This window comes from Trachurus japonicus, chromosome 1 (assembly GCF_045865225.1).
Source record: "Trachurus japonicus isolate A0001 chromosome 1, Traja_1.0".
Lineage (NCBI taxonomy): Eukaryota > Metazoa > Chordata > Actinopteri > Carangiformes > Carangidae > Trachurus > Trachurus japonicus.
The window spans coordinates 38,664,760-38,953,117 of NC_140907.1; the positions used below are offsets into that span (position 1 = coordinate 38,664,760).

The 288,358-nt window shown below is 42.7% G+C and overlaps 10 protein-coding genes and 2 long non-coding RNA genes across 21 annotated transcripts in view; 3 read left to right on the forward strand and 9 right to left on the reverse strand.

Annotated features, from left to right (window-relative positions):
- Positions 1-3,550, reverse strand: part of taf5l (TAF5-like RNA polymerase II, p300/CBP-associated factor (PCAF)-associated factor) — an 8,652-nt gene extending 5,102 nt beyond the window's left edge. The window contains exons 1-3 of the mRNA XM_085787557.1: positions 3,406-3,550; positions 1,816-1,957; positions 738-842 (exon numbers count right to left, since the gene is read on the reverse strand). Coding sequence (XP_085643683.1) covers positions 738-842; positions 1,816-1,954 — 244 coding nt within the window. The 5' untranslated portion in view covers positions 1,955-1,957; positions 3,406-3,550. The remainder of the gene's footprint in view (positions 1-737; positions 843-1,815; positions 1,958-3,405) is intronic.
- A 5,704-nt stretch (positions 3,551-9,254) lies between these two features.
- Positions 9,255-143,462, reverse strand: LOC146992559 (caspase recruitment domain-containing protein 8-like). The gene is made up of 10 exons (XM_085790981.1): positions 143,352-143,462; positions 18,740-18,785; positions 14,930-15,012; positions 14,595-14,650; positions 14,252-14,466; positions 13,880-14,139; positions 13,284-13,397; positions 12,054-12,195; positions 11,059-11,148; positions 9,255-9,573 (listed from the first exon to the last, which is right to left on the reverse strand). Exons 1-10 carry the CDS (start codon positions 143,460-143,462, stop codon positions 9,269-9,271), a joined length of 1,422 nt encoding a protein of 473 aa, XP_085647107.1. The 3' UTR covers positions 9,255-9,268.
- On the reverse strand, positions 55,454-70,171 carry LOC146992560 (NACHT, LRR and PYD domains-containing protein 1b allele 2-like). The gene is made up of 9 exons (XM_085788601.1): positions 70,097-70,171; positions 69,652-69,866; positions 67,046-67,308; positions 66,421-66,549; positions 65,868-66,009; positions 65,602-65,691; positions 63,985-64,059; positions 55,831-55,865; positions 55,454-55,477 (listed from the first exon to the last, which is right to left on the reverse strand). Exons 2-9 carry the CDS (start codon positions 69,827-69,829, stop codon positions 55,454-55,456), a joined length of 936 nt encoding a protein of 311 aa, XP_085644727.1. The 5' UTR covers positions 69,830-69,866; positions 70,097-70,171.
- LOC146992561 (caspase recruitment domain-containing protein 8-like) lies at positions 79,791-85,202 on the reverse strand. 2 transcript variants are annotated; one of them, XM_085788035.1, is made up of 10 exons: positions 84,817-85,201; positions 84,674-84,719; positions 84,266-84,348; positions 83,887-83,942; positions 83,544-83,758; positions 83,175-83,431; positions 82,653-82,778; positions 82,095-82,236; positions 81,856-81,945; positions 79,791-80,192 (listed from the first exon to the last, which is right to left on the reverse strand). In XM_085788035.1, exons 1-10 carry the CDS (start codon positions 84,925-84,927, stop codon positions 79,888-79,890), a joined length of 1,431 nt encoding a protein of 476 aa, XP_085644161.1. In that variant the 5' UTR covers positions 84,928-85,201; the 3' UTR covers positions 79,791-79,887. The 2 variants fall into 2 exon arrangements, with proteins under 2 accessions (XP_085644161.1, XP_085644167.1); XM_085788041.1 differs by lacking the exon at positions 79,791-80,192 and adding an exon at positions 80,338-80,489 and having other exon boundaries at positions 84,817-85,202.
- LOC146992562 (uncharacterized) lies at positions 88,002-89,889 on the reverse strand. The gene is made up of 4 exons (XR_015036646.1): positions 89,824-89,889; positions 88,684-88,775; positions 88,163-88,255; positions 88,002-88,045 (listed from the first exon to the last, which is right to left on the reverse strand). It is a non-coding gene; the product is annotated as an uncharacterized LOC146992562 (long non-coding RNA).
- LOC146992563 (uncharacterized) lies at positions 93,403-96,275 on the reverse strand. Its single transcript, XR_015036643.1, has 3 exons — positions 96,185-96,275; positions 93,590-93,667; positions 93,403-93,450 (listed from the first exon to the last, which is right to left on the reverse strand). It is a non-coding gene; the product is annotated as an uncharacterized LOC146992563 (long non-coding RNA).
- On the forward strand, positions 135,236-138,668 carry LOC146992564 (uncharacterized). Its single transcript, XM_085788607.1, has 2 exons — positions 135,236-138,325; positions 138,422-138,668. Exons 1-2 carry the CDS (start codon positions 135,789-135,791, stop codon positions 138,666-138,668), a joined length of 2,784 nt encoding a protein of 927 aa, XP_085644733.1. The 5' UTR covers positions 135,236-135,788.
- A 17,568-nt stretch (positions 143,463-161,030) lies between the features above and the next one.
- Positions 161,031-210,416, forward strand: nup133 (nucleoporin 133). The gene is made up of 25 exons (XM_085787905.1): positions 161,031-161,273; positions 162,879-162,994; positions 164,681-164,784; positions 166,894-167,133; positions 168,411-168,581; positions 169,628-169,783; positions 169,985-170,055; positions 180,724-180,871; positions 180,982-181,132; positions 181,994-182,148; positions 184,222-184,313; positions 186,066-186,235; positions 187,857-187,951; positions 189,863-190,087; positions 190,191-190,313; positions 191,616-191,715; positions 194,535-194,813; positions 195,943-196,076; positions 198,819-198,977; positions 202,579-202,714; positions 203,644-203,762; positions 207,068-207,148; positions 207,251-207,315; positions 207,401-207,489; positions 210,080-210,416. Exons 1-25 carry the CDS (start codon positions 161,173-161,175, stop codon positions 210,214-210,216), a joined length of 3,417 nt encoding a protein of 1,138 aa, XP_085644031.1. The 5' UTR covers positions 161,031-161,172; the 3' UTR covers positions 210,217-210,416.
- On the reverse strand, positions 175,328-178,416 carry LOC146992566 (uncharacterized). Of its 3 annotated transcripts, none has more exons than XM_085787965.1 (3): positions 176,037-178,416; positions 175,647-175,758; positions 175,328-175,426 (listed from the first exon to the last, which is right to left on the reverse strand). In XM_085787965.1, exons 1-2 carry the CDS (start codon positions 178,347-178,349, stop codon positions 175,672-175,674), a joined length of 2,400 nt encoding a protein of 799 aa, XP_085644091.1. In that variant the 5' UTR covers positions 178,350-178,416; the 3' UTR covers positions 175,328-175,426; positions 175,647-175,671. The 3 variants fall into 3 exon arrangements, with proteins under 3 accessions (XP_085644091.1, XP_085644099.1, XP_085644084.1); XM_085787973.1 differs by lacking the exon at positions 175,328-175,426 and having other exon boundaries at positions 175,544-175,758; positions 176,037-176,270; positions 176,427-178,416; XM_085787958.1 differs by lacking the exon at positions 175,328-175,426 and having other exon boundaries at positions 175,544-175,758.
- A 6,435-nt stretch (positions 210,417-216,851) lies between the features above and the next one.
- On the forward strand, positions 216,852-229,777 carry ccsapa (centriole, cilia and spindle-associated protein a). Its single transcript, XM_085788132.1, has 4 exons — positions 216,852-216,917; positions 222,932-223,351; positions 227,075-227,421; positions 229,576-229,777. The coding sequence occupies exons 2-4, from the start codon at positions 222,949-222,951 to the stop codon at positions 229,756-229,758; spliced, it is 933 nt and encodes a 310-aa protein (XP_085644258.1). The 5' UTR covers positions 216,852-216,917; positions 222,932-222,948; the 3' UTR covers positions 229,759-229,777.
- A 7,257-nt stretch (positions 229,778-237,034) lies between these two features.
- On the reverse strand, positions 237,035-251,173 carry cdc6 (cell division cycle 6 homolog (S. cerevisiae)). Its single transcript, XM_085787991.1, has 10 exons — positions 250,874-251,173; positions 249,232-249,486; positions 247,458-247,657; positions 244,099-244,247; positions 243,889-243,995; positions 243,055-243,194; positions 241,776-241,944; positions 241,498-241,676; positions 239,162-239,302; positions 237,035-237,416 (listed from the first exon to the last, which is right to left on the reverse strand). Exons 1-10 carry the CDS (start codon positions 251,157-251,159, stop codon positions 237,324-237,326), a joined length of 1,719 nt encoding a protein of 572 aa, XP_085644117.1. The 5' UTR covers positions 251,160-251,173; the 3' UTR covers positions 237,035-237,323.
- A 3,999-nt stretch (positions 251,174-255,172) lies between these two features.
- LOC146992569 (uncharacterized) overlaps positions 255,173-288,358 on the reverse strand; it is a 251,635-nt gene continuing 218,449 nt past the window's right edge. For all 7 annotated transcript variants that reach the window (XM_085787863.1, XM_085787874.1, XM_085787854.1 and 4 more), the window contains 7 exons: positions 272,385-272,558; positions 264,807-264,980; positions 261,727-261,900; positions 260,488-260,661; positions 258,496-258,669; positions 256,690-256,894; positions 255,173-255,454 (listed from right to left, as the gene is read on the reverse strand). In XM_085787863.1, the coding sequence (XP_085643989.1) occupies positions 255,449-255,454; positions 256,690-256,894; positions 258,496-258,669; positions 260,488-260,661; positions 261,727-261,900; positions 264,807-264,980; positions 272,385-272,558 (1,081 nt within the window). In that variant the 3' untranslated portion in view covers positions 255,173-255,448. The remainder of the gene's footprint in view (positions 255,455-256,689; positions 256,895-258,495; positions 258,670-260,487; positions 260,662-261,726; positions 261,901-264,806; positions 264,981-272,384; positions 272,559-288,358) is intronic.

Below are 288,358 nucleotides of genomic sequence, written 5' to 3' on the forward strand. Positions count from 1 at the left end.
ATTTTTTTGCAAATTGGCCCATTGCCATAATCCCTATAGTCATAGCAGTAGGTTCGTTACCTTTAATTGTCGGTGCAAGCTGTTTTTTAGAACGGCGGAGCAGAGCCGTGAGCTCCTCAGAGCTACGCTACGGAGGCTCATTATGGGATTTCTTGGTTTCCCTCATCAAACTCATCAAATACACAACCCAACAACTCCACAACGCTCTGGTGGACAAGTTGTGAGCTGCACATTCACCACGCTATGAGATAATAACACAACGTTACCACACAGAGTTGTTTTAGAGGGAAATACAGAGACTGTTGATGAAAAACTGTCCCTGAAGGCAACACGCATCAGCGGTTTTGCATGAATTTCCCTCTAAAACAACTCTGTGTGGTAACGTTGTGTTATTATCTCATAGTGTGGTGAATGTGCAGCTCACAACTTGTCCACCAGAGCGTTGTGGAGTTGTTGGATTGTGTATTTGATGAGGAAAAACCAAGAAATCCCATAATGAGCCTCCGTAGCGTAGCTCTGAGCAGCTCACGGCTCTGCTCCCCCGTTCTAAAAACAGCTTGCACCGACAATTAAAGGTAACGAACCTACTGCTATGACTATAGGGATTATGGCAATGGGCCAATTTGACAAAATGTTGAACTATCCCTTTAACATAATCAGGAAAAGGAGAGTATTGTAATTCGCACCAACCAGTGACAGGAATCAGGTGTGTGTGTGTGTGTGTGTGTGTGTCTTACCTGCCAGGAAGGAGCGCAGCCTGGAGAATTGAGCCTCGTACTGCAGCGGGTCCGACTGACAGGGAGCAGCAGAGACGATGTTGGCACAACCCGACTCCGTCTGCACTGCTCCGAGGACGAGAGACCAGGACACGGGGCGGGTTATTAGATAAAGACGAAACATTATTATTATTATTTATATACAAAGTGTAAGAGAAGCAGATTCCTCTTTCCAATAACTCAGAGGACATTTAGTCACGATGGACGTCAGAGATAAAGATGTGTTCAGAAAATGTGTTTTCCATTGAACCAATAATAATCTTACATAATACATCAATTATTAGGGCTGTAGCCGATATTATCCGAGTACTTGCTCGGCTTGGGCGCCGTTCGACCATAGACTGTATCATCACACTGTATGGACAACTGTTTCAGCTGTTTTATTAAAATAAAAAGTGTTGAGTACTCGAGTGACCCCGAACATTCGGATAGTAAAATATGCTACTCGTTGCAGCCCTACAAATTATATAATGTGTCTTTATAATATCTTATCGCCTGTATAAATAACAGAAACTGCTGCTGCTGACAGATAGATAGAATGATAGATCGATAGATAGATCCCTTGGGGAAATCCCTTCAGGAAATGTTGGTTCCATATGACAAAAAAAGAAAAAGGGGAATAAGAATATGCAAAAAAAACAAAAACAAAACACAATTCTCACAAAAAAAAAGTCAAATATCAATGTGGTCCAGCAACAAACACTAAAATGTGCAAATAACAGATAAAGTAGAGCCGTACAACACCGATCAGAAGCGCATTTGAAACCAAGTCCATGTGTGGTTTTTGGCTGATCAGATTGTCCAAAAATAAAAAATAAAGACAGATAGAGATACAGATTTGGAGTGGCAGTGTGACCGAGGCCTGAGAGACGGAGGACCAGATCGGTTTCATGAGACAAAGCAGGAAAAAACAACAACTAAAAACATCCAGTGTATCAGTCGATTGGCGAGTGCAGTAGAAAAGTAAAGAGTACAGTGACGTTTAGTTCCTGTAATGCTAAGGTTCGGTAGTAAAGTGTGTTTTCCTCCTCGGACTGACCTGTGAGGCTGGCGGCCATCTCCTCGGCCGACTGGAACAGCTTGGCTCCTTTCAGGGAACCGTCCGTGTCCACATACTGCCTCCTCTTCAGGTACTGGGACACGGCGTACTGGATCTGCTCGGTGCGAACCCGCTTCATGGCCTGGAGAACAACCAAAGCAGAGAGAGAGAGAGAAAAAAGAAAAGAATGCAGTGTCAATGAGTGAATGATTGATTGATGAATGATCTGATATATCACTGGTTGAAACCATAAACAAGCCTCCATGTGCTAGCGAAGTCTTATTGTCACATGACCTAAACATGCAGAAAAGACAGACTTCATTTATTTAGGAATGGTCAAGAGAACACGCATTTATTACCAAATGCAACAAAGATGACTAAAATGCATATTGTATTTTTGTACATTTGTTGTTCACATAAAACAGGTTCTTAAAGAACGTGTTAAGAACTGAATGTGTAGTTTTTGCATTTATGTATTTTCATGTAAACCATCTTAAATTCTGCAATTGATGTTAAAATTTTACCACATTTTTTGTGTTTTTCTCCCTAGAAATTACCGTACTTTACATTTTTCCAAACATTCCCACCACTGGCAGTAATTTGAACATACATTGACTTATAAATAGTAACGTTATACAGTCTCAGGACAAGAATTAGTGTTTTTCTGGTGTTTGTTTCAAAATGTTATCCAATGTCTCCGTTCAAGGGTCCGTTTGAGAACCACTGAGTTAAGTTACAAGATGGAGCAGGGTTAAGCTACATTGCTTTTTAACTCTGTTTTTAGTGTTTTGTTTGTTTTTATTCTGTCTTATGCTTCTTTTTTTTAATGTTTTGTCTTTATGTAAAGCACATTGAGTTGCCTTGGTATGAAATGCGCTATATAAATAGAATGCCTTGCCATGCCTACAAATCCTGCACAGTTCCCCTTTAATTTGCACATTTAAAGACCATAATATCTGCTTTGCGGCACTTTGTAAGACTTTTAGTTGTCAGTTTATGAACCAGACACCAATAAACAAACACACACACAATAACGTGTTTCTCAGGAATATTTTGTCCTCTTGCACACATGTTGTTATCATAGTAGAAAGTATTCTTCCTTCACTATTCTGCAAAGTGTCCTCTTTTTTTTGTTAGTGTTGTGGAAATGGCCACCTAACAGCATCCCTCTCCCTCTCACCAGCAGCAGGTATGGAAACCACAGAGTGCACAGGTGAAAACAGTGTTAAGCAGGTGTTTTTTAGTGATTGTTTACTTCTGTTCTCCCAGCAGCAGCAGCAGCAGCAGCAGCTAACTACGTAGCTTAGCGGCGGAGCTAACGTGTTGTTACCGACGCGGGGTACCGTTACACCACATACACGCCCCCAGAGTGAGGCTCTAACTCCGGGTACTGGATCTTCTGTGAGCCTGAAGCACCTGGAGCCGCAGAACAATCCGATGTGAAGCCGTGAGAGGGTGATAGAGGCTGTATATCCGGAGCTAGCCGGCTAGCTTAGCGCTTAGCCGCGGCCCTTTGCAGCAGCAGCAACGGGCTTTCTGAGCGGGATCGATCCGCCTCCAGAGCTTCACCGGTGGGGAACATTTACTTACTGCATGCCGCTGCGTGCCTCTCCTCCGGTCTCTTCGGTTACTACAGACCTAGGGGTGGTAGTAGTAGTAGTAGTAGTAGTAGTAAGGTCTCTGAATCTACGCCGCTGTGCTTCTCCTTCTCCTCAGCTCCATCCTCCCGCTCAGCTCGGCCGCCATCGAGTAGCGCGCGGATCTTCTACTCAGGCCTGGACTCGCGTTGACCAATGAGCGACAATCGTCTAGTTCTGCCTGAGTGACCAAAGCCCGCTTTAAAAGGCAGGCGGGAAAAATACACAATGCTTCCTGTGAAGTTATTAGTGGGTTGCCAACTGCCAAAAACTACAAAAAGAGGAAGAAAAAGAAGAAGACGACACAGATATTCACCCAAGATGATTAGTTTGGTATTGATTATGTAAACGTAGGCAAGGCAAGACCCCCTCCGATGAAAATCGTGTTTTTCGTCGTGCTTTTCACATGTTCCTGTGGCATTTTTCTGATGTTAGCAAGAGTGTCTGGAAAAGTAAGTGCAAAATTTTCCATTTCTGAGTTTTTCTGCCTTCAAATTGCTGTGAACCAATAGCAAGGAAGATAATATAGACCGAATCGCCTTGTTCGCCCTATCACCGTTTAGACAAATCTGAAATGATTGAAGAAACATTACTATTTCTGTGTGTGTGTTTTGTGTTGCTATGTGTTGTATTTATTCAGTTTGGGGGAATCACGGTGTCTAGAAAGCATCAGTGGCTGCAGCTGACAGGGACAGCTAACGGCGGTAGCTAAGCTAACGGCGGTAGCTAAGCTAGCATCAGGACGTCAGCTGTTAAAACCCTCCCGTTGTGGGACACGACATGAAACTACTCCAGTTAGCTCAGTCATGTTGTAACTAAGATATCCGCTGGAGAAAATATTTTTTCATGGACCGTTTATTGAGTCACTGAGTTATTAAAGTTAAACAGGTAACTTCGTCCAGCTAATCTCTGATAACCATGACTAATTACAAAAATGTGCACACAGAAATAGTAATGTTTGTCCAATCATTGGTTTTATAACACACCTGCAAACTGGTCACCTTTTGGCTACAGTCACCTTTTTTATGTCAACCAGGGTAGTAGAAGTGAATGAAGAGGGTTTTAGTTTTGTATGTTGTCACCTTTTTCACTACTCCAGAGTTTGTAGGTCTGTATAGACTTTACAAACATCAGATTAGTCTAAACGGCGATATAGTGACATGAAAAATTAGATATAGCGAAACTCTCGTCCGTCACTATTGTTCGAATGCTGGTTTTCTACCCGGAAGTAGTTGTAAACAACAAGGCGATTCGTTATGTAATCTTAGGCAAGGCAAGACCCCCTCCAATGAAAATCGTGTTTTTCGTCATGCTTTTCACATGTTCCTGTGGCATTTTTCTGATGTTAGCAAGAGTGTCTGGAAAAGTAAGTGCAAAATTTTCCATTTCTGAGTTTTTCTGCCTTCAAATTGCTGTGAACCAATGGCAGACGCAAACTGGCAGTTTCAGGTAGAGCACTGGAAAAGGGAGTAACTGTGCGTTTACACCAAAAGCGATAGAATTGCCTATAGTCGCTAGGGCTGGGACGTATATGCTTTTCTCCCAATTCGATTCTCCTACGATTTTTTGGATGGCGATTCGATCTAAATTGCGATTCTACGATATTGCCGATTCTCTCGATTTTTAGTCTGCATTTTTAACATTTATCTGCACACAAATACTGTAGAAGCCTATAAATTAACATACTCCAAAAGTGACCTTAAACCCTTTTCAAAACCTGTACTCTCTGTAGAAAAAATAAAGGGGAGGGTGAGTGCTGCAGAGGCCAAAGGGAAAAAAAAAAAGTGAAAAAATGTAGGCTATAGAATAGCTCAAGGTGCTCTTCAAGGGAAAATGCAAATAAACTAAGGGAAAAGAACTGACTGTCTGAGGATGGTGGTGCAGTCAAAGAGGAGCTTCCCGAGGCACTCGTGGCTTAGCAGAGATATTTTTAATGAATTAAAAAGGACCCAACGCGTTTCGACGCTGTCTTCATCAGGGGTGTAAAGCACAAGATACACAGGTGGGTGTATTTAACCAATCATGTGACAGTCATGTAACAGTGGATTTTCTTAAAGGGACCACTTTACCCTACACCAGTGGTTCCCAAACTTTTTTGTCTTGCGTACCCCCTGAGCCTTTTTGCCATACCACAAGTACCCCCTCCCTCATACGTGTTGATGATTCTCCAAAAGTGGTCATATTAGAACGTAACACAACTGATTATGAAATGAAAATCATTTCAATTTCTCTGTTCAATTTGTACAAAGACATTTTACACATATTCTCCTGCATTTTAGTTGTTTCTGGCTGTTGTGGTGTTTGTTATGGTCAAATGTGTCTTCACAGAGTTGTAGGACTGTCACAAACGAAAATTTCAAACTCAATACCAATACCCCAGCAGCAATGCCTCCCAGCTTATTATTGTTCCATTATTTTATTTTTATTATAATCAAAAGGACTTTTTTTTCCCCATTGATGGTACTTTATAAGATTATTCATAGAATGTATTTCTATTCGTGTTCTTTCAAGATGGTCTTTGTTCCCCTCGATGGTACTTGGGTAATGGTGTAGGGTAAAGTGGTCCCTTTAAGAAAATCCACTGTTACATGACTGTTACATGACTGTCACATGATTGGTTAAATACACCCACCTGTGTATCTTGTGCTTTACACCCCTGATGAAGACAGCGTCGAAACGCGTTGGGTCCTTTTTAATTCATTAAAAATATCTCTGCTAAGCCACGAGTACCTCGGGAAGCTCCTCTTTGACTGCACCACCTGTACTCTCTGTATGTAAAAAAAAAAAAGGCGAACAAATGCACATTGCACAATATAAAAATTTTTTTTTAAAAATTCCCCCCCAAAAATCGATTTTTGAAAAAAAATTTATCGATTTTTTCTCCCATCCCTAATAGTCGCTCTGGTCACTCCTAGCGCGCCACTTGCCAGCTCTAGCAGGCCCTCGCACCAAGCGACCAAAGGGACGGGACTTTCAAGCTGTGCTGCAGATGTGTCCATTCAGGCTCTCCTAATTTCTCCCGCTGTGGGAATCCCAGTCCGCAACAAGCTGTCACCGCGGTCGTACCGCTCTTCATTTGCATAAAGTTGAGCCTCTCTCAACTTTCGTCGCATCGCGTCGCTCCCGTCGCTCACGCCGCCGATCGCTCCTCATCGCCAGCGTACATTGAAAATGAATGGCAGCTGGTCACCGCGGTCGCTCAAGTCGCTTTTCGAGTTTTTCCTCAGTGGATGTGAGGGTCTAAGGACAGAGGATGTTGTTACGATGCCATGTAAAGCCCTGTGAGACAAACTGTTTGTAAAAACGGGCTATACAAATAAAATTGCCTTGCCTTGCCTTGCTTTTGGTGTGAACGCACAGTAACGACACGCATTGGTCCAATAGAAGCGCCTCCTGATGGCGGAATATGGGTTTTGCACAAGCGCCCAAGAACTGACATCTCTGCATTGTTGGTGAATGACCAAGTGTGGTATTTTAAATAATTTAAGGACATTTATAGATCACCCATGTTAATAGCATCATTGTGGATGATGCTATTACAGATAAATATTAAAACATTGGCTACTAGTAAAAAAAAAAAGAAAAAACAGTTGTCTAATCTGCATTTTGTAATAAACAAATTATACGTATAATTTGATATGACCAAGACACCTAAAAACAAAAACATGGGTTTTCTGGGCACTTTTGCAACACCCATATCCTGCCACTAGGGGCGCAAAACCCTTACCACGGGACTCAATGGTGGTGTCGTTACTCTCTTTTCCAGTGCTCTAGTTTCAGGGAGACTGGGGTTGGCGACGTCATAACTCCAGGGCGAGGCATAGTGCTTACAAGCTCTTGCACCGCTCTACATCTGGTTCAAAAGTGAAAGGCTTGACAGCTCGGTGTAAAGCCTAGTTTACATATTAGCTGGCAACCGGACAAACTAATGGAAAGAGAGGTAGGCTAATGCTGTGTTCATAACAACACGGAAGTCGTCCTGTGTTCATACAGAAAAAAACAAGCTCTGAGTCGAACTCAGAAATTACAGGTCAGAAACTCTGGTATTTATTTCTTGTCGGCCACATATTTGGGCACCGTTTCAAAAACATAACACGTACAAAATCATATGTTGAATATAATGATTGTAACGTGTGAATTGTCCTAAAATCTATTTCTCACTGTGAGTCACACGAAGAAACACCTCCTCCACAGGGCTTGCCATTTTGTTGCGTGACGTCACTTGCTGTAAGTGGGAGTACATTGATCTAGTACGAATTCACAGGTGGGAAGTTACGAGTTTAACTGATGTTCCAACGGGTAACCATGGGAACAAGTCGGAAAAACACGAGTTACGGGTTGCCTGGAACGCAACATCATCATTTCAGAGCTCCGATTTTTCATTTTGACGTCACAACAATATGGCGACCTTCATCTTAAACGGTAAGACTTTAAAATTTTAAGTTATTTGTTGAAGTTTTAATGCATTTTTCCCCCCTATGCATTGATTGATTTTATTTAACAGATTTTTAATCAAACATTTTGAGTGATAATTACAATCCCACACTGCTAACAACAATGACACTTTGGAAGCAGAGGAGAGAAGAATGGACAGGAAGTAGAGATACTTTTGTATAATGAATCAGAACAATAGAGGATCTGTGCAACCATAGAATTATGGAAGAATTACAAAAACATGAGTAGAAAATGATGTTTAAAATAATACACGTTGACACTATATTTGTCACATTATTTGACGTTGAAGATGATAGAAATTCATAGAAAAATAGAACTATATCTATTTTAAAAATATGAAATCTAGATTTACCTAGTCTAGATCTAGCTAGACTTTTATACTGAGTGGTTCAATCAACAGCTACCTGACTATTATCAAGCTAGCTATGAACAAGAAGACACTTAATATAGCACATAATTCCTGCCAGAGGCAACTCGATGTGCTTTGCAACCAAAACACACAAAAACAAGATATGCAAAGCAGTGAGTTAATAAAATGCTATAACATATATAAGCAAAGCAATACATTGACCTGAAGACCAGGCTACTTTGACTGAGACTCGATTCTTCTCGTACACCCTGAATTGCAAACACCCGGTGGTTTAAAGGGAGATATGTGGATAGTGTAACAGAATGCATCGTTGCCCGTGTTGCGGGAGAGCAGGGTTTGAACCCCACCTGGGGCAGTCCGTACCAAAACACAACGCAGAGGGCCAGATAACACCGGTTACAATAGCCAACTAAATACTGGATCAGACAATCCCACCCAGTTCTGAAGTCTATTCAGAAGGATATGTTGTTCTACGTCCAATATGGCACCTAGATACAGGAGTGTTTTGAATAAATATCAGTATTGTATGTATGAACACTGTGTATGGAGTGTGGTTGTAGATTGTCCAGATTATTGTGGACTGAGACTCTGACTTGTTGTAGAGTTTGACAGCTGCAGGGAGGAAGGACCTATGATAACGCTCCCTCCCACATTTTGAGTAAAGTTTGGCTATCATTCTCTTCTCTCCAAAAACTTCCACCAGGTTAAGTGAACTTCCCTTGACAGAGCTTAATCAGAGCCTCAAGTGAGATGTTATATTTCAGAGTTGCTGTATGTTTTGCTTGATTTAAACTTCACGTTAGAGGCTGTGAAGAAGAAGAAGAAGAAGAAGAAGAAGAAGAAGAAGAGTTTACAGATTCTAACATTTCATTTCTGTAGTATCACAGAAAGAGTACGATAGTATCAATTTACCTGAGAGGGTTACGAATAAAGTCTCTGATGATATATAGCATTACAAATGCATTGATGCGAACAGTTTCTCATTTGTGTTTCAGTTTAACTTCAGTTGTTCAGAAAGAAATGGATCCACCTCACTGAAGGTTTTGATCAGAAGTTTACAAGCTGTATCTCCTTTCCTTATCACCATGTCAATCAGCTCTTGTGCTTTGTCAGCCCTGGGTAGAGCTGGGATCGACTCCTTTTCTCTGTCGTTTATCACTTTGTTTTGCAGAAGTGCGTCCATCAGGTCTTTTAGGACAGAAGTGGACACTCTGGCAATAAACTCTGTCCGAACTGAGAACAGTTTCTCCTCGTACTTCCCTCTCCTTGGTAGACTTTGCCCACATGGATCAGGACCTGGAAGATAAGGTGGGAAATACTCTTCCAGATCTGGGAACAAGCTGGGGCTCACCCAATTTTAGTAGGTTGTCTGAACAGTGCTCCTCACCTATTCCTCCTCCTCCTCCTCCTCCTCCAGTTGGTGAGACAGGTTCATGGGCAGTGAAGGACATAACAACAGAATTCATAAAACAGGAAGAACACACATGTATCCAACAGAAACCAACAGACAAAAAAAACTACAAAGAGAGACAATTAACATGACGCTACTATGACAAAAGAAAAAACAAAAAAGACTGTTAATGGATGGATGAGATGGATGAAGATGCAACAATGCAAGACCAGGACAGGGTTTCTTGATGGAGTTGTGCTAGAATGGATTGAGAACACAACAAAACCAAAATATCCGCGGCGTGGAGCGGTGCGGGTCTCTGACTGCAGCGGGGACTATCATCTCTCTGCTCCGTGACACTGTGACAGACCACCGGTGAGCCTGTGGGACGGGTCCGCTAATCGTTGAAAACAGCAGTGATACGTCTCCAAACCAGATATGTCTGGAACAACATCGGAAAAAGTCGCTCTAGACAAGAAAAAAAAAAAAAAATAGGGACCGGACCTGCCGTGCCGTGCAAAAAAAAAACAAAAAACACACACATACACAAAAAACTGACAGCGCGTGCGTGTCATGACTTCCTGTATCTGGCCCTTCAAAATAAAAGCCCTATAGCCTTTCATATACAGTTCGGTCATATAGATTTTGACTTAATTTTGACAAGACAAATTTTTCCAATTTTTTTTTTTTTTTTTCCTGCGACCAATCAACCAATGAGATTTTGGTCTGCTAATGTTTAGCCCTAGTATTCAGTTTCTGATTGGTGAAGACACAAGCCAATGTTTGGTAATGACACTCGTCATCATTTTTAATTAGTCACGGTTAGGGCTGGGTATCGTTTAAAAATTTTCGATACCAGTACCGATACCAGTACCAGTACCCTTAACACGATACCGATACCAATTGAGTACTTTATTCAATACTTTTTTCAACTTCATTAGATACTAATCATGTGAAAAGAAAGCAATCGGTTACATGAATGTCACCACTCCTCCCCATTCAAATGATTTTTTTTACTAGGGATGGGCAATGATGAATAGTCCTTCAATAAAAATAAAATTTAAAAAAATCAAATAGTTTATGAGACAATCATATTTTATGAAAAAATTTAAATGTCTCCTTTTCACTGACGCAGAAAGAGAAACATGGAAAGAGTCCACCAGAAAGTTCTGTGTGGAACTCTGTCAAATAAAAAACAAATGAAACTGAGGTGCAACAAACTCTGCACGGTGCGGATTCGGATTAGAAGCAGCCGGAAAATATTGATGTAACCTAGTAGTTTACACCAGGAGAGGAGACTTCCTGGTTTAGATTTATTACATGGACTTAACAATGTGTATATTGATGTTAGGTGCAAATAACTTGGTTCTCTAGGCTCCTAGTGTACTCACTTGTTTCTTCAACCAGGACTGGAGGCAGGGCTGGTTCACTGGGTGGAGGTTGGCTTGACAGAGAAGCTGAACTTGCTGCTGCCTTTAAACCTGAACCAGAAACAAATGGCAAAATAAGGAAGCCTTAGGGCCCATTCACATGGAGCGTCTTTTGCTTTCCATTGTTTTCAATGTAACCGCGCGCAAAAACCGAAGCGACGCCGACGCGCCGGGCACGCGGTGCGATGCACCGAGATGAAAATATCTCAACTTTTTCGAATGCCGCACGCGCGGCGCGTGTCATGTGATCAGAATCAGCTGCACGGACCTGCTTCACCAGCAGCAACAAGCAGCTCGGTTCTCAGTGCTTGCTGCTTTCAGCAGCTCCCTCTCGGCAAGCGGCAGCTCAGTTCTCCCCCGGTCCAGCCCCGGATCTCTACTCCATAGCTGCCGTAGCAGCAGTGTGATACCAATAGCCTACATTTAACCGCATTTTTAACTTTTATTAGACACAAGGTAGGGAGTTCACGTCTCGCCTGCCTCCCTCCTCTCCACACGGCGGTGAGTCCTCCATTCAAACTGACAGACAGATCGAGCAGTGAAGCTGCTGAGAGGGATTCACGGTGCTTGAAATCTGATCAGCTCTGTGTTTACTCAATTCCTGGTTAAATGACAGAAGCACACCACTAAATGTAAAAATGTGACAGGTTCTTTTGGTTGCTTAGTAACGGCAGACGCGACCATAGACACGAGCTCAGAAGCGCTTTGAAAAACGCATGCAAAACGCCAGCTGGGGCGTTTTGCATGCGTTTTTCAGGCGCTCCATGTGAATGGGGCCTTAAGTCTGCATTTCTGCAGCAAACTTGTAGCATACATGCATCTGTATACAGTATGTATGTGTGCATGTATGTATGTACTAGGTGTTATGTAGAGTAAAATAATTATGTAAATTAAAACAGTTGTGAATGTTCAAATTAGTGTATGAGTAATTAAAGAGATAGTCATGGCTTATTTACCAGTTAGTTCAGCATTATACTCCCAAATGTGTCTCTTCTCTTGGTCTTGGACTTTGACAACTGCTGAATCTTGGCATTTAGTCAGCCGAATCTCAAAAGTTGGATGGTAATTTGGTCCATAGTTGAAGTCATATACAGCACACTGTTAAACATAAACAATGCATCATTGTCGGACGTTAGATCTCCAGCCACAGTCTCCTTGTAAACCTGTGGGAAACACTGATATTTGTGAACATTTGCAGATGGGTTTAAAAGTCTGCACTAATGGTATTGATGCCATGCATAGACATGGATATTAGTGGTGTAAACATTAACACGTGTATACGGAATGAAACTGTAAACATTTAGTAAAAATCCCTAAACAATATGCTATTTTAATGGGCTGAGTAGCAGGTGTGCAGCAGGTTTCCAAGGTGAACAGCCTCTGGCATCAGAGAACAAGCCTAGCGACAAGCCGTTCGCATATGCGGTTGTCAACAACAATGGTCCGGGCTATCTGTGCTTTGCACTTTTAGCAGTGTTACTCATACATTCATGTATTGGTGATGAATTCCACCACGAAGAGATTTTTTGCCGTTCATTCATGTCCGCATAGCACTGTTTCTCCGTCGTTCACACACAGAGAGAGAGAGAGGGAGGAGAAGCGCGCATGCATGACAATAGCACGGTTTAAAATCCGCCGTTCATGGATCTATTATAATACATCCATGCTGCCATTTGACTGCTTCTTCATTTGACTGCGCTCATAACGTTCTTCTTCTGTGGTATTTTACATTTTGCTGATGGCCACCACCGGCTGGGCGTGGCATTTCAGGCTTCAGAGGAGATTGTTTTCAGTTTAGCCTCTTCGTATGGACAGAGATATTTCTATGGTGTGGACAGAGTTTTTTTTAAAACGAAGACGAAAATATCCGCTTAAAAAAATATCCATATACGTGTAGTCCAGGCCTAAAACAAAGCATCGTGAAGGCCCACGGGGGGTGTTGACGCGATGTGATTTCTGCCTAGTGCTCTGAATGTCAAAGCCCGTCCCTAGTTTGGCTCACAAGTGGACATCAAACAAAAATAAGCTATAACGACGTCTAGCGGTCCTCACACGTGTACACGTAAAGAATTGCACAGTATACACGTGTACATATTTTAGTACACATTCACATCCCTAATAGATATGTATAAAAGTCCTGTCCTGTTAGAGGACAAACTGAGACAAGTTTTATTTGACATACTCACCGGAGGTTGTACTAAATCGGCCTCAGGACAGTCCACACTGTAGCTTTGTTTTCTAATGAGGTGACAGTCGGAAGGGGCCACAATGTACTCAGCTTGTCTCAGTTGGTCATTCACCTTCAGGAGCATTAGAACAGTTTTATGGGACAGTAGCTTAAAAGGCCCTTTACAGGCTGAAGTCGAGACCTTACATTATAGATCAATCAATCAATTAATCAATCAATCAATCAATCAATCAATCAATCAATCAATCAATCAATCAATCAATCAATCAATCAAGTCATGTAATAACGTAGAAAAGAAGGAAGCAATGAAAGCTATATTAAAAACTGCACACAACTCCAACATTGTAGTAAGGATGAAACAATAAAATGCTAAAAGAGGAGAAATGTTTGAAAGTGAGTAAAATTAGACAGAACATTTAAAAAGATAAAAGTGGGACATTAAAGGGGAAATGGTGCAGAAAATTTTTATAGAACAAAAGGACCAGTAAAACTGTTTAAAAATATACAAATAAATGGCAGGAGAATAAACATAAATAGATGAAAGCAACAACCACTCCTTTAACAAGAAGAGCCTCCAATAAAACTGGACTTTACCTCCTGCATCGGGACGTTGTCAGGCAGTAAAAACACGTAGAGTTTTTGGCTCCTTTTTGCATATGGTGGTTGGTGAAACAGCAGAACTTGGCCACGTATTGGTTTGTTTAAAACATTTTTGAAGATATCCCATGCCAGGCCATAGGCAGAGAGGTGAGGAACATCCACAATCACATGAGCGTGTGTTATTTCCTGTGGCTTGAGGACGCTCATCCCATCATCACTGATGTGGACCACAGACAGACCTTCAGACAGCGGTGCTGTGAACACAGACAGACGTCAGCAACACCTAAAAGTCCTGTCAATCCAACTTTAACACATCATTACTTATCACTGGTGTTTGGCCTCTCAGCTCCATCTTGTGCCACTCACCAAGATCTGTCTCACAGTGTGGGAGGTGCAGCTGAGACACAGCATCCTCAGGACACTTGATGTCAAACAGCAGACCTGCAGGTGTCTTTCCAGCTGTGCTGAGCAGCTCCACATCCCACCAGACGACCCTGTACGTCAGCTCCCCGGCCCCAGTCATCTTAAACACCAGTTTAGTCATATCACACTGGAACACACCTGGACCTGGGCCCCTGAACCTGTGGCAGAGGATTGATCCAGAGCCGTTTATCAGCTACTGACTGTAGAACAGTGGAGCATGACCCTGCTGTGGGACAGACTGTACAATGACAGCTGCTCAGGTTTTACCATTTTATGCTCTTATTACCTGTAGGAGATGCCTCCATGATCTTTAATCACCTCAGGTGTAAAACATGATGGACCCTGGGTTCCAGAAAGGCACAAAATGAGAGAAACTATTAAAATTGTAATATCTGGTCAGAGAACATTAGAATATATTGATGACAGGAGTTAAAGAAGTTGACACTGAAGCTGAAATGTTTCTCCTAAGATACAAATAATAGTCATAAAACCTCCACCATAAGAGGTTGAATGTAACAGTTAGATTTGTTTTAAACCCACAAAAGTTAATCAGCTGATGAGCTTGAACTTTTATCTAGGTTTATCTAATAATATAGTGTCCATCAGTAATAAAAGTTTCACCTCCATAACCTCGGTCTTGTCCTCAGATGATGCTGATGCTTGTAGAGCCTCAGTGTGATGAGAGGTAGTAGCTCCATCCAAGCCTGTTATTAAAATGACAGAATATAATAGTTGGTGTTATGGGTTAAAAAGATAAAAGGCCTTTATAACAGTACTGGCTATGATTTAATTAATTAATTTAATGAACTGCATTAAAACAGCACTGAACCAAGAGCCAAAAACCATCTCAGTGACTGCGTTTACATGCACTTCAGTACCCCGGTTTTAATCGGGTTTTTTAAGTACCCCGTATTTTGATCAAATTCGGGGTATGGTGTTTACATGGACTTAGAGAAACCCGGTTATTCAGTATCCCTGTATACATGATAAATACAGTATTCCGGTTTCTGATTACTGCGTCTTACGTGCGTATGTGTGTTTCATTCATCTTTATTGTTTACAACAGGAAGCGCAACTACTAGGAAATATGTAGGTCAGAAAATTTACAAATTAAAAATGCTGCCATGTTATATAACTTAATAAAAGAAAAGAAAATGTAATGTAGACTGATCGGTTTATTGTAAAACAAGCATTTATTGATGTAAAAGTGGTGATTCCTGTACACACGTTAGGCGACAGAGCCTCCAGGCAGCGCTGCTCCTCCAATACACACATGAAGCTTCACTTTTCATTCAAACAAACTAAGGCAACTGCCACAATTATTAGATTTCATCAATTAGACCAGCATTTATCTCCTAAAAAGAATATAACAAGCCGGCAGTAAACATCTAAAAACCTACGGGTAAGTTAATCAGCGATCGTTTTCTCCACCGAGGTGACGGAGTAAGCTGGCCGGCCGAGCACGTCAGGAGACGGGGTTGCTGTCTCTGTGATGGTCACAGCTCACACACGGGGAGCTTCACTCCTCCGAAAAACGTTGCAGCAAACTTGTAAACAGCCGTCATTTGGATAAACCGACCGCACATTGGGGATCTAAACAGCTACTTTCTCGCATGAAAAAAACTAACAAAAAAAACTTAATAGTCTCCTCGTCGATCCAGAATGCGCTCTTGTTGTCGCCGCCATTTTGTACGTAACGTATCTATGGTAACGGTTACGTCAGCTGGCTGAGCAGCTTTCAGATATCGGGGTACTGTGTTTACATGCGGAGTTCTCCAGGCAGCAAAATCGGGTTTCTCAAAATCGGGATATGAGCTTATCCCGATTTCTGGAATCGGGAAATGGCGTTTACATGCGCAAACACAAAAATGGGGTACTTAAAAAACCCGATTAAAATCGGGGTACTGAAGTGCATGTAAACGCAGTCAGTGTAGTTTTCTATTTCCTCCTTCAGCTTCTCTCTGGAGCTTTAGTCTGGTGTCAGCCAATCAGAAGAGAGGAGACTCTGAGTCTCTCTTCTGATTGGCTGACTTCTGAGTACTCCAATAAAAAATAGAGCAGATTTCAGAATAAAACACTCAGAGAAACCAAATCCTGAAAGTTGTTGGATGGATGGTGGGTTCAGGTGGCTCCAGGGTGAAACTGCCTTCAGCCGCCGACTTCCAGGCTGCGCAAGCCTGGGAGGCTGCACTATGGGCTGCACAAGCGCCACGCTCAACTGCAAGCAGCAAAGCGGAGTGATTCAACGAGCGGCAACCTAAACAAACTGCTTAGCAACACTGCAAACTGCTTTAGCTAGACATTTAAGCTATTTGATTCGACAAATACAAGCAAGAGCTAGATTTTCGACAAATTATTATAGCTAACCGAGCCTATACAGAGTATTTTTGTAAATAAACTGGTTAGTTGAGCTGCTTGAATTTTTTAATTGCAAGTGCTAACGTGAGCTAGCTAACTTTGTTAGTTTGTTGATACAAAAGGCATCAGCATGAAAGGCTGATAGCAGAGATTCCTTGCAGGCTGGCCATAATGCTAGGATCATTTATCATTATTCAGTCATCTGCCTTCAAGGCTGATTGTAGAAGGCTGATTATTAGGTTAATGCAGATTTGAAATTGCATATATTTTCATTATTGTCTTAGCTGCCTTCAAGGCTGATTGTAGAAACTAGTGCCTTGCAGGCTGATTATTAGGCTAATGAAGCTTTCATATTGCATACATTTTCATTATTCAGTCAGCAGCCTTCAAGGCTTATTGTAGAAACTACATAGTGCCTTGCAGGCTGATTATTAGGCTAATGCAGATTTCACATTTCATTATTGCCTTTGCTGCCTTAAAGGCTGATTGTAGAAAATAGTGCCTTGAAGGCTGATTATTAGGTTATTGCAGATTTCACATTGCATATATTTTCATTACTGCCTTAGCTGCCTTCAAGGCTGATTGTAGAAACTATGTAGTGCCTTGCAGGCTGATTATTAGGCTAATGCAGATTTCACATTTCATTATTGCCTTTGCTGCCTTCAAGACTGATTGTAGAAACTAGTGCCTTGCAGGCTGATTATTAGGCTATATTGTATAATTTTTTATGTTTAGTCAGCAGTCTTCAAGGCTGAAACTAGTGCATTGAAGGCTGCGGACTGAATAATGACAATTATACAATATGAAATTATCCTTAGCCTAATAATCAGCCTGCAAGGCACTAGTTTCTATAATCAGCCTTGAAGGCAGCTGACTGAATAATCATAATTATGCAATATGAAATCTTCATTAGCCTAATTATTAGCCTGCAAGGCACTATTTCTACAATCAGCCTTGAAGGCAGCAAATGTAACGTGAAATCTGCATTAGCCTAATAATCAGCCTGCAAGGCACTATTTTTCTACAATCAGCCTTTAAGGCAGCAAAGGCAATAATGAAATGTGAAATCTGCATTAGCCTAATAATCAGCCTGCAAGGCACTACGTAGTTTCTACAATCAGCCTTGAAGGCAGCTAAGGCAGTAATGAAAATATATGCAATGTGAAATCTGCAATAACCTAATAATCAGCCTTCAAGGCACTATTTTCTACAATCAGCCTTTAAGGCAGCAACGGCAATAATGAAATGTGAAATCTGCATTAGCCTAATAATCAGCCTGCAAGGCACTACGTAGTTTCTACAATCAGCCTTGAAGGCTGCTGACTGAATAATGAAAATGTATGCAATATGAATGCTTAATTAACCTATAATCAGCCTGCAAGGCACTAGTTTCTACAATCAGCCTTGAAGGCAGCTAAGGCAATAATGAAAATATATGCAATGTCAAATCTGCATTAACCTAATAATCAGCCTTCTACAATCAGCCTTGAAGGCAGATGACTGAATAATGATAAATGATCCTAGCATTATGGCCAGCCTGCAAGGAATCTCTGCTATCAGCCTTTCATGCTGATGCCTTTTGTATCAACAAACAAACAAAGTTAGCTAGCTCACGTTAGCACTTGCAATTAAAAAATTCAAGCAGCTCAACTAACCAGTTTATTTACAAAAATACTCTGTATAGGCTCGGTTAGCTATAATAATTTGTCGAAAATCTAGCTCTTGCTTGTATTTGTCGAATCAAACAGCTTAAATATCTAGCTAAAGCAGTTTGCAGTGTTGCTAAGCAGTTTGTTTAGGTTGCCGCTCGGTTGAATCACTCCGCTTTGCCGCCTGCGGTTGAGCGTGGCGCTCGTGCAGCCCATAGTGCAGCCTCTCAGGCTTGTGCAGCCTCCCAGGCTTGCGCAGCCTGGAAGTCGACGGCTGAAGGCAGTTTCACCCTGGAGCGTTCAGGTGGTGAGGGGGCGGGACTTTGTTGTGACATCACAAAGTGACAGGAAGTCCTGAAGGCTGGTTTTAAGGCTCAGTTTCTGAATACAGGCTGTGTGCATTTCTCTGTGGACTGAAGCTAACCTCCAGCAGTGTCTTCTGCAGAAGTTACAGTTGTATCTGATGGCGCCTGGAATTCAGAAAGCAAGAATTGTTTTTCTGCCAAACAAAATGTAACAATTATTTTTTGTGAAATTAACAAAAAATATCTGTGTCCATACGTCTGTTTGTGCAGAATGCTGCAACTGTTGCTGCCTCAATCTTAACTGCTTCAATTGAGCCCGCTCCACTTCCATCTCCTGTATTCGTTGTTTACGCAGCCGCTCTGATGAAAAATAACAGAAAATAAAAGTTACAGTCAGAGAAAAAAACATTATGAAATAAAGACAAAGGACATTTCTAGATAATAAAGATGATGTAATGATGTGTCTTGATGCAGACAGACTGATACCTGCTAGAACCTACAGCCAATCAGAGAGAACCACTTCATAGTGATTTTACAGTGGGTGGAGTCTGATCAGAAACATAAAGAGCAGCAGCAGCTACAAATCACAGCATGAGCTCTATCTCACATTTCTGACTGTCAGATTCAATTCAATTCAATTCATTCAATTTTTGGGGGATTTTTTATCAGACCCTACTGTAATAATAATAGACTTACCTCAGGAGTAGGCTATGTGAATGAAAATGTGATTTAAAAAATTAGAACATACACATGGAATACGTTTTTAGAGTGTTTTACTTTTCATGCAATAACAAGAACAAACAACTAGAACAAAATATGTTTTACACAATTAAAATGAAGAGCTTGCTCCTTCTGTCACAAATAATGTGGAGCATACAATATTTCAAGTGTCCCTCTGTTAACAACCTACGCCTGGCCAACAGCCTGAACACGTTCTACTGCCGCTTTGAAAAACAATGGGACAGACCTGATATCCCCCACACCTCCGACCACCAGCCATCAATCACAGCTCCTCCACACCTGGATCACCTACACAGCCCCACACCCCAGTGCCACCCTCTCCCACACATCTCACACCTCTCACACCTCTCTCCATCATATACCCGTTTCCCACTGGCCAAAAACCCTGTTTAAACCCGCTAATAATTGGCTTTTGGTGGCAGTAGGAAAGGCGCACCGACTTGCATCGAACGACTCGGCATGCAACGCGGGTTAAAATCGTCTTCAGTCGGCTCGGCACTGATTGGCGTTATGACGTGGCGTCACGTAACGCTCAACGACATCATAAATTAGCAGGTTGACCCGGGTCTGGCGTTCCCACTGCAAGCCGATCCCACTGCAAGCCGATCGGAGCCGAGCGAAGCCGATTTTAACCTGCGTCGCTTGCCGAGTCGTTTGACCCGGCTCGGTGAGCCTTTCCCTCTGCCACCAAAAGCCGATTGTTAGCGGGTTTAAACGGGTTTTTTGGCCAGTGGGAAACGGGTATATGTCTCCCCCTCCACCCTAGAAGCACTGCGCCAATCAGAGCACCAGCTGTCTCCGGTGTTCACGCACATTTTAACACCTCACTGGAGACCTGTCATGTGCCAGCCTGCTTCAAGGCCTCAGCCTTTTTAACGATCGAAAGGTCCGATCGCCCCATTTTTATCAGAGTTTGTGCAGCTCACCGTGGCTCACCGCCACCTCCGAGATGCCATTGGAGTGATGCCGGTTTTTGATTACGCACTCACTTTTCTGCATTTCCATCACCATCGTACGGACAAGTCTTCACATCATTGCGTGGGTGATCCCCTCGTGGACATTTCGGCCCGCGGCTGAAGGCAGTTTGAAGAGATCCCATCAACAGGTGACCCTGGAGAGTGCTGCTACCACAAGCCGGTTGCTGTTTTGCCTTCACACCGCTGCGGGCTCCTGGACGGACGGAGCCCCGGCGAGTAAGTGTTCTGCACGGCACTATCAGATCCAGGAAGCTGAGAAGTTCCTGGACACCATCGTCTTCGGACCAGCCCAGGTGACAGGCAGTGCGCTGGGACCAGATGTCACCGTTCCAATGGATGCCGCCCCGCCCCTTTCTGCCCCGGAGCCTGCCACTCATGCCCAGGTCGTTTCTCCTCCCCTCCCTGCCCTGGAGAAGTCTTGGTCACGGCTTGGGGCTAAACCTAAGGGCCTGGTCGGCTCTACTCCGTACCACTATAACAGCTGGACCAGGGCCAGTGGGAAAACAAGGAAAAAACCCCACACACACATACATACACACACACACACACACACACACACACACACACACCTGAGGTACCTCATTTCACTCTCCATTTGGAGAACAAATTTGACATTCTTAGTCAACAGGACTTCCCCCCTCTGCCTGCACCCTCTCAACCCACTTCCCCACTCTCCCAGCGGTCACAGGGTTCCTCCAATTTTTCACCACCACTCCCTCCTCCACCCGCTGTGCCAAAGCACTTCCCTCCGGGTCCCGTTGCTCCATACCCTGTTTCACTCCGCCCCCCCGTGCAGGCCGCATTAGCCTTGCTGCTGCTTCTTCTGTCCAACCGACTTCATCCACACAGTCCTCACCAGTGAAGTCCACTTCATCGTCCACTCACCCATCCGCTGCAGCGACTGTCCTGCCACCCACTGCTGCTACCCCTGGCCCCACTCCTCTCTTCCTCCCCCACCACCTTAATTCCATAGTCCGAAATATCCGCTTTGCAAATGCGACTACGCACTGTTTTCCTGGAGCTACTACTTCTGACATCCTGTGTCTCAAATGACACTGCTCAACAACAGTCAGAACTGACAAAAACAGATTTTATCCGCCTTTTTAATCTCCTCAATAGCAGTGGGAAAAGTGCTTTTATTTCCGGCCCAATCCCTAGTCTGGGTCGTTCGGATTCTTTATCCTCATACCTGGTTGCAGCCTGCTCAGAGCACAAAGTCGCCTTTATCCACAACTTTGATCTGTTTTGGGAACGCCCCTCCTTTTATGCAACAGACGGTCTTCATCTTAACACGCTGGGAACCTGCATGCTCGCTACTAATCTACAGCTTGCTGTACAGTATACCCCCAATTGACTACCAGTATCATACACAGGCCAATTTGATAGCCCCTCTTCCCCCATGTCCAAACCAAACTCTGTCACACTGTCGTCCTACACTAGCTCCCCCTTGTGGGTAGACTACGCTACTGCGCCTGTGTTGTCTATCCCTGTCCATGTCACCAACAGACACGGCCATCATAAAGCCAGCAGAGGGATTATTTCAGATAATTTAGTATCACTTAAACTAACCAATCTACCTCTCCAAGTTGCAACTAGAGTTGCCCTTCTGAATGTGAGGTCCCTATCAAATAAATGTATTTGTCAAGATATTATCTCCTCCAATAAGCTGGATATGTTTTTTTGTGACAGAAACCTGGTTAAGCAAAATTGATAGCATCAGGTCAAACATCCCACACTCAACCCTGGCTTCACGCCCGCTACTGTGAACCCTCCTGTTTTTGATAACTTTGTCTCGATTTCACCACTTCAACTTGGACACATAATTACAAGCATGAAGCCAACCAGTTGCAAACTTGATGTAATTCCAACAAAACTGTTAAAACAATCACTTGATGCAGTCGGCCCTAGCATTCTGGCAATCTTCAACAGTTCCTTAGCCACAGGTGCTGTCCCGTCTTGTTTTAGCATGCCATAGTCCAACCACTCCTCAAGAAGCCCAGTCTCGACCCATCTATTCCAAACAATTTTAGGCCAATTTCTAAGCTTTCTTTTCTGTCCAAGGTTTTAGAAAAGATAGACTTTTTAAACCATAACAATATGTTTGAAAAGTTCCAGTCAGGGTTCTGTGAGCACCACAGCACAGAGACAGCTCTCCTAAAGCCTGGTACACATAAAGATTTTCTAAATCTCAACCGATTTTTTTATCTGTGAGAGACCCCACACATCAAGATAAAAAATCTGTGATTGAACAGTTTTGATTGTATTGTGTGTGGTGTGCTGTGATATTCCAAACACAGCACTCAGACACTCAGAAACTCAGAAAGAGATCCGCGGCATCAGCAGCGATACCAGGTGTGTCGTTGTAGCTACTCCTTCGGGTCTATTTCCGGAATGGACAATGAGAGCAACGTAATTTTTTTTTAACTCATTGAGTGCCAACCACGTAATTTCTCGTTTTTCGTTCCCATGCGTTGAGTGCCAAAAACGAAATTTTTCGTTTTTTGCTTTTTTTTTTTAATTATGAAAATAGACACTTTAATACACATTATATGTAAATTTGGGGACTCTACGACGAGGAGAACTGAAATAGATGACGATCAAAGTCACATGACAGCTCATGATCTGGAAGTTTTTATCATAACTCGGCTTCTGCAAACGGAGTTCTGCATGTGGATGCAGCAGCAGCCGCTCTGCTCTCACCTGCGCTGCTGCTCCAGCTGCTCCAGCAGCTCAGAGCAGAAACAGGAAGCTCTCAGCCCACTGTCCCGCCCGGTCTTCATCTGGAGCAACACCGTGTCCTCCCCAAAGTCCTCCCTTGGTAAAATCTGATGGTCTCTGGACCAAAGCAGACCGCCGGCACCGAGCCGTACCACAGACGGACCGTGACCACCGGGGGGACCGGTGTTCCCGAGCCGCTGTGGCCGACAGACCCTCACGTTCCGCGGCGAGAGGCTGTGACACGGCACGGTGCGTCTGTGTTATTGCTGTTTAGTGGCGCCCCCCCCGCCCCCGATGGTGGTTTTGTGAATAGAACAACAATTGTTGTGTATAGTTATCTTATACGAGCCCTTTGATCCAGAAATGCGAGTGTCAGAAGAGCGACAGACACAAACAGCGCACCTTTCATAAAAGACGCTCTATCTCCTTTTCTAGAAAAAAAGGAGGGATTTTGGTGAAACCCAGCCATGTTTAGCTTGACTTTTCTCAGGAACGGAGGCACGTAGAAACAAACGGTTTGTGGTCACTTGAAGCATAAAGTTAAACCTTTCAATTGAGCTACAGTATGTGTTGGTGGCAATAATATAGAATACACTATGGCTCTACATAAAAAGTCAAAAATGGTCTAAATTGCCGGTACACTTGACTAAAACTTTGGAAAGGAGCGCGGCACTCAATGAGTTAAATGAAAGTGGGACAATTCAGCCTTTACAACGATCCCATCGGTGTGTCTGTTGCTCCGGACGCCGAGCAGTCAAGCGGCTGTGAGCGGCGGTCACATGATCGTTTAAACACGGTTGCTCTATTACCGGCTGTTGCCGGCTATGATCGCTACCCTCTTTGCTATCGGCTATCAGGAAATCTCCTGTGTATGCATGAATGTCTGTGTGAACCTCATGTAATGCCAGGGCTGCACTGTGTGGCTCTCTGTGGGATTGCCGGTGTTGTGTCGAGAAGTGGCTTTCCGCGAGCAGCATGCAGAGCTCGGCAAGCAGAGCTCGCCAAGATGGCACTGTGCAGCAGATGCCGAAAATTGCTCCATCCTGATTCTCTTGGATCTTAGTTTAGTCTTCGACACTGTGGACCATAAAACTCTCCTCCATTGCCTGTCACACTGGGTCGGAATTTCCGGTCCTGCCCTTGACTGGTTCCACTCATACATCTCTAACAGAAAATTCATGGTATCCATTGGTAGCTCCACCTCTTCAGTTGCAGATATTACATGTGGGGTTCCCACATCTGGGGTCAGTCCTAGGTCTACTTCTCTTCAGTCTGTACATGCTCCCGCTTGGAAATATTATTCAAAGACACAACATCTCCTTTCATTTCTATGCAGATGACACGCAGATCTAGGGCAGGGCGATATAATGATCTCGATACGGGGTCGCGATAAATTTTTGATCGATTTCGATAATAAGCTATGGTCCTATTCCTCGATATCACATGAAAGTAAAAAGCTCGACAGCAGCCAGTCACTCTTCCGTCTGATACTCCGCCTCCTGTCGTGAGCATGCAGAGTTTGTTTGAGCTGCAGCTGCTGCTGCAACAATCGATCATGGACTTCATGATCGATTTTCCATGGTAACGAATGAAGCTTCGAAGCTTCGATTTTTTTGGGTCAGCCCTAACATACACACACACACACAGAGCGTTGCGTCGGAGCGGTGAAGTGAAACAACCTGCAGATCACCTGAGTTGACGTGAACTCTGCTCGTGGTTACCGAGTCAGATCAATAAATAGGCTTTATGCACAGCTCCAGTACTTCCTGAACTTTATAGGCTCCTTTCCTTCCTGTCTTACATTTTTGAACAAACTGATTAATCCAGATGCGTCTGACTGTTGTTGTGACTACTGAGGTCAGAGCCAGACACACTTCAGAGCCTGTTAAGTTCAAGAAGTAGTGTGGCTCGGCATAAAGCCTGTTGTCAGAGTAGCTAAATAGCTAAATATTTGTCTACAACCTGTTCAAATAACTAGAAAGACTAAAGTAGGGCTGGGCGATATGGCCTACAATCAATATCACGATATATTGAGCAATTCGCCTCGATAACGATAAATGGACGATAACTACTCAACACCCCCACCCCCCGCGGAAAAAATAACATGACTCCCCTGGACCTACAGTATATATATATATATATATATATTTTTTTTTTTTTTTGTGCTTTAACTGCTGTATTTATAGAGGTGCCACTTTATAACTATACACTGTCTGAAAATATGTTAAGAAAATACAAATACAGTACTTTTAGTTGTTAAGAATTATTGAACAACTGATAAGCACACATTATTACAGCACACATTAGGCTACAGCATTTCTTTTTGGAACAAGCTGCTCTTCCTCCTCAACCAGATGACTACCTCAGCAGCCGCAGCCGCTTCAACTTTTGAACGTTTTCGCTCCATTTAGTTGTGGCTGCCGCTTCTTCTTAACTCATTGAGTGCCAACCACGTAATTTCTCGTTTTTCGTTCCCATGCGTTGAGTGCCAAAAACGAGATTTTTTTTATGAAACTAGACACTTTAACACACCTTATGTGTAAATTTGGGGACTCCACGACGAGTAGAACTGAAATAGATGACGATCAAAAACTCATGACAGCTCATGATCTGGAAGTTTTTATCATAACTCGGCTTTTGCAAACGGAGTTCTGCATGTGGATGCAGCGCAGCTGCTCCGCTCTCACCTGCGAGGCTCCAGCAGCTTGGAGCCGAACAGGAAGCTCTCAGCCGACAGTCCCACCCGGTCTTCATCTGGAGCAACACCGTGTCCTCCCCAAGGTCCTCCCGCGGTAAAATGTGATGATCCCTCGGTCAAAGCAGACCGGCATCACCGACCCGTACTACAGAAGGACCACGACCACCGGTGGGACCGGTGTTCCCGACCTGCTGTGGCCGAGAGACATTCCGCGGCGAGAGGCTGTGACACGGCACGGTGCGTCTGTGTTGTTTAGTGGCGCCCCCCCGCCCCCGATGGTGGTTTTGTGAATAGAACAACATTTGTTGTATATATTTATCTTACACGAGTCCTTTGATCCAGAAATGCAAGTGTCAGAAGAGCGACAGGCACAAACAGAGCACCTTTCATAAAAGACGCTCTATCTCCTTTTCTAGAAAAAAAGCAGGGATTTTGGTGAAACCCAGCCATGTTTAGCTTGACTTTTCTCAGGAACATAGGCACGTAGAAACAAACGGTTTGTGGCCATTTGAAGCATAAAGTTTCACCTTTCAAATGATTGGTGGCAATAATATAGAATACACTGTGGCTCTACAAAAATCGTCAAAAATGGTCTAAATTGCCGGTACACTTGACTAAAACTTTGGAAAGGAGCGCGGCACTCAATGAGTTAATTTTCGCCGCCAATATTTCATAATGCGGTCGGCGCAGATGCACAGTAATAATCTACCGTCACTTTGTAAACTTCAAGTGCCTCGACCAACTGGACGGCGCTCTGTTTATCAATAAAGAACATCAACGTGGTTATTTCAGCCCATAAATCTAACGCCGTCATGTCCGTTTCTGTCTATAATCTCTTTGTCACTCCCTTCACGCTGGTCTGTTGACAAAATCATGCGACGGTGGCGACCGTCGCTGTTTTTAATCCAACATTTCAGCGAGGTGTTTTCTAATTGCTCTGGGGCCTCATTTATCAAAGAGCGTGTAAAAGTCCTCTTAAATTTTCAGTACGACGGAAAGGCAAAATGTGCGTACGACCAAAAAATATACACTCTTTTCAGATCTATCAAACTCCGCGTACACACGGCTGCACGGTATTTCCCTTGATAGATCACACCGGACCTGAGAAAAGCGTGGATGAGAACACGCCTCATACCCAGCCCCCTAAACGGCCCCATACAACCATATGTGGTCAATGCAAATCAGTTACGTGCATATTAAGTAGCCATGTGCACTCTGGAAACATGTGGAATGACGTCAGTGGAAGACGGTGAAGACAACAGACGGACGGAGAGCGGAGAAAGAAGCGGAATTTCTCTGAAAGCGAGATACACGGTAACACGGCAATATCAGTCAGAAACATCATCTTGCATTGAAAGGCTTCAATAAATACAAAAAACTCCCAAATCTAAATGAAACAGAACAGAAAGAAGAAGAATCATATTTATTCTGCCCCTTATTTTAGATTATGTCATAATAATTTAAAGCAGGGTTTCCACTGCCAGTCAGTACTTTGCACCCCTTTCCACTAACCCCCAACTTCCGTTCACTGGAAGACTTTGATTTTCATTTGTGCATAGCTATATATTTAAAAAAAAAAAAAAAAAAAACATTGAAGTCCACCAGTCTGTGACTTTTCCTAAAATGATGTTGGGCAGCACCCATTTTTGTTAAATACAATAAATATTATTCACACAAAAAATATCGATCATGTTTTCTCATTTGCTTTGATTTGCGCCGACATTATTGGGCTTGCTGCTTGCTTGTGTGTGTCCAGTCTGGCTACGTAACACACGCACGTCGCAGAAATTATTTTCCAGACTGGACAGACTGGTTGTGGAAGAGTTGTAGCCTACATGCAAGGGAAAAATATCAATATGATATCAAAAGAAAACGAAATTCGTTTTATAAAGCCAGTATTTAGGAGCAAACTAGTGTAAATGCACAGGGGAAAAATCTGAGTCGCTGTGCTTTTCATGTAAAGTGCCGACGTCAACACGTGTGCGGTGGTGGTGGTGGTGGTGGTGGTGGTGGGGGGGGGGGGGGGGTCATCATCACCACCACTACTTCAAACAGTGTCCGCGCTCCTCTCTCCCTCGCATACTGCAGTTCTCTGACTCTGCAGCGGTGTCGCCAATTCCTCTTGTTCTTCAAAAAGCGTGTAAATGCCGGTACGCCATGGTCGGACTGGTCGTAAATTTTTGCTCTTACTCCCGACAAGTTTTGGTTTGATAGATCCCAAATTAGGCGGAGAAAAGTGCGTACGCACAAAACGGGGGAAAGAGCGTGTAAAAAAGCGTGTATCCACAATGATAAATGAGGCCCCTGGTGTGTGTGTCATTAACTCAGGTGAAAAAATACCGTATTGACCCGAATATAAGACGACCCTGAATATAAGACGACCCCTCTTTTTCAAGACCAATATTTGGAAAAATACTTTTTATTTGGACAAAATTTCATTTGCATAAAAAAAAATTCATTGTTTGCCCTGTACATTTCAACATCGTTGGTGTTCATGCGGGGGGTAAAAATCATAAAATCTTCTATAACTCCGCAAATAGGCAAAGCGAACGCACTTCACGGTTCTCTATGTCATAGGTTATAACAGTGCAATTAAACGAGCATAAGCCTACTGGCTTAACCTGTGCAATAAACGGCGCACATTTTCTTGACAAACAGTGTCAGAACAGTGTGCAAAATGTGAGAACAATAACATCTAAAAACACCACGAACAGTTTTTTGTTTTTTTTCATTCATTCAGCTGCATCCTCCGCATCACTGGGTTCCTCCTCCTCACTTGCACTTTCGTTGTCGCTCGCTGCCACATCAAATCATCCTCGCTTCCATCCATCAGATTTGAGATGCAACATTTCTTGAACCCGTTGATGATGCTCTCAGAGGACACATCTGCCCAAGCTTGCAGGATCCATTCACAGAGAAGACGGGCAGAAGGTTTCTGAATTTTTCCAGTACGTGTCAGGACATGGTTACCAGCCAGCAGCCATGCTGTGTAGTTCTTCCGCAGATTGTTTTTGAATGGCTTATTAACGACCACATCCAGTACCTGTAACAATTTTTTAAAAAACCATTATAGGCCTACAGTAGCTTGTTGTTATGTAGACATCTATCATAAATTCTACTGTATCTTTTCAATTTCCCAATAAAATGACTCAAACTACACTGACCTGCAGCTGACTTGTCATTCCACCCGGAATGATCACCAAGTCACCATTCAGCTCCTTAACTTGTTTCTTGACCTCATCTGTCAGATGTCCACGGAAAGCATCTAGCACCAGCATGTTTCGCCTCCGTCTAAGTCCCCCGGGACGTCTGGCCCACACAGCCTTCAGCCAGTCCACCACAAGCCTGGACTCCATCCACCCCTTCTCTTGTGCACGCACAATTATGCCAGGCGGCATAGGATCTTTGGGTTGAGTCTTCCGTTTTAAAATCACATAGGGGGGGAGTTTCGTCCCATCGGCGAGGCACGTTAACATAACGGTAACCCGGCTCTTCTCGTTCCCTGTGGACTTTACAATCACAGACTTGTCTCCTCTTTTGTGAACCGTGACAGAGGTGGGCATGTCAAAAAAAACTGGTGTCTGGTCAGCGTTGCCCATCTGATCCAGGGGATATTCATGCTTCTTTCTCAATTTTATTACAAAACGCTGGTAGTTTACCAGCTTCTCTCTGAAGTCTGCGGGCAGATGCTGAGCGAGGCTTGTCCTGCGTCTGAGGGACAGGCCATTACGTCGCATCATTCTGCGGCACCAGCCCATGCTGGCTTTGAATTCGGCGCGGGGAATGTTAAGCTCTGTGGCTACTTCAAGTGCTTTTTGCTGTATCACTGCCCTCGTGATGGGCATCCCTTCATTACGTTTTTCATTCACATATTCACACACCCTTCTGTCAACTTCTGTGAAGCGACCAGTTTGTGGACCACGATAGCTCCTTCTCTGGCTGTGAGCGTTTTTTAGCTCATCTTTCTGGGACCGCCAGCGTCGCACGTTGCACTCAGTCACATCATATTTTTTTCCTGCCCTCACGTTATTCGTTCTCTCAGCTTCATTTACAACCATAAGTTTAAAATTTGCATCATAACTTCTCCTCTGATTTTTATTCACCTGACCGACTTTGGAAGCACTTTTTTCAAGTGGGTCTCTGTGTCCGGGCTGCATCTTTCTGTCATTCAGTACAGTAGCTTATGCAAATGAAGGCTAACACACCCACTCCAGCCATGCTTGTTTATGTTTACAGGATCATGTTAGGGTCACACTGCACTAAACGCTGACGGAGACAAAAGCGCTCATATGGCGCTACCTATTGTTTTACATGAGTTATTCCTTAGACCCCGAATATAAGACGAGGCGTAATTTTCAGGCATTTTTCAAGGGAAAAAATATCGTCTTATATTCGGATCAATACGGTAACAACAGTCTCAGTGCAGATCAGCGTGGTCGCCGCGCTGCTGCCGGTGTGTCACCGGCTCTGTCCCTTCCTGTTACAGACTGGATGGGGTGGAGTCACGTGACTACACACGCTGAACACTAGTACGGCCAAAGACGGTTTATAATACAATACAGCTGCAACAGGCAGCTATATAATGTTGCCAGATCCAACTTAAAGAAGGGAATCAAAGAGGCAAAAGCAGCATACAGGAGGAAGATTGAGGGACACTTCAACGAGGGGGACCCCCGGCGTGTCTGGCAGGGCATCCAACAAATAACAAACTACAGGGGAACCAGGGATCAGGACATCAGCACCAGCAGCAACCTGGCCGAGGAGCTCAACCGCTACTTCACACGTTATGAGGTGAGCAGGAATGAGACTGACCCCACACCACCCCCACCCACAAACACCCCGACACTCTCTGTCAGCACAGAGGAGGTGAGGCAGGTGTTCTGCAGGGTAAATCCCAGGAAAGCAGCTGGCCAGGATTCCAGGGAGAGTACTGAGAGACTGCGCTAATCAGCTGGCAGACGCTCTTACCCCCATCTTTAACCTCTGCCGCTCTACCTGCACTGTCCCAAAATGCCTGAAATCTGCCACCATAGTCCCGGTCCCCAAGAAAACAGCTATGAGCAGTAGGGCTGCCACGATTAGTCGACTAGTCACGACTACGTCGACTATTAAAATCGTCGACAACTAATTTAATAGTCGATGCGTCGTTGTTTGTTTTTTTTTTTATTTTGTTTTTCTCTCAAAACTGCTGCCGCACCTTCCACACACGCACCCGCCGCTGCAGCCGCCCACCACACACACACATGCACTCACTCACTCAGTACACATAGGTGTTCTCTCTCTTTTCTCTCTCTACCGGTCTTGTCCCTCATCAAGCGGCACCGGTGTGACCCCGGTTTTCAGACAAGACGATTGTCTTATAAACTATTCGATTTTTTTTAACAGAACGACTATTATTTACACTGAGCAAGTTATATTTGATTGATAGGCCTATCAAAACTTTATTATTGTGAATAATTCCTTAGTTTCAGGTGTCTACCTCATTTTATTTAAATGTAGCTATGTTTAATGCCAGAGACAAATGAAGGAAAGAAAAACCTAAAAAACCATAAGTATTTATTTTGGTGTTGTTTAGGCCAGTGCCTTATCCTTATTTTACTCAGCTGTTTGCACTTTATGCTACAGTTAAAGCTGCATATTTCATTAAATGTTTAATGAACTATCATCTTAATTGTCTTTATTTTTAGTTAGCATATACCTTAAACACTTCAAGCTGAAAGCTAATGATGGTATATAAGAGCAGCTGCATGCTGGTGCGATAATCTGTATGTTTTGCATTCAATTTACGTATGATCCGATTAGTCGACTAATCGAAAAAAATAGTCGGTGACTAGTCGACCATCAAAATAATCGTTTGTGGCAGCCCTAATGAGCAGCCTAAATGACTATAGACCTGTGGCGCTCACTTCCACTGTGATGAAGTGTTTTGAAAGACTGTTATTAAAAAACATCAAAGCCTCTCTCCCCCCCAGCCTTGACCAGCACCAGTTTGCGTACAGGGCTAACAGATCCACCGCAGATGCCATCAACACAGCCCTCCACAGCATACTGACACACCTTGAACACTCTGGCACCTACACAAGACTGCTTTTTTTGGACTTCAGCTCTGCATTCTACTACATCATCCCCAGCCAGCTGGTGTCCAAGTTAATCAGCCTGGGCATCAACCAGAACATCTGCAGCTGGATCAGAGACTTTCTGACAGTCTGCCCTCAGTCAGTGCGGATGGGCCCTCACCACTCATCAGTCCTCACACTCAGCACGGGGGCCCCCCAGGGCTGTGTGCTGAGTCCGCTACTGTATACACTGTACACTTAGGACTGTACACCGTCACACAACAACAACATCTTTGTCAAATTTGCTGACGACACTACAATAGTGGGGCTCATCCACAACAACGATGAGTCTGCCTACAGAGACGACATCCAAAACCTCATCACCTGGTGCTCCACTAACAACCTGGCCCTCAACTCCTCCAAAAACCAAGGAAATGCTGATTGATTTCCGCAGGAAAAGAACAGACCCTGCCCCTGTCCACATCAGAGGAGATGTAGTGGAGAGGGTCAGTGACTTTAAGTTCCTCGGAACACACATTTCCAGCAACCTCACCTGGTCCACCAATACCACCACCCTGGTGAATAAAGGTCAACAGCGCCTGTGCTTTTTAAGAATAATGAGGAAAGCCCATCTGCCTCAGAAACTGCTCCAGACATTTTACACCTGTGCCATACAAAGCATCATTACATACGACATCATAGTGTGGTTCAACAGTTTCACTGCAGCTGACAGAAAAGCCCTGAACAGGGTCAGGAAGTCAGCCCAGAAAATTACACACACACAACTGCCGTCACTCTCTGACATACACATACATGTGCCCCTTATTGTGTTTAAATTTTAAAACTTTAAAAATTCCTACCAAACCAACGGTAGATGCTACAGTTTTGAAACTTCACCACAATGTAGCCTCAATACTGTTGAAACTTTTGTCCACTTAAACTCATTACAAATTATGAAGTCCATCAATCTGTTTTTTTCAATAACTGTAAAACTTTTAAAATGTATCTCCTCCCACAATTTTTGCTCAATTGTCACCAAACTTGCTAGAGAGCATCTTCAGACTGTCCTCCACAAAACTTGTTTCTCGGATTTTTGATTTGTCAAAAATTGAGCCTACAGTGCGTGAAAACGTTTGACTGTAAACGGTACTGTAAACATATACCATCAAATTCTTGCTAAATACGTTTTCAATCTTCCTGAAAAAAAATTACAATATTTTGGAGTCATGGTTGATAAAGTTTGGCAAATATCAGAATTTTATCTCAAAAACTGAATTTTCTAGAACATTTTGAATTCTGAGGGGAACAACTGCAGTCAATGTGAGAGTGGCATTTTTAAACATCACATTTTCTTTAGAGAAGCAAAACACTTATCGTTAAAAACTAATCACCAACATTTCCATACTGTCAAGATGCAATTTATGTATTATCAGATTTATGTTTAGATATTAGAATTTGTGACATTTTGACATTTTTGAAATCTGCCTTGACTGACCCCCTGAGTCTATTTGAGAAGTCACACAGCAGGTCTCACTTCCAGATAATTAGCTCACTGAGTTAGGAGCTGGTTCTTGGTGTTGGAGGCGGTGGGTTCAGTCACAGTAGATGTTCAACAAATACATATCAGAATTTTACCTCTTTTTACAGTGGTTTCAAATCTGCCTGCATGACAGTGAATGGCTTACTCAGTTTGTGAAGCCACCGTAGCACTGCCACTTGCCAATTAGCTCAGTGCGATAGACAATGGTCTTTGGTTCCATTACAAGGTTACAAAGTTCTACTTTCTGAGATGGCATTTGTGGATGTAGCCTACAGGATGAGATGGTGAAGGTGACGTTGCTCGGACATTGTTAAGCGGAGGGAGGTTTTCAACTGATGGACGCTGTGAAGCTGCGTTCAGCTGTGCATTCGATATGGGCACCATATCCTACAAGCTAGAGAAACTTGACTTGAGACAGTTTAAGGGCCGAGATATACTTGCTGTAAACTATGCGTACGCAAGCGCATCATGGCTGCCACGCGTATCCTGCGTCGCGTCACCTCGTGTCGATATGTGCGTTCAGTCGCAGCCGACGCATCAAACGGACGCAGATTACGCGTGGCAGCCATGATGCGCTCGCGTACGCGTAGTTTACATCAAGTATAACGAGAGCTTTACCGGCTACACTACACGCAGAGTAGCATTTGATTTGATTTCAAATGAAAGATTCTTCTATGTTTTATTGGTTTATTTCATTTAAAGCAATACTTAAAGGGATAGTTCAACATTTTGGCAAATTCTCATGATCCCTATAGTCATAGCAGTAGGTTCATTACCTTTAATTGTCGGTGCAAGGGTTAGAGTTAGGGGGTTAGGTGAACGGTGGAGCAGAGCCGCGAGCTGCTCAGAGCTACGCTACGAAGGCTCATGGGATTTCTTGGTTTCCCTCATCAAACGTGCAGGTCACAACTTCTCCACAAGAGCATTTGGAGTTGTTGGATTGTGTATTTGATAGTTTGATGATGTCTATTTCTGCAGATTCTAAGGTTTGTAAGAACCACAACTGATAAATGTAGGTTATATATTTCAGTGAATAACTAATTAGCATTTGTTTAAGATAACTTTCTATGCCTCAAATTAAAAGCATTTTGGAACTAGCAGTGTCTCCTCCTCACTTGCAGTGCAAGAATCTCACCAACTTTAAACCTCAGACTGTCACAATGATGTATCAGATGTCAGACTGCCTTATTCTTTCAGTTTTAACCTGAATATACAAGAGATGATTGATATACCTAACGATCAATGTGTACCAAACCGAACCTTGGATTTTGTGAACCGTTCCACCCCTACTTCTTATAGATTCCTCTTTTTCTTGAAGTCTGAAGTTGTATTTTTAACTAAGTAGCTACAGTAGCTAGTTAACTGTGACAGGATTGGCAACAATAATCTAGCTAGCCTGCTATGCCAAAGCAGTTCATCTTTACCATCATGCTACTTCTATTAACAGCAGTATTAAAGAGATTTTTCTTCTTAACATATTAATTAGGTCTTAAATGTGTCCCTCAAAACATGTAAAAAGTCTTTTTGCCGCTCATCATTTCCTTGTGGAGCTAGGCCTCAGAGACCGTGTTTCACCATCTCTGTGTTCAGGATTTAATGAGCGGGCCTAAATCTAGGGCCGCATTACCATAAACCTGCCCCCTGCTCCGCTCTATAGGTATAATTCAGCGAGCTGGCTTCTGTGGTTTTCCGTCCCACTTGCTCTTGAGTCTAGCTGAAAGGGGAAACAACCAGCTAACTAAACGTAGTTCATCTTCACACACAGGGGAGACCACTACTGTCTTGTTCCTTCATATAATGAGTTTACAGTGCTAACGTTAACGTATTCACACCGTGAATAGAGCAGCGGGAACAGAGGCTGAATCATCTGGACGCACACCGAGGATCCTTCACAACCTTACACACACACACAGCAGCAGAGACAGAGAGTCTCCCTTGTTAACACACCTGTCCAACCACACAGCCTCCAATCATCTACACAACCAGACACACAGTTTTTAAAAAAAAAAAAACGTGTGTGTAGAGACACAGCTGATCAGACCTACAGGGATTTTCTTACCTTGGTTTCTAAATCAGTCAGCATCAGCAGCAGTATCAGTCATCCAGCAAGTTCCACAATATTATTCCCGTGTCGATCGTTACTTGCGGTCAGCGCGTTTCATCCATTTACATTGTGAACCGGGACACGGCCCGCTGCTCAGGTCGGTCACGGTGTGTCACGGGCGCCGGGCGGTCTGGACTGGGTCTGGATTCGGTACCAGGTCCAGAGATAATTCACTGTGTCCTAGTGTCTGCTTCTCCTGTCAGGACACTTGAAGCTAAAGCTAAGCTAACGTTAGCTAAAAACTTTATTTTTTTTTCACACAATGCAAATGGATGAAAGCTGCTGACCGGTAACGAGATGTAAACAGGAGCAGCATGATGGATTATAACCTGTTGCAGCTGGATGACTGCAGCTGCGGACTGTTTTAGACACCAAGAGTTGAGGTAAGAATATTTCCTGAAGGTTTATCAGCTGTGTCAGTGCTGAGGACTGGGGTGTGTAGTGGAGTGTGTTTGAGGCATAGACTGTAAAAAGAATGGACGTAGCATCCGTGACGTCACCCATTGGTTTTGGGGAGTCGTTTTTGTGACTCAAATATGGCGGCCTGAACAGCACCATGTTGGATTGGCCGGCCGAGAACCCGCCCACTGACCTCGAAGCAGCTGCTCGGACCTGTCACTCAACGTTTCCGCGCCCTAATTGGCCAGAATTTTAACCTTATAATAGTAAAACGGTCCAATTTCCAATCTTCATGGTTACTTTGGGGTGGAGGCCCTATGTGCCACCAAGGCACAAAGTGGATAGAGAGAATAGTAAAACGGTAGAGTTTAAAAAAAATTCACCCCCCTCAGAGTGTGTGTGGGGGTAGAAGCTATCGATTGAGACCAAAAAACGTTCTGACACCAGGCTTTGATCATGTTTATTGAGGATGTAAAGTCGGCGATTTTAACATGGGGGTCTATGGAGAATGCTGCTTTCTGACACCAGCCCCCAGAGGAAGCCGAGGGGATTGCAGTTTTTTGAACGCGGAAGTGAGTTTCACTTCTCAGACCGACAAACCCCCTTGGGTTTGAGGTCACTTTCCCGTCTTTATTTCATGACGACGTGTACATGTTTAGGTTGTGTATCAGAGATGTTCAGTGAAGCCCAGCTCTCCTGCCATGGGGCGTGGTTTCTTTGTCTGCAGCGGACACACCTCCACCGTCCGGAAGCAGAGAAGTCTGCTCATTTATTGACAATGTTGATGCAGAATTTTATATACTTAACGACTTTTTTTAGTCCTCCAAATTTGACAGAGTGGTTAATATGTTTTCCTGTGGTATTATAAACTTAAAACACATATTTATTCTTGGTCTACCCGGTCTTTAAAGCTGATTTTCTCCCTCGCTCCTCCATGTGCATAACTCATGCACCCAGAGGAATTGGCGCCAACTAGTGGTGCAAACAAATATTATTACCAAATCATTAGTACTGCCACAAAAATTATGAAAATATATAACATCGGAGAATGGCCACTATTGGCATACGGTATTTTTTACGGTCGATATAGTAAATGCATGATAAATGTTGTTAGGCTAATCCTCTGCAAAAGTTATCATACCAATAAATAATGTGGACTTATATAGGAAGAAGAAAATAGCAACAAAAATTTGCCCACCCTTTTCGATTGCGATTGGTCACCTGGCTCATGGACTACAGGGGGTCCACATAGGGGGGGTCCAGTGCACGAGAACTGCCACTAAGCTACCAGTCTGCAGTGGTTATCATGCCAAACTGTGAACTAGAGATGTCTAGCAAGTCAAAGAAACAAACTAGAAATTGCCCACCCATTTGATTGCCATAGGCCAATTTTGGGGTCTTGGCTGATGGACTATACGGATTGTGGTGAAAGGCCAGTTTGCCAAAATGTTGAACTATCCCTTTAAGAATATTTTTAGAATGACTTCAAAATTGTAGAGGGTTGTGGAAATCTTGAGAAAAGCTATCATTATAGAAAATAGATTTAGCATTCCTTGATTTGGTTTTACATTGGTTCCTTAAAAGTATATACAGTATATTTCCCAGTCATTGGATTGTTTGAATGACCGATATTTCGCCCAGGCCATACCCCTCTCCTTGAAGAGGCTTATAAATTCGGAGTTGATCCAGGGTAGATGTGAACCTTGTGATCAACACTGATGAGTGTTGTGGTGCAGCAGCTCTGTGAGTAACTGACCTTCAAAGTCTTCATAGATGAAGGGATCAGCCACTGATGTTGAGCTGAATGGTTGAACCTGTTCTCCTGTTGAGCCTGAACCTCCAGCTGTGGGTTCTCCTCTTGTAGAAGTCGATGGGTTCTTGAATTCAGAATGACACTAAATTAGTTTCAAAGCAAAACTTCTAGTTATTAACTGTGAAGAGAATAAAAACATTTAAGGTTCATACGGGAAGAAGTCCAGAAGATGCTGACATGTAGCGAGGTGACAGCCACACTGTCATGAAAAATAACAGGAAATCAAAGTGACTGTTACAATTATGAAATAAAAACACAGACAAAGATGTAAACAATAAAGGTGATGTAATGAACAGCCAATAAGAGGAGATCTGTTCAATACTCTGTCTTGTCAGGTTCACACAGAGACAAATACTACTTACCTTCAGGTGAAAGAGGTGCTGATTTTAGTTGAAGATGTGAACGTATTCCTGCAGTTTCTGATGGCTCCTGGAATACAGAAAGAGACAATATTATTTTTTCTTCTAAACAAAATTTAACAATTATTTTCTGTGAAGTGAATAAAAGTATTGAAGTGTCCATACGTCTGTTGATGCAGAACGCTGCAACTGGTGCTGCATCAATCGTATCTGCTCCAGTTGTGCTTGCTCCTCTTCTGTTGGCTCTAAGTCTTCCTGGCGCCACACTGATGTGAAAAATCACAGGAAATAAAAGTTACAGTCAAAGAAAAAACCTTTATGAAACAAAGACAAAGGACATTTCTAGATAATAAAGATGATGTAATGATTAGTCCTGATGCAGACAGACTGATACCTGCTAGAACCTACAGCCAATCAGAGAGAACCACTCTCCTATTATTGGGGCGGCAGTGACTCAGGCGGTAGAGCGGGTCGTCCAATGACCAGAGGGTCGGTGGTTCGAATGCCACACTCTCCCAGTCTCTGCCGTAGTGTCCTTGGGCAAGACACCTCACCCAACTTCCCTTGTGTGAATGTGTATGAATGATCATGGTGGTGGTCAGAGGGGCCGTTTGGCACATTGGCAGCCACGCTTCCGTCAGTCCACCACTGGTGTGAATGTGTATGAATGAATAATGGTTACTGCATGTGCTTTGGGTATCGGGTATCAATAGAAAAGCGCTATATAAATGTAATCCATTATTATTATTATTATTATTATTATTATTATTACTACTACTATTATTATTATTATGAATGAATGAATGAATTAAATTTGTTTATTTTGGTCATACAACACCAATATCGAAATCAACCATTTTGTGTGAACAATTTAGCCAGCATATATTATACACAATTGCAACCATACACGCACACACACACAAAAAAAAGAAAATATCAATTTCAATTTTGAGTGAACTATCCCTTTAATTTATGTGAATTGGATTACTTTCTGATTTAAGACATGTTTGACTTTGATTATTGATCTAAGATGTTTTGATGATGATGGAGGTTGGAGATCCTGGGAAAATGGTTTGAGCGGGCTACATTTTGAAAATACTCCAGTCCCAGCCCCCTAAGAAAACTTTTGTTTTGTCAGGGTAAGATTAACACTGATTCTGGTTACTTGCCCTCAGTGGTAGTTTTACTTTGTTTAGTCACTCCAGGTTCAGAGGTGCTGTTCCTTGGTATTTTTGTTTTCCTCTAAAAACTACTTGGGTAGTCAGTTAGAGTTTTGTTTTAGTTACTTAGTTTTAGTTAACTTGTGCGAGCAGGTGAATTTCGCGTGTTCGCTTCCATTCGCGGTGCGTCATTTGCGCCGCCGACAGAAATTTGCGTCCATTTGCGTCTGCCTCGCACCCGCAGTGTTAGACAGAAAGCCCTATTTAATTTCAGGCAGATCATTTTTGTTAAATTTGTTAATTGGTTACGTGTAGCCGGGTTGTGTGTGTTACTTCCCTTTTCCCTGAACGAGCCGCGGTCGTAACAACCGTCAGGTCGACACTGATGAGTGTTGTAGTGCAGCAGCTCTGTCAGGGACTCACCTAAAGAGACTGAGGAACCTCCAGCTGTGGGTTCTCCTCTTGTAGAAGTCCATGGGATCTTGAATTCAGAATGACACTAAATCAGTTTCAAAACAAAACTTCTAGTTATGAACTGTGAAGAGAATAAAAACGTTTAAAGTTCATACAAGAGGAAGTCCAGAAGATCCTGACTTGGTGGAAGATGACCCCCCTCTCACTGTCGTGAAAAATAACAGGAAATAAAAGTTACTGTTACAATTATGAAATAAAGACACTGAAAAGATGTAAACAATAAAGGTGATGTAATGAACAGCCAATAAGAGGAGATCTGTTCAATACTCTGTGTAGTGGCAATCTAACTACAAAAAGGTCACTTGAGGGAATCTGAAGGCGTTTCCAACTCATGATGGTGTGTCAAAAATGAGGTCCTCCATTGGATATGAATTTAACACTTTATTGACTTGCAAAGCTTTAAAAAACATCTAGAAAAAGGCCGGGTGCTAGTGACTTAAAATAAGCTGTAACAGTTGTAAATGTTCCTTTAAGAACGTAAGCGTGGCGGCGCCGGGACGTCATTGAGCGTCGCGCCGCGTTGTTTTGTTTTCAGTTGAGAAGAAGGCTACCCGATGAGTGGACGCCATTAGCTTACTGAGCTGCCGGTTTCTCCCTATGGTTTCTCCTTTTTCTTCTTCTTAACTCAGCTAACAGTGAGTAAAGTGAGACCGCTTCTTTGTCATGTATGATAGTATGAAGTGTTCGGCTCAATAAAAGGGCAAGAGTGAAGTCCCAAGTGAACTATTTTTGTGGACATTACTGTTTTTCCTGCTCACACGACCGACTCTCACTCACGAACTGTTACAAGTGGCGCCCGAACATTTTTTCTTTTTCCTTGGACCTTTCCTCAACAAGCAGTACAACTCTCCGAGACCGAGCTGGAGGTTGTTGTTTTTTCTTCATCGTTTTCTCATCGTGCTGGACTGAGTTGTGCTTCACCGCGTGCGGCGGCAACATCACAGGCAACTGGCGGGTGTAGCGGCGGTGCTAACTCCGGCGGAGAGGCTTCTTCTTCACGTTCCACCATCTCCGGACCTGTTGGTGCGGGCAGTGGCGCGCTGCGGAGGCTCCTGCCGGCGGCTGGCGAGCGGCTCCCGTTGGTCGAGGACTTTGAGAAGGCCTACCAGTCCATCTACCCTCTACACGGCTAAAGAAACCCGAGTTTATGGTGGGCAAGCTGATGGAGTTCCACGGCGGCATGACGGAGGAGGCATCCGGTGGCGTCGTTGGAGCCAAGGTGGAGAGGGCTGGCGGCTGCGAGACCCCCATCCAGGGGGCGGTTAAAAAAAAAAAAAAAAAAAAAAAAAGACACTTCTAAACAAGTTGTACGGCCTTTCCACTTAACATCTCTGTGCTAAGTGGTATTGTAAAGTGCAGGTATTGATAGCTGCATGTTGACTTTTGACTCAAAAAAATGACCAAAAAAAAAAAAAGAGAAAAAAAAAAACTAAATTACAAAAACAGTGAGAAAATGGAAGCTAGGGTAACTAATCTTGACTTAGCAGGCTCTGACCCCTGATTTGCCTGAGACCCAGACGGAACCCCAGAGTGACCTCTGGATGGACTGACAGTAGGTGGACTAATCCATATCATACTGACAGACTTGACTTGAGGTGAATGTTTGGGTTCATGTGTAATGTGTGTTCTATACTTGTGGTTTAAGTTTTCTATCCTGCCTACCTGAGTGGTAGTGACAGTGTTTTTCCATTGAAAACTGTTTACGTATTGATAACTATTTCAAGATGTTCTCATAACAGAAGAGTAAGAATAATGTTCATAACGTGGGACTTCATATTTGCTATGGTAGAATGCGTTGTGTTTTTCATTTCAATTTGTCATTGAGGACTTTACACTTGCTTGGTACTGACATGTATGCCAGCTGCCTGCGTAATATACTGTATACTGCCCTGTTTAGTTATGACAGCTTAAGTGCTTTTCATGTATGAGAGTATATTAAGTATAGCCTGTTTCTCGGATGCGTACGGCTGGGGACAGCCTTTGTCTTACTGGGGGGAATATGTAACAGTTGTAAATGTTCCTTTAAGAACGTAAGCGTGGCGGCGCCGGGACGTCATTGAGCGTCGCGCCGCGTTGTTTTGTTTTCAGTTGAGAAGAAGGCTACCCGATGAGTGGACGCCATTAGCTTACTGAGCTGCCGGTTTCTCCCTATGGTTTCTCCTTTTTCTTCTTCTTAACTCAGCTAACAGTGAGTAAAGTGAGACCGCTTCTTTGTCATGTATGATAGTATGAAGTGTTCGGCTCAATAAAAGGGCAAGAGTGAAGTCCCAAGTGAACTATTTTTGTGGACATTACTGTTTTTCCTGCTCACACGACCGACTCTCACTCACGAACTGTTACAAAGCTCATACAAAATTACTGTGATATTGACTCAAAATCCATTCAGCGGTCACACACACACAAGCACGATTGAAAAACTGTGTGGCTTCCCTGATCCTGATTCCCTGACACTACTGAGCTGTGTCTCCCTCATCTAACCTTTGTCTGCCTGATTAACCACCCAAACCCACAGGTGTGCAGGTAAACCCTACCAACCACAGTGCCTCAACACTGACATACCCACACTCATTCATTCACACCCACACACACACAAACAAATGTAAATTGGCTACAACACTCTGTCTTGTCAGGTTCACAGAGACATGTTCTTTACTTACCTTCAGGTGGAAGAGGTGGTGATGTTGGTTTATTATGTGAACTTCTTCCTGCAGTATCTGATGGTTTCTGGAATACAGAAAGAGACTAAATTATTTTTTTCCTCTAAACAAAATGTAACAATTATTTTCTGTGACGTGAATAAAAATATTTAAGTGTCCATACGTCTGTTTGTGCAGAACTCTGCAACTGTTGCTGCCTCAATCGTAAACGCTCCAGTTGTGTCTGGTGGTGTTTAATCCGCTCTAAGTGACGTCTCTGCTGCCGTTCTGACATGAACAGGACATGAACATAACAGGAAATAAAAGTTACATTCAGAGAAAAAAAAAGTACATTTCTATATAATAAAGATGATGTAATGATTAGTCTTGATGCAGACAGACTGATACCTGCTAGAACCTACAGCCAATCAGAGAGAACCACTTCATAGTGATTTTACAGTGGGTGGAGTCTGATCAGAAACATAAAGAGCAGCAGCAGGTTCATTTACTGTCTCTGTCTGGGGCGCTGGAGAAGTCGCCCGAGCAGTGTAGCCTACTGGCTCAGCCAATCAGTGACTGTTGCTAAGTAAAAAATATACGGAGCAACAGGTAATTTAGCCAATCAGCGTCGTCGGATTTTATGCCTTTGGGGCACAGAAAATATCGCCGCAAACCAAACATTTTGGTCTCCCGTGGCAACCAGAAATCGAGGGGGAAATAACCGAGGAGCTGTCCCCAGTAGCAGGATGGCTACGGAGTTTTCATCAGTTTCAAATTCTGTTTCCCGTATAATTTCCTTTTTTTTTAAAACAGTGAGGACAGATACCACACGGACTGTTACTGGAGTTAGAGACCTATTTATCTGAACGGATTACAAAACATGAACTCTCAAGGGACACATGAACGGTGCTGTCAGCTAACGTTAGCCAAGCTAGGCAGGACTAGCAGCAGAGCTTCACAGCTGGATGAAAAACACAGTTTCACGGTGAGGAAATACAATGAACAGGTGGATAAAACTCTGTGGGCCGGTGGCGGGAGGCTGTTATGATACGACAGGAGGCCGCGTAGTGTGTGAGAGGAGCACCGGAGGACCGGAGCACCTGTAACAATAGGATTGTTATAAGTAGCGCAGGCAACATTGTAAATGGAACACTACGGTTGCCAGGTTACAGTATCACCGGTTACAGCTGATCTGTGAACATTCTATATGTCAGTTATGATCGTCAGTTGACAATAAAACAAGTAAGCAAGTTTGTGCTTTAACCGTACATCCTGTAGTGATTATTGAAGACAACAGGACAGGATGAAACATGGTGGCAGCGTGTGAGTAAACACCGACGAAAAAAGAAAGTTTAAAGAGTTTAAAGTGCTGTCAGCTCGTAGCGCACCGAGAGAAGACGGACGTTGAGATGGACGGGTTGAGACCGCCGCAGATTCTTGCTTTGGACTCGTGCAATCTGGCAAAGACGTGGAAGTCTTGGAAAGAAGAGTTCACATTGTACACAGAGCTTACAATGCCAGATGCTGAGGAAACCACCAAGATCAAGCTGTTTCACTACCTCATCGGACAGAGTGGCAGGGAACTGTTGAACACCTTGTCAGCTGATGATGCGACGGCAAGAGCTACAGTGAGCGCTTTGATGAAACTGTTTGATGACCACTGTAACCCAAAATTGAACGAGACTTTGGAGAGATACAGATTTTTTATGAGGGATCAAGGAATATGAAACTGTTGACAAATATGTGACGGACTTGAGAGTGCTGGCCAGCAGCTGTACTTTTGGTCAGCTCAAAGACTCGCTGATAAAAGACCGGATCGTGTGTGGCACAAACAACTCTGCGCTGAGGGAGAGACTGCTCAAGGAGGAGAACCTGACGTTGGACAAATGCGTGAAAATATGTAGAGCTGCGGAGCTGTCAAAAGAGAACTGCAAAACCCTACAAGGACAGATGGTGGAAGAGGTCCATGCGCTGAAACACACCACAAGGAAAACCCGGGATGACGAGGTCTGCTGTAAGTTTTGTGGCAAGACGCATGATAGTGCAGCAGATTAGTGAGACAATCGTTCATTTTGGTCACTTTTTGGGAAAAAGATGTTGGCCACGCAAAAATTCAAAATGGCAGCCATTTTTTCAAGATGTTCTGTATTTAGTCTAGTAGGAAGAGGGGGGTATCATGTATCCCCTGAAAATATACTTCTAATCAGTGTTTCTAGATTGGAAAAAATGTGTAGAAAATGGTGAGCTATGTTAAAAAGTTGTCAGAATGTCCCATGTATCATTTTTATGCAAATTAGTGCCGCCATTATTGAAAAAACCTAATTTCACTATATCTCAGCCAATATTGCAGATGACTGAACAAATAAGGTGTCTAGACCCATGTTTTGGGGGTCAGAGATTATAATAAAACTATTCATAAAGTGATCACATGTTGGTGCCATGCTAGTAAGCAAACCTAACTCTTTTACCAATAACAAGACGCCAATATTGGAGATACCAAATAAGGTGTCTAGACAGAGGTTGTTGTGTGTTTAACCAAGGTTTATTTGGATCAAACATCATAATAGAACTCTTCTTGATGTGACCACTCTTCTCTTTCCCATGCCAGATAAACAGTCAAGTAAATGGTTCTCCACTATGCATCACTCATCATCGTTTTCACTGAAATCTGAGTTAAACTCATCCTCTCCTTCCTCTTTCTGTTCATGCTCTCCAGTGTCATGGGGATCAACCAGTGAAGTTGGTAGGATAGGACCACAGGACCACACCGGTTTCAACACTCCTTCATCAGTCTTCATCCATCCCTGCCCATCATCATAGGGTTTTGGTTTTTCCAGAATAGGTTCATCAGCTGGCTTGTACAAGGCGACACGGTAGTTCACACGTCGGGCATGTGGCTTCAGAGCAGAGTGGCACAGAGGAAGGCGAGTCAGGTCAACCTTAGACTTGCAACTGAGTTTCCTGTCCTCCCCCACCATGTTACGTAGCAACTTGGCACGGACAACATCCACTGAAGACTCACAACTCTGTCCAGACATCAGACAGGTGAATTGCTCCAGCTGCCTCAGCATCTCAGCCTTGACACTCTAGCAGTCACTGAGTTGTCTGAATACGTGAAACCTGGGATTCTTCTTCAAGGGCCCCACATTCCTTCTCCCTTTGATGGCACTGGTACAGTCTTCTCCACTGAACACATAGAACCCAAGAAGAGTGGTGCGGTGGTCTTCTCCCAGGGATTCTGCAATACTACTACTGCCTGGCTTCTGGTGCACCTGTCCCCACTGATGTTGCGATGGACGTGTTACAGTACGAACAGAAGCTGTGGGCAAGGCTGCTAAAGCTGACTTCATCAGACCCCTACAGTGTGAAGATCCAAGAAGCTTCTTTAACCCAACACCAACAACTTCTCAACATCTCTGAGCTTGCAGAATCACATGCCCGACGTGTGAACTACCATGCCTTGTACAAGCCAGCTGATGAACCTATTCTGGAAAAACCAAAACCCTATGATGATGGTCCTGTGGTCCTATCCTACCAACTTCACTGGTTGATCCCCATGACACTGGAGAGCATGAACAGGAAGAGGAGAAAGAGGAAGGAGATGATGAGTTTACTTTGAAGATTTCAGTGAAAACGATGATGAGTGATGCATAGTGGAGAACCATTTACTTGACTGTTTATCTGGCATGGGAAAGAGAAGAGTGGTCACATCAAGAAGAGTTCTATTATGATGTTTGATCCAAATAAACCTTGGTTAAACACACAACAACCTCTGTCTAGACACCTTATTTGGTATCTCCAATATTGGCGTCTTGTAATTGGTAAAAGGGTTAGGTTTGCTTACTAGCATGGCACCAACATGTGATCACTTTATGAATAGTTTTATTATAATCTCTGACCCCCAAAACATGGGTGTAGACACCTTATTTGTTCAGTTATCTGCAATATTGGCTGAGATATAGTGAAATTAGGTTTTTTCGATAATGGCGGCACTAATTTGCATAAAAATGATACATGGGACATTCTGACAACTTTTTTTTTTTTTTAAAATGTATATTTTTTTTGGCTTTTTTTTGCCTTTTTTTATTTGATAGCCCATAGTAGAGATAGACAGGAAGGGGGAGGCAGAGAGAGGGGGAACGACATGCAGGAAAGGTCTGCCCGACGCGGGATTCGAACCGGGGACTCCTGCGGTGAGGACTGTAGCCTCTACATGGGGCGGCCGCTTTAACCACTGCGCCACGCACCGCCCCCTGACAACTTTTTAACATCATTTTCTACACATTTTTTCCAATCTAGAAACACTGTTTAGAAGTATATTTCCAGGGGATACATGATACCCCCCTCTTCCTACTAGACTAAATACAGAACATCTTGAAAAAATGGCTGCCATTTTGAATTTTTGCGTGGCCAACATCTTTTTCCCAAAAAGTGACCCTTAGAGAGTATCTGTACCAAATTTCATGCTTTTATACCAAAATGAACGATTCTCTTGAAATATGCAATTAATCTGCTGCACTATAAAGCCTTTTCAGCCTCATAAGGTATGGAAAACAGCACAGGTGTTGAGACCTGTGGGACACAGATCTTATGAGGTGGAATTGGAGTCGGGGGGAGTTTTGAGGAGGAATCGACGCCACCTCAGACACATTGCACTTCTTCTACACCCACACAAACAGGGACTGAGATAATCACACCAAGGACTGACACAATTGAGCAGTCATACAGGGGACCGACCCACAGACACTACCAGGTCAGGCCGTCGGGTGGTCAGATCCCACTTTCTGAAAGACTTTACACAGTGAGGGCTTTAATTTTATTAGAAACAGTGTTTGCACTTTGGATGTAATATTTTGGTTTAAGTCACATTTATCTCTACGGATAATTGATACAGCAATTTGAAAGTATGATTAATTTTGTTTTAAGAGTGAGATAGATATCCTTACTGATACTCATAATATATGTCATTTGTTTAAGGTTAATGTTCATTAAGTTATTTATTTTGGACAAAGGAAGTAACTTCAAGGAAAGATGTAACAATAGGATTGTTATAAGTAGTGCAGTCCCAGGCAACATTGTAAATGGAATACTACGGTTGCCAGGTTACAGTATCACTGTGAACCATAGACTGTAAAAAAAAATGGACGTAGACTTCCGGTCTGAAAAGTGAAGCCAACGCGGAAGTAACTTTACTTGCAATCCCCCCGAGATCCGCTAGGGGTGTTTCCAAGAAGCCCTGGTTCCAATCCACTCCCATTCATTTTCAATCATGAAATACTCGATCAATAATTTTTTTTCACAACTGATAACGGTCTAAAAAGCTAAAGTTCCTCATCCTTAAATATGACCTGGTGGTCCATCTGAAAAAAAATATATAATTATTTAGATATTAATCCTTAAAGGTTGGTATAACTGACCAATCACCTTCCAGCACGGAATATGATTGACAGCCTGATGACTGAGACGTCACAGGTCAGACACAGTGGATCAGACACAGGGGACCTCCCGTCGTTTGTGTATTGTGTTCAGTCAGTTTTAATTTAATTTCTGATATTTTGTCGATATGTGTGGATGATAGATAGCACGGGTACAGTGTTGGCAGTTAATTAATTTCACCCAGTTTTTCGTTTATGATTCGTCCGACGGTGCTAACAGACCGGAGGAAGCTGATATCACGATTTGGTGAGTAAGTTATTTTTTTCTTTTTCTGAATGTGTAAAAATTATAGCTATCTAATTTGTTGTATATTCCAGAAGACCACTGATTACTTTCCCGTGTGTTCTCCGGTGTGTTCTGACCGGAGAACATGAGACTGTCACCGTCCAAGACAAGTTAATTTATAGTTAATGTGAATAACCGATTCACTTTGCTACACGGCTAACGTTAGCTCGCCGTTAGCTCCGTGTTAGCTCCCGTGTTAGCCATGCTAACCGTTAGCTCGTCTCCGACTTTTACCGGACCGGGATAAATCCGGTTTAATATTTAACGACCACGGCGTCATGTTTAGCAGAACAGTGATCGGTAGGATCGGTCTACAAGCTGCAAAGCCCCCAGGTTTATCCATCAACTTGTTATCTTGCTCGTAACGTTATCATACTGTAACGTTACTGATAACTACAGGTGGGGATTTGTCATTTACTGCTGTAAAATCACACACAAAAAACTGAAGCAGACAGTCCTGCACCTCTCAACAATGTTTTAATCTAAGGGCGCATTCACACTGTCCTCCTTTGGTCCGCTTTAAACGGACCAGAGTTCGTTTGCTCGGATAGTCCGGTTCGTTTGGGCAGGTGTGAAAGCTCATACGAACTCTGGTGCGGATCAAACAAACGAACTCTGGTCCGCTTGAAAACGGGGGTCTCGGTCCGTTTGCAAGTGAACCCTGGTTCGGTTCGTATGCAGTGTGAAAGCTCAGCGGACTAAACACCATAGGCGGCCTTACCTATGTTTCAACCGTTATCATACACACACACAGGCCTACATCCACCACACACACAAACAGCTCTGTCCACCGTGCGGTCACACACTCGACCCCTGATCCGCTCTACAACCACTGATGTGCGTATCATGCCACACCGCGACACTGTAGCCTACTAATCGCTCCTAATTAACAATAACGGCAGGAAATATCAATAACAACGTGCTATTACCTTTGAAAACGGCCCGCAAACTATCAATAGACCCTCGTTTACCTTCTCCCAGTATTATTCCTTTTCTCTTAGCGTTTCTAATGTCCTTTTGTTTTTCCTGCTTTCCTCCTGACGTGCGCCCATTTGCGTAACCTGATGATTGACGTCTGTCAATCACTTTCCTCCTCTTTTCTTTTTTTCCTCGGGTTAAAATGCCTCCAAACAGGCGATCTATGAGTACGTCCTAACTTAACAGAGAAATAAAACACAGCGAGAGCACAACTAAAATGTGATATTATTGGCAGCTTATTTACAGATTTTACTAATGGAGGAGACAGCTGTCTGTCTGCTGCTGCAGCACCGCAGCACCGACAGGACCAGCACCTGTAGACGTCTGTCTGTCCGCATCGTCCTTTCCTTGTCCGTGGTGCTGAAATAACGCGGAGCACTTTGCTCTCATTACTTTTGTTGCCAATTTAAATTCAGAATATTGTTAAAGCCTGTAGTTTGTCTGAAAATGTACATGATTTTGCTTTTTGATGAAAGTCCTCGTTTTTTCTGCGAAGTCCTGGTTTCTTGCCCTGATAGTGATTTTAACACTCAATGTGTTGTGCGTACCTGGGATGCATGGATAGTACGTTTACTGCGTCCTTTCAGGGTTTAAAGCATCAGCGACACATGGGCACATAGCTGGAAAATCATTTGATGTTTAACAGGGTAGGGCCTCATATGAAATATTGAAACGGGCCCCCAGCTGTCTAAGGCCGCCACTGCTAAACACATACGTAATGCATAGGTTATTTTATTGTTAGGTTACATATCTTGTCCGCCGTCTGTGTAGCAACAACGCCAACAACTCGACATCTCTCATCAGTCTCCGTCTTTTCCTCTGGTACCGTTTCTCCGTCCTCAGTGCAGTAGTAAGAGCGAAATGCGCTCTGCTTCGCTGCCTTACATGGTGGTCGTACAGCACGGCTTGCTGAGCCAAGTGCAATTGGTACATAAAAAAAAGAAACAACATCCCCCAAACAGCCAACTTCACATGCTGCTCCATGTTTACTGTTACCCAGCAGGTCTGTCAGTCGCGAGCGGAGTGACGTCGACTTTTGACGCTCAGAATGTTTGGTGCGCTTGGGGCGCAAGTTTGGTGCGGTTCAGAAGTTGCAGTGTGAACGCGGAACCGAACCAAGTGATAATGCAACAATGTTGCAACTTTCAGCCCCCCAAGCGAACTCGAGTCCACTTGGTTAGGTGTGAAAGCAACCTAAGTTCTTGTGTTTTACTGTGATTCTAAGGAGCCACTGAGAACTGAGTGACCGGTGCCAACAGAAGGAGGACATCATGTGAAGTTATGGAGCTGTGATGATGATGAAACCAGAAAACCTCTGATGAGAGAACAGACCAACTGTTTTATTATTCTATGTCCACATTTGACCTCACACTTTTTAGGGTGAACCTAAAATTGACAGTGAAGATTTTGAAGCAGCTATTTTCATAGTCCAGTTAATACAAATGCTTTATTCAGTCGATGATTATCATTGAAAATGTAATAATAAAGAAAGTTACTGTGATTAAACTGTAGTATTTCTTTTACATATTTAACATAACCTCGTGGCCAATATAATGTGACACTTTGGTGAATTATTGTTTTCAGTATCATAGATTAGTTGACAAGAAACATCAGGAAAGCACAAGCTCTGATATTCATCTCTAGATGCTTTATTATTTCAAGGAGGGTAACATTAAACATTTGTATTTTTCTTGTGTGTAATGAAAGCATACATAGAAATAGTCCTGTAAGTTTTTCCTGAATGTATTGATTACAGCAGTGTGTCTTGGCATTCATGTTACTGTACAGATCTGGCCCATTAAAAATCAGTGAAGCAATTCTTAGTAAATAAATTAATTTCAGGTTTAAGATGCACTAATTTTAGCATTTTACAGCACTGAAAACGTTTTATAAGCTGTGGATGATGTAAAGGTGAGCCATACTGTCAAAAGACAAGCTTGTATTGTATTAGCTGAATTTCCAGTACATCTACATGTTGGTAACCTGCAAAAAAGACGTGCATATATATAATAGGAATGTAAAATAAATAGCTAATAGCTGGGTGAATGCTGTAACGTGGTCGACAGGTCGGAGCTCCAGCAGCCGATCATCGGTGATGCAGGTGAGGTACATCAAGTCCAGGAGCGGTCACCCACCAGTCTCAGTCCATGACAGTTTAATGTGTTGTAGCTTCACAGTTTGAGACAGAAACTAGTCTCTGGGTTCTGTAAAACAATTTAAAACAATATCAAAATACGTTTGACAGCTTTACATTAGCTTATTAATGCTAACATCGGCTACAATAACGTGTCACATTACTCCTCATGGGATCTATGTATATGTAGTTCAAACATGGATATGTATTTAATAAGCTTCTGAGATTACTTTCACCGTTAAATATAAAGTTTACCTCGAGTTGTAGATGCTAACGGTGTTAGCAGCGTAGCCGCTCAGCAGTTAGCCGGTGTTGCTGGGTAAACTAGCAGCCTCGGAGACAAGGGTCCGACCCGCCCCTCGACCTCCTTAGCTCCGCCCCCTCGTCCAAATATGGTTTCTTCTGGCTCCAAAAATCAAAAATGGCGGCGCCCTGAAAGCCAATCTCCGGGCTTCACAAACGGCCCTTCACAAACCAATGGGTGACGTCACGGAGGGTTGCCACCTGCTGTGAACATGCTATCCACCTTATTCCTGGGGTCGTTACTGTAGAAACGGTTATGGGTGGAACTTCCGGTCAGCACCGGAAGTAGCAGTGAGCCATTGGCTAACAGCAGTGGTTGCTAGCGGTCTTCATTACTGTTAGCGGGTTATTTGAAAGTTTTCACATTGTTTTCTGTTTTCTTAGTTAATTCGGTAGATGAGGCAATTCATGTAGTGATAATAGATCGGTTATTGATCCATGGTGGTGAGCGCACGTAATTAAAAAATCAGCTCGAGTGAAGAGAGGGAGTAGTGCTGTTTGGTTGACCCGTCTGCAGCTTCTGGGGGGGGGGGGCTGCGGGTGGAGGACTGGACTGTGTTGGACGAGTCAGACCAGCAGGTCTGCTTGGACCGTGGCCACTCGGACCAACAGGTCCGCTCGTACAACCTAATCTGGGCAGGAGACCGAGAAGTGGACGGGGCTGAACCGGGAGAGAGGCAGCCACTGGGCATGTGTGTGTGTGTGTGTTGTGACAGGAGTGAGGGGGCGCGCCGCCCGTCACAGAGGAGAAATGCATTGTAATGAATGTAACAGCCCCCCCCCCCTCGAGATTATTGTTATTCTGACACATGAGTTAAATAACAGCTGTGTTTGAAACCACGCTGCGGTTCGTAATCGCGGTGCAGAAGAGTGAGTTTGGAGCTGACGAAAGGAGAGAAAAAAGAGAGTCGGTGGGAAATGCTCATTGATTATCAGACAGCGATCAGCTCCGCGGTGCTGACGAACCCGCTTCAATATGACAAACTATGACTGTGATTAAAAGAACCTAAACCAAGTCGAGTAGAGCTGAGCTGTAACTGTGTAGTGGAGAAGGGGCAACAACACACACTATGCGCACACACGCACACGCGCCATCGTCCCCTCAGATGCGGCTGCATCTCTCCAGGACACTGGTGTGTGTGAGTGTGAGAGAAATAAAAGCTGTGACTTGCTTGGGCAGACGTTGTTTGGTGTCACCCGCTGATTTGCATAGGTACATAAATATCTAGACCCCGAATCTATAAGACTATATGTATAAAAATATGTATAAAAAATTGCGTGTATCATTTAGGGGTTTTTATATCCCTAAAAGATACACGCAATTTTATGTTTACTGTTTCATTCCGTGTAAACGTTGTGTACACTGACACACCCCTCTCTATCAAAAGTATAGGTCTTTATGATTAAAATAAACTAAATGGATTTTTTTTTACTACAACTTTGTTGGTTGGACACTCGGATGTGTCTGTGTGTGGTCTTATCATAGATCCATGGTGAGAACCTACAGTAAAATACTCCCCCACCACCACCACCACACACACACACACACACAATCCCTGAGAGCAGACAGTAAAGAGGTGAGTGAGAGAGAGACCCCCCCCCCACACACACACACACACATATGCATTTCCTTATAAAAGAGGAATGTGTTTTAAAATAAAATTATTCCAACTTATATGAGGCAACTTTCCAGAGCTAGCAGATAGCTCGTTGCCTCAACAACTGAAGCAACCAAGTTAACAAGTAGCTAAATATGCTACTGTACGTTATCTTTTTATCTTTGGACACTTTTTTAAGTCGTCCTCACACCTCACAATATTAGTAGGCAGCGGTATTATGATATTGTCTCGTTTGAGTTGTAAAAGGTGGTGTTTTATGTCTCTAACGCTCGCAGAAAGTGGATTAGCCTGTTAGCATGTAAACAAACGCTACTTCCGGTTCGCACTGGAAGCTGCGCCCATAATTCCCGCAAAGCATCATGGGGGCTAGGAATAAGGTGGATATGTAAGGGATAATGCCCGACGAGGTGTCCATTATCAGAAATTAATGGATGACGCGGAGGCGTGAACTTCCGCGAAGTCCATTAATTTCTGATAATCGGACACCTCGAAGGGCATTATCCCGCTTATACCATGGTCACTTACGAGAAAAATACATATTAAATAATTCAGTCATGATTTAATGTTGTTTTTACCGTTAAAATAATACGTCTTTAAGCGGCTGAGCCGAGCAGACTATTTAATAACTCTCGTCGGCGATAAAAGAAAAAAAAGAGGGACCCGCTGTGACCGCAGCGTAACGTTACAGCCAGTGACTCTGCCACAGCCTGATAGTTGATCAGTAAAGGGAGGTGAGGTGACGGCTTAAATGTTACGGTGACACAAAGTATTATTTCAGACGGCCAGTGCTTCTTACCGCTTGTGTGTTTACAGACTCCAGTGCCGTGATGCGCTGTAAAAAAAAATTGTTTTGGTCCGAGTGTCCGTTGCCGTGGTTACCAACAAGCGTTTGAGCCAGCGCAGTAATATTTAGAACGTAATCAGGCAATTTTACCGGAACATCTTTATGGGTGTCCATTATCACTTTTTAATGGACACCTCGCAGCCAATCAGAATCGAGGATTCACCCAGACCATGGTATAAGTCAGTTATGATCGTCAGTTGACAATAATACAAGTAAGCAAGTTTGTGCTTTAACTGTACATCCTGTAGTGATTATTGAAGACAACAGGACAGGATGAAACAGCACCGTTAACCGGCACGTCAGAGACTGCTCTCTCTTGAACTTTTGGACTACATGCTGTTGGTTCGTCCGCGGTGCGTTCACAGCTCGTCCGAGAGCGTTTTCATTAGTTCATCCAGCTTCTGGGACACTGGACTGGACACTGTTATTCCTGAGTGACACCAGGGGAAACTACTCACCCAGGCTGTGACAGGACGTCTGTGATGCGGAGCATCAGGCTGCAGCGCACTGTTCAATATGTTTACAGCTGTGACCAGTACGTTCAGTTAGACTCATCATCAAACCTGATAATGCAGCAGTTAAGTTAACATCTCACATCAGCAAGGTCAGACCAAACTTAATCACGTTATGCTCCTCCTATAGTGTTCCTGTCACACTTTGTCTATAGTTAACATTAATCACTGTTGTAGGTTACATCATACACATGCCTTTTAATAACCATATTTTTGTATTAAGAGTATTTGCTAATATATTTCACGTCCACTGTGTGCCACCAGTGAAAGACTACTGTTTGTTCATTGTCATTATCTGTCAAACTGCTGATTTATGAAGGCAAATAAATAATTTATGTTTATCCCTAAAAATGGGTTTGGGGTTCTTTTATCAAGATGGTCACCAAAAACTTCAGGGACGAACAGCCCCACCTAGAATATTTTTCACCAGCCGCCACTGGTCAGGGACTCACCTAAAGAAGCTGAGGAACCTCCAGCTGTGGGTTCTCTTCTTGTAGAAGTCGATGAGCTCTTGAATTCAGAATGACACTAAATTAGTTTCAAAACAAAACTTCTAGTTATGAACTGTGAAGAGAATAAAAACATTTAAGGTTCATACGGGAGAAAGTCCAGAAGATCCTGACTTGGGGGAAGCTGACACCCGTCTCGCTGTCATGAAAAATAACATGAAATCAAAGTTACTGTTACAATTATGAAATAAAGACACTGAAACAGATGTAAACAATAAAGGTGATGTAATGAACAGCCAATAAGAGGAGATCTGTTCAATACTCTGTCTTGTCAGGTTCACACAGAGACAAATACATGTTCTTTACTTACCTTCAGGTGGAAGAGGTGATGGTGTTGGTTTATTATGTGAACTTCTTCCTGCAGTATCTGATGGTTTCTGGAATACAGAAAGAGACTAAATTATGTTTTCTTCTAAACAAAATGTAACAATTATTTAAAAATATTGAAGTGTCCATACGTCTGTTTGTGCAGAACTCTGCAACTGTTGCTGCCTCAATCGCAACTTCTCCAGTTCTGTCTGGTGGTATTTAATCTGCTCTAAGTGACGTCTCTGCTGCCGCTCTGGCATGAAAAATAACAGGAAATAAAAGTTACAGTCAGAGAAAAAACCTTTATGAAACAAAGACAAAGGACATTTCTAGATAATAAAGATGATGTAATGATTAGTCTTGATGCAGACAGACTGATACCTGCTAGAACCTACAGCCAATCAGAGAGAACCACTCTCTTATTATCCTTTCCTCCTAACCCCACTCCCCTCTCCCCTTCCTCCTCCTCCAAATATCAAGAGAAATAGTTTAGTTAATTGAATTAGCATCCAGAAATCAAAAAGAAGTAAACAAATTACAAGATGTAGAAAAACAATACAAGAACAAATAATCAAAATGAATAACACTGTTATGTTTTTCACTTACCTTCTTGATCTGAGTCTGAGCTTCTTGCTCTTTTACTGAAACAACAGATTTAAAGACAGTTAATATGAAAAGATGTTACATTATAACTAAACATACACACATCTATGTGTGTGTGTGTGTGTGTGTGTGTGTTAATGTCAAAAGACAGCCAGTTACAACATTCAATTAGTTCTACTGGTTGTATGTTGAACTAAAACAAACAGGTTGGACTCTGTCACATTTAAAATCCACAAACGACAACCTCAGTGTGATACAAATGATTTTACACCTATGACTTACAATTAAGGTAAATTACATGAACAAGGTAATAAAACTAGAATCCAAACTACCAAGGAAACATGGTCACTGTTCATCCTCTAGAGCAGAGGTCTTCAACAGGGGGTCCGCGGAGGTACTGCAGGGGGGTCGCGAAAGTTTTGGTTGAGGGAAAAGAAATATGACAAAAGATATGGAAGTTATGAAAAAAAGATCCATAGGGGCGTTCCCTGCTGCTGAACATCGGATTTTTACATACAAGTCCTCTGTTTTCCTATAATATAGGTGTCAGGGAGCCTTTGTATTGTATCTGATACAAACACTGCGCACCGTCTCTCTCTCACTCTCTCTCGCTCACTCCCCCCCACCCCCCTCTAAAATCAGCCCGATGGCGGGCGCGCGCACACACACACACACCGCTGTCAGTGGTGCTGTGACACTCGGCCCCTGAACCGTCGGCTACACAACGATGGGACTTTAGTTTTCATTCTCCATACATACTCGTTAATTCACAGCACACACTCATACGATGGTGACATTAACGCGCGCCGCCACGTCTGCTCATAGCGCAGCAGTAATGCAGCAGCATCAGGCCGTGACACCGTCACTGAAACGCTCCGTGGAACCGATACATGACACGGCGGCCCGGCGTAAATGTTCCCAGAATCAGCTCAGATGACCGCGGCGCTGACGATTGGGGGTGAGACGCGAGCGTCATATGTCTTGGTAGAGCACGGCTGCTGCAGCGACCCTCCGACTGTCCCATTGCTGCGTGTCAATCCCCCCTCTCACTTTCTCTCCGCGCCCCCGTCTCTCTCCAGCTGCCCTTTCAAAATAAATGCATAAAAAGCCAGAGAAAAAAACAGTAGGGGAAACACTGCTTTGTTTTTTCTGTCTTTTTATGGTTTAGTAATTCTTTCATTGGTGCAGTAGCAGCATTCAGTTACCACGAGCATAGTTGTGACCTGTTGTGATCATGGCATGGCATATATTTTTTATATAAGTCCCTTTGACTAAACTCCTAAAAAAAAGCGTGATTTATAGTCGAGAATATGGCACTTTTGGCATATGGCACCAGGGCCGTTGCTAGGAATTCTGGGCCCCCTGAAAGAATACTAAAGTGGGCCCCTGCCCCCTGACTTTTCCACTTTTTTTCATAGACTACGTATGTATTATCATTTCCTGGCAATACAGGACTCGTTAAATATAAAACACAATTTTATACAATATAAGTAGGGGGTCCCCGCTCCATCTCTCCATCAGTTTGGGGGTCCTTGGCCTGGAAAACGTTGAAGACCCCTGCTCTAGAGTTTGTTGTATTTTTCTCTGTGTTTTAACCTGAAGCTCAGCTCATTTTAAATGACATCAACAGTGTGATCTTATTGTAATAATGTAAATATAGATTCATGGCCGACGTCGTCCGTTTGTGTTGCTGGTGGTCCAGACTGAGCTGCTGACACGTCATAAACAGTGTGATCTTACTCTCTGGTTGAGGATCCTGGTTCATCTGCAGACAGCTTTCTGGAGGCAGCGACCGCCTCCTCATCCTCATGATCACTCATCTTCTGGTTCGTCTGGAGGTTCATTAGTAACACTCAGAAACTATAGCTGTGTTTACATGCGCAAAATTTCTTAATCAGATTAAAAATTTGAGGGATCGGAAAATCCGAATCCACTGTTTACATGGGCGCAAAATCAAATCATCCGATCATGATGTGCGTACACATGCACCAAGCTTTATTCAGAATAACAGCATTTTGACATGTGCAGAGCTGTCTAATTTCCCTAAAACAACAGCAGTAGAAGAGTTGTACTTCCTGTACTACTGTAAACAAACCAATAAACGTGGAAATGGCTCAATTTATCCCATTCAGTAGGCCTACTCAAAATGGACCTGTGGAGCTGCTGCTGTACTCCTATTGTACATCGTTATTAAGCAGACTGAGTAACGTGTACAACTGTTCCTGCCATTGATCAATCACACCGGAACCAAGAAAAATGCGGGTGTGAACACGCCATCAGTGTTTCCCATTAATTAAAGAGACTGTGTTGCGCCATGGTCTCCTGAATCCTGTGAGAAACACTGCCATATATGGTCAATATGCAAATCAGCACGTGCATATTAATTAGCTATGTGCACTCTGGAAATTTGTGGAGTGACGTCAGTGGAAGACGGTGAAGACAACGGACAGAGAGCGGGGAAAGAAGCGGGATTACTCTGAAAGCGAGTACGGTAATATCGAGTCGGTACTCGCTCTCTTTTTTCTCTCCTCTCGTCAGCTCCAAACTCACTCGTCCACCTCGTTACCTCAGGTGACAGAACAAGTCTCAGTAGATCAGTGGGCGCTCCTGTCAGTGTGTTTTTAAATTTAGCGGCTTTGATTCCTGTCGGACGTCACACTAGAGTGTGTAAAAGCAAAAAAATAATGAATAAATAAAAATCGAGTAGAACCCTGTCCAGCCGTGTCGCGCTAGTGGGAAAGGAACTAATAACCCCCAAACAGGAAGTAACGATCGGAATAAGTGTTTACATGGATGTCGTTCGGAATAACAATCGGCATGAACCACCCCTCTCGATCCGAACAGAATTTCTTTCGGATCCAGCCGAATCCGAACAGAATCTTCTGTTTACATGACACATTTTTATTCGGATCAGCCCTTTATTCCGAATATTTGTGTCCATGTAAATGCACCTAGTGTTTGAACCAATCAAACTTTTCCTTTATGTCTGGAAAATATGATCTCTGCAATTACTGTGTTATGATGCACAACACTGATGTGACACATTTAACCTGTACCAAAAAAACGCTTCCATTTGGATAATATAATATAATATAATAGTATAATAATTGTAGCGTGAATCCTGTACAGTTATTATTTTGCACTAATTTATAGGCCTATCAATAGACTGTAGCTGAATAACAGAAACATCTACTCTGTATGAACCAATGCAGTCCAGTAGCACTGATGATGTGTAAGTCTAACATTTAGTTTCAGTTTCGTTTTCTCGCCACTTTTCTCCTTTTTTCCCTCCCCAGTTCAACGTCTCAACGTCAGTGAACCCCTGTCACATACCGAGTATTTATATTTTCAGACGTAAAAGCATTAAAGTGACAATAGAGGAGGCAGTTGGTGTTAACGTGAGGATTTCTGGTCCAGGTTGACAGAGCACTGTAAATCCTGTCTGTTCAAAGGGAAGGACAGTCCCAGTGACGGGGAGAGAACCGTTACTGTCTCTCTGGGGGAAGATGTTTGATGTCATGTTTGAATGACAGTTTCCCGCGCTGCAGCTAAACTGTCATAGCACATGTTAAAAACAAACACAACTTGAAGCTATAAGTTGTAGAACTCACCGTACCTGCTCCTGCTCAGCGTCCGTCCTCTCCCTCACTGCTGCTTCCTCTTTGTATCTGGTAGCGAACTCCTCCCTTCACTACCATACAAGGAGTTTCCGTTCAGGTTTTTTTTATTTTTTTTATTTTTTTAACCCGGACTTCCTCCTCTGTGTGACCGCAGACAGACCTAATACATCCATGAGTCAGACATGTTCAGCCCCCGCTCCGCCCTGAGCTCCGGCCGCCGGCAGCAGGGCCGCGCCAACAGTCTGCTGTTCTCCCCGAGGAGAGCCACTCCTCTGTCGGCCAGGTGAGAGAGCAGAGCCGCGGAGCTCCGGGGGTAGGGGGAGTGGTGGTGCTGGTGGTGGTGGTGTAGTCTAGTTCAGTGGTTCCCAACCAAGGGGGGCGCCAAAGATCCAGGGAGGGTCGCGAAGCCCTCTTGATTTTAAGGGGTTAAAATCATTTTAATGTAATTAAAATGTTAAATAAATGAGTAGGCTTAGCATTTAATTCATATATGTGACAAAATCAATTAAATTCAAGGGCCACATTAAACATTTATTTGTGTATTTAAATAGATAAACAAATAAATTAGGCCTACGTATATCAATAGATGATTGAATATTAACAGTTTTAAAACATTAAATACATAATATACAGCAGGGCAATATCAGTCACAACACTAATAATAGTATTTTTGGTTACAGAAGTTAATACGTTTATAATTGATCAAAAAGCTAAGCTAGCAGCAAAAAAAAAGAATAAAACTGCTGATCTTCCTACAAAGTTATGCAGGGAATGTCATCATCTGTAGCGAGTATGAGCTGAGTGATTGAATTAATAAAAAATACAAACACAGTATTTCAGTTTAGTATTGGCTGATACATCAACTTGTTTAATCAAATAGGCCTACTGGCTAGCATGCTACATTATGTTCAGCATGCTTCTTTACAAGTTACCAAAACCAGCATCTCACTCATCACCCCAAACACTTCAGTTATGTCACATGAATATAACCCCAGATCTGACTTCACTGTGAGGTCAAAGTGAAGAATGTCCTGAAAGCTCATCAACTCCGATAGGCCTGGGGACAGCCCTCCATTCCGACACACCTCCACTTCGACACCCCGCTGTTCCGAAATACCCCCACTTCGAAACACCGCTACTCCGACACCCCCCCCCCCCCGCAGCTGTCCAAGGTGCTGAACCGCGTGACGTTGCTTCTGTGTTGTGGCTTGTCTGTGAAACGTGCGCTGCTCAGAGACTGGGCAGATCTGTCCCACTTGCTTTCTCCCCAACTCCGTTGTTGGAGATCTCCACATAGTAATAGAAATACACTACCCCCCCCCGCTCCGCTCGAGCGCGGCTGAACCCGGCTTGAGCTCACAGGGGCGCGAGGCTGCAGCCGCCGCTCGTGCTGACAGCTGACTGAGGGAGATGCTTTGGTTGGGCTTAGGCAATGAAGAAAGGAGTTGGTTAAGTTTAGTAAAAAGACCAGGTAGAGGCTAGACAGGCTGGAAGCATAATGAACATTATGTCATTAATATGAAGTATTTGCTTGTTTTGCAGTTAATTATGCACATGATCCGTTTGACCCCAAAAAGGAAAAAAGGATCAATGCGCACTGCGCGCTGGGGGTTTCCCCCAATAGCCTTTTCGGAGTAGCGGGTTCTTTAGAAAAAATAGAAAACCCCGCTATTACGATGAATGGAAGTCTATTGTCGGAAAGGCGGGGCTTCGGAAAGGCGGGGTGTATCAATAGATGATTGAATATCAACAGTTGTAAAACATTAAATACATAATATACAGCAGGGCAATATCAGTCACAATTAATTTGAAAAACAGCATGGAACAATGAGAAAAAACCTGTGTAAAATTACAAGATATTCTTCAGAACTTGTAGCTACTTTTAAAAACACAATGATGTTTTTAAAAGTACAAGTTCTGAAGATGTTGTAATCATACACAGGTTCTCCTGATTGTTTGTTCCATGCTGTTATTAAATTACTGAAATATAATAAAGTATTTCATGTAAAAGAAGTTATGATGTTCCTTATTTTATTTTATTTGGGGGGGGGGGCTTTGTACTGTTCACATCTGTATCACAGGTAGATGCCAGTAATACTGATTATTGATCATTTACACACCTACTACAAATCTGTCATTACGTGTCATCATCCATAGCCTGGCATGTTTTGTTGTTGTTGTTTTGGGAATAATTTTAAAGAATAATGATAATTGTTATATTTATTATTCATTCGCTTAATTATATTAAATATGTATTAGCCTACATGACAAGCGCATTATCTGGGTTTTATTTCAATTATATTTAATCATCAGTTTTTATGGCTCAATCTCAGTGGTGTACTTGAGGTCTTTATTGGCACTTTTTTTTGTCATCAATTTATTATTTCATTACATTTGAATTCCTCCAAACCCCTTGTCCTGAGGGTAACATTCATTATGGACGATTACAGGGGAAAGAGAAGAAAAACACACACACACAACAGCAGTACATAGCAAACACATTTATGAGGTGTTCCTCACTTGGTTATAACTGTGATGATAATAATGTTTTTTGTTTGTTTGCTTTTTTTTTTCTTTGCCTCAAAACAGCGCTTTGACTTTCTCAGTGCAGATTCCAAATTCTGCATTCTGTTTATTGGCACTTATTCATACCATAATGTCTGTCTCAGACAAGTTTTAGTCTGTGGTTAATTCTTTCAGATGGTTCATTGTCCTGAGACCTTTATTATTCTGTATCCTGAAAGGGAGATTTTCCATCTAGACCACATTGGACCAGGTCTACGTCTCAAGCCAGTTTGTTCCTGTATAATTGGCTCACCTTAACAAACGAGGCTATCTCTTCATTTGCTGAACACAACTCAATGTAAATACCTGGAAATAAGAGCTGAAATACTGATCTCTTGTCTCATCTTCATCTTTTGATGTCAAACCCAAATGTTGTACCGATACTGTTCTCATACATTTAGAGGAGGCTGAACATAAAAACACCTTTTACTTACAGACAATTTTATATTCAAGTTGATAAAAAAAGATATAGAAAAATATATCAGAATATAGATACAAAAAATCTCTCATAAAAATACAAAATGTGACAATCAATTCAAGTTAACTGATATGGAAGAATAAAGCCAACCATCACTATCAGGTTCTACATACATTAACCCTAATACATAAGGTGTGCCACATTATAAATTCAGCACTCTTTATTCTTTACAAATTACAAAAATAAAAAAATGAAATGGTATGTTTAAAAAACAAACTAATCCCACATTTACCCATTTACTCTCCCAGATTTACATGTTGTCTGGGAGAGACAATGTTATACAGTTTGCAGCTTCTGCACTTCACCTGAGTTTGGATCAGTCACCTGACGTAGATACATTACTTACACTTAAATTTACATTATTTCAGCCAAGCATTTTATCTCACAGCTTTTAGAACAGTCTCAGCTCTTTCTTTAATTAGGTTCCTTTTTGTCGTAGAGCCCTGTGCTGAAGAAGAACTGAAACACTGAAGCTGTTTTTTTTTTTGTTTTTTTTGTTTTTTTTTACATTTCTCAAACATCTTATCAAAACAAACCTTCACTGCTAATATGGTAGCAATAAGCATGGTAACTACAGTACCATCTTAGTACAAGTACAAGACAAAAAAAAATCATTACCAAATGGACAAGCCCCTTGGATACTAACCATTTTTAACTGCTAGTTTTTGGTTTAGCAACACATTTAGGCCTACTGTATGGTTCAATCAACAGCTAACTGACAGGTATCAAGCTAACTATTTACTAACTATATACTTTCACTAATGGTGAAGTGGGTTCACCAACATCTGTAGATTCATAAAAATAATGAAATATGGGCATGACAGGAGATAAATGGATAATAAAGTCCTAAAATTATATAATATTAGTCGTCATGTCTGTCTGTGTAAGTCACGTAAAACATTTGAGGGTTGAGTTGAGAGTTTACGGACATTTCACTTCTGTATGATCAAACAGGTACAGTAGTAACAGATATTCCATTCACCTGAGTGGGTTACGAATAAAGTCTCTGATGATGTACCGGATTAAAAATGCATTGGTACGAGACTGATTTCATCAGTATCCAACAGTTTCTCATTTGTGTTTCATTTTAACTTTAGTTGTTCCGAAAGAAATGGATCCTTTTCACAGAAGGTTTTGATCAGAAGTTTACAAGCTGGATCTCCTTTACTTATCACAATGTCTATCAGCTCTTGTGCTTTGTCCGGCCTGGGTAGAGCTGGGATCGACTCCCTTTCTCTGTTGTTCATCACTTTGTTTTGAAGAAGTGCATCCATCAGGTCTTTAAGTACAGAAGTGGACACTCTGGCAATAAACTCTGTCCGAACTGAGAACAGTTTCTCCTCGTACTTCCCTCTCCTTGGTAGACTTTGCACACATGGATCAGGACCTGGAAGATAAGGTGGGAAACACTTTAACTAGGCAGCTAGATGGGAACTTTGTTTAAACCATGTGGGGAATCTTAGTTGTTTTTTTGAGCAGTGCAGTGCTCTTTACCTCCTCCTCCTCCTCCTCCTCCTCTTCCGGTGGCTAGTGGCTGTTTGGACAGGGCAGTGATGGAAGAAGCTGAACCTGAACCAAGAACAAATGATTTAGTTTGACAATAGGCTACTCAAAAATTTGCATCAATAATATTAACTCAGAATTAACTCGACACCATGACAGAAGGCCAAGTCCTCCCATCTGCCTCCAGGAGAAGGTCCCAGTTTCCCTGATCCAAGCAAGGTGGCGTAGTTCCTACAGTTCCTACATGGTCTTGTCATTCAGGTTATGATTGGCTCTTAGGCCTAATTCACACGTATCCAGGTACATTTGAAAAGTAGTGTAGTGTGTGATTTCCACATATGCGGTTAGTTGAGTCAAAGACGGTTTAAGCATATAGGGTATCATTTGCAAGGCAACCATGTCAACACATTTTGTGTGTAAACAAGTGTAAACAAACATGGACGACATACAGCTCGCTGCTGCTGCTGTTGTTGTTTACACAGCTATCTGCTGTGAGAAATACATTACAAAAAAATAAAACGGGTCTGGATCAAGTTGTGGAGGAATTGACGTTGAGTTCATACACTATTTCACACTACCCGACTGCGCCCAGAATCGTCTGTTCTCCTCACACACTTGCCGATTTGAGTCGGTTACCCATCACACTAACAGATTTCTGCTCCGACTCGCCAGGCCGAGTGTCACCAACTAGTGCCGATTGGTGCGGAGTAGACCCGAATGGGAATCATGGGTAAAATAGGGCAGAAAATCGCGTAGTGTGTCCCCAGCTTATAAGAAGGGAGTCACCTGTTGAGTAACGCACATATGGGGCACATGTGGGACGTTCGCATGTCGGAATAGCGGTATGTCGGAATGGTGGTATGTCTGAACGGTGGGATTTCGGAATGGTGAGATGTCAGAATGACAGCATGTAACCCTACGTGGAAAACCACATCATGGTCTGTTGATGAAGTGGAGACGAGAGTGTGACGACCCCGCCCACGGGGGTCCGTCCAGTTGGTAGATCTACAGTTCAAATATCTTCAGTGTTCAGGTTAGATGGAGATCAGCAGATGGATTGGGGCGGTGACCATAGTAATCCAGATGTTCTACCAAACCGTTATGGTGAAGAGGAAGATGAAGTAGAAGGTGAAGCTCTTAATTTACTGGTCAATTCTTGCTCCAACCCTCACTTATCATCATGAGCTTTGGGATGTGACCATGATAATCAGATCACGGATGCAAGTGACTGAAATGGCCTTCTGCAACAAGGCCATTTCCTCACAGGGAGACATCCACAGGGAGCTGGAATAGAGTGCCATGTTCCCTCATGTTGAAAGGAGCAAGTTGAGATGATTCAGGCATCTGATGAGGACGCCTCCTGGTCGCCTCCCTTTGGAGCTGTTCCAGGTATGTCCAACTGGGAGGAGACCCCGAGGCAGACCCAGAACTTGCTGGAGGGATTATATATCCCTTCTGACTGGGAGTGCCTCAGGATCACCCAGGAGGAGATGGATGGACAGATAGATGGATAGACCATGACAGCTTTGATGTTGAATTTAACAAGATGTACATTGATGCATATAAAGTGCAAATGAACTTGGTTCTCTAGGCTCCTAGTGTACTCACATCCCTCCTCAACTGGGACTGGACGTAGTGCTGGTTCACTGGGTGGAGGTTGACTTGACTGGGAAGCTGAACTTGACGCTGCTTTTAAACCTGAACCAGAAACAAATGCTAAGATAGGGAAGCATTAAGTCTGAATTTCTGAAGGAAACTTGTAGCATATATGCATCTATACAGGTATAATGTAGAGCAAAATTAATTATGTAAATCAAAACAGCTATGCATGATTAAGTGAGTCTAGGAGTAATTAAAGACAGAGGTTTATTTACCTGTTAGTTTAGCTTTATACTTCCAGACACGTCTCTTCTCTTGGTCTTGGACAATGACAACTGCTGACTTTGTTCTTTCTTTCAACTCCATCACAAAAGTTGGGTGGTAATTTGGTCCATAGTTGAAGTCATAAAATGGATCCTGTGAAACATCAACAATGTCTCATGTTACCTCATCTTATTTTAAATGACTATGTAAAGTTAAAGCTGTAATAATATAAATGTTCTACATTTTCTTCTACACACTTTGCAGTCAACTAAATGTTAGCTTCTTCAAACTCATTGTTTCCGGCCAGACCTGTAATCATGAATGTCCATGACTCATCATTATTGGTCAGCCAAATGCCACATGACCGTGTCAGAGTTTCCCATTGGCTGCTCTTCTTTTAAAGCAGCTTCTAGATTGAATTGATTTCAATTGAATGTTGACAGATGAAGTCTGCACAAAAAATCTGAGCTAAACTAACTAATCAGAGAAACATTACAGCCATTACATTCAGTCCATCATCCTGTTAGAGGACAAACTGAGACAAGTTGTATTTGACATACTCACCTCAGGTTGTACTAAATCGGCCTCAGGACAGTCCACACTGTAGATTTGGTTTCTAATGAGGTGACAGATGGAAGGGGCCACAATGTACTTAACTTTTTCCTCTAGTTGACCTTCTAGTTGACCTTTCACCTTCAGGAGCATTAGAACAGTTTTATGAGACAGTAGCTTCATAACGCAAAGAATCCATGACGCTTTACAGGCTGAAGTCGAGACCTTACACTATTATAATAGATCAATCAATCAATCAAGTCATATAAAAAAATGTAAAAAAACAACAACAACAACAACAACAACAACAACAACAACAACAACGTAGAAATAAGATAAAAGGAGGGATTAATGAAAACAGTCTTAAAAACTGCATACAAATCCAACATAATAGTAAAAATAAAACAATAAAATGCTAAAAGAGAGGAAATGTTTGAAAGTGAGTAAAATTAGACAAAACATTTAAAAAGATAAAAGTGGGACATTAAAGGGGAAATGGCGCAATGGTTATAGAACAAAATGACCAGTAAAACAGTTTAAAAATATATAAATAAATGGCAGGAGAATAAACATAAATAGATGAAAGCAACAACCACTCCTTTAACAAGAAGAAACCTCCAATAAAACTGGACTTTACCTCCTGCATCGGGACGTTGTCAGGCAGTAGAAACACATAGAGTGTTTGGCTTTTTGCAGATGGTGGTTGGTGAAACAGCAGAACTTGGCCACTTGTTGGTTTGCCGATGTTAAAAAGCTTTTTAATGACATCCCATACCAGGCCAAAGGCAGAGAGGTGAGGAACATCCACAATCACATGACTGTCTGTTATTTCCTGTGGCTTAAGGATGCACATCCCATCATCACTGATGTGGACCACAGACAGACCTTCAGACAGCGGTGCTGTGAACACAGACAGACGTCAGCAACACCTAAAAGTCCTGTCAGTCCCACTTTAACACATCATTACTCATCACTGGTGTTTGGCCTCTAAGCTCAATTGCCTCCAAAACAACCCGCTTCAGAAACAGTTTCAATCCCACCGCAATAAATATCTTGAACTCTGAACGCTGAGGAACAAGCATGGCCCTATATGCATTGTAATTGTATGTACTGTATGTCTACATGTTTGGAACCTGTACAAATGAGCTGTACTGGAAGCAAATTCCACCAGCCTGGCTGTGTGGTCATTAAAGCAGAAGTAAGTGATCCGGTGGTTTTGTCTAACTTCCTGTCAGCAGATGCAGTTAGCAGTCCCCGTCCTCGTCCCTACGTCACCACATTCAGACGCATCCCTTGGCTGCACACACAGAGAGGACCGCCCCTTTATGCCGTTCTCTCTCCTCATTGGATAAAGGTTGTAGGATACAAGGAAAGTTTTCTCCTCGGCTCAGAGCAGAGCAGAGTGACTGACAGACCCGTGTTTCAGACCAAACACTCTATAGAAGTGATTGCTGTCAGAAGATAGAACTATTTAAGACTTATATTAAAGCAGAAGTAAGCGATCCGGTCGTTCTTGTCAGCCGATGGAGTTAGCAGTCCCTGCCCTCGTCGTGGATCACACACAGCCCTTTATGCCGTTCTCTCTCCTCATTGGATAAAGGTTGTAGGATACAAGGAAGTATACAAGAAGTTTTCTCCTCGGCTTACAGCAGAGCAGAGTGACTGACAGACCCGTGTTTCAGACCAAACACTCTGGGCTCTATTTTCCTAGACTAGGTGCAGGCGTGGCAGATCTGCCCTGCGCTTCAACTTCGCTTCGCCAACGAGGCGTGTCCAGGAGCAGTTTGCAATTTTCCTTCAATGCACGGCGAAGCGCAGCGGGGCACATCCCGCCTCCTTCCCTCCCACCGGCGCAAGTGGCATAGAGGGCGGGGAGAAGGTGTGGAGTGGGTTTAACACAGCCGAGTCAGATCTTCACCAATCAAATGAGCTCCTCTCCTCGCCTTTAAATCCGCCGCGCGCGAGGCGCAAGTTTGAGTTCACCGTGGAAGAGAGAGGCAATTGACTGCCCAGCTCGCAGTGCAGACACGTCACCAAGACCTCACAGGCAGGTTTCCACAGTTCCAGGCACATTTAAATGCAATTAATAATCACAGTAACCCCTGTTTATTGTAACTATCTGAATCAGCACATACACGTATATCTATATTGATTGTCCCGTCACACTGATGACAGATCAAAGGCTGTCGGCATGCGTAATGGAAACTCATCCTGACTGAATTAACACAGATGAAACCAGGGAGGGACTGGGACTAAAAAAGCAGCCGTGGATGTCCTAAGAGCAGGACAGTGAGGGTGGATTACTGCATGTTGCTGCTGTGTTGACACTACACACTGTGCCGTTGCGATGATCCGCTATATTTATTTATTTACTTATTGATTTATTAGCGGGCGAGCGGCCGCATTATTTGTTTTCAGTTTTATTTGTTATGGTCGCGTGACGATGCGGCCGCTCGCCCGCTAATAAATCAATAAGTAAATAAATAAATAAAGCGGATCATCGCAACGGCACAGTGTGTAGTGTCAACACAGCAGCAACATGCAGTAATCCACCCTCACAGTCCTGCTCTTGGGACATCCACAGCTGCTTTTTAGTCCCAGTCCTTCCCTGGTTTCATCTGTGTTAATTCAGTCAGGCTGAGTTTCCATTACGCTGCCGACAGCCTTTGATCTGTCATCAGTGTGACGGGACAATCGATATAGATATACGTGTATGTGCTGATTCAGATAGTTACAATAAATAGGGGTTATTGTGATTATTAATTGCATTTAAATGTGCCTGGAACTGTGGAAACCTGCTTGTGAGGTCTTGGTGACGTGTCTGCACTGCGAGCTGGGCAGTCAAAATACCAGTCCGCTGGCTGCGCTTCGCCTTGCGCAGAGAGTAGACCAGGTTGGAGCTGGCGAGCTTTCGGCGCACTCTCGGCGCGGTCTTTCGGCAACAAATTGTCACTGCGCCAAGGTGAATCTGTCGACACCTCCCCCTGCTGCGCGACCACTCCCATCTCGGCGCACAGCAGTCTGCCAATTTACCAAATCCGCTGTGCACGTTGTTGCACTGGAGGAAAATACCACTGTGCCGGCTGCGCAAGGGTTCACCTCGCTGCGCCCCCCAAAATAGAGCCCTCTATGTAAGTCGGAAGATATAACTATTTAAGACTTATATTAACACAAATGTTCCGCTTACTTCTGCTTTAAAATAATCAATCAATCAATCAATCAGCTCCATCTTGTGCCACTCACCAAGATCTGTCTCACAGTGTGGGAGGTGCAGCTGAGACACAGCATCCTCAGGACACTTGATGTCAAACAGCAGACCTGCAGGCGTCTTTCCAGCTGTGCTGAGCAGCTCCACATCCCACCAGACGACCCTGTACGTCAGCTCCCCGGCCCCAGTCATCTTAAACACCAGTTTAGTCATATCACACTGGAACACACCTGGACCTGGGCCCCTGAACCTGTGGCAGAGGATTGATCCAGAGCCGTTTATCAGTCAATCAATCAATTTGTTTATTTCGGGCATGTCAATTTAAATCATCATCATCACACTTCATCATCAAATAATACAATACATGGCCGAAAGGGAAAAGCGGGAGAAGCAAAAGCTTATCTAGTCCCGCCCCCATTACCCACAGAAAGACTGTACAATGACAGCTGCTCAAGTTTTACCATTTTATGGTCTTATTACCTGTAGGAGATGCCTCCATGGTCTTTAAACACCTCAGGTGTAAAACAAGATGGACCCTGGGTTCCAGAAAGGAGAAATTATTATATATTATATAATTGTAATAACTGGTTAGAGAACATTAGAATATAGTGATGACAGGAGTTAAACAAATTGCCACTGAAGCTGAAATGTTTCTCCTAAGATACAAATAATAGTCATAAAACTTCCACCGTGAGAGGTTTAATTTTGTTTTAAACCCTGTAATGCCGCATTATGTAATAATGTAATTCATCTTCACGTCATTATGTAATAAGGCCACATTTTGTAATAACAATCTTGAACACAATATGTAATAAGTTTTGCCACATTTTGTAATAAGTTGTTACATTTTGCATCAGTTATTACAAATTGCGGGTGTTGCACTTTTTTATTAAGAAAATGTAATAATTTGGTGCATTATGTAATAAAACACCAAAATGGATGTCTTAATTAGAAAAAAAAAACATTAGGACCATCAGAGCAACACTGCCAGCATGAATCATAAATATGAATTCAATTCTAAAGCCATAGGATGGTCAAAACTAAATCAAATATAACTTTATTCATTATAATAGGCTACATCCCCTGTGTACCGCTTTCATTCTCATTCAAGCTTTTTTCTCTCCTCCTTTTCTCACCTGCAGCACAAGGAGAGCAGGGCATCAAACATAACAACACCAAAGGTTATGTGCTTAACGTCAACCACACTCACACATACCGGTACACACACAATTCCACAGGCAAGAGGAACAATCATACTACACAAATCAATTGGGAGTAGGGATGCACATATTTAACCATTTAACTGATAATAAGAACTTTGACCGGTTATTTTTACATTTTTTTAATTAGCTATATATCGTCAACTCATGGGGGCGTGTCAACACATGCAGACTTCCATGTGCTTTCAGTCATATTTCCCAGCAAAAAGTTATGCAGGAGGACTGACAGTAGCCTATGTGCTGTGAAGTCCCCGTGAAGGAAGATCAGACAACAAATGTAGCCTACACAGACATACAGTAGATGTACATCACCTGTAATAACAGTGCTGCGCAAAAAAAAAAAAAAAAATTCAATGGTTCACCTGCGGCTGTTCCTCTCTTCAGCCTGGTGTTTGGCTGCACTTAGTATAAAAACAATTAAACATTGGATGATCTAACCTCCATATGAGTGCAATCAGCTGAGCTGAACACAAACAAGTTTGTATGTTTTTTCAGTTATTTACCTACATACCAATCAAAGAAATACTGAGACAAAATCAGAGGTTTATCTAATAATACAGTGTCCATCAGTAATGAATATTTCACTCTCACCTCCATAACCTCGGTCTTGTCCTCAGGTGATGCTGATGCTTGTAGAGCCACAGTGTGATGTGTAATAAAAAATAAAATAAAAGTTACAGTCAGAGAAAAAAACCTTTATGAAACAAAGACAAAGGACATTTCTAGTTAATAAAGATGATGTAATGATTTGTTTTGATGCAGACAGACTGATACCTGCTAGAACCTACAGCCAATCAGAGAGAACCACTTCAAGGATAGTTCACCCAAAATTCAAATTTCACTCATTATCTCCTCCCCCTCATGTGGACTAAGAGCTGGGAGAAGTTTCAGAGTCCTCCGTGGCTTCTCTGAGTTACAGGGGGGCTCCGTGCAGCACTGCATGTTCATATGACGGTTGAGAACGGAGCTCACTTTTCTTCGTCCAAAAAGACACACCATAAAACATCCAAATACCTCCATAGTGCTCGTCTGTAATGTCCCTCTTGTATTGAAGCCCCAACATGGGAAATTGTTCCGAAAAAATATATAATGATAATATATGATAATATATTATCATATATTTTAAGCTTGTTCGTAGCGGAAGCGCTTATTATTATTAAAACATTTTCGGAACAATTTTGGTGTGTCTTTTTGGACGAAGAAAAGTGAGCTCCGTTCTCAACCGTCATATGGACATGCAGTGCTGCACGGAGCCCCGCTGTAACTCAGAGAAGCCACATAGGACTCTGAAACTTCTCCCAGCCCTTAGTCCACATGAGGGGGAGGAGATAATGAGTGAAATTTGAATTTTGCGTGAACTATCCCTTTCAGTACTGATTTTACAGTGGGTGGAGTCTGATCAGAAACATAAAGAGCAGCAGCAGCTACAAATCACAGCATGAGCTCTATCTAACATTTCTGACTGTCAGGTCCACACTGATGCAGCAGCTCTGTCAGGGACTCACCTAGAAGTTCTCCTCTTGTAGAAGTCGATGGGTTCTTGAATTCAGAATGACACAAAATTAGTTTCAAAACAAAACTTCTAGTTATGAACTGTGAAGAGAATAAAAATGTTTAAGGTTCATACGGGAAGAAATCCAGAAGATGCTGGCATGAAGGAAGATGACAGCCCCACTGTCATGAAAAATAACAGGAAATCAAAGTTACTGTTACAATTATGAAATAAAGACACTGAAACAGATGTAAACAATAAAGGTGATGTAATGAACAGCCAATAAGAGGAGATCTGTTCAATACTCTGTCTTGTCAGGTTCACACAGAGACAAATACATGTTCTTTACTTACCTTCAGGTGGAAAAGATGTTAGTAGTGATTCATCATGTGAACTTCTTCCTGCAGTATCTGATGGTTTCTGGAATACAGAAAGAGACAAAATTATGTTTTCTTCTAAATAAAATGTAACAATTATTTTCTGTGAAGTGAATAAAAATATTGAAGTGTCCATACGTCTGTTTGTGCAGAACGCTGCTGCTGCTGCAATCGTAACTTCTCCAGTTGTGTCTGGTGGTGTTTAATCCGCTCTAAAGTTTGTCTCTGGAGCCGCTCTGACATGAAAAATAACAGGAAATAAAAGTTACAGTCAGAGAAAAAACCTTTATGAAACAAAGACAAAGGACATTTCTAGATAATAAAGATGATGTAATGATTAGTCTTGATGCAGACAGACTGATACCTGCTAGAACCTACAGCCAATCAGAGAGAAGCACTTCATAGTGATTTTACAGTGGGTGGAGTCTGATCAGAAACATAAAGAGCAGCAGCAGCTACAAATCACAGCATGAGCTCTATCTAACATTTCTGACTGTCAGGTCCACACTGATGCAGCAGCTCTGTCAGGGACTCACCTAGAAGTTCTCCACTTGTTAAAGCCCATGGGATCTTGAATTCAGAATGACACAAAATTAGTTTCAACACAAAACTTCTAGTTATGAACTGTGAAGAGAATAAAAACACTGAAGGTTCATACGGGAGGAAGTCCAGAAGATGCTGGCATGGGGGAAGCTGACACCCGTCTCACTGTCACGAAAAATAACAGGAAATCAAAGTGACTGTTACAATTATGAAATAAAGACACTGAAACAGATGTAAACAATAAAGGTGATGTAATGAACAGCCAATAAGAGGAGATCTGTTCAATACTCTGTCTTGTCAGGTTCACACAGAGACAAATACATGTTCTTTACTTACATCTTAGTATAGGTGATGGTGTTGGTTTATTATGTGAACTTCTTCCTGCAGTATCTGATGGTTTCTGGAATACAGAAAGGCACAAAATATATTTTTCCTCTAAACAAAATGTAACAATTATTTTCTGTGAAGTGAATAAAAATATTGAAGTGTCCAAACGTCTGTTTGTGCAGAACTCTGCAACTGCTGCTGCAACTGTTGGTGCATCAATTGTAACTTCTCCAGTTCTGTCTGGTGGTCTTTAATCTCCTCTAAGTGACGTCTCTGGAACCGCTCTGACATGAAAAATAACAGGAAATAAAAGTTGCAGTCAGGTTCACTGGGTTGAGCAGGTGGCCACGTTTCTGAGTGTCAGGTCACAACAGCAGCTCTGTGAGTTATTGACCTGGTTCAGATCGGCCAACGCTGTGGAGCTGACTGGTGGAGGAACCTGTTCTCCTGTTAGAGTCTCTAAAAGGTCTGAGCTCTGAATACACTTCAAAATGTTTCATGTTTTCACTTCAATTCAAAAACTTTATTTATCACCAGGGGGCAGCATCAAATATCAAGAGAAGTAGTTTAGATTAGTTTATTGAATTAGCATTCAAAAATCAAAAGGAAGTAAACAAATTTAAAAAATTTGACAAACAATACAAAACTATGAAGAAAAAATAACACAAGCTGTCATGTTTTTTCACTTACTTGTAGAAACATGGTCTGAGCTTCTTGGCCTTTTTCCTTTTGAAGCTACACGCCTGAAACAACAGATTTAAAGACAGTTATTGTGAAAAGATGTTACATTATATACTAAACACACCGACACACATCTATGTGTGTTAATGTCAAAAGACACCCAATTAAAACATTTAATTAGTTCTATTACTGGTTGTATGTTTAACTAAAACAAAGAGGTTTACTATAAAATCCACAAAACGACAACCTCAGTGTGATACAAGTGATTTTACACCTACGACTTCCAGTTAAGGCTAATTACATGAACAAGGTAATAAAACTAGAATCCAAATTACCAAAGCAACATGATCACTGCTCATCCTCTACAGTTGGTGTATTTTTCTCTGTGTTTTAACCTGACATGAACAATCAATCAATCAATCTTTATTTTAAGTGTAGAATCACTGTCTGTGATCTAACAATACTGTAACGGCTGATTCATGAGCATTTAGTTTTGAAGACTTGATGAATATGTGGTTGTGTCATAAGCTATTTATTTATATATTTATTTTACTAATACAACAACAACGTGAGGTCCGCTGCATTAGTATGGTTTAATAATCATTCTGACACAGCAGCACTCCTTCCTGTATGTTCTATGCTGGTTAAAACGTGCGTACACCTGGTCAGAGCTGGTGTGAGATTTCTTCGTACCCTACACTCACGTTCAGATTGATAAATGCTGATCCTTGTGGTAGATTTGATGTACACCCATTTTTTTGGTATACGCACATTTGATAAATGAGGACCAAAAGGAGTGTTTTTAAATCAGCTCTGGCCTGTACAGGGAACCAATGAAGAGAGGCCAGGATGAGTGTTATGTGAGTACATTTTCTGGGTTTGGTCAGTACTGCTGGTGCATTTTGAACAAGCTGGAGACCTCTAGTGGTGGATTTAGGAAGACTGGAGAAAAGGCTGCTACAGTAATCTAGTCTGGTTGATAGAATAGACTGGATGAGAGAGTTTCAGCATCGCACAATGATAAAATGGAGCAGATTCTTTGCAATATTCCTGAGATGGAAGAGATGAGAGGGTCAGAGATTATTCCAAGGTTTTTGACTGAACACTGTGATCTTACTGTGGAGTTGATGATCCAGGTTCATGGCCGACGTCGTCCCCTTGTGTTGCTGGTGGTTCAGACTGAGCTGCTGACTCTTCACCAGGAAGAACTCTGTAATAATTAGTTAACAGTATATTGACTATTGATCACAGGATCTATAACCTGCCTGAAATGTTTCATTTTATTCATGCTTTTGGAAAAGACATTGATGTAAGAACTATTTGTGTAAATAACTGTAATTACGAAATAAAAAAATATTTTACAAATCAATATGTAAATATATATTTAAAGCATAATTATTTCACATTATTAAATTGGCATTTTTTCAGGTGTTGATATGGAAACTGTATAATTAGACTGATTCATCAACAATAACCAAAATAATAGATACAGATGTGGTCTTATTCTTCATTTTATCCTGAGGCTCAGTTTATTTTAACTGACAAGTTAAAGGACAATTCCAGGCGAATTCAACTCGGGGGTGTATTTTCATATCATTTTAGGTCTAAAAGAATGAATCTGAAGATTTTCAGTTTAATGTCTCCTGTTTTGCGGTAGTTGTGTCTGTCCCCGCATCGCCACGGCAGCAATGAATGGGAGTGGATGTAAGTTCTGCTGTTTAGGCTGTTTCCATCCCTCAAAGCCACAGACAGCGTCAGATGGAGACTCAAACATGCAGCCAGAAGTTTATTTACTTCAAGCAAGCCGACATGTTTGTAAAACTAGATCTAATTCAAAGTCTCCCGGAGTCTCGCGTGAGACCCAGTTGCCGTACGCGGTGTGTTCAGGTGCAGTGGGAAAAGCTCCCGTTTGTGTCATAAACACAGGAATATCAACTCTTGACTTGCTTCAAGTCTACATTTTTTTCCACAGACAGCGTCAGGTGGCGACTCAAACATGCGCTGAGAAGTTTTTATTACTTGAGGCAAGTCAAGAGTTGATATTCCTGTGATTATGACACAAACGGTAGCTTTTCCCACTGCACCTGAACACACCGAGCACGGCAACTGGGTCTCGCGCGAGACTCCAGGAGACTTTGAATTAGATCTAGTTTTACAAACATGTCGGCTTGTTGAAGTAAATAAACTTCTGGCTGCATGTTTGAGTCTCCATCTGACGCTGAAAAACATTGCGGCTTTGAGGGCTGGAAACAGCCTAAACAGCAGAACTTACATCCACTCCCATTCATTGCTGCCGTGGCGACGCGGGGACAGACACAACTACCGCAAAACAGGAGACATTAAACTGAAAACCTTCATATTCCTTCTTTTAGACCTAAAATGATATGAAAATACACCCCCGAGTTGAATTCACCTGGAATTGTCCTTTAACGTCATAAACAGTGTGATCTTACTCTCTGGTTGAGGATCCTGGTTCATCTGCAGACAGCTTTCTGGAGGCAGCGACCGCCTCCTCATCCTCATGATCACTCATCTTCTGGTTCGTCTAAAAAATTATGAACAATTCATACGTAACAAGACACTGAGAAAACTATAATAATGTTTGTCCTTCCTGAGCCTTCGTAGTTTTGTCCTGAGCTGCACAATTTGTTTGGTTAAAAAATCATATTGCAATTATTTTGGCAGATATTGCACTGCTTTAAACCAAACAAACATATTTCCTTTATTATGTCTGGAAAATATAATCTGTAGGTTTACTGTGTTAATGATGCACAACATTGATGTGACACTTTACTTTTATATCAAAGAAAAGTCCAGTGATTGGATATTGCACTCTACCAACTTTTCTTGTATTTTGGTTATTTACAATATTTCCAAGATCCTGAAGACCTTCTACAATGGTGCTAGTGTGGAAAGTGTCCTGACCCAGAATCACCTCCTGGTTTGTAAACAGCTGAGCGTCTCCAGAGAGCGGTCAGGGGTCAGGGCTGCAGAACTTTCTTCCACCAAGTACTTACTGTAGCAGGCTCCTTAACGGCATTAGTACAGAAATGATATCATTTTGTCCACTCTGTTGGCTCAGGTTGACTATAACAGAAACATCTCTATCATTGCAGTCCAGCCATACTGTGACGTGTGGATCGCTAAGATTTAGTTTCAGTTTCGTTTTCTCTCCCGCTTACTCTCCTGTCCGTTTCCAGTTACTACTACATTACTACATTTTAACGTCTCAACGTCAGTGAACCCTCCTGCCACATTACCAGTGTTTATATTTTCAGAGGCAGGTTGGTGTTAATGTGAGGTGTTGGTCCAGATACAGCAGCGTAAATCCCAGCTGTTTAGAGGCAGGACTCGAAGACTCGGAGTGTTTTAATGTCAGTTTCTTGCGCAACATGACGTTCATCGTGGCGTTAACGTCCGTGGTCGATGTTGTTTAGGACTGAATCTTCTAATTTTCTCAGTGTGGGGATGTTCTCCCTCATCCTACCGAAGTTCACGGACTAAAACTATCATCTCACATCATAAAAACACAGTTTGAACCAACTTTATAAGTTTTAGATTCACCTTACCTGTTAGTGCTCGGTATCCACTCCTCTGCTGCTGCTTCCTCCTTTACTTGTTATCTAACTCCTCCCATCATTATGGAAAACAACAACAAACAAAAGAAAAAAAAATTCTAAACCCAATGAAGGTTTTATTATTTTACAACGAAGAAAAAAACGAACACAGATTTTCATCTTAATTGCTATTTAATTGAGTTTTTTTTTGGAATTACCGTTTGTAATTTATTTAAAAAAAAAAAAAAAAAAACAGTAAGTTTTTTGTCTGTTAACTTATGTGAAATATAGCCACAAAAATATGCAGTCTTAACAGTTTTCATCTTCATAATTAGATTCATTAGAATTTGAAGAAAACATTTCTCTTTTTTTTTTTGAATAATTTTAAAGAATAATGATAATTGTATATTTATTATTCATTCACTTAATTATATTAAATATTAATTGCTTGACAAGCACGTAATCTTGGTTTTATTTCAATCAGTTTTTATGGCTCAATCTCAATGGTGTACTTGAGGTCTTTATTGGCACTTTTTTTGTCATTAATTATTTTTATTTTTTTTCATTACATTTTAATTCGTCCAAACCCCTTGCCCGCACCCTTGTCCTGAGGGTAACATTAATTATGGACGATTACAGGGAAAAAACGAAAAAAAACCCCCACAGCAGTACATAGCAAACACATTTATGGGTTGTTTCTCACTTAGTTATTGTGATGATAATAATGTTTTTTGTTTGTTTGCTCTTTTTTTTCTTTGCCTCAAAACAGCGCTTTGACTTTCTCAGTGCAGATTCCAAATTCTGCATTCTATATTATTGGCACTTATTCATACCATAATGTCTGTCTCAGACAAGTTTTAGTCTGTGATAAATTCTTTGAGATGCAGGTTCATTGTCCTAAAACCTTTATTATTCTGTTTCCTGAAAGGGAGATTTCCCATCTAGACCACATTGGACCAAGTCTACGTCTACGGCAACTACACTCAGACTTTAGAAATCTGGACTAGATTATTAAACAACAACAGAAGGCTGTGGTGAAAGCCTGGAAAAACATCACAAAAGAAAAATGTAAAAGTTTGGGGATGTCATGGGTTTTTAACTTTAATATAATTCAAGCCAGTTTGTTCCTGTATAATTGGTTCACCTTAACAAACGAGGCTGTCTCTTCAGTTGCTGAACACAACTCAATGTAAATACCTGGAAATAAGAGCTGAAATACTGATTGTGATAACTTTGCCCTAATATAACGCTGTTAATATATCCATAACAGATACGGAACACGGAGCCAACTTGCAACTGTCTGCACTTCTTTATTGCAGTTTTCAGACAACCCAAAACCAGTAAACATCCGGGTATTTCTGTATTACTAAATGACCACTAGATGGCGGTGGTTAAACACAACTGTATAACATATAGCAGCTAAGCAGTTATAGTATCAATATACTACACTGATCTCTTGTCTCATCTTCATCTTTTGATGTCAAACCCAAATTTTGTAGCGATACTGTTCTCATACATTTAGAGGAGGCTGAACATAAAAACACATTTTACTTACAGACAATTTTACATTCAAGTTGATTAAAAAGATATAGAAAAATATATCAGAATATGGATACAAAAAATCTCTCATAAAAATACAAAATGTGACAATCAATTCAAGTTAACTGATATGGAAGAATGAAGCCAACCATCACTATCAGGTTCTACATACATTAACCCTAATACACAAAGTGTGCCACATTATAAATTCACTGCTCTTTATACTTTACAAATTACAAAAATAAAAAAATGAAATGATTTGTTTTAAAAAACAAACTAATCCCACATTCAGATTTACAGTTTGCAGCTTCTGCACTTCTCCTGAGTTTGGATCAGTCACCTGATATAGATACATTACTTACATTTACATTATTACAGCCAAAGTGACTCAAAACCGTGATCTGATCTCTGAGGTTTTTGAGCCGTTGAACCCAGAGATACTAACGGAAATGTGCGTTCACCTGAGAGGGTTATGAATAAAGTCCCTGATGATGAACAGGATTAAAAATGCATTGGTGCGTTTCTTATTCGTGTTTCAGTTTAACTTCAGCACTTCAGAGACAAATGGATCCACCTCGCAGAAGGTTTTGATCAGAAGTTTACAGGCAGTATCTCCTTTCCTTATCACCATGTCAATCAGCTCTCGTGCTTTGTCCGCCCTGGGTAGAGCTGGAATTGACTCCTTTTCTCCGTCGTTTATCACTTTGTCTTGAAGAAGCGCATCCATCAGGTCTTTAAGTACAGAAGTGGACACTCTGGCAATAAACTCTTTCCGAACTGAGAACAGTTTCTTCTCGTACTTCCCTCTCCTTGGTAGACTTTGTCCACATGGATCAGGACCTGGAAGATAAGGTGGGAAACACTTTAACTAGGCAGCTAGATGGGAGTTGTTTACATTTTAATTTGGTGTTTTGCAGAGCATTGTTTAAACCATGTGGGGAATTCTTCATTCCCTCTTACTGATAGTGGAACAAGCTGGGGGTCATCCAATTTTAGCGATTTAGGTCGATAGTAGGTCATCTGAGCAGAGCTCCTCACCTCTCCCTCCTCCTCCTCCTCCTCCCCTTCCTCCAGCTGGTGAGGCTGCTTCATGGGTTAGTGACAGTTTGGACAGGGCAGTGACGGAAGAAGCTGAACCTGAACCAAGAACAAATTATTTAGTTTCACAATATTCAACAATTTGCATCAATAATATTAACTCGGAATTAACTCGACACCATGACAGAAGGCCGAGTCCCTTCTTTTGCCTGCTACCTGAACGGCACTGCACCTGGAGCCGGTTGCACCACCTCTCACTAAGTGTTTGCTAACCTTAGTAAATGTGTAAGTGTTTACTAAATCAAGATTTAGTCATTACTAAATTAAAATGGGTTGCACCAATTTTACTAGGACTAGGACTAAATATTTAAACCTACACCAACAACTAGCTTAAAACGGCTTGTTTAGAGAGGCTTGATTTACAAGACAAGCTTTGGAGAGACAGAATCCACCCTTTAGATGTATATGATAGTTACTAGATAGTACAGGATTGCATAAACTGGTCTGGTGCAACCGAAATTAGTAAACAACTAGTTGCAAACTAGCTAGTAATTACTAATTGTTTAGTAGCGGTTTAGTAATTACTAAATCCTGAATTTAGTAGAGATACGCCAAACTGGTGCAACCCCACCCTGACCCCAAACTCCAGCCCAGTGGGTGGTAGCTCCTTAGTAAGGCCTTTGCTAGCATACTACCCTAAAGGTGTGCTTCCTGGAGAAGACCCCAGTTTCCAAGCAAGGTAGTGAAGTTCCTACAGTTCCTTCAGGTCCTACATGGTCTCGTCATTAAGGTTGTGATTTGCTTTTAGGCCTAATCGATGGAGAAAGCTCTGAAAAGCGATGATGATACAGCAGAGTTTTTGTTGAACAGGTAATCTTTCGTTGTTACTGTGGAAGTTGTGACTCCAACGTTGTTACTCTGCATTCAAAGTTGGCGCGTGTCTGGTTTCGGATGGCCAGTTTGTTGCTCTACGGGAGAGGGTGTGTCATTAGGAGGCTCCGAGGGGAGGGCCATACGAGCTCAGAGGGGAGCGATCATTGTACATAGAGGGAGGGATAATTTGTGTGTGTGTCTCTACTGAGACTGTTGTCATTCTTTCATGCAAGTTAAATGGCTACTGTGCTATTGACCAAGACAATGAGATCATGGGTGCAAGCGACTCAAATGGCCTTCTGCAACAAGGCCATTTCCTCAGACATCCACAGGGAGCTGGAATAGAGTGCCATGTTCCCTCATGTTGAAAGGAGCCAGTTGAGATGATTCAGGCATCTGATGAGGACGCCTCCTGGTCGCCTCCCTTTGGAGCTGTTCCAGGTATGTCCAACTGGGAGGAGACCCCGAGGCAGACCCAGAACTTGCTGTAAGGATTATATATCCCTCCTGACCTGGGAATTGCTCAGGATCACCCAGGAGGTGCCTATAAAGTGCAAATGAACTTGGTTCTCTAGGCTCCTAGTGTACTCACATCCCTCTTCAACCGGGACTGGACGTAGTGCTGGTTCACTGGGTGGAGGTTGACTTGACAGGGAAGCTGAACTTGAGGCTTCTTTTAAACCTGAACCAGAAACAAATGGTAAGATAGGGAAGCATCAAGTCAGAATTTCTGAAGGAAACTTTTAACATATACATTTATACACGTAAAAAAAAAAAGTAAATCAAAACAGCTATGCATGTACAAGTAATTAAAGACAGAAGTTCATTTACCTGTTAGTTTAGCTTTATACTTCCAGACACGTCTCTTCTCTTGGTCTTGGACAATGACAACTGCTGACTTTGTTCTTTCTTTCAATTCAATCTCAAAAGTTGGGTGGTAATTTGGTCCATAGTTGAAGTCATATAATGCATTCTGTGAAACATTACCAATGTCTCATGTTACCTCACATTATATTAAATGTACTAATACTAATATTAATGTTCTACATTTTTTCTACACACTTTGCAGTCAACTAAATGTTTGCTTCTTCAAACTCATTGTTTCTGGCCAGACCTGTAATCATGAATGTCCATGACTCATCATTATTGGTCAGCCAAATGCCACATGACCGTGTCAGAGTTTCCCATTGGCTGCTCTTCTTTAAAAGCAGCTTCTAGATTGAATTGATTTCAATTGAATATTGGGAGATGAAGTCTGCACAAAAAATCTGAGCTAAACTAACTAATCAGAGAAACATATGTTGTATATGACACTCAGACCGCCCATTACATTCAGTCCATCATCCTGGTGGAGGACAAACTGAGACAAGTTGTATTTGACATACTCACCTCAGGTTGTACTAAATCGGCCTCAGGACAGTCCACACTGTAGATTTGTTTTCTAATGAAATAACAGGAGGAAGGGGCCAAAATGTACTTGACTTCTTCTAGTTGACCTTCTAGTTGACCTTTCACCTTCAGGAGCATTAGAACAGTTTTATGAGACAGTAGCTTCACAACGCAAAGAATCCAGGACGCTTTACAGGCTGAAGTTGAGACCTTACATTATTATAGATAAATCAATCAATCAATTAATCAATCAAGTCATATAAAAAATGTAAAAAAAAAAACAACAACGTAGAAATAAGATAAAAGGAGGAACTAATGAAAACGGTCTTAAAAACTGCATACAAATCCAACATAATAGTAAGGATAAAACAATAAAATGCTAAACGAGAGGAAATGTTTGAAAATAGGTAAAATTAGACAAAACTTTAAAAAAGATAAAAGTGGGACATTAAAAGGAAAATGGTGCAGTAAATGGTCACTCTCCTTTAACAAGAAGAAACCTCCACTAAAACTCAACGTTACCTCCTGCATCGGGACGTTTCCTGGCAGTAGGAACACATAGAGTGTTTGACTTTCTGCAGATGGTGGTTGGTGAAACAGCAGAACTTGGCCACTTATTGGTTTGTTTAAAACATTTTTGAAGATATCCCATACCAGGCCGTAGGCAGAGAGGTGAGGAACATCCACAATCACATGAGTGTGTGTTATTTCCTGTGGCTTGAGGACGCTCATCCCATCATCACTGATGTGGACCACAGACAGACCTTCAGACAGCGGTGCTGTGAACACAGACAGACGTCAGCAACACCTAAAAGTCCTGTCAATCCCACTTTAACACATCATTACTCATCACTGGTGTTTGGCCTCTCAGCTCCATCTTGTGCCACTCACCAAGATCTGTCTCACAGTGTGGGAGGTGCAGCTGAGACACAGCATCCTCAGGACACTTGATGTCAAACAGCAGACCTGCAGGCGTCTTTCCAGCTGTGCTGAGCAGCTCCACATCCCACCAGACCACCCTGTACGTCAGCTCCCCGGCCCCAGTCATCTTAAACACCAGTTTAGTCATATCACACTGGAACACACCTGGACCTGGGCCCCTGAACCTGTGGCAGAGGATTGATCCAGAGCCGTTTATCAGCTACTGACTGTAGAACAGTGGAGCATGACCCTGCTGTGGGACAGACTGTACAATGACAGCTGCTCAGGTTTTACCATTTTATGGTCTTATTACCTGTATGAGATGCCTCCATGGTCTTTAAACACCTCAGGTGTAAAACATGATGGACCCTGGGTTCCAGAAAGGCACAAAATGAGAGAAACTATTATAAATGTAATATCTGGTCAGAGAACATTAGAATATAGTGATGACAGGAGTTAAACAAGTCATCAATCAATTGATTTTTGAATCCAACTTAACAACTTTACACTTTGTTCTTGTGTTCTTTGTGTTTTGTGAGATCACACTGATCTTGACTCTCAAGCACTGATCACAATGGTGACAGAAGGAGATTTGTGGTTTGGTTAATAATAGAAAAAACATATAGAGAAATAATGAGACAAAATCAGAGGTTTATTTATAATACAGTGTCCATCAGTAATAAATGTCTCACCTCCATAACCTCGGTCTTGTCCTCAGATGATGCTGATGCTTGTAGAGCCTCAGTGTGATGAGAGGTAGTAGCTCCATCCAAGCCTGGTTTTAAATAACGAAAAATAATAGTTGGTGTTATGGAATAAAAAGATATAATTAATAGTTGTTTTTTTTTTGTTAAAAGTTTTCCATTTCCTCTCTCAGCTTCTCTCTGGAGCTTTAGGTCGGTGTCAGCCAATCAGAAGAGAGGACACTGACTGTTTTCTGAGTGATCCAATGAAAAATGGAGCAGATTTCAGAATAAAACACTCAGAGAAACCAAATCCTGCAAAGTTGTTGGATGGATGGTGGGTCCAGGTGGTGAGGGGGCGGGGCTTAGTTGTGACATTTGTGACATGTGTTCATTTCTCTGTGGACTGAAGCTAACCTCCAGCAGTGTCTTCTGTAGAAGTTACAGTCGTAGCTGATGACTCCTGGAATTCAGAAAAAACACAATATTATTTTTTTCTTCTAAACAAAATGTAACAATTATTTTCTGTGAAGTGAATAAAAATATTTAAGTGTCCATACGTCTGTTTGTGCAGAACTCTGCAACTGTTGCTGCTGCAATCGTAACTTCTCCAGTTCTGTCTGGTGGTGTTTAATCCCCTCTAAGTGATATCTCTGGCGCCGCTCTGACATGAAAAATAACAGGAAATAAAAGTTACAGTCAGAGAAAAAACCTTTATGAAACAAAGACAAAGGACATTTCTAGATAATAAAGATGATGTAATGATTAGTCTTGATGCAGACAGACTGATACCTGCTAGAACCTACAGCCAATCAGAGAGAAGCACTTCATAGTGATTTTACAGTGGGTGGAGTCTGATCAGAAACATAAAGAGCAGCAGCAGCTACAAATCACAGCATGAGCTCTATCTAACATTTCTGACTGTCAGGTCCACACTGATGCAGCAGCTCTGTCAGGGACTCACCTAGAAGTTCTCCTCTTGTAGAAGTCGATGGGTTCTTGAATTCAGAATGACACAAAATTAGTTTCAACACAAAACTTCTAGTTATGAACTGTGAAGAGAATAAAAACATTTAATGTTCATACGGGAGGAAGTTCAGGAGATGCTGACATGTAGCGAGGTGACAGCCACACTGTCATGAAAAATAACAGGAAATCAAAGTTACTGTTACAATTATGAAATAAAGACACTGAAACAGATGTAAACAATAAAGGTGATGTAATGAACAGCCAATAAGAGGAGATCTGTTCAATACTCTGTCTTGTCAGGTTCACACAGAGACAAATACATGTTCTTTACTTACCTGCAGGTGGAAGAGGTGCTGATTGTAGTTGAAGATGTGAACGTATTCCTGCAGTATCTGATGGCTCCTGGAATACAGAAAGAGACAAAATTAATTTTTTCTTCTAAACAAAATTTAACAATTATTTTCTGTGAAGTGAATAAAAGTATTGAAGTGTCCATACGTCTGTTGATGCAGAACGCTGCAACTGGTGCTGCATCAATCGTATCTGCTCCAGTTGTGCTTGCTCCTCTTCTGTTGGCTCTAAATCTTCCTGGTGCCACACTGATGTGAAAAATAACAGGAAATAAAAGTTACAGTCAGAGAAAAAACCTTTATGAAACAAAGACAAAGGACATTTCTAGATAATAAAGATGATGTAATGATTAGTCTTGATGCAGACAGACTGATACCTGCTAGAACCTACAGCCAATCAGAGAGAACCACTCTCCTATTATTGGGGCGGCAGTGACTCAGGCGGTAGAGCGGGTTTGTCCAATGACCAGAGGGTCGGTGGTTCGAATCCCGCTCTCTCCCAGTCTCTGCCGTAGTGTCCTTGGGCAGGACACATCACCCAACTTCCCTTGTGTGAATGTGTATGAATGATCATGGTGGTGGTCAGAGGGGCCGTTTGGCACATTGGCAGCCACGCTTCCATCAGTCCACCACTGGTGTGAATGTGTATGAATGAATAATGGTTACTGCATGTGCTTTGGGTATCGGGTATCAATAGAAAAGTGCTATATAAATGTAATCCATCATTATTATTATTAGGGCCACGGGCCATCGCACCGGGCACTGGCCCCTACAGCTATGAAATAACAGCAGGGGCCAGGGTACCGCAGCCAATTCGTCTACCGGCGGCGGCGGTACCACTACCGGCATACGGACTGCCGGTACCGGCGACGGCAGCGGGCAGCAATGAAGCCCGGTAGCTACTGACCGCGGCAAATTCACATGCTACTGCCGGCTTCATTGCTGCCCACTGCCGTCGCCGGTACCACCGCCGCTGGTAGACCAATTCGCCGCGGTACCGGTGCTGTCGCCGGTGCGGTAATGTGTGTTTGTAAAAGTGTTTTAGTTTCTTGTTAAATTGTTTTCTGAAATGTACATTTGTTTTGAGACTTGTAAATGTGTAATGGTAATGTAATTTTGTTTTATGATATGTAAAAATGTTTTCTAAAATGTAAATTTGTCTCAAGCTTTGTAAAAGGGTTTCGGATTTTGTAATGTTGGTTTGCACCTCCAGGCCACCGTAGGCACCTGAGTATTTGTCAGACATGCTTTTATCTTATGAGCCAGGTAGACCCCTTGGGTCAGGGGTCTCAAACTCAAATGAGCTGGGGGCCACTGTTGGCACTGTCATCTCAGTGGAGGGCCACTTCAGTGTTCGAGACGAGTATAAAAAAAAATCACAAATATTTCTGAAAACGGGGTTAATTTTCAAATATTGTTTGATAATTAGGGCTGTCAAACAACTCAAATTTTTAATCGTGATTAATCTCAAATTTTTAAATTTAATTAATCGCATCTTTTTATTTTTTGCTTGAAATACCAGCAATGATCTGGACGTTTCTTATGCTTTCCATGCTTCCCAAACACCATTTTCATGGTAGCCTATTTAAAAATCAGCTGTCAGAGAGAGAGAGAGCAGCCTCGTTTGGTGAGAAGTAGAACAAGTTCTCTAGTGTAGGAACATGAGGAGAACAAACATGCAGGTTTTCTGTAACATTATAAGAATCTAAGTTTGAGACTTCTGCCTTATATCATCAGCAGCAGGCCTTCTGACTGTTCCAGGGTCAGCACGAAAACTGGTGAGGCTGCCTTTAGTTATCATGCTCCAAGATTATGGAACAGGTCCCCTTGCACATCAGATGCGCCCCAACATTAATATCTTTTAAGAAAACCCTGAAAACATTCCTTTTTAGCTGTGTCTTCCAGTAGTATTATGCTTTTATTGCTTTTAACTGTGTTTTTATTTTATTTTATACTTTTTTAAACTTAATTATTTATTGATTATTTATAGATTTTTATTGTTTTTATTGTTTTAACTGTGTTTTTATTTTATTTTGTTTATTTTTATTAATTTTTAATATTTGGTGGCCCATTATTATTGTTTTTGTTGGTTTAATTGCCCTGTGTAAAGAACATTGCGCTTCCACACAAATGAAATGTGCTATATAAATAAAGTTTGCTTGCTTGCTTTTATAAACATTTCCCCAAACTTCAACACAGTATGTCAAATATGGAAATATAAGAGAATAATATAAAATACCCTTTCCTCCTATACCCTCCCTCCCTCCTCTTCTCTTCCTCCCCTCCAAATATCAAGAGAAGTAGTTTGGTTTGGTTAATTTAATTAGCATTCAGAAATCAAAAAGAAGTAAACAAATTACAAAATGTAGAAAAACAATACAAAAAAAATATACAAACTAGATGACACTGTTATGTTTTTCACTTACCCTCTTGATCTGAGTCCGAGCTTCTTGCTCTTTTACCAACTCGCCTGAAACAACCGATTTAAAGACAGTTAATATAAAAATCTGTTACATCTGTTGTATTTTTCTCTGTGTTTTAACTGAAGCTCAGCTCATTTTAAATGACATAAACACTGTGATCTTACTGTGGAGTTGATGATCCAGATTCATGGCCGACGTCGTCCCTTTGTGTTGCTGGTGGTTCAGACTGAGCTGCTGACTCTTCACCAGGAAGAGCTCTGTAATTAATTAGTTAACAGTTTATTAATAGTTGATCACAGGTGATGTCATCACCTTAAGACAGGACAGTTTTCATCAAAATAATGGTTCCTGTCTGAAATGTGTAATTTCTTTCAGTTTATTGGGAAACTGTGTTGAGACATTAATGTAACTACAGTTTTGTTGCAGAACCAGATTAAAACCATATGTACGTACAAGTCATCCTCTTGTGGAAATAGAAGATATCTGACAATCCAATATGTATTTTAACCCCCTTATATAATATGTGTTTAAAGCAGAATTATTTAAAAAAAATTCTCTCCAGGTATTAATATGGAAAATGTGCGATTAAACAGATTGATCAACAATATTGTCTTATTCTCTGTTTTATCCTGAGGCTCAGTTTATTTTAACTGACAAGTTAACGTCATAAACAGTGTGATCTTACTCTCTGGTTGAGGATCCTGGTTCATCTGCAGACAGCTTTCTGGAGGCAGCGACCGCCTCCTCATCCTCATGATCACTCATCTTCTGGTTCGTCTGAGGAGTTCATTAGGAACACTCATATATATTGTATGATTACACAAAACAAGACACTGAGGGTCACAAAAAATGTATATCTATATCTATATAATAAATCATAATTACTCTTATTTTTTGACAGATATTGCAATTGTGATGTGCAAAATTCAGTTGAACTTTTCATTGTCTTGAACCAATCAAACATATTTCCTTTATGTCTGGAAAATATGAACTCTTGAAAAATCTACCTATTTATAAAAACCAAAATACAAGTTAAAAATTAGAAATTTGTATTTGTGGATAGCAGAACACGTTTTCTAATCAAGGAATAATTGTAGATCTGTGCATTTACAGGTATAATGAGGCAAATCTAACCCCATAGTCTAGGTAGCCTATTTATAGCTCTGTAATAACTCCTACTTTCGTGGAAAAGACAGTTATCATTTTGTCCAATAATTAGTTATTTTTGGTCAAAAATATCAATAGACTGTAGCTAAATAACAGAAACATCTCTGTATAAATCAACTGCAGTCCAGTAGCGCTGATATTCTGATGATGTGGAACTTAGTTTCAGTTTCGTTTTCTCGCCACCATTCATTTCGTCCCTTTCCAGTTTCGTCAATGTAAGGCCAATAATAAGGCCAATTCCGCCATTTAAACGTTTCATCAGTTCACCCTCTTGCTACATACCGAATATTTATGTTTTCAGAGGTAAAACTACATTAAAGTGACGGTAGAGGAGCGCGGATTAGATCACGGTTAGAGGACACACCATGGATGTATTATATTGTAAGTAGCCTAGGCCTATATAGTAGTATTTATAACCCTTAATAATAGATCCATGGGACACACCCAGTGACGGGGAGACAGCCGTTACTCTCTGAAGTATCGACTGAATGACACTTTCCCACGCACCGTTAACGTCTGTAGTGGAGTTTTCCACATAGACACATAGTAAAAACCACCGTTCTTCCTCCTCCTCCTCCTCCTCCTCCTCCTACCTAGACAACTGTCAGCGCACATCTTAAAACATGAAATGACTTCAGAAGTTGTAGGATTCACCTACCTGATCCTGTTCAGCGTCCACTCATCTGCTGCTGCTGCTGCTTCCTCCTTTCTTCCTGCTATCCAACTTCTCCACAGTCTGACTCTCAACTCCTCCCATCCCATCGTGTAAAAAATAAAAATGTAACACCAATAAAAGTCTTGGTTTTGCCTTAATGGAGAAAATCTATTCCAAAAAATGTTGTCATTACTGTAAGAGAGGTGCGTGTTGTTGTTGTTGTTGTTTTGCATATTTAACTTAACTCCTTAAAGGGATAGTTCACCCAAAATTCAAATTTCACTCATTATCTACTCACCCTCATGTCAACTAAGAGCTGTGAGAATTTTCAGAGTCCTCCGTTCCTTCTCTGAGTTACGGGGGGGTCTGCGCAGCAGTATTTGTCCATATAATGGTTGTGAATGGACACCAGAGCTCTTCGTCCAAAAAGACACACCAAAAAACATCCAAATACCTCCATACTGCTCGTCTGTAATGTCCCTCTTGTATTGAAGCCCCGACATGAGAAATTGTTCCGCCGGTCAGTGCAAATCACGTGAGATTTGCACTTACACAGGCAGAGCAGTGAACTGAGACACTGGGAGCTTCCGCTACAAACAAGCTTAAAATATAGACTTATTTAATTTTTTTCGGAACAATTTCTCATGTCGGGGCTTCAATACAAGAGGGACATTACAGACGAGCAGTATGGAGGTATTTGGATGTTTTTTGGTGTGTCTTTTTGGACGAAGAGCTCTGGTGTCCATTCACAACCATTATATGGACAAATACTGCTGCGCGGACCCCCCCGTAACTCAGAGAAGGAACGGAGGACTCTGAAAATTCTCCCAGCTCTTAGTTGACATGAGGGTGAGTAGATAATGAGTGAAATTTGAATTTTGGGTGAACTATCCCTTTAAGAAATAGATCCGTGGTCTGACCGCGTTAAAGGGATAGTTCACCCAAAATTGAAATTTCACTCATTATCTACTAGCAGTGCATGATGTCCATATGACGGTTGCAAATGGATACCAACTGTCTTCGTTACAAAAAGACACACCAAAAAACATCCAAATACCTCCATGCTGCTCGTATGTAATGTCCGTCTGAAATGAAATGTGAAATTGTCCCGACAGAAATTAAATAAGTCTATATTTCAAGCTTGTTTGTAGCAGAAGCTCCTCTTCCCGGTTCGTCAAGCTTCCGCTACAAAACAAGCTTGAAATATAGACTTATTTAATTTTTTTCGGGACAATTTCGCATTTCGGGGCTTCAGTACAAGACGGACATTACATACGAGCAGCATGGAGGTATTTGGATGTTTTTTGGTGTGTCTTTTTGTTACGAAGACAGTTGGTATCCATTTGCAACCGTCATATGGACATGCACTGCTACGCCGAGACCCCCTGTAACTCAGAGAAGCCACGGAGGACTCTGAAACTTCTCCCAGCCCTTAGTCCACATGAGGGGGAGGAGATAATGAGTGAAATTTCAATTTTGGGTGAACTATCCCTTCAACCAGAACGGGAAACTGAGTCATTCAGTGAGTCGTACCGTGAAATTAACTAATTATTTCGTATTTGTCTGTTCATAATTTGAAAAAACAACTATGCCGAATTTACCTTTAGTAGTTTTAATTTGCTGTGAATTATTGGATATAGTACTAACAAGTGCCAACAAATTACTTTGACACGGAATACAATTTCAAAACGGGATGTTTCTCAGGCAAGTTTCAGGGGAGTGTTGTTTTCAGGCCCTTTTTAATGGACGTTTACAGCCACCTGTTTAGATCACATTTAGGAATTATACATGTTTTTTTTTCTTCAGAATTAGGATACTGTTTGTAATTTATGATTTCATGAATTTAAGTTTTTTTGTCTGCCCTTAGTGCCTGTGCACGTTAATTTTGCTCAATGTGAAAAATAGCCACAAAATATGTAGTTTTAACAGTTTTCACGTTCAAAAAAAGAACAATGATAATTGTTATATTTATTATTCATTCACTTAATTATTTATTTCTTGACAAGAAGCACATAATCTTGGATTTATTTTAATTACAGTATATTTAATCAGTTTTTATGGCTCAATCTCAATGATGTACTCAAGGTCTTTATTGACACTTATTCATACCATCATGTCTGTCTCAGGCAAGTTTTAGTCTGGGATAAGTTCTTTATGACTAAGACCTTGATTATTCTGTTTCCTGAAAGGGAGATTTCCCATCTAGACCACATTGGACCAGGTCTACGTCTCGGACTACTACACTAAAGACTTTTAGAAATCTGGACTACATTATTAAACAACAACTATAGAAGGCTGTGGTGAAAGCCTGGAAAAACATCACAAAAGAAGAATGTAAAAGTTTGGTGATGTCATGGGTTTTTAACTTTAATCTACTTCAAGCCAGTTTGTTCCTGTATAATTGGCTCACCTTAACAAACGAGGCTGTCTCTTCATTTGCTGAACACAACTCAATGTAAATACCTGGAAATAAGATCTGAAATACTGATCTCTTGTCTCATGTTCATCTTTTGATGTCAAACCCAAATTTTGTACCGATACTGTTCTCATACATTTAGAGAGGGCAGAACATAAAAACACATGTTACATTTTACTTACAGACAATTTTATATTCAAGTTGATAAAAAAAAAAAGATATAGAAAAATATATCAGAATATAGATACAAAAAATCTCTCATAAAAATACAAAATGTGACAATCAATTCAAGTTAACTGATATGGAAGAATAAAGCCAACCATCACAGGTTCTACATACATTAACCCTCATACATGAGGTGTGCCACAATTCACTGCTCTTTATTCTTTACAAATTACAAAAATAAACTAATCCCACAGTCAGATTTACATGTTGTCTGGGAGAGACAGTGTGAAACAGTTTGGATCAATGACCTGATATATATGTCATTATTTACATTTAAATGTACGTAATTTCAGCCAAGCATTTTATCTCACAGCTTTCGGAACAGTCACATTTACCTTATGGTTTAATCAACAGCTAAATGACAATTATCAATCCAACTAGCTACCGTGTTAGCAATAAGCATAAAGTGACTCGAAACCGTGATCTGTGAGGTTTTTGATCCGTTGAAGCCCTATATTCTAACATTTCATTTCTGTATTATCACAGAGGAAACGGAACGGAAATGTGCGTTCACCTGAGAGGGTTACAAATAAAGTCTCTGATTATGTACAGGATTAAAAATGCATTGGTGTTTCAATAGACATGTTTGTCTATACATGTTATATGTTTGGAACCTGTACCAATAAGCTGTACTGGAAGCAAATTCCACCAGCCTGGCTGTGTGGTCATTAAAAGAATCAATCAATCAATCAACTCCAGTTGTTTAGAAAGAAATTTATCCACCTCACAGAAGGTTTCGATCAGAAGTCTACAAGCTGGATCTCCTTTCCTTAACACCATGTCGATCAGCTTTCGTGCTTCGTCTGTCTTGAATTCAGCTGGGACCCACTCCTTTTCGCTGTCATTTATCACTTCGTTTTGCAGAAGCACATCCATCAGGTGTTTTAGGACAGGAGTGGACACTCTGGCAATGAAGTCTGTCCGAACTGAGAACAGCTTCTCCTCGTACTTCCCTCTCCTTGGTAGACTTTGCCCACATGGATCAGGACCTGGAAGATAAGGTGGGAAACACTTTAACTAGGTAGCTAGATGGGGACTTTTTACATTTTAATTTGGTGTTTTGCAGAGCTTTGTTTAAACCATGTGGGGAATTTTAGTTGTTTTTTTGAGCAGTGCAGAGCTCTTTACCTCTTCCTCCTCCAGCTGGTGAGTCTGGTTCATGGGTTAGTGACAGTTTGGACAGGGCAGTGACATAAGAAGCTGAACCTGAACCAAGAACAAATGATTTAGTTTGACAATATTCAAAAATTTGCATCAATAATATTAACTCAGAATTAACTCGACACCATGGGCCCTAGTTTCCTAGACCGGGCGAAGTCTAAGCTCAGCGCAGCTTCGCCACGCCAACTAGGCGTGTCCAGGTCCATTTCGCAAGTTTGCTGGGCAGCGCAGTCCGACTTAGACCAGCGCAAGCCCTCCCCTCGTCCCTCCTACCGGCGCAAACGGCAAAGGGGGAGGAGACAGGGCGGGAGGGAGACAGGAGGAGGAGAAGTGGGATTAACACAGCCGATTCGGATCTTCACCAATCAAATGAGCTCCTCTCCTCACCTTTAACTGCGCCGCGGGCGATGCGCGCTGCAAGTTTGTCATTTTATACTTGGACATGGATGGAGGAGACAGCGACGCCAGAGGCCGAACCTCTCCCAGGAGGAAACAGCTGTTTTGGTCCGGAGGTCCGAGCTCAGAGTGACCAATAATGAGTTTACTAATATCCTTAATCAGGTTTGATCTGATACACTGAGAACCCCTGCCCAATGTAAGAAACAACAACTAATAAACTAATAAAGAAACTCACCTTTATTCAAACCCTGTGTAAGAAAGATGAGAGGTGTGCACTAATCACAACATGAACAAACACCATGGTAACAGGGATGGAATCAGCGTAAAGGACGCTCTCTCTCTCTCTCTCTCTCTCTCTCTATGTGTGTCTGTCTGTCCGTCTCTCTTTTTTCTCTGTGATAGAGATGCTGAGTATACTGTAGTAGGCTATATACTGACTATCTGATACCGAGGCTGTTGTGGTGGGCTAAGAGAGATGATGATTTGTGTTTTGTTTTTCATTACGGCTGCGTGATGCGGTCGCTCGCCTGCTAATAAATCAATAAGTAAATAAATAAATAAAGGGGATCATCACAAGGGCAGAGTGGTATCTCAACACGGCAGTGACATGCAGTCATCCACCCTCAGTCCTGCTTTTGGGACATCCACAGCTGCTTTTCAGTGCCAGTTCGTGCCTGCTGAGTTAATTCAGGTGGAGTTTCCATTACGCACCGACAGCCTTTGATCTCTGCTTTGATCTGACGTCAGATGTGACGGGACAATCTATATAGATATAAATTCACTGTTGATTCCGTTAGTTGCATTAAATAGTGGTTATTGTGGTTATTTATTGCATCTAAATGTGCCTGGAACTGTGGAAACCTGCCTGTGAGGTCTTGGTGACGTGTGTGCACTGCGCACCTGGCAGCCAAACTTCCACTGCACCTGCTGCGCTTCGCCCTGCACTGAGAGTAGACCTGGTTTGAGGTGGTGAGCTTTCAGCGCAACCTCGCCGGGACATTTTCGCACGAAACTTCCACTGCGCCAAGCTGAATCTGTGACACCTCCCCCTGCTGCGCTGCCACACCCATCTCAGCGCAGCGCGATCTGCCAATCTTCCAAACTGACCTTGAGCCGGGCTGCGCTGGTCGAAACTTGCATTACACCGGCTGCGCTACCTTGCGCCACCTGCGCTGCGCCACCAAACTAGGGCCCATAGAGTGTGTGTGAGTCATCTGCATACATTACCATTCTGGCCTTGGTACATGCAAGTGGAAGATCATTTGTGAATATGGAGAAGAGCAGAGGCCCAAGTGATGAGCCCTGCGGAATTCCACTTGATAGATGTCCTGTGTCTGATAAGCTGCCATTAAAGAAGACCCTCTGCGTCCTATTGGTCAAGTAGCTCTCCATCCATTCTAAGGATGGCTGAGTAAAGCCATAGCACTTTAGTAGCACTTTAGTTTTGCCAACAACAGACTATGGTCAATGACATCGAAGGCAGCACTGAAATCCAGTAGAACTGCCCCCACCATTTTCTGTTGGTCAATGTCATTTAACCAATCGTTAGTCATTAATCATTAGGCTGGAGAGATTATATATCCCTTCTGACTGGGAGTGCCTCAGGATCACCCAGGAGGCAATAGATGGACAGATAGATAGATAGACCACGACATTACATGAACTTAAAGGGATAGTTCACCCAAAATTCAAATTTCATTGCACTGACAAATTGCACCCAGTTCATGGCTTCGCCAGTGTCAGTTCAAATCGCGCGAGATTTGCACTGACACAGGAAGAGCAGTGAACTGAGACACTGGGAGCTTCCGCTATAAACAAGCTTAAAACATATACTTTTTCGGAACAATTTCTCATGTCGGGGCTTCAATACAAGAGGGACATTACAGACGAGCAGCATGGAGGTATTTGGATGTTTTTTGGTGTGTCTTTTTGGACGAAGAAAAGTGAGCCCCGTTGGCTACCATCATATGGCAATGCAGTGCTGCACGGAGCCCCGCTATAACTCAGAGAAGCCACGGAGGACTCTGAAACTTCTCCCAGCCCTTAGTCGACATGAGGGTAAGTAGAAACTGAGTGAAATTTGAATTTTGGGTGAACTATTACTTTAACAACAGGGCTAATGGTGCAAATAAACTTGGTTCTCTAGGCTCCTAGTGTACTCACATCTCTCTTCAAACAGGACTGGACGTAGTGCTGGTTCACTGGGTGGAGGTTGACTTGACTGGGAAGCTGAACTTGAGGCTTCTTTTAAACCCGAACCAGAAACAAATGCTAAGATAGGGAAGCATCAAGTCTGAACTTCTGAAGGAAACTTGTAACATATATGCATCTATACACGTATAATGTAGAGCAAAATTAATTATGGAAATTAAACAGCTATGAATGATTAAATGAGTGTACGAGTAATTAAAGACAGAGGTTTTTTACCTGTTAGTTCAGCTTTATACTTCCAGACACGTCTCTTCTCTTGGTCTCGGACTTTGACAACTGCTGACTTTTTTTTTGCTTTCAACCGAATCTCAAACGTTGGGTGGTAATTTGGTCCATAGTTGAAGTCATATAATGCATTCTGTGAAACATTAACAATGTCTCATGTTACTTACCTTATATTAAATGACTATGTAAAGTTAAAGCTGTAATAATATAAATGTTCTACATTTTCTACACACTTTGCAGTCAACTACATTTTAGCTTCTTCAAACTCATTGTTTCTGGCCAGACCTGTAATCATGAATGTCCATGACTCATCATTATTGGTCAGCCAAATGCCACATGACCGTGTCAGAGTTTCCCATTGGCTGATAATAGAGCCCTGCAGTACTGCCAACATAATCCATATTAATAATGAAGCACATTATTGAATATTAGTAGATGAAGTCTGCACAAAACATCTCAACTAAACATTTGTTCAGACTCAGACCACCTATTACATTCAGTCCATCATCCTTTTGGAGGACAAACTGAGACAAGTTTTACTTGACATACTCACCTTAGGTTGCACTAAATAGGCCTCAGGACAGACCACACTGTAGATTTGGTTTCTAATGAGGTGATAGATGGAAGGGGCCACAATGTACTCAGCTTGTCTCAGTTGGTCATTCACCTTCAGGAGCATTAGAACAGTTTTATGAGACAGTAGCTTAATAACACAAAGAATCCAAGGTAACGATTAACCCAATCGCAGTAATTGCAATCGCAAATCTCAATATTTAGGGCCCGAGCGACGACAAGCATCGGCGAAGGCCCTATTAAAATTGCGCTGTTTATTATTCTTACGCAACTTCATGCCCCAAATTCGCCACTTTCCCATATTCGAAAAGTCCCAAATTTTTTGCATGTGGGAGCGGCCTTCTCCGAAATTCGATATTTTGGTGGCGCCGCACATGGGCGGGGCAAAATGGCGAAATAGCGCCCCCTACAAATTTTCTCAATGGCCTCGCCATTCGTCTCAGAGTCCTGCAACGGGTCGGATCCCTGCGGGTACCCCGCAAAAACGCGCAAAAACGGTGTTCAATGGGTGGATAAACTGTCTTGTGTAAATTCACGGGTGGAACTCACATGAACGCGGGTGGGTACGTGGGTGAATGTGTGTAGGGCTACAGAGAAAAACTCACGTGCAGCTGCACGAGCCAGCGTAGCAAATCATTTTTTTAAATGATTCGGGAGATTTCCTGATAGTAGCAACCATCTTGATGTAAATAAACAATCTTTGGCCGCTCATGTGACCGCTCACAGCTTTCCCATTGGATTGGGCAACGGGTCGGGCAACAGGTCTTAATTTTGACGGGCTGGTTGGATCCGGGTTGAATTAAAAAATAATCACGGGTGACGGGTCAGGACACGGGCTTAAAAACCTACGGGTGTGGCGGGCGCGGGTTTCCAAAATTGGACCCGTGCAGGACTCTGATTCGTCTTAGTTTGTCATAGGCACGAAATTTGGTACACATATTTATCATACCCAGACACACAAAAAAGTCTCTTAAGGTCATGGTGAAATCCCAACAGGTCAGCAAGTCAGCTATTTTGATTTGAATTTCGCTGATGGCGTCATTTTCACCATTTCCACACGTCGTATTTGAACAAACTCGTCCTAGGGGTTTCACTTGATCGTCTTCAAATTTGTTTTACAGCATCGAGACCCCATGGTGATCTTATCTTGTGCTCTACAGGTGTGTAGGTCATAGGGCGTGGCTGCTAGGGCTCGATGAACTTTGGCGACTGTTTCGGTGCTCGCCATGTACATACGAATGGCTCTCACGCCCACATACTTCATCCAATCAACTTCAAACTTGCTGGACATGATGATGGCTCTGCCCTGAATGTCCCGATATATTAACTTCCCACGTAACTCATAGCGCCCCCCGGTGGTGACAGGAAGTGAACTAAAATTACTTAACCCTTTAACTGCCCGCTCAACCATTTGGTTGAGCTCATTTTGGGTCACTATATCTCAGTGAGAGGAGTGCCTAACTTAGTTCAACCTGGTTTAGCCATCTCTACCACTTGGTTGAGGTACGCTATGCTAAAGAAATCCAGTAGAGGGCACTGTGTTTTTAAATAGTATTCTTCTTCACACCCCCTACAACCAGGAAGTCCGAAACACAAAAATCACCTGCAACATGTTCACTGTTTTCAGTGAAAATTTGAAAGGTACGGATAGTTTTCTTACATATATGTGTTTTAGAGTCCTTACTAAACATAATTATGTCACTTGATGTAATCTTAGAACCTAAATTAAGTGTTTAATATTTTTTTTAAAACATGCTCAACCAAACAGTTGATCTGTTGCTATAAATATGAAACATTAAGTGTTATTACAGTGTTATAAATAATGAATATGCTGAGATATATTTTACAAAGTAATTTTTGTTACTTTCTCAGTTGATATTAGTAAATATGCTAAAAAATCTAAAATAAATGTGGGGAAACATAATTTTGACAAATAATTCCCTTTTAACTAAATGACAGAGGCTGGTATACTATTATTACGTTTTTAATGATTCATTTATTAGGGCCACGGGCGAAGCCCGGGCACTACTGTTATTGTGTGGATTTTTTCTTCTTCTTCTTCTTATTTTTCCACTTCCGGCCGACTTTCGATTCGCTACAAATTATATAAATTACAAATTATATATCAAAACGTGCGTCCTGATCGGGATCGCTGTGCTATTACTTTTCTCAACAGTGTACGAATTTTTCGCGACGTAAGTCGCGAAAAACTGCGCAAAATTTTTGCATGTAAGTCAATGGGACGGGCGGAAAAAAAAGACCGAAAAAGACCAATCATTGGAGTTTAACAAACGTCTACTGCTCAGGCATACTTTCACCTAGAGACTCCATTTAAACTTTAAACAGTAGACACAAGTCTTGTGTATTGTCGTATTACTCCACGTTTTGATAGGTCATATAGTTTTTGATCAATCCATGATCAATGACCATGATCATTTTTGGAGAAATTATGAGATTATAATGGGTGTGTATTGGACGGAATGTTCGTGTCAGAGTGGGTGACATCATCGGTTAGAGTGGGAGAGATGCCAGAAAAACTCCAGATTTTTTCTCTATCCAAACTCCAAACGGCCACAATTTACACTCTATACACATAATTTCCGGCACGTTTGTAGACGAGCTCATCCTTGATCTCTTAATCTGCTCAAAATATCAGAGAGACTTACAGAATTTAAACTCTGAGCCTCTAAGTGCGGCCACGTCTGTCTCTGCTCCTCATTGAGTCCAATACAAATATTTTCTGAGAGAAGCAGAACGGCCTGATGTTTTAAAACTGCCAGCGTCGCCAAAATATTTACTGTAGAAACACCAAATCGTACCAAAATTTTCAGGAAGTCCTTAGAGCAATGTGATCTGTGTTTTGTTCTGATAGGAGTTACCGTTTTCTCACCCTAAGCCTAAATGTGAGACCGGTGCAGAGGCAGAAAATGGCTCTTTTTCTCCACGTTTCTGTCTGTCTCAGCCTGCGGGGGCCCCTATCGCCGTGGTAACCTCTTTGATCCTCAGGCCAGAGCTCGTTAACTTCATAAACAATCCACCTGGCGCTCGTTTAAATGTTTATAAACACAGACACAGCTAAATCAGACTGACACAGGATGCAGCTCATAGTCACACACACACACAGACTCTAGAACCAGCTTCATGTGATTACAGTTACACACACACACACACACACACACACACACACACGCACACACACAGGTAACTTCATGTGATTACACACACACACACACACACACGCACACACACACACACACACACACACACACACACACACACACACAGGTAACTTCATGTGATTAGCCTAAATGTGAGGCCGGTGCAGAGGCAGAAAATGGCTCTTTTTCTCCACGTTTCTGTCTGTCTCAGCCTGCGGGGCCCCTATCGCCGTGGTAACCTCTTTGATCCTCAGGCCAGAGCTCGTTAACTTCATAAACAATCCACCTGGCGCTCGTTTAAATGTTTATAAACAGAGACACAGCTAAATCAGACTGACACAGGATGCAGCTACTAACTAACTATGTGTCAAGTCAGTCACACACACACACACACACAGACTCTAGAGCCAGCTTCATGTGATTACAGTCACACACACACACACACAAACACACACACACCTTCATGTGATTAAAACACAGTTAACGTGCAACAGAATTTAAACTTAAACCATGATTTAATCTGGTTTTAAAGTTAAACCTTGTTGGTGTCAAACGCGTCAAATGCCTCTCGTGGGAGCAGCTGATAGAGTCCCCCCCAGCTGAAAGCAGCCCACCCCACCAGCCAGAGGGTCCAGGACCATAGGGACTGCAGTGGAGGAAGGCTGCCTTAACACCCTGCACAATGGCACCCAGTACACAGAAGTTAGACAGGACCAGTCAGCCCATCACCTGGTCCGTTCAACAAATCAGTTTATGCTACTGTGATTTATGTAGCCTAGTTAAATACTACAGTAATCATCATAGTGTATTGGCAGGAAAGACCATTTAAATCTGTATCAAATATCGATTAATGAATTAATCGATAATTTGCATGTTGGTCTTGGTTAAGTACCACCTTGAAAAAAAAAACAATGTTTTGTTGCTTAAAGGGATAGTTCAACATTTTGGCAAATTGGCCCATTGCCATAATCGCTATAGTCATAGCAGTAGGTTCGTTACCTTTAATTGTCGGTGTAAGCTATTTTTAGAACGGAGGAGCGGAGCGGCAGGCTGCTCAGGGCTATGCTATGGAGGCTAAGGGAATTTCTTGGTTTTCCTCATCAAACTCATCAAATACACAACCCAACAACTCCAAAAGGCTGTCGTGGACAAGTTGTGAGCTGCACAATCACCACGCTATGAGATAATAATGGAACGTTACGAGACGGAGCTGTTTTAGAGGTAAATTCATGCAAAACCGCTGATGCGTGTTGCGTTCAGGGACACTTTTTCAGCAAGCAGACTCTGTATTTACCCTGTATTTACCTCGAAAACGGCTCTGTTTCGTAACGTTCCATTATTATCTCATAGCGTGGTGATTGTGCAGGTCACAACTTGTCCACGAAAGCGTTTTGGAGTTGTTGGGTTGTGTATTTGATGAGTTTGATGAGGGAAACCAAGAAATTCCTTTAGCCTCTGTAGCGTAGCTCTGAGCAGCCTGCCGCTCCGCTCCTCCGTTCTAAAAATAGCTTACACCGACAAATAAAGGTAACGAACCTACTGTTATGATTATAGCGATTATGGCAATGGGCCAATTTGCCAAAATGTTGAACTATCCCTTTAAGCTATTCAGTCATTCAATGGTATACTAAAATCCATGTGAAAAAAATGCTTCTCACTGTTCTCAGGTCAAATATTTATATGCGATTAAAATGCAATTAATTGCGATTAATTAATTACAAAGCCTCTAATTAATTAGATTAATTGTTTTAATTGAGTCCTGGCCCTATTACACAAGACACACCCACACACACACACACCCACACACACACACACACACACACACACACACACACACACACACACACACACACACACACACACACACACACACACACACACACAGGTAACCTAATGTGGTTACAGCTCCTCCAGGGTTTCCCCCAGTGTATTATAAGCCTGGCGGCCCGCCAGGCCTTCCTTGCCCCCCCGCCAGGCTAAGCATCGTTTATTAATTTTTTAAATCAGTTTCGATACTCCATAAACACGTGATCAGGTGTCTTTTTCATCACCTGACAACGTCACAACTTCGTCGCGCATAACGGGACACGTCACGGACATCCTGCTCATCAGACCGCTGCTTCACCAGCTGACCGAGAGGAGCGCACCGAGTCCATGTTAACGTGAGCGGAGCCGCAGCTCCAGAGGCTCAATCAGCTGCTGCAGCTGTTAGCTGTTAGCTGGTAGCTGTTAGCTGGTAGCTTAGCTGTTAGCACGTCGTCCCCTGCAGCGTCAGAGCTCCGGACTCCTGTGAGCCGCGGGGCTTTGACCTGATGTGAAAATGATCCATTGTTTCATTTTTCAGCTCGTAACGTTTGCGATCACACACGTTGTCTTCTCTGGTCTAAACAGTAGATCCGTGAGTGTCACGTTTCCATGACGACTGACCGGAAAAAGAGCGTGGTACAGTCATGGATGTATTATACAGTACGTCATGTGTAGCCTCTGTAACGTGACTCCAGATACAAAAAATCTCGGAGAAAAGAAAAAAAAATCTGAGAAATAACGCTACACTTCAACAATGGAGAGACCAGGCAGTAGTTTTTTAGTTTTTAATGCAAAGAGTTGATGTTATTTATTTAAATAGTTTTTTAGGCTATAATTTGTGGTTGATTGAACAGTAGGCTATTTCAAGAGTGCCTTTCTGTAAGACTCTGCTATAGGTGTTTAAATATGTTACATAAATGTCTTATAATAACAAATGTTTATGATAAATTATAATATTTTCAAATTTCCAGTCAACTTTTAACATTGATCTTAAGGCCTTATGGAATCACGCCTTCTAAATGCTACTGCTCCATTAATGAATCTGTTACCTACAGGGCCCTGCCATCGGTCAATGGTCAGGGTCAGGCCCCTGTCACAGAAAAACACGCTTGGGCACCAGTGGCCCGCCGATGGGCCGCCGGTGCCACCCTACCACCGGGCTTAACAAGTTTTCTGGGGGAAACCCTGTCCTCCATATCAGTGCTTATAGAAAGATGATCATGTGTCTGTCTGATCAGCTCTGTCTTGACCTTAAGATCGTGGGTTTGATTCCCATGTTGACAGAGATGGCACAACCGGCAGTAGCCCCGTGGCCCATTCAAAATTTCCTGAGAGGAAATTTTCTAGTTTTAATTTGTTCTACAGCCACTAGATGGACACTAAAACCTTCTATGGTGCAAGGCTGCGCACTCCTCTGGCCCTGGTACCAGAAAATCCTCAGGACTCTGATGGGGAACTGAGTGATAATGATGACAAAGTAGAGGATCCTGATTTTCACCCCACACAAGCAGGAGATGATGGAGACAGCTCCTTTGAATCGCTGGGCGAAGAAGAGACAAGCAGAGCCTCCCCACAGCCACCATGTAAAAAAGAGGAGAAAAGGGAAACACGTGCTCAAAACTGTTCCCTTAGAGGATCCAGGTGACCCTGACCCAAGTGACACCCCAGTACCAAACAGAAGCACAAGAAAACACTGGAAACGGGAAGACATAGAGGCGTTTCAGTTCCCAGTTGCAAGATTTGAACCCCCTGAAGCAGTACACACACCCCTCGAGTACTTTAAAATACTCTTCACTAGTGACATGATTGAACACATTGCACATCATACTAATTTGTATTCAGCTCAAGAATTGGGGGATCCAGTTAAGAGAAGCCCTGAAGAGATAGAGAATTTCTTATCTATCCTTCTCTTCATGGGCGTTTTCAACTTCCCATCACTGGAGGACTACTGGCACCACGAGTCACGCTTCAACATCATAGCTGATGTGGCAAGGTGAAGAGGGCCCGGACGCTTGCCACTTGGCCAAAGGGACGTCCCCTTGGCCAAGTAGCCAGGGCGCATGATCAATTGGGGGCATAGTGACAGGAACCTCAACTGTCACATCTCTCCCCCTCTTTTCACAAGCACGTCCTCGTGCTTCCGCGCAGGCTGATCCAGTCCAGACCGGTTCTACAAAATCTGGCCCCTCTTTGAAATGCTTCGTGAGTGGTGTCTCATGATACCATCCACTCACAAGCACAGTGTGGATGAGGTCATGATAGCATATAAAGGCACAAGAGCTGGCACCCTCCGCCAGTACATCGCCAACAAGCCAGATAAGTGGGGCTTTAAATTATTCTGTCGAGCAAGTTCATCTGGCATCATCCACGACTTTCTGCTTTATCAACGGGCATCCACATTCTTCAATGTTGCCCTCAGTGAAGAGGAACAGGCGCTACTTCTGGGAGCAAAGGTGGTGACGCTATGCAAAACCATAAAAGAGCCCCAGTTGTCTGTTGTGTTTTGTGACAACTTTTTCACAAGTTTCAACTTGGTCCAGAACCTGCACACTGCCCTGGGTGTCAAGTGCATTGGCACCGTACGACCAAACCGCACTGGTGGAGCTCCCTTGATGGCAGACAAAGACCTGAGGAAGAAGGGGCGTGGAGCCTATGATTATAGGGCTGCTGAAGGGGTTCTTGCAGTAAAATGGTTCGATAACAAATGTGTTAACCTACTAAGTAATGCCTGTGGGATCATGCCTTCTTCAACAGTGAAACGGTGGAGCAAAGAGTCCCACGCAAAGATTGCCATCCCGTGCCCATCACTCATCCATGCCTACAATGAGCATATGGGAGGAATCGATCTGTCTGACATGCTAGTACACCTGTACAAGACCCCAGCCAAGTCAAGGAGATGGTATCTTCCCCTGTTCGGATACATCATTGACCTATGCATTGCAAATTTCTGGCTGCTCTATAAAAGGGACAGTGGCCTCCTGAACGAGAAATCAATGTCTCTCAAACGGTTCCGACTGGCAGTCGCCCACAGTTTGAACCAGTTCAATAAGCCAGTATCCAAAGTGGGCCGACCATCATCCAGCTCTCCACCACTAGAGAAGACAGGCTACAGCCCAATACCCTCACAACCAAAACCACAACCAGATGTGCACTACGACAACTTGCCTACGACAACACTGGCCTTTTCACTGTGAAAATCGAGGGCGATGCAGCCTTTGTCCAAAGGGAGTGTCTCAGTGGAAGTGTAGCAAATGCAGCTCACTCATGTTGCCCCCTTGTGGAAACAGGAAGTGCCATATTTTACATCGACATTGTCCGATTTGCTCAAAACTTCACGAGTGATGACGGTCCGCCCCTGAATGCACCAGGCCACGTTTGGTTATGCTCCTACTGCCCTCTGCTGGATGAACCATCAACCTCTCATAACTCCTTCATGCTTTGTCCGATTCACTCCAAACTTCACATGAGTGATGAGGGGCCGCCCCTGAACACACCAGACCACATGCGGTGACTGCCCCCTGGTGGATGAACGAAACATTGTATTTTTTGGCTCCTTCCAGGTTTTTTCTCCCTTTCAACTTCACGCCACAGCCCCGGCATGCCTCAGGCCCCGCGGTGGCATGGGTGAGCGAGGGCCAGTCATCACCGCTTGCGGCTTTAAGTTCCACTATAATCGCAATTGCACATTTCTTATCAAATCGTGCAGCACAAATCCAAGGCCTTTTACAGGCTGAAGTCGAGATGTTATATTATCAATCAATTAATCAATCAATAAGTCAATAAGTCAATCAATCAATCAATCAATCAAGTCATACAAAAAAGGCGGCCGAAGATTAAAAGCGGAACTAATGAAAATGGTATTAAAAACTGCATACAAATCCAACATAATAGTAAGGATAGAAACAATAAAATTCTAAAAGAGAGGAAATGTTTGAAAATTAGTAAAATTAGACAAAACATTTAAAAAGATAAAAGTGGTACATGGCGCAATGGTTATAGAAAAAAAAGGACCAGTAAAACTGTTTAAAAATGTATAAATAAATGGCAGGAAAATAAACATAAACAGATCAGTGTTTCCCCTAGAATATTTTTTAGGCCCGGTGGTACCCACGGAAAAACCCTGAATAGACGAGGCGCGTGGGACAGCACGCACCCCCCTGTATTGAATATAAAAGGAGGCCCACATCAGGATCCAACGTCTACTTGCCCCATCTAATGCTATTTCACATTATTTGATATATAGTATATAGTATACAGTAGCAGTTACACCCTCCATGCCCTATCTGAACAGGTGAGCCACCTGTTTCATGTCTGATCACAGTTAAAATCTGGAACTGAAGGGCCTTTTAATGGTTAAAAGCATTAACCTGGACAACATTTTAACAGATAGCTGGCTCCTCCAATCAGATTTTGTATTCACATGCTGCAGTGGACAGTGGACAATTTAGCTTCAGTATTAATTCAGTATCTAAAAAAAAAATTAAGATGAAAATGTTGGCCTTCTGAAAAGAATCCATCTATATGCTCTCAATACTTGGTTGGGGCCATTTGACTTGAACTACTGGAAATAGCCCAGACTTTTCCATGTTATTCTAGTTTATTGAGTTGCCCCTGTAAAACTCAAGGATGTGGGACAGTGAAACAACAGTGACAGGCAAACAGCAAATCACCTAACAGCTATTAGTTCGGTTGAAGCACCGTCTCCACGTGTGTTTATTGACAACAGGGTTATAACCTGGACACGTTAGCTTGTCGGTATGGTAACGGTAACCGGTGACTGTTACTGCGTGCGTCTGTGCGTTAATGAAGCAGCGTCAGGCCGCTCATCGTCACTGAAACACTCGGTGAAATCGCCGATTAAATACGACGAGCCGCGAGCGACGTACCGCCTGTCTCACCTGGTAGAGCACACCTGCTGCAGCGACCCAGTTCGATTCCACCAGTCCCTTTGCTCCGCGTCAATCCCTCCTCTCACTCTCTCTCTGCCCTGTCCTGTCTCTCTCGCATGACGCGCGTCTGTTGCCCGCAATATTTTTTTTCTTTTTTCCACGGCACCGTAGTTCACTTGCCATAAACCTCAACATCCCATAATATGCTCGCACACTCGCATCATTACTAGACAGCGAAGCAGGTTAACTCGCGTTGCAGAACAACACTGCACAGAAACAGAAGTGATTATTGATTTCTGAATGAATGGATATGTCGCTTATTTTTTCCATCTTATTATTTTTTTGGCCTGGCGGGGGCTCTCGTTGGCCTGGCGGCCCGCCTGGCCTGTACAATGGTAGGGGAAACACTGCAGATGAAAGCAACAACCAATCATTTAACAAGAAGAAACCTCCAATAAAACTGGACTTTACCTCCTGCTTTGGGACGTTGTCAGGCAGTAGAAACACATAGAGTTTTTGGCTCCTTTCTGTAGATGGTGGTTGGTGAAACAGCAGAACTTGGCCACGTATTGGTTGGCCGATGTTTAAAAGCTTTTTAATGACATCCCATACCAGGCCAAAGGCAGAGAGGTGAGGAACATCCACAATCACATGAGTGTGTGTTATTTCCTGTGGCTTGAGGATGCACATCCCATCATCACTGATGTGGACCACAGACAGACCTTCAGACAGCGGTGCTGTGAACACAGACAGACGTCAGCAACACCTAAAAGTCCTGTCAATCCCACTTTAACACATCATTACTCATCACTGGTGTTTGGCCTCTAAGCTCCATCTTGTGCCACTCACCAAGATCTGTCTCACAGTGTGGGAGGTGCAGCTGAGACACAGCATCCTCAGGACACTTGATGTCAAACAGCAGACCTGCAGGCGTCTTTCCAGCTGTGCTGAGCAGCTCCACATCCCACCAGACGACCCTGTACGTCAGCTCCCCGACCCCAGTCATCTTAAACACCAGTTTAGTCATATCACACTGGAACACACCTGGACCTGGGCCCCTGAACCTGTGGCAGAGGATTGATCCAGAGCCGTTTATCAGCTACTGACTGTAGAACAGTGGAGCATGACCCTGCTGTGGGACAGACTGTACAATGACAGCTGCTCAGGTTTTACCATTTTATGGTCTTATTACCTGTATGAGATGCCTCCATGGTCTTTAAACACCTCAGGTGTAAAACATGATGGACCCTGGGTTCCAGAAAGGCACAAAATGAGAGAAACTATTATAAATGTAAGATCTGGGGCCTCATTTATCAAAGAGGGTGTAAAACTGCTACTAAATATTTGCGTATGGCGAAAAGATGAAAATGGCGTACACCCTAAATATTTACACCTTTTTCAGATCAATCAAACTGTGCGTACGCACAACTCTCCGCAATAATTCACACAGGACTCAAGAATGGTGCACACGTGAACACACCTCTTACTCCGCCCCCGGAACGCCTATATACAACTATATATGGTCAGCACGTGCATATTAAGTAGCCATGTGCTCTCTGTGGCGCAGCAACTTTTGTGACAACAAAGTGACAACGGAGACAACGGGCCGAGGACGGGGGAAAGAAGCGGAACTTCTCCGCTTCTCCGAAAGCAGATACACGGGCAATAACTCAGTCAGAAAAATGATCTTGCATTTTAATAAGCTACAATAAAAACAAAAACCTCCCAAATCTCAACAAAAGGGAGCAGAAAGAAGAAGAATCTTATGTAATCTGCCCCTTTATCCCAGAAAATCTTTTTTTTTTTTTTTTTTTACCTAGATGTTAAAACAATGTAGGAAGCAGGACGATAGTTACCATTACTTTGCACGCCTTTCCACTACACAGTTACAGCTCTACTGGACTCGGTTTAGGTCATTTTCCATTAGGCTACAGCTGAGTCCTTCACAGTTCCTCCTCAGAGCCGCGTTGTCTCACTCTTTATTCTCTCGTCAGCTCCAAACACACGTGCACCTCGTTAACTCAGGTGACAGAATAATAACAGTCTAGGCTGCAGATCAGTGTGCGCTGCTGCCGATGTGTTTTTAAACTTGGATGGTTTGATCCTTGTCAGACGTCACATAGCCTAATCAAAAAAGCAAAACCCACAATCCGCTCTGTTTATCAATTAACATAGAGCCTAGTGTTATTATAGAGCGGGTTGGATTGCCAGCATCAAGGCCCACCACTACCACAATTACTTCAAAAAATCCTACTGTGCTCTTCTAAATGTACTCCGCTCCGCTCCTCTCTCCCTCTCACACTGCAGTTCTCTGACTCAGCAACGGTGTCGCCAATTCCTCCTGTTCCTCAAAAAAGGCGTACGCCAGGGTCAAAATGGGTGTAAATGTCCGCACTTTTCCCCGTCAGGTTTTGGCTTGATAGATCCCAAATTTGGCGGAGAAAAGTGCGTACGCACAAAACTAGGGGAAAATGGCGTAAAAAAAGGTGTATCCACAATGATAAATGAGGCCCCTGGTCAGAGAACATTAGAATATAGTGATGACAGGAGTTAAACAAGTCATCAATCAATTGATTTTTTAATCCAACTGAACAACTTTACACTTTGTTCTTGTGTTCTTTGTGTTTTGTGAGATCAATGATCTTGACTCTCAACCACTGATCACAATGGGGACACAAGGAGATTGTTTTGTGTTTTGGTAAATAATAGAAAAAACATATAGAGAAATAATGAGACAAAATCAGAGGTTTATCTAATAATACAGTGTCCATCAGTAATAAATGTCTCACCTCCATAACCTCGGTCTTGTCCTCAGATGATGCTGATGCTTGTAGAGCCTCAGTGTGATGAGAGGTAGTAGCTCCATCCAAGCCTGTTGTTAAAATGACAGAAGACAATACTTGGTGTTATGGAATAAAAAGATCTAATTAATAGTTTGTTTTTTTTGTTAAAAGTTTTCCATTTCCTCTCTCAGCTTCTCTCTGGAGCTTTAGGTCGGTGTCAGCCAATCAGAAGAGAGGACACTGACTGTTTTCTGAGTGATCCAATGAAAAATGGAGCAGATTTCAGAATAAAACACTCAGAGAAACCAAATCCTGCAAGTTGTTGGATGGATGGTGGGTCCAGGTGGTGAGGGGGCGGGGCTTAGTTGTGACATTTGTGACATGTGTTCATTTCTCTGTGGACTGAAGCTAACCTCCAGCAGTGTCTTCTGTAGAAGTTACAGTCGTAGCTGATGACTCCTGGAATTCAGAAAAAACACAATATTATTTTTTTCTTCTAAACAAAATGTAACAATTATTTTCTGTGAAGTGAATAAAAATATTTAAGTGTCCATACGTCTGTTTGTGCAGAACGCTGCAACTGCTGCTTCAAATCTAACGGCACCGGTTGAGCCCGATCCACTTCCATCTGCTGTATTGGCCGCTCTGTCATGAAAAATAACAGGAAATAAAAGTTACAGTCAGAGAAAAAACCTTTATGAAACAAAGACAAAGGACATTTCTAGATAATAAAGATGATGTAATGATTAGTCTTGATGCAGACAGACTGATACCTGCTAGAACCTACAGCCAATCAGAGAGAAGCACTTCATAGTGATTTTACAGTGGGTGGAGTCTGATCAGAAACATAAAGAGCAGCAGCAGCTACAAATCACAGCATGAGCTCTATCTAACATCTGTTCAATACTCTGTCTTGTCAGGTTGACACAGAGACAAATACATGTTCTTTACTTACCTTCAGGTGGAGTTAGTAGTGATTCATCATGTGAACTTATTCCTGCAGTATCTGATGGTTTCTGAAATACAGAAAAGGCGCGTTTCCACTGCAGGAACTTTGGAGTAATTTTACGGGGCCAGCCCCGTTGGTGCGTGTCTCCACTGCAGGAACCTCCCCCACAGGGCCATTTACAGGAACTTTTACGGGGGCCAACAGAGTACCTACTCCAGGGTAGGTACTCTGTTTGGCCCTAGTCTGGGGCCGTTGCCTCGCTGTTTTGGTAGGAAACAGATCCAGGGCGAGAGAGACAGATCTTTCCTTCAAAATAAAAGCACAGAGCTAATAAAATGCGGTAAAACTCTTTAATATAAGGAATATAATTTACAAGAAAGTCCCCAAGCCATTAAGTTAACATTTCGCTTTTATTGTATTGCAAGTTAAAGCAGAAGTGAGTGATATATTTGTGTTAATATAAGTCTTAAATAGTTATATCTTCCGACAGCAATCACTTCTATAGAGTGTTTGGTCTGAAACACGGGTCTGTCAGTCACTCTGCTCTGCTCTGAGCCGAAGAGAAAACATTTATCGTATCCTACAGTTTTTATCCAATGAGGAGAGAGAACGGCATGCAGGGCTGTGTGTGCAGCCAAGGGACGCCGTGAATGTGGCGACGTAGGGACGAGGACTGTTATGGTGCGTTCAAGGAAACTCGTATTTTTCCGACCGTGAAGTGGTACCAGTTCGATCTGGTACGAGTTCACCGGTCGGAAGTTACGAGTGGCCGTTATAGTGACTTTCACAGGTAAAACAGGTCGGAGAAACACGAGTGGGTTGCCTGGAACGCTACAAAGTCGTAAGTTGTGACTTGAAGCTGTAATTTACAGTTTCAAAAGCCTGCCGGGAACGCAGCATTAGCCAAAACGACCGGATCACTCACTTCTGCTTTAATGTTTATTTTATAAGTTTTATGTTGGTGAATACTTTTATTTTGGTGAATTTGGTGATTTCGGTTTCCGCTACAGACAGGAACCAGAATGCAGACTAATTCAGAGGTAACTGACACCAGGCTCTTCGCTTGTCTGAAGAGCCTGGTGATGCGAGGCTAGTTCGGCCCTGAAAAGCTCCTGGGTGGGGCTCGAGGTTAACCCGGCACTGATTGGCTAAAGCTAGAGCAGGCTCTGACGCTACCAGAAAACACCTGAAAACAACCGGCATTTTTAAAAGGGGGAGCGGAAGGGGAGCATTAGCCTAGCAGACACCGCTGTAAACAACAAGAAAACAGCAGGAAGATGTACACAAATGGACCGACGGTGAGGTGCAGACATTGATGCAGTCTACGGCACCGAGGAGATTCAGAGGGGGTTTGAGTCATCGCGGCGAAATGAAAATATCAGCGCACCTCGACACACTGGGGATCCATCACGTCGCAAAACAATGCCGTGAAAAGTAAAAAAAAAAAAAACTCAAGCAGGATTACAATCAACCGCCATGTGCACAAACACACAAACCAGAAACGCGACTACCGCCTCAGCTCCTTCCATCCTTCTTCGTTGTTGTTATGATTTTTGTGCATGTGCTTGTGACCTGCCTGGGTGACGTCACGGTCGAAACTGTTGCACAGCGATTAAGCGGCGATGGAAACTCATGACGTCGCCGCGGGGTCCGACTCTGCAGTGGAGACACGACCACTGAGAGGACCGAGTGAGAGGACGGTTCCTGTAGAAGTTCCTACCCCCTCCCTTTACCAGGAACTCCTGCAGTGGAAACACGGCTAAAGAGACTAAATTATGTTTTTCTTCTAAACAAAATGTAACAATTATTTTCTGTGAAGTGAATAAAAATATTGAAGTGTCCATACGTCTGTTTGTGCAGAACTCTGAAACTGTTGCTGCTGCAATCGTAACCGCTCCAGTCTTGTCTGGTGGTGTTTAATCCACTCTAAGTGAACTCTCTGCTCCCGCTCTGACATGAAAAATAACAGGAAATAAAAGTTACAGTCAGAGAAAAAACCTTTATGAAACAAGGACAAAGGACAGCAAGCAGCCACAAATCACAGCATGAGCTCTATCTAACATTTCTTTTTTTCTTTTTTTTTTAAAGTATTTTTTTGGGGCTTTTTTGCCTTTAATGCACAGGACAGTCGAGAGAGACAGGAAATGGGAGGCAGAGATGGGGGGGAATGACACGCAGGATAGGGCCGCCCGGCGCGGGATTCGAACCGGGCCTGCAGTGAGGATTATAGCCTCAACACATGGGGCGGGTGCTCTACCAATTGAGCTAAACACCGCCAGCTCTATCTAACATTTCTGACTGTCAGGTCCACACTGATGCAGCAGCTCTGTCAGGGACTCACCTAGAAGTTCTCCTCTTGTAGAAGTCGATGGGTTCTTGGATTCAGAATGACACAAAATTAGTTTCAAAACAAAACTTCTAGTTATGAACTGTGAAGAGAATAAAAACATTTAAAGTCCATACGGGAGAAAGTCCAGAAGATGTAAAAATGCGGAAAAATGATTTCCATCTCGCTGTCATGAAAAATAACAGGAAATCAAAGTTACTGTTACAATTATGAAATAAAGACACTGAAACAGATGTAAACAATAAAGGTGATGTAATGAACAGCCAATAAGAGGAGATCTGTTCAATACTCTGTCTTGTCAGGTTCACACAGACACAAATACATGTTCTTTACTTACCTGCAGGTGGAGGAGGTGATGGTGTTGGTTTATTATGTGAACTTCTTCCTGCAGTATCTGATGGTTTCTGGAATACAGAAAGAGACTAAATTATGTTTTCTTCTAAATAAAATGTAACAATTATTTTCTGTGAAGTGAATAAAAATATTGAAGTGTCCATACGTCTGTTTGTGCAGAACGCTGCAACTGCTGCTGCTGCAATCGTAACTTCTCCAGTTCTGTCTGGTGGTATTTAATCATCTCTAAGAGACGTCTCTGGAGCTCTGACATGAAAAATAACAGGAAATAAAAGTTACAGTCAGAGAAAAAACCTTTATGAAACAAAGACAAAGGACATTTCTAGATAATAAAGATGATGTAATGATTAGTCTTGATGCAGACAGACTGATACCTGCTAGAACCTACAGCCAATCAGAGAGAAGCACTTCATAGTGATTTTACAGTGGGTGGAGTCTGATCAGAAACATAAAGAGCAGCAGCAGCTACAAATCACAGCATGAGCTCTATCTAACATTTCTGACTGTCAGGTCCACACTGATGAGTTCATCATTAATTAATCATTAGTTTTTCGTCTTTAGCTTTGTGATCTTGTAGCATCACCTTAACATCACTGGTAAGGAGGGGGAAGGAAGGTTAGAAATGAGACGCACCTGTGAGCTCTGTGGTGTAAGGACACTCATACGCATCGTCTGGACAGAAGTGAAATTCTTTTGAGAAGTGAGAACAAAAGGAAAAGGAGTAAAAACTCAGAGTGGATTAAATCTGGAGGTGGGATGGTGTGGAGCCAGGACTCCAGAGAGGAGAACTGAATCCCTGGAGCAGACGACCAGTTCCTGCTCGGACTCTGTGGTTGTTTTCTCTCCGGGTCGGAGCAGGACACCCACTGACAGAGAAGTCCCCTTTAACCCAAACTCTCCACCTGAAGATATTCCTGCTCTCCCTCTCTACCAAACACACATCCTCTCACCTCCAATCGACTGGAACTAGATCACAACAACCAACCAACTATACATTATCCCACTAATTACACGGTTTACGAGTGAAATAATTAATTTGAAACATAATGCTGATCAAAATACGACTTTAAGCGATTTTTAATTGCATCATTTAGCGAATCTGCAAGACCGGTCACTTCCGCTGTTTTGTTGAGCCTCCTCCTGGTCGTGCATTTGAAGCCTTTGATAATCAATCAGTGGATCCATGGATTACCATACACATGTTACGATGTGTGTATTGTGTGTAGTCGTATCTGTCATAAACAAGAGATTAACTTTACTGTTTATGGGGTGCGTTTGTGTCGCGGAGTCGCGGTGTCACCGAGACGAGAGGAGAGCTGTGACACCGGGTCAGAGGCTCTGATCACAGGTTTGGTTTCCAGCCTCCACTCTCCTTGTAACAAGTTACTAGTCATTTATCTAACATCACTATTAGTCCGGAGCTGTTTAATGACGGTAAAAATGAAATATAAGGTAAATATCCTGCATAGTTTCTCTGTTCTGTGCTGCGCTGATCAGAGCGGCGTCCCTAGCAACGGTCTGTTATACTTGACGACGGTCATTATACAGAAATAACAGACCGCAGAACGCAGCGCTGGACCAATCAGAGAGTAGCGACTGATTGGTGCGGCTGGGTGGAACGGGGTTCCACCAATCACGGGGCAGCAGAGTGGAGAAGCTGATAAAAGGTGTGCCCTGCAGACGCTGGCAGACTCCTCTTGAACCAGTCATGTGTGACAGCACTCCGTTAATTAAGAAAACTTTTGTTGAACGCTGCAACTGTTGCTGCTGCAATCGTAACTTCTTCAGTTCTGTCTGGTGGAATTTAATCTGCTCTAAGTGAAATCTCTGCTGCCGCTCTGACATGAAAACTTTATGAAACAAAGACAAAGGACATTTCTAGATGATAAAGATGATGTAATGATGTGTCCACAGTGGGTGGAGTCTGATCAGAAACATAAAGAGCAGCAGCAGCTACAAATCACAGCATGAGCTCTATCTAACATTTCTGACTGGCAGGTCCACACTGATGAGTTCATCATTAATTAATCATTAGTTTTTCGTCTTTAGCTTTGTGATCTTGTAGCATCACCTTAACATCACTGGTAAGGAGGGGGAAGGGAAGGTCAGAAATGAGACGCACCTGCGAGCTCTGATTCCTCAGTCATGAGGAGGTCTGAATCTTCTGAGGCCTTGTCCATACGAGCCCGGGTATTTTTGAAACCGGAGTTTTGCTTCGCGTCCACACCAGTGGTGTAATAAAAACACTCCGTACACACGCAACCGTGAAATCCGCTACCAAGTGACGCAATGCACGTGTGGAAGGCTGTTTTAACCAATCAAAATACAGTGGAAACCGCTTGGATCAAAAGGCTTGGGACGGAATCATTTCTATACAAATGCTGTTTAAATAATTCGTTATCAAGAAATCCGCTTATAGTGTTCATTTTTGGTCATTTTATGGATGAAACATGCGCAAAAACCATTTCAAAACTACGTGTTATTATAGCTTTATTTCACAGACTCCAAGTCCAACAATTAAATATTAATTAATTTAATAAAAATGTGTAGCCTATTTATTTTATTTTCGGCGGTGTCCCTTTGACGTGCTGCAGCAGCAGCCTGCACATGTTGCTGCGCTGTGTCTTGACTCTTGTGCTGTGTGTTGTTGTGTGCTGTGTTGTTGTGCTGTGTGCGTCACCTGGCTGCTGAGCCACATGACTGTCTGTCGGTGCGGCGCAACTCATTCACTGGCTGTTGTGTTGTCTGTCAAAACATGGATGAATGAAACATATCCACTTTATATCGACCGCGGACGTCACGTATACATTTTCGGCTTTTGGCTCGTTCCTCATCTCCGCATAGGCTCTTTATATCACTGCATGACAGCAGCGCGACCCCCCCCCCCCCCTCCCGTCATACCCAGGACATAGGCTATTGCCTGTTCATTCATGAAAATCATCCCGAAAAACTCTCAATCAAACAAGGTGGGGAATAATGGGTCGTTCAGACCAAAAGCGTCAAAACCGTCAAAAGACGCTCTTGACGCTTTTCCGCGACGCTGGTGGTCTGAACACCCTGGCGTTTTGACGCGCGTCAAAGAAGTTGATGTCGGTTGTGGTTGGTCATCCATTTAAAGGGGCCGCGACATCTACACTCTGATTGGTTGCCGCTGCTACGCATCATCGCTCATTAGCATAAAGTTCAGGAGATTTCAACTTTCTCCTGACGCTCTCGCCGCCAAAACGCGACGCCAACGGCTTTGACGCTCTTCAACGCTCCTCGACGCTGGTTCTCATTGAAAATGAATGACTTCCGGCCACCGCGACGCTCTCGACGCTTTCGGTCTGAACGTACAGTAAGAAACTGCGGCGCTACTGTAGTAGTTCTGTCATTTTAAAAACAGCTGATCTGTAGCGTCACTTGTTACTGTAAATGATGCTGTGTGGAAAACCAGCTGTGGTCTGTGATTGAGGGTGAGTTAGGAGCTGACAAGAGGGTTAGACGGTTGACGACCGTTTCGTTATATTTTTCTCATCGAAAAACTATACAAATAGCCTAGCATTTAGATGATGTAAAAAAATAAAAAATAAAAATAAAAAGTGATTAAAATCCACTTTGTCACCTCCATTTTTGCGAGCTCACCTGCAAACCGCTGCAAACAACCTCTGCAGCTGGCAGTGTTTACATCAGCACGTGTGCAGCTATGACGTAAACGAGTAAAACAATCACGGTTGCAGTGTCCACACGCACCCGGTGAAACCAACCCCGGCCGAAAACCCCACCCTGGACTCCGGTTTCAAAAAACCACGGTTTCAGGGTTCCAAAAGCACGGTTGCATGTGGACAGGACATACAACCGGGAACATATGTTCACGGTTTCATAAATACCCGGGCTCGTGTGGACTAAGCATCAGAAGTGAGAACAAAAAGAAAAGGAGTAAAAACTCAGAGTGGATTAAATCTGGAGGTGGGATGGTGTGGAGCCTAACCCCCCCCCCCCCCCCCAAATATCAAAAGAAGTAGTTTAGTTTAGTTAATTTAATAAGCAGCGAAGAAGCGAGGTAAACAAATTACAAGATGTAGAAAAACAATACAAGAAAAAACAATACAAAACAGTGTTGTTTTCATTAACGATGACGATGACTAAATATTTTCGTTGACGCCCCTTTTTTTCATGGCGATAACGAGACGGTGAGGAGATAAACATGGCTCTCTGATGACAAAAACATGACGAGACGTGTGTGAGTTTTCGTTGACGAGACGAGAACGGACATAAATGTTAGTGGTCGGGCTGTGATTGCCAATAAATTTCATATTGTGGATTGTCATAATTCTAAACTTCACATGATTAAGCAACGGCTCCGTCAAAAGTAGAACAACGCTGCTGACGAGCCGCGGTGCGCCACCGCCCGGTGCTTCTGATCAGATTGGCAGAGAGCAGATGCAGGTAGTGATCAGAACTGACAAAAACTGAATGCACCAGGCTACTGTTACCACTTTATCTGTGTGTAGGCTAATGCATAATCCTTAGACCAGAAAGTATTTGCCATTGGGTGGAAACACTATATGTGTAAAACCATTCCTTTATTATTGTAATTAGGCTATTGGTGGAAATAACGATCTACAAACTCACAATGTGTTGCAATGTGTTGAACTTATAGATCTGCTATTTTCACAACTGGTGTGACACTCTTGTATGATGAAGTAGGCCAGGGCATCAATTCACGGAAGAAAAAAAAAACTGTTGAAATATGGAGATAAAAGGTTTCTGCCCAACAGCAATCTCCAATAGCCTACTTAGTGAATTCATTTGTTAAAATACTTTTTTTTTTTTTTTTTTTTTTTACTGAAACCGACTAAAACTAGACAAAAACTTTTTGGAGTTTTCGTCGACTAAAACTAGACAAAATTTTTTTTTGAGTTTTCGTCGACTAAAACTAGACAAAAACTTTTTGGAGTTTTCGTAGACTAAAACTAGACTAAAACTATCACATATGCAAATGACTAAAATTGACTAAAACTAATAAGTATTTTAGTCCAAAAGACTAAGACTAAATCTAAAATGCCTGCCAAAAACAACACTGATACAAAATGAATAACACTGTTATGTTTTTCACTTACCCTCTTGATCTGAGTATGAGCTTATTGCTCCACCACACCTGAAACAACAGATTTAAAGACAGTTAATATGAAAAGATGTTTCATTATATAGCCAACTAAACGTACACATCTATATGTGTGTGTGTGTGTGTGTTAATGTCAAAAGACAGCCAGTTACAACATTCAATTAGTTCTACTGGTTGTATATTGAACTAAATCAAACAGGTTGGTCACATTTAAAATCCACAATCTACAACCTCAGTGTGAAACAAATGATCTTACATCTATGACTTACAATTAAGGTAAATTACATGAACAAGGTAATAAAACTAGAATCCAAACTACCAAGGAAACATGGTCACTGTTCATCCTCTAGAGTTTGCTGTATTTTTCTCTGTGTTTTAATTGAAGCTCAGCTCATTTTAAATGACATAAACAATGTGATCTTACTGTGGAGTTGATGATCCAGGTTCATGGCCGACATCGTCCCTTTGTGTTGCTGGTGGTTCAGACTGAGCTGCTGACTCTTCACCAAGAAGAACTCTGTAATTAATTAGTTAACAGTTTATTAATAGTTGATCACAGGTGATGTCATCACCTTAAGACAGGACAGTTTTCATCAAAATAATGGTTCCTGTCTGAAATGTGTAATTTCTTTCAGTTTATTGGGAAACTGTGTTGAGACATTAATGTAACTACAGTTTTGTTGCAGACCCTGATTAAAACCATATGTACGTACAAGTCATCCTCTTGTGGAAATAGAAAATATCTGACAATCCAATATGTATTTGAACCAGATCCTTATATAATATGTATTTAAAGCAGAATTATTTGATTAAATACAATTAAACGGATTGATCAACAATATTGTCTTATTCTCTGTTTTATCCTGAGGCTCAGTTTATTTTAACTGACAAGTTAACGTCATAAACAGTGTGATCTTACTCTCTGGTTGAGGATCCTGGTTCATCTGCAGACAGCTTTCTGGAGGCAGCGACCGCCTCCTCATCCTCATGATCACTCATCTTCTGGTTCGTCTGGAGGTTCATTAGTAACACTCAGAAACAATGTTTGAACCAATCAAACTTATTTCCTTTATGTCTGGAAAATATGATCTCTGTGTCTGCGATTACAGTGTTATGATGCACAACATTGATGTGACACATTTAACCTGTACCAAAAAAAGCAGCCATTTGGACATAATATAATATAATACAATAATTGTAGCATTACATTACATTTCCCCAATAAAATATAAAGGCTTAGGCCTAGCCTACTATAGTTTCTTTTCTTTGAATTTGAAATAAGTGACTCTGTATTTCAATGCAGTCCAGTAGCACTGATATTGTGACGTGTAACTCTAACATTTACTTTCAGTTTCGTTTTCTCGCCATTGTTTATTTTTCCCTTCCAGCTCCGTCATTTCAACGTCTCAACGTCAGACATAAAAACATTGAAGTGACAATAGAGGAGGCAGGTTGGTGTTAACGTGAGGATTCTAGACAGAGCACCGTGAATCCTCTCTGTTTAGATGCAGGAAGCACGGATTAAATCACGGTTAGTGGACACACCCAGAGACGTGGAGACAACCGTTACTCTCTGGAGGAAGACGTTTGTCAGGTTTGAATAAAAGTGACAATGTTTCTCCTCTTACCTACGTTTACTGACTAAAACTGCCATCGCACGTGTTAAAAACAAACACAACTAGAAGTTATAAGTAGTAGAACTCACCGTACCGTAGCTCAGTGTCCGTCCTCTCCCTCACTGCTGCTTCTTCTGGGAACTGCCCACTGGTCCGACCTCCCATTGGTCCGACCTCCCACTGGTCCGACCTCCCATTGGTTCGACCTCCCGTTACTCCGACAAAATCAACCATAGATATATGAAACCAACCACAAGTCGGACCAATAGGAGGTCGGACCAACGGGTGGTCCCGTTACTTCGAACTGTCATCGCTACTTTGTGACAAGCTCTTCCATTGATAGGAGCATGCAGCTTTCTCTCTCTCTCTCTCTCTCTCTCTCTCTCTCTCTCTCTCTCTCTCTCTCTCTCTCTCTCTCTCCAGGAGCCAGATCATGTCAGATCGCGCACAACCATCATAAATGCTGATCAAGATGTGTAAACTGATAATCAAAGCCCCCCCTCCCAGAGTACAGAGTAAAAGAAATACACTTTTTTTTTCTCTCCCCCCCTCCGCTCGAGCACGGCTGAACCTGGCCGGCTTGAGCTCACTTCACGGGCGCGAGCCTGCTGCAGCCGCTGCTGCTGCTGACAGCAGACTGAGAGAGAGAGAGAACAAAAAAAAGTAAATTTGGCTTTGGTTAGGTTCAGGCAATGAAGAAAGGAGTTGGTTAAGTTTAGTAAAAAGACCAGGTAGAGGCTAGACAGGCTGGAAGCATAATGAGCCTTATATGTTATTAATATGAAGTGCTTGTTTTGCAGTTAATTATGCACATGATCCGTTTGATCCCAGAAAGGAAAAAAGGATCAATGCGCAGCCTCCGTTTCCTTTCTGATTGCGTCCGTCTGTCTGTTCGGAGTGGGAGAGAGAGACAGAGAACCCAATCCACCTGTCTGTAATGGAAGTTCGATTTGATATGAGTGTCAAGGTTTAATTACGGACACTAATGAGCGCGCAGCAGTGCGTAAAAGTCGTGCGTAATGACAGCTCCTCGTTGGTGAAACACAATAAACTGCACCTCTTCTTCCACGTGTGTCTTATTGACAGGTGGAGCCTATATGAATAATGATATAAATGCATAGTGAACGGTAAGAATGGAGAGTTTGACTAATAACTAGTCCAGTTCCAACTAATGAGGACCTCCCATTAGTGCCATGGACCCCCGCCAGCAGGGCCGCGCCAACAGTCTGCTGTTCTCCCCGAGGAGAGCCACTCCTCTGTCGGCCAGGTGAGAGAGCAGAGCCGCGGAGCTCCGGGGGTAGGGGGTGGGGGGGGGGGGGGGGGGAGGGGGGGTGGTGTAGTCTAGTTGGTTGGAGTGGTGGGTTTACTGCTCTGTACTGTTCACATCTGTATCACATTCACTAGGTAGATGTCAGTAATACTGATTATTGATCATTTACACACCTACTACAAATCTGTCATTACCATCATCCTAACCTGGCATGTTTTGTTGTTGTTGTTGGTATTATTTATTATTATACATAGTGCATATTACACACACACATCATGCCTCCTTCTTTCTTCTTTTATCTCTTTTATTATTATTGCTGCTCATTGTTGTTGTTGTGTTGTATTATTGTTGTTTTTAATTGTCCATTTTTATCTAGTTTTTTCCTTATAATTGCTGGCTTCTATGACGAGGACAGCAAAGTAAGAATTTCATCGTCAGGGAAACTCACCTTTCCACTGTGCAAACGACAATAAACACTTTGAACTTTGAACTTGAACTTTGTTTTTTTGGGAATAATTTTAAAGAAGAATGATAATTGTTATATTTATTATTCATTCACTTAATTATATTAAATATTTATTGCTTGACAAACGCATAATCTGGGTTTTATTTCAATTATATTTTATCATCAGTTTTTATGGCTCAATCTCAGTGGTGCACTTGAGGTCTTTATTGGCACTTTTTTTGTCATCAATTTATTATTTCATTACATTTTAATTCCTCCAAACCCCTTGTCCTGAGGGTAACATTAATTATGGACGATTACAGGGGAAAGAGAAGAAAAACACACACACACAACAGCAGTACATAGAAAACACATTTATGAGGTGTTTCTCACTTAGTTATAACTGTGATGATAATAATGTCTTTTGTTTGTTTGCTTTTTTTTTTTTCTTTGCCTCAAAACAGCGCTTTGACTTTCTCAGTGCAGATTGCAAATTCTGCATTCTGTTTATTGGCACTTATTCATACCATAATGTCTGTCTCAGACAAGTTTTAGTCTGTGGTTAATTCTTTCAGATGCAGGTTCATTGTCCTGAGACCTTTATTATTCTGTTTCCTGAAAGGGAGATTTTCCATCTAGACCACATTGGACCAGGTCTATGTCTCAGGCAACTACACTCAGACTTTAGAAATCTGGACTAGATTATTAAACAACAACTATAGAAGAAAGTCTGAGTGAGAAAGTCTGGAAAAGCATCACAAAAGAAAAATGTAAAAGTTTGGTGATGTCATGGTTTTTTAATCTAATTCAAGCCAGTTTGTTTCTGTATAATTGGCTCACCTTAACAAACGAGGCTGTCTCTTCAGATGCTGAACACAACTCAATGTAAATACCTGGAAATACGAGCTGAAACACTGATCTCTTGTCTCATCTTCATCTTTTGATGTCAAACCCAAATTTTGTACCGATACTGTTCTCATACATTTAGAGGAGGCTGAACATAAAAACACATTTTACTTACAGACAATTTTACATTCAAGTTGATAAAAAAAGATATAGAAAAATATATCAGAATATAGATACAAAAAATCTCTCAAAAATACAAAATGTGACAATCAATTCAAGTTAACTGATATGGAAGAATGAAGCCAACCATCACAGGTTCTACATACATTAACCCTAATACATAAAGTGTGCCACATTATACATTCACTGCTCTTTATACTTTACAAATTACAAAAATAAAAAAATGAAATGATTTGTTTAAAAAACAAACTAATCCCATAGTCAGATTTACATGTTGTCTGAGAGAGACAATGTTACACAGTTTGCAGCTTCTGCACTTCACCTGAGTTTGGATCAGTCACCTGATATAGATACATTACTTACACTTAAATTTACATTATTACAGCCAAGCATTTTATCTCACAGCTTTTAGAACAGTCTCAGCTCTTTCTTTAATTAGGGTCCTTTTTGTCGTAGAGCTCTGTGCTGAAGAAGAACTGAAACACTGAAGCTGTTTTTTTTTGTTTTTTTTTACATTTCTCAAACATCTTATCAAAACAAACCTTCACTGCTAATATGGTAGCAATAAGCATGGTAACTACAGTACCATCTTAGTAGCCTCGTAAACCAGCCTCTCGCGGAAATGCATTTCATTTCATTTCGACGGAGAGTCTGGCCTCATTCTCGCTGTAAGCGTTTGGCCTGTGATTGACACAGCACGTTGGCCAATCAGGGACCGACTGGTGCAAAGCCCCGTCACTACACCAACTTGCTGATTGGCTGAATGGGGTTGTCTGTCAATGCTACCCCCGCCCAGATCCCGCCCACCCCAAACGGTTACAGCGGGAATGAGGCCAGACTCTCCGTCGAAATGAAATGAAATGCATTTCCGCAAGAGGCTGGTTTACGAGGCTACCATCTTAGTACAAGTACAAGACAAAAAAAAATTCAGTAGGCTACCTAATGGACAAGCCCCTTGGATACTAACCATTTTTAACTGCTAGTTTTTGGTTTAGCAACACATTTAGGACTACTGTATGGTTTAATCAACAGCTAACTGACAGGTATCAAGCTAACTATCTGAAGTTTTGCCCTTATTTTCAGAAGATAATTAAAAATAGAAAATTCAGACTTTCACTAATGGTGAAGTGGGTTCACCAACATCTGTAGTTTCATAAAAATAATTAAATATGAGCATAACAGGAGATAAATAGATAATAAAAGCCTAAAATGATATAATATTAGTCGTTGTGTCTGTGTAAGTCATGTAAGATCTTGTAGGAACATTTGAGGGTTGAGTTGAGAGTTTATGGACATTTCACTACTGTATTATCAAAGAGGTACAGTACTAACAGATATTTCCATTTACCTGAGTGGGTTACGAATAAAGTCTCTGATGATGTACCGGATTAAAAATGCATTGGTACGAGACTGATTTCATCAGTATCCAACAGTTTCTCATTTGTGTTTCAGTTTAACTTTAGTTGTTCCGATAGAAATGGATCCTTTTCACAGAAGGTTTTGATCAGAAGTTTACAAGCTGGATCTCCTTTACTTATCACAATGTCTATCAGCTCTTGTGCTTTGTCCGCCCTGGGTAGAGCTGGGATCGACTCCTTTTCTCTGTTGTTCATCACTTTGTTTTGAAGAAGTGCGTCCATCAGGTCTTTAAGTACAGAAGTGGACACTCTGGCAATAAACTCTGTCCGAACTGAGAACAGTTTCTCCTCGTACTTCCCTCTCCTTGGTAGACTTTGCACACATGGATCAGGACCTGGAAGATAAGGTGGGAAACACTTTAACTAGGCAACTAGATGGGAACTTTGTTTAAACCATGTGGGGAATTTTAGTTGTTTTTTTGAGCAGTGCAGTGCTCTTTACCTCCTCCTCCTCCTCCTCTTCCGGTGGCTAGTGGCTGTTTGGACAGGGCAGTGACGGAAGAAGCTGAACCTGAACCAAGAATAAATTATTTAGTTTGACAATAGGCTACTCAAAAATTTGCATCAATAATATTAACTCAGAATTAACTGGACACCATGACAGAAGGCCGAGTCCTCCCATCTGCCTCCAGGAGAAGGTCCCAGTTTTCCTGATCCAAGCAAGGTGGCGTAGTTCCTACAGTTCCTACATGGACTTGTCATTCAGGTTATGATTGGCTCTTAAGCGTAATCCAGACCGAACGTATCCAGGTACATTTGAAAAGTAGTGTAGTGTGTAATTTCCACATATGCGGTTAGTTGAGTCAAAGACGGTTTAAGTATATAGGGTATCATTTGCAAGGCAACCATGTCAACACATTTAGTATGGAAACAAGTGTAAACAAACATGGACGACATACAGCTCGCTGCTGCTGTTGTTGTTTACACAGCTATCTGCTGTGAGAAATACATTACAAAGAAAAAAAACGGCTCTGGATCAAGTTGTGGAGGAATCTACTTTGAGTTCTTACGCTATTTCACACTACCCGACTGCGCCCAGAATCGTCTGTTCTCCTCACACACTTGCCGATTTGAGTCTGTTACCCATCACACCAACAGATTTCTGCTCCGAATCGCCAGGCCGACTGTCACCAACTAGTGCCGATTGGTGCGGAGTAGACCAGAATGGGAATCGTGGGTAAAATAGGGCAGAAAATCGCGTAGTGTGTCCCCAGCTTATAAGAAGGGAGTCACCTGTTGAGTAACGCACATATGGGGCACATGTGGGACGTTCGCATGTCGGAATAGCGGTATGTCTGAACGGTGGGATTTCGGAATGGTGAGATGTCAGAATGACAGCATGTAACCCTACGTGGAAAACCACATCATGGTCTGTTGATGAAGTGGAGACGAGAGTGTGACGACCCCGCCCACTGGGGTCCGTCCAGTTGGTAGATCTACAGTTCAAATATCTTCAGTGTTCAGGTTAGATGGAGATCAGCAGATGGATTGGGGCGGTGACCATAGTAATCCAGATGTTCTACCAAACTGTTATGGTGAAGAGGAAGATGAAGTAGAAGGTGACGCTCTTAATTTACTGGTCAATTCTTGCTCCAACCCTCACTTATCGTCATGAGCTTTGGGGTGTGACCATGATAATGAGATCACTAGGGCTGTAAACTCCTAGTCGACTGGTCGATTTATTGGTCGATACGTTCTGGCTCGACCAGAATTCTGATTGGTCGATTATTTGGCGTATTAATTTCATCAGGCCTTTATTTACAAAATTGCCCAGGAGACCCTGCCTTTATTGGGGCAGGCTTTTATCTGAGGGGGGCTTTTATTTCTAAATTCCTCCTCATTGTTCAGTAGCTCATCTTCATCTTCCTCACGTGTTGTTCTCCTTGCTGGGTTGTCGGACCTGGGTCTCACAGCCCTGACGCACTGCCCGCAGGAGCGCAGGAGCGCAGCGCGCGTCCTCACAGGTGCTTGGCTGGACGCACAGGGAGCTGCTTCTCCTCCTCTCTGCGCGCCGGTCAAATACAACTCCACACACACAGGTCTGTCTCTAGCTCTGTGTATGGATGTGTGTGTGTGTCTCGTGTGCAGACGCAACTGACAAATAGGCTATTTATAGACGGACAGCAACAACTTAATTAATCAGCATTTAATTATTTTATTTTGAAAATTGACCGGATTCTCTCGCCTTTTCTGTGCCCAACTTACTGTCTGAGCTTGACAACGGCGCTCACGACTCGCGTGAAAAATAGAACAGACACCAAACTGAAGCGCTGCAGCGGCGCCCCACAACCCGAGATGTGCGGCCGGTCAGAGAGGTTAACATGGGCGCTGATCAGAAACTGCCTCCGCTCCAGGGCGCTGCGCTTCGGTTCCGCGGGCAGTGCGTCCGGGCCGTGTTGCGCTGTAGCACGTCACTCCCATTCAAGTCAATGGCATATTCACAGCGTGTGCTGCACGGTGCTGCAGTCCGTCTCCCGTCCCTCCCTCCCGGACACGGAGCAGAGACCTGCTGTCCGACAGTGCAGGGCTGTCCCTCTCTAGCAGAGGATGAGGTCAGCTTCACTCCCGTCAGTCTTCACAGACAGGCCACACAAGTTGAAAGAGTTTCTGATCATATCCCCCTTCAGTGTGTTCCAGGCGACGGAGAAATTTATTTTTTTGCGCCCCCCCCCCCCCACAGTTTTTTTTTTTTTTTTTGGACTAGTTTTTTGACCCCCGATTGGTCGATTTTTAGTCGCAATTTCAGGGTTTCAGTCGACCAACAATTTCTTTGGTTGATTACAGCCCTAGAGATCACGGATGCGAGAGACTGAAATGGCCTTCTGCAACAAGGCCATTTCCTCACAGGGAGACATCCACAGGGAGCTGGAATAGAGTGCCATGTTCCCTCGTGTTGAAAGGAGCAAGTTGAGATGATTCAGGCATCTGATGAGGATGCCTCCTGGTTGTCTCCCTTTGGAGCTGTTCCAGGTATGTCCAACTGGAAGGAGACCCCAAGGCAGACCCAGAACTTGCTGGAGGGATTATATATCCCTCCTGACCTGGGAATGGCTCAGGATCACCCAGGAGGAGATGGATGGACAGATAGATGGATAGACCATGACAGCTCTGATGTTGAATTTAACAAGATGTACATTGATGCATATTAAGTAATGAACTTGGTTGTCTAGGCTCCTAGTGTACTCACATCCTGGACGTAGTGCTGGTTCACTGGGTGGAGGTTGACTTGACAGGGAAGCTGAACTTGACACTGCTTTTAAACCTGAACCAGAAACAAATGCTAAGATAGGGAAGCATTAAGTCTGAATTTCTGAAGGAAACTTGTAGCATATATGCATCTATACACATATAATGTAGAACACAATTAATTATGTAAATTAAACAGCTATGAATGATTAAGTGAGTGTACGAGTAATTAATGACAGAAGTTCATTTACCTGTTAGTTTAGCTTTATACTTCCAGACACGTCTCTTCTCTTGGTCTTGGACAATGACAACTGCTGACTTTGTTCTTTCTTTCAACTCCATCACAAAAGTTGGGTGGTAATTTGGTTCATAGTTGTACTCATAAAATGCATCCTGTGAAACATCAACAATGTCTCATGTTACCACACCGTATATTAAATGACTATGTAAAGTTAAAGCTGTAATAATATAAATGTTCTACATTTTCTTCTACACACTTTGCAGTCAACTAAATTTTAGCTTCTTCAAACTCATTGTTTCTGGCCAGACCTGTAATCATGAGATTCCATGACTGACTGACTGAGTGATCATCCTAATGCAGACATCACCAAATGGCGGACCTCGGTCCGAACCCGGTCCGAGTGATGGTTCGATCCGGACCCGAGACCAATCTCTAATAAGTTAACATTTTCCTGGAGCATTTTTTTCCGACGGGACAGCGGGCTCAGCTATAGGTCAATACGACAGCTTCACTCAATTGAGCCAATCAGATCGTTTGTTTACCCTGCGCGGCCAGTGCGTCCGAGAGGGAAAGAGAAAGGAGACGGAGTGCAGCCTTGCTCCAAAATAAAAAAAAGTTGATGCTGAAGTCAAAGGCGCGCTGCTGCCTTGGTTTAAGCGCGTGTGCGCGTGGGGGCCGTTCAGATGGGTCTCTTGTGTGCACAAACCCATTACTTTCATGTGTGCTAACAACCGAAAGCGACGCCGTAGCGGTGCGTATTCGGTGTGACGTGCTTGTTTCCTGCTTCTCCGTCGGTGTTGTGTCAGACCCCCGGTTCTCCCTCGGTCTGTAAACTTTTTCACGCAGAGCTCTTCTCCGTTTGAAAGGAGCAGGAAGCCCGTATGCAGAAAGACGTTGCCTCTGAGATGTAGAATGTGAAACGCCCAGGACTACTGACTTGTATCACCAGAACAGAACAGTCATATCCTGTGATTTTCAGCCTCCTTCCATTTTTAATGGAGGGGGACAATGCAATGACAGTGCAGCTATCAAGATGCTTTTGACACCTTGGCCTCAAAAAAAGAAAGAAAAAAAAAGCACAAAGCAGACAGGGAAACCCCCTTATTTATTCTGTCTTGTTCTCTTTAATTGAAATACAGGCCTTAAATTAATTTGCCTGGGGGCTACTTTTATTCATGGTTAAAAAAAATAAAAAATAAAAAAAGCTAGTTGTTTACTATAAAGTGCACTATGTTAAATGTTTCCTGTGTTGAAAATTGACAATATGAAAATGCACTTAGTTGACTTTATTTAATTGACATAGGGGTAGGCTATAAGACACCATTTGGACTTTATAAGGTTCGGACCTTTCACTTGGATGAAAGTTTAGTAACTGGAACTCAATGAATTTTAATTGAATACCCCTGTCCTAATGCCTAGTGGTCAGCCAAATGCCACATGACTGTGTTACAGTTTCCCATTGGCTGCTCTTCTTTTAAAGCAGCTTCTAGATTGAATTGATTTCAATTGAATATTGGGAGATGAAGTCTGCACAAAACATCTGAGCTAAACTAACTCATCAGAGAAACATATGTTGTATATGACACTCAGACCGCCCATTACATTCAGTCCATCAGCCTGTTAGAGGACAAACTAAGACAAGTTGTATTTGACATTCTCACCTCAGGTTGTACTAAATCGGCCTCAGGACAGTCCACACTGTAGGTTTGGTTTCTAATGAGGTGACAGATGGAAGGGGCCACAATGCACTTAACTTTTTCTTCTAGTTGACCTTCTAGTTGACCTTTCACCTTCAGGAGCATTAGAACAGTTTTATGAGACAGTAGCTTCATAACGCAAAGAATCCATGACGCTTTACAGGCTGAAGTCGAGACCTTACATTATTATAGATCAATCAATCAATCAATTAATCAATCAAGTCATATAAAAAATTTAAAAAACAACTACGTAGAAATAAGATAAAATGCGGAACTAATGAAAACGGTCTTAAAAAAACTGCATACAAATCCAACATAATAGTAAGGGCAATAGAATGCTAAAAGAGAGGAAATGTTTGAAAGTAGGTAAAATAAGACAAAACTTTTAAAAAGATAAAAGTGGGACATTAAAAGGAAAATGGTGCAGAAAATTGTTACTCTCCTTTAACACAGTGGCGTCAATTCAGCCAAAGCTAAGGTATGGCAAGGTCACTAGTCACATGACTTAACTACAGTATCAATCAATATGCCCAGCAAATAATCATCACAAAAGTCTGCTATGTAGCTGTCTGTGTGGTTAGGAAAATTTGAACTTTTTCAAATGCAGCCTCACTCACATCCCGTTAACGTAACTGGACACAAACACTTAACTACTTACTTGATCAATTCAGTCAAATGCCAGCGGTATCATGTCAATAGAAACGAGGGGGCACGTGCACCCACAGACTTGAGGGATAATTTCTTTTTTCTTAGTAATTACATTACTTATTATTTTACCATCTAGCTATGATCAGTGGTCATATTGAGTGAAATCTATTACAAATAATGGCAAGTCCTCTCGCTTTTCCGCTGGTTTGCTAGCAGTCCCTGCCCATGTGCATTTGTTTTCAATGAGCCGCAAAAAATCAATACATGAAAAATCAATATATCGCCATGTGCATTTGTTTACAACGAAGCTGCCGAAAAATCAATATATGGAGCGGTGAAATCAGTTTTTTGAAGTGCATCCACGTTATTGTTCCACATTGTTAGCCAAGATAATGTTTCTGAAATTCAGTTTACCAACTTTTCGGTCCCCAGCACTAGCATCAGTGCCCAAAATAAGTTATTTGAGGGCATCCCCACATTTTTTTTTAGGACATTCACCTTCACTGTGCCCCCTCCGATTTTTGGGTTGTATGGCGCCCCTGTGCGCCTTTACGCATCCGTTTTCAGCACCATGGATAACAAGCGGCAGGGTTAGAGAGCAGTAATAGCCTTTCTGACAAACGCAATTTCACTCATTCTGTTCACTTCATTCACTATGTAATTGCAACAATATCACGTGAACATACCAGGTAAATTTAAAACTGTTGAAGTCCAAATGCAAAGAGGAGAGGGAGGGAGGGAGGGAAAAGAAGAGATCATATTTCCCTTAAACAGATTTATAAGAGGTACATTGGACCCATCACCTGCCTTTTTTTTTGATGAAAAAATGATTCCAAAGTTCACTGCTTCCTTTTCATTTTACATCAATTAGCTCAGCAAAACAAATCGCGCTAATAACAATAATGGCCAGCTCTGACCTCCGTCGTCTCGTCGGGGGGCTGGGAGATACCACATTTCAAGATATGGAAGGGGGATACAAGTGTTGGGAAAGATAATACCTAGGGAAATCGATTGTGTTGTTTTTCATTTCATTTCATTTCAGTTAGCTTATATGTATTAAATAATAGAGTAATAAATACAAATTGACACAGAGTAATTCCATAAATCTATTTTTTTTAAACAAAAAACGAACATTTACATTTCCCCCTGGAGCCAAGGTGTGGCAGCTGCCATACCTTGCCATACCCAATTGACGCCCCTGCTTTAACAAGAAGAAACCTCCACTAAAACTCAACTTTACCTCCTGCATCGGGATGTTTCCTGGCAGTAGAAACACATAGAGTGTTGGGCTTTCTGCAGATGGTGGTTGGTGAAACAGCAGAACTTGGCCACTTATTGGTTTGCCGATGTTTAGAAGCTTTTTAAGGATATCCCATACCAGGCCAAAGGCAGAGAGGTGAGGAACATCCACAATCACATGAGTGTGTGTTATTTCCTGTGGCTTGAGGACGCTCATCCCATCATCACTGATGTGGACCACAGACAGACCTTCAGACAGCGGTGCTGTGAACACAGACAGACGTCAGCAACACCTAAAAGTCCTGTCAATCCCACTTTAAAGGGACAACGAGGAGTTTCTATTTGGTTATAAAAAAGTCTCACGTTAATGTGGATGAATCTACGCTACCCACACTTATTAATGGTCCATTTTAGATAAATCTATGGTTTTGTCTCTATCGTTATTTTGTTATTATTAGTGGTGGCGGAAATGCTGGGCGAGTTGACCAGCGTTTCCTTACTTTCGGTTTTGTGGCGAGTCATGAGAATAACGCAGCCGAATCGCCGTTTATGGTCGGAACTAAGACGGTATGTGATCGTCTTCCAACCTCTGACTTTAATTCTTGATGAATGAAAACATGAGTCTGTCTTGCGCCGGTCAAAGAATTTCACGGTGCGGAGGCTCATAAATGTAGTGTGAAAACACTTCGCTTTTCCAAAACTCCTTGTTGTCCCTTTAACACATCATTACTCATCACTGGTGTTTGGCCTCTCAGCTCCATCTTGTGCCACTCACCAAGATCTGTCTCACAGTGTGGGAGGTGCAGCTGAGACACAGCATCCTCAGGACACTTGATGTCAAACAGCAGACCTGCAGGCGTCTTTCCAGCTGTGCTGAGCAGCTCCACATCCCACCAGACGACCCTGTACGTCAGCTCCCCGGCCCCAGTCATCTTAAACACCAGTTTAGTCATATCACACTGGAACACACCTGGACCTGGGCCCCTGAACCTGTGGCAGAGGATTGATCCAGAGCCGTTTATCAGCTACTGACTGTAGAACAGTGGAGCATGACCCTGCTGTGGGACAGACTGTACAATGACAGCTGCTCAGGTTTTACCATTTTATGGTCTTATTACCTGTATGAGATGCCTCCATGGTCTTTAAACACCTCAGGTGTAAAACATGATGGACCCTGGGTTCCAGAAAGGCACAAAATGAGAGAAACTATTATAAATGTAATATCTGGTCAGAGAACATTAGAATATAGTGATGACAGGAGTTAAAGAGGAACTACACATTGAAAAAGACTTCGGTCGAAACGTCTGTCCTGCCTGCCTGTCCTACAATAAAAAGTTAAAAGGAGCTGATTGGAGGGTGCTGGTTTTCTCTTCTCTTCTTGTTTGCCTTGGCCGTGCACCTCCACATGAGAGTTTTTTTTTTCTCCTGTTTTTTTTCTCCTTTTTTGAGATTCAGGGTGAGTGCTCACTACCTCCGTTCTGAGTTAAAGAGGAACTACTCAGGATTTGTAGCTTAACTATGCTACATCTGTACCTTAATTAAACAGCTTTAAGGTAATTGTGATGGTTTAATAAATGCCTGAGGGGAAACTAGGGTAAATGGAACCCTTGTTGCTAGAAAACCATAAGCAAAATTGAGCATGTTTTTTTTTTTTTTTTTGTGACTAAATATTTAGGAGGAAGGCATCATTTCATGGAGTCTGTGTTTACATGGACACTTTTTCCTCTTTCCGATTGAATTAATTTCCGAATGAGTCTTTCGGGTTGACTGTTTACATGTGATATGATCAATCCGATCTGGTGTGTACATGTGCCACTAAATTAATTCCCAAACAGACGTTCAACAGCCGTGTGGCACACGCTAGTGTTATTAATGGGCCAGTCCCACCAAACAACCCGACAGGACATGCCAAAATTAGATAGAAATGACTGGGGTCATTTCTCCTCTTTTTTGGCAGAATCCGGCGCCGGGTTATTAATTAATGCTTGTGAGCAGCGTCGAGTCCGGGCTTCAACACCCGCGGGTCCGGTCCAGGCGGATTTTAATTTTTAGGCCCGTTGAGGACTCAGAAATCAAAACCTCCCGCGAATGATAAAAGTTGGAGATCAGTTCAGTAGTTGTCATTTGTTTTGTCACTTTCATTCAAGTATTTGCAAGTGAAGAAATGTCACTACGCTTGTTCCTTCTGATTGAGGTCTTTATATGGAGTAATTTTATTCGGTTTGGGCTTTTAAACCGAATAAAACAGGAATATTTGTGTCCATGTAAACACACCACGGGTAAAGTGGTTTGACATTCACTCTCAAAAGTCACTCATAAGTTCATGATATTATTCATGATAACCGTGTTTAGACCCAAGGAGATAATTAACATGAGTTGTGGCATCTATGAGCTACATTATGAGGTAGTAAACCTATCACGAAAGTGCACCATTTCAGCTGTGGGGACTAAAAGTCAATATGCCAATATGCAGAGGTGGGAGAAAGTCCCTATGTTGCAAGTCCAAGTAGAGTCTCAAGTCTTTGCTCAAGTCCAAGTCCTAAGATTTTTGTTTGGAGTCCCAACCAAGTCCTAAGATTTCTGTTTCGAGTCCCAAACAAATCGATTATAATTAATGATACGTAAAGACCATGACCACGCCTCAGTTGTTAAGTTGTTTATATTTTATTGTTAATGTTCTGCCACTTATTCATCTGTTTATTTTTATTAATATTCTATTGTGATATGCTTTGTCAATATAAGCACTGCCTTCTCATGCCAATAAAGCTATTTAAAATTGACAGTAACACGCCAGAAATCTCGCGTGATCAAACGTGATCTAACGTAGCTACTCTGTTGATGGTAGCCATGGAGCCATTAGCCACGCTGGCTTGTTATGCTACGTGTGCTGCAGTCAGCTGCTTCTTTATTGGTTACATTCAATTTCACGTCACATGCCGTGGATACAGTGACTCAGGATTGTCGGGTTCCCCCACACACAAGCCGACTTTTGATCCAAACGATCACAATTGTCGGGGCTGACAATCGTAAATATTGAACATGTTTAATAATTATGATTGTCGGCGCCAACCGTTTTACGAGCCGATTGTTGGGAGAATTTAAATCTTAAAACACCACATGAGAATAACCTAACATCCACCTGAGCGGGTTCCCACTCAAGCATGTCCCAAATCCACCCTACCTTGGAGTGACCCTTGACAGGACCCTTTCCTTCAAGGATCACCTAAAAGGAACGGCGGCCAAGGTGAAGTCCAGGAACAACCTGCTCAGCAAGCTTGCCGGTGCAAAATGGGGCGCTTCAACCTCCACACTTCGAACCTCATCACTGGCCCTTGCATATTCAGCAGCAGAATATTGTGCCCCTGTATGTTCCAGGTCATCCCACACACACCATGTGGACACCCAGCTTAACACAACCATGCGAATCATTACTGGAACAATACGCTCACTCCCCTGGCTCCCCGTTTTATCAAACACTGCACCCCCACACATCCGGCGAGTAGCATCCACTCAAAAGATGCTTCAAAAGGTTGAAAACTCCCTCCACCTACCAATCTATGAAGACATATTCAACCCACCCACTGCTCGACTCCCATCCAGACGCCTGCCTGCTCCTCCACCCCCGTCCTGTCCACCTGCCGCGCCGGAGCGCTCCCTCACCGGGTCCCGCCGGCTGTCAATACCGTGCTTCACACCTGCACCGCAGCCGGCCCGTGTCCCCCGTGTCCCTCCTGCCCTGTCCCCACTGTCCTCCCCGGAGAGGCTGAGCTCCCCTCCATCGTCCTGTCCCTCTCCGGTCACGCAGTCTCCACGTCCTCTTTTCCCTCCGACGACTTTAATTGTAGGTGACTCCATCGTAAAAAACATCCGCTTTTTCAACGCAGTCACACGGTGTTTCCCCGGTGCGAAGGTCCTTGACATTTTAACACATCTCCCCACTCTGTTGAAAACTCTGCCAACCTCCATCCAGAGAGTTATAATCCATGTCGGTACAAATGACACATCCCTCCGCCAGACTGAGCTCACGAAGAATCACTTCATCCGACTTTTAAATTTCCTGAAAAACTCTGAACTCTCTGCATTCATCAGCGGCCCCATCCCCACTTCTGGCCGTGGATGTGGGCGTTTCAGCCGAGTCCTCAGTCTGCACACCTGGCTCCAGTCTGCGTGCCAAGCTCACAGCATTGCCTTTGTGGACAATTTTAATCTTTTCTGGAACCGCTCATCCTTTTTTAAGTCTGATGGAATACACCCCAGCCACGTAGGTAGCCGCATGCTAGCGGCTAATCTGCAGCACACTGTACATTCCTTCCCACATGACTGACTGTTTACTTCCCCCCCACTCACGCCCCCCTCTCCCTCTGTGGTGCACTCACTGTCGACAGCTTCTCCCCAGAGCTCCCCCTGCTGGCCACACCTGTCATCGTCTCCCTCAGCTGCTGGCCTCTCCATCATTACTCTGTCCAATAACCACAGCAACACCCAACCACTCCCTATTCCTGTCCATATTACAAACAGACACCACTCTGGCAGAAACACCACCCGGACTGTTAATCACTCTGTACTAGCCAGCCCATCTATGCTGGCTTCCACTCACACCAAATATGATAACTCATCTGTCAGCTTCGGACTTCTCAACATCTGCTCACTTACAAACAAAGGACACCTCATCTATGACCTCCTCACCGACCGCAAGCTCGACTTCCTCTGTTTGACTGAAACCTGGCAACAACCAAATGACTTCTCCTCACTGAACGACTCCACCCCACCGGACTTTACTTACCTCTCCCACCCCCGTAGCCACGGCCGTGGGGGAGGTATTGCAGTCATTCACCATAAGAAATGGAAAGTCCTACCACAGTCACTGCCTGTCTTCTCCTCATTTGAACATCTTGCACTTACACTCCCTGGACCCACTCCCACCATCATTGCCACTTTCTACCGCCCTCCCAAGCCCCACAGTGACTTCTTAAATGACTTTGCCGTCTTACTCACCCATCTATCCACTCTATCACCAAACATCATATTACTAGGGGACTTCAATATACACATGGACAACATTAATTCACCCCTCACCAGAGACTTTTCATCATGCCTGGACAGTTTTGGACTCCATCAATTCATCAACTTCCCAACACACACAAAAGGACATACTCTGGACCTAATCTGCTGCTCTGGCCTCACCCCCTCCAACTGCACAGCTGACGATCTCCATGTGAGTGACCATTTCCTCATCTCTTTTACCACTGCACTCTGCCTCTCAAGAATCAAGTCATCACGCTTCATTTCATTCCGGAACCTAAAGAACATCAACATTGACACTCTCTGCTCCAACATTGACACTATTCCGACCCCGGACTGTTCTACCACCTCTGATGAAATGATAACCCTCTACAACACAAGTCTAAGCAACATCCTCAACTCCCTCGCCCCACTCAAAACACGTTCTGTCTCCTTCTCCACAACTGCCCCCTGGTATACCCCTCATCTCCGCTCCATGAAAACTAAAGGCCGCCAACTGGAACGACTCTATAAGAAAACTGGACTCACCATTCACAAAGAAATGTACATAACCCACATACGCCATTACAAGGACTCAATCATCCAAGCCAAAACAAACCACTACTCCGCTCAGATTATCTCCAATGAAGGAAACACCAGATCACTGTTCACACTGCTCAATAGAACTCTCCAGCCACCTGACTCCTTACCTCCCCACCTCTATTCAACTGACACCTGTAACTCCCTAATGCAGGTTTTCAATGGCAAAATCTCCATCATTCACCAACACTTAGATTCAGACTCACTTCCCTCTCTCCCACCTGCACTTCCTCTCCTCCCACCAGCACCTCTGCCACACTGTCAGCACTTCTCTAGTTTCCAACCTCCCACTGACCTTCAAATCTATGACCTCATCCGCAAATCCAAACCCTCTACCTGTCAGCTTGACCCCCTTCCCACCACCCTTGTCAAATCTTGTCTCCCCTCTGTGCTTCCCCTCATATCTGCCATCATTCACTCTTCACTCACCACTGGAACTGTTCCCTCACCCCTCAAAACTGCAGCTATCACCCCTATTCTGAAAAAACCTGGCTTAGACCCCAACAACTACAATAATCTCCGCCCCATCTCCAACCTACCTTTCATATCCAAAATCCTTGAAAAAATAGTCGCCACCCAATTACACACCCACTTAACTCAAAACTCCCTCTATGACCCTTTTCAATCTGGTTTCCGCCCCCGCCACAGCACCGAAACTGCACTCATAAAAATCACCAACGATCTTCTCACTGCAGCTGATCCCGGTTCATTTTCCATCCTCATCCTCCTCGACCTAAGTGCAGCTTTTGACACCATTTCCCACCCCATCCTCCTTCATAGACTCTCCTCCATCGGCATCACCCACACCCCCCTTCACTGGTTCCACTCCTATCTCTCAGGCCGCACTCAGTTCATCCAGCTCAAATCATTTAAGTCTGACCCCTCCCCAGTCACTACAGGTGTGCCCCAGGGCTCTGTCCTGGGGCCCCTTCTCTTCATCACTTATCTCCTCCCCCTTGGCACCATCTTCCGTAATTACAACATCCATTACCACTGCTACGCGGATGACACCCAGCTCTACCTTTCCAGTAAACCAAACTCCGCACTCCCACCCTCTTCCCTCATCACCTGCTTAACCGAAATCAAATCCTGGTTCACTTCCAACTTCCTCAAATTAAACAGTGATAAAACAGAAATCCTTCTAGTTGGCACGAAATCTACACTATCCAAAATTGACCGTTTCCCCCTTCTTATCGACAGTTCCTCAGTTTCCCCCTCCCCTCAGGTTAAGAGTCTGGGTGTCATCCTTGACAGCACTCTATCATTCAAATCTCACATCAATAACACCACTCGGGCTGCCTACTTTCATTTACGTAATATCAATCGACTCCGTCCCTCCCTCACTCCCAACACCGCCTCCATCCTTGTCCACAGCCTCGTCACCTCCCGTCTTGATTACTGCAACTCACTCCTCTTCGGTCTTCCTCACAAGTCTCTCCATAAGCTTCAACTGGTTCAAAACTCTGCTGCACGTGTCATCACCAAAACCCCTTCTTCCCACCATATCACTCCCATCCTACAGCAACTTCACTGGCTCCCGGTCACATTACGAATCCAATTCAAAATCCCTCTGTATACTTTCAAAGCTATCCACAACCTCGCCCCTCCATACTTGTCTGATCTTCTCCACATTGCCACTCCAGCACGCTCCCTCAGATCTTCCTCCTCTCTCCACCTCACTGTGCCCCCTGCTCTCCTCAGCACCATGGGGAGCAGAGCTTTCAGTTGCTCTGCTCCCCGACTCTGGAACTCTTTACCATCTCACATCCATAACATTGACTCTCTCCCTCTTTTCAAAACAAAAATCAAAACCCACCTGTTTCAAATTGCCTATCCACCCCACCACCCCTCACCCTAACACTTCCCTTTTATTCTGCACAGTTCTATTTATTTGTTCTTTTCATTATTCATTCTTACTGATGTGTTTATTGTTGTTTATTCTGTGCTTTTTAATGTTGTTTATTCTGTGCTGTGTGTTTTGTTTTGGTATTATTTATTGATGATTTATTCTGTGTTTTTGATGATTTTAACTGCTGTAAAGTGTCCTTGAGTGGCGTGAAAGGCGCTTTCTAAATAAAATTTATTATTATTATTATTATTATTACTTTCAAAGAGTTTGAGGGATTCTTCACAAGATGTGATGGAATCACAAAACTCCCCAAATCTCACTGAGTCGGTGTCTCAGCAGCTGTTTGTGTTCAACTGCAACCTGGACAGGTGGAAGGAGGGGAGGTGGAAGATGGATGGAGAGGAAGAGACCAGACTTAGGTAGTTCCTCTTTAAAGTAACATTGCAGAGTTTTTCGGCCTTAAAATAATGTTTCCAGACTCATTGCAGTGATAGAAAAATGGTTAATAGGATGAATGGTGCTGCCGCCGCAGCCTGAGCGGGGTCGCGTCGGCTGAAACTGCACTATGGAACTTCCCTGCACGGGTACGAAACACCGCCCCCCCTCCTCCCCCCTCCCCTCTACGTCGGAGAGAGACGTGGTGGGTAAAAGCGAAACTTACGGTTCTCCTCCGGTTGTCGTCGCCGCCGCCGCCCCCCCCGCCACCCCACACACCCCCTCCCCCCCTCCCCCGACCACCCGCCACACAGTCTCCTTGCAAACATGTGGGAAATACTGTTGTTTATTAATGGGAATAAACGCTGGATGCGCTGGCTGATAAGTTTCGTTTTCGTTTTTCCCCCCAGACTATAGCGCTTCTCAACCAGATGGTGGAAGCACTGAGCTGAAACTCCGCAATGTTGCTTTAAACAAGTTGCCACTAAGATAAAAATAAGAGTCATAAAATTATAATATATAATATTATGCTCTCAGTTCTTCTTGTTGGCAAAAAAATATTTTTTCTTCTAAGAAAAATGTAACAATTATTTTCTGTGCAGTGAATAAAAATATCTCAGTGTCGATACGTGTTTGTGCAGAACACTGCAACTGCTGCTGCCTCAATGGTAACTGCTTCTGTTGTACCTGCTCAGGTTTCATCTGCTGTATTCTTTGCGTCTGGGGCCACTCTGAAAAATAACAGGACATTAAAGTTACTGTTACAATAATGAAATAAAGACCCTGATGTAAACAATAAAGCTGATGTAATGAACAGCCAATATGTATGTATGAAATGTGGGAATGTACGTAAATGAATGTAATCTGCAATTCTCAAGGCCGTTTTGTACACAATGGTGAAAACAATTTTCCTTGAAAAGGACAAATAAACTCATCTAATCTAATCTAATCTAATCTATTTTATTTTTTATTATATATACATACTCTTATTTAACATACAGTATCTATGATATTTTTATATTTCATCATTAGTTGTTTTTTTTTAACATGATTTTTTATATATATTTATTTTATAATATATTTTATTTTTGTCTTTTTATCTTTAGCTTTGTAATCTTGTAGCATCATCACCTTAACATCACTGGTAAGGAGGGGGAGGGAGGTTAGAAATGAGACGCACCTGGGAGCTGTCTGCTGGAGCCAAAACTAAATGAAGGGGAGTCGAAGCATACCGATGTTACCATACCACCTGAGAAGTGAGAACGAAAAGGAAAGTCAGAAAATCAGAGTGGATTAAAGTGACTTTAAAGGGATAGTTCACCCTAGAATGATATTTCGCTCATTATCTACTCACCCTCATGTTGACTAAGGGCTGGAAGAATTATCAGAGTCCTCCGTCCCTTCTCTGAGTTACAGGGGGTCTCGGCGGAGCAGTGCATTTCAATGCAACGGTTGCACAGCGACACCGGAGCTCTTCGTAAAAAAAGACACACAAAAAAACATCCAAATACCTCCATGATGCTCGTATGTAATGTCCGTCTTGTGCTGAAGCCCCAAATTGCGTAATTGTCCCGAAAAAAATTAAATAAGTCTATATTTTAAGCTTGTTTGTAGCGGAAGCTTCTCGAAGCTCCTCTTCCTGGTCCGTCCAAATCTCGCGTGATTTGCGCCGGCGTCAGTGCGGTTACTGCGAATCACGCGAGATTTGGACGGACCAGGAAGAGGAGCTTCGAGAAGCTTCCGCTACAAACAAGCTTAAAATATAGACTTATTTAATTTTTTTCGGGACAATTACGCAATTTGGGGCTTCAGCACAAGACGGACATTACATACGAGCAGCATGGAGGTATTTGGATGTTTTTTTGTGTGTCTTTTTTTACGAAGAGCTCCGGTGTCGCTTTGCAACCGTTGCATTGAAATGCACTGCTCCGCCGAGACCCCCTGTAACTCAGAGAAGGGACGGAGGACTCTGATAATTCTTCCAGCCCTTAGTCAACATGAGGGTGAGTAGATAATGAGCGAAATATCATTCTAGGGTGAACTATCCCTTTAACCAAGGAATCTGGAGCCAGGACCTGTTCCTGCTCTCCCCCTCTCTCTGCCCAAAACACACACACTCCTCAACCTCCAACCTGACTGGAACTGGATCACATCCATCCCCCCTCACACACAAACACAGTCCTAAGAACTGAACTGAACTGAACTGAACTGAACTGCATTCATCCCAATACTCACCCATAATAGGGAGAAGAATAAGTCATTGTTAAATATTAAGTTAGGCTTCTCTATACGGCCTCTGCTTCACATTTAACATTCCCACCTTCATCCCTGAGAGCTGACTGCCCCTGACCTGGAGACTCACAAACAACACACTTGTACACACACACAACCACACACACCCTCTTTGCCTTTATTTATTCAAACAATATTTTCTTAGTAGAATTTAATTTCTGTGAAGTGAGTTTTACTTTCTGAATTAAGACATGTTTGACTTTGATTATTGATCTGACTTGTTTTGATGGTGATGATTTTGAATTGCTGACTTAGAGGGACAACGAGGAGTTTGTATTTGGTTATAAAGAAAAGTCTCATATTAATGTGGATGAATCTACGTTACCACTTGTTAATGGCTCCATTTCCGATAAATATATCGTTTTGTCTCTATCGTTATTTTGTTATTATTATTAGTGGTGGAAATGCTGGGCGAGCCGACCAGCGTTTCCTACTTGCAGTTTCGCGGACACTGGTCATGGTAATAACGCTGCCGAATCGGTCGGAACTACGACGGTATGTGATCGTCCTCGAACTTCTGACTTTAATTCTTGATGAATGAAAACATTCTGGGCAAGACGTCTGTCAAAGAATTTCACCGTGTGCGTAGAGGCTCATGGTAAATGTAGTGTGAAAACACTTTGCTTTCCAAAACAACTCATTGTCCCTTTAATGTAAGAAAAGTAAGAAACCTTAGATTTATGGTGTTGTCTGGTTATGGGTCTTTTGTAGAGACAAAGGCCCTCATTTATCAAACTTGCGCAGGATCTGGTGTAGATTCTGGTGTAAATATCAGTGTACGCCAAGTGTCACGTGTGATTTACTAAAAGTGTGTACGCTGCTGATTTCGGCGTAGAACCGGCGTGGTGTTGATAAATCCGGCGGCTGAAAACGAGCATCATTTAAATGTCACGCCCCAATATATTCCTGCTTTAGAGGCGTCGCCCTGCCCCTTTTACGACATGGAGACACGGAAGACGGCCAAGAAGAGGGACTTTACTGGCGTTACCGCGTTGAACAGGGAGAGGGCGGCAACATTAAATATCTGGACATTGATAGATTGATAGTTTTTGTGATTGATAAGCGTCATCCCGGTGGATGGAGGCTGCAGACGCACATGTCACCGACCACGTCAGGAAACCCAGCGATCTCATGAAATGCTCCTGCAGTTTACTAAACACAAGTGACTGAGGAGAAATCACAGGCATATTACTGCTGCAAACACGACTTTATGACCATCAGCACCGCTGGCATGGTTCGGCTGATGGAGGGATGTGAAACACCGGCTCGATCTCCTGCTGACAGGTCCCGGTGACGGGAAAAAAAAAAAACACTCCGCCGAGATCAGCTGCACCTGGACAGGTAGCGGATTCTGGTGCAGCTCTGTCTGGTACTGACCTGGAGAGGGTTCATAGCTGAAGGGATCAACCACTGATGTGGAGCTGACTGGTGGATGAACCTGTTCTTCTGTTAATCCTGAACCTCCAGCTGTGGGTTCTCCTCTTGTAGAAGTCCATGGGATCTTGAATTCAGAATAACACAAAATTAGTTTCAAAACAAAACTTCTAGTTATGAACTGTGAAGAGAATAAAAACATTTAAGGTCCATACGAGAGAAAGTCCAGAAGATCCTATCAAGAGAGGTGACCTCGCTGTCATGAAAAATAACAGGAAATCAAAGTTACTGTTACAATTATGAAATAAAGACACTGAAACAGATGTAAACAATAAAGGTGATGTAATGAACAGCCAATAAGAGGAGATCTGTTCAATACTCTGTCTTGTCAGGTTCACACAGAGACAAATACATCGTTCTTTACTTACCTGCAGGTGGAAGAGGTGATGGTGTTGGTTTATTATGTGAACTTATTCCTGCAGTATCTGATGGTTTCTGGAATACAGAAAGAGACAAAATTATTTTTTTCTTCTAAACAAAATGTAACAATTATTTTCTGTGAAGTGAATAAAAATATTGAAGTGTCCATACGTCTGTTTGTGCAGAACGCTGCAACTGTTGCTGCTGCAATCGTAACTTCTCCAGTTCTGTCTGGTGGTGTTTAATCTGGTCTAAGTGATGTCTCTGCTCCAACTCTGACATGAAAGCTAACAGGAAATAAAAGTTACAGTCAGAGAAAAAACCTTTATGAAACAAAGACAAAGGACATTTCTAGATAATAAAGATGATGTAATGATTAGTCTTGATGCAGACAGACTGATACCTGCTAGAACCTACAGCCAATCAGAGAGAAGCACTTCATAGTGATTTTACAGTGGGTGGAGTCTGATCAGAAACATAAAGAGCAGCAGCAGCTACAAATCACAGCATGAGCTCTATCTAACATTTCTGACTGTCAGGTCCACACTGATGCAGCAGCTCTGTCAGGGACTCACCTAGAAGTTCTCCTCTTGTAGAAGTCCATGGGATCTTGAATTCAGAATGACACTAAATTAGTTTCAACACAAAACTTCTAGTTATGAACTGTGAAGAGAATAAAAACATTTAAGGTTCATACGAGAGAAAGTCCAGAAGATGCTGACTTGGCGGAAGATGATTTCAATCTCCCTGTCATGAAAAATAACAGGAAATCAAAGTGACTGTTACAATTATGAAATAAAGACACTGAAACAGATGTAAACAATAAAGGTGATGTAATGAACAGCCAATAAGAGGAGATCTGTTCAATACTCTGTCTTGTCAGGTTCACACAGAGACAAATACATGTTCTTTACTTACCTTCAGGTGGAAGAGGTGCTGATTGTGGTACATAATGTGAATATATTCCTGCAGTATGTAAACAAAGTGTAACAATTATTTTCTGTGAAGTGAATAATAATATTGAAGTGTCCATACGTCTGTTTGTGCAGAACGCTGCAACTGTTGCTGCTGCAACAAGTTACAGTCAGAGAAAAAACCTTTATGAAACAAAGACAAAGGACATTTCTAGATAATAAAGATGATGTAATGATTAGTCTTGATGCAGACAGACTGATACCTGCTAGAACCTACAGCCAATCAGAGAGAACCACTCTCCTATTATCCTTTCCTCCTAACCACCCTCCCCTCCAAATATCAAGAGAAGTAGTTTAGTTAATTGAATTAGCATTCAGAAATCAAAAAGAAGTAAACAAATTACAAGATGTAGAAAAACAATACAAGAAAAAATAATACAAAATGAATAACACTGTTATGTTTTTCACTTACCCATTTGATCTGAGCTTCTTGCTTCTTCACCACACCTGAAACAACCGATTTAAAGACAGTTACTATGAAAAGATGTTACAATATATAGCCAACTAAACGTACATATCTATGTGTGTGTGTGTGTGTGTTCATGTCAAAAGACAGCCAGTTACAACATTCAGTTAGTTCTACTGGTTGTATGTTGAACTAAATCAAACAGGTTGGACTCTGTCACATTTAAAATCTGCAATCTACAACCTCAGTGTGAAACAAATGATCTTACATCTATGACTTATAATTAAAGCTTCAGTAAGCGATCCGGTGGTTTTGTCTAACTTCCTGTCAGCAGATGGAGTTAGCAGTCCCCGCCCTCGTCCCTACGTCACCACATTCACGCGCATCCCTTGGCTGCACACACAGAGAGGACTGCCCCTTTATGCCGTTCTCTCTCCTCATTGGATAAAGGTTGTAGGATACAAGGAAAGTTTTCTCCTCGGCTTACAGCAGAGCAGAGTGACTGACAGACCCGTGTTTCAGACCAAACACTCTATAGAAGTGATTGCTGTCGGAAGATACAACTATTTAAGACTTATATTAACACAAACATTACGCTTAATTCTGCTTTAAGGTAAATTACACGAACAAGGTAATAAAACTAGAATTCAAATGACCAAGGAAACATGGTCACTGTTCATCCTCTAGAGTTTGTTGTATTTTTCTCTGTGTTTTAACTGAAGCTCAGCTCATTTTAAAGCTGTACAGAAAAGAAAATTGAATTTGAGCCCAGGTCATAAAATTAATGTGATAACTCATCTATTTGACGATGGAGGCCAAACTTTGTGCAAAATTCTATTTTTTATTAAATCCGTGATGAAAGTGTGGTATTTTTTTTTCACATTGGATAACGCAGGCGCACGGATTATACGTCAGCCTGTACACGATTCATCAGCCACTGATATTGGATCCGTCATCCGTCATTCAAACGTCTGAGACACACACACACACGGAGCTCGGTCTCGCCCCAAGCTTTGAATGTCCCGCCCGCTCAATAACGACCAATCAAATATGTTTTCCTTACTCGGGTAAACTCGTGTTGCAGCTCGTGACAACTCGGCGCGACAAACAGGACAAACGGCCATTTCTGTACTTTAAAGGTATAACGTGTAGGAATTCCCCCCATGTAGCGGTGCGGTTGCATATCTGAACGTATTCTTGATGTTGCATTCAGGTGAAATGGGGCAGACGTCAGACAGACAACAGACGCTGCATGTAACAGGATAAACAAGCGTCTATGTAAACAAGTGGTCCGCCAGCACGAGGCTAAACAATACAGGCGTGACAACATGTTGTCATGGAGATGTGGTATTGTTTTACCCAGGGCCGGCCGCTGGCATAAACACTCTATGCGGTTGTTTAGGGCCACAGCCGTTAGGTGGGGGACCACATGATCAGAAAGGTACCGGGGTTCATCAAGTCATTTAAACATCCTGAGGTCTGCACGTGCAGCTATGAGCTTTATATGTAATTTGAAGTCAATATTCAGCTTCTTTTATCTCACATTTGAGACATTTGGTGAAAATAGAACGGCAGAATGACAACATTTGTGCTCAAAAAGCAATCTTACAAAATTTCATTTTAGACTTGTTTTCTACACTTATATATTACCAAAAAACAGTTCATTCTCATGACTGAAGGAGTGTTTTCACAAGGGATTTGACATTTTTCAAAAAGCAGACCTCAAATGTCCAGCATTTGGCCTAAATGATTTCTTTCTACAGTGTTGTAGGACAAATTGGCCTCAGTGTGCTTACAGCGGAGGTTCTAATATTTAGACATAAAACACTTGAGTATTGTTACATCTGCAAGTATCTTAAAAAGATACATTTAAGAAAATATGTAAAAGTTGAGAAAATGGCCTCAAACCTCAGAGGGATAAACACATCTGTATTCAGTTTTAACCAGTGATTTGGTGTTTGTGCTTAGAGTGCAGGGCCACAAACAAAAACCTTGTTTAGGGGGCCACCAACATCCTAGGGCCGGCCCTGGTTTTACCGTCTTTCGTCTGGTGGAGTAAAACGACATCCGGTTGGTTTGCCGACGGCCGTCTGCCTGACTGCACCTGAATGCAACATCAGTGCCTCCGTCCTTCCTCACACTACACAGTGGTGACAGTTTTAACAGGCCGTTTCCGTGGTTACCTACGGTCACGATGCAACATGGCCGCCTCGGTTCGGTGCGTCGCCCACTTATGTATTTGTAACAACTTGTAACAACTCATTCTAAGGAACCAGAAAGCTTTCATTTGTATGCGGCTGTGATTCACCTTCAGTGAAATACGGATTATGAAAGACATGTTTGATTTTTGATCATAAAAAGCCAAATAAGTTACAGACTGGGGGCCCTAGTTTCTTAGACCGAGCGAAGTCTAAGTGCAGCGCAGCTTCGCCACGCCAACAGGGCGTGGACCAGGTTCTTTTCGCAAGATTGGTGGGCCGCGCAGTCAGACTTAGACCAGCGTAAACCCTCCCCTCGTCCCTCCCACCGGCGCAAACGGCAAAGAGGGAGGAGACAGGGCGGGAGGGAGACAGGAGGAGGAGAGAAAGGCGTGGAGTGGGTTTGACACAGCCGAGTCAGATCTTCACCAATCAAATGAGCTCCTCTCCTCACCTTTAACTGCGCGGCGGGTGATGCGCGCTGCAAGTTTGTCATTTTATACTTGGACATGGACGGAGGAAACAGCGACGCCAGAGGCCGAACCTCTCCCCGGAGGAAACAGCTGTGCGGTCCGGAGGTCCGAGCTCAGAGTGACCAATAATGAGTTTACTAATATACTTAACCAGGATTGATCTGATACACTGAGAACGGCTGCCCAATGTAAGAAACAACAACTAATAAACTAATAAAGAAACTCACATTTATTCAAACCCTGTGTAAGCAAGATGAAGGTGTAGCCTACACTAATCACAACATAAACAAACACCATGCGGAATGAAATCAGCGTAAAGGACGCGCTCTCTCTCTCTCCCTCTCTCTCTCTCTCTCTCTCTGTCCGTCTCTTTTTTTCTCTTTTTTTTCTGTGATAGAGAGTATACTGTAGTAGGCTATACTGACTATCTGATACCGAGGCTGTGGTGGACTAAGACAGATGAAGATTTGTGTTTTGTTTTTCATTACGGCTGCGTGATGCGGTCGCTCGCGCTATGAATTAATAAGTAAATAAATAAATAAAGCGATCATCACAAGGGCAGAGTGGTATCTCAACACGGCAGCTGTTGTAGAAAAAAGTAATTTGACACAGTGTTGAGATGTTATACTGCCCCCTACTGACGGCGTTTGTAAGTGTTTTCCTGTGAGACACGTGAGACAACAATAGGTTATGGGCCCAGAGCGTCGCAGAAAAGCCGTGTCGTGATATAAACAGTGTTGTGGGATTCACAATGGAAGATAAGCTGTTTATTGACAAGCTGAGCGGACCAGAGAACTGGGCAACATGGAAATTTCAGATGGAGCACTTGCTGAAGGCAAAAGGACTGTGGGGCATGGTAATGGAAACGGATGTGCTAGCAGCAGGAGCTAATGCTACTACACAAGCTGAGTTTCAACGACGGAAAGAAAAGGCATTCTCCGTTTTGGTGCTAAATGTAAGTACACCCCAGCTGTACCTGATAACAAGCTGTCAGACTCCAAAAGAAGCGTGGGATACGCTCAGAGGACATTTTGAGAGAGACACTCTTGCAAATAAACTGTTCCTAAAGAAAAAATACTTCAGATGTGAAATGAAGGAAGGAGAAAGTTTAACTGAACATTTAAAACGAATGAAGGAACTGACCGACAAGCTTGGAGCAATAGGTGCTATAATTGAAGAGGAAGACCAGATTGTAACTCTCCTGGGTAGTTTGCCATCAAGCTATGCTACAATTGTCACTGCATTAGAAACAAAGATGGACAATTTGACACTGCAGTTTGTTCAGCAAGCATTAATAAATGAAGAACAAAAGAAAGTGCAAGCAGATGATAATGGAGCTGCATCGGGTGGTGCATCAGCCATGTCAACGCAAGTTCGTGGAGATATGCAGCCTAATTCTAAGGCAGTCGGACCTGAGAGATCCAGCTCATGGAGATGTTATAAATGTGGAAAAGAAGGTCATATAAAGCGTGACTGTCCAAGAGGAAAAAAGAAAAATCAATTCCATAAGGCCAAAAGCATGATGTCTGAGGATACTGAAGAGTCATCTGAGAGTGCTTTTGTAGTGAAAGAGACTAATCAGGATGAGATGTCACAACAGGCTCAGTGGTTGATTGACTCTGGAGCATCAAAGCACATGACTTGCTATAAAGAATGTCTTCAAGACTACCAACAGTTTTCAGAACCACAGTCTGTAAAACTTGGTGATGGTAGAGTGGTGGATGCACTTGGACTTGGTAACATCAAACTCAGAATGACATTCAAAGTCAGTGATGTAAAAAATGTCACAATGTATGATGTGCTGTATGTTCCCAAGTTATCCGGAAATCTTTTCTCAGTGGGAGCTGCTACAAGAAAAGGAAATACAGTGCAGTTCAAGAAGTCTCGCTGCTACATACGTGGGAAAGATGGAACTCTCCATGGGATGGGAACACAAAGATCTGATGGACTATATCAGCTGGACGTCGAGGGAAGTTTGCCTGTGTGTCATGGTGCATCAAGTGCATCAGTAACAGCCAGCCTGTGGCATCAGCGCCTGGGTCACACCAGCAAATTAAAGGAACTCAAAAATCTGGTAAATGGAGTGGATTTTACTGCAGAGAAAGAAGCTACCTTCTGTGAAGCCTGTGTGGAGGGCAAGCTGTCTAGAAAACCACACAAGCCAGTGGGAGAGATTCGCTCCAAACGTAAGTTGCAGTTGATTCATAGTGATGTCTGTGGTCCCATGCAGACTGAGTCAATAGGTGGAGCAAAGTACTTTGTGACTTTTATTGATGACTATTCCAGATGTTGCAAAGTCTACTTCCTGAAACAAAAAAGTGAGGTTCTTAGCAAATTCAAGGAGTTTGAAAAAACATTCTCAAATGAGTGTGGACAGAAAGTCACAAGGCTGAGAACAGACAATGGTGGAGAATACACATCCAGTGAATTTCAAGAATACTTGAAAGCTCAAGGTATCCACCATGAGATGACTGTACCTCATACACCTCAGCAAAATGGTGTTGCTGAAAGAAAAAACAGAACACTGATTGAAGCAGCCAGAAGTATGCTGTCTCATGCTAAGTTGCCAAAAATGTACTGGGCAGAGGCTGTAGCAACTGCAGCATATATACAGAACAGGTTGCCCACATCTGTTCTGAAGAAAATGACACCATACCAGAGATGGAGTGGCAAAAAGCCGGACATGAGTCACATGAGAGTATTTGGTTGTGTTGCTTATGCACATGTTCCAGACACAGAAAGAAGAAAACTGGACAAGAAAGCTGTGAAACTTCGCTTCATGGGATATGCAAACAATGCAAAAGGCTACCGTCTCTTAGATGAAGAAAAAAGGAGGATTCTCATTCGTGGAGACGTCGTCTTCAATGAATCTGACTTCGGTTGGAAACAAGAAGTGGAAGTATCCAGTTCAGAGAAGGAAATATCCATCAATACTGATGAACGGGAAACACCATCTGACGAGACCACTGAATCTGCTAGAGAAAGCAGCAGAATCAGGAAGCCTCCAAAGAGATATGGATATGATGAGTTTGCTGACAAAGTAACTGTTGATCATATTGCTAATGTGTGTTGTGTTACAGAGCCAAGCACACTGAAAGAGGCATTGATGAGTCCCAATGCAAGGGAATGGCAGGAAGCGGCTGACCTGGAATATGAGTCACTGCTAGAAAATGAAACGTGGGACTTAGTGGATTTACCAAAGGATCGCAAAGCAATAGGATCGAGGTGGGTGTTCAAAGTCAAGCATCACAGTGACGGACGAGTGGAGAGACACAAGTGTAGACTCGTTGCTAAAGGCTACTCACAGATGTATGGTGCTGACTATGATGAAACATTTTCACCTGTGGTACAATTCAGCTCGATTCGTACATTACTGTCTTTTGCTGTCCAGAACAATCTACATGTACACCAGATGGACGTAGTAACTGCATTCCTAAATGGACATCTAGAGGAAGAAATCTACATGGAGCAACCAGAGGGATACATCAAACCAGGACAGGAACATCTTGTGTGCAAACTGAAGAAGTCAATATATGGACTGAAACAGTCTCCTCGCTGTTGGAGCAAGGCTTTCACAGAGTTCATGAAAGACATTGACTTTAAACAGAGCACATCAGATTCTAGCTGTGTATGTTGATGATCTGATTTTGATTACAGAATCAACAGAAAGCATGGATGAGCTGAAACAAGCTCTCAAAAGACGCTACAAGATGAAGGACATGGGGGAACTGTCTTATATCCTGGGCATATCTGTTGTTCAAGACAGAGCAAAGATGTGTGTCTTTTTGCATCAGAAGCATTACATTGAAACCATTCTCCAGAAGTATGGAATGGACAATGCTAATCCCATTGCAACCCCTGCAGATGCAAATGTAAAGTTAAGAAAAGATGATGGTGTCAGTAAACCTGTGAACCCAAGTACTTATCAGTCCATGGTAGGTAGTTTGTTGTACAGTATGCAGCAATGGCCACACGACCAGACATAGCACAAGCAGTGAGTGTTGTGTCAAAGTTCAATGCAAATCCAAACACTGCACATCTGACGGCTGTGAAAAGAATTCTTCGATACTTGAAGGGAACAGTGAATCTTGCCCTCAAGTATGAGCAGTCAGAGTCAGGAACTTTGATTGGTTTCTCAGATGCTGATTGGGCCGGTGATCAGGATGACCGTCGCTCAACAACTGGAAATATGTTTTTCCTGAGTGGAGGAGCAGTAAGTTGGTTCAGCAAGAAACAAGCAACAGTTGCACTGTCAACAGCAGAAGCCGAGTATATTGCACTCAGCCAAGGAGCTCAAGAAGGTACCTGGCTGAAGCGATTACTGACTGAACTTGGAATGAATGATTCGCCTACACTGATCCTGGAGGACAATCAAGGAGCCATCGCAATCGCAAAGAATCCAGTCAATCATTCAAGAACTAAACACATAGACATTCGCTACCATTACATTCGTGAATGTGTGCAGAATGGGCAAATACAAGTACAGTATTGTCCAACAGTTGATATGAAGGCAGATATCTTGACCAAGCCACTTACAAGTGAAAGGTTTGAGTACCTTAGAAAAGAGATCGGGCTTAACCCTGTTTAAATCTGTGTAATATGCTTACTGTACTGTCATTGTTCAATATGTTATATGTTGTGAAAACAGTACACAAGGTAACAGAGAATAAGAGACAAAAGTAATAAGAAAGAAAAACTTATACAAGTTGAAAGGATTTATTATTTTGACATTATTTGTGAGCACTGATCTTAGTTATGGAAATTGCTTAAGTGCTTAAATGCTAGTGTAAAATTAAGTGGGAGTGTTGTAGAAAAAAGTAATTTGACACAGTGTTGAGATGTTATACTGCCCCCTACTGACGGCGTTTGTAAGTGTTTTCCTGTTCTGAATAAAAAACACGTGAGACAACAATAGCAGCGACATGCAGTCATCCACCCTCAGTCCTGCTTGGGACATCCACAGCTGCTTTTCAGTGCCAGTTCGTCCCTGCTGTGTTAATTCAGGTGGAGTTTCCTTTACGCGCCGACAGCCTTTGATCTCTGCTTTGATCTGACGTCAGATGTGACGGGACAATCTATATAGATATAAATTCACTGTTGATTCCATTAGTTGCATTAAATAGTGGTTATTGTGGATATTTATTGCATTGAAATGTGTCTGGAACTGTGGAAACCTGCCTGTGAGGTCTTGGTGACGTGTGTGCACTGCACGTCAGTCAGCCAAACTTCCACTGCACCTGCTGCGCTCCGCCCTGCGCTGAGAGTAGACCTGGTTGGAGGTGGCGAGCTTTCAGCGCAACCTCGGCGAGACATTTTCGCACAAAACTTCCACTGCACCAAGCTGAATCTGAGACGCCTCCCCCTGCTGCGCGGCCACGCCTATCTCAGCGCAGCGCAATCTGCCAATCTTCCAATCTGACTTTGCGCTAGGCTGCGCTGGTCGAAACTTGCATTAGACCGGCTGCGCTACCTTGCGCCACCTGCGCTGCGCCAGCAAACTAGGGCCCTGGGGCTTTAAATGACATAGACAATAGAAAATATTTTACAATCCAATCTTATATAATATGTATTTAAAGCAGAATTATTAGATCTTTTTTTCTCCAGGTATTACAGTTTTTCTCTGTTGGTTTGGCTCAATTCTTGAAACAGAAATTACATTCTCAAAATAACATGGACAAATCTCCAAACCACCTTGCAAATGTTCACAACAGAATGGCATTTCTCATTGATTTCATCAAATTGCAAATGTCTTAGTACATGTCTCAAGTGTCTTAGTGCATCTTTGCAAATGGTTATGTACAAGTATCCTAGAGTTAGCACAATGAGCATACATTTAGCACATTTTCCAAATGAATAGATCTTGCTGATCTAAGCTGATTAGTTGATTCTCAGTCTAATGGTTGCTCTCTCCAAAACATGTCAGCATGATTTCACTGTGTAAATCATCATATGCACAATAGTCTGTTCAACTGTCAAAATTAGTCAACATACTGTAGGCCAATACCATGAAAACCATATGAATTTCTTGCAGCATTTCATAAATTCATGACAGTAATTGACAGTCAGGTGAAATTAGAACTTGACTAACGAAGGAGGAGTTCCTACATCTCAGATGACCAATCAATCAGCTGTTTAGCTACCTGACTGGTGCTGTCTATGATTGTGAATGCTGCCAAACGCGTATATACAGTATAGAGCTTGGCTAGGGCCTGTACCTTTTGCAGTATAAACATGGAGGTACCTGGCCAAGAAAATTATCATGAGCAACTCCCTGCTCAAGGAAGAGGAAGAGGAGGAAGAAGAAGAAGAGGAGGAGGAGTGCGGATGCGTGGTGGAATAGGCGGATTTCATACATGTACATGTACAGAGAACTGTAGGCCTATACATTTTGTTTTTACAGTACATAATCTTGAGTTACTTTATGTAGGCTATATGTGAATAAAAATGGTTACAATTTCCTTGGCAATATGAGTGCAGTGTGTGTGATGTCAAACTTTGGAGGCTGCTCTTACTGTAAAGTCCTTTTCTTAGGTTTTATACGTCTCTGCCATAGTGACAAAACATCTAAGCATTTTGACTTGCAGTGCTCACAGAATGCCACAGGGATGATGCATTTTGGGGGCACTGACTACTTACATGAGAAAGAAGTTTGGTTTTGACACATAAGTAAACTGTTTTGGGAGAGATATGAGGTTCTGCAGCTCATCCATGGTGTTATGCTGAACCATCCAGTTTATTTTTGGTAAAAGCACTAAGTGAATGCAAATGAGCCAAAAGCAATTGAGAAAGATCTTTGCCATTTTGATGGTACTGACACTTTACATGGTAAAGGAATCTAGTTTTGAAGCATGTGTGAACAGTTTTGGGAGAGATATGCGCTTTTGCTAGTGAGCTGTAATGTTGTGCAGAACTGTAAGACTGTTTGGCCAAATGGTCTTATAGTTTTAAGAATGTAATTTCTGTTTCAAGAAATGAGCCAAACCAACAGAGAAAAACTGTAATATGGAAAATGTGCGATTACTGATTGATCAACAATATTGTCTTATTCTTCATTTTATCCTGAGGCTCAGTTTATTTTAACTGACAAGTTAAAGCAGATATCAGTGGAATGTTTTTGTTAATATAAGTCCTAAATAGTCCTATTTTCCGTCAGCAATCACTTACATGAAGTATTTCAGCCTAAACACGAGTCTCTCCGTCACTCTGCTCTGCTGTAACCCGAGGAGAAAATTTTCCTTGTGGGATACAAGTGTTATCCAATGAGGGGAGAGAACGGCATGAAGGGCTGTGTGTGCAGCCAAGGGATGCGCGTGAATGTGGTGACGTAGCACGAGGACCAATTGATGCCTGACAAGGGCGGGGGCTGCTAACTCATGGTGCGTTCAAGGAAACTCGTACTTTGTGTTTTTCCTTCCTGTGAAGTCATACCAGTTCGATCTGGTACGAGTTCACGGGTCGGAAGTTACGAGTGGCCGTTATAGGGAACTTTCACAGACAACAGGACGGTAAAAACACGAGCTACGGGTTACCTGGAACGCTACCAAGTCGTAGTTGTGACTTGAAGCTGTAACTTACGGTTTCAAAAGCCTGCCTTGAACACAGCATTAGCCGAAACGGCCGTGAAGCTGATATCTGCTTTAACGTCATAAACAGTGTGATCTTACTCTCTGGCTGAGGATCCTGGTTCATCTGCAGACAGCTTTCTGGAGGCAGCGACCGCCTCCTCATCCTCATGATCACTCATCTTCTGGTTCATCTGGGGAGTTCATTAACACTCAGAAACAATGTTTGAACCAATCAAACTTATTTTTATGTCTGGAAAATATGATCTCTCAATTACTGTGTTATGATGCACAACACTGATGTGACACATTTAACCTGTACCAAAAAAACGATTCCATTTGGATAATATACTGTAATAGTATAATAATTGTAGCGTGAATCCTGTACAGTTAGCAGTTTATTAGGAACACTTAGTAGCTCTGTTATCCTACAGTTATTATTTTGTCCTATTTTATATCAATAGACTGTAGCTGAATAACAGAAACATCTACTCATTAAATCAATGCAGTCCAGTAGCACTGATATTGTGACATGTAACTCAAACATTTACTTTCAGTCTTGTTTTCTCGCCACTGTTGATTTTTCCCTTCCCAGTTCTGCCATTTCAACGTCTCAACGTCAGACATAAAAACATTGAAGTGACAATAGAGGAGGCATGTAGTGTAAATTTGCCAAAGTAAAACCCATTTTTTGTGTTTTCATGAAAGAACTGGAGGTGTATTTCAAATCAGTTTCCTCTAATAACAAGAAAGCTATCAAAACTGTATAAATCTGTGCTCCCACTTTAATATCTTTAATTCAATTTAATTTCCATTGCTCATATCCCTGGTGTATCTTACTTTTTTCTTCTCCTTTTTTTTCTATTTTTTTTTTTTTACTATTATTTATTTCTATTTATGTATGTATTTATTTTATTGCCACGTCTATTTGTTATCCAATTGTTATTAATATGATGCTCATCATATGGTTTTATGCACTGTTTGTGTATTTTGTAAAGCAATAATAAAGTTGTTTAAAAAAAAAAATAGAGGAGGAATGTTCGCGTTAACGTGAGGATTTCTGGTTGACAGTAATGGTGCCTTCATGTGCTATGGTAATTATGGTAATTACCAAAAGACGACGTAAAAAGTGCACATGAACACCCTCTCATGTGGTATTTTCCACTGGGCAACTCGTAGAATTTTTTGATGCCCGAGCTGCCGAGATGAGAATAACCTTTGACCTTTTCAACATGGCAATGCAAGATTCGTTAATGGTAAGCAAGGCAAGACTTCAGAAAACAGTTAGCAGCTATTCACTTTATGTATGCCTGCATGTACAGTAAAAAAAAAAACGCTTTTAAAAAGCCAAATAGCTAGTGCTAAATCTCCATGAATATTAATATTTACCGTTTGAGTTTTGATGATTAATCTTCTTGCTGTAAGAGATGAACTAGGCAATCCAAGTTGTTTTACCCCATAGATATATACACGTAGATGCCGCACGTGTATATATCTATGGTTTCACCCAAGTAACAAGTCTGAATCTGTGTGTCCACCATCTTTATTTTCTCTGTACAACAACAAAAGCACATGAACACAACGCACTGGTAAATACCAGGTCACAAGTGGAAAATACCATCTGTACCATAGCACATGAAGGCAGCAAAATCCCGGCTGTTTAGATGCAGGAAGCACGGATTAAATCACGGTTAGTGGACACACCCAGAGACGGGGAAACAACCGTTACTCTCTGGAGGAAGACGTTTGTCATGTTTGAATTACAGTTTCCCGCGCAACGTGACGTTTTCTAATAGATAGATAGATAATTTCTTAGTACTCAGACTCTGGGTCCAGTTAAACACACAAGACAGGACAGGAAAAAACAATACCAACAACAATGACAACAGCATCAACGGTAACAACAACAAGACAACACCAACAACCACAATGACAACCAGGGGCGTCACTAGGTTTTAAGGACAGGGGGGGCTTAGCCCCCAGTAGATGCACAGGATGTGAGCGAATGTAGTGCGCAAGCACGAACTTTCACAATGGCCCAGAAAAAACACAATATTTAGAATTTAGAGTAAATTTAGAGTATTGAATCATGGGCTAGTTGAATCTAAGAATTCAACTACTTTTGAATTTTACTGTGTAAAAGTAGATGCTAAAAAAAGTGAACCTGAGTAATTTTTCAGGTGTTTGACTATCATGGATATGTCCAGGTGGACTGGATATCTAATTATATTTCACTAGTAGCCTGTGTCATAATGGTTATACACTCCATCCAAATACAGCTGTTTTTGGCTCATTTTGATTTCACCCAGACCTCCTCATATTTTCCAATTCAAATAAGACCAGACAACAGAAATGAAGTGTGACTCCAACTGGAGCAGATATTTCTGGTAAAGAGTGCACATTTCACCCTAGAAACCCCTTCATCTTCTACACAACCAGGACCTTCACAAGAAATTTCAGATTTTTTTTTTTTTCTGAGGTGAAATAGACATTGGGGAGTGGTTCAAATGACTGACCCTGAGAATCATTTTAATTTGAATATTCTGCTTTTATTAGTAGTTTTATTTGGACTAGGTTTAAAAATATATATATATTTATACCTATATTGTTATCATGCTGTTTTTATATATTCCTGTGTCTTGTGTCCTGTGTCTGGCCTCTCCCTACAGCATTCCTCTCCCTGTCTGTCTGAGCTGCCTGCAGTGTCACCAGATATCATTAGTATTTTAAATTAATCCATTAAATAATCGGTTTTTACTGCTAAATGTTATTTTCTTTAACACAGCCAAGCTATAAAGTACCAGATGAATGTTAACACATTACACACATACACAGCACACACGAACACACGGCACATGAGACAGACAGACAGACAGAGAGAGAGGGAGAGGAACACACACATGATGACAGGAGTGTTCAGGATCCCCGTTTAAAAGTTTTCCCCACCAGAATCTAGCCGAACTTTGGAGCATTATTTAGCCCGTTTTCTGACAAGCTATCATGTCATGGTTGGTACCAACAGAAGCCTTGTGTCTCCTGGTTTAATATGATATCTGTATCTTCGCTCTAGCTTTAAAACTGATCCGTTTACAACGCAATTAATATTTCACATGAATTCAAATTTTATCGCGGTCATTTTGACAACACTGCTATTTAGAGATGTAGTAGCTTACTGTCCGATGCCTGCTAGTCCTGCTTTTAGCCACAGGTGGACTGACTCTCTCCCTCTGTTGACATCAGAGCTCCTGTAGCCCGTCACTGCAGGCTCGGAGCGGAGCTTCAAACAAGCCGCCGCTACATGGGCGCTACCAACTCACAGCTGGGAGGGGGGTAGTCACACACTCAACAAACTAATTAAATTAAACAAATCAGAAATAACAAGAGACAAATGCGGTGACAGCTGGGGTCCTTAAAAGGAAAATATATGTCACATATATATAAAAAAAAGTCACATAATAAAAGAACACCAAATTATTTGGGGGGGCTTAAGAATATTTTAGGGGGGCTGAAGCCCCCCTAAAATAGGCCTAATGACGCCACTGATGACAACAACAACGACATACTGGGTAGTCTAGCAGCAGCCCCTTATTATTAAAAGACACTTATACCAGTGTTTCCAGAGCAGTGACGTGTAACGTGTGGCACTAAATGCAATGTTCCTCCTCTTATCTACGTTTACAGACTAAAACTGTCACCGCACATGTTATATAAACACAACTTGAAGCTATAAATTGTAGAACTCACCGTGCCTGCTCCTGCTTAGCGTCCGTCCACTCCCTCACTGCTGCTTCCTCTTTTCATCTGGTAGCGAACTTCTCCCTTCGTTTCCGCCAGTGAACAAAAAAATAAAAAAAAAGTCATGAGGTAAAAAGCTTTTACAGTCTAAGGTAAAAAGCCAAAATTATGACAGAAAAAAAGAATAGAATTTATGACAATCAAGTTAAAAGTAGGTCTTGTTTTATCAGTTTGTATCAGTTCTCAATCTGATGATAAAGCCCCATTGAAAGAAAAATAAATATCCTTAAGGTAATGGCATAAAAAGTCAATATGAGATAATAATTATGAAATAAAAAGTCACAATGATGTAGTTGTGAATAATTGAATATGAAGTAGTAATTATGAGATACAAAGTAAAGTAATAGTTGAGGTAAAACTATAACTTTTTGCCCCTTTTTTTAATCTCATACTAATTATGACTTTTTCTCTCATAATTTTGACTTTTTATCTGATAATTATGACGTATCTCGAGGATATATGTTTATATTCACCAGCGGAAAAGAGCTTCTATTGCCTACAATCTGCATCTAAGGTTTCAAAACCGTTATTCCAGCACTCTAGTTTTGACCATAGACTGGTTTTGTCTATGCCAGGTTTCAGAGATGGACAGAGTACTCAACCCCAGTACTTGAGTAAGAGTACAAATACTACTGGTCAAAATTTACTCCGTTACAAGTAAAAGTTGCTCAGTCGACATGTTACTCAAGTATGATTAAAAAAGTACTTGCTTTTAAAGGTACTTAAGTATCCAAAAGTAGCTACATAGGCCTACTTTCCTACTTTAAGTCAAAATAAGAGTAAGAGTAAATGTCTTATTTTCCACATCAATGAATGACTCTAATAGTTTCTAAATGAATGTAAGGAGCTTTTAACTCTTGTTAGTGAGAATGAACTCTTTGCTGCTCAGCTGCACTGATGTGCTGCTTTTAGGGGTTAGGGTTTCCTTCTTTGACAAACACAGCTTGTGTCCAATAGGATTTTAGAAAAAGACCTGAAAGTAACCAGTACTTTTCAGCCTTCCTACTAATTAACTCCAGTAAAAGTAAAAATATTTGTCTTGGAAATGTATTCAAGTAAGAGTAATAAGTACCAAAGAAATCTAATACTGAAGTAAAGTACAAATCCTCTGGATATGTAGCCTACTTAAGTAGGCTACAGTACTCAAGTAAATTTACTCCGTTGCTGTCCACCACTGCCAGGTTTTGGTTTTTGATAAACGGTTTGTCATTGCCTTTTCTCAACTAAATTATGGGAAGATATTTGTAACCTGATTTATTTTTCGATTGAACCTCTTTTTTCCCCTGTGCTTTGAACATGTATTGTTTGGCTTCACTGACAATCCATCTTCTAAAGAAAAACAATACTATATCATCAATCTTATTATACAATTAGCCAAATGGCACATTCATAAATGTCGTTACACTAATCAAAAACCACTTTTTCTTATTTTTGAAAATGAAGCCAAACTATATATTAAGTCTATTAAAAAATCCATCAACATGAAAGCTATAAAAACTTTGAATTTATGTACACTTTACAATGTTTTTGTATTAAAGCTTGTCTCTGCATTGTATTGTCTGTACTGAAACCCCCTGGCGATGTTCTGTTGGTGTATTGAATTGTATTGCACCATGCTGACTTAAAGGTGATAGCTACAAGTTTAATTCCTCCTGGCCAGTAGGTGTAGAACTCACACTGCTCTCGCTCCAACCTTCAGTTTTACTGGTTGCCAGTTACAGCAGTAGCTACAGTTCTAATGCTGTTGCCACAGAGATCATTCCATGCCGACGTTGCCAACGTAACCAGATGTAAATATTTATATATTTCGGACCCGCCAAAATGTATTAAACAATTATTTATACTATATATTTTTTTTTTAATCAGTAAAATGAATACTTTTATTCTGCACCCCTCTAGACATTCTCTGGATGTATTATTTTTTTTAATTTTTTTTTTCCATATTTCGCACATTCTGTGACATAAACTATAAACTGTTTTCTTGTCTGTAACAACATCTATTGCACGTCTGTCCGTCCTGGGTGAGGGATCCCTCCTCTGTTGCTCACCCTGAGGTTTCTCAGATTTTTCCCTGTTAAAAGGGTTTTCCATGGAGTTTTTCCTCATTCGATGTGAGGGTCTAAGGACAGAGGATGTTGTTACGATGCCATGTAAAGCCCTTTGAGACAAACTGTTTGTAAAAACGGGCTATACAAATAAAATTGCCTTGCCTTAAAAATTAATCCTTTTGATGAAAAAGTTGTAGCTATAACCTTTAATAAAGTTTCTAAAAAATAAAAAAAATTCTCCATGGACCCCCATGTTAAAATCGCCGACTTTACATCCTCAATAAACATGATCAAAGCCAAAAAAAAAAAAAAGATAAACGGTTGTCAATTTTTCCTGTTGCCAATAAAGTTTTTTCAATGGGCGACGGGTCTGGTCTTTAGTTGATGACGTTGTATTCACGCGACGGCACCGCGCGCTGTTTGGAGAGGGAGTTTTTCAATCTGTGGCGGATAAGAACTAAAAACAACAACAACAGTCTCGCCGGTTGTAAAGGTTTTTAACCCGGACTTCCTCCTCTGTGTGACCGCAGACAGACATGTTCAGCCCCCGCTCCGCCCTGAGCTCCGGCCGCCGGCAGCAGGGCCGCGCCGGCGGTCTGCTGTTCTCCCCGAGGAGAGCTACTCCTCTGTCGGCCAGGTGAGAGAGCAGAGCCGGGGAGCTCCGGGGGTAGGGGGGGTGGTGGTGGTGGTGGTGGTGCTGCTGCTGCTGGTGGTGGTGGTGGTGGTGGTGCTGGTGGTGGTGGTGTAGTCTGGTTCAGAGCAGGGCCGGTGTATAGGGGAGAAAGGTGATGATAATTCTAGGGGCCCAGCGCCCAGTGGGGCCCATAAAAAACCCCAGTAGTCTAATCTTTGTATGACTGATTTATTCTGCGTAAGACCCTGACTAATACTCATAGTACACTGTAAAAACTCAACATCTTTCCAAGAATATTTGTCTTATTTCTTGTCCAAATGTCTCATTTCTAGTCAAAACTAATCTCTTTCCAGTTAAAGCAGAAGTAAGTGATATATTTGTGTTAATCTAAGTCTTAAATAGTTATATCTTCCGACAGCAATCACTTCTATAGAGTGTTTGGTCTGAAACACGGGTCTGTCAGTCACTCTGCTCTGCTCTGAGCCGAGGAGAAAACATTTATCGTATCCTACAACCTTTATCCAATGAGGAGAGAGAACGGCATGCAGGGCTGTGTGTGCAGCCAAGGGACGCCGAAAACAATAAGTAATGCACTCAACCATCATGGCCTCCATGCACACACACCATGCAAGACATGGAGGCCATGGCGGTTGAGTGCATTACTTATTGTTTTCTCTGAAACAACTGTACCTGCTGATCCCAGGTCTTTCTGCAGCTCTCCACCAGTGGTCCTGGACTGTTAGGGAACCCTTCTGATTATTGTTTTGACTCGTCTGTCTGAAATCTTTGGTTGCGTAGGTCTTTAGACAGCTCTTAGACAGCTCTTTGCTATTACCCATCATGCAATGCTTCTTGTCTGACACCTTGGTGGTGAGAAACCTTTTTAAAAGGCATCAATCAGGACTAAACCAGCAGATATTACTTTGCACTGATAGGAGACAGGATTACATTGTAAATACTGACAAACTCCAGCTGCTTTCTTGGCTTTCCATACCTGTTTGCCCCTCCTTTTCTTCATGTGTTCAATACTTATTCCCTGTGTCATTTCACTTTATTACACATAACTTAATTTATGGACATTAATGTTTGGATTTATTTGTATGTGTGCATTACTTGGGTTGATGCCGACATCTGGTGAAAATTTCATGTCAATAGCTCTATTAGAAATATATTTTCTGAGAAAAATGTTGACGTGTTCAATACTTATTTTCCCCGCTGTATACTATTACTCAGTGGGATACTGAATGTCATCTAGGCCTACTTCTAAAACTAACAAAATAAACTAATAGACATTTAATTTTTGGTTTTAAATCAACTGCAACAGCAATGTGAAGTGAATTAAGGGTTTTTGTAATTATGCAGGATTTCTCTATGGTTTGACAGAAGTTACAAAAAGTGACGTGCTCTTTGAGGTCCTAAGCAGGTGTTTGCTTACCCTTGGGCAACTCAATGTGCTTTACTTAAAAACAAAACATTTAACAGTTAGAATTGGAAAAAGAAAAAAACAACAATTTAAACAAATTAAAATAAAACCCAACATAGTAAAAATTGGAAACATACAATAAAAAAAAAGACAAAACAACTGCTTCTCTCCTCCTCCTTCTGCAGGTCGACTCCGACCCGTGTGCAGTCTCATGCAGCAGCAGAGTCGATGAACTACGACGTCCAGACGTTTGGATCCTCACTTCCTGTCAGAGTGATGGAGGCGCTGACCATGGCCGATGGTGACACACACACACACATACACACACACACACACACACACACACACACACACACACACACACACACACACACACACACACACACACACACACACACACAGAAAGAGTTGTGTATGTTCTTCTGTTGATGTCTGTGTCTCTCTCTGTCAATTCAATTCAATTAGCTTTATTGGCATGAACAGAAATGTGTTGTTGCCAAAGCATTGTACAAACCAGAGCGATAGATATAACAGAGTGGCGACAGCCTTTGATGTCGCCGCCAGCGCGGTCACGTGGTTCATGTAGCTCCCAATAGTTCCAAACGAGGCTGCCGCTGTCATGTTCTGCTATGGGACAGACAGCACTGAGCTTGCTTTTGGACGGTAAATATTAAAAAATAAACCGTACAAAGGTATATTTACAACTGTTACTGAATTACTGTATGTACATCAATGTCAGTTTTCAAACAAAAGGCAAAATCTTCTTGCTTCAAGGTTTTATTTGTCACTCTAAAGTGAAGATTAGCCTGCCCTACAGTAAAAATGGCATAAGAAGAGGAGTAAAGCAATATATTAAGCGGGAATATATATATTTAAGCATAAAAGATGTTCAATCAAACCCACACAGTTTGAAACAACGTTCAAAACACACACACAGCCAGTATCACAACTAAATATAAAGCCCGCTAGCTTAATGCTAACGTATAATGCAAAACCTCATAGACGGGCTAACAGAAATTAGCATCGATATCGCCATTTTGCGGCAACCGAGCCACAGCAGTAAAGCTGCCAAAACCTGGCTTTAGCGCTGTCAACACGTCACAGTTTTAATATTTTTTTCATGCAAGAAAGTCACCGTTTAATCCGGAGTCTGTGGTCAGTTCATAACGTTTGTTAGGAACTTGCACCGATGTTTGTTCTGGGAGAAGTGCAGAGTCTGTGTGAGCCCAGACCGGGGACCAGGGGCAGCGGCTGTCACAGCAGCAGCAGCCGCTCTACTGAGCTGATCTGCCGGGGCCGACCGTCCGTCCTCCCGTCGGAGAAAACGAGCCAAGTAACGTATCCGCATGCTTTTAGAGGTTTACCGCTGGCTTGTTAAATTATTTTGAAGAGATTAATGTTGGTCTCATTGATGAAATTTAACAACTGTGGCAGTGGCATTAGTTTGTTTGAATGAAAAGTGAGCAGGGCTGCTTCTGGGCTACGGACTGAAATCACCACAGTTACGTAAATAAATAAATGTTTTTCAATGAACCGATCAGTCTAATAATTTTTATTTTGTTAAGTCAACATGGTTACTGTACTTGGGAAAGATTATTACCACTTTATAACTTAAAATTGGTCGGTATTTCGTCAACGTAGCTCAGTAGTTTCTTGCTGTGCAGCCATAGAAACAGACGTGGTCCAGCGCCGCGGGAGGAATGTTTGGAACTATTGAGGGCTCCATAACCCGGAAGTCGGCCCGCCATTTTTTACAACGGAGTCCTATGGGAGTGTCGCCACTCTGTTATATCTATCGCTCTGGTACAAACTATTTACAAAGACATTTCAATATAACAAATACATATACAGTATTACATATTTCAATATTCAATAATAAATAAACAATATTCCATATAAACTACATTACAATAGAATTGAATACAATCAGGTGTAAATGAGTAAAGATGTTAATGTTTTTCTGTCTCTCTGTGTGTCTCCCCTCTAGCAGAGGAGCAGATCTGGGTGCAGCTGGACCAGAGCGGTTGGGCCTGGATGGTTTGTGGAGAGAGACTCATCATCTGGAAGATCAGTCAGACGGCCGTCGCCAAGGTGAAGATTTATTTTCATTTTTACAACCACACTTTATCTACCAATCACAGGACATTATCACTAGCTGTTCATTCTACCCAACTACAGACTTCTCTGTTTATAAAACCCCCACCATAAACACACATGCATATACACACGCATACACACTGCAGTTGTACAAGTTTGATTAAAAAGATTAAAAAGACTAAAAACACTAGTCAATAGAGTAAAAAACGCAGAGAGCCGCCCACACTCGCTAAAAATGTGGAAAGTCGTCTCCCTCACTCCACAAAAAGGGCACTGGTTGGACACAGCAGCATTAACCCTCAGATGACCCTTCAGCCTTTGTCAAGTTTTACCCCTGGACAAAAATTTAAACTTATAGTAAGAGACATTTAGACATCAGTTACTCCCAACATTTTTGTGATACATATAAGGCTGGATCTTGACCGATCATAAAAATCACTTTTGACATGGTTAAAAAATTTGTAACCCCTTCCTGGCCAGTTGTTGTTGTTGCAGCAACAACACATGAGTTCTCTATTTTCATTGATTTAAAAAAAACATTTTTTTTTAAATTTTTGATTCCAGTCTGAATTATATTCTGAAGGTTTTTTTTCTGAGTGCATTGTTGACATATCATTCATACAACATTTTATTCATAAGCATATGGCGAAATATGATTTTTTTTTACGGTATTGACAGTATTTTCTCATTTACAGAGTGACAAAAAGAGATATCCAAAATTCCCTCAGTGAAAACTTTAGACACTAATATATCAACAAAATACTCCTCTTCCTCTTCCGCCTCTTCTTCTTTCTCCTCCTCCTCCTCCTCCTCTTTTTCTTCTTCCTCTTCCTCCTCTTCTTCTTCCTCCTCCTCTTTATCTTCCTCTTTCTCCTCCTCTTCCACGTCTCTTTATCTATGATCATCTATTTATTTACAGTATTTATCGCATGTAGCTCAACAGTCCGACATGTTTTTCTCAGTGACCACAGAACTGAAATTACTCAACTCGATTCAATTCAGAAAACTTTATTAAAAGCTCTTCGGCAGCAGCGTCAATCAAGAGGAGTAAAATAAATAATATATAAATAATAGGGCTGGGACGATAATATGCTTTTCTCCCGATTCGATTCTTCTACGATTTTTTGGATTGTGATTCTACGATATTGCCAATTCTTGATTCAATTTTTAGTCTTTAGCATTTTTAACATTTATCTGCACACAAATACTGTAGAAGCCTAGAAATTAACATAATCCATTATAAAGTGAACTTAAACCCTTTTCAAAACCTGGACTCTCTGTCTGTAAAATAAAAAAAAAGGCTAACAAATGCACGTTGCACAATATAAAAAAAAAGAAATAAAACTTTTTTTTTTTGATTTTTGAAATAAAAAATCGATTTAAATGTGAATCGATTTTTTCTCCCACCCCTAATAAATAAATAAATAATAGAGCAACCATAAGATATATTATTATACAGCACAAAATACATGTTTTTAAATGTAAAAATTAACATTTAATAGTAAATTAATTGATATATTTTGAGTATTTTATTAATTTTCCGTCGTTTTAAAGTTTTATGTTTCTTCAGTCTTGTGGTTTCTCTGTGTTTCAATCAAGAGGAGTAAAATAAATAATATAAATACTAGGGCTGGGACGATATGCTTTTCTCCCGATTCGATTCTTCTACGATTTTTTTGGATGGCGATTCTACGATATTGCCGATTCTCTCGATTTTTAGTCTTTAGCATTTTTAACATTTATCTGCACACAAATACTGTAGGAGCCTATAAATGAACATGCTCCATTATAAAGTGAACTTAAACCCTTTTCAAAACCTGGACTCTCTGTATGTAAAATAAAAAAAAAGGCTAACAAATGCACATTGCACAATATTTGAAAAAAAAAATTGATATTTGAAATAAAAAATCGATTTAAATGTGAATCGATTTTTTCTCCCACCCCTAATAAATAAATGAATAATAGAGCAACCATAAGATATATTATTATACAGCACAAAATCCATGTTTTTAAATGTAAAATTAACATTTATCAGTAAATTAATTGATATATTTTGATTATTTTATAAAGTTTTATGTTTCTTCTCTCCGTGTTTCCCTGCAGCTGTCGGTGTGCAAGGAGCTGCAGCTTCCCGCCAGCGACTACAGCTACACGGCCGACCTCGTCGCCGTGACGACGTCGTCCGCCGTTCCCCTGGAGACGGCGGCGGTGCAGTCGGTCAGCGTGCTGGCGGTGTCGTCGGAGGGCGCGGCGCGGTTCTGGCCCAGTCTGACCCAGGAGGGGAACTACAGCGACACGGACCTGGACCTGGGGGACGACTGCTGCTCCGTGGTCGCCGTCAGGGTAACGGAGGCTGATGTCACTTCCTGTTTACTGTGGTGTCACTTCCTGTTTACTGTGATGTCACTTCCTGCTGCTGTGATGTCACTTCCTGCTGCTGTGGTGTCACTTCCTGTTTGCTGTGATGTCACTTCCTGCTGCTGTGATGTCACTTCCTGCTGCTGTGGTGTCACTTCCTGTTTGCTGTGATGTCACTTCCTGCTGCTGTGATGTCACTTCCTGCTGCTGTGGTGTCACTTCCTGTTTGCTGTGATGTCACTTCCTGCTGCTGTGATGTCACTTCCTATTTGCTGTGATGTCACTTCCTATTTACTGTGTTCATCATCATCATCTGCTGCTCCTCTCTCCTTCCCTCCTTTCCTCCTTTTTCTCTGCTCTTCTCTCCTCTCCTCCTCTCCTTCTCTCCTTTCCTTTCCTTTCCTTTCCTTTCCTTTCCTTTCCTTTCCTCTCCTCTCTCCTCCTCTCCTTCCTTCCTCTCCTCTCCTTTCCTCCTTTCCTCTCTCCTCCTCTCCTTCCTTCCTCTCCTCTCCTTTCCTCCTTTCCTCTCTCCTCCTCTCCTTCTTTCCTCTCCTCTCCTTTCCTCCTTTCCTCTCTCCTCCTTTCCTCATCTCTCTTCTCTGCTCCTCTCTCTCCTCTCCTCCTTTTTCTCTGCTCTTCTCTCCTCCTCTCCCCTCTCCTTTCCTCCTCTCTCCTCTCCTCTCCCCTTTCCTTTCCTCTCTCCTCTCTTCTCCTTCCTTCTCTCCTCTCCTCCTTTTTTCTCTGCTCTTCTCTCATCTCCTCCTTTCCTCTCTCATCCTTTCCTCCTCTCTCTCCTCTGCTCCTTTTTCTCTGCTCTTCTCTCCTCTCGTCTCCTCTCCTTTCTCCTCCTCTCCTCTCCTCTCCTCTCCTCCTTTCCTCCTCTCCTCTCCTCTCCTCTCCTCCTTTCCTCCTCTCCTCTCCTCTCCTCTCCTCCTCCTCCTCCTCTCTCCTCTCCTCTCCTCTCCTCCCCTCCTCTTGCCCCCCCCTCCTTCCTCTCCTCCTTTCCTCTCCTCTCCTCCCCTCTCCTCTCCTCCCCTCCTTTCCTTTCCTCTCCTCCTTTCCTCTCCTCTCCTCCCCTTTCCTCTCCTCTCCTCTCCTCTCCTCTCCTCTCCTCTCCTCTCCTCTCTCCTCTCCTCTCCTCTCCCCCCCCCCTCCTCCTCTCTCCTCTCCTCTCCTCTCCTCTCCTCTCCTCTCCTCTCCTCTCCTCTCCTCCTCCTCTCCTCTCCTCCCCCTCCCCCCCCCCCTCCTCTCTCCTCCTCCAGGGCGGGAGCTTCGTGGTCTCCTCGGTGAGGAACCGGCTGCTCAGAGCGAGCGCCGACTCCTCGGGGAAGCTGCAGGTTCGAGCGCTGCAGCAGGGTCAGGGCGTGTTGTCGGGCATCGGCCGCCGCGTCTCCAGCCTGTTCGGTATGCTGTCGCAGCCCACCAACGACACGGTGAGTCAACGGTGGTGATGTTGTTGGTAGATATGTATATATTTTAACCCTTTTTACTTTTACCGAGGCTAAAAATGGGCATATTTTGTTATTTTTGTATTAGCAGTTTAAAGGGACAACCAGGAGTTTCTCCAGCGGCAGAACGAAAAATTCCACAACAATAAAAAAGTCTGATATTAATGTGGATGAATCTATGTTACCCACACTTGTTAAAGCAGAAGTAAGTGATATTTTTGTGTTAATATAAGTCTTAAATAGTTATATCTTCCGACAGCAATCACTTAGAGTGTTTGGTCTGAAACACGGGTCTGTCAGTCACTCTGCTCTGCTCTGAGCCCAGGAGAAAACTTTCCTTGTATCCTACAGTTTTTATCCAATGAGGAGAGAGAACGGCATAAAGGGGCAGTCCTCTCTGTGTGTGCAGCCAAGGGATGCGCCTGAATGTGGTGACGTAGGGACGAGGACTGTTATGGTGCGTTCAAGACAACTCGTAACTCGTGTTTTTCTCATAGACTGTGAAGTGGTACCAGTTCGATCTGGTACGAGTTCACGGGTCAGAAGTTACGAGTGGCCGTTATAGTGACTTTCACCGGTAAAACAGGTCGGAGAAACACGAGTGGGTTACCTGGAACGCTACAAAGTCGTAAGTTGTGACTTGAAGCTGTAATTTACGGTTTCAAAAGCCTGCCTGGAACGCAGCATTAGCCAAAACCACCGGATCGCTTACTTCTGCTTTAATCGCGCCATTTTCAATAAGTGCAGCTCACAACTTGTCCACCAGAGCGTTGTGGAGTTGTTGGATTGTGTATTTGATGAGTTTGATGAGGGAAACCAAGAAATCCCATAATGAGCCTCCGTAGCGTAGCTCTGAGCAGCTCACGGCTCTGCTCTGCCGTTCTAAAAACAGCTTGCACCGACAATTAAAGGTAACGAACCTACTGCTACGACTATAGGGATTATGGCAATGGGCCGACTTGACAAAATGTTGAACTATCCCTTTAAGTTAACCTGCCCCCCCCCCCCCCCCCCCCCCCGTCTCTCTGCAGCTCCACAGCGTGCTGTGGGCGGAGCCGACCGGCTGCCTCTACACTCTGACCAGCTCCAGCCTCAGTAAGTGGGAGCTGGACGACAGCTGGGAGCACCAGACGCTGAGCTGGGACGCCCGCAGAGCGCTGACCGAGAGCATCGCCGACGCCATCTGGGTCAGAGCAACGACTCCTCCACTCCACCACTCCTCCACTCCTCCACCACTCCTCCACTCCACCACTCCACCACTCCTCCACTCCTCCACCACTCCACCACTCCACCACTCCACCACCATGACCACCATGACCAGACTGTTTTATTTTCTAGCTGAGCTTTGAGATTAAAGATGTTCTGTTTTGTTGGTTTTCTTCCTCCAGGGGTCAGAGAGCAACTACGAGGAGATGAAGGAGGGTGTGAACGTGGCGTATCTGGACATGAAGCTCGGCCAGTGAGTCGACGATGAACTTTATGATTTAACTTTACTGTCATTCAGACAAACGACCGTGTTCGACCGACTCCGACTCTGATACAGTTCAGATTAGGGATGCACCAAATATTCAGTAACTGAATATATTCGGCCGAATATTGCAAAAAAAAGCAACATTCGGCCTTCGGTGGAATGAGCGCAAAGCAAGGCCGAATATTTAAAAAAAAAAGAAAAAATGTCTGATAAATACGCGATCGCGCGACGAACGAAACGGCAGCTTAAACCCCATGGAGCTTTATTAGTAAGTGACTCCTACTGCTGGAAGAACAACAGCAACAAGAGCAGTGGAGGGGAAGCTGCACCGCTGCACGTCGCTCCAAGAGCCGGTGCGTCCTGTCTGCAGCGGAGACACGGCCACTGAGAGGACTGAGTGACGGGACCGTTCCCATAGCAACGCGCCTTTTAATGAATCATTTAAAAACCAAACACCCTGAACAGCATCAGAGCCAGTCTATTCTCTGACAGTATGCTGAGTACGAGAGGGAGAGACAGCTGAAAAACTTTATATAACTTGTTATGCTTTTTTGATGAGCAACTGGAATATTCAAAAACTGTCAGAATAGTCAATAAACATTTACTTTCTTTGAAAATTAAGTTTAAAAAATATTTTATTAAAAACTTTATAACCACTTTCGGTATTCGGTATTATTCGGTTATTCGGCCAAGCGTTTCGATTTTATTCGGTATTCGGCTTCGGACAAAAAAATGCCATTCAGTGCACCCCTAGTTCAGATCCGTTTGTCTTATCGAACCTCCGCCCACTGGATGCGTTGTGTGAAAATTGAAATCACAGGAGAACTACAAACTACGGTGATAACAGCCGTTCATTATTTGTGTGAAACTTTGGACGTCATGGGACGCAAGACAAATTTCAGAGTGATCTGACAATAAAGTATAATCTTATCTTATCTAGGGCTGACCTCCAAAAGTCGACTATTCGACGATTCGATTCGGAGGGGTCTGATTCGACTATGAACCTCGTAGTCGAATCTAGAGTGCCCAAGACCGTACCATTCTGACTATATGGGGGTGCCCACGGCTGCTGAGCATAAATTGTTACATAGAATGTCTTTTTTCGTTATAAAAAGACTATTTTGATACAAAATCTGCCTACTTTCTGTTAATAAAGAGTTCAAAATGATGTGTGCGTTTAAACGGTAGTCTTAGCTTCTTACTACGTATTAATAAATCACCCACTGCAGTTGCACAATCAAATGAGCGGAGGTTTTTTTTTTTTTTCAAATGAGCGGAGGTGAGCAGTAGGACCGTCAACATCACGGTACTCAGAAGTCACTGCAGAACACTCACGGAGTGGCAAAAAGACGAGGGGCAGAGCCGCCAAAGTTTAAAATCAAGGAAGTCTGACAGTCTAACTTTGTCAACATTTATCATGCATGACCTGACAGAACAGCAAAACATTGTGAGGATACATCTGACTTTGACCGAGTTACATTCAAGAACCTGCTTTCAATCACGGAAAATAAATTAACTCCAGCGGTGATTTTTTTTTTCGATGGATCAGCTGTGTTTACCGTTTCAAGTGTTAATAGTTCTGATGGTTAGACAGATGAATTAGTCCCTAACACATCCTAAAGTTTGACATGTCAGAGTTTTTCAGAAGAGGAACTTGTTTTTTTTCCGACTTCCGAGCTGTATTGAACGCACCATCAGTGTCGGGAGTCACAGCTGTAATCTCGTCCCTCTGCAGCCTGTCTGTCTCTCTGCCGGTGCCGCGGTCACACTGTGTGTTACAGGATTGATTAACGTAATGTACGGATTGTCGAGTCCTTCTGACCTCCGTTTGTTTTGATAGGCTACTACATGTTTTACCCGGTTTCTCTGTGTCCACGACCACCGCTATCCTTCATCACGTTGAGGGATGAGGGATGACTCACAGTCCGAGCAAAAGGAGCGTTGTCCAGGGCAACGTGACATAAACGCATACCCTGGCTCACAATGGCTACTAAAAATTAGAGTGCCTATAAAAATCATCCAAAGTGTGGAAAATAAATAAAGGTATTTGTTTTACACCTACCATATTTTTTGGGTGTTTTAGCTCTTTTGTTTGAAACGGGAAAAAGTCGCAAATTTGCTGCCATCTAAAAAAATAAAATAAAATAAAAAAAAAGGTTCGACGATCAGTCGACTACGGCAAAATCTGACGAATCAGATTCGACTATGAAAATCCTTAGTCGAAAACAGCCCTAATCTTATCTTATCTTATTAAAATGTAAAGAACTAAGGATGCAGTGGAGTGAGTTAATAGCAAGGCCGAATAGACTATTAGTGGCGTGTGATGCAATTAAACAATGTACAGTGATGGTAAAATGTAGACAGTGTGGAGATATTTTAAAGTGTTGGAGAGCAAGAAAAGAATATCAGTTTGCAACGAGTGTTCAACCAAACTATCTAGAGGGAGTTCCTCTGCAAAGACCTTTAGCACTACACTGCTGTAATTACTCCTTTAAAAGCCAAACACCCTGAACAGCACGTCTTTATTATAAAATGTCAGAATATTCGATAAACATTTACTTTCTTTGAAAAACTTAACAACCACATTCGGTTTTGTCCGGTATTCAGCCAAGCGTTTAATTTTATTCGTCTTCGTCTTCGGCCACAAATGTTCATTTCGGTGCATCCCTGTAAACAACAGGTCACTCTGCCTTTAGGAGGTTGATTTTCTGTTATGTTTCTTACTCTGTGATATTTTTTTTAACTTTCAGTGTGTGTTGTTGTAGAGCGGACGTGATGTGTTGCGGTTTTCCACCTCTGTGATTGATATTTTTTCATCCATGACGTCATGTTTAGCTTCAGGTTCCTCCGACTGATCGATGACTCGTTGTTTGCACCAGCCGGTGAAACTAATGTGAGCGATGATTTACGATCGGAAAGTTTGTCGTCGTGTTTTATTTTGAGAATTTAACGGATGCTCGGTGAGTCGGTGCGTTTGACTTCCTGTGTGGGGTCGGTGAATTGATGCGTGATGGCAGCGTGATCTGGCGAAACCAGACCTGCTGCGTATTTCTGTCAGAGCTGTGGAAATGCTCCGATTGAGACGGATTCTGAGGGATCCAGTGGAAATTGGGGGTTAGATGCTCAGTAAATGTAGTAAAAATGCATAAAAATTAAATATACCGTAGATGACCAAATAGTCGCCCGCGTGCAAATACGCGCCTGTGCTCTAATAGCCACCGGGGTCCGAGCTCATTTGGCAGAATAAACGCCGGTTCAATTAAACGCCCAGGCGATTAAGTGTTTACCATAGTCTGGCACAGAAAACAAAAGTTTTGTTTTGTTTTTTTAACAGCGTATCACCGTGCGTGCTAATAGACAAAGACAAATAGATAAATGCGCTAATGTAGCTACAGTGTTGAAATTACCGTGATCGACCCCCCCCCTCCCGTTATCATTCATAACACTGCTCTGATCAGCTCCCTGTGTGTCGCGGTTACACAGACAAACTGTCTTTGTATTTATTGTCTGATGTCAATAAAGATGCGTCCGGGGAAAAAGTAGTTTTGTTCCAGTGGTCCTATGGTGACCTCCTTGTTCTTTGCATGATGGTCTGGTGCTGCTCATTGCAAAAATAAATTGTAGCCTGTTGCAAATACGCGCCTGGTTCTTATAAACGCCTGGGCTCCAAGTCGATTTAGCATATTAGGGCGCACTCACACTAGGGCCAGTTGATCCGTGCCGTGCTGAAGCCCGAATGCCCCCCCTCCCCTGTCCCCCAGCTGGCCCTGTGGCCGCTTGGCCGTGCGAGTGAGCAGTGGGTAGACAGAGAGGAACAGAAGGGACTGGACACAGCGTTGCAGTGAAGCCCACTTGGGGTCTTTTATTCTTAACAGGTGGGGGGTGGGGAAGGGAACTGAAAAAAAGGGGTGAGGGACGACAAACAACTGAAATCTTCCTCGGCTTGGTGGCCGCTCAGGGGGCTCGGTACTGGCTCTCCTGGTCAGAGCGAGAGGGAAACAAAAGAGACCAGAGGTTAGTGGAGGGTGAAGTTTCCCACTGACCTGTTTGCTTGCTCCTCAGTGATTTCTCCTCGTGCTCCTGCTCTGTTCACTGCTCCAGTCCAGCCAACCTCTCCTCTGCTTCTGCAGGGTATATGAAGGCTGGCAATCACCTGATTGTCCTGTGGATTGCTGACACCTGGGGTAGTACCGCCCCCTCACCACCCCTCCCCTCTGCCTCAGCTGGCTGATGGGAGGCCCTGTGAGGTGCTGAGCATGAGCAGGGCTCTCACATACCCCCCCCCTCAGCTCCCCACCATCCGGGGGAGCGGCGGTCCACCAGCAGTCGTCCCTCCTGGACATGGCATCAGCATTTCCGTGTAGCCTTCCAGCCCTGTGTTCAACTGTAAAGCGGAAATCCTGCAGGTGCAAAAACCAACGGGTTATTCTGGCATTTCTGTCTTTATTGTTGGCCATCCACTTTAATGGAGCATGATCAGTGACCAACGTGAACTCCCGCCCCAGTAAATAGTAACGGAGTTTTTCCACCGCCCACTTAACAGCCAAGGCCTCCTTCTCTATGGTCGCATAATTCTTCTCATGGGGAAGCAGTTTACGGCTCACAAAGGTTATGGGGTATTCAATCCCTTCATGGATTTGGGACAGGACCCCCCCCAGGCCTACCATGGATGCGTCTGTCTGCAGTACAAACCTCCTCCTGAAGTCTGGGGTATGGAGCACGGGTTCGCTGCAGAGGGCTGTTCTCAAAGCCCTGAAGGCCTGCTCAGTCTGTTCCGTCCACTTCACCTGGTTGGGCGCCCCTTTTTTCGTCAGCTCATTGAGGGGCCCTGCTAGGGAGGCAAAGTTAGGGATAAACTGTCGGTAATAACCCACTAACCCCAGGAAGGTCCTCACCTGACGTTTGGTCTGGGGTTGGGGCCACGTTGCAATAGCGTCTGTCTTCTTCACCTGTGGCTTGACATTCCCTCGCCCCACAGTGTACCCCAGGTAATTTGCCTCCTCCAAGGCCAAAGAGCACTTCCCTGGGTTGGCTGTGAGTCCTGCCTCGCGTAAGGATTGGATAACGGCTTCCAGGCGCTGCAGATGATCTTCCCATGAGATACTGTGTATAACGATGTCATCTATGTATGCTGCAGCATAGTCTTGATGGGGCCGGAGGACCTTGTCCATGAGCCTCTGGAACGTGGCTGGGGCTCCATGGAGGCCAAATGGGAGGACTCGATACTGGAAGGCGCCATCTGGTGTCGAGAAGGCGGTCTTCTCCTTTGCTTGCTGAGTGAGTGGCACCTGCCAATACCCTTTGGTCAGGTCCAGGGTGGAGATGAACCGGGCCGGCCCCAGCCTCTCGATCAGCTCGTCTACACGGGGCATAGGGTACGTGTCAAACTGTGATATTTCATTCAACTTTCTGTAATCGTTGCAGAACCTGATGCTCCCATCTGGTTTCCCCACGAGGACTATGGGGCTGGACCAGGCACTGTGCGACTCCTCCAACACCCCAAGGTCCAGCATTTTTCTCACCTCCTTCCTGATGGCTCCCCGTCGTGCCTCTGGGATGCGGTAAGGTCGCAGTCTTACCGTTTTCCCTGGCTCCGTACATATGTCATGGGCGATGAGCGTTGTCTGGCCGGGGGTCTCTGAAAAGACATCTTTGCTTCTGGCCAGGAGCTCCTGGACCTCCTGGACCTGTCTGGAAGACAACTGATCACCCAGTCTCACAGGGGTTGTGATCTGGGGGTGAGTGGCGGCCAGGACACTGGTGGGGATAGGGACCGGTTCGTGCCAGGGCTTCAGCAGATTGATGTGATACAGTTGCTGGCCCTTCCTGCGACCAACCTGTCTGACCCGATAATTTACCGGTCCCATTTGTTCCATTACTTCATACGGTCCCTGCCATTTTGCCAAAAACTTGCAATCGTTAGTGGGGATCAACACCATCACTTTGTCTCCCGGCTGGAATATTCTCACCTGCGCCCCCCGGTTGTACACGTGAGCCTGCTGGGTTTGGGCCCGTTCCATGTGTTCCCGCACCAGAGGCCAGACTTGAGTCATTCTGTGATGCATTTGTTCCACATGTTCCACGATGCTGCGCTGAGTGGGGGGTTGTTCTTCCCAAGCGTCTTTGGCCAGGTCCAACAGGCCTCGAGGTCGGCGTCCATACACCAGCTCGAAGGGGGAGAACCCGGTGGAACCCTGTGGGACCTCACGGACAGAGAAAAGAACATATGGCAGCAACTGGTCCCAGTTTTTACCATCCACATCTATTATTTTGCGTAGCATATGCTTTAGTGTTTTGTTGAATCTTTCAACTAATCCATCCGTCTGTGGGTGGTAGACAGAGGTTCTGATCTGTCTTACCTTCAGGAGTTGGCACATCCTTTTCATCACCCCAGACATGAAGCAGGATCCCTGATCTGTCAGGATCTCTTCTGGCAGGCCCACTCTACTGAAGAGCAGGAACAGTTCCCTAGCCACTGCCTTCCCAGTTGCAGTGCGCAGGGGAATGGCCTCAGGGTATCGGGTGGCATAATCCAGTATGACCAGAATATAGCGGTGACCCCGGCTAGATTTTGGTAAGGGCCCCACTATGTCCATACCAATCCTACTGAATGGGGTTTCGATAATGGGTAGAGGTATGAGTGGATTTCTGTATGTTACCTTTGGGGCGTTGGTTTGGCACTCGGCACAGTGTTTACAGTACTCCTCCACAGCTCTCTTGACCCCCGGCCAGTAGAAGCGGCTGAGAATCCGTTCATAGGTCTTCTCTCTCCCCAGATGCCCCCCTAGGAGGTGGGTGTGGGCTAGATATAAAACTTTTGAGACATATGTTTTTGGGACAACCAACTGTTCACACACTTCAGCATTTTTCTTGGAGACTCGATACAACAGTTTATTTTTCACCATGAAATGTGGAAAAGACACTTGACTCACCCCCTCCTGGTTTTGGCCCTCGATCACTTGGACATCCCTCCAAGCCTGGGCCAGATTGGGGTCCTGGAGCTGCGCCGAGCCAAACCGGCCCAACCTAGGTCCTCCATCCATTTCAGCTTCAGGAAATTGCGAGAAGCCTTCATCTGACCCTATATCCTCCAGGGGCCCCTCCTGCACTGTGACCGTGGACTGATCATTGACACCCTCACCGGCGTCGTCCTCACTGGTCTCGGCTGCACTGCCATCGGGGGGCTCACCTGCCAGCGCTGGTTGGGTTATAGCCAATCTTTTGGTCTCCAGGGGTCGCTTCCGGATCCTCCCCTTGGGTTTCCGGTTTCTTCCTGGCCAGTAAAGCGAGAAGAGGGGGCTGTCTCGCCCAACCAGGACAGGGACTGGAAGTTGTTCGACGACCCCCACCTGTAGAGTGAAGGGGCCCCGTGGCGTGATCACCTTGATGATGGAGGTTGGATACCTCCGTGTTTCCCCATGGATACATGACACAGGGATCTCTGCTCCCATCGTTGTGCTGGCAAATTCAGGTCTGATGAGGGAGACCATACTTCCGGAGTCCAAAAGTGCCTCGGTATCCTTCCCAGCAATCTTCACAGGAAACTTCGGGGCCGGTGCTCCCTCATGGGCCCAACAGGTGGTGAGGTGTTGGCAGTAGAAAGCTTTGCCTTCAGAGGTTCCCGCTGTGGGCATTGATTCCTCCCGACCGGGGCACTCTCGGGCGAAGTGTCCTTCCCTGCCACAGGTGAAACATCGGGGTACGGCAAGTGGTGGGGCTCGTTGGGCTGTCGGTCCAGCCCATCCAGGGAACAGTCGGCCTGCTGGGGGGCTGACCACCTTGCTCCCCATCTCCCTCTCGCCCTTGATTTTGGGATTAGTTGAACGGTTACTCTCTGACCGCATGAGGCCCCCCATTACTTTGTGGTTCTCCAATAGGGCTACCAAATTGTCCAAAGTGGGGGCCCCCTGCTGGGCAACATACCTCTTGGTGTCGGGGGGCAGTCCCCGGAGGCATCGGTCAATTACCACCCGGTCCACAATCGGTGGCCCGGCCACTTCCTCCAGCCAGCTCCGGGTGAAACGTAGTAGGGTCATGACTTGGGCCCGGGCTGGAAGAGCGGGGTTGTAGGTCCAATCATGCACTCTCTGCGCTCGGGCTGGAAGGCTAAGTCCATACTGGGCCAAAATGGCGGTTTTTACTCGATCATAGTGGGCAGCGTCGGCTGCTGAAAGGTCGCGGCAGGCTTTCTGTGCTTCACCAGTCAGGAAGGGCATCAGGATATGCGCCCACTCGGCTCTTGGCCAGCCCTCTCGCATGGCGACCCTCTCAAACAGGGCCATATAGGATTCAACGTCATCATCCCCCGTCAGCTTGGTCAACACATCCTTTGGCTGTCGTTCCGGGGGACCTCTTCTAGCTGTTAACTTGCACAGTTCAGTTACAGCTGTCTGCAAGGTGGCTTGGGTTGCCAGAATGGCTTTCAATGTCTCCTCCATGCTCATACTCAGTCTACCCACAGATTGCGAGGATCAGCATGCCCGCATTCTCCACCATATGTGGCCGCTTGGCCGTGCGAGTGAGCAGTGGGTAGACAGAGAGGAACAGAAGGGACTGGACACAGCGTTGCAGTGAAGCCCACTTGGGGTCTTTTATTCTTAACAGGTGGGGGGTGGGGAAGGGAACTGAAAAAAAGGGGTGAGGGACGACAAACAACTGAAATCTTCCTCGGCTTGGTGGCCGCTCAGGGGGCTCGGTACTGGCTCTCCTGGTCAGAGCGAGAGGGAAACAAAAGAGACCAGAGGTTAGTGGAGGGTGAAGTTTCCCACTGACCTGTTTGCTTGCTCCTCAGTGATTTCTCCTCGTGCTCCTGCTCTGTTCACTGCTCCAGTCCAGCCAACCTCTCCTCTGCTTCTGCAGGGTATATGAAGGCTGGCAATCACCTGATTGTCCTGTGGATTGCTGACACCTGGGGTAGTACCGCCCCCTCACCACCCCTCCCCTCTGCCTCAGCTGGCTGATGGGAGGCCCTGTGAGGTGCTGAGCATGAGCAGGGCTCTCACAGCCCGCACTCACACCACCTCGAACCCAAGCGTACTCAAGCACGGTTGCCTCCGACACATACGTCATCACGTTGATATACCAACACGGCGGATGCGCTCTGACTGCAGAAAGAACGGCGCTTTGACCGGTTGTCATGGTTATCTTGAAGTTTAATCAAAGCGACGTTAACTAGCGATGTTTAACTAATTGTTAAGTGACGGTTGTTTACATGCGGTTGCAGACATAGACATATAAAGAGTAGACGCCGCATCGAACGCTGGGCCTATCGGCGCTGACGAGCGGTGGGGCCGCCATCTTGGACCGGTCTACCGCTCCACTCAATGTATCTGCTTGGTAGGTGCAATTGATAGTTTCACTAGTGTCAGTGCATTTAATCAATAACTTACTGAACATGATCCCGCCTATTACACGGCGTACGAGTGAAATAATTCATTTGAAACATAATTTTGATCAAAATACTACTTTTATCGATTTATAAATGTTATAATTTAGCACATCTCTGCCTGTCTGGTCTCCTCTCCGCTGTGTTGCTGAGCCTCCTCCCATTTGTTTTCAACAAAGCCTTTTATAATCAATAACTGGATCGATGGATTATCACATATATGTTACAATGTGTGTAGTCTTACCTGTCATAAACAAGATATTATAGGTTTATGGGGCGTGTTTGTGTGGCGGACTACAGGCTCTGATCTGATCAGCAGGTTTGGTTTTCAGCCAGGATGTGGAAGGAGCCTCTACTCTCTCTGTAAAGGGTTACAAGTCATTTATCTAACATCACTATTAGTCCCAAGCTTTTTACTGAAGGTCAAAATGAAACATAAGGTAAATATCCTGCATAGTCTACTCTGTTCTGTGCTGCGCTGATCAGAGCGGCGTCCCTAGCAACGGTGTGTTACACTTGACAACCATTCATTATACAGAAATAAATGTCTATGGAAATAACAGCCTGTAGAGAGCAGCAACTGATCAGAGAGCAGCATTCCTGTAATGAATAAATATATAGAGATAAAAGCTATATGTTAGAGAAAATAAAAATATATATAAACCAGAGAATCAATTCATATCAGGTCAGAGAGAGAGAGGGAGGAGAGAGAATAAATAAATAAATATTCGATTCACAAAATACAACCAATAGTAATGTTCAATCTTATTTGTGAAAAGTAATCCCCAGAGCAGCTGTTTTCCATGGTTTTCTGCTGATTAGAACAGAAATAATATGCTGCTCGGTGCTCTGAATCCTGTTACTTCTGCTGCTGGACTGAGTAGAATGACCAGTTCAAGATGGCGGCCGCATTTCTCGCGGCGCAGCGTTCGATGCGGCGTCTACTCTTTATATGTCTATGGTTGCAGACACGTGGTGGAGAACGAGCCCGCAGCACATTACGTGTGCGCATTCCTGGCCAAGCGTACCGTGCCCAAGCACACCTCTCCCAACCGTAATGACTCAGGCACGGAACGCTTGCACTCACACTACCAATAGAATCCGGACTTTAGGGGGCAAACGTGCTTGGGCACGGTACGATTGCCTAGTGTGAGTGCACCCTTAAATGCCCAGGCTACTAAATGGTCATCTACGGTATAACACGAACACAACCAGTTGTAGCAGGATGAACAACAAACCTCCAGCTGACTCTGACTCCCCCTCTCCTTCAGGTCTGGTCTGGTGGTCCTGGCGGCCGCGTGGCACCCGGCCGACTCCCCCTGCCTGTCCTACTTCTGCCTGGTGACGCTGCAGGACCACGGAGCCGCCGTCTCAGACCAGTTCACCGTGGAGGTCACCAAGTACAGCCCCCCCTTCCAGGTCAGTACAGCCCCCTCTTCCAGGTCAGTACAGCCCCCCCTTCCAGTGGACATTAAACATTAAACATTGACCTCTGACCTCTGACCTCTGACCTCTCCGTTGCCCCTCAGAGCGAGGAGGCGCTGCAGGCCACGCGCCTCCTGCTGCCCCCCTCCCCCGGCTCCACGGCGTTCCTCTACAACGAGGAGCTGGTGTTCTGCTGCTCCACGGGGACCAGCAGGGCGGCACCGCCCGACGAGAAGATCAGCTTCAACTCCAACGGTACCAGAACCTAACCCTTTTAAAGGGATAGTTCAACATTCTGTCAAATCATTGGCCCATTGCCATAATCCCTATAGGACGAATCTCCTTGTTGTTTACATTCTACTTCCGGGTAGAAAACCAGCACGTAATTTGAATGAGATCAATAGTAACGAACGAGAGTTTAGCTATATATCATATTTTTCACGCCCTATCACCGTTTAGACAAATCTGAAATGATTGAAGAAACATTACTATTTCTGTGTGTGTGTTTTGTGTTGCTATGTGTTGTATTTATTCAGTTTGGGGGAATCACAGTGTCTAGAAAGCATCAGTGGCTCAGCTGACAGGGACAGCTGACGGTAGCTAAGCTAACGGTAGCTAAGCTAACGGTAGCTAAGCTAACAGCAGGACGTCAGCTGTTAAAACCCTCCCGTTGTGGGACACGACATGAAACTACTCCAGTTAGCTCATTCATGTTGGAACTCAGATATCCGCTGGAGAAAATATTTTTTCATGGAGCGTTTATTGAGTCACTGAGTTATTAAAGTTAAACAGGTAGCTAACCGTTAGCCCGGCTAATCTATGATAACCATGACTAATTACATAAATGTGCACACAGAAATAGTAATGTTTGTCCAATCATTGGTTTTATAGACTTTACAAACATCAGATTAGTCTAAACGGTGATATAGTAACATGAAAAATTATATATACAGTATATAGCGAAACTCTCGTCCGTCACTGTTGTTCGAATGCTGGTTTTCTACCCGGAAGTAGTTGTAAACAACAAGGAGATTCGTCCTATAGGGATTAAGGCAATGGGGCCGATAATTTGCTAAAATGTTGAACTATCCCTTTAACGCCTCTGTCTGTGTCTAGGTGACGGTGTGCGTGGAGGCGGCTGCTGCGCCAACCTGCCGGTGTTTTTCTCCCAGAACAGCGGCCTGGTGGCGGTGGTGGCCCGGGAGAGCGCCTCCATCCTGCCAGAGACCATGGAGGACTCGCTCTGCTCCTCTCTGGCTGCAGCGCCCGAGGTAAAGGCTTAGTTGTGACATCACAAAGTGACAGGAAGTCCTGACGGCTGGTTTTAAGGCTTTTAAGTTTCTGAATCCAGGCTGTGTGCATTTCTCTGTGGACTGAGGCTTTGATACTTTCACAGTATTAATATAGAACCTAGAGCTGCTTTATAATCACACTACACATGGACATCTACCTTTATACTGTATGGAGCTTTAATACAAACATCTACCTTTATACTGTATGGAGCTTTAATACAAACATCTACCTTTATACTGTATGGAGCTTTAACACAAACATCTACCTTTATACTGTATGGAGCTTTAACACAAACATCTACCTTTATACTGTATGGAGCTTTAACACAAACATCTACCTTTATACTGTATGGAGCTTTAACACAAACATCTACCTTTATACTGTATGGAGCTTTAATACAAACATCTACCTTTATACTGTATGGAGCTTTAATACAAACATCTACCTTTATACTGTATGGAGCTTTAATACAAACATCTACCTTTATACTGTATGGAGCTTTAATACAAACATCTACCTTTATACTGTATGGAGCTTTAACACAAACATCTACCTTTATTTTGAAGGAGCTTTAACACAAACATCTACCTTTATACTGTATGGAGCTTTAACACAAACATCTACCTTTATACTGTATGGAGCTTTAACACAAACATCTACCTTTATACTGTATGGAGCTTTAATACAAACATCTACCTTTATACTGTATGGAGCTTTAATACAAACATCTACCTTTATACTGTATGGAGCTTTAATACAAACATCTACCTTTATACTGTATGGAGCTTTAACACAAACAGCTAACTTTATTTTGAAGGAGCTTTAACACAAACATCTACCTTTATTTTGAAGGAGCTTTAACACAAACATCTACCTTTATTTTGAAGGAGCTTTAATACAAACATCTACCTTTTTTTTGAAGGAGCTTAGATACAAATGTCTACCTTTATTTTGAAGGAGCTTTAACACAAACATCTGCCTTTATTTTGAAGGAGCTTTAATACAAATGTCTACCTTACGTCTACCTTTATTTTGAAGGAGCTAGATTTTTGTTTTGAGAGATGTTATCAGTTTCTTCTAGAATTGCTTTTGAGAAATGTTGCCAATTTTAAACATTTTTAGAGAAATTGTACCACTTTTTTCCAGAAATGTCTCTACAATATTTCCAAAAATTCACACCATTGGCCATAATTTGAACGTACATTGACTAAAAAAGTAACTGTGCTCAGTCTCAGAACTAAAAATATGTGTATTTCTGGTGTTTCCTTCCTTCAATATTTGGTCCAATGGGGGTCTCCGTGGTCTAATTTGTGTCACTTTATAGGGTTCTTGATTTAAAAAGGTTTGAGAAGCAGTAGCCATGTTTCCATCCAAAGTGATTCGAATTACTGGGAAATGCGCATTAAAAGAAATTCGAATCATGTGTGTTTCCATCTACGGACTTTGCATCCCCCCCCCTCCCGGCCGGACGGACGGACGGTCTGATTTGAACACATTAGTGCGATTTAGCGCATAGGTTTATTACCGTAATAACGTGACCCGTGTGTGTGTGTGTGTGTGGGAGAGAGAGAGAGAGAGAGAGAGAGAGAGAGAGAGAGAGTTGCGCCGCCCCAGACTTTAATGATAAACGCTGGATTCGCTGGTTGATAAGTTTGGTTTTTACTGAGGAGGAACTATGAAGAACTGTGCAGTCATCACATATGAAGGTGTGTGGGGGCTTTTATTTTGCCGTGGCGATGCGCCACAATTAATTAATTGTTGTGTGACAGCGGAAACCCTGATGTTGTCTTGTGAGTGAACTGCAAACACGGGAGCAGACGGGGTGAAAGTGGCTACGTCACACTTGATTCGCATACAGCTGTTTCCATCCCATTCGAATCAACCAAAACCCGGCCATAGCGAGCGTATTTCATTTTGTGCGAATCAGAGGATTTTAATGCGAATCACGGCGTTTCCATCATCATTTTCCAATGCGATACATCTCGATGCATCTAAACAGCTGATGGAAACGCACCTAGTGACTGACTCGACCACATGTTCCTGTTTCTCAGGTTTCAGCCATGGAGACTCCGACCAGATCTGAGCCGGTCGCTCAGGAAGACAAAACCAAACTCCTGAAGGCGGCATTCCTGCAGTTCTGCCGGTGCGTTGATTTATATTATTATATTAAACATGCCGTCAAAGATCAGACGTCCATGCTGCTTCTTTCAGTCGTCTGTTAAAACTGTTATAGAGATATTTGGTCCCTGTGATAAACGAGGAGAGAAAGACAGAAGAGGGGAGGGGAGGAGAAGAGAGAGAAAGAGAGAAGAAAGGAGGGGAGGAGAGAAAAAGACAGAAGGGGAGTGGAGAGGGGAAGGAGAGAAAAAGAGAGAAAAAAAGGAGGGGAGGAAGGTAAAGGAGAGAAAAATAGAGAAGAAAGGGAAGGGGAGAGAAGGAGAGAAAAGGAGAGAAGAAAGGAGGAGAAGAGAGAGAAAGAGAGAAGAAAGGAGGAGAGGAAAGTAAAGGACAGAAGAGGGGAGGAGAAGAGAGAAAAGGACAGGAGAGGAGAAAGAGAGAAGAAAGGAGGGGAGGAGAGAAAAAGACAGGGGGAGGAGAGAAAAGGAGAGAAAAAAGGAGGAAAAGAGAGAAGAAAGGAGGGGAGGAAGGTAAAGGAGAGAAAAGAACAGAAGAGGGGATGAGAAGGAAGGGGAAAGGGAGGCAAGGAGAGAAGAAAGGAGAAGAGAGAAGAAAGGAGCGGAGGAAAGTAAAGGACACAAAAGGACAGAAGAGGGGAGGAGAATAAAGGAGGAGAAGAGAGAAAAAGAGAGAAGAAAGAGGGGAGGAGAGAAAAGGACAGAAGGGGAGAGGAGAGGGGAAGGCGGCATTCCTGCAGTTCTGCCGGTGCGTTGATTTAAACATGGCGTCAAAGATCGGACATCGATGCTGCTTCTTCTTCCAGTCGTCCATTAAACTGTTCTGAGTTATAGAGATATTTGGTTCATGTGATAAACGAGGAGAGGAAAGGACAGAAGAGGGGGGGAGAGAGAAAGAGAAAGAGAGAAGAAAGGAGGGGAGGAGAGAAAAAGACAGAAGAGGGGAGGGAAGGAAAGGAGAGAGGAGAGGAGAGGAGAGGAGAGGGGAAGGAGAGAAAAGGACAGAAGAGGGGAGGAAAGGAAAGGGGAGAGGGGGAGGAGAGAAAAGGAGAGGAGAAGAAGGAAAATTGTGAAGAAAGGAAGGGAGGAGATAAAGTGAGAGAATTAAGGAGGGGAGGAAGGTAAAGGAGAGAAAAGGACAGAAGAGGGGAGGAGAAGAAAGAGGAAAGGGAAGGGGAGGGAAGAAGAGAAAATGAGGGAAGAAAGGAGGAGAAGAGAGAGAAAGAGAGAAGAAAGGAGGAGAGGAAAGTAAAGGACAGAAAAGGGCAGAAGAGGGGAGGAGAAGGAGGGAGGAGAAGAGAGAAAAAGAGAGAAGAAAGGAGGAGAAGAGAGAGAAAGAGGGGAGGAGAGAAAAAGACAGAAGAGGGGAGGAAGGGGAGAGGAGAGGGGAAGAGAGAAGAAAGGAGGGGAGGAGAGAAAAAGACGGAAGGGAAGGGAAAGGAGGAGAAGAGAGAAAAGGATAGGAGGAAAGTAAAGGAGAGAAAAGGACAGAAGAGGGGAGGAAAAGAGAGAGAAAGAGAGAAGAAAGAGGGGAGGAGAGAAAAAGAGAAAAGGACAGAAGAGGGGAGGAAGGGGAGAGGAGAGGGGAAGGCGGCATTCCTGCAGTTCTGCCGGTGCGTTGATTTAAAAATGGCGTCAAAGATCGGACATCGATGCTGCTTCTTCTTTCAGTCGTCCATTAAACTGTTCTGAGTTATAGAGATATTTGGTCCCTGTGATAACCGAGGTCGTGGTTCTGGTTCTGGTTTCTGTCCCGTCAGTAACGACCTGGTCGGAGCTCAGACCGTCACCGACGAGCTCTTCCCCGGCGACGCCGACGGCGACGGAGACGAGGGGGCGGAGCTGGACGGCGTGGTGACTCAGATCAACCTGGACCTGGTGGACGACTACCCGGCCTCGGACCCCCGCTGGGCCGAGTCCGTCCCCGATGGTGAGGACAGGAGGGGGGGGTGGGGTGGGTGGGGGGGGACAGAACGAGTTTAAATCACAACAGGCGTTAAAGGGATAGTATCATTTTTTTTAAAGTGGGGTTATATGATCTACAAATAGCCCCTAAGTACTTTAATTGCAGTAGAAGACTCTCTGCACTCCTCTCGTTAGAAAAAAATTAAATAAGTCTATATAATAATGAGATAATGAGTGAAATTTGAATTCTGGGTGAACTATCCCTTTAACTCTTTCACTGCCAAAGACGAGTTATCTCGTCTTAGCGAATCCAAGCGTAGTCTGCCAAAGACGAGATAACTCGTCTTAGCGTTTTTTTAATGGCAACGCCATGCTGAATGTCTTGCCCTACTCCTCTGTGAAGATCAGACTTGTATCATCAAAATAAAGTGCAGAAAAACACATTTGGATTGAGAGATATAAAAACTATAGCGTGTTTTTCCCCCCTCACGGAGCGGAGCGGGTGTCTGACTGCAGCGCCGCCGCTCCGTGACACTCTGGCCGCCGGTGAGAGCTTAGGGGGCGGCGGCGGGGCTCATGGCGGCTCGGCAGCTCGTCGAAGCTCTGTGCAGCTCCGTGATACAAAGCACAAACGTTAGTAACAACAACCCCGTCGATCGCTCGTCGTTAGTCGTCAAGAGCGTTTGGAAAGTCGCCAGATTTTGCGAGAAATCACTCGGATAGCAGCTTGAAAACCCCGCGATCTACAGTAGTGTGGATGAGGAACGGACGGCGCCGGCGAACGTGACGAGAGGTAAACGTGGTGGGAGTGTCTGTACTCTGTTGTGAGCGCACATGTCTGTGGCTGTGAGTTCAGGGGGCGTCAGCCAGAGCTGTCGGCTGTGTGTGTAGATGTGTGTGAGACAGAGAGAGTGAGTGAGACCGCTGCCTGCTGACCAGAGGAAGCTGGATCTGATCTAAAGCGCCGTGTTTCGGCTACAAAAACCTGTCGAACTGATCCGCGCGCGCGCGCGCGCACACACACACACACACACAGACACACACGCACGCACACACACACACACACACACACACACACACACACGTATGCACACGCACACGTCACGTACGCACACACACTAAAAAAAAGGAAAGAAAAAAGGCTGCAGAAGTGTGTGTCAGTAGCTAAATATTTTGTCTTTTGTCATCAAAAGTCATTTGTCAGTGTTGATTTAGTTGTTGTTTACAAGAGAACAACTGTACAGATGTTGAGGCGTCACTAAAGCAAAATATAAAGGAGCCAATTGTACTGGTTCACCTGAAAATAACAGCCGACACAAAAACCTCTTTTTCTCAAGATTTTGGTGCCAAAATGGCATTTTGGGCTAAACTAACCTATATTCAACCGTCAATTTCACAAGACTGGAACAAGATAGAAACAAACAGGTTTTTTTGCTGGAAACTAGAGACCCTCTTCTTTCCTTTGATGGGTTGAATGTGTATGTAGTAACAGTACATAATATATGGTGGGTCTACGGAAATCAGTCAAAAAGCTGGAAAATGCCTGGCAAGCTGGAGGAAGCTGCTGTGAGAATGGCTGGCAGTCAAAGAGTTAAATGAAGCTGCTGAGCTGATGTCTTGATGTTTTCCTGTGTGTGTTGGTCCAGAGAGCGTCGGCTTCCCCCTCACCTCCCTCATCATCCTCCACCAGCTGGAGGACAAGATGAAGGCCCACGGCTGCTTCATGGACTTCCTGCTGCAGGTAGAGACACACACACACACACACACACACACACACACACACACACACATACACACATAATACATAAACTATGCAACACATGTAATACTTGGCCCCGCCCTGATCCAGATCCATTGAAATTAACTGTATTAACATAACATTAAAGCAGAAATAAGCGATCCGGTGGTTTTGGCTAATGCTGCGTTCCAGGCAGGCTTTTGAAACCGTAAATTACAGCTTCAAGTCACGATTTACGACTTTGTAGCGTTCCAGGCAACCCACTCGTGTTTCTCCGACCTGTTTTACCTGTGAAAGTCACTATAACGGCCACTCGTAACTTCTGACCCGTGAACTCGTACCAGATCGAACTGGTACCACTTCACAGGTCGGAAAAACACGAGTTACGAGTTGCCCTGAACGCACCATAACGTCTTGTCAGCAGATGGAGTTAGCAGCCCCCGCCCTCGTCATGGATCTATTGGTCCTCGTCCCTACGTCGCCACATTCACGGCGTCCCTTGGCTGCACACACAGCCCTTCATGCCGTTCTCTCTCCTCATTGGATAAAAACTGTAGGATACGAGAAAAGTTTTCTCTTCGGCTCAGAGCAGAGCAGAGGGACTGACAGACCCGTGTTTCAGACCAAACACTCTATAGAAGTGATTGCTGTCGGAAGATACAACTATTTAAGACTTATATTAACACAAAAATATCGCTTACTTCTGCTTTAACTTTATTGACACTATTTTTATTAACTTAAACAACACTATTGTTATTAATATTAACTTTATGAACTTAACATTAAGGCCCAATCCTATTTCACCCCTTGGCCCTACCACTTACCCCACCCGTTGCGCTTTCACGTGTAGGGGTAGGGGTGTCCCAATTCCCGTTAGGACAGAGGGGTAGGGGGAAGTGGTAGGGCTACATACCCCTCCAAACTGAGATTTTTCAGAGGCACACTCCAAACGGAGGGGTATGAAAAGTTTCCCAGAATGCATCTTGTGGCAGCCGGCAGCGGCAGCTGTAAAACGAAAAGCTGTTTTATTTCTTGCTGTAGCGCTGTTATTACGTCACTTTCTTAAGTTTTAATATTTTTTCTTGCGATAAAGTAACTGTTTAGGTCCCAAATGTGTGGTTAGTTTACCCAAATGACGGCTGGTTAGAAGTTTGCTCCGACGTTTTTTCGGAGAAGTGAAGCTCCAGGAGGAGCGGCTCCTCACAGAGACAGCAGCCGGTCTGCAGAGCTGCTCCGCCGGCCAAACTACGTCGTCATCCCGGGAGAGAAGACGATCGCTAATTAACTTATCCGCGGGTTTTTAGAGGTTAACCACCGGGTGGTTAAATTCTTTTTAGCATTTAAATGTTGGTCTCATTGATGAAATCTAACAATTGTGGCAGTAGCATTAGTTTATTTGAATGAAAAGTGAAGCTTCATGTATCAGACAGAGGAGCAGCGCTGCCTCGGGGCTCTGTCTGTACGTACATTAATCACCACATTTACAAAAATAAATAAATGTTTTACAATGAACCGATCAGCCTGCATTAAGTTTTATTTTATTAAGTTATATGGTACAAGGTGATTGGATTTCTGTCAAAAGCTCGCTGCATCAGCTTACGTAAAAGCCAGTGAGACTACGTGTGACGTATGTGACTGTTGAAGGGGTGTCCCAATTCGTAGGGGTTGACTTTCAACCCCTACCCCTTGTAGCTCCGTTTCAAGGGGCGAGGGGCAAGCGGTAGGGGTAAAAAAGAGAAATGGGATTGGGCCTAACTTAATTGACACTATTTATAATGACATTACCCTTATTAACATTATGTTAATCAACATTAATATATCTTTATTACTTTATTTATTGCTGGAGGTAGAAAAGTGACACTGGATCTGTAATAAGCTGCTGCTGCTCCTTTCCTCCTCTTCTTCCTCCGTCAGGTGGGTCTTCTGGACCGTCTGGGTCAGGTGACGGTGCGGTCGTCTCCCATGGCGACCCGCCTGTTGCTATGCGAGCACGCGGAGAAGCTGCAGGCGTCCATGGTGCTGAAGAACCACCACACCAAACACGCCGAGCTGGTGAACCGGGCCGTCGGCGCCGCGCTGCAGAGGAACAGCGCCGCCGTGCCGCCCAGCCTCACCGCCGCCGACGTCTTCTTCAGAGAGGTCAGTGTTTGTGTGGGTTTCCCGTGGCGACGGTGTTTTGCTGCTTGGTGCTGCTGTCTGCTGGACCGGTCTCTCCGTCTCCGTCTCCGTCTCCGTCCCTCAGGTGTCTCAGATCTCCACGGTGTTCGAGTGTCTGCTGGAGGAGGAGGAGCGCAGCCTGAAGGAGAACCAGGTCGACTCCTCGCAGTGGGCCGAGGTCGTTCTGACCGTCAACACCATCATCAAGGTGAGGAGGGGGAGGGGACGGGAGAGGAGAGGAGGGGAGAGGAAAGGAGGAGAGGAGAGAGGAGGGGAGGGGAGAGGAGAGGAGAGGAGAGGAGAGGAGAGGAGAGGAGGGGGGACCATGCTGTACGTGGCGGCAGCCGGTAGCTGTAAAACAGGCAAAAAGCTGTTTTGTTTCTCACTGTAGCGCTGTCATTACGTCACTTTTTATTAAGTTTCAATATTTTTTCATGCGAAAAAGTAACTGTTGAGATCCCAAATATACGGCCAGTTTATCCAAATGACGGCTGTTTGCTCCGATGTTTTTCGGAGAAGTGAAACTCCAGCAGCCGGTCTGCAGAGCTGCTCGGCCGGCCAACCTCCGTCATCACCCTGGGGGAGAAAACGATCGCTAATTAACTTACCCGTAGGTTTTAAGATGTTTACCACCAGCTGGTTAAATTATTTTTAGGAGATAAATGCTGGTCTCATTGATGAAATCTAACAATTGTGGCAGTAGCATTAGTTAGTTTGAATGAAAAGTGAAGCTTCCTGTGTGTATTGGACAGTGGAGCAGCGCTGCCTCGGGGCTCTGGAGCCTACGTACAGAAATCACCACATTTACATCAATAAATACAGTTATTAAATTATTCACCTTTTTCCGAACGTCAAAAACGTAAGCCGGTTTTGCTCTTCCGGTGGAATTTTATGTTTACGTTTCCATGGTTTCAGTAGTTCCGGTAAATGCATGGATTCATGAACCCTCGCTCAGCACCGCCTCAAGCTTCCAGAGGACTCAAGATCGCGTATTTTTCTCGCGAGAGCAAAATTAGGTACACAGATAGGGCTAAATCAAGGTGAATGTTGCATATTATTTCTCAAAAATGTGCATTTAAGACCCATTCAACACCTGAAACAGATATAAATACCAGGTGATGGATCATTTAAGCACCGTTTCAGAAGTACCAGTTTGGCACCAGTTATTGGATAAAACCTAAACGATACTCATCCCATAACAGGTGGCTGACTTATTTTTTCATTTTTGTGAAAAAGCATTTAATTAATTCGTTTTCACTCGGGATGTGAAGAGAATTTCAAGCAATTCAGTAAAAAATGCTCCAGAATAATAACTCCAACCCCTGAAGTTAAAATGTTAAGACTGAAAAGAGAAGACAGGAAGGAGGAGGAAACAAAGACGGACAGAAAAACACAAGTCAGTTAGTGAGGAGAGGAAAACTAAAAGAGTGAACAGGAAGGAAGTAGGTGGTGAAATACGTGTGTCAATACGTGTGTGTTTCTGTGCGTGTGCGTGTGTGTGTGTGTGCAGGACATGCTGCAGGCTGCAGGTCAGTACAGAGAGACCAAGGCCTCCATGTACAGAGCCTCGGAGAGCGCCGCTGCAGAGCCCGAGTACATCCCATGGACAGGTAAGAACTGACAGCAGCGGGTTGCCACGGTAACCTCACAGTTAAAGTGATAGTTCACCCAAAATTCAAATTTCCATACTCATTATCTCCTCCCCCTCATGTGGACTAAGGGCTGGGAGAAGTTTCAGAGTCCTCCGTGGCTTCTCTGAGTTACAGGGGGTCTCGGCGTAGCAGTGCATGTCCATATAACGGTTGCAAATGGATACCAACTGTCTTCGTAACAAAAAGACACACCAAAAAACATCCAAATACCTCCATGCTGCTCGTCTGTAATGTCCGTCTTGTATTGAAGCCCCAACATGAGAAATTGTTCCAAAAAAAATTAAATAAGTCTATGTTTTAAGCTTGTTTGGACGGACCACAAATTTAGGACTGTCGATCAGTTAAAATAGTTAATCAATCACATGTTTCTGTTGTTTCTCTAATTATTCATCATCATCTTCTTTACTTTATTTGTTTATTTGGGTGGGACAGTGCACATCAATGAACATATAAAAACATGTAAATGTGCCGGATTATAGCAGCAAGGCTAATTTCCATCCGGAGTCCCAGAACATAAAAACAGTACAGTGACAGAAAAACATAGTAATATGAACGACATAACAATGCAGACAACAAGGACATAACAAAACCACTGTAACAAGATAAAACTTTGACATTTTTACAACACTTCCATGGGTAGTGGGACCTAAGAGTTTCTGAGATATAAAGTGCAAAGGTGCAAAAGTGCTGGAGGCCAAAGTGACAAGTGCTAGAGTGCAGGAGTGCATTGTATTGCACGGTGCCCTAAAGTGCACATCAGTTTAAAGTGCCAGGTGTATTGCATCAGATTAAAGTACGACATGGTATATTATCCACATATTATAACAACTGTTACGGACCTTGAAAGAATGGCTCGTAAGGCCCGGAACACATCAAATAAACGAATCAGAAACAACTGTTGCCACTAAATAATAATAAATGTTTATTGGTTTAAACAAACAAATACGAAAAGCAACAAACCAAAAGGGTTGGAGGTTCCCGGCCAAAACAAACAAAAGAGAGGGGAACACTGAGCCAGCCATCGGCCGTCGTACTCAGTGTTCACCCCCGAAACTAAGGCTGCCTAAATAACCCACTAAACCTAAGTGAAAGAAAAAGGTAATCCGAAAACAGGACTACCGGGAACCTCCGAACCAAAAACCAAAATAACAAAAGCTCAAAGGACTTCTGGCATGGGGGAAACCGGAGCCTCGGTCTCCTCACCCGTTCACCTGCAGGGAAGAATAGAGAGAGAGAGAAAGGGATTCACAGCCTTAAAGGGGACCTATTATGCTCCTTTTTGCACAAACTAAAATAGTTCCTGGGTGTCTTAAAGACATGTCTGTGATGTACTTCGGTCAAAATACCCCAAAGATCAAACATCACAGCATTCTCAAAAACAGGGCTCTGCAAAACGGTCTGTTTCAGTGGCCCCTCCCTTTAAATGCAAATGAACCACTCCCTCAGCATTGTGTTACCATGACGATGTCTACTACTAGTACCTACTGATTTGGCCAAAATGCAGTATGCAAACAAAAGCTAAATCTGCAGTAGGCAAATTGCCAGATCTCCAGTCTGCATCTGACCAGTCTACATTGTGTAATGAAATGTGCCCATGACCTAGTCTCACCCTAACCAAAGATGGTATGGAGTAGTCTTTGCCATAGGCTACTGTAACCATGTAACATGTAATATAAAAATGCAAAAATAAATATATAAAATAAATTAAAAATAAATGCAGACTGGTCAGTTCATTGTAAAACAGTTATTTATTGATGTAAATGTGGTGATTTGTGCACATAGACTACAGAGCTCCGCAGCACTGCTCCTCTCCTCCTCCTTCTCACAGCTTCACTTTTCATTCAAACTAATTCAACTGCCACAAGATTTCATCAATGAGACCAACATTCTGCTAAATAGACTAACCACACAGCGGTAAACGTCTAAAAAACCTGCGGGTATGTTTATTAGCGAGGGTTTTCTCTACCGCGATGAGCACGGACGCCTGCCCGGCCAAGGAGGCCTGCAGACGGGCTCTGCCTGTGTGAGAAGCCGCTGCAGCTCCGGAGCTCCGGTGCTGCGGCGGTCCAGCGTTACGTCGGTCCGGCGAACAACGTCGCCCCGGCGGTACGTCGCTCCTCACACAGGTACAGCTTCACTTACATGAAACGTCGGCGTAAACTTCTAAATAAAACTTAGTAAAGTGACGCTACAGCGCTAAAACATGCAGGGAAGAAGCAGGAAGTAGTCCGCTCCGCTCTCCGCTGTGACCCCAGCCACAACAGAGCAGCATGGGAGGAGGCGGGGCCGGCTGGAGCAGAGACCTCAGCATGACCATGTAGGGGAGTCCGGCACGCATCGACGTAGACGCGAGCTCATGTGAAAAAAAAACTCAGCGCAACCGAGTGTAACAGGTGTGCAGAGAAATCCCAATTATCTAGCAGGGTTTACCTCCAAATGCATTAACCTCAGGATATGACACTTCCACGGCCTCTAGAACCATTATCCAACATTTTAAACATATATAAAAGTCTGAAAAGCTGGAAAAGCATAATAGGTCCCCTTTAAGTCAGCTCCAGCTGACGAGGTGATGAGTCTCACCTGAGGACTGGCTGCGAGAGAGAGAGAGGCACAAAGCACACGCCCACACACACACACATTCACACACAGAGCCCCACCTCCTGGCCACACGTAACAACAACTATTTATATTCTATCTATATTCACGTTTTTGTTGCTGATCTCATTCAAACACTGCACTGCTGATCATCATCATCATGTCTATGTCCCCTCCCTCAGCGTCCGGCGGCGTGGGCGGCGTTCGCTCCGTCATCTCCCGCCAGCACGAGCTGGTGCTGCGCTCGGTGTACCCGCACGCGGACTCGTCGCTGCGCAGCGCCCTGTGTGAGCAGCTGGTGGCGCTGCTGGACATCTACCTGGGCGGCTGGGTGGCGCAGCTCACCTCGCTGCAGCTGCAGCTGCAGCAGCAGCGGCCGGCGGCGGCGGCGCAGCAGGAGCGCTACAACAGCCTGGAGATGGAGTACAGCCAGCGCCGATCAGAGCTGCTGCAGCCGCTACGTGAGTCTCACCTCAATGTTCATGAAGTTAATGTCAATAAAGTTAATCTGAATGTGAAAATTAATTTAATAAAGGTAATGTTCATTTAAAAAAGTTAATGTAATGATGTTAATGTCAATAAAGTTGAAGTTAATGCTAATTTAATAAAGTTAGTGGTAATGTCGTTAACTTAAAGGGACATTGTGTAAGTTCTCCTGTTACCTATTCACAAAAATCGATTATTTGGTTCTTCAGTCTGCTTTTCATTAACCAGTAATCCCCCCCATCAACAAAGTGAAGTGTTCCTTTCAGCTCTGAATGAGCCGTTCATATCATTCATATCTCCATGGAGCGGGTAAGCTCGGTGCTGCTGCCATGTGGTGTTGCCATGGTTACGCTTACGTTCAGTGGCAGCGTGACGGTAGGAAACCACGGAAACTCAGCGAAGACACCGGAGCTGTCGGCTCAGGTGGAGGTGGCGTCACCGCGGTAACACAGTGAGGAGGAATGGAGCGTTACACTGATGCTGCATTCACCTGCAGTCGGGCAGACGGCCGTCTCTAACAAACCAGATGTCGTTTTAGTCACAGAAGTCCAGAGAAAGCCGGTAAAACAATACCACTTCGCCATGACAACATACTGTCACGTGTATTGTTACGTTACCTGCAGCGGCTGTCGTCCGTCTGCCGTCTGCCCAATTTCAGGGGAATGCAGCAGGAAAAATACGACTGAGTTGCTTGTGATATACAACCACAACGCTAGATGGGAGGAATTCCTACACAATGTCCCTTCAATGTCAATAAAGTTGAAGTGAATGTTAATAAAGTTAATCTCTGTAAAGTTAATGTTAATTTAATAAAGTTAATGGTAATGTCAATAAAGTTGATGTCGATAAGGTTAATATTAAATTAATAAAGGTAATGTTAATAAAGTTGATGTCAATTAGGTCAATGTTAATAAAATTAATATTGATTAAGATGAAGTTAATGTTAATGACAGTAGAATTAATGTTACTTGTAATGGATCATTTATCAGATGTCATGTCTAATCTATGCATTGTGTGTGTCTCTGTGTGTGTCTGTGTGTGTGTGTGTGTGTGTGTGTGTGTGTGTCTCTGTGTGTGTGTGTGTGTGTGTGTGTGTGTGTGTAGTGGAGCTGGGGCAGCACCAGTGGGTGGCGGCGCTGGCGGAGAAATACTGCGACTTCGACATCCTGGTCCAGATGTGTGAGCAGACGGACAACCAGAGCCGCCTGCAGCACTACATGGCCAAGTTCGCTGACCAGGTAGACACACACATATACACACACACACACACACACACACCTACCTCCTGATAGGCTCCGCCCACAAACATCACACACACAGGTCCACATGGTGAGTTTCACTGACTGACAGTCGGTGGTGGAAACATGGATATAAAGAAACACAGATGAATATATACAACTAAGGAGAGGAGGATGAAAGAACAGAGGAGAGGATAAAAGGATAGAGGAGAGGATGAAAGAATAGAGGAAAGGAGAAGAGGATGAAAGGATACAGGAGAGGATGAAAGAATAGAGAGGAGGAAAGAATAGAGGAAAGGAGGAGAGGATGAAAGGATACAGGAGAGGATGAAAGAATAGAGGAGAGGAGGAGAGGATAAAATAGTACAGGAGAGGATGAAAGAATAGAAGAGAGGAGGAGAAGATAAAAGACTAGAGAGAGGATGAAAGAATAGAGGAGAGGATGAAAAATAGAGTAGAGGATGAAAGAATAGAGGAGAGGAGAAGATAAAAGACTAGAGGAGAGGATGAAGGGATAGAGGAGAGGATAAAAGAATAGAGGAGAGGAGGAGAGGATTAAAGAATAGAGGAGAGGATAAAAGAATAGAGGAGAGGATGAAACGATAGAGGAGAGCACCGACATTACACGGTTTATATAGTAGACCTCTGTGGAAGGAAAGAAGGAAGATACAAGGATGACAGGATAAAAAGAAGTAAAAGAACAAGGGAGGAAGAAACAAGTTGGAGGATGAAGGAAGGAAAGTGGAAAAACAGTTAAGAATTTAAAAGAAGAGAAATAAAGATGGAACAGAAGGGGAAGTAAGTGCGTGGTTACATGTTTGTACTCTATATTTCATTTTAAATCAGCAGTGAAGCAACATTTGTTTAAAAATAAAGTGTTTTTTCAACATACCTTTATTTTGAAAGTCATGACAGGAAACAGAGAGAGGTGAATTCTGGGAAATGTAGTCATCAGTCATAGGCGCCGATCCCGTGGGTGCTCCGGTGCTCGAGCACCCACTGGCAACGCTGAGCACCCACTGGCCAATCGGGATGGCCGATCAAAAAAATAAAATAAAAAGAGTGAATAAATGAAACTTGTGGTGAAACTGTATATTTAAAATGAACTGCATTTACTTAAATCGTATTATCCAATCAAAATCATTACAGCTCTGTGCGTGCACACGTTAGCGTAGTCACGTAACCAATCAGATGATCGGATTTGGCTGCGGAGCTTCTTCTCTGGAGGAGGGTCTGGCGAGCGAGACAAACTACGGCTAAACAAGAGGCCGTCACGTACACACACACAGCAAAAATGTGAAGGTTGGCTGCGTATCGGCGGTTAAAAATGGACAAGTTTGTAATAAGAAAACCAAGTGGAACTGCGTCTACAACCACCAATGCTCCCAATTTAATCCTAAAACTGGCTATAAAAGCGCCGCTGTTTCACTATTTTAACTCATTTACAGCTGGCGGCACCTTTACTTTGAAAGTCCAGTGGAGCTGGATCAGAACGGAGCGCCTTTACGGAGGGAGAGATCAGCTGATCCGCTGCTGTTGACTGAGCGTCTCCGCTGAGAGTTGTCTCCGCCTACAGATGTTTTCCTCACCCGTTGAGCTGAGCGTCAGGAGCTCATTATATATTAATCTATATATTTTACTTTTATATACAGTCAGTGTCACACTGAAATAAGTTGTGTGCTCGCAGCAGGAGAGATAATCAGATGGATAATCGGTAAAGTTAATAATTTCACTTAATGTGGCCATGAATAAATTCATTTAGATCAGTGTTGCCCAAACGCAAATCTTGTATAAGTCTCCGCTGTTTTCACATTTACAAAGGTCTTTGTTGTCTTTGTACAGAGACAATATGAGATTTGCTTGTAGCCACAGCACCTAAAAAAATCCACTGTTTCCATACGTAGCCTATAGGCTACGTCATCCAGCCTCGCTGTCAATCGCTATGCAATAAAAGTCAGTTTGAGACAACCATTAGGTGGTATTCATTTAATTTGAGCACCAAAAAAAAAAAATAATAATAATTGAGCACCCACGGGCAAAAACATAAATCGGCGCCTATGCTATCAGTCATTGAAGAGTTTAAAGCAGAAGTAAGTGACATATTTGTGTTAATCTAAGTCTTAAATAGTTATATCTTCCGACAGCAATCACTTCTATAGAGTGTTTGGTCTGAAACACGGGTCTGTCAGTCACTCTGCTCTGCTCTGAGCCCAGGAGAAAACTTTCCTTGTATCCTACAACCTTTATCCAATGAGGAGAGAGAACGGCATAAAGGGGCAGTCCTCTCTGTGTATACAGCCAAGGGACGCCCTGAATGTGGCGACGTAGGGACGAGGACTGTTATGGTGCGTTCAAGGAAACTCGTATTTTTCCGACCTGTGAAGTGGTACCAGTTCGATCTGGTACGAGTTCACAGGTCAGAAGTTACGAGTGGCCGTTATAGTGACTTTCACCGGTAAAACAGGTCGGAGAAACACGAGTGGGTTGCCTGGAACGCTACAAAGTCCTAAGTCGTGACTTGAAGCTGTAATTTACGGTTTCAAAAGCCTACCTGGAACGCAGCATTAGCCAAAACGACCGGATCGCTTACTTCTGCTTTAACGTTCTCAGGTTTCAGTGTTCAGACTTGTTAGCCTCGCTGTGTGTGTGTGTGTGTGTGTGATGCTGCGTGAGGAGTGTGAGGTAACACCCGATGACATCACCGGCTGACTTCCTGTGCTGTGATGTCACTTCCTGTCCCAGAACTTTGCAGACTTCCTGTTCCGCTGGTACATGGAGAAGGGGAAGAGGGGGAAGCTGCTGTCCCAGCCGGCGGCGCAGCACCAGCAGCTGGCCAGCTTCCTGCAGGCCCACCAGCACCTCAGCTGGCTGCACCACGTCACCGTGCACGACTACCGCAGCGTACGCACCGCACACACACACAGAGACACACACACACACACACACACACACACACACACACACACACAGAGACACACACACACACACACACCCCACCCACGTTCTGCTGCTTCCTTCTTGCAGTTCACTTGTATATACATAACAGTGGCAACCACAAGCAGACTCTAATTAATGTACACACACACACACACACACACACACACGTAGCTCTGCAGTTAGTACAGGAAACTCACTGAAACAGTTCAATAATAAATCAATACATTAGCTTCATTAGCTACATGCTACTATAAAAACATTAGAATTCATTGATAAAGCTGCTGATATGAATTAAAGGGACAGTATGGGACTTTATTGGCTTTTTATTGACAAAAATCAAATATCGCTTTCATAAATACGTATTTCACTGAAGTGGAATCGCGCCCGCATACAAACGAGCGCTTTCTCGTACCTTAGAATGAGATGTTACAAGTCGTTACAAACATACAGGGGGGGTTCACCGAACCTTCTCTGCCATGTTGAATCGCCATGTTTTACGTTCAGTGTCACCGTGGCCGTCAGTAACCACAAACTCGGGCCACCGGAGCTTCTCGGCTCGGGGAGAAAGTTTTCCAGACAGCGCCTGTTAAAACTGTCACCACCGTGTAGCTAGTGTGAGGAAGGACGGAGGCACTGGTGTTGCCTTCAGGTGCAGTCAGACACCTGAATGACGCCGTGAGTGACGCCGTCGGCAAACCGACTGGATGTTATTTTACTCGACGAGAGAAAGCCGGTAAAACGTGGGTCGGGTAAACAATACGACATCGCCATGACAACATATTGTCACGCCTGTATTGTTTTGCCTCGTGCTGGCGGACCGTTTGTTTACATAGAGGCTTGTTTATCCTGATACATGCAGCGTGTGTTGTTTTTCTGACTTCTGCCCGAGTTTACGTAAACGCAACAGCAAGAATACGTGCCGACATGCAACCGCACCGCTAGATGGGGGTAAATGTCACATATTGTCCCTTTAATGTTGTTGTTATTATCATTATTTTAGATATACATTATAATTATAGGTTTTTGGGGGGGGCAGATGACAGATAAGTACATAAAAAAAAATAATAGAACAAAACCAACTGTTGACAACACATTTTAAAACACTTTTTTCACACACACACATCCTGTCCTCTACACTTTCACTTTCACACCTCTGTTTTTTCTGTTCTGTTTCCTTTTCTCTTCAGCTCAGCTTCCTTCCTTCCTTCCATCTTTTCTTCCTTCCTCTCTTCTTTCCTTCCTTCCTTCCATCTTTTCTTCCTTCCTTCCTTCCTTCCCCTCTTCCTTCCTTCCTTCCATCTTTTCTTCCTTCCTTCCTTCCTTCCTTCCTTCCTTCCCTCCCTCCTCCCCTCTTCCTTCCTTCCTTCCTTCCTTCCCCTCTTCCTTCCTTCCTTCCTTCCTTCCTTCCTTCCTTCCTTCCTTCCTTCCCCTCTTCCTTCCTTCCTTCCTTCCTTCCTTCCTTCCTTCCTTCCTTCCTTCCTTCCTTCCTTCCTATAATAAACAGTCTGAACTCGTCACAGTGACACAAACTGTTTCCTTCCTGTTGATGCTCATGGTGACCAGAGAGCAGCAGCTGTACCACACGCGCACACACACACACACACACACACACACACACACACACACACACACACACACACACACAGAGACAGACACACACACATCACTCATGTTCTGCAGCTTCCTTCTTGCAGCTCATTTCTAAATACAGTGGAAACCACAAGCAGACTCTAATTAATGTACACACACACACACACACACACACACACACACACACATACGCACAAACACAGGCTCATGTGCGCACACACCCAAGCAGAACTTCCTTTATTTAAACGTGTGGTTTCAGTCGCTGCTTTCAGCGTCGACACTTTGTTGTTGTTGTCGTTTTCTGATCAGTCAAAACTTCAGTTTCATTTCTGAGTTTTCACCTCGTTCTCATGAAGTCTGAAGTCTGTTAATTAGTTCTCAACATTTTAACGTTTCATGATGTTAAAACATTAAAATGTTGAAACTCATTAAGAACAAAGATTAACAACAGTAACATTACTGTATTTATCCTCTGCTCTTAGATCAGTTTGTCAGCACACAACATGAATATTTTAAGACATAAAACACAATTTAGTTGTTACAGTAGCAAACGAGATGTAAAAAATAAATATAAAAAATATGCAAATATAAAAAAACAAACATATAAAACAACAGAGAGATAAAAAAAACATTCAGTACTGTTATGTGGCAAGTTATTTAAAGGGATAGTTCAACATTTTGTCAAATTGGCCCATTGCCATAATCCCTATAGTCATAGCAGTAGGTTCGTTACCTTTAATTGTCGGTGCAAGCTGTTTTTAGAACGGCGGAGCAGAGCCGTGAGCTGCTCAGAGCTACGCTACAAACAGAAGCTCATTATGGGATTTCTTGGTTTCCCTCATCATCAAACTCATCAAATACACAATCCAACAACTCCACAACGCTCTGGTGGACAAGTTGTGAGCTGCACATTCACCACGCTATGAGATAATAACTAGGGCTGTCAAACGATTAATTTTTCTAATCGCGATTAATCGCATTTTTTCCATAGTTAACTCGCGATTAATCTCTATTAAAAATATTATATATGGGCTTTGGACTTTCAACACTCCAAAGTGTTATAATCTCTAGACAAACAACTTTTAGACCAGACTTAGCAGGCTTAGTACCTAATCATAACACATGATGCATGAAACTCACACAGAATTGAAACGAATTGCATCCAGTGGAAATTGCCCTTTACTTTGCTACGCCTCTGCCTGGCCATGTGCATTTGTTTACAACAAAGCCGTCAAAAAATGAATGGATGGAGCTTCTGGATATATGTTAGACTGTGTATATTTGTGTAGCAACCAACTTGAAGGTGGCTTACCGCCACCTACTGGACTGGAGGTCCCACACTCCAGTCCTCCAGTCCAGCAGACAGAGGACAAAATGGGCCGCATTTAAATTAATCTCATCGCGATTAACGCGTTAACTCTGACAGCCCTAATAATAACACAACGTTACCACACAGAGTTGTTTTAGAGGGAAATACAGAGACTGTTGATGAAAAACTGTCCCTGAAGGCAACGTGCATCAGTGGTTTTGCATGAATTTCCCTCTAAAACAACTCTGTGTGGTAACGTTGTGTTATTATCTCATAGCGTGGTGAATGTGCAGCTCACAACTTGTCCACCAGAGCGTTGTGGAGTTGTTGGATTGTGTATTTGATGAGTTTGATGAGGGAAACCAAGAAATCCCATAATGAGCCTCCGTAGCGTAGCTCTGAGCAGCTCACGGCTCTGCTCCGCCGTTCTAAAAATAGCTTGCAGTGACAATTAAAGGTAAAGAACCTACTGCTATGACTATAGGGATTATGGCAATGGGCCAAAATGTTGAACTGTCCTTTTAAAAGAATATATAGTTACTGACAAAAATAGAATTAAGTTATATTTACAGTGTTGATAGCCGGAAGTTAATTGATTGATTGATTGATCAGTTGTGTGTCTTTGTGTTGTGTTGTGTGTGTGTGTGTGTTGTGTTGTGTGTGCAGGCCCACAGGACTCTGTACGCTCAGGCCGACTCGGAGACTCGCTACTTTGTGAAGAAGAAGACGCTGCTGGCGCTGAGCAAACTGACGGCGCTGGCATCAGACCTGCAGGACGACGAGCTGAGCAAGCAGCTGGAGGGTAAAGACCCGTCGCTCTGGTTATTGATCAGTCTGGTTATTGATCAGTCTGATTACTGATCAGTCTGGTTATTGATCAGTCTGGTTACTGATCAGTCTGATTACTGATCAGTCTGATTACTGATCAGTCTGATTACTGATCAGTCTGGTTATTGATCAGTCTGGTTACTGATCAGTCTGATTACTGATCAGTCTGATTACTGATCAGTCTGGTTACTGATCAGTCTGGTTATTGATCAGTCTGATTACTGATCAGTCTGGTTATTGATCAGTCTGGTTATTGATCAGTCTGATTACTGATCAGTCTGATTACTGATCAGTCTGGTTACTGATCAGTCTGATTACTGATCAGTCTGATTACTGATCAGTCTGGTTACTGATCAGTCTGGTTATTGATCAGTCTGATTACTGATCAGTCTGGTTACTGATCAGTCTGGTTACTGATCAGTCTGATTACTGATCAGTCTGGTTACTGATCAGTCTGGTTATTGATCAGTCTGATTACTGATCAGTCTGGTTATTGATCAGTCTGGTTACTGATCAGTCTGATTACTGATCAGTCTGGTTATTGATCAGTCTGGTTACTGATCAGTCTGATTACTGATCAGTCTGGTTACTGATCAGTCTGGTTATTGATCAGTCTGATTACTGATCAGTCTGGTTACTGATCAGTCTGGTTACTGATCAGTCTGATTACTGATCAGTCTGGTTATTGATCAGTCTGGTTACTGATCAGTCTGATTACTGATCAGTCTGGTTATTGATCAGTCTGATTACTGATCAGTCTGGTTACTGATCAGTCTGGTTATTGATCAGTCTGGTTATTGATCAGTCTGGTTACTGATCAGTCTGGTTACTGATCGGTGTGTATTGATGATCGGTTGTGACCTGTGTGTGTGTGTGTGTGTGTGTGTGTGTGTGTGTGTGTAGACATGGTGGAGCAGGAGCGCTTCCTGCTGCACCAGGAGACGCTGCCTCGACAGCTGCTGGAGGAGAAGCAGCTCAACGCCGACACCATGCCGCTGCTGAGCGCACACAACCTCATAGAGGTACACACACACACAACCTCATAGAGGTACACACACACACAACCTCATAGAGGTACACACACACACAACCTCATAGAGGTACACACACACACACACACACACACAGGGCCGTTGCTAGGAATTCTGGGCCCCCTTAAAGAATACTAAAGTGGGCCCCTCCCCCTAACTAACTTTTCCTTTTTTTTTCCTTAGACTACGTATGTATTATGTATTATCATTCTACTTAAAATAAGACTCATCATATTAAAAGTAGCTTGTTTTTAGACACTTTTTACTTCTTTCAAGCAGATTTTCACTTGGAATAAGTAGAAAAATCTGATAGTGGAGCAAGTTTTTCTTCCTTATTACAAGCACAAAAAACTTACTTTCACTGGCAGATTTTTCTATTTATTGTGAATTTAAGTGAAAATGATCTAAAAACAAGTTAATTTTTAGGTGATGAGTCTTATTTTAAGTGGAAAGAGATTAGTTTTGACTAGAAATGAGACATTTGGACAAGAAATAAGACAAATATTCTTGGAAAGATGTAGAGTTTTTACAGTGTACTATGAGTATTAGTCAGGGTCTTACGCAGAATAAATCAGTCATACAAAGATTAGACTACTGGGGTTTTTTATGGGCCCCACTGGGCGCTGGGCCCCTAGAGTTATCATCACCTTTCTCCCCTGTACAACGGCCCTGCTCACACACACACAACCTCAGAGTTACACACACACAGACACACAACCTCATAGAAGCTGCTTCTGTTATTTAAACCAATAGTAAAGACACCAGAGTGGAGTCTTATTAACTCTTTGACTGCCAGCCGTCCTCACAGCAGCTTCCTCCAGCTCGCCAGGCGTTTTCCAGCTTTCTGACTGATGTTCGTAGACCCACCATATATTATGTACTGTTACTACACACACATTCACCCCGTCACAGGAGAGATGAGGGTCTCTACTGTCCAGTAAAAAAAACTGTTTGTTTCTATCTTGTTCCAGTCTTGTGAAACTGGCGGTTGAATGTAGGTTAGTTTAGCCCAAAAAGCCATTTTAGCACCAAAATCTTGAGAAAAAGAGGTTTTTGTGTCGGCTGTCATTTTCAGGTTGAACCAGAACAATATAACCCTAAACCAGAACAACTGACTCCTTTACACCACACAACCCCATAGAGGTACACACACACACATCCTGTCCTCTCCACTTTCACTTTTGTGTCTGCCTTTGTTTTTTCTGTCCTGCTTCCTTTTCTCTTCAGCTTCCTTTCTTTCTTTCTTTCTTTCTTTCTTTCTTTCTTTCTTTCTTTGTCTTTCCTTCCTTCCTTCCTCCCTTCCTTTTTCTTTCTTTCTTTCTTTCTTTGTCTTTCCTTCGTTCCTTCCTTCCTCCCTCCCTTCCTTTTTCTTTCTTTCTTTCTTTCTTTCTTTGTCTTTCCTTCCTTCCTTCCTCCCTTCCTTTTTCTTTCTTTCTTTCTTTCTTTCTTTCTTTGTCTTTCCTTCGTTCCTTCCTTCCTCCCTCCCTTCCTTTTTTTCCTTCTTTCTTTCTTTCTTTCTTTCTTTGTCTTTCCTTCCTTCCTCACTTCTGTCTACCTCATCATCCTTTCCTCCCTTTTTCCTTCCTTCCTTCCCTACCTCCTCCCCTCTTCCTTCCTTCTTTCCTTCCTTCCTTCCCTCCCTCCTCCCCTCTTCCTTCCTTCCTTCCTTCCTTCCTCCCTCCCTTCCTTTTTCTTTCTTTCTTTCTTTCTTTCTTTGTCTTTCCTTCCTTCCTTTTTCTTTCTTATTTCTTTCTTTCTTTGTCTTTCCTTCGTTCCTTCCTTCCTCCCTCCCTTCCTTTTTTTCCTTCTTTCTTTCTTCTTCCCTACCTCCTCCCCTCTTCCTTCCTTCTTTCCTTCCTCCCTTCCCTCCCTCCTCCCCTCTTCCTTCCTTCCTTCCTTCCTTCCTTCCTTCCTTCCTTCCTTCCTTCCTCCCCTCTTCCTTCCTTCCTTCCTTCCCTCCCTCCTCCCCTCTTCCTTCCTTCCTTCCTTCCTTCCTTCCTTCCTTCCTATAATAAACCGTCTGAACTCGTCACAGTGACACAAACTGTTTCCTTCCTGTTGACGCTCATGGTGACCAGAGAGCAGCAGCTGTACCACACACACACACGCACACACACACACACACACACACATACATACACACACACACACACACACACACACACACACACCCCACCCACGTTCTGCTGCTTCCTTCTTGCAGTTCACTTGTATATACATAACAGTGGCAACCACAAGCTCGAATTAATGTACACACACACAGTCACACACACACACGTAGCTCTGCAGTTAGACGACACACAGAAACACACATATACACACACACGTACACACATGAATTCTGTGTGAACAGGAAACTCACTGAGACACTGTTAGTTTACAAGTTCACAATTCAATAAGAAATCAATACATTAGCTTCAGTAGCTACATGCTAACATATTTATTTAGGGAACTTGATCACAAAAACATTTGAATTCATTGATAAAGCTGCTTTTATGAATTAACACCAGTGGAGGAATTTGACATCAGCAGCATATTATTGATGTAATTGTTATTATCATTATTTTAGATATACATTATAATTTTGGTGAGGAAAAGGTCAGATGACAGATAAGTACATAAAAAAAATACAATAGAACAAAACCAACCGATTTTTACTGTTGACAACACATTTTAAAACACAAACACTTTTTTCTCTCCACAATATTGTTATTTGAGTTTTAAGCAGCAAAGAAAACAGAAAGCACAACACAACACAAACACACAAAGAACACCGACCAACAAGCTGCTTCTGCTATTTAAACAAATAGTAAAAACACAACAAAGTGGAGTCTTATTAAATGGTGTAATGAAAAATTATTAGAAAAATTAGAATTAGAAAAACTTTATTGTCCCGCCAAGGCAGGAAATTCATCTTTGGTCTCACTTATAGACAGAACAGTCAGAACACAAACGCTTGCTAGCAGGGCTTACATGAGACAAACAAAGTCAACAGCGGTCACATCACATACAGATAGTAAAAATAAAAATAAAATCCCCTTTACTGTGTCTTGATGGCATTGGGGATAAAGGAGCCCTTGTAGATCTTTTTCTTTGCTAGAGGAACTCTATAGCGCCGCCCTGAGGGGAGTTGTTCAAATTCCCTGTGTAGTGTAATAGAAAAGAAAGAAACTAAATCAATAATCATAATCTTGGAAACTGCTCCAACCACAATATAAATATAATCATAATATATTATAATTATAATTATTGTTAATTGTTATTAAGTGTCGTTGTGTCGTTGTGTGGTTCCTCAGCTCTACATCTGTGACGACAACCGACTGGCCAACGAGTACGACTACAAGAAGGCTCTGGACCTGCTGGAGTACATCGATGAGGTCACTTCCTGTTTACACTCTAACCTCCCACTCCTCTAGATAAATAACTAACAAATAAACAAACAACAACAAGCTGTGTTTGTGTTTGTGTTTGTGTTGCAGGACGACGCCGTCGACATCGACTCGCTCAAGTGTGAGATCCTGGGGAAAGCTCTGAGGAGAGACGAGTAAGACCTGATGGCTGCTGCTTGTTGTTGTTGTTGTTTATTGTTGTTTATTGTTGTTGACCTCCTCTCTCTGCCCGTCTCTCAGCTGGTCCTCGGCCGACGGCAGCGACGACCCTCTGGAGGCAGCGAAGGACAGCATCTTCGTCAAGATCCTCCTCAAACTGATCCAGGAAGGTGAGAAACTGAGAGAGGAGGAGGAGGAGAGAGGAGGAGGAGAAGGAGGAGGAAGATTAGGAGAGGAGGAGGAGAGAGGAAGAGGAGGAGGAGAGAGGAAGAGGAGGAGGAGGAGGAGGAGGAGGAGGAGAGAGGAGGAGGAGGAGGAGGAGGAGGAGGAGGAGGAGGAGGAAGAGAGAGGAGGAGGAGGAGGAGAGAGGAGGAGGAGGAGGAGGAGGAGGAAGAGAGAGGAGGAGGAGGAGAGAGGAGGAGGAGGAGGAGGAAGAGAGAGGAGGAGGAGGAGGAGGAGGAGGAGGAGGAGGAGGAGGAGGAGAGAGAGGAGGAGGAGGAGGAGGAGGAGGAAGAGGAGGAGAGAGGAGGAGGAGGAGGAAGAGAGAGGAGGAGGAGGAGGAGGAGGAGGAGGAGGAGGAGGAGGAAGAGAGAGGAGGAGGAGGAAGAGGAGGAGGGAGAGGAGGAGAGAGGAGGAGGAGGAGGAAGAGAGAGGAGGAGGAGGAGGAGGAAGAGGAGGAGGAGGAGGAGAGAGGAGGAGGAAGAGGAGGAGGAGGAGGAGGAAGAGGAGGAGGAGGAAGAGTAGGAGAGAGGAGGAGGAGGAGAGAGGAGAGAGGAAGAGGAGGAGGAGGAGAGAGGAGGAGGAGGAAGAGGAGGAGGAGGAGGAAGAGGAGGAGAGAGGAGGAGGAGGAGGAAGAGGAGGAGGAGGAAGAGTAGGAGAGAGGAGGAGGAGGAGAGAGGAGAGAAGAGGAGGAGGAAGAGAGAGGAGGAGGAGAGAGGAAGAGAGAGGAGAGAGGAGGAGGAGGAGGAGGAGGAGAGAGGAAGAGGAAAGAGAAAAGGAGGAGAGAGGAGGAGGAGAGAGGAGGAAGAGTAGGAGAGAGGAAGAGGAGGAGGAGGAGGAGGAAGAGAGAGGAGGAGGAGGAGAGAGGAGGAGGAGGAGGAGGAAGAGAGAGGAGGAGGAGGAGGAGGAGGAGGAGGAGGAGGAGGAGGAAGAGAGAGGAGGAGGAGGAGGAGGAGGAGAGAGGAGGAGGAGGAGGAAGAGAGAGGAGGAGGAGGAGGAGGAGGAGGAGGAGGAGGAGGAGGAGGAAGAGAGAGGAGGAGGAGGAAGAGGAGGAGGGAGAGGAGGAGAGAGGAGGAGGAGGAGGAAGAGAGAGGAGGGAGGAGGAGGAGGAAGAGGAGGAGGAGGAGGAGAGAGGAGGAGGAAGAGGAGGAGGAGGAGGAGGAAGAGGAGGAGGAGGAAGAGGAGGAGAGAGGAGGAGGAGGAGAGAGGAGAGAGGAAGAGGAGGAGGAGGAGAGAGGAGGAGGAGGAAGAGGAGGAGGAGGAGGAAGAGGAGGAGAGAGGAGGAGGAGGAGGAAGAGGAGGAGGAGGAAGAGTAGGAGAGAGGAGGAGGAGGAGAGAGGAGAGAAGAGGAGGAGGAAGAGAGAGGAGGAGGAGAGAGGAAGAGAGAGGAGAGAGGAGGAGGAGGAGGAGAGAGGAAGAGGAAAGAGAAAAGGAGGAGAGAGGAGGAGGAGAGAGGAGGAAGAGTAGGAGAGAGGAAGAGGAGGAGAGGAGGAGGAGGAGGAGAGAGGAAGAGGAGGAGGAGGAGGAGGAGGAGGAGGAGAGAGGAGGAGGAGGAGGAGGAGGAGGAGGAGGAGGAGGAGGAGGAAGAGAGAGGAGGAGGAGGAGGAGGAGAGAGGAGGAGGAGGAGGAGGAGGAGAGAGGAGGAGGAGGAGGAGGAGGAGGAGGAAGAGAGAGGAGGAGGAGGAGAGAGGAGGAGGAGGAGGAGGAAGAGAGAGGAGGAGGAGGAGGAGGAAGAGGAGGAGGGAGAGGAGGAGAGAGGAGGAGGAGGAGGAAGAGGAGAGGAGGAGGAGGAGGAGGAAGAGGAGGAGGAGGAGGAGAGAGGAGGAGGAAGAGGAGGAGGAGGAGGAGGAAGAGGAGGAGGAGGAAGAGTAGGAGAGAGGAGGAGGAGGAGAGAGGAGAGAGGAAGAGGAGGAGGAGGAGAGAGGAGGAGGAGGAAGAGGAGGAGGAGGAGGAAGAGGAGGAGAGAGGAGGAGGAGGAGGAAGAGGAGGAGGAGGAAGAGTAGGAGAGAGGAGGAGGAGGAGAGAGGAGAGAAAAGGAGGAGGAGGAGAGAGGAGGAGGAAGAGTAAGAGAGGAGAGTGGAGGAGGACGGAGGAGAGAGAAAAGGAGGAGAGAGGAGGAGGAGAGAGGAGGGGGAGGAAGAGGAGGAGGAGGAGGAAGAGGAAGAGGAAGAGGAGGAGAGGAGGAGAGAGGAGGAGGAGGAAGAGGAGGAGTTCTCAGCTCAGCTCTTTTTAAGAACTTCAAACTTTATCTATTTTCTTTTCTTTTACTTTTATTTGCTCTTGTTTTTAACTCTGTTTTCAGTGTTTTGTTTGTTTTTATTCTGTCTTATGCTTCTTTTTTTTTATGTTTTGTCTTTATGTAAAGCACATTGAGTTGCCTTGGTATGAAATGCACTGCTATAGAAATAAAGATGCCTTGCCTTAACCTTTACTGAACCCTCTCTCCATCTCTCCGTCTCTCTGTCTCTCCGTCTCTCCATCTCTCCGTCTCTCCATCTCTCCATCTCTCCGTCTCTCCATCTCTCCATCTCTCCGTCTCAGGCGTCCCTCTGCAGTCGTACCTTCCTGACGTCAAAGACCTGCTGGACTCAGACGACCTCAGCGCGTTGAGGTCCAAGCCGTACTTTGAGTTTGTCCTTCGAGCCAATTATGAACATTACCTGCAGGCCCAGATGTGACCCTCCCCCCTCCCCCTTCCCCCTTCCCCCCCGTTTCCCTGGTAACGCCCGCTGCACTTCAGCTTCGGCTTAGACCCCGTTGAGTTTTTTCATCAGTGTTTGACTGAATCCTTATTCCATTTTCTAAATAAAGGTGTGGATTATTTGTGTAGCTGGACTCTGATCTCTGCAACAAACATCACAGTTCAACACACAAAGACGTTAAAGAGACACGACACGGCTTTAAAATATGAAACTTAAGGTAAAGAATGAATGAATGAAAACACAACACAATGCTAAATAAAACAACAACAAAACCATACATAACACGTTTATGTTCAAAGGGAGTGGGAAGAAGTCGAATCTTATTAAGGAAGAAAAAAAACTGTGATAGATGAACAGTTAGAAGAAAATAATAATAAATAAAAAAAACATTATTCACATAATAAACAAATAAAAAGGTGTAAGTCCAGGAAAAAAAAACAGATTAAAGGGATAGTTCAACATTTTGGCAAATTGGCCCATTGCCATAATCGCTATAGTCATAGCAGTAGGTTCGTTACCTTTAATTGTAGGTGTAAGCTATTTTCAGTACGGCGGAGCGCAGCAGCTGGCTGCTCAGAGCTACACTATGGAGGCTAAGGGAATTTCTTGGTTTCCCTCATTAAACTCATCAAATTCAACATCCCAAAACTCCACAGCGCTTTTGTAGACAAGTTGTGACCTGCACAACCACCACGCTATGAGATAATGACGGAACGATACGAAACGGAGCCGTTTTCGAGGTAAATACAGGGTAAATACGGAGACTGCTTGCTGAAAAACTGTCCCTGAACGCAACGCGCATCAGCGGTTTTGTATGAATTTACCTCGAAAACGGCTCCGTTTCGTATCGTTCCGTCATTATCTCATAGCGTGGTGGTTGTGCAGGTCACAACTTGTCTACAAAAGCGCTGTGGAGTTTTGGGATTTTGTATTTGATGAGTTTAATGAGGGAAACCAAGAAATTCCCTTAGCCTCCATAGCGTAGCTCTGAGCAGCCTGCTGCTGCGCTCCGCTGTACTAAAAATAGCTTACACCTACAATTAAAGGTAACGAACCTACTGCTATGACTATAGCGATTATGGCAATGGGCCAATTTGCCAAAATGTTGAACTATAAGGTCGCTTTCACATTAGCCTCGTTTGGTCCAGACTTTAGGACTTTTCAGTTTGGTCCGAAGCTTCGAAGCTTCATTCGTTGCCATGGTAATCGATCAAGTCCGTGATCGATTTTTTTTTATTTCTTCCTTTTTTTCTTTTTGACACCGGTTCTCATCGGCAATTGTTCCATTAAAATGAGTCGGCGACTTGGCGTCCTGGAAACCTGCCTGATGTTGGAGACATGCAGTGTTTCTTTGACATTACTTACATTATTTCCACTACGATCGCGCCCCCGTCCGGCCATCGAAGCTTCGATTTAAATCGACCTTATGTCCCCGAAGCTTCGATTATCAAAAAGGTAATCGGGACAGCCCTAGAAAACTCCCCCGGACCACAATCCAGACTTTTGTCGGACCAAACAAGCGGACCGTGGTCCCCCAAAAAAGTCAGGACTCGGTCCGGTTCGAAGTGCAGGGATGCAAACAGCGGCCGAAAAGCGAAACTCGCTTTTTTCATGACCAATTAGGTGACTTGTGTGAATCGTTCAGATCTGAAGAGTTTTTGTTTTGGGGAGGGGGGGGGGGGTCTCAGCGTCTCAGCTGGGGTCAGTAAAATGTTTTTCTAACAGGCTGACAGTGACAATCACGTGAAACTGAGGCGAACTCATCCATGGTCTCTGATTATACTGATAACAGCCGACCTATTCACCTCCGATGTAGACGCGCGACATGCACGCACGTTACCCAAAGCGGCGCGTGCATTCGGTGCGACCACGGCGACGCCCTTTTCCCCCCCTTCCCGTCCGTGGAGCTGTGGCCGCGGACATGCACGGTTCCCTACGTTGCTGTGTCAGGCAGGTGTTTCCATGGAGCTCTGCCCCGTTTCAGAGGTGAAGGAAGCCCTGAGTGGAAAGACGTCGCCTCCGCCATGTAGAATGTGTTCAATTAAAGTGAAACTAACACATTATATAGGCCTATATGTCCATTACACACTGAATGACACATCCCATGTCTTTATTTATTCAGTTTATTTTAATAGTAATAATTATGACTAACATTCAGTGAAGACCTCAAATTCAGTATGTCCAAAATTTAAATTTTAAAGCATTTTTAATCTAGAAATGTTGGCCTTCTGAAAACTATGTCCATCTATAATCAATCAATCAATACTTGGTTGGGGTTGAACTACTGGAAATTGACTTTTCCATGATATTGTAATGTAATCATTTGTTAATGGTGAGCACCCCCCCCCCCCCCACGCCAGACAATTCCTCTCTGTTTTGGTCCTGAGCCGTTTGCATCCCTGGAAGTGAACCATGGTCCGGTTCGCTTCAGGTGAGAACGTAATCGGACTTTTAATAGGACCAAATACAGGAAGCAAACCAACACAGCAGTGTTTCCTCTACATTGACTCCGCCACAAATAGATTTTTCAGCTTTCGGCTCGACCAACACAGTATCGTTCCGTTCATTCACCTCTGACATTTTGACAAAGGACAGTGTGAACACAGACCGGACCAAAACTTAATTGCAACAATGTATCCGGATGTAAATTAGCCTTGCTGCTATAATCTGGCACATTTACATGTTTTTATATGTTCATTGATGTGCACTGTCCCACCCAAATAAACAAATACAGTAAAGTAAAGTATTTCTTCCCTCTGGTCCGGACTTTCAGGTGTGAAAGCGACCTGAAGGTCATTTAACACAACCAAGATTGATCAGTGATGTAAATTAGACAATAAGAGTCAGTCGATCACTTATTAACTCTTCATGTTGAACAATAATGACTCCTCTGGGCACCCGTAGGTGGAGACGGCTGCATTAATAGATAATAAACAGATCAATAAAATCACAGGTTTTACTCACTAATGTGGATATTTGTTCATTTTTACACAAATGTCAAAATGTGGATGAGACGTCACTATGGAGGTTTGTACAGATACTTAAAGGGATAGTTCAACATTTTGTCAAATCGGCCCATTGCCATAATCCCTATAGTCATAGCAGTAGGTTTGTTACCTTTAATTGTCGGTGCAAGCTATTTTTAGAACGCCGGAGCAGAGCGGTGAGCTGCTCAGAGCTACACTACGGAGGCTCATTATGGGATTTCTTGGTTTCCCTCATCAAACTCATCATCAAATACACAATCCAACAACTCCACAACGCTCTGGTGGACAAGTTGTGAGCTGCACATTCACCACGCTATGAGATAATAACACAACGTTACCACACAGAGTTGTTTTAGAGGGAAATTCAGGCAAAACCAGCTGATGCACGTTGCCTTCAGGGACAGTTTTTCATCATCAGTCTCTGTATTTCCCTCTAAAACAACTCTGTCTGGTAACGTTGTGTTATTATCTCATAGCGTGGTGAATGTGCAGCTCACAACTTGTCCACCAGAGCGTTGTGGAGTTGTTGGATCATAACCTACTGCTATGACTATAGGGATTATGGCCAACATGTTGAACTATCCCTTTAAAATCAACAATGAAATGGTTTTAGACTGATCAATAGATCATATTTATTTGGTTCCTCCCCCTCTTCCTCCCTGATCCACTTCCTGAGCAGATGGATTTCAGAGTCCAGCAGCTCAACTAAAAATAGTGAAGTGGGTTAAACGGCTCCACATCCAGGTCGGACTCTGATGTAACAGCAGCACAGTCACTGAAAAACTACTAAACATCTGTCAACAGAACTTCATTAAAGGGGCAATACAGAAATACAGAGGATTCATTTTCAGACATGAACACAGTCTAAAAAATACAAGACCCCAAACACATGTGGAAGATTGAGTGTATAGAGTAGATACGTATCGTTAATACTGGTTCATCACAACCACCGTGAGATGTGAATGTTCATTTACTAGTTTTTAAAGGTAAATTACAGTAACGTTTAATTGTAAATCTTTATTGTCCTCCAAAGGACGGTTCAAATGCTGCCTGAAATACCCAAACACATGAGACAGAAACCTCTGCAACGTGGCAAAGTCTGCACAACGTTAAATTACCTAAAAATGAAAGAGATTTAAAACTTCTACAAAGTGACAAGACGATTTGAGACAAAGTGCATTTTCTGTTGCTGGTTTATGGATGATGAACGAGCTCTTTAAAGGGATAGTTCAACATTTTGGCAAATTGGCCCATTGCCATAATCCCTATAGTCATAGCAGTAGGTTCGTTACCTTTAATTGTCGGTGCAAGCTGTTTTTAGAACGGCGGAGCAGAGCCGTGAGCTGCTCAGAGCTACGCTACGAACGGAGGCTCATTATGGGATTTCTTGGTTTCCCTCATCAAACTCATCAAATACACAATCCAACAACTCCACAACGCTCTGGTGGACAAGTTGTGAGCTGCACATTCACCACGCTATGAGATAATAACTGAAACGAGACAACAAATCAAAAATAAAAGTAATTTATTTTCACGTATGGCTGCTGTCGCCTTATTTCTGATTCTGGACATGTTTTAGAAAATAGATTATAGATTATTATTATCATCATGGCTGAACATTGGGAATGTTTTGAACACATTACATCTTTAACTGTCCTATCAGCTGAAATAATATCATATTGTAAATATTACTACAGTATATAAGCTGTTAACAGTCAGTTTGTAGTTCAACATTGAGACACATCATTGAGACACAGAGATGTTCTGTTTGTTGGACTCCTCTGCTTTAAAAACCTTGAGAAAGTTTCCTGGTCCAACTCCAAAACTCATGAGTGAAACCAGACTCGTAATAAACTTTATGAGACAAAACAAAGAGCTGGTGTTCAAGTGTAAACTGTTAATATCCTCTATATTGATTTTATAACAACTTGGTGATTATTTTTACACTTAACGCTGCAAAAATATATCTAAATCAATTTAATATAGCTATATATTAGATAGATAATAGATCTATATGTTACAAAATAACAATACATAACAACAAAAATTCACCTGAAACTTGAATAAAGTGTAGTTAATAGAGTGTAGACATATTTTCATGTGACATGAAAAAACTAAACTGATCTCTATTGTTTTTATTTTCAAGATCAGTAATGAACTTTGAAACTCAATGTAACATTCAGGTGATTAATTGTGACAATCTAAGCAAATATGAGAAAAATAAAAAATTAATTGAGAGTAAACTAAACTTTGGAAGAGTGGGACCGTCCATGGGGACTGAGGTGTAAAATTGGTGTAGTGTCTCTTTAAGAGCCGAGGTGAGTTTCAACAGGTAGCTGTGGTTTATTCTCAGGTGTTTCCGGTTTCCACCTGTTGTCTTCTCTGCTCAGATGGAGCCAGAAACACGCGCATGCGCACTGTGTTCTCTGCATCTTCACGAAGAGAAGGAAAAAATCATATTTCATTCTTTATTTCTACATTTCTGCCTCCAAACAAGTTGGAGGGAGATACGCAGGGATGTACCGGAAATAACAGGATTTCTCTTTCAAAATAAAACTTCACAATAAAATACACTGAACCCTTGTGGAAAAACCCAAGATTTTTATTGGCTCGTCATTGCTATGTTTATTTCATTTATTTACTCAAAGATACAAATAACATCCAATCTTTAAAACGGCGTATTTACATTTTCTATTTCCTCATATACGTATAAGGTATACAAGGACTTTTCCCCCTCTAGTATTTTATGTAAGGTTTCATATTGTAATTTTATGGGCAGATATTGAAATTGTGATATTGTAACTTTGATAATATTGTCATTAATTGTGTTAATTGGGGGTTATCTTTATTTATTTTCTTTATAACTGATTGATTGAACCCTTTATTGTTCCCCTAGGGAGCTTTAGTGTCTAAAACAGTAACAGTTTAAAGGGACAACGAGGAGTTTTGTTAAAGCGAAGTGTTTCCACACTACATTTATGAGCCTCCGCACCGTGAAATTCTTTGACCGGCGCAAGACAGACTCATGTTTTCATTCATCAAGAATTAAAGTCAGAGGTTGGAAGACGATCACATACCGTCGTAGTTCCCACCATAAACGGCGATTCGGCGGCGTTATTCTCATGACTCGCCACGAAACCGAAAGTAAAGAAACGCTGGTCGGCTCGCCCAGCATTTCCACCACCACTAATAATAACAAAATAACCATAGAGACAAAACCATAGATTTATCTAAAATGGACCATTAACAAGTGGTAACGGAGATTCATCCACATTAATATGAGACTTTGTTATAACCAATAGAAACTCCTCGTTGTCCCTTTAAAGGAGAGGCAGAAGACATTTAGAAAGATAATAAGTTAAAGATAGACTGTTAATTAATAAAGTAAATAAATAAATGGACTTGATCATCTCTATTCTTGGAGGAATTGTGATACTATAACATTTGAAGTTGATCTGATCTGATTCGCAAAAAAAAATTAAAAATTAAAAAGCAGCAGTTTTATTCTGAAAGTCTCCGCCGGAAGCAGTGTGGTGCGTTTGAGGCGGCTCGGCGATCTGGGCTTCGTTCACGTTCAGTCAGAAGAGAAGAAGCGGAGCGATGCTCGACGTCTGAATCAAACCGCGGCGGAACCACAGACAGCCTCCACAGCCCGGACTCGAACCGTGTGCAGCCAGCGACCAGGTCCGGGTGAGTAGCTACAGCAGAGTCTCTGTCTGCACTTTGGTACCGAACCCGAGCCGAGCCGAGCCGAGCCAGTTCAGACCTGACCGTGTTTACAACCGGGCTGCAGGTGAGGCTGATGAACATGGCTGTTGGCAGAGACGCTTCTGACATTTATTATAGGCTAATAATAAAAAAAACCTCACATTTTTATTATACGAATCACCTTTAATGCTTTAATTATCCCGGGTGTGTCGTGAGGAATTCAAAAAATGAAAGCCTTCAAAATAAAATAATGTCTGCAGCCTATTTCAAGTCAGAGGAATCAATAAATAATTATCAATAATTAGTTTGTTTTTGACATTTGAATCAATGAGAAACAGTGTCCAGGGCTGGATACAGGGCAGATGCAGGCCAGTTCAGACTAATGAATAATTAATCTAGTTTATCTTTACAGCTATTTAAATAAAATAAAAAATATTGTGTGTGTGTGTGTGTGTAGGCGGGTGGTGGACTCCTGACTGAAATAGATCCCGTGTGTGTGTGTGTGTGTGTGTTATTGCTCGTGCAGTGTGAGTAATAGTTGTTGTAGTAGTGCAGTCACTCTGTAGTAAGACCATAATAAGCCTCAATCCGCTGCTCTCGGGGCTGTAATCTGTTGTGTTGCCAGGTGGGCGGGGCTTAGCTACAACACACCTGGCACCAGCTGCTGCAGGTGGATCACTGACACTGACACTGAGGGAAGACAATGATTTATTCAATGACTGATTGACAATTTGAATTTGATACACTGATTTAAAGAGACTGTCCTGCACACAAATATGAAGTAATATATCACATATAAAATACAAACAACCTATTAGACATTGGAATAATAATAACATATATTTACAGATGGATCCAACCTATACAGAAATATATTTTAATGTATGTGCAGTTTTATTGGACACATATGTTATAAATTATACATCCATCTCAAAGCCTGTCAATACTTGATGTTATAGACAATGAGACCAGTTTTGCAGAATTGTTATTAAACTTAAAGGGACAACGAGGAGTTTTGGAAAGCAAAGTGTTCTCATAGGCCATGAGCCTCCGCGCCTACCGTCGTAGTTCCCACCATAAACGGAGATTCGGCGGCGTTATTCTCATGACTCGCCATGAAACCGAAAGTAAAGAAACGCTGGTCGGCTCGCCCAGCATTTCCACCACCACTAATAATAACAAAATAACCATAGAGACAAAACCATAGATTTATCTAAAATGGAGCCATTAACAAGTGGTAACGTAGATTCATCCACATTAATATCAGACTTTGTTATAACCAAATAGAAACTCCTCGTTGTCCCTTTAATAATAAAAACATATAGCAAATAATATAATATTTATTAGGCTAATCATTCTGCAGATAAATTAGATGTATGTCATAGATGATATAGTGACTCACAACATGGAAAACACACATGCAAAGACACAAACACTTCCACCACTGCATTGTGTCTTCCAGAAACACTTCCTGTTGTTACTGGGAGTTTTTGTCAACCTGAAGAAGTTGTTTTCTGAATTCGCACGTTTGTGTCTTTGAATGTGTTTTTCTTTAAAGGGACATTGTGTGTAACTTCTCCTGTTACCTATTCACGAAAATTGATTATTTTATAAAGTCACCGTGGTAACGCAGTGAGTCTGCCCAATTTCAGGTGAATGCAGCATGAAAAATACGACTGAGTCGCTATAGAGTTGATATACAACCACAACGCTAGATGGGAGGAATTCCTACACAATCCTACCTTTAAGCTGCAGTGAGTTGACCCTTCAGGGCCACCGTACTGCTAAATCTACTTCTAAACAGACATAAAAATAGAAAATTAAAAATACATAAACACCTTGAAGGAGTCCTGAGGTGAACCAGGTGAGGAGAGGAGGGGACAGATGAGGCTGAGGTGATTAAATGGGACGATGCGGTGTCTCCTTTACTGGTTTACATCCCATCCTGTCATGGTGTCACTTTCCTTCCTGTTCATCCCTCGGCTCCACGTGATCAGGTGTCTCCTCTTGGACATGAGCTGTGATGTTAAATAACTACTTTGCTGATTTGGTGTATTTATAATTTAATTTAATGGGATGTTGCGGCGTAAATTTAACCCATGGTCTAATCATGCATCAACTCAACTCAACTCAACTTTATTTATATAGCACTTTAAAACAAAGCGCTGTACATAGAGACATAAAACAATTAACAATTAAAAGCAATAAAACAAACAGTCAAATAGTTGTTTCATTGTTTCTACGATTTTTTTCCCTGTTAAAGGGTTTTCCATGGAGTTTTTCCTCAGTGGATGTGAGGGTCTAAGGACAGAGGATGTTGTTACGATGCCATGTAAAGCCCTTTGAGACAAACTGGTGGTAAAAACGGGCTATTCAAATAAAATTGGCTTGCATTGCCTTTCTAAAAGCAATTAGAAACAATAAACCAATAAATAAAAGCAAACCATAAAACACTAAAACAAGAGCAGAGTCTCATGCTCCAGTTGTAGCGACTTCAGCACAGACAGCCAGATAGAAAAACACTGCTGTCTATGGAGCCAAGAGCAATAGAAAGAAATAAGAGAAATAATGCTCAGAACAGCACTAGACTTCATCAACAGTACAAACAGGGTCCCAGCCCATAATACTAAGCATCAGACACCTGCTGGCTTTGCCTGGTTTCTATTGGAAAGAGACGAAAATAGACTTTACCCACTCTCCTCCAGCTGCTTCCTACCAGTGCAGAAGCCCTGAGAAGGTAGAAGGAAGTAGAAAAGTAAAGAGTCCAGTGACGTTTAGTTTTAAAAACGCAGCAGCTTTTCTGACTGTGACAGTTTGAACAACTCAACTCGTTCATTTCTCTGTTTAACACTCACTAGTTGTTAGGGATGTCCCGATCACATTTTTTTGCCCCCGAGTCCGAGTCCGAGTCATTTGATTTTGAGTATCTGCCGATACCGAGTCCCGATCCGATACTTTGGCAATGCAGTAAAGTTTTTAATGTAGATCAACTGTATCATCCCACTATTTTTCTGTTCTTTGTGCTCTACTAGGGATGTAACAATATCACAATCTCACAATAATACTCTACCTCAATAACCAGCCCATGACATTTATTGCAGTATTGTAAGACATGCCATGATATCAAACTCTCACTGTATGATATTAGCACAGTAGCTCCACAGTATAATATTAATTCCATTATCAATAAGTCAACAACAAGAACATTTGGTCAAAAATAAAATAGCTTATCATGTCTTTCTCAATCACCAGCCTCTCTCCCCTGATCCCACCCTCTCCTGCCTGTCTGCCCCCCTCCCTCACTCACTCCGCTCCTTCTCCCTCCCTCCCTCCCTCCCTCACCCAGCTCACCTTGCTCCTTCTCCCTCTCTAACTTTAAATAAATACCTGGTTCTGTATCTGCCATCACGCAACACAATGGTAGTTTTTTATTCAACAGTATGAGAAGTTTAACAATGTCCGCGACAACTGCGCGGTCGGTCCGTGTGTCGGTCTCACGTGCGTTACGTCGGACTCGCTCTCAGTAGAAGCTGCAGTGACTGTTGTTGCTGCAGGTGTGTGTAGCGCTCAAACATCAACAACAAGCTGCTTGGAAGTCAGCAGTGAAACAACGCAGCCACACACACACAAACAAACAGTGAGCTGACACGGTGACACGATCATCTCTCACACTCTCGCAAGCGCCGTCATTTCATATCGTTACTTGTCCACGACGACGCAGCCACACACACACACCGTGGAGCTGTGCGCCACAGACCATGCACAAAACACAAGCACGCTGCACCGAATGCGCGTCGCTTTGGGTAATGAGCGCACATGACGAACGTCTACAGTAAAAGTAATACATCTGAACGCCCCCCATGCGGCCCGTCTTCGCTTTAGACAGATAGGAAAACCCTGACATGTAGATATGTAATATATCCGATTCCTGATCGGGATGTAACGTCCGATTCCGATCGAGTCTGAAACCACGTGATCGACCCCGATTTCCGATCACGTGATCGGATCGGGACATCCCTACTAGTTGTTGTTAGAAACAGATAGAAACACTGATGCACTCGGTGATCGACTTGTCAGGGCTTTACCACAACTAACAAGCAGCTGGAGGAGAGTGGGTGAGTTGTGTTTTCGTCTCTTTTCAATAGAAACCAGGCAAAGCTAGCAGGTGTTTGATGCTTAGTATTATGGGATGGGACCCTGTTTGCTCTGTTGATGATGAAGTTTGGTGCTCTTGGCTCCATAGACAGCAGTGTTTTTCTATCTGGCTGTCTGTGCTGAAGTCACTACAACTGGAGAAGTTTGCGGTCGTCAAACTTGATCTCTGGAGGGAGAGGGGTTTACTCAGTCTCATTAAATCATAGGTTAAACTTACAACAGAATATCCCTTTAATAACCTCCAGCTGCTCCACACATCTGTATGATTAATAAGTGTTGTATTGGTTTGGAATCAGAACTGTTTTATTGCCAAGAGCAGTAAAGGTCAGTTTACAGCACGAGGAACTTGTCTTGGTGTCAGGTGCAAACATAAAAGTACCAAATATAGTTTAAAGGGAGGGATAAAAATAGAATTAAGAATTTAAATAAAATAAAATAAAATAGAATGAATTAAAATATTCTAGTGCAAAAGATACACATACTATATTCAAAACAAATCTGCATATACTATAAATACATATACTAAAAGAATAGAATAAAGATATATACAAAATACTACTAAAATACAGATGTTTATGGAGTTTAACGTGAGATGAAAGATGATGTTTTGTATCTTTATGTGAAGTTAGGGTTGCAAAATTCCAGGAATTTTCAAAGTTGGAAACTTTCCATGGGAGTTAACGGGAATATATGGGAATAAACGGGAAAAAATATGAAATTTACTCTTGAAATGTCATGTTTTTTTAATTGTATTATTTTGCATGGATGTCTGCTTATGACAAAACAAAATATTTACATTTTTTGTTTGGATATGATACAGTTTGCTTAAATTACCCCCAATTTCCAGTTAATTCCCATAATTCCCACGGAAGGTTTCCAATTTGGAATATTTCCGGGGTGGTGCCCATTTTCCTTTTCCTTTTCTTTTTCTCTCTCCCTTTTTATTTTTTTTTATTTTTTTATTTTTTTAAAAATGTATTTTATTTTATTTATTTATTTATTTTTTAATTTATCATTTTTATGCACATTTGTTTTAGTTTTTCTTGCACCTTATTGAAGTGCAAGGTTACACTATCACTATTATTATTTTGCGATTTAGTTGTTACAGTCAATTTTGTACTGTCTCTATTGTCAATTAATCAGTCATGTTTCTTGGTTGTAACTTGTATTCTTGTTAAATAAACATTTGATCACCAATTTGGAATATTTCCAAAATTCCCCAACTTAAAGCAGATAACAGCGGCACGGCCGTTTCGGCTAATGCTGTGTTCAAGGCAGGCTTTTGAAACCGTAAGTTACAGCTTCAAGTCACAACTACGACTTGGTAGCGTTCCAGGTAACCCGTAGCTCGTGTTTTTACCGTCCTGTTGTCTGTGAAAGTTCCCTATAACGGCCACTCGTAACTTCCGACCCGTGAACTCGTACCAGATCGAACTGGTATGACTTCACAGGAAGGAAAAACACAAAGTACGAGTTTCCTTGAACGCACCATGAGTTAGCAGCCCCCGCCCTTGTCAGGCATCAATTGGTCCTCGTGCTACGTCACCACATTCACGCGCATCCCTTGGCTGCACACACAGCCCTTCATGCCGTTCTCTCCCCTCATTGGATAACACTTGTATCCCACAAGGAAAATTTTCTCCTCGGGTTACAGCAGAGCAGAGTGACGGAGAGACTCGTGTTTAGGCTGAAATACTTCATGTAAGTGATTGCTGACGGAAAATAGGACTATTTAGGACTTATATTAACAAAAACATTCCACTGATATCTGCTTTAACTTCCCATGGAAAGTTTCTGGAAATTTACCGGAAATTTAAGTGTTCCCTTTTCTGTTTGACCAGAACCGCCGAGGGTAACCATGGTGACCAAGAAGATCCGGACCGAGTACATGAAGAAGTTCAGAGATCCTAAATGGGAGACGTTTTCCAAGTGCTACGAGGACTCGGTGAAGTACCGGCTGACGCGCCGGGTCATCGAGCATTCCCACAAGCCGTGGATCTGGGAAGGCTGGGACAGCGGCTCCGAGTCCAGCGGCTGGTCCACGCCGCGGATCACCAGGAACAAGGTCGCCCCTCTGTCGCTCCCGCCGCCGCCGCCGCCGGCATCGGCATCGTGCTCCGACGTGAAGCCGAAGCCGCGGGAGCTGAAGACCGGTCCTGAGCCGAAGCCGCCGCCGCCGGCGCCTCCGGAGACCGAGGAGGAGAGGGAACAGGAAGTGGAAGCTGGAGAGGCCGCGGCCGTAGACGCTGCTCCACACACAGGTGAGGGACAGGGTTCCTACGCAAGTATGGAAAGTATGGAAAAGTATGGAATTTGATTTTATACATTTCCAGGTCTGTAAAAGTATGGGAAATGGAAACTATTGTATGGAAATTATTTTATTTATCTTATCTTGGTTTGGTCTTACCTATTTGGGTTAATTGTTTTGTATGTGCTATTGTACCTAGCTTCAATCTCCTGGTAATTATTTGGTTGCATAATGGCATACCCATTCAGAATAATGAAAACAAATGATAAATTGCATGGTTTTTTTTATATTATGCACATCTATTTACTTAAATATCACAAATTATGTGATTTTTTTTTACAGAGAAGTCTGGAAATTAGGGTCTGGAAAAAGTATGGAATTTCGAAATTTAAAATGTGTAGGAACCCTGGAGGGAGGAGCCAAACAAATCAGTCAAATGTTGAGGTTTTTCTCCATCGACCACTTTGGTGCAGAAAAATGTCAACAACTCTTTCACTACAAATGATCCAAATTTACAATCTCAGGTTAGCCTAGAAATCTAGCTGCCCCCTAGCGGCAGCAAATCTCTTTGCTCCGTAGGTGGGTCTAGAAACGAGCCATAGACCAGAGCGGCATCTTTATGCAAATGAGAATGACTGATGCATTCTGGGTAATTTAGGGGCAGCGCCCGGCATCCCTCCATTGAGAAGTTCAGCCTAACTGGTTTGACAAACTAAGTAACAAAACGTTGTCTATTAACAGGCTATTTACAGACAACACTTAGCCAAAACCTCCCGGTGATTCCACCAAATACGTGTAGATGTCTGGGTCAGACATTTCTGGCCACTGTGTGGAGTCATTGATCACTGTGGGAGGCTAAAGGAGCATACTGTAGATTCATTCATTGTAATTTTTCAAGACAGCGTGAACGGTGGGTTTCAAAGAGGCTGTCAAAATAATTATGAGACATAGTGCTACAAAAGAAACACAAAATAAAACATTCAAATTGATTGTTAGTTAGTCTACGCTCCATCAAAACACAAAAAGCCACTGAGTGCAATTTAAAAATGCCGGGCGCTGCCCCTAAATTACCCAGGATGCATCAGTCATTCTCATTTGCATAAAAATGCCGCTCTGGTCTTTGGAACTTTTTGAGTCTCGAACACCGTTTGTGTTGACCAATCACAGCGCTCTATCTGTTTAGAGAGTCGTTGGGCGGCTTAACGCCATGACGACATACTTTCGATGGTGAAAAACATGACAAGACGATGGCTTTGGCAAAGGAATCGTTTGAATCGACGTTGGCATCAACTTTGAAAGAATTAAACTTGTCATTTTCTTTAAAAGTTGAGCCAGAAACTGACCTGAAGTCGTTCATTTAGAAGAAAGATATTTGGTGTTTTGCCGACGGGTTATGGGAAAAGTTTAATCTACCAACGACGTCATCCTGCTCTTTGCTCTGATTGGTCATAGCGCTACCCTATTGGTGCAGAGGCAGGTTGAATGACAGCCTTCATCCCGCCCCCTGGATTGAGCCGAGGTCTACCGCTCATTGCCAGACTAGACATGTTAATGATATAGTCTGGCTTGTCAGGCTAAATCTCAGGTCTATATGATGTTTTTCATCCTGTTTTTAAAAAAAAGTTATTTACTTGTTTCAATCTTTGAACTCAGGGTTTGTTTTTCAGATTGATGATGAATGTATCTGTTGTGTCAGGAAATCTTAAAACAAACTACAGACAGAGACGGACCAACATTTTTATTCAAGGACTCAACCTGCTTTTATATTTATATTTATTTATAACAGAGGTTTATATTGACAGTTTGTTTCTTCTGCATCAGTTTCCTGTGTTAAAGGGATAGTTCAACATTTTTGGCAAATTGGCCCCATTGCCATAATAATCCCTACAGTCATTATAGCATAGTAGTATAGTAGGTTCGTTACCTTTAATTGTCGGTGCAAGCTATTTTTAGAACGGCGGAGCAGAGCCGTGAGCTGCTCAGAGCTACGCTACGGAGGCTCATTATGGGATTTCTTGGTTTCCCTCATCAAACTCATCAAATACACAATCCAACAACTCCACAACGCTCTGGTGGACAAGTTGTGAGCTGCACATTCACCACACTATGAGATAATAACACAACGTTACCACACAGAGTTGTTTTAGAGGGAAATTCATGCAAAACCGCTGATGCACGTTGCCTTCAGGGACAGTTTTTCATCAAGCAGTCTCTGTATTGAAAATGTCAAACCTTTGAAACTGATCATAACTTGTTTCTAGATGTAAACATCTTGAGGATCTTACGTCATTTCACTGGTGTTAAATCACCTTCTCCTCATCTTCAGTGTTTTGTTTTGTTTCCTTGTTTTGTCGCCAGTCTTCTTCACCGTGTGTTTGTGTTTGCCCATGTTGTCATGCTCCTGTTTGTTGTTGTTGTTGTGTGCAGCCTCCTCAGCTTCCCTCTGACAGTATGAGGATGGTTTTTCTCTCAGGAGACACTGATGCTAAAAATATGTGGTGGACAGAAGGTTCAGTGATCAGACGGGAACCGCTTCCTCCTGTTCAGACGCTGGACTCACACGGGACGGACGTTTCTGTGGCTGCAGACCAGACAAACAACACACATCAACAGACCGAATCATCTTTATTTGATTTATGAGTCACTGAAAAAACAACATCTTATTGCATCACTCCTAGTAACCTAAGAAACAGTAATTTGTTAAGTGATTCGACTGTTTTCTAACTGTAACTTGCACTATCTTGTCCAACACTGTTCGTCATATTGTTTCTGTTTTCAGTCCTGAGTTCACTTGGACTTCGGGGTTGTGCTATGTAAGATAGCGGTTCCTTGATGTCTCAAAAATCCAATGTTATTGTGTGAATGCGTATGTGTATGGGAATGTATGTGTGTCTCCCAATATGTGTTCCCTGTGTTCCTTGTCTTTATCATGTGAAGCACTTTGAGCTGCTGCTGGCATGAAAAGTGCTATATAAATAAAGCCTGATTGATTGATAGTGTGTTGTTATCTAAATAGTATTGTTAGGAGTGGCTAGCAGTGGCTAACGGCTAACAGCCTGTTTGTTTTGGTGAACGTTACACGTTTTGGTTGTAAGTTTGTACGGCTTTTTAAAAATGTTATAAATGGTTTTTATTGAAATCTAAACATTTACAAGTATGAAATCAGGGGTGGGAGTCTTTTACTATCTCACGATTTGATTCGATTCTGATTTTTGGGACTAAGTCAAACGATTCCCACCAGATCTGACATAACAATTCAAAATGGCTGCTACTCACTCGTCAATAGTAGTGAACTCTGTAGCTAATTGTTAACCGTTTTATTTTATTTCTCTGGTAATAGTTTCACATTAAAGAAACTGTTCAATTCTTATCCCTGGACATTTTCCTACTGTGTTGTTGTCTAAATAGTATTGCTATCAGTGGCTAGCAGTAGCTAGCAGTGGCTAACGGCTAACGGCCTGTTTTTGGTGCTGTTTTGGTGAACATTACATGTTTTTGTTGAAAGTCTGTACGACTTTTAAAAAACATATCAATATTGAAATCTAAACATACAAGTGTGAAATCATTATATTTCCATTTTGTGATATTATCTGCAAATTTCTCCGACTTTCTTGTTTGTTTTTCCAACTCATTCTGAGCCTCGACTATCAATATAAAAATTAAATGTAACAGAAGAGTTAAACTGAATGTCTTAGTTTTGGACCCAGTGTTTTTGACTCTACTCTCTGTGTCGTAGACAACGGTGTGAACGGAGTCGTTGGAGCTTCAGCGGCTCCAAACCCCAGCGGCCTCTCAGACGACACCGACAACGGGCCGGCCGACACCACGTCGTCTGACGGGGAGGCAGCGCCGGCGCCGGCGAACCCGGCACAGAGACGACGTCAGCACCGCCGCCGCACCCCTCGCTCCGAGCCGGGGGGGCAGCCGGACAGTTCCCACGACGACAAACCGGCCGTCGTGCGCAAAGCGCCGAGAGCGAAGAGCCAGCCGCCGATCAGCACCAAGGAGAAGGAGAACCGGAGACCGTCCAGCCGGTCGGACTGGACCGAGAGGCCGACCGAGGTCAGGAAGACGCCGAGCGATGTGAGTGTTGAAGACGCTGAAGCTTTAAACACACGACGAGCGAGTTTAGTTTGTGAAAAGATGAATTCAACACCAGTGAAGTCGTCTCAGTAGGACAGCGGTTCCCAACTTTTTTTGGCTCGTGACCCCATTTTGACATCACAGATTTCTCGCGACCCCGTCGATCAAGATGCAGCAGCTCAGATATTTAGGGCCACGGGCCATCGCACCGGGCACTGGCTTCGCCCTACTGTTATTGTGTGGATATTTTCCTAGTTTTTTTTTTTCATCTTCCGGACGATTTTCGATTCGCTACATATTATATATCAAAACGTACGTCTTGATCGGGGATTGGTGTGCTATTACTTTTCTCAACAGTGTACGAATTTTTCGCAACGTGAGTCGTGAAAAACTGCGCAAAATTTTGCATTGAAGTCAATGGGACGGGCGGAAAAAAAAGAGCAAAAAAGACCAATCATTGGAGTTTAACAAACGTCTACTGCTCAGGCATACTTTCACCTAGAGACTTCATTTAAACTTTAAACAGTAGACACAAGTCTTGTGTATTGTCGTATTACTCCACGTTTTGATAGGTCATATAGTTTTTGATCAATCCCTGATCAATGACCATGATCATTTTTGGAGAAATTATGAGATTATAATGGGTGTGTATTGCACGGAATGTTCGTGTCAGAGTGGGTGACATCATCAGTTAGAGTGGGAGAAAGCCCAGAAAAACTCCAGATTTTTTCTCTTTCCACACTCGGCCCGGCCACAATTTACACTCTACACACATAATTTTTTCAGAATTTGTAAGACAAACTTGTTATCTCTCATATCATGTGCTCAAAATATCAGAGAGACTTACAGAATTGACAGAATCAGCCTCTGAGTGCGGCCACGTCTGTCTCTGCTCCTCATTGACTCCAATACAAATATTTTCTGAGAGAAGCAGAACGGACTGATGTTTTAAAACTGCCAGCGTCGCCAAAATATTTACTGTAGAAACACCAAATCGTACCGAAATTTTACAAAGCACGCACTCCTCACACACACACACACACACACACACACACACACACACTACACACACACACACACACACACACACACACACACACACACACACACACACACACACAGTTAACCTAATGTGGTTACAGCTCCTCCATATCAGTGCTTATAGAAAGATGATCATGTGTCTGTCTGATCAGCTCTGTCTTGACCTTAAGATCGTGGGTTTGATTCCCATGTTGACAGAGATGGCAAAACCGGCAGTAGCCCCGTGGCCCATTCAAAATTTCCCCAGAGGAAATTTTCTAGTTTTATATGCTGCATTTCATTTGAACTCGATTTATATTCGAGAAAGTGAAAGTATAGAATACGGTTGTTTAAGAAGGAAGTATAATATAAGTATTAGTGTAGCCATAAATATAAGAGCAAAAGCAAAATTAAAGTTTCGTATGTAGTTTAAATATGAGTATACAAGTAAAGTATATAGACATTCCGGTTTATGATGTGTTTTAAAACATACTTCTTCAGTATTTATGCTTCAGCCATATGTTTATTACTCCTATAATACTTATACTGCAGTTATGGTTATATCTTAATAAATATATCTATAATAGTGTCTCTGTGATGTTTAACTAGTGAGAGAGAAAAAGCCGCGTCAGGCCGAGGACGGAGAGTAGAAGCAGAGTCCGACCAGGTCTTATTCACTTTTTAAAAAGCAGTTAAAAATACATCTCAACTTCTCTTGAATTTCCCGCTCTTTCCTCTCTCTCTTTCGTTCTCTCCATATCCCACATCCTCACTTTGTCTCTTTATGAGTTTAATTAATGAATTTTTTGTACCTTATCTCTATTGTCTTTATTTGTTACCGAATCACTTTGCACTTTATTTCTTTATTATTTTCTCATTTCTGTTCATTTTTGCTCATATAACATTGATTATGTATGCACTTTATCTCTTTTTTTTTAATGTTTATTTGTTAGCCATTGAAATTTGTCTTGTTGTAATTTGTTATAGGGGTCTAAACCCTAAACTCTTGAGGCTCAGAGACACCAGAGAAGTGAGACGTCCGTGTCACCAAACACTCGGTCTGCAGACATGAATAATGAAACGCCGTCTCTCTGGTTTCCTCTCTCTGTCTCTGTCTCTCTGTTTCTCTCTCAGAGCCTCACGTCGGACGCCTGCGTCCAGACGCGGCGTCAGTCCGACAAGCGCAGCTCCAACCCGGAGCGGCGGCGTGCGCGCTCGGCCGACCTGGAGAAGCTGCGGCGCTCTCAGCTGACGGTGGTGGTGGACGACCGCTGGATGACCGAGTACATGCGCTGCTTCTCCGCCCGCCTGAGGTAGACGCAGGCTCCGCCCCCTCATCCCCCCCATCCCCATCCCCACGAAAAAAAACAAAAAACAAATCAGCGGCAGCAGTTGAGGACAAACTGGGAACCAGGTCGTCTCGTTTCTGACAGAACACCAACCTTCACATTCACCTCCTTTATGTCTAAAGCAGATCGCGACTCTACAGTAGAGACTACGTTACCCATGAGCCTCAGCGGCCGGTCCAGATGTGAAGCACTTGAACGAGCTCCTCTGGCTCTGTGACTGGACATTGACCAAACATCGAAGGCTCAACTCTTTATAAACTCATCAGAACCAGGGCCGGCTCTACGCAGGGGCAAGAGGGGGCAGCGCCCCCTCAAATAAATGTCTTGCCCCCTCAAATCCAAATTTTAGAAGTTGAGAAAGCACATTTTAATATACTCAAAAAATGTGTATATTACAAGTTGACAAAATTATCTGCAGTGGCACAAAAACCTGCCGAAAAAGGGACACTTCTTTTCTAAAATGTTCTGTTCTTTTTCTTTTTTTTTTAGTATTCTTAAGACTACCTTTCAGTTTTGTAAATCTTGACCATAGTAGACCCCACCCCCCCTCTTCTCAGAGTACACCAGACCCCCCTACAGGGGTTTAGCTACTCACCTTTTTCACCCCTCTGGGTTTGCAATGCATCTTCAGGTATATGCACCCCAAACCCCCCATATAATGTGGCTCTTTGCATTACGACAGTAACAAATTTGGGCTCTAAGACCCTGGTTGGCCCCCCGGCCCCGAGTTGGACAGGTCTGAAGGTAGAGGCCTAAGACCCTGGTTGGCCCCCCGGCCCCGAGTTGGACAGGTCTGAAGGTAGAGGCCTAAGACCCTGGTTGGCCCCCCGGCCCCGAGTTGGACAGGTCTGAAGGATGAGGCCTAAGACCCTGGTTGGCCCCCCGGCCCCGAGTTGGACAGGTCTGAAGGCAGAGGCCTAAGACCCTGGTTGGCCCCCCCGGCCCCTAGTTGGACAGGTCTGAGGGCAGGGGCCTGACAAAGTGCAATCCACTTCTCCAGGTTGGGGTTGGACACAACAACCCAGTTCAATGAAGTTACTATAAGCACAGAGAAAACAAAGTGCTGGAGCTTGATGTGTTCACATGATGCCCCCTTCACATCTCTGACTGCCCCCTCATATACGTATGCCTGCCTAGAACCGGCCCTGATCAGAACTCAGTGCAACAACAACGTCGTTAACACTTTAGATTAGGGAACACATATTCACCATTAACTAGGTGCTTATTAATATGTATATAAGTAGCTTACTAGCTCCTTATTAGTCATTATTAAGCACGTATTAACACCTTATTCTACCTCTATTACACCATGAATTAAGATTTTTCCTTTTCCTTTTCTAACTCCTAATTATCGCTTATTCATTGTAAATTAATGCATTGTTGTTTCTGAATAATGATGTGAATAACCAGTGGGTTATTGGGGCAGTAGCACAAGAACAGTAATTCTTCCTTTATCACTCTGAATTAATAATAATAATAATAATAATAATAATAATAATAATAATAATAATAATAATAATACATTTTATTTAGAAAGCACCTTTCACGCCACTCAAGGACACTTTACATCAGTTAAAATCATCAATAAACAACACCAAAACACAAGAGCACAGAATAAACAACATTAAAAAACATCAGTAAGAATGAATAAATGAAAAGAACAAATAAATAAAACTGTGCAGAATAAAAGGGAAATGTTAGAGTGAGGGGTGGTGGAGTGGATAAGCAATTTTAAACAGGTGGGTTTTGAGTTCTGTTTTGAAACGAGGGAGAGAGTTAGTATAGCATTAATGCATTAATTTACAACGAATAAGCCATAATTAGGAGTTAATATCAGGAAAAATCTTAATTCATGGTGTAATAGAGGTAGAATAAGGTGTTAATACAACGTGCTTAATAATTACTAATATAAGGAGCTAGTAAGCTACTTATATGCATATTAATAAGCACCTAGTTAATGGTGAATATGTGTTCCCTAAATCTAAAGTGTTACCAACGTCTCTATAAGAATGTAGTTGATCTGTGAGCATGAGCATCGTCACACACACACACACACACACACACACACTACTGCTGCTTCACTTTATCTGTCGCTCCGTCCCTCGTGTCTCTCTCTCTCCTTCAGGCAGCTGTGTGTTCACAACAGTTTCGGACCAAACTGGAATATTTTTGATATCTTGAATACTTTGAAAATTTAAACCTCGAGCTGGACGGTTCAGCAGAAATATAGAAAACACGTGATGGTGACGATGATGATGATGATTTCACCTAATATCGTTGGTATTTTTAGAGTGAAAACGTCTATTAAACACGTGCTATAGCTTTACAATCGTCTCAGTTTTAATGAAGTCAATGCACTTGGACCAGACTGTTTCTGCAGGTTGTGACGTGTCGTGGCTGTTTTTTATTTTTTATTTTATTTAACCTTTATTTAACCAGGCAGAATCAATTAAGAACAAGTTCTTAGTTGTTTTTTAGCTGCAGCAGTCGGCAGCTTCTCGTTTCCTGTTAGTTAGAATGATGATGAAAAATAATGTGCAATGCTAACATGGTGCTTCTCTGTGAACTGCAGCGCTAGACTACAATAATTCAATTTTTTTTGGGGGGGTGGGGGGAGTTATTATGCAAATGAAATAGTTTCTGAGACTTTTTAGTTTTGAAGTTTGTGATATTTAAAAGAAAAACACAGTGATGTGGCTGAAAAGAAATGTATTTACCTTATTTCTACATCGGTTAATAAGAATATTTAATGAGGGACGACAGACAGTCACTGTCTTTTTTTCCTAATTCAAGAATTTTTCATTGTGTCTAGTTAAAAAAAAAAGAAAAGCAAAAAAGATATTGTACAGGAATCAATGTGTTTGAACATCTGGAGCTATGATTTACCACTTATCTCCTATAAAGAGCTGTGCAATTTGGGACCAATTATAGTAATTACAAAAAAAGTTCAATTTACTTATTTACACTTGAGTGTTTTTGTTGGTCACCTAACATTTGTCAATTTGTCCAAAAAAGGTCGCAGCTAAAAAATAAATGTGATTAAAAAAAAAAAAATTGATATGTAATAATTAACTAATGACTAATTTTGATTATAAAATACCAGAAAATAGTGAAGAATTCTTTAAACGTCTTAATATATTTCACAATTTGGTTTAAAAAAAATGGACCCAGTGATGAATTATTGATGATAGATCAGCTTTAATGTACACAATCTAAATTTTGAAGTGATACAGTCGGTAAATAAAAAATAAAATCAATAATCACTTCAGAAAATAAATAAATATTTCAATCCCAAAATAAAACGTGTGTAACTGTGAGAAACGCCTTCACGTCTCTAAACTAAATAAGAAAAAACAAGTTTTTGAAAGTTTTAAAACTTCGTCAGTTTACATCAAATCAAACTGAATGTGAAGAAAAAGTAAAAAATATTTGAGTGTTGTGGTGACGAAACGTTTTGAGTTCAGTCGGTTGTTTGTTTGTTTGTTGGTGTAACTAAAGATTGTACATACATGGTGATGTCATCCGTCGCGTCACGTGACTCAAACCGAGGGCTAACGATCACGACTTTGTTGTATTGAAACACAAATTTATTTACATTTTGTGACTCTTTGAAAATCTGAATGTGTAGAAACTTCACTGAGAATGTTTTTCACCAACTCGACCTCCTCACACTGAATGTGCAAAACTGTTTGTTCATGTATTTTATTTTTACTTTTCATTTTCACGTTTCACACTCACCGGGTAATTTTTAAGTGATTCCAGTCTGAAACAACACGACAATGTTTCTGTATTACAGTAAAATATGGTCAACAGTTTCTATCAATGTTTATATTGTTAGTTAGAAAATTAAATAATGGTATTCAGGAATAATAAATTAATATAATTTGGCAACATGTCACTAATTTTCTAAAGGTAAATTCTCTTTATTTAAAACACATTGTAATTGAGTTGTAAACATAACATTTTAACAATTAATTGTTATATTGTTAATTATATTTAACTTCTCCTGTGACAACATGTCATATTGTGTTTTACTATATCTTCTTTTACATCAAGTTACAAGTTAATAGCTGTTGAAATACAAATACATTAATATCAATTATTACATTAGAGTGTTATAAAACCATATTTTCTATCAATCTTTCTTCATAAATATATGAATGTACTACACAAAAGCTACATTGAAAGAGTTCTTGTTAAGTGCTACTGTTTACTAACAAGAACAAAAATATTGTATAATATTTACAATAATGAACATTTATAAGAAACACATTTGAAATATTTGAAATTGGTGAAAATGATCAAAATAAACAAATGAAGGCAGAATATAAACAAACTGGAGCTTCGGGAATAGGAATATTGATATAAATATAGTTATCTACATTTTTATAAAAGATTGTGAAATTAATGATAAAATCATAATGTTCAATATTTATCAATATTTAATAATATAAGTCAATAGGTTTATTTTTCAAATAAAGACATGACCTTTATTGAACTAATTTGATCTTTTTATTGTGAGTGTTGTCTCAGCCTGGACGTCTGGATGTGTGTGATTTATTTTATCTTTTAGAGGTAGAACGATGAGACAATCACAGGAAAAGTATTTGCGTGCTCTGTGGATAAGTTGTATTAAAGCTAAAATCAAACACTAAATATGAGCTATGACACAAAAAGAGTTGTATTTTCTTTCTGAAGCTTTGAGTTGTTTCCTCGTGTGATGATTATAAATGAAATGTGTAACATACAAACATCTGAATATTTATCCATATTTTACATCTGCTGATGTTTACATTTTTTGGTCACTGTATTTGTATTTGAAAACATGCACAATAAGATATATTTTCATCCACTTCAAGCTATTGCTGTGAATAAATCATGTTTGAATAAAATCTTATTTGAATAGTTTATATCTGTGTTGCACTGGATTTGAATATTGAACTGTTTTATTTTGTTTACGTAAATTGATTTGATGTAGAATCACATGTCAACTTATTTTCATAAAGGAGCTGTTTGTAAGTTTCTGCTATTGCTACTTGGCTTAGTGTAAGTTTCTGCTATTGCTACTTGGCTTAGTATTAGCAGCTAAGTCTAGGAAAATAGTGTGAGTTTGGCATCAAACTTCAATCTGTTTCTAGCGGTTTAAACCAACCCCAATGTTTCTATCACTTATCAAAGTTAGCATGCTAACAGGCTAGCCCGACTCGTCATTTTCCGATACCGAGTCACTGTGGCGTTCAGGTGCTGAAATAAACAGCTCTTGCACCAAAGCAGTAACAAAACCCACAATAAATTCTGTTTAAAGGGACAACAAGTTGTTTTGGAAAGCAAAGTGTTGTCATACTACATTTATCATGAGCCTCCGCGGCGTGTGCACGGTGAAATTCTTGGACCGGCGAAAGACGGACGTCTTGCGGCGTTATTCCCATGACCCGCCGGGCAGCGTCCGCGAAACCGAAAGTAAGGAAACGCTGGTCGACTCGCCCAGCATTTCCACCATTAACTAAAATAACAAAATAACGATAGAGACAAAACGATATATTTATCGAAAATGGAGCCATTAACAAGTGGTAACGTAGATTCATCCACATTAATGTGAGACTTTTTTATAACCAAATAGAAACTCCTCGTTGTCCCTTTAATACAGTTTAAATTAGGGTAAAATCTAAAGTTCATGTGCTCCAGTTTATTTAGTTTAAAGGGACAACGAGGAGTTTTGGAAAAGCGAAGTGTTTTAGATTCATCCACATTAATATGAGACTTTTTTATAACCAAATAGAAACTCCTCGTTGTCCCTTTAAATGAGTTCAACTCAGGTTTATCAATTTAATAATGAGAACGGTTGTAACATCCTCATGTTTAGCCTAGTTAGGCCGGACACAGCTTCTTTGTTCCTTTTTGTTTTGTTTTGTTTGTTAATTTGAACCAATACTTATACTTACGAAAAACAGAAAAAAAAACTAATTTTTCCAAAATCTTGATTGTTTCTAATGCTTAGTTTGGTTTTAGGTTGTTTTTACTCCAGGAAGAATAGCCAGTACTACTACAGTATCGATTGATGACTAATGCTTGTCTTCAACGAGAAGCAGACTGAGACAGAGCAGAGGTCAGAGGTCATGGGGGGAGGAGGAGGGGCTCGACCCCTCCCTCAGCACCAGGACCTGATGGGTGTTGAGGCTGTGACGGTGACGGTGCATTCAGGGGTTTTAACCGCGGACGCCCTCCAGCTCCGCCCTCATCTGTTAACCCTTTAATCCAATCAGGTGGAGGAAGCTGCTGATCCTCAGAGACGACACATCTGAGTTTTAAAGGAGCAGTGCAGACGACTGAAGGTCGAAGCAGAACGACCACGAAGGAGGATTCAGCTCATGAATATTAAAGTATTATTGTATATTGTATCTAGGACGAATCTCCTTGTTGTTTACAACTACTTCCAGGTAGAAAACCAGCATGAGAACAATAGTGACGGACGAGAGTTTCGCTATATATATCAAATATTTCATGTTAGTATATCGCCGTTTTTAGACTAATCTGATGTTTGTAAAGTCTATAAAACCAATGATTGGACAAACATTACTATTGCTGTGTGCACATTTTTGTAATTAGTCATGGTTATCAGAGATTAGCTGGGCTAACGGTTAGCTAGCTGTTTAACTTTAATAACTCAGTGACTCAATAAACGCTCCATGGAAAAATATTTTCTTCAGCGGATATCTGAGTTCCAACATGACTGAGCTAACTGGAGTAGTTTCATGTCGTGTCCCACAACGGGAGGGTTTTAACAGCTGACGTCCTGCTGTTAGCTTAGCTACCGTTAGCTTAGCTACCGTTAGCTGTCCCTGTCAGCTGCAGCCACTGATGCTTTCTAGACACCGTGATTCCCCCAAACTGAATAAATACAACACATAGCAACACAAAACACACACACAGAAATAGTAATGTTTCTTCAATCATTTCTGATTTGTCTAAACGGTGATAGGGCGTGAAAAATATGATATATAGCTAAACTCTCGTTCGTTACTATTGATCTCATTCACATTACGTGCTGGTTTTCTACCAGGAAGTAGAATGTAAACAACAAGGAGATTCGGTCTATAATATTATTGTTCTTAACAAGCTCATAGACAAATTAATTTCCCCTGGAGGAGAGATGAAGCACCTGTCCACCGGTCTGGAGGATCTGAGGCTGTTGACTCTGTTTATTCCCGAGTGTTTCACTGAAGCAGAGACGAGGAGTCGATTATTAAAACGTCTGTACATCTGTTTATTTACAGCATAAAAATGCATGCAACGTTTCAAATCTCAGCTTAAACAGAATCTGTCATTTAATTTCAAGTGTCACTTGTGCATTTTTCAAAAAAGGCTCAAAAACGTGAGCGTTGACACCAGCTGAAGAAAAACTAAAACAAAAACAAAAAATAGAACAAGAATGTACAACTTCCCAGCAAAAATGGGAATAAAAATAATAAAACCAGTTGAAAAAAATGGTTCATTCAAATATATAAAATATGCTAAAAATAAATAAATGAATGCTCATGAGGGGAGTCCTGCAGCCAGGATGCTGCCCAGCAGCGTTCGGTCCTTCAGAGCGTTTTCAACGTCTTTCTCCTCGATCTTCAGAAACACCTGCAGACGACAACAAGACGCTCAACGTTACGTTTCACCGCAGCAAAGACACAAAAAGATCCAAAAAGTTAAAACATAAACAACAAAACCAAGAACAAAAAACACATCCAAGAACGACTGAGGCTGCGATGAAAAGCTCAAAACGTCCTAAAGGTCAAGGACAGACGTTACCGCTTCTACAGTCGGAGCAACTTTAGTCAGTTTGTTGAAGTAGAGTCAGAGAAGTTAGAGTAGAATCATAGTTGTTAGAGTAGAGACACAGTAGAGTCATAGTATTTAGAGTTCAGTCAGAGTAGATTGAGTAGAGTCATAGTAGTTGCAGTAGAGTCGTAGTATTTAGAGTAGAGTCATGGTTAGTGTTGTGACGTTCACGAACGAACCGATTCTATTGAACGGCTCGTTAACATGAACGATGGGAACCGAGTCACAGCTGGGAACCGTTCTTTTTTTTTTTTTAAACATCTCTGTATGTTCATAACAGTCAATTGAAGCTGCTCCATTGGCTACGTAAGTGGCGTGCAAACTCAGATATTAGTGGGATATCTAATTTTGTATTATTTTGTTCCAAATCTCACCCCATTATTTCCAAGATAAAATGAGTTACCACCAGGCTGGCTTCTTAAAACTTTATAAATATAAAAAAATATCAGTCAAATGAGCCAGTTTTTTGAACGGCTCTTTGAAAGGAACGGCTCACCAAGATCCGGCTCCCCTCAAAGAGCCATAAATCCCATCTCTAGTCATGGTAGAGCCACACTAGAGCCTGGTGGCATGTGTACCTTGGTGAGTCATAGTATTTAGAGTAGAGTCTAGGGATGCACATGATTAACCGTTTAACCGTTAACCGATAACAAGAACTTTGACCCTATCGGTTATTTATTTATTTATTTTATTAGCTCCTTATGTCGTCAACTCATGGGGGCGTGTCGACACGTGCAGAGTTCACTGCCTTCAGTCATATTTCACAGCAGAAAGTTCCACAGGAGGACTGACAGTATGTGCAGCAGCCCCCATGAAGGAAGATCAGACAATAAATGTAGCTACACGGACATAGATGTGAATCACCTGTAACTACAGCGCTGGAGAAAAAAAAGAAGAAACAAAAACAAAAAAGAGTTAGTTAGTTAGTCTTTATTGTCTCCCTTGGGAGGAAAAAAGAGGACGTGGCTGCTCTCCAGCCTGTTCACCTGCAGCTCCACAGAGGAGCTGTCAGAGGAGCTCTGCTGCTCCTTCAGCCTGGTGTTTGGCTGCACTTTATAAAAACAGTTCTACACTGGACGATCTGAGCACGATCAGCTGAGACAGAGCCACTGATCAGTTGTCCCAGCGCACGTGTATTTAACAGCAAAAAAAAAAATTGGAGCGATCAATTATTATTATTTTTTTGCTGTTAAATACACGTGCGCCGCGAGCGTCTTAATCTTATCGGTTAACGGTTAATAATCGGTTAACAAGCGTCGGTTATCGGTCAGAAAAAAAATTCAAAATGTGCATCCCTAGTAGAGTCACAGTATTTAGAGTAGAAACACAGTAGAGCCCGGTGGTGTGTGTACCTTAGTGAGTCGTAGTATTTAGAATAGAGTCGTAGTAGAGTCGTAGTAGTGTGTGTACCTTAGTGAGTCATAGTATTTAGAATAGAGTCGTAGTAGAGTCGTAGTAGTGTGTTGTGTGTGTACCTTAGTGAGTCATAGTATTTAGAGTAGATCGTAGTAGTTAGAGTAGTAGAGTCGTAGTAGTGTGTGTACCTTAGTGAGTCGAGCCTCCTTTCCTTTCTTGAGAGCGAAGACGCCTCGACTCTCCAGCAGACTGCAGAGAGACAGACACTCTCCCTGGCCGACGCCCGTCACCTGCCGCTGGGAGCACAGACGACTGTACACCTCATGCAGCTGCAACACACACACACACACACACACACAGAGAAACACACTGATGTTAACACACTGGGACGACAGCGCCACCTGCTGCTCACACACAGGAACTGACATCCTCACATCACAGTCTCTGACTAATGCAACAAGACCTTCGTTTCTGCTGGTTTCACCAACTCCAGTTTAAGACTTTAAAGGGATAGTAGCATTTTTTTAAAAGTGGGGTTGTATGATCTCCAATTAGCCCCTAAGTACTTTAATTGCAGTAGAAGACTCTCTGCACTCCTCCCGTTAGCAACGCCAGCCCATAATAGCCCTGCCCAGAGAGTTTTAACCAGAACAAAGAGATCAGATCACATCACCCCGGTTCTTAAGACCTTAGTACATTGGCTCCCAGTCAGCTACAGAATAGATTTTAAAGTTCTGCTCCTGGTTTACAAATCACTGAATGGTTTAGGTCCAGAATACATGAATGACATGTTAGTAGAGTCTAAACCCAGCAGAGCTCTGAGATCTACTGCCTCAGGTCAGATAGTGGAGCTCAGAGTTCAGACCAGACATGGTGAAGCAGCATTTAGCTGTTATGCTGCTCACAACTGGAACAAACTACCACAGGGTATATACAGGAATCTTAAAGCTAATTCTAATACCTTTTTAAGACTTTTTCAAGACCATCTCAATATTTTTTTAATACCTCACCGCCACTTCAAGCTGTACCTATTTACATCAGTGACACTTTTACGCAACAGTTTTAGTTTGTGATAAAGACTCGACCATGATACAACAGAATTCAAAATAGGCTGGGATAATAAATCAAAGGCAAAAAGATCTTCTTTTCTTTTTTTATGTACCGGTTCATCTTTGTTTTTTAATGAAATGAATAAATTAACACACTTTTATAATGTTTTTAGGACTCAAACTCTTGGACAGCTAATTCAGAAAAAATTAACTTTTATTATTATTTTATTTTAAATTTAATACTTTATAAAGTTGTGAAAAGATTTTTTAAGGGTCTTAATTTTCACAAAATTGATTTATCACCTTTTAATACTTTTCAAGACCCCGCGGATACCCTGTACCAGCAGAACTGAGATCAGCCCCAACTGTAAGCAATTTTAAATCCAGGTTAAAAACATTTCTCTTTTCACATGCTTATAGCTGAGAACTTAAAACTTTATCTGTTTTATTTTATTTTACTTTTATTTGCTCTTGCTTTTAACTCTGTTTTCAGTGTTTTGTTTGTTTTTATTCTGTCTTATGCTTCTTTTTTTTTTTATGTTTTGTCTTTATGTAAAGCACGTTGAGTTGCCTTGGTATGAAATGCACTGCTATAGAAATAAATAAAGATGCCTTGCCTTGCCTTGCCTTGCCTTACAGTGTTGTGAACAGACCCAAAGAAACGGCCTATTTTCACGGCCTAAAAGAGGTTTTACCTGAAAAAAAATACACTGTTCCATTGTTCGCTATAATATAATTTTTTCCAGCCCCTCAAAGCGCAGGAAAAACACAGTTTTTATTTGGACCTAACCAACTCACGTATCCCTCCGCCCAGGGTTAGCGCCCGCCGATCAGCAGTTGGTTAGCTCCAAATAAAAACAGTGTTTTTCCTGCACTTAGAGACACCAAACCTTCCAGTTTTATTCCTGTCTTTATTCTGAAGGTTTTTACAGAGGGGATTGTTGATATATCATTCATAACCTCATTTATACAACATTTTATTACTAAAAACATGGCGAAATTGGATTTTTTAGGGCTGGTGACAGTATTTTCTCATTTACAGAGTGATAAAAAGAGATATCCAAAATCCTCCTCTGTAAAAACTTCTGACTCTAATATGTCAACAAAATGAAACAAGAATTTTGAAAGTGCCTTTATCCATTTTTCAGATTTCGGGTCAGGAAATGTATGCAAATTAGCGCATATGTCATCAGATATTGCCTCATTTACATATTTAAACATAAAATTTGACAAAACTTGTAATACAAAAAAAAATTGTCTTAATGTGAGTGATAAACTTGAGAAGTTTCATGGTGATATCTGTTATTTAAAATGTTTACCCTATTCCCCTTAAGACAATTTAAGCAATTCAGACATTTTAAGGAACTAAAAACTTGATTTTGACTGAATATGCTGTGTGTGTATTGATTTGATCGACACATTGACCCCTGTGTAACTCTTAGATAAAATCTGTCTCTTCCTCCTCCTCCTCTCACCTTTCCGAGGACGACCTCCTTGCTCTTCCCGTTGCGGATGAGCAGCAGCAGGCAGCAGACCAGGAGTTTCTGCTGCAGAGGGAAACTCTCTCCGTCCGAGCCGCCGCTCTGAGCCGCCATGCGGTCGCCGTAAACCTCCGACAGAACCCGCGCCACCTGGGGGAGGCTGACCCGCGTCGCTGAGGAGAGGCGATGAGACAACAACCGGTTTAGATTCAAATCTAAACTCATTTCTGGATGGACTTCTACCAGAGATGCAGCAGCTCTGCTCCTCTCACCTTTAGCTTCAGCGTTGGACTCGGCTGCTTTCTTCCTCTCGTCCGACTCCACGATCTCCACGGCTCTCCTGCAGATGTCCAGAGCTTTCCTGGCGTCGCCCGACACCGCCGACACTTTCCTGGCGCAGAACTGAACCGCGGAGGCGTCGAGGATCCCGTCAGCCGACGCCTGAAAGAGAGAGAGAGAGAACAGATCAATACACAACACTGTTTTATCTTGTTGTGTTTGTCCTACGGTGGCCATGAGGGGTCAAACTCACTGCAGCTTTAGGAAACAGTGTGTTTGTTCTTATGGAGGTTAATTATTAGGGCTGGGACGATATGCTTTTCTCCAGATTTGATTCTTCTACGATTTTTTGGATGGCGATTTGATTTAAATTGCGATTCTACGATATTGACGATTCTCTCTATGATTTTTAGTCTTTAACATTTTTAACATTTATCTGCACACAAATACTGTAGGAGCCTATAAATTCACATACTCCATTATAAAGTGAACTTAAACCCTTTTCAAAACCTGTACTCTCTGTATGTAAAAAAAAAGGCTAACAAATGCACATTGCACAATATTTAAAAAAAAAAAAAATCTATTTTTGATAAATTAAAAAAAAGTCAATTTAAAAATCGTCAAAAATATATTTATGATATTTATGTGAATCGATTTTTTCTCCATCCACTATTATTTGATGTTATTTATGGCTCTTCAACAAGTCAAACAGTCCCATTTCCCCATTAGACAATGTTTTTAAAATGCTTCTTACTTCTGGCCGTCGCATTAAGCTTCAGATACGGTAGAAACGGAGTTCATATGTGAAGATTATCTCACTGAACACTTGTGTTTTAGTCAGGGCCGTTGCTAGCAATTCTGGGCCCCCTGAATGAATACTAGAGTGGACCCCTGCCCCATGACTTTTCCACTTTTCTTTCTTAGACCACGTATGTATTATCATTTTTTATTTAGCCTTCTTTGTTTTTATGCTAATGCAGCATTACTATGAGTATTAGTCAGTAATCAGTCATACAAAGATTAGACTACTGGGGTTTTTTATGGGCCCCACTGGGCGCTGGGCCCCTAGAGTTATCACCACCTTTCTCCCCTATACACCGGCCCTGGTTTTAGTCACAGAGCTGAAATCTCCTTCACTTTCTCTCCCTGGAACCAGCGGCGTGATGAACTTCCGGGTTTTAACCTCTCTAAGTTCATTACAACGTCGGTATCACCTGATCCACATGGAGTTAGCTTAGCGTTAGCTTAGCGTTAGCCTCTAGGTGTGTTTACCTGGGCCAGTCGGTCCTGCACGATGGCGCTGAGCTCCTGGCGGCTGTAGGGGGGGAAGTGCAGCAGCAGGGGGCGACACTGAGGCCGCGCCTGCAGCCGGGGCAGGATCCGGTCCGTCAGGTCCAGAGCGTTGGCGATTCCTGAAAAACACACACACACACATGAAACTTATTGTTTTACTGACATTAAAACAACAGAAGACGTCTCACTCTGCTGGATTTCTCTGATCTGCAGAAACTCAGCGTCTTTTCAAAGACAGTGAGATGTGGTGAACGATGCTTCTCTCGTTGAGCATCTTTAATAACTGATGTTAAATATTATTTAGCATCAGTTTGGTGATCAATATAGAAAAATGTCATTTCCATAAATCCCAACAAGTAAAACATATTTTTTGTTTGTCTGACTTTTGTTTCAGTTTATCTTTGACTCACTGTCTGTTTTTAAAACTCATCTTAAAACCCTTTTTATTCCTCTGTTGGTTTTATTGTTTTATGTTCTATTGTTATTCATGTGCAGCACTTTGCTTCAGCTGTGGTTGCTCTATGAATCAAGTTAAATAAAGTTATGAAGAGTTGCTCATCAGTGTTTTGAATGATAAGTTATTTGAGACGACCATATTGCTGTTTTTACCTCAGATTGATCCAGGTAACTCATTAGAGTGGAGCTCATTTCATCACAACCACTTGTAATGACATGATGAAAGTTGTCTGGGTGAGGAAATGATCGGATTTTATGCTAGAAATAAGGTCCAGATTGTAAAAAAAAACGGTAATTATCCTTTAAGTTATGAGATATAACTAGTGAAACAGCAGCGGTAGGGGGCGGAGCTCTCACCGATGAGGCAGAGGCGGGACTTGGGCAGGTACGGCCACTCGAAGATGGTGTAGAGGACGTCCTGAGCTTTGCTGTCCAGCTGGTCCATCTCGTCCAGAACCAGAAGCCTGAGGACGGAACAAAGACAAAAACACGTTCAGTTTCCTTCAGTTCACTTTGAAACGTTTTTCTGCTAAATAAACCACCAGATTCCTCCGGGTGTTTACTCACACAGCGGGGCCGGGCGCCGTGAGCAGCCGCTGCACGCCGCTCTGGCCGCCGGACGCCTTCAGCTTGTCCGCCAGCAGCGGGAAGATGGAGTGGGAACTCCTCAGACTCATGCAGTTCACCACCAGCGTCTGCACCGCCGACAGCTCCGCCTACACACACATAGAGGGAAGCCAGGGTTGTTAAAGCAAGCTTCTCCAGGACATTTGACTTTTTTTCTCATTTTCCGTGTGTGCAAATGGATACCAACTGTCTTCGTAACAAAAAGACAAACCAAAAAACATCCAAATACCTCCATGCTGCTCGTCTGTAATGTCCGTCTTGTATTGAAGCCCCGAAATGCAAAATTGTCCCGAAAAAAATTAAATAAGTCTATATTTCAAGCTTGTTTGTAGCGGAAGCTCCTCTTCCCGAGCTTCGGGACAATTTCTCATGTTGGGGCTTCAATACAAGACAGACATTACATACGAGCAGCATGGAGGTATCTGGATGTTTTTTGGTGTGTCTTTTTGTTACGAAGACAGTTTTGCATTTGCAACCGTCATATGGACATACAGTGCTACGCCGAGACCACATGACATTTCCATTTTGGGTGAACTATCCCTTTAAAGTCAAACTGGTCTAATAAACAACATTTATAATGTGGTATATATATACACATTTATGAATTGATGTTTTCATTTTATTTCTAAACCATTCCAGTGATAAGAGTAAGTCACATTTAAAACAGGCATTATCTGGATTTGGTTATCTTTAAAAGTTTGGATGAATGAATGAATGAATGAATGAGCTTTGAACAACTGGGATAGAAGTAAAGATGGATAACATGACCTTCACACGACTCCTCACCGGCCTGTTGTACCCCAACACTTTAAATTAATCCTTGTTTATTAAAAACAAAAGAGTTGATCCAATCAGCTCATCTTCCTGCAGTGACCTGAGTTTGTCCAGTAGGTGGCAGCAGAGACACAGTGTTGAGTGTGTGGCAGACAGAGTTGTTTTAGAGGGAAATTCATGTAAAACCACTGATGCACGTTGCCTTCAGGGACAGTTTTTCATCAACAGTCTCTGTATTTCCCTCTAAAACAACTCTGTGTGGTAACGTTGTGTTATTATCTCATAGCGTGGTGAATGTGCAGCTCACAACTTGTCCACCAGGGGCCTCATTTATCATTGTGGATACACGCTTTTTTACACGCTCTTTCCCCCATTTTGTGCGTACGCACTTTTCTCCGCCTAATTTGGGATCTATCAAACCAAAACTTGTCGGGAGTAAGAGCAAAAATTTACGACCAGTCAGACCATGGCGTACCGGCATTTACACGCTTTTTGAAGAACAAGAGGAATTGGCGACGCCGCTGCAGAGTCAGAGAACTGCAGTATGCGAGGGAGAGAGGAGCGCGGACACTGTTTGAAGTAGTGGTGGTGATGATGACCCCCCCCCCCACCACCACCACCGCCGCACACGTGTTGACGTCGGCACTTTACATGAAAAGCACAGCGACTCAGATTTTTCCCCTGTGCATTTACACTAGTTTGCTCCTAAATACTGGCTTTATAAAACGAATTTCGTTTTCTTTTGATATCATATTGATATTTTTCCCTTGCATGTAGGCTACAACTCTTCCACAACCAGTCTGTCCAGTCTGGAAAATAATTACTGCGACGTGCGTGTGTTACGTAGCCAGACTGGACACACACAAGCAAGCAGCAAGCCCAATAATGTCGGCGCAAATCAAAGCAAATGAGAAAACATGATCGATATTTTTTGTGTGAATAATATTTATTGTATTTAACAAAACTGGGTGCTAGCTGCCCAACATCATTTTAGGAAAAGTCACAGACTGGTGGACTTCAATGTTTTTTTTTAATATATAGCTATGCACAAATGAAAGTCAAAGTCTTCCAGTGAACGGAAGTTGGGGGTTAGTGGAAAGGGGTGCAAAGTAACTGGCAGTGGAAACCCTGCTTTAAATTATTATGACATAATCTAAAATAAGGGGCAGAATAAATATGATTCTTCTTCTTTCTGTTCTGTTTCATTTAGATTTGGGAGGTTTTTTGTATTTATTGTAGCCTTTCAATGCAAGATGATGTTTCTGACTGATATTGCCGTGTTACCGTGTATCTCGCTTTCAGAGAAACTCCGCTTCTTCCTCCGCTCTCCGTCCGTCTGTTGTCTTCACCGTCTTCCACTGACGTCATTCCACACGTTTCCAGAGTGCACATGGCTACTTAATATGCACGTAACTGATTTGCATTGACCACTTATGGTTGCGTGGGGCCGTTTAGGGGGCTGGGTATGAGGCGTGTTCTCATCCACGCTTTTCTCAGGTCCGGTGTGATCTATCAAGGGAAATACCGTGCAGCCGTGTGTACGCGGAGTTTGATAGATCTGAAAAGAGTGTATATTTTTTGGTCGTACGCACATTTTGCCTTTCCGTCGTACTGAAAATTTAAGAGGACTTTTACACGCTCTTTGATAAATGAGGCCACAGAGCGTTGTGGAGTTGTTGGATTGTGTATTTGATGAGTTTGATGAGGGAAACCAAGAAATCCCATAATGAGCCTCCGTAGCGTAGCTCTGAGCAGCTCACGGCTCTGCTCCACCGTTCTAAAAATAGCTTGCACCGACAATTAAAGGTAACGAACCTACTGCTATAATGACTATAGGGATTATGGCAATGGGCCAATTTGACTAAATGTTGAATATTATTTTGTACATCTTTGTTTCTACGTTTCTTCCTCTCTCAGCACCAGAAGTCTGATTTAAAGTTGTGCTATGGCTCTAAGTTATGCAATAACCTCTTACAGTTACATGCTTAGAAATTTCTATGAATTTATCATAGAACACAAACATGGAGTCCAATACTGGAAACACTCATCAACTCAGAGTCTCTAGTTTTCTCACTAGACACTTTGTTTTAGAAAATAAATCCTTAGTGAGGTCTGAAAACAGCACACAGAGCTCTGGTAGCTGATGTGGTCAATCATTTTCTAGGAAAACTGAAGCTTTTCCAGGACATTTGACTTTTTTCCATGTGTTTTCCATGACAGGAAAATTGGTCAACCATTTTCCAGGTTTTCTAGGACAAGTAGGAAACCTGAAAATGTTGAACTATCCCTTTAAAGGGAATTTTGGATGTTTTTTGGTGTGTCTTTTTGTTACAAAGACAGTTGGTATCCATTTGCAACCGTCATATGGACATGCACTGCTACGCCGAGACCCCCTGTAACTCAGAGAAGCCACGGAGGACTCTGAAACTTCTCTCAGCCCTTAGTCCACATGAGGGGGAGGAGATCATGAGTGAGAAATTTCAATGTTGGGTGAACTATCCCTTTAAATCTGCCCCCCCTTGTACCTTCATCTCCTGCAGGACACAGTTGAGACAGGCCGTCTTCCCGGTGCCGGGGGCTCCAGAGATGTAGAGGCTGCCGGGGAGGCGCTGCAGCAGCTTGTCCTGCAGGAAGGAGCGGATGGAGGCGCGCTCGTCCTCCCGGGACAGGAGGCGCTCGGGGACAGCGGTGTGCAGCGCCCGCTTCACGCTCTGGAACCGCGACTCTGCAGGAGAAACACCGAGGGTTAGACACGTCACAGACAGACAGACAGGCGAGTCTGAACTCTTGGTCTTTAAAATACTGCACAATACTGCTCCTCCTCCTCTCCAAACATTCATAACTCAAAGATCAATCAACGACAGGGCAACCAGAGGATCAGCTCGAGGAGACAGAAGTTGCGTTTCCATCCACCTTTTTTTATTCGCATTTTCAAAAATTGCGAATAAATACTTGAATGGAAAATTTGAAAAAAGGCAGTAAATGCGCATAAAAGTTTTTCGCTTTGGGGGGGGGGGGGGGGATTTGTCAGCGTATCGATTAAATGAAAATGCGACTTGTTGGATGGAAACAGATTATGCGAATTGAGGCAGAGTTTGTGGGTGAAGCTGCTGGACTTCACCCAGCGACGCCCCGGTCTCCCAGCTCTCCTCTCTGCACCGCGACACAAACGCTCCGTAACCCGTAATGTTTTGTTTATGACGGTTAAGACGACACAATCACACCTCGTAACATGGTATATGTTATGTAACGTTATCCACCGCTCCATTTATTGATTTTTCACCGGCTTCGTATGTAAACAGATGCACATGGAGGAGAGGAGCGTAACCAAAACAGCGGAAAAGCGAGCAGACTTGCACAGTTCCCTACTGTCTTTCTGTGTAAATATCTCATGTTACAACATGAAAACCTGCAGTTTATATTCAAGTGCGGCCTATATATGTATTTTCTTTTAAAATGTAGCTGGTGCGGCTTATACAGGTGCGTCTATAGTCCGGAAAGTACGTAAATTGTCCATGATGTTGAGTGTCAGCTGAGTGTCAACTGTTGGATACAGTCACGCTCTCTTATGACGTAATCTCACGGCGCACTCCTCCTAATCGCAAAACACTAATGAATGGAAACGGGCATAAATTCGCATTTGCTTTTTGCGCATTTTCACAAAATCCGCTTTTAAATTCGATACGACTTGGTGTTGTTCCCATGAGAAAAAGACAGAGCCTTTGGCCAAGCTGCCTTCTCAGTAAAAGCAGCGCAGGACTGGAACTCAACACCAGGGTCTATTAGAGAATCAAACCCTCACTATTCTTTTAAAAGACAGTTAAGGCAGTGGTTAATCAATAATCAGTCATGTAATCACTAATCATGTAAATCACTAATCAATCATTACTTGTACTGTTTCTCAATGCTTGTAATTATATGTCCTGTTTTGTTTTTTTCCTGTTTGCTTGTTAATAGCTTTTGTCTTCTTGCCTAATGCCGTTTCATGTCCTGCCTTGTAATGTCTGATATTTGTGCTAATGTTTTTAGCTCTGTGTGCTACTTGCATGTGTTTTACTTGTTATTATGAGCTTTAACCAGGTAGATTGTTATGTAAGTTGTGTTTTGAAAGTACTTCATTGTTGCCCCTTTTTTTGGCTTTTAGGTTGCCTTTAACATCTGGCCAGGGACAACGGAGGAAAACTAGCCTTGTTGGCTAACTCTGGCCCACTTACAGTTTTTCTTTTAACTCTGTTGATTAGTGGTGCACTGTCCCTATGAAATAAACTAATAAATGAAATGAAATGAAAATAAACTCACTCTCTGCAAACAGACGAACCGCCGTCTTCTTCTTCTTCTCTGAATCTGGAAGAGCAGGACTTCCCGTCGGCGTTTCCTCCTCCCGTCGCCTCGGAGACAGCGGTTGCCGCGGCGACATGGGAAGCAGCTGACGGCGAGCCGGGACCGGGGAGTTCTCGTCGAAGCCCAGTTTCCGTGGCGAGGACAGAGTCGGCCGGCTCAGCTTCGGCGGCGAGCTGAGCAGAGCGTCGCCGAGGTTACAGCCGTTATCGTCGCCTTCAGAGACAAAGATTAGGGATTAGTTTAAAAACTAGCTGCAACAATCGCACAATAATCGATTATTAGATGAATCATCAACTATTCTGATCATCTAATAATCAATTTGAGTCGTTTTTTAAAGTAAAAAAAGTCCCAATTCTCTGATTGCAGCGTCTTCAATGTGAATATTTCTGGTTTCTTTGTTCCTTTAAGACAATAAACTGAGTCTCTCTTTGGTTTGTGGACAAAACAAGACATTTGAGGAAACACTGACTGATATTTTTCAACGTTTTTTAACCCAACAACTAATCGATTAATTGTTTAAATAATCGACAGATGAATCGATAGTGAAACTAATCGTTAGTTGCAGCTCTAACTGTGACATGTAACCATTTAAACCTGAAACTCAAATTGACTTTAGGAGCCTGGACTCACTACACTGCAAAAACTCAACATCTTTCCAAGAATATTTGTCTTATTTCTTGTCAAAACTAAACTCTTTCCACTTAAAATAAAACTCATCACCTAAAAATTAACTAATTTTCACTTGAAATTAGTAGAAAAATCTGCCAGTGAAAGCAAGTTTTTTGTGCTTGTAATAAGGAATAAGAATAACTTCTTTCAAGCAGATTTTCACTTGAAATAAGTAGAAAAATCTGACAGTGGAGCAAGTTTTTCTTCCTTATTACAAGCACAAAAAACTTGTTTTCACTGGCAGATTTTTCTACTTATTTCAAGTGAATATTTGTTTGAAGTGAAAATGATCTAAAAACGAGTTAATTTTTAGGTGATGAGTCTTATTTTAAGTGTTGCTGTTTGTTGGGTCCCCTATTTATAAGCAGTTTCTGCTTTCTTGGGGTTCCCTTTAATGTACATCTGTCATAATTTCAATTCTTCAATTCAATATACTTTAATTGTCCCCGTAGGGAAATTTGTTGTGGGCTTAACAGGTGGTCCGCAGTTTGACAATAAAAACAATCAAACAAACATACAATAAAAATCGAGCGATCAATAACCCGTACTGCTACAGTACACAGCATCATAAAATATACATCAGTCAATCAATCATTGTAATTGTAAATCTGTAATATATTCTCTCTTGCAAAGTACATGAATAAAAATATCTGAATCTGAAATATTTGGTAAATTAAACTGAAAATCTTCAGATTCTTTCTTTTAGACCAAAAGTGTTAGGAAAATACAGCCCCGAGTTGAATTTGCCCGAAATTGTCCTTTAATCTGGAGACTAAAGTTGCTGTTTCTTCTTCTTTTTCATGTGTTTGATTATTCCCTTTAATTCCTGTATTTTCTAATCAACTCATCAGTAAAAGCCTGGTGTTCATCCTGAAGTATGTGAACTAATCTGCGTTCCTGTGTTTCACCTGTCGGGGCCGGAGCGTCTTACCTGTGCGTTTCCGGGGGCTGAGGGGAAGACGTGATTGGACGCTGGGGGACAGAGGGGTGGGCCGGTCCGCTGGTCGTCTTGGAGACAGAGGGGTGAGCCGGTCCGCTGGTCGTCTTGGAGACAGAGCGATGGCGGTGAGCTGCTGGCGCCCGGGTTTGGCCGGCGAGGGCAGCGGAGACGTCGTCTGAGGCGTCTTGGAGCGAGACGCCGCCGCCGCTCGGCAGGATTTGCGTCGGGGGAACTGCAGCGTGGGCTGAGCCCGGCCCTGGGAGCGAGTGCTCGGCATTCTGGGAAAAAAAACTGTGAACCGTGGAGCAAAGAGAGACGACGTTAGATGATGTGAAATCAGACAGAAACACGTCACGTTGTTAGTGTTTATTATAGTGATTCTGATCAGATGTTTGTTTGGGAACAACTTGTATAAATACAGTTTTGTTCTAATATTTTGCCCATTATTTGATTTCTCTTCTAATATTAGTACAGCTTAGTTTGATACATTTCATAGTTAAGCCCCATTCTTATTAAAATTGTGTATATTCATGTATTTTTGTCCATAGGTTCATACTTTTATTACTCTACTCGTGTCTCTCAGGACCTATTTGCTGCTCTCTCTCTTATTGTTCTACTTTAATATAATTGTATTTTTCCCCACTAACCAGTGAATAACATCTGATCCTAATGCACAGAACAGTGACTATTTCATACTTGATATGATCTCCTGTATATTGACTCAGATCTGCCTCCTATAGAGGCTGTAAATCGGCATTCTGGGGAAAAAACTGTGAACCGTGGAGCAAAGAGAGACGACGTTAGATGATGTGATGATGTCACTATCTACCAGGCCTGATCGACACTGGATTTTATTTATTTTTAAAGCTCTTACTGGTCGCTTACCATCCTATATTAACTCACTAGTATCTTTCAATGCAGGTCTCTATCGCACACGCTCAACAGACTGGTTCACACTGCAGCTTCCCTCTGTTAACACCCAACTTGGAAAGACCAGCTTCTCTTACTGTTGCACCTACAACCTGGAACACTCTGCAGAATCATCTGAAACTTACCTCACTTTTATCAATGGGACAATTTAAAGCCATAACTACATCTTATTTTACCTCTAACTGCTCCTGCTTTTAACTATGTTTCAATTGACCCTAGTCACCTTTAACTTCTGGTATTCTGTTGTGTTTTTGTATGTTTCAAATGTCTTGTCTTCTGTCCTTGTGTGTTTTGTGTTTCATCTCGGCTATATTGTTAATGAGGTTACGCCTCAATATATCTCAGAGTTTAAATAAAGGTTATGAAATGAAATGAAATAGTAGTACAGCTTAGTTTGATACTACATTTCATAGTTAAGCCACATTCTTATTAAAACTGTGTATATTCATGTATGTTTGTCCATAGGTTCATACTTTTATTAATGTACTTGTTTCTTTCAGGACCTATTTACTGCTCTCTCTCTCTTTTATTGTTCTTTCTATACCTGATACTAATGCACAGAATGGTGACTGTTTCATACTCAGTATAAGATCCTGTATATTGACTCAGATCTGCCTCCAATAGAGGCTGTAAATCAACATTTTACTTTATGTTTGGAGGTAAAATGAAAACTACATCAACCCCACAGTGAAGTAAGAGACAATTATGACTTTATATCATAGTTTCAGATCATAAAACAACACTCAACGCTTATGATATAACGTGTTTTAGGTGTTTAAGGTTATAAAAACCTCCTGTTACAGTTGGATTTACATTAAAACAACCAGAGCAGGAAACAATACAGTGTGGCTGGTTAATGGCGCCAAGACAGAGGAGGCTCCAAACATCGCGGTGTGCGTTTAAACACACACACAATACGACTGTAGTTCAACCTAAAACACGTCGTGTTATCATTAAAGTAACTCTGACCGGACACATGAGTTGATATAAGACGTTAAAAAAGACGATAATCGTGTTGTTTCAGTCGATAAACGAACTAAACTCCTCTGAGCGGCGGAGCTGCCGAACAGCTTCCGGTATCTATCGACTAACAGACTATTTCAGCTTTTACTGTGGAAACAAACGTGATAGATGAACTCACCTGTTGTTAAAAAGTGAAATAAAACCTTGTGTGCTCGGTCTGGAGGGTTTGCTGCTGTCCTGGAGGTTTCTCTCCCTCTCTCTTCTGCTGCAGACTGAGAACAAACTTGCGCCAAATCGTAGCTGCCGCCTCCTCGTCGATCAGCTGTGTTTCCCGCCGCTGCGCTCTGATTGGTCGGCGTCACAGCGGCGTCGCTGCTGATTGGACACGCATCAGGGCGGATGTTGCGTCACTTGTTGCTAGACCCGGCCCAGACTCAGGTCTGTGGCATAGACTGTAAAAAGAATGGACGTAGCGTCCGTGACGTCACCCATTGGTTTTGGGGAGTCGTTTTTGTGACTCAAATATGGCGGCCTGGACAGCGCCATGTTGGATTGGCCGGCCGAGAACCCGCCCACTGGCCTCGAAGCAGCCTGTCTCCGGAGCTGCTCGGACCTGTCACTCAGCGTTTCCGCGCCCTAATTGGCCAGAGTTTTAACCTAATAACAGTAAAACGGTAGAGTTAAAAAAAAATTCACCCCCCTCAGAGTGTGTGCGGGGGTAGAAACTATCGATTGAGAAAAAAAAACGTTCTGACACCAGGCTTTTAACATGTTTATTGAGGATGTAAAATCGGCGATTTTAACATGGGGGTCTATGGGGAATGCTCCCTTCTGACACCAGCCCCCAGAGGAATCCGAGGGGATTGCAGTTTTTTGAACGCGGAAGTGAGCTTCACTTCTCAGACCCACAACTGCCCCCTTGGTCTGTGGCTAAAAAAAAAAAAAAAAAAAAAAAAAAAAAAACTCAGGTCTGTGGCGGGAGTTTCAATAGAGCGCTGTTTTGGCGGACTGTCATTTTCCCGGGAAAGACATGAATATTAATGAGGTCTATTTATTAAAGCACAAAGCTGACGGACTTTTACTTCCTAATTCTACTAAATTACGGTACTTTTTTAACTTTACAACAGTTTTTCGACAAGTTAAGTGACTTTTTCATTTTCAGACACAGAACTATGTAAGTTACTACATGACAAGTTTAATGTTCTAACAATATATTTTCATGACAGACAAAGTTTTCACGTCAGAAACGTATCATGTTGTTTACAATATGAATCATTGTAGTGTTACACTATGATATGACTGTATCTTGTAATAAGATTATATATATAAAATAATTGTCCTACAATGGGGAAATTCACAGGGTTGCAGCAGATAGATTATAGAAAGCAGATAGCAATGGCAGTAAAAAAGAAAACAGTATTTGTAGTAGTGTCATTAAGATTATGATTAAGACAAATTAATAGAAATGAAGAAATAGAAATATATACACATTGAAATATGTTGCATGTGATGCATTACTACAGAGCAAAGCAGCCAACAGTATATGACACAGTTAAAACTGACTTCAGCTACAATACGACATATTATTCATACAAAGTGACTAAATGACCCATTATAATTCACTTTTTACTTTTCTGCATTATCTTTGTTGGGGTTTCATATCAAAAAGCTATAATATGATTAGTTAATAAAATACACAAGGACAATTCAAACATCTGTACAGAGAATAAAAAGGAGGAGTAAGAGGACTTTTTTTTTTTTTTTTACATTTTTGTGGCATGAGTCCAATTTCAAGTTTGAAAAATATTGATGAGTTTCTTCAACAATCTGGACAAAGTTTGGCGCAGAGAGCTCGGTGAAGCCATGTCCGTTCCCAGCAGCAGGTGAATCAGGCTGCATCGTGACTAGAGCACTGGAAAAGAGAGTAACGACACCACCATTGAGTCCCGTGGTAAGCTTTATGCGCCCCGAGTGGCAGGATATGGGCATTGCAAAAGCGCCCAGAAAACTCATTCACTCCAATGTATGTGTGTTGCCCACTTTCTTGTAAATTGATGAAAACGGCCGTGTTTTTGTTTTTAGGTGTCTTGGTCATATCAAATTATACTTATAATTTGTTTACTGTATTACAAAATGTAGATTAAAAGATTAATGTAGACAACTATTTTTTGTTTTGTTTTTTGTTTTTACTCGCCTATGTGTTAATGTTCTGGAAAGGGTCCTCAATGATGCTATTAACGTGGGTGATCTAGAAATTATTGAAAACACCACACTTGCTCATTTACCAACAATGCAGAGATGTCAGTTCTTGGGTGCTTTTGCAATACCCATATTCCGCCATCAGGAGGCGCTTCCATTGAACCAATGCGTGTCGTTATCTCTTTTCCAGTGCTCTAATCGTGACAAGAAAAAAAGGCCCAATGGAAACAGAGCAAAGGACAGCGCCCCCCTCAGGCAGGGAGGGAGAACAGAACACAACAATAGAAGATTCACAGTTGAACCTCAGAGCATTTTAATGAGCTTTAAGTCCAGAGACACTGATGATGCTCTGTCAGGTCCAGAGGACACACAGGGACGATGGTGGACTGGACTCTGTGTGTGACGGTGGAGCTATTCTCAGATCAGTTCAGACTGCAGCGCTGGGGGTCACCTCCACTTCCTCTGGTTCCTCTGTCAATCCTCTACCACCTCCACCTACACACACACACACACACACACACATGGTAGTTAGTCAGTAGTTGAGTGACTGGACATTGGCCTGTAGAGAGAGTGCTGCTGTTTCCTGTAACATTGTGTAGAGAGGAGAGGTGGAAGCAGCTGCAGCTTCACCTTCACACCTTTTCACTCTGTGTTGCTGTGTTTGATTTCAATGTGCAGCAGCAACTGTGTAGAAATATGAACAAAGACTGAAACAACATTGAACTGAAGTGAAACGTGCAGCGTTTACTGCAGCATCACTGCTCCAACACTTCAGTGAGGGATTTCCTCCTGTTACCTGTCAGCTCATGTTACAGATACAAGTTAGTAAGTATCTGTGGGACCGCAGCATCTGATTGGCTGTTGAGATTTCATAGAGAAACTGTTCTGTTGATCATTTCCACTAAAGTTTCTCCACTGCATCTGCTGGAACGTAGTTTGGCCATAAAAACAAAAAGACATTCTTCTCCATATTTATTGCAGACTAACATTATTCTAAAGCAAAGATCAACAACGTATTTAGTGAATCTGATATGAGTGACAGATGCAACAGGACATCTAGCTCATACTTCCTGGTTTTGTCCTAACACCACAAACCTTTACCTGATACTGGAGCATTAGGACTCTGTTTGGCCTCCACTCTCTGTTGGTTTTGGTTCTTGTCTTGTTTCTGCGTTAAATAATTAGTTTAATCAAACTTCTACGTGTCTATATGTTTACATGTCTTGTTATGGATCTAAGTTACATGATGAAAAGAAAAAGAAAAGAGACCAGTTAAACTGCCCACTAGTGTTGTTTTTGGCAGCCTGTTTTAATTTTAGTCTTTGTGTCAAACTGTCCTTTTAGTTTTTATTAGTTTTAGTCAGGTTCATGCTCCTTTTTTGTCTATTCAAGTTTCAGTCGACTAAAAGTCTGAGCATTTTAGTCTGATTTTAGACAGAATAAATAAATGGTAAATAAATAAAATATATATTTTCGTCTAGTTTCAGTCAATGATTTTAATCTCTTACTAGTAATGTAATTCTATTTAACCCAGTCAATATAGTATAATTACCTAGTATAGAGAAAACCATTTTTTCTTTTAGTCAAACCCATTTCACAATTCAATGTTGTTGATATGTTGTTATTATCTCTCTCTCACACTCACACACATACACTCTCTCTCTCACACACACACACACACACACACACACACACACACACACACACACACACACACACACACACACACACACAGATTTAACTGACCTCAGAGTCTCCAGTCGACAGTCTGGACTCTTCTGGAGATCAATCAGATCCTTCAGGTCTGAATCCTGCAGGTTGTTGTAGCCCAGGTGCAGGTATCTCAGGTGGGAGGGGTTGGACTTCAGAGCTGAGGCCAGAGAAGAACAGCTGATCTTTGACAAACTGCACCTCCACAATCTGAATAAAGAATAAAAGAAGTACAACATTAATTCAACTCTTCATGTCAAACTGATAGATAATTGCTGCTGACCTCAGGACAGTCTGTCAATATAGAATCAATATCTGATCAGACATGTTGGACTAAACACTGACTCCAACACTTTTATTCAGGACTGAACTGGATCAGAGTTTAAAGGTCCAGTCCTGATCCAGGACTAAGGTCTTTCTTGGTCCTGGTCTCAGGAAACTAAAACTACACAGATTCAACTGAACACAAACCTGTGGACAAACCCCACCCACCCACATCTGATGTGATGCTTCAGACCAGTCAGTCTTTATCTGAGTCAAACGCTCTGACTTTAAAGTGAAATTCCGGCGTAAGTGTAAACCATGGTCAAACACACCGTAACACCGAGTTAGACCCCCCCTCGAGAGATCAATTTGCCCGACCGCTACATTCACGAGATCCACCAACTTCAGCAAATACCGCAATATCGCCACACACGGCGCTGTCCGGATCCACTGTCTGACCGCAACCAAAACGCCACCATTTGCCCAAAATAATGCTCAGAACTGCACCAAATGTCATCAATAGTACACACAGGGTCCCAGCACGTAGTACGAGTTGTCAAACATCTGCTAGCTTTGCCTGTTTTCTTTAGCAAGGAGATGCAACTCAACTCACCTACTTCTCCTCCGGGAGCCGCTCGTTGGTGAGGAAGCCCTGACGAGTCGATCACCGAGTGCACCGGAGTTCCGCAGCTCAATCAACAATTACCTCATGGAAATACAATCAGAGTTTTTTTTTTTTTTTAATCTTGCATATCACTTTATAACTATTATTATCGAGTGCTGGCCACGATATAGGCGCAAATGAGCATTTTTAAGAGCTGCGGAACTCCGGTGCACTCGGTGATCGACTCGTCAGGGCTTCCTCACCAACGAGCGGCTCCCGGAGGAGAAGTAGGTGAGTTGAGTTGCATCTCCTTGCTAAAGAAAACAGGCAAAGCTAGCAGATGTTTGACAACTCGTACTACGTGCTGGGACCCTGTGTGTACTATTGATGACATTTGGTGCAGTTCTGAGCATTATTTTGGGCAAATGGTGGCGTTTTGGTTGCGGTCAGACAGTGGATCCGGACAGCGCCGTGTGTGGCGATATTGCGGTATTTGCTGAAGTTGGTGGATCTCGTGAATGTAGCGGTCGGGCAAATTGATCTCTCGAGGGGGGGTCTAACTCGGTGTTACGGTGTGTTTGACCATGGTTTACACTTACGCCGGAATTTCACTTTAAGATCAGATTCAGATCATCTCTGTGAACAAAATGAAGACTGGTCTAACACTACAGAGCAGTCTGACATGTGTTTGTGACAGCGCCCCCTGAAGGTTGGAGTGAAGTGAACAGACAATTATTGATGAGGACTGAGTGAAATGAGCTGAAAGTGAAGAGTCATTGTCAGTGAGAGAGAAGAACAACTGGAAACATGAGACAACAACTATTTCAAACGTCCTTCATTCATGACATCACAGTCAATGATTCAAGTTCTGAGTGAAGATCAATCAGGTTCATTTGTGGATCAAAGATCTCAGATCTACAACAGTAACAGTCAGTGAACTGACCTCAGAGTCTCCAGTCTACAGTCTGGACTCTCCAGAAAACCACTCAGATCCTTCACTCCTGAATCCTGCAGGTTGGTGTTGCCCAGGTCCAGGTGTCTCAGGTGGGAGGGGTTGGACTTCAGAGCTGAGACCAGAGAAGAACAGCTGATCTCTGACAAACTGCAGGAGATCAATCTGAATAAAGAATAAAAGAAGTACAACATTAATTCTTGGACCTGGTCAGAGGTCGGTAGACACACGCTACATTTACTCTGAGTAGTTTTAATGCAGCGTACTTTTAGTTGTGAAGAAGAAGCGGTACTTTTACTCCGTTACGTTGAGCTACATTCTGCTTGAGACTCACTAGTTTTTATCGATCCAATGTGCAAACTGTTTGTTCAGGGTAACACGCACACACACACACACACACAGTTCATAGACCTCTGTAAGCATGTGTAAGTTATTGTGACTGACTTTGCTTTTACTTTATTACTTTGTAAACATTTCATTTATTGTCTTAGTTGTTACTGTAAGTTTTGTTCTTTGACCTTATCTGAATTTGTTAATTGCTGTTTTATATTTCTGTTTATTACACGGCTCTATTGAATGCTGCTCTCTGATTGGTCCATCACTGCGTTCTGCGATCCGTTATTTCTGAATAATGACCGTCGTCAAGTATAACAGACCGTTGCTAGGGACGCCGCTCTGATCAGCGCAGCACAGAAAAGAGAAACTATGCAGGATATTTACCTTGTGTTTCATTTTTACCGTCATTAAACAGCTTCAGACTAATATTGATGTTAGATAAATGACTGGTAACTTGTTACAGAGAGAGAGGAGGCTCCTTCCACACCGCTGCTGGAAACCAAACCTGCGATCAGAGCCTCTGACCCGGTGTCACAGCTCCTCTCGTCTCGGTGGCACCGGGACTCCGCGACAAACACGCCCCGTAAACAGTAAAGTTAATCTCTTGTTTATGACAGATACGACTACACACAATACACACACCGTAACACGTGTATGGTAATCCATCGATCCACTGATTGATTATCAAAGGCTTCAAATGCACGAACGGGAGGAGGCTCAGCAAAACAGCGGACGTCACCAGTCTTGCAGTTGCGCTAAATGATGCAATTATAAATCGATGAAAGTCGTATTTTGATCAGCATTATGTTTCAAATTAATTACTTCACTTGTAAACCGTGTAATAAGCGGGATAATGTATAGTTGGTCGGGTGTTATGGAGAAAACCCCTTCCATACATGTTCCATACAACCTGTCTTGGTTTATTTCTCCGTAACAACCTCCAAACTATAGCTACATTATCCCTTACGTAGGCTATTTGATTACGTTCATGATGCACTGATTATTTAACAAATAAAATGTTACTCAGCAGCAGTTAGTTACTTAGTACTGGAGTAGTTTTTTCACCAAGTACTTTCTTACTCTCACTCAAGTAAATATTTGGATGACTACTTTTTACTTTTATTTTTTACTTTTATATTATTATAAAGGTAACCTTAAGTAAATGTTTTAGCTACTCTACCCACCTCTGGTCCTGGTCTCAGGAAATTAAAACTACACACATTCAATTGAACACAAACCTGTTGACTAACCCCACCCACCTACATCTGATGTGATGCTTCAGACCAGTCAGTCTTTATCTGAGTCAAACACTCTGACTTTAAGATCAGATTCAAATTGTCTCTCTGAACAAAATGAAGACTGGTCTAACACTACAGAGCAGTCTAACATGTGTTTGTGACAGCGCCCCCTGGAGGTTGAAGTGAAGTGAACAGACATTATTGATTTGGACTGAGTGAAATGAGCTGAAAGTGAAGAATCATTGTCAGTGAGAGAGAAGAACAACTGGAAACATGAGACAACAACTATTTCAAACGTCCTTCATTTATGACATCACAGTCAGTGATTCAAGTTCTGAGTGAAGATCAATCAGGTTCAGTTGTGGATCAAAGATCTCAGATCTACAACAGTAACAGTCAGTGAACTGACCCCAGAGTCTCCAGTCTACAGTCTGGACTCTCCAGAAAACCACTCAGATCCTTCACTGCTGAATCCTGCAGGTTGTTGAAGCCCAGGTCCAGTTCTCTCAGGTGGGAGGGGTTGGACTTCAGAGCTGAGCCCAGAGAAGAACAGCTGATCTCTGACAAACTGCACCTCCACAATCTGAATGAAGAATAAAAGCAGTGAGTTGAGGACAAAGCTCCTTGTTGACAGCGTTCAGTGTCTCATCATCTGTTCAGAGCTGAAGAAGCTTCAGAAAGAACAAGTTTAGAAAATCAAAGTCCAACAGCTGAAGCAACAGGAAGCAGGTGAAACAGTCACATAGAGAGAAAACAGCTCATTAATATTCATGAGAAGCTGCTGCTGCTTCAACACAGACGCAGTGACTCCGCCTCTTCACCTGCTCCACCTGTGGCTCCATCCATACAAACTGACTTCACACATTGAACCTGCTCCAACTTCTTCAAAGAGCTGAAACCAGCACACACACAACTTGTTATTATGGGATGTTGGGCTGCAGGCAAAAAAATCTGTTCACCCATTAAAATCACTTTTCACTTGAATAATCCTGGACTCATAAAAGCTGAGGTTGATGTTTAACACTCCTGTGTCTGACACAACCAGATGTGTTCAGGTGAGTTCAGGTGTAGAGCTGCTGGTGTCACCTGAACAAAGAGCCAACTGCTTTTTATTCTACACATGATGAAATAAAATAAAATAAATGAATGAATGATGAACATTAATGTTTGTATCAATGCAGCAGGTCAGAGGAACAATTTACAGCTTCAGTTCTCTGAGAATCTCATTCAGATCCAAACAAATAGAAACTGTCAGTGAAATATCTCTGACTGAATCAAATCCAGTGGAGTCAGGACCCTGTGGATCCAGACTGAATCCATCCAGCAGATCCATGGCAACACCAGCTCTAATGACATGTTGGCTTTGAATATTTCACTACAAACATCACAGAGCCTCAGGAAGGAGGAGGAGCCACCAGCTATTGATTATAGATCAGTGATTGTCTGACACATTAGAGGTGTTTCTGTAGTGGAGGTGAAATGTGAAGAGAAACAGTGACTGGACTAAAAGCACAGAAGAAGAAAACAGACGTCACCATGACGACCCTCAGTGTGGATCAGTCTAATATCAGCCTCATGTCTGCAGCTCAGTGTCAACACAACTTTCACATCACATTCATCTGAGCACAGAAATAAAACAGAGTCTGACCTCAGAGTCTCCAGTCTACAGTCTGGACTCTCCAGAAAACCACTCAGATCCTTCAGGTCTGAATCCTGCAGCTTGTTGTTGTCCAGGTCCAGTTCTCTCAGGTGGGAGGGGTTGGACTTCAGAGCTGAGCCCAGAGAAGAACAGCTGATCTCTGACAAGCTGCAGTTCTTCAATCTGAATAAAGAATAAAAGAAGTACAACATTAATTCTTGGTCCTGGTCAGAGGTGGGTAGAAACACGCTACATTTACTCCGTTACATTTACTTGGGTAACTTTTTGGATAAACTGTACTTGTAAGAGTAGTTTTAATGCAGCGTACGTTTTACTTTTACTTGAGTATAATTGTGAAGAAGAAGCGGTACTTTTACTCCGTTACATCCGCTACTTTTTATCGATCCAGTGCACAATCTGTTTGTTTAGGGTAACACACACAAAGAGTTTATGACAGTTCATAGACGTCTGTATGCATATGTAAGTTATTGTGGCTGACTTTGCTTTACTTTGTTACTTTGTAAAGATTTCATTTCTTGTCTCGGTTGTTAAGTGTTGTTCTTTGACAATATCTGAATTTGTTCTTTGCTGTTTTATATTTTTGTGTAGTTGCTTACTTTCATGCGCTGATTATTTAACAAATTAAATGTTACTCAGCAGCAGTTCCTCAGTACTGGAGAAGTATTTTCACCAAGTATTTTCTTACTCTTACTCAAGTAAATATTTGGATGACTATTTTTTACTTTTACTTGAGTAATATTATTATAAAGTAACAATACTCTTACTTGAGTAAAATTTTTGGCTACTCTCTACCCACAACTAAAACTACACACGTTCAACTGAACACAGACCTGTTGACAAACCCCACCCACCCACATCTGATGTGATGGCTTCAGACCAGTCAGTCTTTATCTGAGTCAAACACTCTGACTTTAAGATCAGATTCAGATCATCTCTGTTAACAAAATGAAGACTGGTCTAACACTACAGAGCAGTCTAACATGTGTTTGTGACAACGCCCTCTGAAGGTTGAAGTGAAGTGAACAGACAATTATTGATGAGGACTGAGTGAAATGAGCTGAAAGTGAAGAGTCATTGTCAGTGTGAGAGAAGAACAACTGGAAACATGAGACAACAACTATTTCAAACGTCCTTCATTCATGACATCAAAGTCAATGATTCAAGTTCTGAGTGAAGATCAATCAGGTTCAGTTGTGGATCAAAGATCTCAGATCTACAACAGTAACAGTCAGTGAACTGACCCCAGAGTCTCCAGTCTACAGTCTGGACTCTCCAGAAAACCACTCAGATCCTTCAGGTCTGAATCCTGCAGCTTGTTCCAGCCCAGGTCCAGGTTTCTCAGGTGGGAGGGGTTGGACTTCAGAGCTGAGCCCAGAGAAGAACAGCTGATCTCTGACAAACTGCAGTAGAACAATCTGAATAAAGAATAAAAGAAGTACAACATTCATTCTTGGTCCTGGTCAGAGGTGGGTAGAAACACGCTACATTAACTTTGAGTAGTTTTAATGCAGCGTACTTTTTACTTTAACTTGAGTATAATTGTGAAGAAGAAGCGGTACTTTTACTCCGTTACATTGAGCTACATTCTGCTGGCTACTCGCTACTTTTTATCGATCCAATCCACACACACACACACACACAAAGAGTTTATGACAGTTCATAGACCTCTGTATGCATATGTAAGTTATTGTGGCTGACTTTGCTTTACTTTGTTACTGGATTTAATTTGTCTTAGTTGTCACTGTAAGTTTTGTTCTTTGACAATATCTGAATTTGTTCATTGCTGTTTTATATTTCTGTTTATTACACGGCTCTATTGAATGCTGCTCTCTGATTGGTCCATCGCTGCGTTCTGCGTTATTTCTGTATAATGACCATCGTCAAGTTTAACAGACCGTTGCTAGGGACGCCGCTCTGATCAGAGGAGCATAGAAAAGAGAAATTATGCAGGATATTTACCTTTTATCGTCATTAACAGCTTCGGACTATTAGTGATGTTAGATAAACGACTTGTAACTTGTTACAAGGAGAGTGGAGGCTCCTTCCACATCACTGCTGGAAACCAAACCTGCGATCAGAGCCTCTGACCCGGTGTCACAGCTCTCCTCTCGTCTCAGTGGCACCGCGACTCCGCGACAAACGCACCCCGTAAACAGTAAAGTTAATCTCTTGTTTGTGACAGATACGACTACACACAATACACACACCGTAACACGTGTATGGTAATCTATCGATCCACTGATTGATTATCAAAGGCTTCAAATGCACGACCAGGAGGAGGCTCAGCAAAACAGCGGAAGTGACCTGTCTTGCAGTTGCTCTAAATGATGCAATTATAAATCGATGAAAGTCGTATTTTGATCAACATTATGTTTCAAATTAATTACTTCACTTGTAAACCGTGTAATAAGCGGGTTAATGTATAGTTGGTCGGGTGTTATGGAGAAAACCCCTTCCATACATGTTCCATACAACCTGTTTATTTCTCTGTAACAACCTCCGAACTATAGCTACATTATCACTTACGTAGGCTATTTGATTACGTTCATGTGCTGATTATTTAACAAATTACAGGTTACTCAGCAGCAGTTACTCAGTACTGGAGTAGTTTTTTCACCAAGTACTTTCTTACTCTTACTCAAGTAAATATTTGGATGACTACTTTTTACTTTTACTTGAGTTATATTATTATAAAGGTAACCTTAAGTAAATGTTTTAGCTACTCTACCCACCTCTGGTCCTGGTCTCAGGAAACTAAAACTACACACATTCAACTGAACACAAACCTGTTGACAAACCCCACCCACCCACATCTGATGTGATGGCTTCAGACCAGTCAGTCTTTATCTGAGTCAAACACTCTGACTTTAAGATCAGATTCACATCATCTCTGAAGAATCATTGTCAGTGAGAGAGAAGAACAACTGGAAACATGAGACAACAACTATTTCAAACGTCCTTCATTCATGACATCAAAGTCAGTGATTCAAGTTCTGAGTGAAGATCAATCAGGTTCAGTTGTGGATCAAAGATCTCAGATCTACAACAGTAACAGTCAGTGAACTGACCTCAGAGTCTCCAGTCTACAGTCTGGACTCTCCAGAAAACCACTCAGATCCTTCACTCCTGAATCCTGCAGCTTGTTGTTGGTCAGGTCCAGGAGTCTCAGGTGGGAGGGGTTGGACTTCAGAGCTGAGCCCAGAGAAGAACAGCTGATCTCTGACAACCTGCAGTTCTCCAATCTGAATAAAGAATAAAAGCAGTGAGTTGAGGACAAAGCTCCTTGTTGACAGCGTTCAGTGTCTCATCATCTGTTCAGAGCTGAAGAAGCTTCAGAAAGAACAAGTTTAGAAAATGAAAGTCAAACATCTGAAGCAACAGGAAGCAAGTTAAACAGTCACATAGAGAGAAAACAGCTCATTAATATTCATGAGAAGCTGCTGCTGCTTCAACACAGACGCAGTGACTCCGCCTCTTCACCTGTCAGCTCCACCTGTGGCTCCATCCAGACAAACTCATGTTGTGCAGCCACATTGATCAGAGATTTACTGACGATGCTCAAGTTTTAAAAAGACAACAAACATGTGAGGCTGAACTCTGTTGCCATGACAACAAACATGTGAGGCTGAACTCTGTTGCCATGACAACAAACATGTGTTTCTATCACATGTTTGTTGTCATGGCAACAGAGTTCAGCCTCACATGTTGAATGAAGCAGCTGATGAAGCTCAGAGACAGAAAAACCTGCTGGCTGACTTCACACATAGACCATTTCTATGTTTATAAACATTGATGACGTATGTTGTGGGCGGGGCTTCACTGGTGGCAGAACGTGACAGCTGATCTGGTGTCAACAGTGGAAAGCCGGCATCAAGAGCGATCAAATCAGAGGAAGATGGATCATACAGAGGCCTTCTCTGATTATTTTAATGTTTTGTCAACAGAAAACAGGTTGTCATACCTGAGTAGGCTAATTTAACGATTAGCAACGGAGTGTGTTGTGTGTTACGGACCGACGTAGGCTACTGCCTAGGGACACAAAACGCTGCGTGGACGATCATCAACAAGTCCATCAACTACGGTATACCAGCAAACTGTAGCCTACTTGTATGGCTGTATATTACAGTTTATTTAACGGATCCATGTCTGTTATTTCTGTATTAGTCAGACCGTTGTTAGGCTATATATCACAGACCGTTGCTAGGGACACCGCTCATGACCCGATGTGTGTAAAAATGAATGAATGAATGTCAAAATAAATGAATAAGAGGGTGAACGTGTACACGTGTTAACGTTTACACTGAATGAAACAGTAAATGTTTAATAAAAATCCCTAAACGATGCACGCAATATCTACATATATTTTATACACTGACTGATAAGAGTATTTTTTCCGTCGAAAAAAGTTGTAAAGGACGGGTCGTCTTATATTCGGGGTCTAGATATTGTAGCCTACATGTGCAAATCAGCAGGTGACACCAAACAACGTCTGCCCAAGCAAGTCAGAGCTTTTATTTCTCTCACACTCACACACCAGTGACCTAGAGATGGAGCCATCTGAGGGGACGCGCGTGTGTTGCCGCTTCTCCACTACACAGTTACAGCTCGGCTCTACTCGACTCGGTTTAGGTCCTAGTTTAAATCACAGCTGAGTTCTTTATAGTTCCTCCTCAGCAGTCGTTGTATCACCCCAATTTCCACCGGGTCCGTCAGCGTGGCGGTCACCACTGATCACTCCTCTAATCAGCATTTCACCGGTCTCGCCGCGGCACGACTCTCTTTTTTCTCTCCTTTCGTCAGCTCCAAACTCACTGTTCTGCACCGTGATTACGAAAATTAAATAAAATTCACCCTCTAATGTGGCTCATCATCACAGCTTAGGGTCGTGCTGCAGCCAAGCAGCTGCGCTGCTTTTTAAAGTTGAGCTGTATGTCAGGACCTATGGTCAGGACGTGTATTTGTTGCTTACTTCCGGTATTTTTCTGCCACCAGTACGTCACTGTGACGTCTACGCCAAAGTGGTCTATTGAACCTGCTCCAACTTCTTCAAAGAGCTGAAACCAGCACACACAACTTGTTATTTTGGGGTGTTGGGCTGCAGGCAAAAAAATCTGTTAACCCATTAAAATCACTTTTCACTTGAATAATCCAGTATGGACTCATAAAAGCTGAGGTTGATGTTTAACACTCCTGTGTCTGACACAACCAGACGTGTTCAGGTGAGTTCAGGTGTAGAGCTGCTGGTGTCACCTGAACAAAGAGCCAACTGCTTTTTATTCTACACATGATGAAATACAATAAATTAATGATGAACATTAATGTTTGTAATAATGCAGCAGGTCAGAGGAACAATTTACAGCTTCAGTTCTCTGAGAATCTCATTCATATCCAAACAAATAGAAACTGTCAGTGAAATATCTCTGACTGAATCAAATCCAATAGAGTCAGGACCCTGTGGATCCAAACTGAATCCATCCAGCAGATCCATGGCAACACCAGCTCTAATGACATGTTGGCTTTGAATATTTCACTACATCACAGAGCCATCACCATGACAACCCTCAGTGTGGATCAGTCTAATATCAGCCTCATGTCTGCAGCTCAGTGTCAACACAACTTTCACATCACATTCATCTGAGCACAGAAATAAAACAGAGTCTGACCTCAGAGTCTCCAGTCTACAGTCTGGACTCTCCAGAAAACCACTCAGATCCTTCAGGTCTGAATCCTGCAGCTTGTTGTTGCCCAGGTACAGGTGTCTCAGGTGGGAGGGGTTGGACTTCAGAGCTGAGCCCAGAGAAGAACAGCTGATCTCTGACAACCTGCAGTTCTCCAATCTGAATAAAGAATAAAAGCAGTGAGTTGAGGACAAAGCTCCTTGTTGACAGCGTTCAGTGTCTCATCATCTGTTCAGAGCTGAAGAAGCTTCAGAAAGAACAAGTTTAGAAAATCAAAGTCCAACATCTGAAGCAACAGGAAGCAGGTTAAACAGTCACATAGAGAGAAAACAGCTCATTAATATTCATGAGAAGCTGCTGCTGCTTCAACACAGACGCAGTGACTCCGCCTCTTCACCTGTCAGCTCCACCTGTGGCTCCATCCAGACAAACTCATGTTGAGCAGCCACATTGATCAGAGATTTACTGATGATGCTCAAGTTTTCAAAGACAACAAACATGTGAGGCTGAACTCTGTTGCCATGACAACAAACATGTGATAGAAACACATGTTGAATGAAGCAGCTGATGAAGCTCAGAGACAGAAAAACCTGCTGACTGACTTCACACATTGAACCTGCTCCAACTTCTTCAAAGAGCTGAAACCAGCACACACACAACTTGTTATTATGGGATGTTTGGGCTGGAGGAAAAACGTCTGTTCACCCATTAATATCACTTTTCACATGAATAATCCAGTATGGACTCATAAAAGCTGAGGTTGATGTTTAACACTCCTGTGCAGGGCTGTACAGTGCGACATATATGTATACGTGCACGTGGGGAGGACGAGAGGGGAGGGGAGGGGGGTTCAGAGCCCAAACGAGACTGTGGCAGGACACCTCTGCCTCTGTTTCACTTTATGTTGCTGGTAACTAATGTGGTTGTAAATGTTGTAGGCTAAAGTTAAATTATTTTGTTTGCACTAATTCAAGGGGCAGAGTTTTAAGAGACATTTTAGCATTTATATTTTATAAGATATATTTTTTGTAAGAACCACAATTAATATAGATATTTCAGTGAATAACTAATTGTTCCTAGCATTTGTTAGATAACTTTCTTTGCCCAATAAATTAAAATCATGTTGGAACTATTAATGTCTCCTCCCTTGCAGCCAGATTCTCACCTACTTTTAACCTCAGACTGTCACAACGATGTAGCTATCAGATGTCAGACTGCCTCATTCTTTCAGTTTTAACTGAAGACATAATTGATTTTCCCAATGATCAACGTATACCGAACCGAACCAAAAACCGTGACCACAAAACCGTGAACCGAACTGAACCGTGGATTTTGTGAATCGTTCCACCCCTAGTAAATATGTCACGCCTGTTATGTAAAAGTGAGTTGTTTAAAGTGATGCTTAAAGCAGATATCAGTGGAATGTTTTTGTTAATATAAGTCCTAAATAGTCCTATTTTCCGTCAGCAATCACTTACATGAAGTATTTCAGCCTAAACACGAGTCTCTCCGTCACTCTGCTCTGCTGTAACCCGAGGGGAAAATTTTCCTTGTGGGATACAAGTGTTATCCAATGAGGGGAGAGAACGGCATGAAGGGCTGTGTGTGCAGCCAAGGGATGCGCGTGAATGTGGTGACGTAGCACGAGGACCAATTGATGCCTGACAAGGGCGGGGGCTGCTAACTCATGGTGCGTTCAAGGAAACTCGTACTTTGTGTTTTTCCTTCCTGTGAAGTCATACCAGTTCGATCTGGTACGAGTTCACGGGTCGGAAGTTACGAGTGGCCGTTATAGGGAACTTTCACAGACAACAGGACGGTAAAAACACGAGCTACGGGTTACCTGGAACGCTACCAAGTCGTAGTTGTGACTTGAAGCTGTAACTTACGGTTTCAAAAGCCTGCCTTGAACACAGCATTAGCCGAAACGGCCGTGCCGCTGTTATCTGCTTTAAGTCACTTTAAACAACGATGTTTAAAGTGATGTTTAAAGATGCTTCTTCTGTATCTGAAAACATTTCGAGTTCTTATTCTATAATTGTATTACATTATGTATATGAATTACACTTGCTGATGTTACTGTGTAAGTGATGAGCTGCATTAATTGTCCTCTGTAGAGGTGGCGGGCATTTTTAGGGTGTGCTACAACTCTCTGGTCCTGTGCTAAAAAAATGTCAGCCTCTGTAGCACTGGTGCTATGTGCTGAAAAAGTTAACGTACAGCCCTGCTGTGTCTGACACAACCAGATGTGTTCAGGTGAGTTCAGGTGTAGAGCTGCTGGTGTCACCTGAACAAAGAGCCAACTGGTTTTTATTCTACACATGATGAAATAAAATAAAATAAATGAATGGTGAACATTAATGTTTGTAACAATGCAGCAGGTCAGAGGAACAATTTACAGCTTCAGTTCTCTGAGAATCTCATTCATATCCAAACAAATAGAAACTGTCAGTGAAATATCTCTGACTGAATCAAATCCAATGGAGTCAGGACCCTGTGGATCCAAACTGAATCCATCCAGCAGATCCATGGCAACACCAGCTCTAATGACATGTTGGCTTTGAATATTTCACTACATCACGGAGCCTCAGGAAGGAGGAGGAGCCACCAGCTATTGATTATAGATCAGTGATTGTCTGACACATTAGAGGTGTTTCTGTAGTGGAGGTGAAATGTGAAGAGAAACAGACTGGACTAAAAGCAGAGAAGAAGAAAACAGACGTCACCATGACGACCCTCAGTGTGGATCAGTCTAATATCAGCCTCATGTCTGCAGCTCAGTGTCAACACAACTTTCACATCACATTCATCTGAGCACAGAAATAAAACAGAGTCTGACCTCAGAGTCTCCAGTCTACAGTCTGGACTCTCCAGAAAACCACTCAGATCCTTCAGGTCTGAATCCTGCAGCTTGTTGTCGTCCAGGTCCAGGTGTCTCAGGTGGGAGGGGTTGGACTTCAGAGCTGAGCCCAGAGAAGAACAGCTGATCTCTGACAAACTGCAGCCCTTCAATCTGAATAAAGAATAAAAGAAGTACAACATTAATTCTTGGTCCTGGTCAGAGGTGGGTAGAAACATGCTACATTTACTCTGTTACATTTACTTGGGTAACTTTTTGGATAAACTGTACTTGTAAGAGTAGTTTTAATGCAGCGTACGTTTTACTTTTACTTGAGTATAATTGTGAAGAAGAAGCGGTACTTTTACTCCGTTACATTGAGCTACATTCTGCTTGCTACTCGCTACTTTCTATCGATCCAATGCGCAATCTGTTTGTTTAGGGTAACACACACAAAGAGTTTATGACAGTTCATAGACGTCTGTATGCATATGTAAGTTATTGTGGTTGACTTTGCTTTACTTTGTTACTTTGTAAAGATTTCATTTCTTGTCTCGGTTGTTAAGTGTTGTTCTTTGACAATATCTGATCTTGTTCTTTGCTGTTTTATATTTTTGTGTAGTTGATTATGTTCATGCGCTGATTATTTAACAAATAAAAGGTTACTCAGCAGTAGTTTTTTCACCAAGTACTTTCTTACTCTTACTCAAGTAAATAATTGGATGACTACTTTTTACTCTTACTTGAGTAATATTATTATAAAGTAACAATACTCTTACTTGAGTAAATGTTGTGGCTACTCTACCCACCTCTGGTCCTGGTCTCAGGAAACTACAACTACACACATTCAACTGAACACAAACCTGTTGACAAACCCCACCCACCCACATCTGATGTGATGGCTTCAGACCAGTCAGTCTTTATCTAAGTCAAACGCTCTGACTTTAAGATCAGATTCAGATCATCTCTGTGAACAAAATGAAGACTGGTCTAACACTACAGAGCAGTCTAACATGTGTTTGTGACAGCGCCCCCTGGAGGTTGAAGTGAAGTGAACAGACATTATTGATGAGGACTGAGTGAAATGAGCTGAAAGTGAAGAATCATTGTCAGTGAGAGAGAAGAACAACTGGAAACATGAGACAACTATTTCAAACGTCCTTCAGAGGTGGCAAGTAACGAAGTACAAATACTTCGTTACTGTACTTAAGTAGATTTTTCAGGTATCTGTACTTGAGTATTTATTTTTCTGACGACTTTTTACTTTTACTCCCTACATTTATACGCAAAAATACCTACTTTCTACTCCTTACATTGTAAACACAAGCTCGTTACTTTTTTTTTGACACGACGTAAAAGCACCGGTAAAAGACGTGACGAACTAGAGAGGGAAAGAGGGAGAAGAAGAGGGAGGGAGGAGGGAGGGGGGCGGTAGAGAGAGAACAGAGTTACCAACTTGTAGCCTACTGTAGCAGCGACATGGAGCCAGCTTGCATGGAGGAAGGAAGCGATGGTGGTCGGACCCTCCGACGGGGAGCACTGTAGGCTACAATCAGCGCGATATAGCGCATTTACCATTTACGAGCGGCAAAGCGCAACCTGTCCATGTGCCCGTGTGTGTGTGTGTGCGGCGCGTACATGCGGTGCGACCTATGGGTGCGACCGCACGCGAGAGAGACGGCAGGTGGACTGACTGGCAGAGATGAGAGGTGATGAAACGCTGTTTAAATTTTTCTTCTTATTATTATTATTTTGTGAGAGTCTGTGGCGGGCCGAACGTTGGGAAACATCTGGTCAGTTCAATCTTGATTATTCTGTCTGAACTTTTTTTGTTTAACAAAATTATCAAATGATGTAGGTTTCATTTACTGCAAAAAATCATTTTTACTTTTTACTTTTACTGTACTTTCTTACTTTTACTTGAGTAAAGGAGTTGAATCAGTACTTCTACTTTTATCAGAGCATTTTTTTACACATGTATCTGTACTTCTACTTAAGTACAAAATATGAGTACTTTTGCCACCTCTGACGTCCTTAATTCATGACATCAAAGTCAATGATTCAAGTTCTGAGTGAAGATCAATCAGGTTCAGTTGCAGATCTACAACAGTAACAGTCAGTGAACTGACCTCAGAGTCTCCAGTCTACAGTCTGGACTCTCCAGAAAACCACTCAGATCCTTCACTCCTGAATCCTGCAGCTTGTTGTTGCCCAGGTCCAGGTGTCTCAGGTGGGAGGGGTTGGACTTCAGAGCTGAGCCCAGAGAAGAACAGCTGGTCTCTGACAAACTGCAGTTCTCCAATCTGAATAAAGAATAAAAGCAGTGAGTTGAGGACAAAGCTCCTTGTTGACAGTGTTCAATGTCTCATCATCTGTTAAGAGCTGAAGAAGCTTCAGAAAGAACAATAATTCGAAAATTAAAGTCCCAACAGCTGAAGCAACAGGAAGCAGGTTAAACAGTTACTTGGGCCCCGTCCACACAAATCCGTTTTTTAAAAATCCGGATAAATACTTTACCGGATCGTCCACATGAATATGGCGTTTTCAGGGGGTGAAAACGGTATTTTTTGAAAATGGGTCCCAGAGTGGGAAAATTTGAAAACGCTGCCCCAGCGTTTTCGTCTGGACGGCCAATACGGACTTTTTCTGAAACGATGATGTCATGCCCCCCGCCGCTCTACCTGTAACCTGAGACACACACACGTGTCAGAGTAAATATGACCATCAGTGATGATTAAACAGGCGCGATGCCTGTTTAATCATCACTGATGGTCATATTTACTCTGACACGACTCCCTGTCAACATTTAATCCCATGTTTGAGTTTGAATACAGCGGGGGACTTCTTCTTCTATTGAATTTCAGCGGGGACTTCCCGTCTTCTTCTCTGTCTTAAGTGTTTATGTGTGTGGCAGCGCTACAGCGCCACACACGCTCCACCCGCTCCACACAGGCCTGGCCTATGTACTACAGTGTTTTGGGTCGTTTTCACTGGATCCGTGTGGACGCAGATATTTCTGAAAATGATGCCGTGTTTACGGAGATTTTTTTCAAAACGATTAGAAAAAAAAGATCGGATTCAGTGAAGCCGCGTATTCGTCTGGACGGGGCCTTGGAGAGAAAACAGCTCATTAATATTCATGAGAAGCTGTTGCTGCTTCAACACAGACGCAGTGACTCCGCCTCTTCACCTGTCAGCTCCACCTGTGGCTCCATCCATACAAACTCATGTTGTGCAGCCACATTGATCAGAGAGGTATTCCAGAAACTCAGAGTAAGTGAATCCTGAGATGAGGAAAACTCTGGGTTTTCTGTTCCAGATTGAGAGGTAATTTAAACTCTGTCTCAGTCACCATGGTAACTGACTCAGTGAGCCTAACCTGCTCTCTGGCAGGTTTAGGCTATTTGAAGAAACCCTGAGTCGCACATCAAATATCAGGCAACACGTCACCGCTGACGTTCTCTCAGATCTGAACTATCCTCTTCCTTTTTATCACTTTGCAGGTTAATCATTCACCTTCCAGCAGCCAGAACAAGATAAACTCACATTTTATTTGTCTTTCTTTCATTCCTACAGATAGCTGCAAAAGTAACAATCATAGGCATGTAGGATATATATTTTTTCCAACAAAGCAAATTCAAAGTTTGTGTAATTTGCATTGAGGATAACATTAAACACCCATGGGGGCACGCCAACAGATGCGCATTTCTCCGTGCCGCGCCTCGGCCCCTCAGCTGTGTGTCTGTGTATCATGTGTAGCCCGTATGTGTGTGTAGCCTGTGTGAATGTGTGTATTAATCTCTCGCGCGCTCTGTGATGAATAACTAACTCTGTGTGATGAATAACACAAACCGCTGCAGAGCGCGAGCCTGGCACAGAGGTGCGCGCCCTGGCGCATCTGACACAATCGGTTAACGACACCGAAAGGAGGCTATTTAGCGTCCGACGTCTATGCAGGGCCGTTGCTAGGAATTCTGGGCCCCCTTAAAGAATACTAAAGTGGGCCCCTCCCCCTAACTTTTCCTTTTTTTTTTTCTTAGACTACATATGTATTATCGTTTTTTATTTAGCCTTCTTTGTTTTGATGCTAATGCAGCATTACACTGCAAAAACTCAAGTATCTTAGCATTTCTAGTCAAAACAAATCTCATTATACTTAAAGTAAGACACATCATATTAAAAGTAGCTTGTTTTTAGACACTTTTTACTCCTTTCAAGCAGATTTTCACTTGGAATAAGTAGAATAAATCTGATAGTGGAGCAAGTTTTTCTTCCTTATTACAAGCACAAAAAACATGCTTTCACTGGCAGATTTTTCTATTTATTGTGAATTTAAGTGAAAATGATCTAAAAACAAGTTAATTTTTAGGTGATGAGTCTTATTTTAAGTGGAAAGAGATTAGTTTTGACTAGAAATGAGACATTTGGACAGGAAATAAGACAAATATTCTTGGAAAGATGTTGAGTTTTTACAGTGTACTATGAGACTGCAGTGAAGTTAGTTTTAAGTTGGATATTTGACAGACATTCGCTCCTTCTCAATACATTAAAAATTCATAGAAAATATAAGATGTGTTCAAATACAATAAAAACAGGTTTGTGTCATAGAGGAGGCTTAGCTCTACCATCCTGTGTTGATTTTGAGTCAACAGGTCACATGACCTGGGAGTTATTGAGCTATAATGCTCATATTTACTGTATAAAATACATAAAAAATTCATATAAAATATTACATTCGTTTAAATGCAATAAAAACAGGTGTTAGCTCTACCATCCTGTGTTGATTTTGAGTCAACAGGTCACATGACCTGAGAGTTATTGAGCTATAATGCTCATATTTACAGTATAAAATATATTAAAAAGTTTAAATGCAATAAAAACAGGTGTGTCTCATAGAGGAGGCTTGTGATCCTCATGACACACACCTGTTTTTATTGCATTTGAACACATCTTATATTTTATATGGATTTTTAATGTATTGAGAAGCGAGTGAGTGAGCGAATGTCTGTCAAATATCCAACTTAAAACTAACTTCACTGCGGTTACTATGAGTATTAGGCTGCTAGCTAAATACTTACTTTCACTGGCAGATTTTTCTATTTATTGTGAATTTAAGTGAAAATGATCTAAAAACAAGTTAATTTTTAGGTAATGAGTCTTATTTTAAGTGGAAAGAGATTAGTTTTGACTAGAAATGAGACATTTGGACAAGAAATAAGACAAATATTCTTGGAAAGATGTTGAGTTTTTACAGTGTACTATGAGTATTAGTCAGGGTCTTACGCAGAATAAATCAGTCATACAAAGATTAGACTACTGGGGTTTTTTTATGGGCCCCACTGGGCGCTGGGCCCCTAGAGTTATCATCACCTTTCTGCCCTATACAACGGCCCTGCGTCTATGTTAAGCACACGTTCTTATTGATATTGTAGGGTCCGGCCGATGTAACTACAACAACATAACACAAACTTATCTGACAACTCTCACTTCTTCCTCTGCTCCACCTCACTCACTCACCTACACACAGACACACAGACACACACACACACACACACACACACACCCCCCAGCCCCTCAGTTTCTCATCCAACCATACCCTACCTGCCCACATACACATTCACAGTCAGTCAGAAATCACGGAACTTAAACATCATAACAACAACAATTATTTATTAATAATGAGCGATGAGTCCCATGATATGCGCACCAGTGTTTGTTTGTAGAGCCCGGTTTAGGTGTGCACGCGTCGGGGGGGGGTTTATAATACATAATACACGCCCAACCCCCCCCCCGACGCGCGCGCACCCACGGGCAAAAACATAAATCGGCACCCATGATGGTAACATACTCTGTGAACCAGGTTTTCTTCAACTAACCCTGAGTTTCTACTCTTAATCTATTTTTCTGAAGCTTGCTGAATGAAAGCAGCGGCTGAGGATTATTATGAATATTTGATCATTCCTTGATGAGTATTTGTTTGATCGTTCCCGTTTTTCTGCGTCATCAGTTTATCTGAACAGCCGTCACATGGCTCATATGACACATCGTGGACACACGCAGTTCAGAGCAAATTGCACTTTTTTCTGTCTTTCTCTCTTTTTTCCATAAGGTAGGTTATCAATAGGGCCTAATCAATGTAGTATGAAGAGACTCGATCCACAATAAATTTATTTCCAGGTGTGACTGATACATAGACTACATGCACAACCCTGTCAGTGTCATGTTATAAAAAAAAATGGACTGGTCCAGCCGGAGTCTACAAAAAAAGGGCAAAGCAGACTGTTCTTTCTCAGTCTGTTGTGGAAAGTGCACTTTTCTTTTGTGTGGTGTGTTGGGGGACCAGAGCCCGTACCTCTGACCAAAACTGCCTGAACAAGCTGATCAAAAAGTCCAGCTCCACCAGTGGCATCTCTCTGGACTGTGTGGAGCAGGTTATTCATGTGAGGATGAAAGAATAAAAGATGTAGATAAATTCATTGATAATCAATCAGATGAGTTATGATTAATGATCAGTGTAGGAGCCATTTAGCTTTTATTTTGGTGTTCTGTTGGTGGCAGGGTTTTATTGTTGTAACTAGGGCTGACCCAAAAAAATCAAAGCTTCGAAGCTTTGTTCGTTGCCATGGTAATCGTTCATGAAGTCCGTGATCGATTGTTTTTTTTCTTCTTCCTTTTTTCCTTTTTGACACAGGTTGTCATCGGCAATTGCTACTTTAAAATGAGTAGGCGACTTGGCATCCTGGAAACCTGCCTGATTTTGGAGATATGCAGTGTTTGTTTGCCATTACTTTCCGCGGTTTGACTCGTCAGCGCGGAGCAGCTGGAGCTCGTCACCATGGCCATAGTGGGTTGTCGTCAGCACAGCTGCGGGAGTTGCCTGCCGTCACGTAGCTATTGGGGCTACAGGTCGTCAGCGGAGCAGCTGGAACTCATCACCGGTCGTCACCGTAGCTATTGGGGCTACGCCACTATGGAGCTGTGGGAGAGCTGGATGTCACCGTGGCTATTGGGGCCGCACAGACTGTGAAAGATGTGTGTTTTGACTGTTTGATTTAATGTCATGGCTCCTCCTGGTAGCCTATATATGTTTTTGAAATTGTTCTGTCTTCTGCCAGAAGCAATTTAGGGGCTGGTATATGGGAGCCATTTTAGCTTTTATTTTGGTGTTCTGTTAGTGGCAGGGTTTTATTGTTGTAACCTCCGTGCACCGGAAGTGGCGTCACGCACTTCGGTTCACGGGGGTGATTTAAACTGAGGACAATTAGCGCCAGGTGTTCCTGGTCGAAGGCAAACAGTTTTTGACCGTGTTGATGTGTCGTTTTGTGTCCTGCCTCCACTACAAAAGAGGTATTTGTTGTTAATAAATGTTGTTTTTACTATTGAAACCTCGGTTTGGGCACTAATTATTTGACCACACATGCATGTGTCCGAACACCATAGACCAGCCACCGTGACGGAAAGAAGGCAATACAATCAGTGTTTAAATAAGAAGTTGGACTTCGTCCTTCTGTTATTGGGCCTCAAAGAGCCCTGAGCTCTATCAGAGCATTTCATCCACATGTCAGATCTACAGTGGAAGGAAACTAATTTCTTTTTGAACATTAAATCCTGTAAATCTGTTTGAACAGACACCACAAATGAAACAATCAACAGTGAAAATGGACACAACAGGTTCTGTTCTCAAGAACCAGCTGGAAATAAACTGGAACCTTAGAAATCTTTGGTTTTTCCAGAAATCTCAAATCTCCTGTCGTTCATCATCATCATCACTAATGTGACTTCAGCTTGGTGAAATATTTGTTGGAGACAGATGAAGCTTCTGTCATGTTCAAATCAGCAGCAGAAGATCTGTGAGTTTGATCATCATCAAGTTTATGATTTGAAGATAAAATATAGATTTTAAAATGATAGAACTTCTGTCCATCACAAACACTATGACTGGTCTCAACTCAGGGCTGGCCCTAGCATTTTGGTGGCCCTAAACAAGATTTTTGTTTGTGGCCCACTCTAAGCGCAAACACCAAATCACATACACTGCTTAAAACTGAATACAGACAGAGCGGAAGATTAGACATAAAACACTTGAGTATTGCTACATCTGTCTATCAAATATAAGTACACTGAGGCCAATTTGTCCTAGAACACTGTATAAAGAAATAAAAAAATGTCAAATCCCTTGTGAAAACACTCCTTCAGTCATGAGAACAAACTGTTTTGGTGCTTGAAATAGGATATGAATACAGTAATAGATACGTGTAGAAAACAAGTCTAAAATTACATTTTGTAAAATCACTTTTTGAGCATAAATGTTGTCATTCTGGCATTCTATGTTCACCAAATGTCTCAAATGTGAGATGAAAGAGGCTGAATATTGACTTCAAAGCTTCATCAGATTTTTTAAAATGAGAAATTAGCTTTTTTTCCCCCTTCAAACAAAAATATTTACTAAATAAACGCACAATTTACATTGTTCATATAATGTGTGTTGTCACTGTGTCTGTGCTGTGTGAAAGGTAAAAAAAAAAAAAAAGTGTAAGAGCTCCACAGGTCTGTATACAGAGCTGGAGCTGAGTTTAAGTCTGAACTTTCTCATATATAGATTTTTTTTTAAAATAATGATGCTCATCAGATGAGTCAAAACTTTCAGCATCTGAAGCACCGTCATCACCGCTTCTCTCTCTCTCCTAATATAACGATTCTGCGGGTTTGAAGCTTTGAAGTTTGAACCGTTGTTTTAATTGACAGGTTCGGTCCCCTCTGCCGTCTCTCTCCATGCCAGCCGCTGTAGGTAAACCATGGAGCTAACACTGTGATAGGAAGGACCTTAGTGATCCCAGAGTGCCAATTGGTTGGCCGAAGTTGACTGGCAGGCGATTCAACCAATCACGTATGCTCATTGCTCAAGTTGACGGACAACAGATTCAACCAATTACGCACAGTGAGAGGGGGCGATACGTGCACCATGCTCTGTTATTGGCTCTCAAACCCTGGCTGTGAATAACATGGTTGTCGAGGGTGGGTGTTATTTGAAAGAGGAGAGCCGTCCCTCGGTCACAGGAGCAGTTAAACGGCGTAAAATGACCGAAATATAAACAAACCGCGCCGGTAAGCGCGCCGACCTCAGTGTTAAAATGACTTGAATTGAACCCCAGTACCTTCTGATCATGTGGCCCCACCTGATCAGAAGGTACTGGCCCTGTCTCAACTTCCTCTTGTAGTAATAACACTGAGTCCTTTCTCTTCTCCAGTTATTTGTTTAAATCCTCAACCAATGAACAATTGAAAATTCAAACATTTGAGCTGAATACAGAAAAAAACCTACGACAGCCAAACTGACCTCAAAATCTTCAGTCTACAGTTTGGACTCTCCAGTCCAGCACACAGAACCTTCACTCCTGAATCCCGCAGGTTCCAGTTGTAGCTCAGGTCCAGTTCTGTCAGGTGGGAGGGGTTGGACTTCAGAGCTGAGGCCACAATTTCACAGTGAGTCTCTGAGAGTCGACAGGAACACAATCTGTGATAAGAGGAAAAATAAAATCTGTTCAAATAAAAATCTGATTTAAAGAGCAACTGCTCAAAACAAATACATTTGGGTATGAAGTAGTGTTGTTGATTGATTCTGGTCCAACTCTTGACATTTTAGTAAAAATATTTCAATTTGGTGTATTTTGTAGTAAAAATGTAAGAGTGACTGCCCTCTATGGGTTGAAACACGACTATTACAATTGATTTTTCTATTGGCTGAGATGGAGGCCGCTGATGTTTTGGAGGCTGCTTTCGTCACCGGCCCCCAGCTCCCCGACCAATCAGCACCGGCTGCTGCCTGCGGCTAACGGCTCTGCTGCGGCTAACGGCTGCTAGCAGCTGGCTGGATGAGAATCGTTAGCGGCTCTGCTCCGCCCGGCACGGCCGCGGAGACGGTAGCCGGCGGATCGGCTGTAGATGCACTGTGTCACGGCTCCGGCGTCCGGATTGGAGAGTACTCCTAGAGCCCCGCCCATAATCAAGGCACTTTTTGAATTTCCAGCTTAGAGCACGTCATCCAAAACTGAGGGGTTTTGTTGCTCTTTAAATATTGGTGAAAATACAGTTGGTGCATATGATGGTGCAACATGGTGATGTGATGGTTCAACTTCTCTCACTGGGATGATCCTCATGACTTGATTTGGTTGGCCCTTTTTAAAATAGAGTCTATTTCCTCATGAAGGAGCTCTGAGGCTTCCTCTTCTTCAATTATATTCAACAACAACATCCAATGATATCGCTAATGAAAAACTGTTTATCTGAACTTGACTAAACTACTGATCTGATCCACTGATCAATAACTATAAAGATATGTCTGGACTCACCGAGCCTTCCTGCAGTTCCTCACAGCTGGGATCAGTCTCTGTCGTCCCTCCTCTGATGTGTTGTACTTCTCCAGGTCCAACTCATCCAGAACCTGCTCTGACATCTGCAGCATGTAGGCCAGAGCTGAACACTGGATCTCTGAGAGTTTCTCTTCTGATCTGTTCTCTGACTTCAGGAACTGTTGGATCTCCTGATGAACTGACTGGTCCTTCATCTCCGTCAGACAGTGGAAGATGGTGATGCTTCTGTCAGGAGAGATTCCATCACTTTTCATCTTCTTCAGGTTGTTGATGGTTCTCTGGATGGTTTCTGGACTGTTGTCTGTCTGACCCAGCAGACCTCCTAACAGCTTCTGGTTGGACTCCAGAGAGAGGCCATGAAGGAAGCGAACAAACAGGTCCAGGTGACCATTTCTACTTCTGAGGGATTTCTCCATGGCTCTCTCCAGGAAGACATCCAGGGTTAAATCAACATCTTGTTCTTCCAGTGAGTCATCCAGAGTAAAATCAACATCTTGTTGGTCCAGGAAGTTCTCCAGGACCTGTGTGTTCCTGTTGGTGAAACAGTGGAACATGTAGACTGCAGCCAGAAACTCCTGAACACTCAGATGAACAAAGCAGTAGACTGTTTTCTGGAAGATCACACTCTCTCTTTTGAAGATCTCAGTACAGAGTCCTGAGTTCACCAAGGCCTCTGTGACATCCAGACCACACTGCTCCAGGTCTTCTTGGTAGAACATGATGTTTCCTTTCTCCAGCTGTTCAAACGCCAGCCTCCCCAGCTTCAGAAGAACTTCCCTGTCGGCCTCCGTCAGCTCCTGTGGACTCGTCTCATGTCCTTCACCGTACTTGATCTTCTTCCTCTTTGTCTGGACCAGCAGGAAGTGTGAGAACAGGTCAGTGGTGGTCTTGGGCAGCTCTCCTCTCTGGTCTGTGGTCAACATGTGCTCCAGAACTGTAGCACTGATCCAGCAGAAGACTGGGACTTGACACATGATGTGGAGGGTCCTGGACGTCTTGATGTGTGAGATGATTCTTCTGGACAGATCTTCATCACTGGACCTCCTCCTGAAGTACTCCTCCATCTGGGCGTCAGTGAAGCCTCGGATCTCTGTTACCCTGTCGACACATGTAGGAGGGATCTGATTGGCTGCTGCAGGTCTGGAGGTGATCCAGACCAGAGCCGAGGGAAGCAGATTCCCCTGGATGAGGTTTGTCAGCAGCACGTTGACTGATGACGTCTGTGTGACATCAGACACAACCTCCCTGTTGTTGAAGTCCAGTGACAGTCGGCTTTCATCCAGGCCGTCAAAGATGAAGAGAAGTTTACAGACAGCCAGCTGCTCTGCTGTGACCTTCTGTAATGTTGGATGGAAAACATGGAGCAGCCTGAGAAAACTCAACCGCTGATCTCTGATCAGGTTCAGCTCCCTGAACGAAAGAGGAACCAGCAGACTGACATCTTGGTTCTCCAAGCCCTCGGCCCAGTCCAGAGTGAACTTCTGCACCGATAAGGTTTTCCCAACGCCAGCGACGCCGTTGGTCAGAACCACTCTGATTGGTCTCTGTTGGACAGGTGAGACCTCGTCTCTCCATTGGACAGGTGAATATTTAGATAGTTTGACAAAGAAGTAGTAAAAGATGTTTTGTCCCCGTTGGATAGGTAAATATTTAGATAACATGTATCTCAGTTTGACAAAGAAGTAGTAAAATATGTTTTGTCCCCGTTGGATAGGTAAATATTTAGATAACGTGTATCTCAGTTTGACGAAGAAGTAGTAAAAGATGTTGTCTCTCTGTTGGACACGCAAGTCCTTAAAGATGTCTTGGCACTTGATTGTAGTCTCATGGAGCGTCTTCTTCTTGGACGTTGTCTCCAGCTGTCTCACCTCATGTTGGGTATTAACCTCTTCACTCTGTCCCTCTGTGATGTAAAACTCAATGTAGATCCTGTTGAGGAGGGTTCCACTTCCTGTTCCCTCAGCTCCTTCAGTCACTCGTTCACATCTGCTCCTCAGACTGATCCTATGTTGATTTAAAACCTTGTGAAGACGGCGATCTGCTCAGAGACAAAAAGCAGAGTCAGACTGAAGACAGAGAGTCTGACAATCTGATCAGATTATTTTCATCAGCTACAGAAAAACTACAGACAACAAAGAGAAGGTTTGAATCATCATCTTAAAGTGACAGTTAAACATTTTGGCAAATTGGCCCATTGCCATAATCCCTATAGTCATAGCAGTAGGTTTGTTACCTTTAATTGTCGGTGCAAGCTATTTTTAGAACGGCGGAGCAGAGCCGCGAGCTGCTCAGAGCTACGCTACGCGGGCTAATGGGATTTCTTGGTTTCCCTCATCAAACTCATCAAATACACAATCCAACAACTCCACAACGCTCTGGTGGACAAGTTGTGACCTGCACATTCACCACGCTATGAGATAATAACAGAGTCTTACGAGACAGAGTTGTTTTAGAGGTAAAACCATGCAAAACCGTTGATGCGCGTTGCCTTCAGGGACAGTTTTTCATCAAGCAGTCTCTGCATTTACCTCTAAAACAACTCTGTCTGGTAACGTTGTGTTATTATCTCATAGCGTGGTGAATGTCCACAAGAGCGTTTTGGAGTTGTTGGATTGTGTATTTGATGAGTTTGATGAGGGAAACCAAGAAATCCCACTCTGAGCAGCTCGCGACTCTGCTCGGCCGTTCTAAAAATAGCTTTCACCGACAATTAAAGGTAACGAACCTACTGCTATGACTATAGGGATTATGGCAATGGGCCAAATTGACAAAATGTTGAACTATCCCTTTAAATGTCAGTGCTGTGTGATAGAACAATGACTCTGCAGAAAACAACAGGTCCTGATTTCACTAATGACCACATCAGCAGACAGATGTTCCGTCTCACTTTGTACACAGCTGCTCTGATTGGCTGTCTGCAGCTCACCTCTGGTTCTGGGTCTTTGTCCACACTGGGGACAGGAGGGGGGTCCTGAAGAACCAGACTGGTCCCAGTCTGAGGTGAAGCACTGTCTGCAGAACCAGTGTCCACAGCTGGTGGAGACTGGATCCTTCAGGACGTCCTGACAGAGACCACAGCAGGACAGCTGCTGGTCCACAGAGACACCACTCCTCTTCTCTCTGTGAAGACATTTCTGGATCAACAACATGTCACAGCCACAGCTCCACATCTGTGCTCTGATTGGTTGTCCACCTCAAGAGGGCGGGGCTTCAGTAACAAGAGGAGCAGAGAGAGAGAAAGTAGAGGAAGACAAGTGTAGAAAGACGAGCTGAATGAAAACCTGGTCATGAACTGGTCTGGTTTCTAATTAAATTTTGACTGTAGCAGCTGAGGCTGAGCTTAAAGCCACTGAGGGGATGCGATAGGGGCTAACAGCTGACTGTTGTGTGTAGTGAAATACAACTTCTGTTTGTCCTTTTACTGGAATATTTCAATGCTCACAGTTAAAACTCTCCATCAGCTGATTGTAGCAGTGTCTGAATCCATCTATGGAAACCAGTGGCGTAGATGACGTAGGGTTGGTGGGTTTTGTAAACCCATGGGCCCTTCTTGTGGTGAAATCCTGCGGCCCCCCCACACACTGCCGAGGATTTTTATTTTTTTTATTTTTTTTGGTTTAAATCAGGGGCGGGCTGGTCATAGGGAGGTTCGGGACGCGGTTGACCGCGGCTGCCTTCTGTCGCAGCGGCAGGTAGCACAGAGTGTAACATCAGACTGGGTCACTGCATTATGTTGCATATTAAGGGGGGATACGAGCGGGCGCGGCCCCTCCCAATTTGAGCTGATCCATGCGTCTATTACATCAAATTAAACAGCAGAAGCTGGTCTACAACGTGTAAAAACCATGTTTCTATGACCCAAACACAGCCCAAACACTACTCAAATAAACAACTAGACATCAAACTTCATGAAGCACCTGTGTGTGGACCCAGTCGCCACATTTCTGGCCCCTATATACTACTGTGCATTATGCAAAACAGTACACAGCTGCCGCTCAAGGGCTACAAAGATTGGAACGTTACATAGCAACGCGGCTGCACAGCAGCAGGCAGAGAGAGAAGACAACAGCCAGCAAAGTCCAGCACACACAGACACTGCTTGACCAAAACATGGTTGTACATTTCCTCTTACCTTTGCTGTTTTGCCGTGAAAAGTTTGTTTTATGGGTAAATCCCATAGACCAGGGGTGCTCATTACGATTGGGTCGATCGCGTGATGAAGAACAAAAAAAAAAGTAGGCTAGGCCTATAAAAACACAGTTGTCTGGACAGCAGGCATTTTTCTCACAACCGACCTCAAAAGCGAGGGCAGGTCCGCCGCATCATCGGGTGAGTCACACTCTCCGCCCGTTGTCTTTGTTGTCACTTTGTTGCCGCTCCACAGAGCGCACATGGCTACTTAATTATGCACGTGAAAAAAAAAAAAGTGTTTTTTTTTTTTCCTCACGTGTGTCTACGTGCGGTGCGCACGCACGCGAGAGTGGCGGCAGGTTGAGAGGGTCCGTGTACCTTTTGTCAGTTTGATATTCCGTTTTAATAAAAAAACGGGAAAACGGAAATACCGTGGTTTTTTCCTTTTTTCCTTTTCAAACAAAAAACAATAAATGAAAAAACAGAGTCGTTTTTCCGTTTTTGGTTTTCTGAATCAAAAACGAAAAACGAGAAAACCACAGTCAAATAACGGCCCGAATTTGGTTTTTGTAAATTCATTTGTTCGTTTTTCGTTTCATGTTTATCAATATAACGGCGGGCAGAACGGAAGCGGAAGTGACACGTAATAACTTCAAAATAAAAGCATGCTTATTTTCATCCAGACTACCGTTCTCTTTATACACTCATTTTTACAGATTATGCTCAACACATATAGCCTACATGTATTTCAGTGAACTAAAGTATAGTTGTAGATGCCGTGTGTGTGTGTGTGTGTGTGTGTGTGTGTGTGTTGGGTGGGGGGGGGGGGGGGTCAGGTGGGATGATACGTCACCAAGCGTAGTAAAATCAGCTGTTCTTCACCTGTGACCTGCTATGTTTTAGCTTATCGACATTCCTCTGGAGCTCAGTTTTTATTGTTGAAGCGCGTCCGGCCCTATTAGCCATTAATTGTTCCATCCATAGTCGCCCTAACAAGTAGGTTATTTTTAGCTGAGTGTGAATGCATATTGTGGGAAAGTTTTACCCTGCGAACGTCACCAGCAGAGGTCCCCATCACACACAAAATAAAAGTAGCGTGCTGCTTACTTTCATACAGTCAAACGTTCACTTTATAGCCTAGCTACAGCCCTACACCAACGTTAATTAAGCATTATACAACAGTTAGTTCCGACCATGAGTGCTGATATACAGTATAACAGCAGTGGGACTTTTTACAGGCGTGTGTGTGTGTGTGTGTGTGTGTGTGTGTGTGTGTGTGTGTGTGTGTGTGTGTGTGCGTGTGTGCGTGTGCGTGTGCGCGTGTGTGCGTGTGTGTGTGTGTGTGTGTGTGTGTGTGTGTGTTTACACCATAGACTGTAAGGGTTACACCTAACAGGGCCTAATGAATTTTAAACAGGAAAAAGGCCTTATACTCAATTTTTACTGTACTATAACATCACTTTGGTCCATAGGTTCGGTCAATACTTGGTACAGTTGACTTCAGGTCCACCCTGACTACTGCCTCAGTCATTACCAAACATTTTTACTGTATGATTTTGGAGAAATTAAGCCTCAAAGTTGCATTTTTTGATTTTATTTTTTTTTAACAGGAAAAATTGCCTTATACTCTTTATTTACTGTACTATAACATCACTTTGGTCCATAAGTTTAGGAAATGGTTGGTACAGATGACTTCAGGACCACCCTGGCTACTCCCTCACTCAATATCAAACATTTTTACTGTATAATTTTGGAAAAATTAAGCCTCAAAGTTGCATTTTTTGCTTTTTTTAAACATGACAAAAAGGTCTAATACTCCATATTTACTGTACAATAACAACACTTTGGTCCATAAGTTCAGACAATGGTTGGTACAGTTGACTTCAGGACCACCCTGACTACTCCCTCAGTCATTATCAAACATTTTTACTGTATCATTTTGGGGAAATTAAACCTCAAAGTTGCATTCTTAGCTTTTTTAAAACATGACAAAAAGGCCTTATACTCTTTATTTACTGTACTATAACATCACTTTGGTCCATAAGTTCAGGCAATGGTTGGTACAGTTGACTTCAGAACCACCCTGGCTACTCCCTCACTCAATATCAAACATTTTTACTGTATCATTTTGGAGAAATTAAGCCTCAAAGTTGCATCTTTAGCTTCTTTTAAACAGGAAAAAAGGCTTTATACTCCATTTTACTGTACAATAACATCACTTTGGTCCATAAGTTCTGTCAATACTTGGTAAAGTTGACTTCAGGATCATCCTGGCTACTTTCTCAGTCATTATCAAACATTTTTACTGTATCATTTTAGAGAAATTAAGCCTCAAATTTGTAAAAAAAAAAAAAAAAAAAAAAAAAAAAGTTTTGCAAAGCCTAATGTTCCATCTTTACTGTAAAGTAATATCACTTTGGCCTAAAGTTCTGACTATGGTTAGTGTTGACCTCGGGAATATCCTGACTACTCACCCATGCAGTCACAGTGTCAAGTATTTGGACTGTATAATTTTTGAGAAATGAATCCATTAATTTTGCTCAATATTCACGCAAATGTAAAATCCCTATGATACATAATTTTTGACAAAAGTTGATAAAGTTGTTTCCAGGACCATCCTTACAACCCACTGATCCACTATTAAGCATTTTTCCTGCATCATTTTAGAGAAATTCAGCTATACAGTTCCATTTTTACATAGAAAGAGGCCTTATGCTCGGTATTTATTCTCATTTAGAGGCTTAATTTCTCTAAAATGACAGAGCTTTTCCAGTGCAAGTCCAAGGAAAGACAACTTCTAGGCTTAATTTCTCCAAAATGATACATTAAAAATGTTTGAAAATGACGGAGGGTGTAGCCAGGATACTCCTGAAGTCAACTGTACCAACCATTGTCAGAACTTATGGGCCATAATGATGTTACAGTACAGTAAATGTGGAGTATTAGGCCTTTTTCCTGTTTTGTTTAAAATGCATTAGGCCCTGATAGGTGTAACCACCACTCTATAGAAGTGATTGCTGTCGGAAGATAACTATTTAAGACTTATATTAACACAAACATTCCCCTTACTTCTGCTTTAATGATGTGAAAAAAAGTGTTGAAAACACCTCATTACTGTAGCCTAACAGCCAATAAACAATGGTTATACACACACACACACACACACACACACACACACACACACACACACACACACACACACACTTCGATTGCCTTCGTATTATCCTCGTCTTATTTTGAAAACCGGAAGTCATCTCGCTTGGTTTTAAACAGAGCGATAGATATAACAGAGTGGCGACATCAAAGGCTGTCGCCACTCTGTTATATCTATCGCTCTGGTTCTAAACTAGCGCTAGCTTTGCAGGTGGACTCGGAGCATTCGCCGTTCTCTGATACGGGCGCAGTTAAAATGTCTGTGCGGCTGGCTTGACTCCGCGAAGACGAACGACGGCTCATTTGACCGCAGTGAATCACAGCCGTGCTGATATACAGTACAACAGCACTCCCTATTGCTTAAATTAACGTTGGTGTAGGCTATAAAGTGAACGTTTGGCTGTATGAAAGTAAGCAGCACGCTACTTTTATTTTGTGTGTGATGGGGA

What these genes read in the sequence shown, in the direction of transcription:
- LOC146992561 (XM_085788035.1), bottom strand. Translation starts at nt 84,927, where the DNA reads ATGTCAGAGCGGCGCCAGAGATATCACTTAGAGGGGATTAAACACCAC. An exon ending in TACAGAAGACACTGCTGGAG is followed by an intron (nt 84,349 to 84,673) that starts GTTAGCTTCAGT and finishes ATTTAAAACCAG; the next exon opens with GCTTGGATGGAGCTACTACC. An exon ending in GAAACGTCCCGATGCAGGAG is followed by an intron (nt 82,779 to 83,174) that starts GTAACGTTGAGT and finishes ATGCTCCTGAAG; the next exon opens with GTGAAAGGTCAACTAGAAGG.
- LOC146992559 (XM_085790981.1), bottom strand. Translation starts at nt 143,462, where the DNA reads ATGTCAGAGTTGGAGCAGAGACATCACTTAGACCAGATTAAACACCAC. An exon ending in TGCAGAAGACACTGCTGGAG is followed by an intron (nt 15,013 to 18,739) that starts GTTAGCTTCAGT and finishes TTTTAATAACAG; the next exon opens with GCTTGGATGGAGCTACTACC. An exon ending in CATGGAGGCATCTCCTACAG is followed by an intron (nt 14,467 to 14,594) that starts GTAATAAGAGCA and finishes CCTCTGCCACAG; the next exon opens with GTTCAGGGGCCCAGGTCCAG.
- LOC146992564 (XM_085788607.1), top strand. Translation starts at nt 135,789, where the DNA reads ATGCTGGCTTCCACTCACACCAAATATGATAACTCATCTGTCAGCTTC. An exon ending in TCCCACCATATCACTCCCAT is followed by an intron (nt 138,326 to 138,421) that starts CCTACAGCAACT and finishes CGCCCCTCCATA; the next exon opens with CTTGTCTGATCTTCTCCACA.
- LOC146992560 (XM_085788601.1), bottom strand. Translation starts at nt 69,829, where the DNA reads ATGACTAAACTGGTGTTTAAGATGACTGGGGCCGGGGAGCTGACGTAC. An exon ending in GTATAAAGCTAAACTAACAG is followed by an intron (nt 65,692 to 65,867) that starts GTAAATAAACCT and finishes TTTCTGGTTCAG; the next exon opens with GTTTAAAAGCAGCGTCAAGT. An exon ending in AGGAGGAGGAGGAGGAGGAG is followed by an intron (nt 55,866 to 63,984) that starts GTAAAGAGCACT and finishes CTGTTGTTTCAG; the next exon opens with TAAAAGAGCAAGAAGCTCAG.
- cdc6 (XM_085787991.1), bottom strand. Translation starts at nt 251,159, where the DNA reads ATGCCGAGCACTCGCTCCCAGGGCCGGGCTCAGCCCACGCTGCAGTTC. An exon ending in ACGGCGCCCGGCCCCGCTGT is followed by an intron (nt 243,996 to 244,098) that starts GTGAGTAAACAC and finishes TTCCGTCCTCAG; the next exon opens with GCTTCTGGTTCTGGACGAGA. An exon ending in AGGAGGTCGTCCTCGGAAAG is followed by an intron (nt 239,303 to 241,497) that starts GTGAGAGGAGGA and finishes TGTGTGTTGCAG; the next exon opens with CTGCATGAGGTGTACAGTCG.
- LOC146992566 (XM_085787965.1), bottom strand. Translation starts at nt 178,349, where the DNA reads ATGGCCCTGTTTGAGAGGGTCGCCATGCGAGAGGGCTGGCCAAGAGCC. An exon ending in TGTACAACCGGGGGGCGCAG is followed by an intron (nt 175,759 to 176,036) that starts GTGAGAATATTC and finishes GTTGTCTTCCAG; the next exon opens with ACAGGTCCAGGAGGTCCAGG.
- ccsapa (XM_085788132.1), top strand. Translation starts at nt 222,949, where the DNA reads ATGGTGACCAAGAAGATCCGGACCGAGTACATGAAGAAGTTCAGAGAT. An exon ending in AGACGCTGCTCCACACACAG is followed by an intron (nt 223,352 to 227,074) that starts GTGAGGGACAGG and finishes TCTGTGTCGTAG; the next exon opens with ACAACGGTGTGAACGGAGTC. An exon ending in TCAGGAAGACGCCGAGCGAT is followed by an intron (nt 227,422 to 229,575) that starts GTGAGTGTTGAA and finishes TTTCTCTCTCAG; the next exon opens with AGCCTCACGTCGGACGCCTG.
- nup133 (XM_085787905.1), top strand. Translation starts at nt 161,173, where the DNA reads ATGTTCAGCCCCCGCTCCGCCCTGAGCTCCGGCCGCCGGCAGCAGGGC. An exon ending in AAAGCTCTGAGGAGAGACGA is followed by an intron (nt 207,316 to 207,400) that starts GTAAGACCTGAT and finishes CCCGTCTCTCAG; the next exon opens with CTGGTCCTCGGCCGACGGCA. An exon ending in CCTCAAACTGATCCAGGAAG is followed by an intron (nt 207,490 to 210,079) that starts GTGAGAAACTGA and finishes TCTCCGTCTCAG; the next exon opens with GCGTCCCTCTGCAGTCGTAC.